Source organism: Crocodylus siamensis, chromosome 3 (genome assembly GCF_052110815.1).
Source record: "Crocodylus siamensis isolate JL-2025a chromosome 3, ASM5211081v1, whole genome shotgun sequence".
NCBI lineage: Eukaryota > Metazoa > Chordata > Crocodylia > Crocodylidae > Crocodylus > Crocodylus siamensis.
The window spans coordinates 88,695,530-88,983,887 of record NC_143397.1 but is presented as its reverse complement, the minus strand read 5'-3'; the positions used below and the strand labels follow the sequence as shown (position 1 = coordinate 88,983,887).

The 288,358-nt window shown below is 44.7% G+C and overlaps 1 protein-coding gene across 3 annotated transcripts; it reads right to left on the bottom strand.

Moving 5' to 3' along the window:
- Positions 1-49,577: 49,577 nt before the first annotated feature.
- Positions 49,578-283,287, bottom strand: SH3GL2 (SH3 domain containing GRB2 like 2, endophilin A1). Of its 3 annotated transcripts, XM_090038769.1 has the most exons (10): positions 282,998-283,287; positions 120,760-120,813; positions 113,863-113,931; positions 88,180-88,252; positions 70,911-71,054; positions 70,021-70,154; positions 68,682-68,840; positions 67,016-67,119; positions 60,983-61,113; positions 49,618-51,339 (listed from the first exon to the last, which is right to left on the bottom strand). In XM_090038769.1, the coding sequence occupies exons 3-10, from the start codon at positions 113,869-113,871 to the stop codon at positions 51,140-51,142; spliced, it is 954 nt and encodes a 317-aa protein (XP_089894895.1). In that variant the 5' UTR covers positions 113,872-113,931; positions 120,760-120,813; positions 282,998-283,287; the 3' UTR covers positions 49,618-51,139. The 3 variants fall into 3 exon arrangements, with proteins under 3 accessions (XP_089894896.1, XP_089894895.1, XP_089894894.1); XM_090038768.1 differs by lacking the exon at positions 120,760-120,813; XM_090038770.1 differs by lacking the exons at positions 88,180-88,252; positions 120,760-120,813 and having other exon boundaries at positions 49,578-51,339; positions 282,998-283,053.
- Positions 283,288-288,358: the final 5,071 nt, after the last annotated feature.

Below are 288,358 nucleotides of genomic sequence, written 5' to 3'. Positions count from 1 at the left end.
TCTCTGCTTAAAAAAGCAAGAGTTGCAAATGTGGAATTACTCTGTCATAAAAGAATAATGCGTATCCAAAGCAGACTACCCAGGATGCTAATGGAAAGACAGCTTGTGCCCGCTCCTGCTGAAGTCAATGGCAAGATTTCTCTTGACTTCAACAGCAGCATGATTAGACACAGAGCAAAAGAGAATGGGGAGAGGATTCAAGCCCATTCAAATCCCCAACGTAGAATTAAACATATTCTAATTATCTTATAAAGTTCAGCTGCCTGCACCGAGTCATGCACACTTAACTCTTTCCCTTTGGGCTTTTGGGCCAAGTTCCATAGAGGTCTAACTCTAGAAAATTCCTATGGGAGTTGTGTGTAGCGTAGGGTCATAATTCCCCCAGCTTTATGCTGGTTTGATTTTGATTTCTGACTACATTTCATGAGATTTAACATACTGTAGGCTAAAAAACTCTGCATTGCACTTGGTTGTAACTCTGGAATATTCTCAAAACCTTGCAAAGAAACCAGTTGGAAGAACAAATGAGTTGTCACCACAGCTAAGCAGGTAAAAACTAAAGATCTGAATGTGTTAAGCTTAATCAATTATTTGCCACTAAGGTGCCACCACACTCTGGGGTGCTTTGAGTTCCTTTTGAGGATACTGCTTGGTGCCAGGGAATATTAGTACTTTTTGGTGTGCAAACAGGGTTCACATGACAAACCCAGATATGTCAAATAGGAAACCATAGTGAAAAACATTCTGAGGTTTTTGCAACTGAAGAATTGCTCTATTAGAGCAGTTCCCAATCTGTGGTACGGGTACCACCAGTGGTACGCAGACAACCTGTCGGTGGTATGCATTAACAAGTTTATTATAATTACTTTATATGACAAAAATTTGCTGGTGGTACTTAAGGTTGTATAATTTTGAATTGGTGGTGCACAATCTGTCAGAGTTTGAGAACTGCTGCTCTATTATTTTGTGGTTGTCATAAAACAAGTGAAAGATAAGAGCTGGCATTTTCTAAAAGGTGTGTCAAGTCTAAAAAGATTGAGAGCCACTGGGTTGCACAGTCTCATGAAATGGATAAGAAATTCACATTTGAACAATGTATTAATTTGAATGAAGTTGTACTTTGTAAAATATTTAGTCATTTAATTAGTGATTAGTAACAGAGAAAGCTCACAGGAATGGTAAAATAAGAACAAAATAATAGCTTTTATTACAAGATTGCTGCTTCCTTGTTTAGATATTTACTTCTTCATATCAAATGTACTTCTCATTAACCACATTAGAGAGAGAATTATCTTTGGTATCAAAATTTAGTCAGAGCCCAGACTACAAAAAAATTACATATCATATAAGAGAAATAATCTGCATGAGGGCTGGTGTTTAGGTCAAAAGATGTTGCACTTCAGGAGTAAAGAGGGCAAACCTGCATTGTCTCTCTCTCTAATCATCTGAGGCTACCATGTAGTACAAGCTGCAGCCAGATTGCCCAGTATCTGCTTGTCCTCTTTCATACTCACCTTCCATGCCTGTGTTAAAGAAAATTTCCAAAAAAAAAAATAAATATTGGGAGGTATACCTGATGGATCTTACTGCAACTAGATTATGGCTTTCATTTGGGCTCCTCCATCCTCACACCCTGCCCTTTCCACGCCAGATGTTCAAAGGTGCAAAACTTCATTACAGTTTCAGTTCAGGACACTCAATTAGCTTCAGTGAGCACCTAATAACAGCCTGCTGATTGCGGCACTCCTTTATTGGGTGTTCCCTTAGCTCTCAAGTTCCCCACATCTCTGGTCAGTTCTTATTTTCCCCTTTTTCTGTCAGGGGTCTGTTTCTTTTCAGATTGCTCACAGGCTTTCATCTGTGGCCACCATCCCTTTTAAGTGTTCAAGTCTTTCCCCTTTAAGTGAAGTCCTGAGTGGTCCCCTATAAGTGTCTGAGACTGCTCCATAGAAATTCACCAGTATGCAATCAGTGAGCCTGAGCCAGTATAACAGAGCTCCTGCTCTTGCTGGCATCCACTTTCCAGGACAACCTAATCCAACCGATACCCAGGCTTTTAACTTCTGGGTCAGTGGCCAGAACCTATCAGGGCAGTTCCACGTTCCTATTACAGACCCCAACCGAGTTTAAATAAAGCTAGACCAGCCTGCACTTCACTGTTTATTGTTTTCCTTCCCTCCCCCTCATACAGGAAAGGGGTTCTTTCCACTTTGGCAGTCCATCTGCACTCTGTCCTATTGTAACAGGGTCCACAGATGCCCTGTCACACTCTCATTTGACATCTCATCACACTGTGGAAACCAACTGTAAACCCCAGAGTCAAATAGGCCTCTGCCACAATATGATTCATGAATTTCCACTCAAAGCAGTGTTACTTTCAGAGAAATGTGGAAGACTTTCTCTGCTGATGTAAATGGGCATGTCTTCTTTGAACTCAGTACTGTTTCTTATTTATGCTAGTAGTGAACTTGTACCCCTTGCCTATGCACAATTATTTCCTAGTCCACTATATTTTGTAGTCCTGTTCCAGTCAAACTTTAAATGTTTCATGTAACTGGGCTTACCACATGTTTCTTTTGAAGCTAACTCATTAGGAACTTTTTTCTCAATTGTTCAGCTTAATTCTTTTTCATCATTTTACCTCATTACTTCCAGCTATGCCTCATTGTACCAGCCAAAGCAACTCCCCTTCCTCTTTAAACATCACCACAACGTTTCAAATTTCATTAAAGAGCAGGCTGCTCTTTTCACTGTGTTAACCTGTACATACCTGATTGTTCTGTACAATGCTGAACACTTGTTTCTAAAAGGGCAAAATTAGGCAAAAAGATGCCTTTGATCCATGTTCCATGTAACATTTGATATGAGATGCCGTGCCAGTAAAGGTTTAGGTCACTGGTATATTGGGCACTAGACGAAGAGGGCAAGGTTTCATCTTAATTATCCATCAGCACCCTTTTTATGTCTTGCTGTGCTATAGGACCCATTGTTTCATGCTTTAAATAGCTCTGGCCATTGGCCAATGTTCAAGTTTCAATGTACAGCCAGAGAATTAGTTGGTTTTTGTTTGTTTTGAATTTATGTATGTGCACATTGTAGACAGAATTCTCTGCATGAAGCTGGGCCAGTTGACATCAGGGAATTTGCTCATATTTAATCCCTTTCTAAATCAGAGTTCCTCCAGGTTAATCGTTTACATCCTCTTTCCTCACCTCATTCTTAGCAACTCTTTTCTTCTGAATACACCCTAACTTAAAGTAGCAGGCTCACCTTTCAGAGTTTAGGTTGAGTCCCAGGCTTGAGATCCTGTTGTTTTGATTGGTGGAGCCCATCCACCAATTAGGAGGCAGCAAGAGAAAAAAAATCTGAGGTGGGGGAAGTGAAGAAGAGCTCCCCTGGACCTGATTGAAGACTGTAAATGATCAGATCCAGAAGACTTCAGGGGCAGAACCTTGGAGCATATAAAAGGAGCTGCATGTCCAGCACAAGGGGCAGATGCTGCGAGGGACTCAAGAGGAGCGGAGCCAAGAAAAGCTGGGGAGCTCTCCCCCAGCGGGCAATAGGCCCAAGGCTCCTGAAGCTGCTACTGGAGGAGCAGCCTTGGGAGTGGTGTGAGACCACTTGGGCTGTTGATGGTGCACGGGGATGGTGCAGGGAGACCTGGCCCTGGGAGCGGTATGAGACTGCTCGGGCCCATCACAGTGCATGGTTCAGTGCACAGACCCCAGGCTTTGGGAGCTGCAAGTGGCAGCTCAAGGCTGCAACCCTGGCACAGCCAGTTGGCCTCACAGTATGTGGGCCAGCAAAGGCCTTGGGGCTGCAGTGAGGTGGCTCAGGCCCCATCTCCTGGCAAGTGGCCAGGTCCCATGGTGTGCAGGGTGGCACATGGGCCTAAAGCTTGGGAACCAGGGAGCAGCGGAGGCTGCTTGGGTTAGCCACCCAGCATGAGGATGGCCGGCTGGAGCCTGAAGGGCCCAGCGTGTGCTAGGAGAGCCCTCGGTGCTGAAGCCAGGGCACAGGGAAATAGTAGTGCTGCAGTGTGAGGCCCAGCACCCAGAAGCCAGCAGCGGTGGTGCAGCAGCTGAGAGGAGCTGAGCCCTCGGTGCCCAGAACAGAGCACAGGGTGGGGAGGAGCCCAGTGGCATGGGAGAGGCCTGGAGAGGTGCTCCAGCAGAGGATACCCCATCAAGCTGCACCCTGACCACCACCACCTGAGGGAGCATGAGTCATTGGGCCCTTGAGTCCCACAGGGGAAAGACATGTGGGGCAGGCAAACCCAGAGAAGAGGCTGGGTGAGCAGCCCCCCTACCTAGTTAAGGCCCTAAGGGGAGGGGCCCCCAGTGCTTCCTGGACACCCACCCCAAGAGACCCCATTAGAAGGAGGGCCATCTCGTGCCATGGTTCAGGGACTATATTAAGGAATAGATGTTATTAAGATTGTTCATGTTTGCACCTTATATTTTGTAATCGAAATGTATTGTGATGTTGTAAATAGTGTTATTTAGGGTTTGACCTTGGTTATTGGTTAATGTTCACTGCGTATATATTTAAACATAAAACTAAATATCATGTACATGTATATTATAACTCAATAAATTGTATATAGTTAAGAACTTTGGGCTTGTGCTAACTCTATAGAGGAAAGGGATCTGCTCAAAATTATGGCATCCCTCTCACAGCACACCCTCCTGCCTACCCATCCCATCCAATCAAGAATAGGGCACACCCTTGGTTGTACCTGGGTTACATTAAACTTGCAGGAGATGGATCTCAAGAGCATTCACAGAATGGCAAGCTTAGAAGTACGCTGGTCAGAGTGTTCCCAGTGCACGCTATGCCAGCAGAAGGCCATGGAATACTCAAGAACAGCCCTGTTACCTGCCATCATGTAGACATGCCTTAGAAGCCCTATATTTGTTTGCAGAAGAGTTAGGGAATTTATCTACCTGGTTTCAAATCTCTCTGGTTCCAAATGGGCATTGTAGGCAAAATTCTGCTCTTGCTCACACACCGAGTCAAATAAATACATGTGCTTGGTGTCAGGATGTGCCTCCTCTCATCAGCTGGAATCAGAGAAGCTCTGTCAATGCCATTCCAGAGAATTTCAAAGCAACATCACAACGTCTGACATCGTATCCCCAAGACATAATTCAATGCCTTCTCCAAATTCCTTTTATGTTTAAATAATCAGGTGGCATCACTCTCCAAAATTGCTGTACATATGTATCCAAGAGGGTGTCTATTATATATGTGTTATTTATGTGTGTGTGTTAATTAAACCCATCAGAATTTAGTTTGGAGTACAGAGAGGCTTGAGAATGCATTATGGCAACTTTCATTATGTGAAGGGCCCCTAATATTAGGGATTGGCAATGATTGGGAAATGAAGGATAAGTATTGGATACAAGGATATTTAAAATAACCAGATATCTTAAAACAAACAGTACATGATTACCTTGACTTGACTTCAGAACTAACCACAAGCACAGAGCTTAGAAGAGCACAAAGAATATTAGGAAGATAGATGCAGCTGGTAGGGAAAGGGAAAGAATGTAAGAGTAACATGGCTTGGCCCCCTATGCAACAGTAGAAGAGAAGACCAGCTGTAACATCCTCAGATACATCCCTCCACTGCAGCCCAAGGGTATCCCACTTCTGATTCCATAAAATTCTATACTTCACCCAACTTGTACTGTGGCTCAGGTCTACAAAATAAACTGGCAAGACTGCAGGATAGGGCAAACAAGTCCTCATTCTCCTATAGACTCATTTGCCTGATCCCAACTCTTCCTTCAGGTTCCTCAAAATAATAAGGGTGGCCTTTTATTAGGGTCCAATCTTGTGACTTTAACTTACTCTGCTCACCATGTAAGTGTTCCCATTTAAATGGGAGGGGTGGAAGAAGGAAGGTTACCAGTAAAATAACATACTATTCTTCTTCAGTAAGGGTGGCAGAATTTGACCTTGTGAACTGAACATAGAGCAATCCCAAACAGCTTTCATTAAGAGGGCGGCCAGGATTTCAGCTACCTCACTGCCTTCAGATCAAACCAAGGGATAGAGCTGAAACCGTGCATAAGTCTTTGATAAATCTCCAAATGGTTGTATCAAGAAACCTGCATTTCTCTCAATATGTATTTGCTTCCACAGATCAATGTCCCTGATTAAATAATTCAGCACACTGAAGATGAAGGTTAAACTGAGAGCGGATTGATGCTTAATATAAAACCAGGTTCTATAAAGACAGAAGTCAGATCACTGTGGTTTTGGCTGCAGACCCTCACTGGACTTTAGCAGCTCAACTGCTGGAGCCCAAGTGTAATTCTGGTGCCAAACATTTGCCCATGCTGTTCCCATACAGCTCAGACTCAGCTCTGTCAACATCCCTGTGACTTAGGAGGCACTCCTAGCCCCACGTGTGGAAAGTGTCCCATGTTAATGAAGTCATACTGACTGCATTTAACTTGCTGTAAGTGAGCACTGATCAGGACACACAAGAGACACAGAAAGAATGACAATAAACAAAATGCAACATCAACATCACCAATAGCTTCCCAGCAGGGGAGAAAATGCACAAGTGCCTGCTTCCTGTAGTTTGTTCACAGTTTGTTTTCAGGTTTTCCCAACTTTGGGTTCTGATTATCACTACCTGCTGGAAATGAGTATATGTAGAAATCAGAAAATGCATTTTTCCCTTTGTTTATGTCCTACACAATAGGGTCTGTTTGAACAACAGCCTCTTCTGAAATGACAAGTCTCAGACAGCACAGCTTGTCAGTAAACTACTTACACATTTATTAGCTATAGTAACACACTGCGTTTATTGTTCAAATACAGTATGTTAACACAGGGTGCACATATCCACATTTCTGGCTTCCAGGTCTTCATCTGGACTTAGTTTAAATAATTTTTTTTCCCTAATAAAAGGGTACTCTAGCACTTCTACAAAGTTTCAGTGATGTAATCAGGTTAACTCATAATAATTATTTTCTCCAGACTTGTGTTCATTGTAGATTCAGAATGGACATTAGCCATTCAAAGATAACAAACACCTTTCAATTAAACTGCAATTATTGTATATAAAACAATAAAACTATCATTGGAAAGGGTGATAGTTCAACAAATCCAAATACAAAACAGGTAAACCCATTTGATAAAAATACACCCGTACTGTCATACTGCATGTAATGCATGACATCATGGAGATGAGCTGAATAGGAGTTGTTTCTTTCTCTACCATTGTGTCTTCAGCTTTATCAGGATTTAGAATTTGCAGCTGGTGAAAGTACTTACTGTGATTTGGCTTCATCTTGGTTCACAATATCTCTGTTCTGTATTTCAAGCTGGCAATAACTTGCTTAATTGATTCTAAAGGACAATAGCAGAATCACTCCAACCTTTTCAGTGCAGAAGTCAGCACACTGGATGAGTCCAAAATCATGTCTGTGAGTGTGGAGAGTACTAACTGCTTCAGAGGAATATGTGAATAAACCCTGCAGCAGACAACTAATGAGAAGAGATCTTGGTTTTCTTAGATTAAAAACAATTTAAATTCTCTGGTTAACCCCCCCCAAATTTTTACAATTTTAACGCAACCTGGAAGCCTACCAGTGCCTTAATCATTATAATAAAATAAATTCAAATACTTATATATTTTGGCATTGATTTGTGGTTTTTTGTAATGGATAATCAGAGGTCTCCCTGCTCCCTTCACTCATCATGATATGAGTCCAGCTGCCCCCCACCCCCGCACTACCTCCTGCTGCTTTGTGTCACTGAGCAGCCCTGATATGCCCATGTCACTGCCCCTCCCTCACTCCCAACACACAACACCCCCCTCCCCTGCAGCCCTGCTGGTGCCCCTCACTCCTGATCTGCGGATCCCTAGACCCCTAGCTCTGCCACTGTCTCCCACCCCATGCCCCCAGTGTGTGGGGAAGAGGGGGGGGGTGGGCATAGGAGATGCCATAGACAACATGTAGGGAGTTGTGTGGGGGTCACATGCCCCCCCAGATTTCTGCACCCACAGCAGGGCATGGGGCTGAAGACTGGCTGGACTGGCACTGGGCAGGAGACTCCTCCACAGCCCAGTGGGTAGGACCTGTGGGAGGGAGTACTGCACTGTCATGGCCACCAAGGTGGGGTGCCCCCTGCCTACCTGGAAGCAGCAGGGGGACACAACTCTGTGCCATTACCACCACTGCCAGGAATCCTGTGTCAGCTGTGCCAGCATGGCTGCCAAGGTGAGGCGCTGTGACAACACAGAGTTGTGCCCTCCTGCTGCTGCTGGGTGGGTGCCTCACCTTGGCAGCACAGCACTCCTGGTGGCAGAAGTGTTGGAGGCAGTACCAAGCCTCCCTGCCCCACTCTGCCCTCGCATGCTGGATTCTGTCCAGTGGGCCACGGAGGTGGCTCCTGTCCACTGCTGCTCTAGCCAGACTGCAGGCTCCTGCCCAGCTGCGGAAGCAGAAATCTGGTGGGGGGCATGTTCCCCCATGACACCTCTACACATATTGCCTATGCCCCCTGTCCTCCCTCCCCCCATAGACTTATCTTCAGGTTGCTGCAGGCGCTGCTGTCCACCACACTGCCTGGCTACATTGCCAACCATGTGCAGGTGTGCATACGCACATTCACATGTTCATGGTCCCCTACTTCTGATTGCCCTCCTCCTGCGCCCCCTAGCCCCAAGCAGCCCCTTGCAGACTGAAAACCTCCTTTAAAAATCTATGTTTTCCCATGGGAAATGGAAAATCTGGATTCCTGCTAATGAGTAACTTTGATACATGACTCTCTTGGAATCAAACTTCTCCAAGTGCTATATAGAATCAAAGCCAATATTCTTCTTGCCCTATAATGCATTCAAACATTGAATTAAAAAGAAAGTTAGAATTGCAGAGTGAATTCTCATATAACCAGGAGTTAAGGCTGTCCATGCAAACTTGCTTTCATTTTCCCACCCTAGCTGAGATCTAAGTTTCAAATCAGTTGGAAAAAATCTCTCTCATTAACTCTAATAAAATATTTTATAAAACTGAAGAGATGACCAAGAACTCCTCTCTCATGTGCACATAAAGCCCATTATCTCAAAAGACACATATATTTAGTAAATAAAACCAAAACCAGAATGTAAGACAATATAAGACAACATGAAGCAAAACTAACAGTCCTAATTAAAGATAAAACCAAACAAAACCCTAACATCTGGACACTCCAGATACTAAGGAAGTTACTAAATGAGAATCCAGACTCTGCAGCTGCCTCATAACAAGTTGAACCAAAACCCTGGATCTGAAACACCTCTGAATCTTAGAGATGTTTGGATTTGGATTCAAGCCTTGCAGCTCTGACCCATCTCTATAATAAACACATCTTAGATACATCTGATCCGCTAACGCACTCCTGAGCTTTGTGGAACACAAAATGTGATATTTTAAAAGGTACTTTCTCTCTACTTTCTTTATATCAATAAGGAACCCTATGTAGCCCTGTTTTTTGGCCCTGACCACATGTGCACTTAGGTATGTTTGCAACTTTTCACGCTAGGGATAGTCCCATCGAATTCACACAACATTAAGCAAATCATGTGCAAAATCTGCCTGCATAAGTTGCAAGCAAGCAGTGCCAGATCTCACGTGTATGAGAGTCTTCCATATTTCTGAGGCTACCTTATGCTTCTACCACTTGCGTGTGTGTACAGTATAACTCAGTTTTTGTAAGCACAACAAACATCACCTACTGTATCATTCACCTCTTTACAGCATAAATTCTTAACAATCCTTCTAGGTCATTTAGAGCTCTTGAAGACCTTGGGTACTTACCAAAACATTTTCAGCTGTAAGTTCAGAAGCTTTTCTGTTTGGACGGATATATGAGGAAAGAACACTTCCTTATTTCTTTGCATATTCATTCATTCTGAATCACAGAGGAGATGAAAAAACAAGTCTTGTTCAAAGGCCTTTGTTTCTTTGAGTTCTTTATTTATTTCAGAGTGGCTGTTCTATATAATAGTGCCATAAAATACTTCACCAAAAAAAAGTGTCACAGCAGTGTTTAGTATTTAGAGACTAACATGCACTGGCCAAAAATAAGTACATCAAGTCCGAGTCACACTGTAATAGATGCAGGGCATGGAGGTGCATAGCTAAAAAAAGTCTGAAGTTCAATACCAACTCCAGTCACCAAGCCACTGTGACAGTAGCATCAAAGGATAAAATTAATAGCAGTTGATGAGGCTTAGTGTCCACTAATGCCAACTGCTCCTCTTTGCCTTCTTTACCTCCAGCATACAGAAATCTATGCATGAGATCAATCTCTTGCCTGGAGAAAATATGCCAGGAAAAACCCTAAAGCCTGCCAAGCACTTCGGTATCTGGAAGATGCTGGTGTTCATCTCTGCTTCCAGAGAGATGAATTCAATCCCAGTGCAAAGGATCCATGTAAGGCCCACAATGCTCAGTCTCAGTGGAAAAAAAGAGAGACTCTAAGCTCCACAGTTCTAACCTTAATTTTACTAAGTCTAGAAATAGATTGCCAAATGAAGTGTATCAGCTGTGTTTGGATGCATCCCAGCTTGGCTAATCCACTTCATTGAACAAATCACACATCACCAGTTGTCCCACTCATTAACCTTGTGGGAAAACAGATGACATGTTCCCTGCTTCCAGAGGCATGCCCCAACAATCTCTGGGGCTTCAGAGATTGTCAATGTTGCATCTCTGCAAGTAGAAAACCTCAACTTTCCCTGCTTCCTGAGATCCTGGGGGAGTGGCTTTGGAAATAAGGAAAGCTGGGACACACTGGTGAGTTTTCAGAGTTCAGGCTACCAGTCAAGTGATTGGCATTCTCAGCTCCAGGAGCATGCCAGAGTGAGTTCAATACTTCCTTGCAAGAATTCCCAGAGCTTGCAAAACCAGGCCCCAGGAGCATGTGCCTGGGCCAGCAGAATAGTACTAGCAGCTGGAGCTGCCTGCACTCTTCTGTCATAAAACAAGTATATGTCTGCTTCAGTAAAGTGACACAACTTCTTACTATCTTTTCTCACATCCACACTGTGGCATGACAAAAGTTACAGATGCCTATTTGATGTTGTTTTGTGCCATTATAAATATTTGTATAGCAGCACAAAGACAACAAAATATGTCATCTGTTTCTACCCAGAGATCAGCAGCAGATCTCCTATTGACTTCAGTGAGTGTGGAATTCTTGACGTGGTGCTTAAGTAGCATATAGAGCCTTGCCTGAGGCAGTATAAAGACTACTTAAGCTCTAATTGCAGCTCACTGTGAATTGCTTTGGGTCTGTGCACAAGACTGAATTTTACCATAACTGCAAAGATGAACTGGGAGGACTGACAAAATGTTAAGAACACTTAGAGGGCTGTTTCTACAGTACTAAACAGCAATAAGGGGGCAGGGGAGAAAAACCACTTTTCTACAGCCCAAGCAAATTTCTCCCTTACACTCAAGCCTTAGAAAAACAAATATGCTTGGGACATAAAAATGTTTATTTTCACCTCTGATGTTTGGTGCTAAAGGTATGCATGCAGCAAGTTGACTCAACCCCAAGCATTCAAAATAGTGAGGCTGGTTTAAAAGTTAGTTGTATTTTATTTTCTTATTTAACAAAACATGGTGTTCCTCTTACTGGCCTTCTGTTTTTAGGCTGGTGGTCTCACTTGAGTTTTGTCAGCTTTTCTCAAGAACTCCAAGGGCTAGAAGTTTACTTAAAAAGGAAGACAAGATTTCTATGTAATTATTTGATTCCAGGAGCTGGGGCCTTAAATAAAACTTTAATTATTGCAAGATGCATGACATCAATGAGTTGGTCCACTGATAAACAACACTTAAAAGGTGTTTAATTCCTGTGATCTCACAGGATAGCCATTAGTAAAATAGCATCAGAGGAAGTAACTGTTAGGACTACTAATATAATATCTTCCCTTCCTCTCCCCATTCTCCCACCTCCATTCCTTGGTTTATATTAATAAAGACCAGCATCCAGTGCTGTATCGAAATAGATTTTGATTAAGGGTTGTGTTAAGTCACAGGTGTGCAAGTAATTTAAGTTGCAAGGTTTAGGGGAGGGCAAGGAACTGGCTATTTAGCTTTATTCCCAAGGGTCTTTTTACATTGGCACCAGTGTTTTCAATCAAGTCAGCACAAAGGGATTGGATTATATCAGTGCTGTAGAGAAGGAGCTGGGCCGTTATTTTATGCCTGAGGCAAAGCTATTCACTGAAGATCAAGTAAGACCAGTGAAATTTAGATATTTAGTAATCATGATTAAGGTAATGGAATAACATGCATCTACTCCCTCTGGAGACTGCGGATGGGAATAGATGCATGTTAACAACCTTGCCCATTGAATCCTTGCCCCTTAACTACCCTTGCCCATTGAAAGGGTAAGCAAAACATAGGGTTACTGTTTTATATATTAGTAGTTAAATTACTCCATTTTTCTAATTAGCCATGTGTTATGAGTGATGTGGGAATGGCAGGATAACATTTTCTAAATGTTTCACTCGCCCTTCAAGCCTAAAACCATTTCATTTACAAGATGAATAGATGCTATTAAAGTGAACGGCAGATCTAAACATTAAAACAGTGGCCAAGATTATGTCAGTTCATATCATCTGAAGACAGATGTATCAGAAAACTGGTAATGAGATATGGTGCTTTATATACTTAGGTCCAAGTGATCTCAGCCCAGTTCCTAATGGCATAAAGCTATTATAACTACCAATATTAATTGTTTGTCTGTTTCAGCAGAGTAACACAGGATATAATAACGTTCAAGATGGAACTAACCTTAGATGTGACCCTAGCCGTTCAGGGATAAGGAATGTCAATAAAAGTGAGGAAGTCTGCTTTGCCATGACTCAAGTTGTAGCTGAAGTACAGACACCACTTACAAAGAATTGCTGATAAAAGTACTCAAAGGAAAATTTTATTTATTAATTTTAAATATCTGCATGCTTTTATAAAGTTAGTGTGGGAAGCTTAAGAAAGTGGGTGGAGAGACATAGTCCAATAACAAACAAACCAGCAATAAACAGAATTACTGGAAACCAAACAAAAATGTGCCTAGATTATTAGTGAATATGGCTTAAAGGCTGGAGCACTTTTCTGTGACTCATAAGAGCTGGGTTCTGTTCCTACATCTGGGTAACTGAGATGGTCATATCCTCCTCATTAAGCCTCTGCTTCTCTACTGGGAGGATGATGATTTTGTATTCTAATTGAGCATCTAGTCCTGATATTCAGCTCTGGCTGAGCTATGTTCAGGGCAAGACTAACTCTGAAAAACAGAAAGTTGTCTTTATGCTGCCACTGTACCTTGCTGCTTCTGGAGGCCATAGGGATTGCTTTGGCTATTGTTATAATTCAGAGCAGCTGCACAGTTGCTCAAGCCTAGAGCTGGTTGTTCCAGCATTTGGGATACCCAGGGCACAGAGATCTTCTCAGACAAACCCCTATGCTGTGTGCTCGGAGGAGGGAATCAGCTTTAGATGTCCATGATTCTGCATTCAGGGAGTTTTGTATTTGACTTTAGCAGGAGCACAATCAAACCCATGCTGGGGGGAACTGCCATGCAGTCACATACCTGAATTTAGGGTTTTTTCATTGGGTCAGGTCAGCACAGGGATGAACACAGCTGACCAAAGAATAAGGACCAGGGCTCTTCAGCATGTTAATATATTTATCTTATTTCATACATATAAGGCTTAAAACTGAGGGGAAAAAGGTCACACACACTTCTTTTTAAGAGTGCGTTTGAAATAAATACACAAGATCTGCATAGTTTGGCAGATTCTAACTGTAATCACAGAAAGCAAATGGAAGTTACTAGGTCTTTCAAGCAAAGTCTTAGCTGCAAACTTTACTATTCCCAAACCCACAGAAAAATAAGAAAGGGAATAGTAGTGCAACAACATTAAAGTTATTAATATCCTGTGTTAAATGAGCTTCTTTAGGGAAACTCTCCCTGATTCATTTCAAAGGACACTCTGTCACAACAAGCCTAAAAGGACTGCTGTGAACAATTCCTCAAGAACAGAGAGTAAGTTGGCAAGAGTGGCCTGTCTGTACGAAAAAATTCTCCCTGCAGCCATTCTGCTAAGGAGTGATTTTCATACTAGTGCTGACTTCATAGAATGTAAGAGATTAGTACCAACAATCACACTTCCAGGAGGAAACTTTCTGCTGTGAGTGACCACTTCAAAAATATGCTTCTTTTCTAGTGCAAAATCCCACCCCACTTCTTTACTGAAGCAGTCACTCCTAGGCAACCAATCTTTGCTGATATCTCGGGTGGTCACTTAAGACAGGTTTCATTTTATTTATATGCAAAACAACATAGTTGGCCCATCACATATTCCATTTGCTAGTTATTATCCAGCACACTTGCACTTGGATAAAAACTTTTTCCTTGACAGCCATAATCCTGTATTTGTGACATTGCACTTTGTTGCCATAGAAATGAACATAGTGTCATAGATCCAGCATTATTACTGCCTGATAGTTGGATCAAACTGAAGACACTATGACTTGGAAAAAGAGCAAAGTACTTTTAAAACACAAATATCATTGTTTAATTAGTGAACAGGACAAGAACAATTTCAAGACACTAGTGATAGGATTGTAACTGGATGTGTGTTAAGTCTCTTAGGTCTGTAAATTTCCTCTGGAGTTATAAGCTTTATAAACTGATCCTGGTTCTAACAACTCTCACTGGCTTTCATGGTGCAATCAGACCTTAAGAGAAGAAAAGCTCATTTTGCAAAGTAAGAGAGGATTTGTGAGTATGTCTATGTGGCATGTCTACACAAGACGTTTCCTGCACAAATGACTAATTAACTGCACAGTAAAGGTCTCAGCATCTACACATGGACCCCTATTAGGCTGGAATAAACTAATTTACCCTGCAGCAGGATAGTACTTGCAGGTACTCCAGGATAGTATTCCAACACTAGATCAGGAAAAAGTTCCTCCTGATCTCCAACCTAAATTTTCAAGTACTTGCAAATACTATCCTGCTGTGGAGTAAAAAAAATTTGCAGCAACGCACATGTAGACATTGAAGGGGCTGGACAGGGCAGGAGGGTGCTTAAGTGTGGGGGTTACCTGTAGGCTAGCCCTGCGCTGAAGCTCCTTCATGCCTCAGCCAGCCCCCCTGCAGCATGCTGAGCCAGCAGGGAGCAGGCCCCAGGCTGGCAAGCTGACCTCCGGGGTCCCCTGCCTATGAAGATGCCATGGAGGACACAGCTACGAAGGATCCTGAGGGTGGATCCTAAATGGGAGAGTCCCTATAAGGATGACGAAGGGGTACTGGGACTGGCTACCTCCTCTGTACATACCTGGAGTCCAGGCAGGTGATGGTGAGTCGGAGAGAAGCAGAGCTGCACCACAGGAGAAACCAAGGCTCTGGGCTAGGACATGGCAAAGGTACTCGGGAGAATAGGGGAGCAGGGAACTCCTGACCTGGCCCCGAGGAGGCAGGGATCCCGCACCTGACGAGAAGGGGGTCAGGACAAGAGACCCCTAGCACATGGCAAGCCCACACCAGCGAAAGATGCAGAAGAAGAATGTTAAAGGTGCCCCAAACAAGCCACTGATGGGATATTTAGCCGCTGATGGGATAATTAGCGACAGTTACTGGGACTCTGCGCGTACTTACCTGTTGCATAAGTGGACAGGGATTGGCTGGGAGACCTAGGGGGTCCCTGAGATCAGTCTGTCTGACTGCTTCCTCCTCCAAAGGGGGTTGCTGTAAATAATAGAAAGAAAAGAGCTGAATAAAAGCACCTGCATTATACCCAGATCCAGCGTGGTACTTCCTAGGGATACTCACTCGAATAACACCCCCTTCCTCCCTATTTCTATTAAGATACGAGTCATGGCAGGTGAGAATCAAGAGGCTTGGGGGGTACTCTGCGCAGACACACTGACACTGTGCATGAATAAATGCAGAGCTTATTGCTCTGAAATGAATTGCTCCTGAGTGCATGTTCAAACAGTGTGTCTGAGATCATTAAGCTGTGGCCCACAAGAACAGCCCAGCCAAGACAGGCAATGAGCACAAGAAATACCCAGGTAAGTGACAGGGGCCCAGGCAGTCCTGGGATTAGGGGGGCAGTGCATACACCTCCAGGAGGCCTTAAATGCCTTTACACTAATGCTTGTAGAATGAGGAATAAGCAGGAGGAACTTGCCCTTCTGCTAGCTAACATAAACCTGGACATAGTGGGGCTCACTGAAACTTGGTGGGACCCTACGCATGACTGGGCAGTAAACATCAAGGGCTATAGGCTGTACAGGAGAGATAGAACAGGGAGGAAAGGTGAGGGTGTGGCGCTGTACATCAAAGAGAAATACACATCCTTAACAAACAGCACTGGGTCAGGGGAGGGGCAGCCTAAAGTGCTCAGGGTCTGAATACGAGGGGCCAGAGGGAAAGGGACTTAATGTGGGGGTTTACTACAGGCCACTCAACCAGGGGGAAGAGCTGGACCAGGATTTCTCAGGTCAGCTCGCGGAGACAGTTAAGTCAAGGGACGTGGTCATCATGGGTGACCTAAACTATCCAGACATCTGCTGGGAAGATCAGTCATCCAGGTCTGACCGCTCACGTAGGTTCCTAGCCAAGTTACAGGACCTCCATCTAACCTAGGAGGTGCACAGTCCCACCAGGGGAAATGCCTTGTTGCACCTGGGCCTGGCCAATGGAGACGATCTGATGAGTGGACTGCGGGTTCTCGATCACCTGGGTGATAGCAATCATTGCCTGACGGAATTCACCATCCAGCACAGGGTGTCAAAGGCCTGCAGCAAGGCAACAGCCCTAGACTTCAGAAGGGCAGATTTCAATGAGGTAAAGAGACTAGTCAGGGAGTCACTGAGGTTCTGGAGGGGAGGGGAGTTGGGAGTCCAAGAAGAGTGGTTCTTCCTTAAGAAGACAATCCTCCAAGCCCAAAGGGCAACAATCCCAATGTGGATCAAAGGGGGCAAGAGTGCTCAAAAGCCTCCATGGCTTACCAGAAGCATCCAAGAATGTCCCAAAGCTAAAAAGGAGGCATATACCCAGTGGAAGGGAGGGGCCATCACTAAGGAGGACTATACCTTCATTGCTCAAGACTGTAGGGGGGCTGTTAGGAAGGCTAAGGCAGAGATGGAACTGGGACTTGCGGCCTGGATCAAGGATAACAAGAAGTCCTTTTTGAAATACGTAGGGAGTAAAAAGAAGGTACTGGGTAATGTAGGGCCTCTGCAGGATATGCTAGGAAATCTGTTGGTTACACCAGGTGACAAAGCTAACCTCTTTAACAACTTATTTGCCTCCATTTTGTTGAGCAGGGACAGCGGCATCCCCCCCACCGGGATCCCAGATAGACCCAGGGGAGGCGCTGCCAGGCCCAGGGTCCGTGAGGAACTAGTCAAGGAGCTTCTGGTGGATGTGTTCAAATCAGCAGGTCCTGACGATCTCTACCCCAGAGTGTTGAGGGAATTAGCAGAGGTCATTGCGGGACCCCTGGCACAGCTTTACGAGCACTCATGGTGCTCTGGTGAGGTGCCAAAGGACTGGAAAAGGGTGAATGTGGTCCCCACTTTCAAAAAAGGGAGGAAGGAGGACCCAGGAAACTACAGGCCCATTAGTTTTGCCTCGGTCCTAGGGAAGCTCTTTGAGAAAATTATCCAGGAGCACATCTGCAAGGGACCAGCAGGGGGGGATCATGCTTAGGGGCAACCAACATGGGTTCATTTGAGGCAGGTCCTGTCAGACCAACCTGATGGCCTTCTATGACCAGGTCACAAAATCCTTGAACGTAAGTGTTACAGTGGACGTAGTCTTTCTGGATTTTAGGAAGGCCTTCGACTCTGTCTCTCACCCTATTCTCATTAAGAAATGAGGTGACTGTGGCATTGATGCCTACACAGTCAGATGGGTCACAAATTGGCTGAAAGGCTGCACCCAGAGAGTGGTGGTGGATGGATCTTTTTTAACCTGGAGGGATGTGGGCAGTGGGGTCTCCCAGGGCTCAGTCCTTGGGCCCGCACTGTTCAACATCTTCATCAGTGACTTGGACAAGGGGGTGAAAAGCACCTTGTTCAAATTCATGGATGACACTAAGATGTGGGGAGAAGTGGGCACTTTGGAGGAGAGGGACAGGCTACAACTAGATCTGGACAGGTTACAGGGGTGGGCAGATGAGAACAGGATGGGTTTCAACATAGACAAGTGCAATACCTGGGGAGGAAGAACCAGCAGCATACCTACAGGCTGGGGAACTCCCTTCTCATCAGCACAGAGGCAGAAAAGGATCTTGTAATCATTATTGATTCCGAAATGAACATGGGCCGCCAATGTGGGGATGCAGTCAGGAAGGCCAACTGCACCTTGTCATGCATCCACAGATGCATCACGAGCAGGTCCAAGGAGGTGATTCTCCCCATCTATGCGACACTGGTCAGGCCACAGTTGGAGTACTGTGTCCATTTCTGGATGCCACACTTCAGGAGGGATGTTGACAGCATTGAGAGCATCCAGAGGAGGGCCACTCACATGATCAGGGGGCAGCAAGGCAGGCCCTACGAGTGGAGGGACCTGAACCTGTTCAGCCTCCACAAGAGAAGGCTGAGGAGGGATCTGGTGGCCATCTACAAACTGGCCAAGTTGCACCAGCAGGCTATGGGAGAGTCCCTGTACCCCTGAGCCCTACTGGGAGTAACAAGGAATAACAGTGATAAGTTGACTGAGAATAGATTCAGGCTAGAGGCACTACTTCACAGTCAGGGTGACTAGGATCTGGAACCAACTTCCAAGGAAAGTGGTGCTCGCTCTTACCCTGGGGGTCTTCAAAAGGAGGCTGAATAATCATCTAGCTGGGGTCATTTGACACCCACATTCTTTCCTGCCATGGCAGGGGGTCAGTCTTGATGATCTGCTTAGATCCCTTCTGACCCTACCAACTATGAAACTATGAGCAATAAGCTCCACAGTTTATTCATGTACAGGATTAGCATGCGAAGATGTGCCCTGTATGTGTGTGTGTGGAGGGGGAATGGGAATCATCTGTAGAAATCACCCCGATGACTCTTGGTACAGGACACTTCTCTCAGAAAACTGTTTTCAGAGGGAGGCACATAGCTAAGTGTTCTTCAAACACATAGAATATCATTCATCTAAAAAGAATCAGAATAGAAGGTCTTCTGCCTGACTTCAGACTAACATAGATAACTACCTCTCTGAATTTAGAAGTCAATACTTGGGAAGCAAAGGTAAAAGACAATACTGGGTAGAGGGAAGATGTCTGGCATGAAGCCCTGAGCCTGGTTTAAAGTTTCTTCAAAGTACAATGGATATGGGAGGAACATCAGGAAATTCAGCCATGTTATGTTCCACAAATGCAAGTCATTTCCACATGGTATCTATAGGACAGTAGGGCTGGAAAGGACTCCACAGGGCTGTCTAGTCCAATCTCCTGCTCAAGGCAGGATCATCCCTGACTAAACCATCCCAACCAAGTGTCTGTCCAACCTGACATTGAAACTTCCAAGGATGGAGATTCTATAATTTCTCTGGGTAGCCTGTTCCAATGCTAGATCAGGAGAAAGTTCCTCCTCATCTCCAACTTAAATTTTCCCTGCTGCACCTTGGTGTCATTGCTCCTAGTTCTGTCCCCTATAGCCACAGAGAAAATCCAATCTCCATTCTCTCTGTAATTACACTTCAGGTATTTGAAGACTGATCAAATCCCTGCCCCATCCTCCTCAGTCTTCTTTTCTCCAAACTAAATAACACTAAATCTCTCAGCCTTTCCTCATAAGTCATACTTCCCAGGCCTCTAATTATTTTTGTCACTTGCTGATAGACTCTTTCCAATTTGTCTACATCTTTCTTGAAGAGTGGGGACCAAAACTGGCTACATAATCCAGGTGAGGCCTCACCAGTGCTAACAGAGTGGAAAAATCACTTGACTTGATCCACTGGTAACACTCCTACTGATACAAAACAGTATGCCATTAGCCTGTTTTGTAATAAAAGCACCCTGTTGGTTCGTATAAAATAAAAGCACCCTGTTGGTAGCACTCATGGTCTACCATAACCCCCAGGTCCTTCTCTACAGTACTGCAACCTATTCACTTATCCCCCATGTTGTATTTGTGCATGCAATTATTTTGTCCCAAGTGTAGGACTCTGCAGTTTTCCTTGTTGAATCTCATCTGACTGATTTTCATTTATATTAATGATGCCATGTATATAGCCACCTTGCCCAATGAACAACTTCAGTTCTACAGCTGATTAGTGAGCAGTGCTTTCTAATTGGCCAAATCAGTTAACTATGCAAATGTGGAAGTGAGACTGCAAAATAGCTATGCCACTGTTTGTGGTGCATAGGTACAGAAATCATACCTTTTCACTACACATAATATCATCTAGCTTGTATTTAAAACTTTATGTTAGTACATTTCAACATATATTGTGAAGGCGAGAGATGGTATCCCCATTTGATATTATTCCCATTTACTAAAGAGGAAATGAATGTATGAAGAATGGAAATGATATGTTTTAGACCCCTGAGAGATCAGGTCAGTCGCAGAGATGACCCAGGTCTCCCTAGTCTCAGGATGCAAACAGACATCATCCTTGGAGTGGGATCAACTCTGCTGGGATGTATCCCAACACAATTGATTAACTTTATTGTGTGACACTGATGTTGCCCACTGTCCCACAGGGTTGGGCCCCTGCCACTCCCAGGCCTTCAGGGGCCCGATTCTGTGAGATTGCTGAAAATGCGGGAACTGACTAGGGATCTGCCTCTAAAAAGGAGGGGGCCCCAGGGTTTGTCTAGTTGTAGAGGCTAGTTGGGGTGTGGCTGCACAACATGCACATCTGGGGAATTCTCTGCCAGGGGTTCCCAGGGTACACCTCTACAAGTGTGGAACCTGGGCAGATGCACCCAGGGCTTCATGTGTCCTGGGCATACCCCTCAGTTTCACACGCTGAAATCTGCTGGCCAAGATGCACTTTACGGTTACTCAGTGAAACAGCCAATAAGACATTATATGCTCTCAATTACTTTAGTGAGAGTGGCATGTCTTTTCATATATTGTGGTTGTCCTGAGCCATGGGGAATGCCAATAAGTAGACTAAACAGGATTTAGACCTTAATATTTTAGTTAGCTACTTTGCAAAGATTTCTGGATCTACAATGAATGTATTCAGGTAACAAACTATGTCCATGGTTATAGAACCAAGGTGGGGAAAACAAAACTATTGGATCAATGTGTCAATTGATAAGTGGAAGTTTTAGGACTTTATCCAAAGCCCACTGAATTCAAATAAAAGACTGGCATCAGCCTCAAGAGGCTTTGGGCCATGCTTAAAATCTCTTAATAGAGGGCAGCTCAAGTATTAAATTCATTCTTTATTATTTTATTCCAAATACCACCTTAATGAGTTCCAACTTTAATTCTCTGAATGGGGAAGTCCTCCTTTGAAGCTGAATTACAAGAAAACTATTGCACCTTCAAAATGTTTAATACATATATTTTAATCCATTTTAGGGGATTGAGACTTCTCGAGGAGGCAGTGCAGTCCCCAGCCTTGGAAATCTTCAAGAGGAGACTGGACAGACACCTTGCTGGGATCATTTGATCTCAGCAGTATTCCTGCCCAGAGCAGCAGGGGGGTTGGACTTGATGACCTTTTGAGGTCTCTTCTAGCCTTTAATTTTTATGATTGGGTCTAATATGAAGTGGCAACCATTGAGCCTCCTGGATCATGGTGTATGCATGAGGGCCACCCAGACCTTTGATGGATATGCCTGGGCAGAAATTTGGGAAGGAGTGGAGGCTGCCCAGACCTTCCATCCTCCTTTTAGCCACTGAGACAGAATCCAAAGACCAGACTGAGTCCAGATGTCTGGTGCCCCCATGGTATAGTTATATAAGTGTCTAGGAATTGAAACTAGGTCTCCTGTGTGGAAAACAAGGATTCTACCACTGAACTACAAGGGACTTCTTAATATAAAGTAATTAACATGTATGTAACAGCTTTCCTTTTTAGCACTGAAAATAGTTTACAAAAGTGAATGGTATTATTGACATTTTCTAAATAAGATAACAGGCACTGAGAGGTAAACAACTCACTCAAGAGGACACCATGAGTTGACATCAAAGAAGAATATATCTTGGGTCTTTTCCTGACAGTGTTGGACCATGTAATCAAGTATGGAGACTTGAAATCCAAAATCTAAAAGTTAGCTACCAAACTACCAGCTACCTAAATACTCAAACCTAAAAGTTATCTTCAAAAGCATGCATGGGAAGAGGCAGACCTCTCAAAGGGATGATCCAAACTTTGGTGCTCTGAGTGGGGAGTTGCCTATAGGTAGCCAAGAGGAGGTGCCAAGCACAGAAGTGTGCTTGAACTCCAAACCTATCTGCAGAGCTTAGGCACCTGTTTCAGACCTGCAGGCAGGTACCTCCATCCCCTCAGGATCCAGAGGTCTGTATTCTCTCCTGAGGGAAGACAGTGTGGTATTGTCATTAGACCAAGCAAAGAACTATACTTACTTGATTTCCTTCTGTGCTACCTATCACTCACTGTGACATGACATCTTAACCTTTGTGCTTCAAATTTACCCTCTTATGAAGTACTCTGAGAACATTCTAGAAAAGAACTGAGTGCAAAGTATTAAAGAAAAGCATTTTAGCCACTCATCAAAAGTAAACAAAACTTGCTGTCTTAATGGTTAATAGGTGCTTTCTACAAATACAAATGAAACAACGTATTGAACACTTTCAAATGTAAATAGTATTTCCCTCTTCATCTCCAAGATTCTTCTAAGACAGTTTGACTGGATAGTATGTGAGCCTTTCTCACTGCACTAAAGGTATTTGCAGGTATCCATTTCTTTCTGTCTTGGCCTGATGCTGATGACTCAGTGTTCTTGAAGAGCTAAGACAAAGCCTGCCTATTTTTGCAGGAAAAAGTGCTTGTGAGATCACTTGTTAAAAGAAACCTCACTCTCATTATTCCCTTTGTCTTTCTCATTATCCATCATTTTTAATATGTTCCCAGATAAAATCCTCTATGTTCCTCTGCATTATGTATGTTATGCATGTACACTTCCTTCAAAAAAGCAGGCAATACTTCATTTCAATAACTCCCCAAATTACTGTCTTTTTTTCTTATATTGGGTAGAAGAGGGAATGCATTGTCTTTCCCTTGCTACATCAAAGAGAATTAGGACAATGGAGCTTCTTTTATAAACTGAAAAATATGCAGAAAATCCAGAAGGTATGCTAATACTTCTTGAAGTAAGAATGTTTCTTGTAAGAGAAACTAGAGAAAGAAAAAGAACACTTACTCATGAGCCAGCCAAGGATATCAACTCTGATAACATTGAATTAATCCACTGTACAGTGAGACCATAAAAATACAAGGATCCCAAATACAACAGATTAAAAACTTGTAAGGATTGCTACAACACTTTGGAATTAAGATATAATCAAGTTGTTTTTTGGTTGGTTCTTTATTTGCTACAGAAGCTTGCCACTAAATTGAAACTGATTTGAACTGGGTAAGTTTTCAGGGTGGAATGGCTATGGGGGATGAGATAATGAAAATGTTTGCCTCCATCATACAAAATGGCTTCTTTCAAGATGTAGCTTCTGCTGGAAATGTCAGTTTGTACATGCATGTATCTGATGCTCATCCTGAACTTTGGGCATGGCCAAGCGTGTTTCAGGTAGAACTTGGCAATTTTCCAGTTAAACATTATTTCATCAAAATGAAAGTTTTTCATAGAAATGGTTTGGTTATCCTCATGCCAGAAATTTCAAATAATATGTTTTCCAGTTAGAATCTGAATGAAATCTTTTCTTCAGTTTTGGAATTTCCCATGGAACAGGTATTCTGAGTTTCAAGCAGCTCTAGAAAGAGAGACATTCAGTGCAAGCATTATTAAAAATGTATCCCACTTCTTTCCATTTCCTTTGTTGTTCCAGGTTCTTCAGCAAAGGCTGCCAGTTTTAGTCGATTATGTCACATTAAATTATACAGGGGGATTATGTAGTCAAAAGCCTATTAAGGGCCCATTTGCTCTTAAAACTTATATTAGAATTGGAATATCAGTCTACAAAAATAAACACTGTATTGGAACTCATGATAACATGGCTGAGAGTGCAACTTAAATCTACCATATTTTACTATGTTTTGTAATACCATTCAAAGCTTTAAAAAACCGTAATAAAGAAACAGCTGATTTAGCTGTTTCTAAAGTTAAAACATGTTAAGTATTATATTTAAGCTTTGGGCATTCACTTACATAGATAAGACCAATACTGAAACCCATCAACAAAAAAGAACATAAGCAGGCCCATTCATTCCACACACAATAAGAAATAAGAGAATATAGAAGCCTCACACAGGGCATTTATTTCCAGATGCTAAGCAATAGGAACATGACACTGTACAAATAGCCCCATTATGTGATTCATCTTCCTTATCTAACTGAGATGAGCCCCTAGATCACTGATTCTGCTTCATCTCCCTCCTAGTTAAAAAAAGTAAACTAAACAGGCTAAGCTTTCTTCAGCACCTTGCTGCATGGTATTTTTCCCAGCTATGAAATCTCTAGTGGCCTTGCATACTCTCTTATTTGACTTTTTAAAAGATACTCATATCAGATCAGAAAACAGTATTTCCAGTATCAGTTTAACCTGTTCTGTGTCCAGAGGAAAAAACCCCACTATCCCGCATATGCTCATTACTCCCTTGTTTATACACGTAAACTTATAGCCCTTGCCTTAGTCCTTTTGCCACAAATTGGCTGTGGAAGGTTATATCTGGGCTTTTGTATAATACAACTCCTATGTCCTTTTCAAAGCCTGCACTTTCTGAAATATAATCGCACATACAGTGTGTTTACAGTCTTAGTGTCTACAGGAATAACTATTAATTTACCTGCATTATATTTTCTTTGATTTTTTTTTATTTATTAGACATATATACCGCCCTTCTCAACAAAGGCCATGTAATTCCAAGTCAAATACCATACAATTTTCATAATATTACGTCTAAACAGTAAAACTTAATCAACCAAAATTATAATCTCAATAAAAAAATCAGGTTTGACTAGACCTATATTCCATCCTATTAAATTATTTACTGAATTCTGTATCAGGCTTCTGCTGTTTTCTCTTCTGACTAATGTTGGGCTAACCAGCTTATGATTACCCATGGCATCTTACTTGAGCTGGCATGATGCTGATATGCTTCTAGTCCCCTGGAATTTTCCAAGTATGCCAAGTGTTATTAAAGTTGTTAGTGAGCCACAAATCATCTCTGCCTATGCTTTAATATCTTTAGATTCAAGTTATCCAGATCATATGACTTAAAAGTATTTATTCCTTGTAGATGTTGTTTAACATCCTCCTTAGTTACTAAAGGTTTGGAAAGTACTTCATTATCCCCAAATAATAAGAGTAGACCACCTTGCTTTTCCCCAAATACAGAAGTATTTATTGAAAAAAAACTTTCCTTAGTACATCAGTATTAGCCATCTTTCTACTAATGAGCCCATAGCATTGTTAGAATTTTTTTGAAGAACTTCATATTATCAAGACATGATGAGTGTTTTTCCCTTGACATTCTTAGCTTCCATTATAAGTTTTCTGGACTTCATAACTTCTCATTCATATTGCTTGCTGTCTCCACCCCATTTTCCTTTTATATATATTTTTCTAAGAGGAGCCCACACTTCCCCTTTTAAACCAGGTTAGGCTCTTACTCAAAGTTTCTCTCTCAGTGGTGGAACTGTGAATTTGAGGCAATGTAAAGCTCTTGAAGAATTCCAAGTTTCATTAACATGTTCCTTCCTAATTTACTAATAAAGCATGGCTTGGGGGGGGGAACCTCTTGATCTCCTCAGACTTAATATGCCATTAGTTTTCTCTCTTGCTCTTTTCCTTCTCACCAGTAGGTATAGTGCTATATAGATTTGGAATAACTAGTCAGTTCCAGCAAGTCATAATGTCATCCTTATGAACAACAACATAGTTTAGCTCTTCAGTCAATACCTCATTTGGATTAAGGATTAGATGAAAGTAAATCAGTGGGGTCTGGGAACTGACTAGGACACCCTTGGTAATATTTCTGTGAATCACCACATCAATGAAACAACAATGGTGGATTCCGGAACAATCATTCTAAAGAAATAATAGGATTGATGTCAAGCTCTCTGAAAAAAGATAGCATATACAATATTAGGTACAATGTCACTGCTTAGGAGTTATTTAGAACCCCCAAGGTACTCTTAAATAATTGTACAGTATTATACTTGTCAACAGCTTTTTCCCCCGCTGTAAGCCTTATTAGTGCCTATAGCAGGGCACTATGGTGCCTGCTACTTGAAGAATAGGACTGGCCACCCAGGTGCTGGTTGCCAGGGCAACCAGGAGGAGCTAGGGGCCCACACCTGTTGAGTCAGCTGACCGGAAGAGGCAGGCCTGGCTCCTATATAACTCCCAGGCTGAGGCCAGGCAAAAAGGAAGGACCCTGCCTGTGACCAAAGGAAAAAGAGCTTTGCCCTGAGTGAAGAAAGGGAAAGGCCTAAATGTGGGTGCAGCTGGTGATACGGGTGAGAGAGGCAGCACTTGTGATGTGGCTCAGAGGATGTTTTAGCCATGAGACCTGAATTTAAGTTATGATGAAGAGGCTTGTGTTTTGTTGTGGTGTTGTTTAGACCAGAGGACTGGGTGAGACTATAAGGGGGCCTCATAGGGGACCCATGACAGTGTGGGAGCCCCAGCCCCAGAGAGTGGGGAGCGAGGCTTGGGGCATGGTACAGGGGTGGTTGGAGCCATGCATAACCCATGAGAAAGGGATGTACCTGAATACCCATATCAAACACTGGTCCAGCATACCGCAGGAACCGTAGCCAAGAGGACAAAGGGCAGCCTTCCTATGATTTAGAAGATCAAACACATGGCAGGCAAGATTCAGCAGGTGCTTGGAGTACGCTTGGCATGGTACAGAGAGGGGACCTAGGGGCAGCACGGCGACCCTGGGACTCCATCCTGCTACAGTGCCATCCAAAGTTTTGTCACCCCAGACTAATTTTTGCAATGCATTTTAAATTGTTGCTTTCTGTAAAGGGACCTTTACAAATTTCAGAATCTGGCATCTCATCCCTGGTGGTTGCTTAAGAGTCTATTGGGGGAGCCAAGATATGCTTTCTTTTTTTACCTAGGAAGTGACACTAAACACTATCTGTATTACTATCAGATTTTTCCCTCAGAAAACCGGAGTGTGCATGTCTGAATTATCTTTTCAATCCCTGTCCAGCATGCAAGCTTTGGATGCTTCATTATCAGTTCTAAGCACACCTGTCTAGAGTTGCTGAAAAGGGTAGATTTTCTGCATTTATAAATTTGGTGTCACTACAAGAGCTGGCTGGAAATTTTGTGGCAGCTATCAATGGTTAAGCGTTTTGTAGAAATATATTGATTTCTGCTGAGGTTTTCTACACAAAATGTTACTACTTTTTTTTTTTTTTTTTGCATAAAACATGCCCCTTTAAAAAGCTGCTGAAAATTAGAGTGTATGTTATATGCAGAAAATGAAGTAAGACTAGTTTTTGCCTCTTACAAGGAAAAAGCAAAAGGAAAATCCATACATGATCCACACAAATGTTCCCTTCGGCTTCTGCGTTTGCCAGAGCTTCACTTGTTGAATTCTGAGTGAGGTAGAAAGGGTGAAAAAATAATTTAAATGGACCCTTGTGTCATTCCAATCAATGTAAGAAGTTTATTGATTAATAGACAAAAACAAGATTAATTGCCAAGGATAAGCATAATTTTACAGGACATGTCTCTCTGCCATGGAGTGGTCTTTGCTTGCTTCTCCATAGCAAGGGGGGAAGGTGGGGATCCTTCTTCAACATTCTAACAGGCAAGTGTCTGATATGTATGGCAGTCCCATGGGTGTGAAGAATTACCCTCCAAATTCCATCCAGTTACATTTCCTATTTGTGGGAGCTGGTAAATATGATCTTCATATTCTAATCAAAGATTCCTGATTAGCTTTATTTATTTTTCTGTTTCACTGGAACTCTTAGAACTGGATCAGACCCGATTCTTGAAAACCTGGAAGGTGTCACTTAATTTATATCATGCAGATGCAAAAAGAGTGAAGGGAGATAGGTTTCTTATCTTTTTTCCTTCCTTATTTACACTGATCTGTTACCTTTTCAGTTTAGTTTATGATTTGGCATGATTTACATTGTTCTTATAGCTAAGCATCTACTATTAGCAAGATATTAATATTCATTACATTTGGTCCTTTCTTCTAATATTAATAGAGTTAATAGATAAATAAAGTTAGATGGTCTCCGTAGATTATTATCTCAATGTAAATGTGTTTCCTGTTTTTCTGATATGCAAATTCACCCTGATATTGTAACTTAGCTGTCTGCTTTGAGTCATGTATACAAAGGCCCATACCTGTCCCAACTGTGTCAGTTCTTTGATAGCCATATCACAAATGTCAGTTCTGTGCCAATGCACTGATGGTCTAATTTTGAGAGAGGCTGAATTTTCAGAGCTCCCAGTGAAGTTAATGGGATACAGAGTGCCCAGCACATCTGCAATATCACTTCATGGGAAGGAAATTGTCCAAGATCCTTTGGTAGCTCTGTAGTAGGGCTATGCAAAGCTTTGGTTCATGATTCAATTCGGAGAAGATTCAGCCTGATTTGGAGACTGAATCTCTGAGTCTGACTGAAATCAAGAGACGCTTAAAACTTTCCAAATCAATTCAGAGTCTCCAAATCCATTCAGAAAAGATTTGGAAAAGATTCAGAGGTGGTCTTTTAGGGGAAACAGAAACTAAGAAGAGGCAGGGGAAGCAGGGAGGTGTGGGGAAGGACTGACATCTCTAGCTGGCCAGTGAGTGTGATCTCTCTCTAAGTTCCCTTCCGATCACAGTGTCTAGGGGAGGGACATAAAAGCCTCTGTCTGCAGGCTTTTTCTGCCTGAGTGAGCAACAGCATCTGAAAGGTACTGGACTGGCCTGGCTTCCTAGTCAGTTACCTGCTCCTTTTTGTTCTTAGAAAGGATTGGATAGGATATAGCTTAGCTTAGCTTACCAACTAGAATCCCTCTACTTTAATTATCCCTATCCAATTCATTTCTTTCAATTTATACTTGTTCTTGGGTTTTTTTCTAAAACTTTTTAAAAAGAAAGCTCAGTGGATCACGCTACAAGGGAAAACATTGCTGTGCAGGGAAGCACACATTACACACCCTCATACACATACATCATAGAAGAAGAAGTCAGACATTCATAGAAGAGATTATATATCGTTATTAGTTATTAATATTATTTGTTATAGTTAGTTACATACAGACTAAAGACAACACAGAAGAAGAAGTCAAACAGAGATTCAGATTGAGATTAATGCACACAACACAGAAGTCAGAGTCCTAGAAAAAGAAGAAGAAGTATTATTTTAGGTACACAACACAGAAAAGTAAACAAACACAATACAGAAAAAGAAGTCATCACACATTCAGATTCACATCACAGAAGAACACACTAAAAGATAGTTATTAATAATCAATAACCATACCAGTCCACTACACACAACACAGAGTAAACAAACTACAACCCAGACACATTTTCCAGGACAGGAAAGATTAATATGAAGTGTGCTGGAAATGCAGGTGCCAGGTTTTCTGGCAGGGGAGGGAAAGGGGCTAGGGGGAGTAGCGGAAGAGCTAGAGCTGTAAGTTCCCTGCCCCACCCTTCCCCCAAACATAGACACATCCTCTTCTCTAGCAACCATGAGGCTTCTGCTGCCAGTGAAAGCAAGGAGATGGGAGCAGTACCTTTCCCTGAACCTGCATCACCTCCCCTAAATCTAGATATAGGCACCAGCAGCAGAATGACCATTTCATCCACCTCAATTTCAGTTCCAAGTGTGAGCCTCCCACTGCCAGAGGAGGAGCTAGATCTGGAACCAGGGGACCTGAGTGCCCTAGCAAAAGAAATTCTGGGGACTGAGGTGGACTTTGAATTTGTGCTCCACACCCCTCAAAGTTCCCCTACACCCAGGTCTTCTTCTCCAGAAAGCACCTCAGAAGAGGTTGAGGTTGTGGAGGCTCAGGCAAGTGGCCCAGCTGACTCAGCTCCTCCTGCTGTTGTGCCTCAGCCTGCTGAAGAGGGCGATAAGGAGGAGCCCCACCCTCAACCCAGAAGGTGGGGGAGTAGTGTAGTGTGGGATCATTTTGAGGTGGCAGATGGTCCCAGGCTTGCTATCTGCCAGCACTGCCAAAGGCAGATCAGGGGCAAGTAAGTAAAACACTTCACCACCACTTTTCAGAGCCTCTGTCTGCAGCTTTTCTGTGCTTTTTGTGAGCCGTTTCTGCCTAAGCATCAGCATATGAAAGGTACTGGACTTTGCTTGGCTTCCTAGTCAGTCTCCTGCTACTTTCTGTTCTTGGAAATGATTGGATATAGCTTAGCTTACTAACTAGAATCCCTCTGCTTATCCCTATCCAATCCTTTCAATTTTATATTTGTTCTTGGCGGCGGCGGGGGTTCAAAACTTTTAAAAAAGAAAGCTGTGTTTTCCCTGGCAGTGTGATCCATCATGACAAGCAGACACGCAGAAGTCAGATGTTATTACAACACAGAAGTCAGGCATTCATAGAAGAAGAAACTATATATAGTTATTAATAGTATTAATTATAGTTACATATGGACTAAAAACAACACAGAAGAAGTCAGATTAAACACAACACAGAAGTTAGACACTCAGACATAGAAGAGATAATTTTAGTTACACAATACACACAGAACAGTAAACACAATGTATAAAAAGAAGTCAGAGATTCAGATTAGTATAACACAAGCCAGAGTCATAGAAGAACAGAATCAGATTATATATAGTTTATTATTCTTAATCATACTTACAATTAGACAACAGACAACACAAGTCAGATACAGATTAACACAACACAAGTCACAGAGTCATAGAAGAAGAAGAGACAGTATTTTAGGTAAACTATACAACACAGAACAGTAAACACAACATAGAAGAAGTCAAACAGTCAGTCATATCCGAGAAGAAGACATATTCTATTATTACACAGAGACACATTTTCCAGCACAGGAAAGATTAATATAAAGTGTGCTGCAAAGGCAGGTGCCAGGTCTTATGGCTGGGGAGGAAGAGGGACTAGGGGGGTAGGGGGAGAGCTAGAGCTGCAAGTTCCCCACCCTTGCCCAAACATAGATGCATCCTCTTTCCTGGCAGCCAAGAGTCTTCTGCTGCCAGTTGAAGCAAGGTGGTGGGAGCAGTACCTGGCCCTGCAGCTGCACCACCTCCAATAACTCCAGAAATAGGCACCAGTGGCAGAATAACAGTCTTCTCCACCCTAATTTCATCTCCCAGTGTGAGCCTTACACTGCCAGAGGAGGAACTGGATCTGGATCTGGACCTGAGTGCCCTAGCAAGAGAGATTCTGGGGACTGAGGGGGAATCTGACTTTGTGTTCCACACCCCTCAAAGTTCCCCATGACCCAGGTCTCCTTGTCAGAGAGGCACCTCGGAGGAGGTTGTGGAGGCAAGTGGCTCAGCTGAGTCAGCACCTCTCACTTTTTTGTGCCTCTGCCTGCTGAGGAAGGGGATAAGGCAGGAGCCCCACCCACAACCCAGAAGCGGGGGGGAATAGTGTAGTGTGGGATCATTTTGAGGTGGCAGATGATCCCAGGTATGCTATCTGCCAGCACTGCCAAATGCAGATCAGCTGGGGCAAGGAGGTGAAAGACTTCACTACCATGGCAATGCTGCTGCATCTCCCTTGCCCTTCTTCCTCCTAAGCCTGGCACCAGTGCAAGCATGCCCAAAGGGAAGTCCCCCAATTAATTCAAAGCCCCTCACCCCCCCCCAAAGCAGAGGCGGGCTACTCTAGAGCAGTGGGGGGACACTGCAGACAGAGGGGTGCATGTTGCTTGGGCAAGCAAGATCACCCAGAGCATTGGAGAGATGCTTGCTCTGGACTCTTAGTTGAGTGGCCAGGGTTCAGGCAGCTCATGGCACTCATGGCCCCATCTTACCAGGTGTCTGCATGTACCACCTTTAGCAGGATGGTTGCCCTCCCAGTATGAGGCATGCAGGGAGTACTTGAGGGAGAAGCTGCACAAGGCAGGGCTGCAGGGAGCCTTGCACTTCACCTCTGACATCTGGAGCAGCCGGGGCAGCGATCACGCCTACTTCTCCCTCACAGGGCACTGGTGTGACCAGTCGGGCTGTCAGTAGGCTCTCCTTCAAGCCACGGTGCTGGATGCATCCCACACGGCAACAGAGATCATGGTGGCCATGAATCATGTGGTACAGGGGTGGCTCGTTGGGCACAGCAAGCTCACCCACAGGTTCATGGTCACCAGCCAATATGGTCAAGGCGGTCCATGATGTGAACTTTCTTGGCGTTCGCTATGTGGCACATAGGCTGCACCTCATAGTCATGGATGCCTTGGAGGGGGACAGGGCTGCCAGTGATGGTGCCATCACTATCACACAGCTCATTTCCAAATGCAGGAAAGTGGCAGGCTACTTCCACTGCAGCATCAAGGAGGGCAAGATGCTGTGGGACAAACAGGCAGAGCTGAGTATCCCACAGCACAAAATCATGCAGGATGTGGAGACTCAGTGGAACTCCACATACCTGAAGTTGGAAAGGTTGGTGGAGCAACAGAAGGCCATCCTGAGATGGCTTTGCTCAGGGAGATCAGAATTAGTGGTCCCCTTAACAGAGCTGAGCATTATATTATATTCCAGATTTTTCTGGTCCTCAAAGCCAGAAAGACCCTCAGCACTAGCAATGCCCTTCTTGGCCAGGTGATCCCTTTAGTGAGGAAACTGGAGAACCAAATGGAGATGTTCCAGGGGATCAATGTTCCTGGATGTGCAGGCACTGGTGAAGTGGCTGAAGGAAGGCAGCTGGATCCCTTGTGGTTCAATATGGTCCACATGCTGGTGGGCATGTGTGACCTGAGTGTGAAGGGGAGCATGTGCTCTGGCAGCACCAAAATCCTCAATCACTGGACTGAGGTGCTGGTCAACAGAGTCAGGGAGGCAGAAGGGCAGAGGCAAGAGGATGTGGAAGAGGGGGGTCCACTTTTCCATGCCAGCACTCCCAGCACCAGCATTGGCACCAGCAAGTCTCCTCCATGCTAACCGTTGCCAATGTGGACCAAGGGCATAACTTTATTATTTCATTATTTTAATTTATGCCCTCTGGCTTAGATGCACCACAAAGAAAACTAACTTTAGCGTACCTCTTGCAGACCCTTGTCAGCTTTTAAAAATGACATTCGAGGCCCTTATTCCCAGGGCCAAATCCACCATTTAAGCAAAAAGGTGCTCTACAACTTAGGCACCACAAAACACAGCTTTAAAAAAATCCCTTTGGGTTCCCACAGTGCTCAGCCCATAAGTAAGCATCCAAACAAGCTATTTGAGCTCATTCCCAAATTTTTTAAAATTTTGGTTCTGTGCCTCAGGGAATCCACAAATAGATCTAGTAATGGATATATTTTTCTCTCAGGGTGAGGCTTAATTAACATTCATAAATATTAGAACAACTTGAAATGAAAGATGATATAAATCCACCAAAGTATTGATATTGTAATACATTATCTGCAACAGTTTCTCCTGGAATAAACACAGCCCTCCTTAGAGCTACAGTTAACCAACACATTTCACGATAAATAGTTTGTAATTGACAGAGTAGTTTTGGAAGACATTCCTTTTTGGGGGGGGAATATCTTCTAAAGCAAGCATCTGCAATTCTATTATTGGTGGGGGGTGTGGTGGGGAGGGGAAGGAAGCCCAACTACCAAGCATGTCTGATGAAAATCAGGAAGATTTGTATTGGAAAGGTCTGTGCTCTAGTAGCTGTAGATTACTAAATATAGCTTTTTGGGGGGCAGATTAGCTGGGTGCTATTCAGCTGGTCTGTTGTCAGGCATATGCAATTCCTCAGTGGAGTCCATAAACCAGGACTTCAACTTTGTTGTAAAATATGATTTCCATGTTATGTGATGGTCCAAACCATTCTAACGGTGCTCCAATTTTTCACACAATTTGAGTGAATAGCTTAAGCAGTATTTATTACTTAAATGCCCAGTTTCCATTGAGAAAAACGCAACAGTAGAGGATTTATTTTTATTTTTTTCCTGTCTATATTATCTCTCACAAAGTCCTCAGCAGAACTTTCTGTAAGATCTTTTGCATTTTTTTAAAATCTGTTTAAAACTACAAACTGCAGAAAGAAACCATACTCCCTTAAAATAAATCGTAATGAAATAAAATGCCAGAGTGCCCTCTACTGACTGTTAATACCAATACCAACAACAGTATGCAAAAAAACAAGGGGCTGTAACCAAGGAAAAACCATGGACTGAACACTCAGCACTGATTCTCAGCCGCATTTAATTTGAAACAGACTGTACTTGTTAAAAACAGATTTAGGTTCCTCCCACTTGAAGGAGTGATGAAGGCAAAGACAGCATCCAGCTTGACCGACTTCTCCAATGGCCACTGACTGAGTTGCTGCATGAATCATATCAATTTTGCAACCAAGGAGATTTCCTCATTATGCAGTGGCAATTGAAAACATATTTTGTGGGGTGTGAAAGTCAAAACAAAGTATGCCCCGTTATATTTTATAAAGCTAGTGGGAGCTTATGCCCAAGAGTTCCTCGGGGACTGTAAAACTCCCACTCCAGAGTAACCCTTCCCTGCTCCAGTTCCCCCAGGATCAATGACAAAAGGGGAGCCATAGTCTGTATTTAATTTGGTAAACATATTTATAGTCTGAACACAGAAGGAATTTTCCTCATCAGGCACCAGGCATAGGATGGAAATATGTGCTTGAAGTAGGAGAGGGTAGTTGCTGTTTGCAAAACAGCATGGCTGCATCCTGGGGAAGTAGGGGCTTTCTAGAATTAGGCCTATTCAGACAAAACAGAGGTGTGCTTCCTATTTTGCCCAGAGGCACCCTTTGTCTGGAAGAATGTCAACCTTCTCACAATGCCACCCACTGAGTTAGCCGTAGACAATTCATTTCAGGTTCTTCATACCCAGCTATACTGAAGACACAGCCAATATTACATAACCAGAACTTCCCGAACCCTGCCCTTCACCTGTAGGGAGAGACAGATGCTGTACATGTTTCCAGGGTTAGAGGGCAGCTGAGATGGAATTTTCAAGACTGATAAGTGGGTGCCTGCCCTCCTTAAATGCCAGCCCACATGCCTAAGTCCCTTTGGATTCAACTGAAATCACACTAGGCACCTGTCTTCATTTTCAGATGCCTTTATACCTTTCAGATTCAGACCCACAGCCATTACTGTGAGGGATATATAGATTCCTAATCAGAGAGTCTCTACTGTGTTTCTCTGTCTCTAATAACACATTCCCATGTAACATGGAGACCTCCAACGATAACCATAAAAATTGCTGAGGTACCTTTGTATTTTGATGCACTACAACCATTGACTAGGAGGTGAAAGTTCTGTAACATTGTAATTCATTGCAAGTTGAAGATACATAGGGCTTCAGAATTTTTATTTTGCAACCTAACCATGGAAATGAGTATCCAACATTGAGTATACATGCTCAAACTGTAAAATTCTAGTCAATGGTATTTGGCTATCTTTGTTCAACTATAAGGAAAAGGTTCTAGGATAAATTCTTACGGGGATTTTAGCCTTCCTCAGAGGTATCCAACAGGAGCCATCCTCAGGGACAGGGCACCAGATTAAATGGATGATTGTTCTGACCTGTGCAAAAATCCTGATAACAGAAAGCTTATACACAAAAAGCCAATATGTTAATGAATAAGATTTTTGAGCAGTTGAAAGGAACAGATGCCCAGAAAAAGGGCATTTTAAATATTCAAGGGAGAATTTACACAGACTTTCCATTCCTTTCCATGACTTCCCAAAATCAGCACATTTTCGTTTAAATACAAGGATGTATTTTGTGAATCCTGACAGGGGCAACTTAGTAAAATGCCCTCCAGGTGTGTCTTGATGTTAGAGCCCTTCTCTCTGAATCAGAATTATATCTTGCCTTATCAAATCAATAATGGAATATTCACTTGGTGAATACCAACAAGGTATGACATGCAGGAAATCAATATTGGTTGCAGAACTGGCAAAATAGTAGCTGATTAAAACCATCAAGGAATAGGTTCTCTCTGGGCTAAAAAGCAAAGTGAACTCCCTCCCCCTCCCCCCCCTCCAAAAAACCCCAAAAAAACAACTAATAGACTAGTTCCTTGGTTGGTGTAAAACTGTATTGCTCAGCAGACCCAGATGATGCAATTATTTGCATTGTAGGAATATGAGAATTTGGGCCTATCTGTGTATCTGCAACCAAAACTTCAAGCAAAACATTCTTATATGGTTTTGGAAATGAGAAAACCATCACTTAAAATAAGGAACTTTTTCATGTTGGGCCTAGATTTTGCTACAAGAGGGCAATCCGTTTACCCAGTGAAGCATGCCTCGTAATTCATACCAAGATCAAATTCAATAATGTCAATCTCTGATTTATCCTTTCAAATGAAACACCTAATTCTGGAACCCATACCCACAGTGAGTAGCACTTACACAGTCCAAAGATCCCACTGAGTTTAAAGAGGACTCCTGGAGTAAATACTACTAAAGGTTGGGGGTTAAAGGAAAATGGAAAGAATCTCACCTTCTGCAGAGAAAGACTTCTCCCCCTCGGCTAATATAGTATTGCTTCCAAAAGTATCACCTCCACCTTGGTTGGGGAGAGGAGAGGGTGGTAAAACCTCTCCCACCAGTTTCAATCTGCATTAATCTCTACTTCAATAGCTCCGGAAAAGGACCCAAAGTTGCTAAAGACAACTTGCATATGTCAAGATTCTCAGCCTCCCAAGCAGACACCTATTTAACCCCAGTGGGTGCATCCAGATGAGCAGACATGCACTTTGTGGTGGCACTGCAAAATGCATATAGAACATGTGAAAAGGTTCTTTGGCTTGGCAGCACAGAGCCAAAATTAGATACCAGGAAATCTCAGTATCTAAAAATCATGGTCCAAAAAAAGGAGGACAGTGCAAGTGGCTGTAGCATGCACTGCCTAAAACTGGAACTTGGCCATGCTCCAGCTTCTGCCCAGGTTCCGCATTCCCCGATTCCTTCTGCTGCAGCCCTGGGAAGCAACACGGACCCTGGATAAGGCTACTGGAGCTAGCCTAGGTGCTGGCCTCAGCCTCCCCTACCCACCTGGGGCAATTTGCCTTGTGCAACAGAGTGCATATGAGGGTATTCCCTAGGGCACAACTATGTGCTGCTGCTATTTGTCCCTGGGGAAATGCACATGAGTGCTCATCTGACATGCCCAGTGAGATTACGCAGGTTACACCAACTTTCAATGTGTTCCCAACTTTGTGTTTGAACAGGAGTTTCAGAACCACAGCCCTATCCCTTTTCATGTTTTTTTGAGATATGGGTGTCTTTAGAGATACAAGGAATATGCAGGGAAGACAGCTGTACCTGGCTGTGTACTAGAAGAAATAAAGAAAGAAGGCTCAACGTGTGAGCAATTTTGACATGTTTAGAACAGAGCAGAATGGATATTTAGACAATACAACAGACTGGCAAGATCTGACATAAAGACTGTCATCTCTCCTTATTTTTTGTTTTTCCTAATCATTCTTGCTCACATTTCTTTTCTTCTGCCCTTTCCTTCTATGCATTCTCTTTTTCTTCTTCACATGTGGTGTTACTTTATTGGGTCATCTTCTACTTTATAGACATTCCTGTCATATGGGGCTGCCCAGGTATGCAGAAAACTATATGGTCCTAGAGGAAAGAGTGGGTATGAGACAGGACCACCCAACTATGAATCGGGATACTACAAAAGCAGAAAGGAGAAGTTTGTGCTTGCAGATTCTTTCCTGTACATAACAGCTGCTTCCACTGCCAGCTAAGTTGGTTTCAGAATAGGTGACTGGGAGGAAAAGGACTTTGAGGGAATCATCCACCATTTGTTTATGTGGGAGTTGCAGGGTGAAGCATGGATCTGGAGTTTTACAGCTTTCTTTACACACAGTGCTCCTCTTCTGTGCCAAGCACCTCGCCCCTTTGCATAGTCTGTCAGCCCCCAGCTTGGGAATGATTTGACATATCCAAGGAAGGTCTCCAATGTTCAGTTAAGAACAGCCACAGTCAGGAACTTGTATTTTAAAGTTTCAGGGATGAACCTCAAAGCACATGTAACCACAGTGGGTGCATCAACACGAGACACTTTACTGCACATTAAACTAATCTAGGAGAGGGTAAATTTTGGCTGGTGGCCCACTTAATGCAGTTTGGTGAGCTGTTGAGGGCTGCAATGGTAGCCCCATCCCTTCACAGGTGCCCTACCCCCTGGTTGCCATCTTGGGACTGGAAGTACCAATCTCTACCTTTGCCACCACATATCCCTCCCCTTTCTCCTAGAAGTACTCCTTTTGGGAGGTGAGGTGCCATCTTGGAACTGGAAAAAAACCAGTTCATATTCTAAAATAAAACATCTACTGTAACGTATTTTAATTTTATTTTTAAAAATTTTTTTGTCCTGCTCTATATGCATTTGCATAGTGCATATACAGGCGATTGCAAAATAGCTCCAAAAAAAAGTATATTGTGTATGGGATGTGTGTGGGGTGTGGTGGGGGTGGGATTTGGGATGGAGTGGGCCTGTATGTGTGGGGGCATGTAGTGTATGTTAGGGGGCATGTGTATATGTGGGGGGCAGGGTTGTGGGAGGGTGTGGGTGCGTTGGGGTTTGTGGGGTGAGGGGGAGTGTTGGAGTGTGGGGACCCTTCCACCTTCCCCCACCCATGATGCACACCTCCCACCATAGGTAGCAGCAGCAGGCCCTTGGGGTGCTTATGCCCCACACTGGCGAATCTATGCAGTGGCACATGGCTCCAACCAGTTCTGGAAGCTGCACGTGGTGGCAAGAAGCAGAGCCAAGCTGGCCTGCCTTATTCGCACAGGGCCCCCTGCATCTCATGTGCAGCTTCCAGGACTTCCACACCACCAAGGAGACCTTGCATGATAAAGCCACCTGCCTTCTCTACTCCTTGCTGCCATATGCAGCTCCAGGAACCAGCTGGAGCCACGTGCTGCCAGGCAGCTGCATGTGCACAGGCTATGAGCACCCCAAGGGCCTGTGGCAGGAAGCCACCTTTGTTTCTCCCCAAAATCTCTGCTCTGTGACAATTTGATTAGGATGGGCCCAGCAGAGAAGACACACCTTTACCCTATCTCTTTAGGTAACCTAAGATGTATACATTCCTGAGGGAGGGGGGGAAACCTGCTCCCTCTGCCTATGTGACTGGTATCAGCTACCTGGGTGAGGGGCTTCTACCTGGTGGGCTAGAGTCTGCCCGGCAACTAGTGATCTATTTCAAATTGGTTGGCCGACAGCCAACAGGTGCTGGCCTCCATTGGACCAGGTGAATGAGGTCACAGGAGCTATATAAATTAAGACTGCCCAGGAGGAGGGGGCAGCAGCCTTGCAGGGGACTCAGACTTAGAGAGGAAATTTATCATCTGAAACTGATTCTCTCCCCCATAACTCATGAGCTAGGAATGGCCTGCCTACAGAGGGAATCTCCAACAGCCTCGGGATGATGCTTGTGAGTAAGCTACTTGAGATCTGATTAGATATATAGCTGGCAGTAACTCACATATGTGATCAAAAGGCTACCTCAGCCAGACTGTTTTGCTCTATGGGATTCCTATGTTATTGCTCTATCTTGTACCCAATTTTCACCTTACCCCTGTAATCAATAAAGTTCTCCTTTGTGACCGGTGTAGGAGACTTATTGAGGGGTGGGTCTAAATTATGCCTAAGAGGCCCCTTAGGTCTGCAGACTAAGAGGGACTTTCCTTTTTGGCCCCCGATTTGGAAAGTGCCCCAAGTGCCTGTACTGGGTCGAGTACCTGTTGGACTATTAGACCTATGTTTCCCTGAGGACACAGGGCTGAGAGAGTCCCTTCTCAGGATGGTGGCAGCACACATTAACCCTGGACTCCGTGGTGGGGCTTGAGAGCGGGTCTGCCAGGGCTTAGGCGCCCCTGGAGAGACATATGGAGTCCAGTGAGGTGGGTGGCTCAACGCAGGAGTGCCCCCTACTGGCCCATCACAGGGCCCACCACCTGCTGCTGCTGACACCAGCTGTGGGGGCTATGTGCCATGGGTGTTTGTGTAGAGGGGTTGCCATCCCTCACATGCCACAAGCCAGACACCCAGATCCTGCCCACCCAAGCTCCGTGCTACCACTGCCCTACTGGCAGTGGGAGCTGTCCAGCTTCAGTGCAGAGCACGGGATCACAGCCAGACTCAGCAGTGCTGTCTTAGGGTGGTTGCTAGGGCTGTGTGAAATTTTGATGGATGTTTTGTTTCAAAGCTGTTTTGATGTGTTTCAAGCTTGAAACAGTGAAATCAAAATGAAACAAAAGGCTTTGAAATAAAACAAGGGCACTCAAAACATTTCAAAAGTTTCAAAATGTTTTGAGTTTCAAAGCCAGATTTGCTCGTAGCTAAACAGAAACTAAGGAGAGGGAGGGGGAAGAGGGGGAGAAGGACTGCTTTGATATTGACATCTAGGTCCTGGTTCGATTCCCCAGCTCTCTGATCATTTCCCCAGGTCTTCCTGGCGGGTGTGAGCCCCCGATCTGCATGCAGGGTTTCAGCAAGTACTGCTGCAGGATGAGGCCAGCGGCAGCCACTTAGCGCAGCCCACACTAAGCACCAGAAAGACTGCTTTGATGCCACTGGCCTCAGCCTATAGCAGCAGCCTGATGAAATCCTGTGTGCAGATCAGGGGCCTGTGCCTCCCAAGAAGACCTGGGGAAATGATCAGAGAGCTGGGGGAAGCAATCAGAGACCTGGGGAATCAAATCAGGGGCTGGGGGAATGTTCAGGTCCCTGAACATTCCCTCAGTTCCCAGTTTGATTCCCCAGCTCCCCCATCTTTCCCCGGCCTCTCTGATTGCTTCCCCAAGCTCTTTCCAGTGGGCACGGGCCCCCAGATGATGTGGAATTACAGCAGGCTGCCACTGCCACCTGGGGATGGTGGTGGCTCTGGGCTATTTCCCCAGTTGGCTGCAGCAGCTTGCTGAAACCCCATGCACAGATCTAGGGGCCACTCCCCCTGGGAAGAGCTGGGGGAATGATCAGAGAGCTGAGGAAATTGAACTGAGAGCTCCAGCTGACACATGGAGCCGGCCCAGCTCTCGGACAGTGCACGGTACTCTGCCAAGCTGAGCTAAACCAGCACCATGAGGCAGCTGCCACGCAGGTACCAGGTGGGGGGGGGAAATCCCTGCTGCCCCCTACTGCCTAGGGGTCTTTGCCATGAGCCCTCAGAGGCCCCAGTCACCACTGCCAAAGCTGATGAGTGCAGGGCTTTTCTTTTTTTAAAAAAAAAAAAGCTCTGCACTCATCAGCTGCAGAGTACATGGATGACAGCATGCTGCCACTGCTGCCTGGGGCTGAGTCTGCCCAGTGCAGCCTGCACTGAGTGCCAGGAAGAACACAGTGCTGGCCCTGGCACTGACCCCAGCTAGCAGCAACAACCTGCTGTCATCTTGCATGCAGATATGGGGGCCCGCACCACCTGGAAGGGCTGTGGGGCTGTGCCAGACTCCTTCTGGGGGAAGCGGGCCCCCAGATCTCCATGCTGGATGAGAGCATGCTGCTGCTGCTGGCAAACGATATTAGTTTTGCTTTGAACAATTTGAGCTGCAGCTTCACAAAAAAACCCTGCCCCTATCTCCTTGAACTCAGCAGGCTTCATGCCCTCAGAAGAGGCTACCATCCCTGCAGTTTTCATCTGAATCAGGCAAGAAATGACAAAGTTATAGGCATTTTCATGATTCCCCATTATAATCATTAAAATGCATTGAAACAACGTCAAAACAGCGAAACAGTTTTGACAAAACTAAACAGAACAGTGCTTTGAAACAGCAAAATGAAAAACTGTCCCTTCAAAACAGCGAAATAAAACAGTGCTGTTTTGCACAGCCCTAGTGCTTGCCTGTGGCTGAGCAAGAGCAGCACTCTGAGCTCTCCCCTCACTTTGCTTGCTGAGGGGATGGGAAAGTTTTCTGTCCCCATCGCAGTGCTGCAGGGATAGAGAACTCCCCTGTCCTGGCACTGCTCAGCTCCTGAGGGGAGCTGAGCAGTGCCAGGACTGGGGACAGAGTGCTCCCCCATCCTCTCATCATGCAAAGCAGGGGGAGAGCTCAGGGTGCTGCTGTTGCTCAGCCATGGGGCATCATCATCACTGCTGAACTGGACTGTGATTCCAAGCTCCACACAGCTGGGAGCTGTTCCCTGCTCTAGGACAGCTCCCCCCAAATCCCTGGAGCCAAGGCATGACCCCTTGCCCCCTGGCTACTGCAGGGGAGCACAGCAGGGCAGGTGGGCAGGAGCAGCCCTGGACTCAAGTGCTTCCATTGGGAGCAAATTTGCATCCAAAAGGGCACATGCATAGACATGTTCCTGGCTCAGTTCACTGTGCCTTATTTTAATACACAGTAACCTTAAGGCGCATTAATTGCACATCTAGATGCACTCAGTCAACCACTAATGTATGGTAGAAGAATCCCTGATTTCGAAATGTTCTCTTGATCTATTGAACCTCTTGCCTAGAATGAACAGACTTCCCATAGCAAATGTCAAATTAAGAAAAGGGTGAAAATAAAATCGTATTGGGCATACCACAACGTTGGAGGCGAGAGCAAAGAAGACCCAAGCCAAGAGAACACCAGCCAGCAAATCAACTATTCACCTAAGCAGGGGAAAATATGGAATAATAGAATTAGCAAGATTTATCAGGGTCTCTGAAGCTGCCAGAATGTAAAAATTAAGTATTCTCATTGGCTTACCTTGAATTCTTGTGCAGATAGCCCAACCATTGGCAGTCAATCCAGTCAATCCTAGTTTGAACCATAGCTGGATTGCCTACCTTTGTAAATAAATAATAACAGCTGCAAGTGGTATTAATCACTGCTGATTTTAAACAGCAAAAGCTACTCATAAACTACTAAACTGGACAAGTTACATTTTCAGCTGTCTGGAATTTACTGCTACCCTTTCTTTCCTATAAGATGTTAGTGTGCATGTCTAAAGCACCCATCACTCACTCTATGTCTAATACAGTATGAAAAAAAACAGATGGAAGACTTCTTTCTCCCTTGCTTGCTTTCACTCAGTAGTTTAAATATAGATCACATAAATTGACAGGTGGCACATTTCCTGGGAGGTCAAGAAAATTAACAAATTTGGATGAGTTTTCTATCCAAATGAAATGAAGAAACATAACACATGCAATTATGTGCAAGAATGAGATTCTGTGCTGCGGCTTTTGATTAATTAAGCAGGAAACAGAAGGATGGCTGTGCTATCTTTTTCATTATTTAGCTTGTGTAATCAATTAACTTTGGGGATTATTAGTCAGAGGCCTAGTGTTACAGTATTTTTACAATTCCAATTAGGCCATTCCTTAATGTTGGTCTGCTTTAATATTGGACACTTATTAAAGGCAAAGAAGATGGAAATCACATTACACTACATAGCAAGAACAACTCACACCAAGACTATTTCCATCTTCTATTATATGTAAACACTTGGAACCGAAAAGAGACAATGCAACTCCACTCCCTTACATCAACGCTGCATTTGGCTTTTCATGAACAAGATTTCATATTATATTTGATTCTACTCTAAAAATGGAGGGTTTTTAAGGAACTGCTTATTGTAAGTTTTAATTAATAATCAGAAAAGAAGTGAAAACCCCACATGATGTCAGATGGGTAGTTTAATATGTAGAGCATTTAGATACATTCCACTGCTAATCTTTCAATGTTGGAGGCTTTCTAATTTCCTCTGTGAGGAGAGGCATTTATTGCAGCTTCTACTGCCAAGTCTACCTATACCATGTTAATGAAATGTTCTGAAAGCTGCGTGTATCCTAGGAAGCAGGATGATAGAAGAATTTGTAAGTCTGCCAGTTACAACATAAGGCTGCCTTCATCAATAGTGGATCATACATGCTTCTGGAAGCTGACAATTATGTGCTCCCTCAGGTAAAGCTTTGAATTACTGTGATATGACAGCAGAACAGAGGTGAACAACTACTTGATTTTTCTCATTCTATTAGTCACTGGACCATCATTGCTTATTCTAATCAAGAGTATTAGCAGAACAATTACTGATGAACTTCATGATACTCGATAACCTTTACAGATTTATAATCCTACCTAAGCCGAATAAAAAGCTTGATTCTTGCCACCCTTACAAATGGAGGAAGGGACTTTTTATAAGTCTACCGCAAAGATAAGTTATGAATGTACTAGCTACTCAGTATATTGTGGACACAGCACATTCAGTATAAAGTAGCTCTCTCCAATTGGTAAGTAGCTAGTATATTCCAAATTAATATCCTAATTTCCTGTGCAGACAACCCTGCAGTATAAGAAAGGTACCAAAACTGGGCCTAGAATAGCTGGCAGCACTGAGTGCACTTTGCTTGATTCAGGTGGAAAGTCTCTGGAGCCAACATTACAGCACTAATGAAGGAAGTTTACCCTGGGCCAGATTTATATCCTTAAACACAAAGAGTAGCATCCAACTTCTTGAAGTGGGGTGAGGTACTACGGTGATGTAAGGTACTATTCTACCTCAGTAAATATGTCATCATCTGTCTATTCATTATGTTTGAGACAACCTATACCTTTTTTTTTGCTAATACCTACCATGTAACACATGCTGGTGCATAATTGCATCCACTTCCTTTCCAAAATAAACTGTTAATATATTACATTTGTAGTTAATGATCTCAAACCACTGCTCTGTAGCTATTTATCTTTTGTTGGTCCCCTATCATATATTCAAACCTTCTCTACCATCCCGGAAACTAAGCAGTAGAAAGGTTGCATTTTTCCATAACTAAATTAAAACTACTCCTGTTCTGACATGCAGATAACACAAATTATGAACTGACTGATTACTGAGTACTTGGTAAAATGAAAAGCTAGTCTTCAGTGTTCATAAAGGGACCAATTACCCTATTCTTATTCACTTTAAATAGTATATACTTCAGGAATAGGCACAGGCTTTAAGAACAGACAAGTTTCAATCTAACTTTCATGCCCTAATACTATAGCAAGGTCCTGGCCCCAAGAGTGGCCATGATGCCTCCTGGTGGCTAAGTGACTGGCTCTTTGGGGTATCTTCCCTTTTCTACCTCACCTGCCATGCTTTGATGTATGGTGGAGGCTTGATTCCCCAGGATCCCAGAGACAGCCTCAGTCCCTCAGCTGGCTATTGTTTCATGTGCCTCACTAGCACTAGTATCACCCCTCTGGTGCTAAATTGTGGCCTTCCAGGTCCTATATGTGCCTTAGGACACAAGCCATCTTAGGTGTGATAATCATGGCGTCCTGCCGCTTCTATAACTATGCCCATGCCTCACAGGTGTTACTCAGTATCAATATGGCAGGGCCCCTCTGGCCCTAATGTAACACTTTGCTCCCTCAGGCTTCAAACCTTTGTCAGAGCTTTAGCTTGCCCAGCTTCGGCCCCTTTTCTCTGGCTGTGCCCCCAGGCCAGCTCGACTGCATCAGAGCTTGACTCCCAGACCTCAGCCCTATCTTGCTTTCTCAGGCTCTAAGCCCATGGTTCTCACCTCTTGTGATTCATAGATTCATGGATTGTAAGGCTGGAAGGGACCTTGGAATATCATTGAGTCCATCCCCCTGCACTAGACAGGAAAGACAGGTGGGGTTGGGTGAACCCAGCAAGATGACTATCCAGTCTCCTCTTCAAGATTTCCAGGGTAGGTGATTGTACCACCTCTGAAGGGAGCTTATTCTACAGTCTTGACACCCTAACTATGAAAAAGTTTTTCCTAATGTTGAGCCTGAAACAGTCTTCCAGGAGTTTGTAAACAGCCATTACTCCTGGTTCTTCCCAAGGGCACCCTGATGAACAGTTGTTCACCAAGACCCTGATATAGCGGTAAGCTGCTACCAAGTTTCCTCTCAGCCTCTCTTTTTCAGGCTGAAGAGTCCCAGGTCCCTCAGCCTTTCTTCATATGGCTTGCCATGCAAGCCTCTAATCATATGGGTGGCCTTTCTCTGCACTCTCTCAAGTTGTACCATGTCTTTGTTAAAGTGTGGTGCCCAGAACTGGATGCAGTACTCCAGTTCAGCTCTCACCAGTGCTGAGGAGAGCAGAAGAATCACCTGCTTGGTCTTGCTGGAGATGCATCAATTGATGCATGCCAGAGTATTATTTTCCCTGCTGGCAACAGAGTAGCACTGCCTGCTCATAGTCATGCTGTGGTCCATTTATTACCCCCTTGTCTCTTTCATTCATAGTGCTGGTCAGGTTGGCGTTGCCAAGCCTGTAGTTGTGCAGGGGATTTTTCATCTCCAGGTGAAGCACTTTACATTTCTTGACATTTGAACTTCATCTGGTTCTGACTCGCCCAACTTGCTAGCTTGTCTGTACCTGTATGCAGCCTATCTTCAAGCGTGACCACACTCCCCCATAACTTGGTGTCATCTGCGAACTTGGCCAGTGACAAGCTGTTCAACCCTTCATCCAAATCATTGATGAAGATGTTGAAAAGTACAGGACCAAGCACTGACCCCTGTGGGACACCACTGCCCACTTTTCACCAAGACAACACAGATCCATTCATTAGGACTCTCTGGGTCCTACCCCGTAGCCAGCATTGTACCCACCTAACCATCTCACAGTTAAGGCCACTATCTTCCAATTTTATCATGAGAACATAGTGGGATACCAGATCAAAGCTTTGGCTTTTTGGAAGTCAAGGTATACACTATCCACCACTGCTCCCTTATCCAGGTGGTGAGTCACCTGATCATAAAAGGAGATAAGGTTGGTAAGACAAGACCTGTGTCAATGAAGCCATGCTGGCTGTCATTCAGAATCCTACCTTCTGCCTATCACACATAGACTTCTTGATAAATTTTTCCAGGATTTTCCCTGGGATAGAAGTTAGGCTAATTGGCCTATAGTTACCCAGGTCCTCCCTCCTCCCCTTCTTGAAGATGGGCTCAACATTGTCCCCCTTCAAGTCCTAAAGGACCTCTCGGAGTGCCATGAGTTCTGGAACAGTTTCACCAGGACCTCCGTGATGACGTTGGCCAGCTCCTGCAGCACCCTCGGATGGAGTTCATCCGGTCCTGCTGACTTATACATGTCTAATTTCTTTAATTGATCACACACCAGTTCTATGGCAACAGTAGGGAGGGCCATTTTTGCTCTGCTAATTCTGTATCCTATCTGGCATGATTTTCCCTGTGGCCCAGTGAAACACCAAGGCAAAGTAGTCATTCAAGAGTTCAGTTTTCTCCTAAGTGTTGGTAACCAGCTGTCCTGAGTTGTTGAGCAGTGGCCCCACACTCCCATTTCCTTTCCTCTTGTTCCCTACATACCTAAAGAAGGACTTTTTGTTGTCCTTGATTCCCATTGCTAATCTAAGTTCAGTCACCAACTTAGCCTTTCTAATTTGTTCCCTACAATGTGCAAGCCAGTTGTTGTATAGTCCTCCTTGCCTGTCCCCAGTTTCCATTGTTTGTACACCTCTTTCTTCTTTCTAAGGAGGACCATGATTTCCCTGTTTAGCAGGGAGGGCTTCCCAGCCCTTCTGCTGCCCTTTCTCTGCATGGGAATGGACTTCCTTTGTGCTTCAAGGATCGTGTCCTTAAGGAGTGACCACTCTTCATGCACATCTTTCCCTTTGGTCCCTGGTCCTGCAGCACATGCCTACTAGTGACTGGAGCTTGTTGAAATTTGCATTTTTGAAGTCCAAGACTTCAACCCTATCAGCCAGATTTGTCCGCCTTGGAATGGACACTGAACATGATAGTTTCATGGTCACTGTCACCCAGTCTACCCTCTATTTTTAAGTAAGTCACCAGGTCATATCCTTTGGCCAGGACCAAGTCTAGGAGAGCATTACCTCTGGTTGGTCCGTACACCTCCTGGGCCAGGAAGAGGTCTTCAGTGCAGGTCAGGAAGGAACGCAAGCAGTCCGACTTGGCTGAGGGTTCCTCCCAAGAGATGTCTGAGATAATTGAAGTTCACCCATGATGACCATGTCCCATGCATGTGCAGCCTCTGTCAGTTCTTGGGTGAACTCCAGATTGAGTTCCTTCCCCTTGGGGTAATCCCTGATAATCCCCCTGATAATCTCCTAGGGTCCATGACACAGGCAAGGCTGCTCTCATACTGCTCAGCTGTTGGGGGTCCCTGAATCTTCCAGGGATCTCTACTGGGTGCCCCTCAGGTTCCTCAGTGGCCTCCATATCACCCCCTTAATCACAACCCAGTCCTCTGGTAGTTAAACTTAAACACACATATAAGCAAACTGCTTCCAACCAAAGTTCTCCACTCCACTCTGGGTCGATGCCACACCACAAACCATACTTTTCCCTTGACTGTCTCTACCTAGCTGTCTCAGGTAGCTTGGGGACCTGTTTCCTGCAGCCATCTCTCCCAGAAGCTCCTCTCCCAGCTGTATGCAAGGCCAGACTTTCTCCCTCTGCCTCAGGCCCTGGGTTTGTATGCCTCTAAGCACCGCCCCTTCTGATCATGTGCCTCCCCATCCATACACAGGTGTTTCCCCTTTTCTTAAAAGCCAGCCTGCACTCCTCTGCTGCAGCCCCACATGGCCAGATTAGCCTGCTTCACTCTCCTCTTGAAGTAACGGGAGCCTCTGACTCTCTGTTACAAATACCATATGCTTCTGCAAGCATCCATGGAGGTGCAGAGCTTGTAAGGCTATTCTCAGTTGCAGCCACATGTGAGGGCTGAATTTGGCCCTGGATTTTCTAGGGTTTTCTTAACATGGTAGCTTTGAATTTGTAGTGCTTCTTCATTTTTTGAGTGGAGGAGTTGATGGAAGAGAGAATATGGGTGAGTGAGTCATAGGCTGTATATTGATATTTTTATTTATATTTTGTATGGAAAAGGCTGCTCATGGAAAACACATTGGCACTCTTGAGGTGCATTATACTAACTGGGCACCAATTGGTTTGTTTTTTGGGCAGCTGATCCTGTGCCAATAAGGCAGATGAAGTAGTGAGTACAGAGCACTCAGAATACAGTTATGGACAGGACCATATTTTGAGAGGAATTCTGCTTTTATTAACCCCAAAGAAAATAAATGACAAATTTATCTTCTCAAAGTTATGCTGTATGATTCTTGTTGGCATGTCTACAGACATATACTTATCAACTAAGTCAAATGAAACAATAGTAAAAATAAGACTATGAAATACAGAAATATACGTAAAGAAACGAAACAAAACTAAAATGTACCTGATCTTTCAACCTACAGAGTAGGTTGTCATCTCCAGTGATCTCTGATGGTAAGTGTCTTGTCACTGAAGGCTGCCAGATGCTGCTGCACACATATCATGACATTACATTCATGGCTTGGCTTACCCTCTTTACCTGAGTCACTTTAGTTATGGACCTGATCAAGTTTCCATGGATAGAAGCAAACTCAGTCCTGGTAAAACTAAAGGAAGGTGAATTGTTATACTTAGGTTTGCAGCTTACAGTCAAGGAATAAAAGAGAAGTAATAAATAAAACAAGAAATAAAACACTGAATAATATGGCACTTAATATGACCATTGTTCTAACAGAAAGAGACAACAAGAATAATTCACAATATTATTCTGGTTATTCTGTCAGCATTATTTATTTGAAATATCAATACTTTCCATGATATAGTTTATACATTAAGCGGTAAGGGATTGCCTTTATTTCACATGTTCCAGTACTGAAGTGGCACATCTGAAGCAGCACATTAAACCTCTGAAAGAGTCTGTACAATTTAGATAAATAGAACTCTGGAAAACTAAACTAATAGAACTCTTACAACTGTTACAAAAAGAATGTTGGGAAGCTGGACACAGCACTGTACACACAAGTTGCAGAAATGGGGGAAGAAAGAAAGAAAGAAAACATATGGGAACAGTTTTTGTATATACAGCCACAAGTCTTTAATTGCTCAGCACAAAGAAAAACCATTTTTATTTAGTCCTCATTGAGGGCAGAATATGCACAAATGATGTTCAAAGAACACAAACTTAGACAAACTTAGACAAAAATTAAAGGACTTTTCGGGGGGGGGGAATGAATCTACTAAGGGCTCCTGGTGCTTTAATGGCACTTTTTTGTGCCAAAAACTCCACATAAAGGAGATAACACTTATATGAATTTTATTCCCCATCCTGCCCTTCCTGCTGGCATTGTATTTATCATTTTCAGTGTTTATAAAGAGCAGCCACTTTTGGCTTGTAACTCAACTTTGTATTACTGACCTTTCTACTATGGTTCTTATTTGATCTGCAGATGGAATAGGCCTTTAGTTAACAATCCAGAATTTAAACTAGCTGCAGGTCAGCAGCACATACAGTACAATGGTAGTTCACTTTCAGGGAAACCAAAGGGTCTACATCATACTGCCTCTCTGAGAACAGTAATGGATTCTGAGTCACTTTGATCAGAAGACACAATGCTGGTTAGGCAATATTAGACCTGTGTGAACCATATCCTTGGGAAAGGAAAAATGGAATGGCAAGAACTTTTAACTCTTTTTTATAAAGAACTAAGACTTAAAAGTAGTACAGTGGTGATGGGCATTATCTTCCCAATACTCCAACTGCTTTCCACTACTTCACTCCAAGTCATCACTCTTGCTTGCTATTTGTTTCCCAACATCATATGAACAATGGCCTGGTCACCATCACAGGCTGACACAGTGTAGCCTGTGAACCTGCGTGCTACATTGTGCTGGGTCAGAAGATACCACGCATCACCACTACAGAGCATAACAACACATAAATCAAAGATGCTCAGTGGGACTGGATGACTCTAACCACTGCAGTTTGCACTTGTGAGCTGTAGTAAGCAGTATTTTGAAAGCAGTGGTATCAATATAACTATGTGGGTCAAGAGATGGTGAAACAGCCATCCTAATGGGGCAAAGGAACCAGAATATCCACATAATTGATGGGGAAGAAGCCTGACTGGCCATGAAGCATCCCTTCATACCAGTTCTCATCAATCTGATTAGTGAGGGTAATGATATCTCCTTCTTTAAAGCCCAGCTCCCCTTCATTTTCTGGTTCAAAGTCATACAGAGCTCGGCAGCATGGCTGGTCCATGTGAACACCTAAGGAGGGGGAACACAGAGAAAAAGAGCACTTAGAAATCTAGTAGCTTCATTCTCCTCATACTTGTTGTTACTTGCACATTTGGCCACTTTTTGCAGTGCCTTTGGCACTAACCAGTTGCCTTGGAAGCAGACATCATGACACTTTTAAATTCCCATATGGAAAGCTTTCTTAAGGCATCCAAGCATCCTGAAAAAGACTAGCTAAGGCAAGTCCACACTTCAGTGCTGCCAAAGTAGCTATGTCAGTTTGGTCTGTGAGTATTTTTGTTCCATGAAGCAATATTAATTGGTGTAAGCTGTACCAGCACTGTTTTGCCATTAGAACTGTATCTGTGTTAGGAAGGTTTGCTGGTATGGCAAACAGTCCTCCTCTCCTCCTTTTAATGTTACTGTGTTTCTGAACAGCCTCCCTGAAGCCCTGGGTGACTGCATAAACTTTGAATCAGCAGGCAAGGTCTGCCTTAAGACATTGGTTTCTAAGGTACTGAGGGTAGACCCCCTTCACTTTTAGATCAGTCATTCAAATTTGGCTCAGAACAGATGTTATCCAGCATCACTGCCTTCTGACAGCTGTTTCAGTGGTGTGTGTGAAATGAGGAAGTAATCTCCAAAAAGAGGGGGAAAAGGAAAAAAAAAAGAAATGCAGGTGCCTTACAGGATAAAATCCACAACAGCAAGATTAACAGCAATCAACATATTTGGTATATAGGCATGAAAATAGGATTTCATCTTTAGCTCTAACTACATTTCCCCCAGGGCAAGTTCATGCATGTTGGTAGGACTAAATGAGCAAAGACCTACCTCAAGTTGGGATTTTTTGGGACAATAAAGATATTCAGTTTCTATAGAAATCAGTACAGCGCCTTTTTTACATACTATAATTTATGTAAAATTAAAGGTGTTTAGGGTAAATCATGTGCCATTCTGCTTGCTTTTAGACAAGGGATTTGGGAAAGGAAAAGATACAGGAGATGGTCTGTCCTTCAGTGGAAATGACCTTGCCTCATGCTAGCATTACTGAGTTTGAAGATGCAGTTCAGCCTCTCCCTTACCACTAGCCAAAGCTCTGAGGAACAGTAAATATTCTACAGTAAATACTGTAGAATAAAAGAGTTGAGCCCCGAAAGCCAAGAACCAACTCAACACTTCATTCCTGGACTTTCAAACTAGACAGCAACTCTCAGGAGCTGTTCAGTAGGGCCATGTAAAATTTTGCCAGCTGTTTCGTTTCGACACTGTTTTGACTTGTTTTAAGCTTGAAACAGTGAAATTGAAGCAAAACAAAGCACTTCGAAACAGCCTCAAAACAAAATGAGGGCAGTTGAAATGTTTCAAAACTTTTGAAACATTTCGAGTTTCAAAGCTGAAGATGGGCTTGCCTGCAGGGACTTGCCTACAGGGAAACAGAAAGTAAGGATGTGGGGAAGGGGTGGGGAAGGACTGCTGTCATATTGACTATGTAGCTGGCCAGCGACTGTGATCCTGCCATACATTATAGACTTTATATAGGAAGAAAGATAGATTTACATTTGTTTTTATACATTTATACCTTGCAGCACACATACATTATCAAATTTATATAGGAAGAAAGATATATTTGTATATTTTTGTAAAAGCTAGACATTATAAAACACACCATGAAGCGTGGTGGAAAGGCAGGTAACAAGCCTTCAGGGAGGGGCAGAAGACCAGGTAGAAGTAGAGGTGTAAGTAACCCCCACTCCAAACTGAGATGCAGCCTCTTTCCTCCAACTAGCAGGGATCAGGCTTCCACAAGCAGCAAGGAGAGGGGAGCAGTGCCAGTGCCACAGCCTGTGCCTGAGTCTGTATCCCCCCCAAGAGCCATAACCCCCAGCACCATGACAACAACAAGCAGCAGCACCAGCACCAGCGTGAAAGGCTCTTCCATCCCCATTTTATTCCCCATGCTGAGCCGTCCAGTGCCAGAGAAAGAGCTAGATCTGGATCTCAATGCCCTGGCAAGGGAAATTCCAGGGAAGGAGGAGGAATCAGCTGAGTTTGTTCTCCACACCCCTCAAGTTTAGAACCAGGTCTCCTTCCCCAGAAGGCACTTCAGATGAGTCTGACGTAGAGGTTGTGGAGGCAAGCAGCTCAGCTGAGTCTACTCCTCCTGTTGCTGTGCCTCCGCCTACTGAGGAGGGGGAAAATACAGCAGCATCCACACATGAACCCACACCCCAGAAGCGAGCTTGCTGTGGATGGCCAGCCCTTCTCCTTAGCAGCCAGGGTTCAGGCACCTCATGGCGCTTATGGCCCCATCCTAGCAAGTGCCCACAAGCACCACCTTCAGCAGGATGGTTGTGACCTCCCTGTATGAGGCATGCAGGGAGTACTTGAGGGAGTAGCTGCACAAGGCAGGTCTGTAGGTGGCCTTGCAATTCACCTCAGACATCTGGAGCAGCCAGGGTGGAGATCATGCCTACCTCTCCCTCACAGGGCATTGGTGTGACCAGTCAGGCCATCGGTGGGCTCTCCTTCAAGCCTAAGTGATGGATGAGTCCTACACAGCAACTGAGATCATGGGGGCCATGAACCACATGGTGCATGGGTGGCTCATTGGGCAGAGCAAACTTACCCATCGGTTCATGGTCACCAACAACGGGGCCAATATGGTCAAGGCAGTCCGTGGCACACAAGTTCCACCTCATTGTCAGGGACACTTTGGAGGGGGATAGGGCTGCTGGTGACAGCACCAGTACCACCAGCAACCTTATTTCTGAAAAAGGAGGAATTAGCTGAGTTTGTGCTCCACAACCTCATGCAGGAAGGTGGTGGGCTACTTCCTCCGGAGCATCAAGGGGGACAAGATGCTGCAGGACAAACAAGCAGAGCTGAATATCCTGCAGCACAAAATCATTCATGATGTGGAGACCTGGTGGAACTTCACATACCTAATTCTCAAGAGGCTAATGGAGCAACAGAAGGCCATCCATGAGATGGCCTTGCTCAGGGAGATTGGGATCAATGGCCCCCTTAACATAGCTGAGTGGGATACCATCTCCCAGACCTTGCTGGTCCTCAAGCCCTTCCTCGAGTCCACCAAAACCCTCAGTGCTGGTGATATCTTCCTTAGCCAGGTGATCTCTGCAATGAGGGAACTTCAGAGCCAAATGGAGGGCTTCCAGGGGATCAAGGTTCCTGGCTAGGGCAAGCTGCTGTCACCAGTGAGGCAGCTGAAGGAGGGCATCAGGTAATGGCTTGATCCCTTGCAGTCCAGTAGGGTCAATGTGCTGGCCACCATGTGTGACCCGAGGGTGAAGGGCAGCGTATATAGCAGTCAAACCCTGAACCAGTGGATGAAGGTGCTAGTGAAGAGAGTCAGGGAGGCAAAATGTTGCAGGTGGGAGGATGTGGAAGAGGGGGATCCACTGTCTCATGCTAGCATACCAACCACCAGCCAGTCTCCTCCTCCACCATAGGTGTTGCCAATTTGGGCCAAAGGCTTGGCTCCCATGGTGGGGTCCAGAGGCACCATCCCCACAGTCAAGAAGGTAGCACTCAGGCCTTGGTGGCTACCTATCTTGCTAAGGACATGGAGCCGCTACTGTGTGACCTCTTGGCTTACTGGGCAAGCCACAGCCAGATGTGGCTGGAACTAGCCACAGTTGCTTGCAGACCCCTGTCCTGTCCACCGACCAGTGTACCAAGCGAGAGAGTCTTCAGCATTGCTGGGAATGTAGTGACACCCCACTGCACCTTCTTGGACCCTGGTTTGGTGGAGCAGCTGGTGTTCCTCAAGGTGAAACTCCCACTGCTGGGATTCCCCAAGCTCCAAGTGCAGATGGAGTGAATGCCACCCTCCTCACTCCATCTGCACCTATTTCCTTTTCAAAAAGCCAGCTAATGCTCTCAGAGCTGGAGATGGCACTCATACGTCATGAGGGTCGTACCATATTTAAGGTGACACGTCCCCTGCCCTCAGGTGGTGTGACCCTGACCCGTATGGCACCACCTGAACCACCCATTGATACCCTCTAGGTTTGATGAGGTTCTTCATTTTTCCTCGAGCATTCTAGTACAAACAGTGATCTCTAGCTTCATGAACCAAACAGGACCAGAGAATGCCCTTCTCACACTCCAGTGGGTAAACCTTGAATTGTATTTGTGGCAAGGGTCCCCTACCACAAGGAGCTATTCAGTAGCCTTGAGGAGGACTATGCCATCACTCTCTACCACACTGTGCATTGCACACTTGCAGACCTGGTGCAGTGCAATGATGTCCAAGATGAAGACAATAATGGAGTTACCTCTTGCTACCAAAATGAACATGGAAGAGTACAAAGATGCCTGCTTGGTGAACTTATTCCCCACCCAGATCCAGACCCTACCTGGGACTCAGAAGATGGGGACAGCATGGACAAGATTCTCATCAAGGAGGTGGAAATGGACAATGCCACACCAGCCACTAGTAAGTTTCAGCAACTCCAAGGGAAAGGATGATTGGTGGCATGTTCGGGGGCATGGAACTATGTGGGTAGGTCATAACTTGGGGTGACTCAGGCCTCTGGGTGTGGCAAATGGCTCAGGGTGGGGGTGGCAATGGGTGCAGATTGCTCCCTACCCATGCAATTTACCAGAGGGGTGAGGATCCTGTTCCACACAACAGAGAATGGTGAGAACTGGTGGCACACCTGTGCTTCAGCCATGGCAATTGTGCGTAATTCAATGGCCTGGTTACAGATTGACAATCCAATTAAGATGCTCAATGGCCTAGGTTAATTAATTAGTGAACAATGTCACTGGAAAGCTCATCCCACCCATCCCACCCTGTGACTGCCTTACATAGCAAGGACAGCTCTGACTCCCCTTCTAGATGGCCCTGCCTAGCAATGCCTAGCTCTCAGACCACCCCTCCCCTTCCCTCTGTGAACATACCATGCAAATTAGGGTGCATTTGGGGGGGAGGGAGGGAACCTCTCCATATCCGTTACTGCTGGTTGAAGTCCATGCACCAATACCTGGGGGTGGGCTCAGTAGAGCTCCTGCCTGCACTTGTGGATTCCAACCCCCAGGGCAGATTTTTGGGACAATAACATACAAAAGCACACAATCCAAGGCTTTCTTTTTAGATGCATATGAGCAGGAGCAGAGGGATGGTGGAGGGGGAAAATCCTGAGAGAAGGGGAAGCGTAGACTAAAATATAGCAATGTTGCCACCCTGTACCCCTACCATTTGGTATGCCCACTGGCAGTCCCATACACTCCTCTGGAACCAGAGAACACTGTTATCTTTCAGCTCCTAGGATGGCAGTTGCTTCTGTCTCCACAGGGATATCGGCACAGCTGAGTGGCAGTCAGGGGAGATATTACAGGGCAAGAGCAATCCTAGTTCAGAGCGTGAACAACTACTGCTTTGACTGCTAGGAGATCTGGCAATGAAGCTGTAACACAGGTGTAGTAAGGTTTCCAGCGCCTCCCACATGTTCCATGGAATTACCAGTCTCAGCAGAGACCCATCATAACAAACAATTCTCTTCCCTGACTCCAGGTCATGTGCTGGCACAAGATCTCACATAAGCAGCAGGGCATATCTTGTGTGACTGCCACCTGCAAGCTCAAAGAACTCCACCTGGCACTGATGGGACACTTGCCAGGGAGATACTTGCCAGAGAAGAAGTATCCCGACATAGGGATAGACAAGTTATTGGGAAGAGACTTCATAGCAGGTGATCCCTGCCCACCTGTAAGAACCTCCAGGGAGGAAAGATGCAGTGCAGCAGTTAGCTGAGAGACAGTAGCTGGGAGAGCACTTAGCATGATGAGGTCCACTGCCTCATGAAAATGACTGTGCAGAGCAAAAAAAGGGCATGTTTCTCCTCTTACTATCTTAGAACTTTGCAACAACTTCAAGGTCTGTTCTACTGTTGGTGCACTGCTGTTGGCACAGCTATCAGTGTTTGAACAGAAATTCAGAGTTCACACACAGATTATCTGTTGACTTTGAAAACAATCTCCAGGCCATTTTTTATTTTTTTACTCTTCAGATTTCACACCAGTGCAAGAGAGCTCAAGAGACTCCAGCACTGATGCTGCCCCAAGGCCACAAAGAGACACTTCCACTCCAGTAACTGAAAATGTCACCACCAAAATCAAATACTGGAAGAGTCTTCTTCATACCAAATCACTACTTGCTGCCAATGTGTACTGGCAGGACTGGTCAGAGGAGCTGCTGAGAACTCTTCAGCAGACTTCTGTGACACAGGACTTCCACTTCCTGGTACATGGACTATCAAGGGTCCAGGCATCAGCCCTCCAGCCCCTGTGTCCCTCCAATCCACCATGGAGCCATGCAGGTCCTTCCAGGACAGGGTGGTTATGATTGCAGAGGAGTATGTATGTAACATTGCAGAGAGGCAACAGGCATCTCAGACTACCTCACTCAGCCAGAGGCAATGGTACCAGCCTCACACCAGCACAGGCTACTATGGAGACTGGCTGCCTCCTCCTGCCCTTACTTACCTTTCCCTGGCCAGTAACTGCTGCCAGATGATCAGTGTGAATGTGGGGAGGCTGGCTAGGTGTGCCATGCACTTATCTCCCCAGAAACCAGTTGCCCTCGGTAGCCAGAGGGCCATGCACTTATCTCCCCAGAAACCAGTTGCCCTCGGTAGCCAGAACCCTGCACCCCCCACCCCCGCGTGGTTGGATGCCAAACAGGGAGTGGAGACCTGAGTGTCAGGTCTGCTAAATGCCCTAGTAGGGGTGGTCCTTCCCTTCCCTGGAGCAATAAGAGAGGCTATCACTCTCCCAGGTGCCTTCCCCCAGCAGAAAGGGGGCAGTGCCACAAAAAGGCACCTGAGCTTTGATGATGAGATGGGGAGATGGTCCCTGGTGCTATCTGCCTCCAGCCAGTTCAGCAAGGTGGAACTGGGCCTGTCCATGGAAATGTGGATATCAAGCTCCTTGGGGCCATCTGGCTCAGCCTGGAGGGCATGCCTCCATGCCACAACACTCCCAGAGAGCAAGGAGACCAATAGACAGCAAGGGACCCAAAACCACCTAACAGCATACTTAATGCAATTACATTGCAGTTTGCAGTGTTTAGTTTTAAACTCAGCAAATCTGTTTACTGAGATGTTCCAGAGAAGCAGACCACTGAAAAGGTGCAGTGCAAATGAAGGGGTCATTATCACTTAAAGGTCTTCTGCACTCTCTCCTGCCTGACAAAATCTTGTCCCAGAAAGTTGTCAAGTCAAGGCTTCCCTCATCAGAACTGGTTTGTCAATGGCTTTCCCTAGAACGCTTGACTGGGAGTGCCACTTCAGCCCATGCACCATCCAAAGTGCCAGGGGCTTCTCCAACCATGGGTCCATATAGAGCCATTCTGGTTTTCTGGAAGGCTTTACCCTTTGCCTCAAATATTTTGTGGAAAATGTAGATAGTGGACTTGAAACTGGGAATGTTCTACAGCTCAAGTTCAAGATGAATCCCTAGAGACCTCCAGCATGCTGTTAGGTGCCCAAAGGTGCACTCCACCACCATCCAACAGCTGTTCAGCTGGTAACTGAAGAACCCCTTCCTGGTGTATAGCTTTCAATGGCTGGGGGTGCAGTGGCTAAGCCACATCCGAGATAATCAAGAGAGGGAACAGTTCATGGTGCTTTCACCAAATACATGATGGGAGTGGCAGGGAACAACTCCCCCATCATCCTCCCCCGCCACACACACACACTCCATCATCTGTGGGAAGTAGAGTTCCTGAATCATATACCCATCACAAACACCTAACATGGATGTTAGTGAAACACTTCCAGTGGTTCAAAACTGCCTGGAGTATAACAGAAAAGAACCTTTTAAGGTTTATGTAATCTGAGGTGCAGTATGAGGAGCAAAGAATGGGTATACTTCTTCCCATTGATGGTTGCCATGCAGTTCTGGAAGCCCATCTGTTCAAACTTGGTGATGACCATCTACAGGTCCCCAAGGTGGATGAATCAGGGCCCCAGCTCCTAAAGTATGGCATTGCACACCTCATACACAGGTGTCATTGCTGTTTTCTCCCCCACGCTGAACTTGTTGGTGTTGTAATGAATGCTGTTAGTGTATACCAGGGGTGGGCAATTATTTTAGGTGGAGAGCCGCTTACCAAGTTTTGGCAATCTGTCAAGGGCTGCAAGGCTACCCCCACCCTTGATAGGTGCCCAACCCCCTGGTTGCCATCTTGGGACCAGAAGTCCTGCTGCCTAACCCCTGACCTTTGCCACCAGAAGTCCTTCCCCTTGCTGCCTCCTGCCCCGCCAGAAACAAGGGCAGGGTGGCAGAAAGGAGAGGCAGGCAGGGGCTCTATGGAGCCAGACTGGTCTGCACCAGCAGGTAGAGGGGGGAGCACCTGGCAGCCTGAGCCCCACACTCCAGCCACCCCACACCCCCCACCCACTGCTCTGGCACCATGTGGTTCCCAGCTGCAGAGCCAGGACCACAGAAGCTAGCCTGACCTGCCCCCAAGGACTGGGGTGATCACCCACAGTCTTGCCCTGCCTTCCCCCTACCCAACATTCTTATCTGAATTTCCATCTCTGGTGGAGGGAGGCAGGAACAGCCCCAGGGTCCCAGGCCAGAAGCCTCTGTCTAGGGAAGTGGGGGGATGGGATTGGGTAGGGAAGGGCAGGCCTTGCTGCTTCAGCTGGTGGGACCTGCCACCAGCTCCCCCTTGGTCCTACTGCCCCTGGTGCTTTGTCATCCCCCTGGTTTCTCCTGTCCGTGGTGCTTTGTCATCTTTCACAGGCAGCCAGGGGCAGATAAATACTAATTTTCTGAATTGTTTAGGGGTCCAGCAGGCCAGATAAGATCCGGGCAGGACAGATCTGGCCTGCATGCCATATTTTGCTCACCCCTGGTGTATACCAACTTCTAAATCACCAGGGCCATGTGTCTCTCAAAAGACATGGGGCACTGAAGCCCAATGCCATTAAGCTACAGCAGGGGGGAAAAGCTTCGTGCAAATGCCCATGAATGTGCCACGGGACATCCTAAACTTCTTCTGCCACTTCTCAAATGACAATGAGCTGCTCCCACCGGTAGTGCCCAGCAGCACTTGTGCAGTGTTGGTGTTGTGCCTCCTGTAAGTTGGTCAGTATCATGTTCCTCAAAGTAGTGCCTCATCAGGGCTAGGACCTGATGTCCCTGAAGCAGGGTGCCTGTTTATTACAGTGGCCAGAGCAAAGATTTGCTTGGCTTCCCCACTTGCCATCTCCAGGGAGCCATTGGAGATCTGATACCAGCTGGGACTGTCAGTCAAGGAAGGATTGGAGAAGACATGCCTGGCCAAGGAAGGATTGGAATTCACACCCTCAGTGAGACAGTCAGAAAACCAACACTTTCCTCAGCTCATGTGTTTTCAGCCACTGTCAGAAATAGGTGGAAAAGGCACACTAGTAAAGCATGCCAGGACACCTGCTTACTGGTCCTCTAGTGGCACAGTACAAGATATGTATATTAGAGATGGTTGTAAACATTATAATGTGACCGCTCCGAACATGTTCTAACTTTAAGACCACATAACATTGCAGAGGTTCAACATGTACCATATGTCCTATGTGACTAGACCCAAAGAAATCAGTGTTTGTGGTACTCAGAATAAAAGGTTCAGACAGAAAATGACCTTTCTTTTTTCTTTTACCTGGTGGTTTTGGTGTGCCAGCATGAGAAATCCCTCCATTGTGCTGGGTATTATCTCCGCTTGAAAAGTCCAGGCTCATGCGAGGTTTTGGCTGATACTCCCTTTTGGGCTGAGTCGATGCATCTTTTATTCTACCAAAGAAAGTTAAGTATGTAAAAACTATTGTTGTCAACAGACCACACACACCACGAGTAGGGAAAGAAAGAAGTTTTCTTTCTTTTGCTGCCAAGGCCAAAGTTCATGCACACAAATAGGCTGGATTAAAAGTTTGGTATTTGGCTGTGCAAAGCTTTGGAGCACAATTCAGATTCAGAGATGATTCAGATGATTTGGAGGCTGAATCTATGAATCCAAATCAAATTGCTGGAAGCTTTAGGCTTTCTGAATTCATTCAGAGCTTCCAAATAGATTTGGAAAAGATTCAGTGATTTGGCGATTTGGCCATAGGGTATAATGGGAAATCAATGAAATATCTATAACTTTATTGTCTTTTGCCTGATTCAGATGAATCTTCCAGGGTGGTAGCTTCTGCTGAGAGCATGGCACATGCCAAGTTTCAAGGAGATAGGTGCAGGGGTTTCTGGGAAACTGCACCTCAAACTGCTGACAAGCAAAACTCATGACATAGGTGACACTGTGTGTGTGTTAAGGCATGTGGGGGGTGAAAACTACACGGACAGTAGCCACTGATGAGGCCACAAAGCCTGCCAATTTTCAAGGAGATAGGTGCAGGGGTTTGGGAGAAACTGTACCTCAAGCTGCAGACAAGCAAAACCTCAAATGCCTCTACACAAACATTCATAGTATGGGAAACAAGCAGGAGGAACTTACCCTCCTGCTAGCTGACACCAACCCAGACATAGTGGGGATCACTGAAACATGGTGGAACCCAACACATGACTGGGCGGTGAATGCCAAGGGCTATAGGCTGAACAGGAGGGATAGGATAGGAAAGAAAGGTGGGGGTGTGGCACTCTATATTAAGGAGGAATACACATCCTCGTCAATTAACAAAGATTCAGAGGAGGGACACTTTGAAGTGCTTTGGGTTAGAATACAAGGCAGTCGAGGGGAAAGAGGCTTAATGGTGGGGGTCTACTACAGACCTCCCAACCAACGGGAAGAACTTGATCAGGAATTCTTCAGTCAGCTCACGGAGGTAGTGAAGTCAAAGGATGTGGTCATCATGGGGGACCTGAACTTTCCAGACATCTGCTGGGAAGAGCAGTCAGCCAGGTCTGACAGCTCACGTGAGTTCCTAGCCAGAATGCAGGACCTCCATCTAACCCAGGAGGTGCACAGCCCCACCAGGGGAGATGTCTTTTTGGACCTGGTGCTCGCCACAGGAGATGACCTGGTGAGGGGGCTGCAGGTGCTTGACCACCTAGGCGACAGCGATCATTGCCTGCTGGAATTCACCATCCAGTGCAAGGTGGAAAAGGCCTACAGCGAGGCAGCAGCCCTAGATTTCAGGACGGCAGAGTTCAATGAGCTAAGAAGAATAGTCAGGGAAGCACTGAGGTCCCAGAGGGGAGGGAAGCCAGGTGTCCAAGGAGAGTGGTCGCTCCTTAAGGAGACGATCCTCCAAGCCCAAAGGGAGGTAATCCCAACATGGATCAAAGGCAGCAGGAGGGCACGTAAGTCCCCATAGCTCACCAAAAGCATCTGGGAATGTCTCCTAGCAAAAAGGGAGGTGTACACCCAATGGAAGGGAAGGGCGTACTATACTACAGTTGCTTGGGGATGCAGGGGGGCAGTCAGGAAGGCCAAGGCAGAGATGAAACTGGGACTAGCTTCCCGGATTAAGAACAAGAAGTCCTTTTTTAAATACATATGGGGTAAAAAGAAGGTTCTGGGCAATGTGGGGCCCCTGCAGAACACGTTAGGAAATGTGGTTGTCACACCAGACGACAAAGCCAACATATTTAATGATTTCTTTGCCTCCATTTTTCTAAGCAGGGACTGGAACAGTCATCCTCCCTCTGGGCCCCCCTTACATCCCAGGGGAGGTGCACCTATGCCAAGCATTAGTGAGGAGCTAGTTAGAGAACTTCTGGAAGGACCGGATGTATTCAAATCAGCTGGTCCAGACGATCTCCACCCTAGAGTACTGAGGGAATTGGCTGAGGTCATTGCAGGACCCCTGGCACGGCTTTATGAGCACTCATGGTGCTCTGGTGTGGTGCCAGAAGACTGGAAGAGGGCCAATGTGGTTCCCATCTTCAAAAAGTGGAGGAAGGAGGACCCAGAAAACTATAGGCCAGTTAGTCTTACCTCGATCCTGGGCAAGCATTTTGAGAAAATTATTCTGGCGCATATCCATGAGGGGCCAGCAGGGGAGATTGTGCTTAGGGGCAACCAACACGGGTTCATTAGAGGCAGGTCCTGTCAGACCAACCTGGTGGCCTTCTACGACCAAATCCTTAGATACAGGGGTAGCAGAGGACATAGTCTTCCTAGACTTCTGGAAGGTCTTCGACACTGTCTTTCATCCCGTTCTCATTAAGAAACTGGGGGACTGTGGTGTCGACACCCACAGGGTCAATTGGGTTGCCAACTGGCTGGAGGGCCGCACCCAGAGAGTGGTGGTGGATGGAGGGATGTGGGCAGTGGGGTTCTGCAGGGCTTGGTCCTCGGGCCCGCACTGTTCAACATCTTCATGAGTGACTTGGACGAGGGGGTAAAAAGCACCCTGTTCAAATTTGCTGATGACACTAAGATGTGGGGGTTTGTGGGCATGCTAGAAGGGAGGAATATGCTGCAATCCAACCTAGAGAGGTTACAAGGGTGGGCGGATGAGAATAGGATGGGATTCAACACTGACAAGTGCAAAGTGCTGCACCTGGGGAGGAACAACCGGCACCATACCTACAGGCTGGGGAACTCCCTTCTTGTCAGTACAGAGGTGGAAAAGGATCTTGGAGTCATCATTGACACCAAGATCAACATGGGCCGGCAGTGTGGGGATGCAGTCAAGAAGGCCAACCAAAACCTTGTCATGCATCCACAGATGCATCTCAAGCAGGTCCAAGGAGGTGATACTCCCCCTCTGTGCGGCACTGGTCAGGCTGCTGCTGGAGCGCTGTGTCCATTTCTGGGCACCGCACTTCAAGAGGGATGTGGACAACATGGAGAGGGTCCAGAGGAGGGCCACTCGCATGACCAGGGGACAGCAGGGCAGACCCCATGAGGAGAGGCTACGGGACCTGAAGCTGTTCAGCCTCCACAAGAGAAGGCTGAGGGGGAATCTAGTGGCCCATTACAAACTAGTCAGAGGGGACCAGCAGGCACAGGGGAAGTCCCTGGTCCCCCAAGCACTACCAGGAGTGACCAGGAATAATGGTCACAAGCTGGCAGAGGGTAGATTTAGGCTAGCTATCAGGAGGCTCTACTTCACGTTCAGGGTGGCTAGGATCTGGAACCAACTTCCAAGAGAAGTGGTGCTGGCTCCTACCCTGGGGGTCTTTAAGAGGAGGCTAGATGTACACCTCGCTGGGGTTGTTTGACCCCAGTACTCTTTTCTGCCATGGCAGGGGGTCAGACTAGATGGTCTGCTCAGGTCCCTGCCAACCCTAGAAACTATGAAACTGAAAACTCATGACATGGGTGACACTGTGTGTGTTAAGGCACATCAGGGTGAAAGCTGCAGGCCTGCTAGCCCCTGCTGAGGCCACAAAGTCTTCCAGTTTTCAAGAATATAGGTGCAGGGGCTTCTGGGTTCTGGAGCCCTGCACCTCTAGCTGCTGACAGGCAAAACTCATGACATGGGTGCTTGTGCAACTGCCTGTCTCTGTCTCTGGTAATACTTGCTCTTCTACTACTGTGTATTGAGCTGGTCCCTCAGTGAATCATGATTCATTGGTAACACAGTAGCTACTGAGGATAACGAGTTAATGAGCAAAGATTAACACGTATGAAATCACAGACTAAGGAGAGGAAAGAATCAATACAGAGCCGGGAACTGCTTCTGCGCCTGACGTGACCAATCTCACTCACCAAAAAAAGCGGCCGTGCTGTTTCTGGAAGTCTGGCAGCCACTTCTGGAAGTGGTGCAGCTGCTTTTGCTAGAGGCCCTGCCCCCCGGCCGGTGCTTGGAGGAGGAGCACTGGCACTCCCACCTGCCCCTCCTATCTGTCACCTAAACAGGGATTGTGGCCTAACAGGGGGTGCACATGCACCCCCGTGCACCCGCTATGCATTGCCACTTATTGTTCCCACAGTGGCATTAAAAGGATGTTTAGAAGCCAGAAGTATTCTGGCATGACAAATGCATCACCTGGAGAGCATTTCAATACGGAGGGCAACTCCATCCTGAAAAGTGATCTGCATGTGTTATTACGGGTTTTTGTATCTCAGTAATTCAAGCTCAGGTTTGTTTTATTTACAAGTAAAAAAACAAAATAATGCTTTACACAGTTTACTCAGTGGACACACTGCAAAGTAATCAGGGGTCTGAAAGTTCCTGAGTTCTTTGTATACCATCCAGAGGAAAAAGACCATGTAGGTCAAATGATGCCCTTGGTGACTCTTTACAACCCTACTCCTGTGAAGGCTATGCAAAGCCACCTGTAATAGTCATACACACTACAAAATGTAGCTGTAATGCCGTAAGCAAGGCACCAACTGCAGAATCTTTATAGCTAGTGAGGATGTGTAGTTATATACTGAATTCTACTGTTTCTGATCAGAAGGGGTGGACTAACATCAGGTGTCTGAAGAGCTGCAAGCCATTTAACAGACATGAAAGAGAGCAATGCAGGATTTTCTTTGCACTGGAAGCTGACTATGGGTCCAAAAGAGAAAGAAATCTGTTTTGGGATAGAGGCAGGTTCACTCTGGCCTTTGCTTGTAAGAACTGGACTGTGATCCAAGCAGTCTGCTCCTGATGTTAATACTTCTCTACAATGGGTGAATCATGGGGTTCATTCAGAATGAACTGACAGTCATTCTGGGCTGGCTACTTACATTGTGCTGTACACTGTAGCCAAAACCAGCTTGCCAAGCAGCCTAACTGCCATAACAAGTTCTGCACACTATGCTCAAGCAGCTGAAGGGCTGAGACAAGAGTAGGAGTTGGGACTGACTGTGGATTTAAAAAATTATAAAACTGAAGGCTGTAATGGTACAGGAAACATAATAGCTCATCTGCCTTCAGCTCCATTTTATATATATTATACAGAAGATGGGGAAGCACTGTAAAATACTGTCAACTGCCATCAATTATGGCCCCTTCTTTCCATGCCTAGGATTTCAGGGGGAATCAATTCAGGACTAAATAAAATAGAGGAGTCAAATGTATTCCTTCCATTGTTGTCTGATTTCCTCTTAGAACTGTTTCTTCTTTCCAAAACAGACATGTGTTTTGGGGGTGAATAGGCAAATTTTTAACGGTATTGTCCTCCTTTCACATGGATTCAAGCTGTTTCATCTAGTCAGAAAGAACTGTGTGAAGTAACCAAAGGTGTCAAGCATTAAAAAGACACTGTATAAGAACTGACTCAGTATACTCAGCTACAGGAAAGCAGGGGGAAGAGAGAGCTTACTGACAACAACATATGATAATAGAGCTGAGAACATTTTTTAAAGCTGGAACATGAGGAGGTATATCAACCCCTCATTGCTGTTATGAAAGGTACACGAGAAGTTATTATCCTTCAATAAGGATAATAGCAGGCCAGTGTAAAATTGGTACATACAGCAAGGCCCTTACTCAAGAAAACATGCTTTTAAGACCACCCATCCAGCAAAGCACTGAAGTGCTAACTTCAATTGGATTTTAACATGTGCTTAACTGAAAAAAATGTGCCTAGGTGCCTTATAGAACAGGGTGCTTTTCTAAATCAGGTCCACTCAAAATGCATACTTTTATTTACTAGTATCTCCAGCTAATAGGGACCTAGACTTGCAACTATCTGTATGTTATTCTGGTGTTGTGATGATACACTGAATGAGATCGTTTACATATACAGTACTTATTTCTGCACTTGAACAAATAAAAGTCCATCCTGGAGTGTGATGAAAATTGAACATTACCTTTCTTCCAGCTTGACAGTAACCTGTTGTAGGATCTGTGATGCCTGCTTATGGTACTCCAGCTGGGCTTGTACAAGAGCAGAAAGCTGGCTCACTTGTTCAATCTGAGGAGAAACATGCAAAATCAAATCTTAGTTCAATACCACTGAGCAGAGCTATTCAAAGAGCATCTGTGGAACACTATTATCCTAGCACTGCAGAGGCAGTTCTCTCTGCAATCTTGGCTCCTCTTTCTAATTAAAAAATAATTAGACATTAGTTAAGCTTGTCTTTTTTAGATATTACTGCACCTGGTTAAGAAAGGCCTCAGTGGGCCTGCTCACTTGAACAAGGGGGCTTCAAGACCCACAAGATCATTCTGAGAACTCGGGAAAAATCTGAATGAGTAAAGGGCATTCAAAACTTGTTTCTTCTTGCATGCTAGCCAAAAGAGCTGATTTTGCAGGCGAGTGGTAAGCAGTCACTAAAAGCAGACTATGAACTCTCAGGGGTCACTGTCACTTCATTAGGGAGAATTCTCCCAATATTCCCTCTGGGGAAATGATTTCCACTGACCTTCAAAATAGGGTCTTAAAATGGTACAATCTAGGTGAAAACAAACTAACTGAATGGAGGGGGCTAGGTGTTAAAATTGGTGCAAATAATATAAATTCTCTTCTTCAGGTACACTGCACTTCAGTACAGCTATATTTAGTCTCTACCTATGAAGGTTCTTGGTTATGCTGTTGCTTCTTTCCATCACTCTTTCAGTTGGTGTGAATTTAAATCTAAATTTAAATGCACACTTATTCACAGGTATCGTGACATGGCCTGGGGCAACGTCAATATGCAGTCAGGTGACTTCTACCTGCTTCCTTGCCACCAATGTGATTGCCTGGCTTAAGCAGCAGCAATTTTTTTCTTTCCTTCCCCTCCACCCCCCAAGTTCATGCTTGTGGTGGCTGCCCTGGTCACTCCACCGTAGTTACACTACTGCACTTATTTATCCATTCAATCTGTTATCCATTAGAACTGAAACACCGAATCTGCCGAGTCAGTTAAATGCTCATTTCAGACAATAGTTGAATGGGGAAGATTTTCCCCCTCCAGATGAAGGAATAATACTTTCTTCTTTGATTTAAAAGTTTTCAGTCCCATCTATGAAAGGAAAAAAAACCCCAACAACCTGTGGCTTGAGTTTCAATTAATGCAGCTCACTTTTCCAGCAAGATGCTGTACCTTATACTAATCTGTGTATAGAGCTTACATTGAAAACCCAGAGTTGAACAGACACATTTCAGTTGAGGGAAAATCATGACCTGGGAACAGGAATTTATATCATTCTGATCATATAGATAGATACTCTTTCTTTGGCCAGAAGTAACCTTAGATGGTCAACAAGAACGGATTGTTGTTATTGGAATTAATTTCTCTATTTTAGCCACTTATATGACACTAGCATAGCACCTTACCAAGCCTTACAAGACACTGCCTGGGGGCTTGTTATCCCCATTTTAAAGATAGGAATCAGAGGAAAGGAGATCTGTTTAACGTTTCACAAGAAGGCTGTGGCAGGATAGAGGTCTGAACACCTGTCTCCCCTTCCAAGAACAAATCCTATAACTCCTGAACCAACTTTCTTCACATTTTCAACTCAGCTCAAAGCACAAATAAGGGATTTCCTCACATCCATCTCCAGAAGGTTAAACATGCTTGACTCAGCAATTTCTTTGGATTCATCAAACTTGTCCAGGGCTTGGCGAAGTTCGTCATCAGGGAGCTTCCCTTGTCTTTTCTTCTTGTAATCAAAGTCCAGACGTCGGCCTTCCATTTTCTTGAGGTGGTGCTGCAACATTAAAGAGGTAAAAACAGGCAAGTGATGTACACCACTTTCCACCTCTCTCTTCTCTGCTTTATAATCATTGCAGTTAGTCAGTCATGGAGACTCAAACTGCATGCTGCCAGTTTACTGTTGGCACTTTCATATGAGTCAAAGAGCACAGAAGAGGGGTCAGATTGACATTTATGCTGAGCAGCCACAGAATTCTGTTGAGTAAACATGAAGGAACTTCATTATTTACAGAAGCAGAACACAGTGGAAAACACCTACCTATATGAAACATGAGAACTATTCAGTTTTATTTCCAATTTGAAATTATCTGCATATTATCCCCCAAGAGTTTATGTACACATTTGTTCTTGTGTTTTAATTTTCTTTTCTGATGCCGCTGAGAAGATTATTTTTGTGGTTTTCATAAAACCAGCAATGCATCTTATTTTCTGAGTGGTTTATCAACTGACAAAACATCTCTTCTATTTAGCAACTTCCATGTAATGTTCATTGGAGCATTACAAATGCTGCTGCTGCCACAAGAGACTGAGAAAATGAAGCTCTAAAGCAGATGTATTTTAGGTTTTCACTATTAAAATGTAAGAAAATTTGTGATCTATCATGTTTCATCATGAGGTAAAAGCTAAAATTTTAAATTACCCTGGTGGCTTTTAATGCTCTAATTCTATACTTACACATGTTACAGTCTTATTGAAGTCATTCATGGGTGTAACATTACTTCTTTGCATAAGTGCTGGAAGAACTGCAACTCACATTTACATCTACTAATTTGTATGTGAAATCATTTGTGTCAGCAACACAAATAAGCTTATGCCTATATAGTATTTGTACATATAAATTACAAAACTGGCTGCATGGGTAACTTTTTAATATGCACAAGAAAATAACATTTGTTTCCAAATACCTGGGATTTTGTGGGTTTTCAGATCATCTAGCATCTAAAAATGCAGGTACAAATTTAGAAGCAACTATTCAAAGTCTGCATTTAAATACAAGCCATCCCACTACACCATGAACAGTCAAACAGACCAACTAGTGTTTTTCTGTTCAAAAAGACTAAAAGCAGACCTATGAATTTACAATAGCCTTCTAGAGTCCCACAGCTATAGTCCTAAAATATAGATGATCTTTATCTGACTGTTCTAAAAGCATGAATCTTCATTGATGACAATACCTGTATTTCTCTCAAATCTTTGTCGTGGAGATTCTGTAGAGGGTCAATGAAATTTTGCTTTACTTCAATGTCCAAAGAATCTTTAACCTCAGAAAGCTCTCTCATAGCTTCTCCAACATCAGCCAAGGCTGGGCCTGGAACACAGGAAAGCCTAATTTACCTGTGACTCTACATTAAAATGGAATGACTTTCAATCACAGAAAATGAAGTTAGGAATAAAATATATTTTTTGGTTGTGAATATGTATCAGGATTTCTTTAAATCTTCCACAATCAACTTCTAAAATACAATTAGTTTTGCCTAATAAGAAAGTATGGTATATTGAAAATGCACATTTTAAGGACAGTATAACAACGGTAACTACTTCTCCTAATTGTTAGTTACTCTGCTGTTACATTGCAAAGGTTTTGTGGAAGGATTTCTTAACTCCTGCTAGCCTTTTTACCATGGGTGGAGGGAAAATGGAAACAGCCTTGTGTAAAGGGTTTTGGTGACCAACATTTTCTTTTGTACATGTATCACTTCTGAACACATCTTGTGTTCTTACTTGCATGCATTGTCAGCAATGTATGTAGTAAGGAAATGTATAAATCTCATGTAGTTATTTCCCCAAATAGAAAAGTCTTGACTTTAACCAGTTAAAAACAAACAACCACCCTCCCCCAATACCCCCCAACCCCCCTCTCCCCCCCCCCCAAAAAAACAAACAACACATGCTCTTAATTCCTGTCCTGGACTGTTGTAGGATCCACATGATATTGATTGGCAAAGGCCAACTGTGAACTGACTAAATCTGAACTTTACATTCATTATGCACAGTTCTCTTAAGCTCCTCATTAACTGGAACATTACTGCATTCACATCATAAAAAAAGAAGGAAAACAAGTTACCAAAATTGCATTCATCTCCGAGTTCTCGTCCAAACTTCAGCATAGCATCTGCCAGCAGGGCTTCAGCCTGAGGGTAGCCTGGCCCTTTTTCCTGGCCTCGAATTTTTGACATTGTGTTGATCATGCTGAGTTTAGCTCTAGAAGCTGCAAGCAGATCAATAATAGAAGTTACTCAAGGGACAGTAGAGTATAGATATAGACTTTGCACCCTACACTGTAAGATGTCAAATGTAGAGGAGCTCACATGTGGTGTCCAAAAAGATAAAACCTGAATGTAGCCACTGCTATTTAATATGCATCATAAAACTGAAGGCTAAGTCTTACGATTCAGCAGATTTTGGAGGGAAGTAGTCATATCTTGGCACCACTGATGTCAACTAGAGTTTCACTGTTGAAATCAACAGAACCTTCATTTTAGCTGAAATGGTCAAAGTGAAAGTTGTCTCTTGCCCCACCACAAAGTCAATGACAAAACATTCTCAGGCTTCAGTAAAACAGAATATGGTGCAAGAGCATCACATATCTGTTATTTCAACCCATTACTGCTCAGGTGAAGGAAACAAGATGGAAGCTTTAAGCCATTTTCATTCTTCCAGTCTTCAAATCACTGGACAACAAAGCAGTCTGAAGGGTCAACTCAGAGAGGTCTCTCAAAAGACTTATTCAGCAGTTTCTCATGCCAAGACTGTGGGTAGGAGAAGAGAGGTAATGGAAACATCTTTGTTGACCCTACTGCACTGAGGAACCCTTGAACTAATGAACAGACCCACAAGAGAGACAGTTAGGGCAAAATCCAGTCCTTCATATTTTCTCATCATATGTTCAATTCTTTTTTACATATTATAAAATAAATATATACCTAGATGCTTGGTCATAAGCTTTTGCCCCGTTTATATTTGTACTAGGATTTTAGAAAGTGTATTGGATTGATAAAAAAGAGATATTATAACAGCTTATCTTTTCTCTCAGATACATCATTGCCAAAAATGGTAGCTAGTATTAGAGCTGATGAGAGCAGACAGCAGAAACAGAAAGGACCCAGTAGCCTATGTTTGTTAATGAACAGTGCACTTATAAAATATGAATGACATATATAGTGAAATAATATATTTCTAATTTTGCCAGCTGTCACCTAGGGTCTCATGTGCCCAGTGTTGTCTCCTCCCCTCAGTTCTCATCTGGGGTGGGTGCTTGTGGAAAGAGTGGCTGTGGATTGGCCCCTTTTTACATCTTCCTCCTCCTCAATGTGGAAGTCCCTTCTTTAGCTGTTTCAGCAGCTGCTTCAACCAGCTGAAGACCCTGCCTGTGTCCTCTGATGATGCACCATCTGCAAAGTCATCCCACTGTGCATCAGTAGTGCAGCACATATGCAAGATTGTGCAGGACTTGAAGACCACAACAATATATTAGAATAAAGCAGTGGTCAGCAAGGTTCTGGGGCTGCAGGCAAAATCAACCTGACTTGAGTCCCAGCTAGAGAGATGCTTCAGACCCCAGCTAGAGAGATGCCACTACTTCTCCCAGTTGCCTGGGCAGTTTCCCAGGCTTCTCTGTGGGCCATATGTTGCTGAACCCTAGAAGGGATCTAAAACTGTGTTTTGCTTGTAACTTTATTTACTCTTGGCTGGATTCTAAGAAAGAATACCTGGCGGCCACTGCTGCTAGATAGATTTCGCTTTGTGACATATATGTACCCAACCAAGAATCCATCTAGTTACTTTGCCTATGATGAATCTTATGAAGGGCTAGCATATTTTTAGCATACCTAAATATGCTCCTGTATGATTTTTCATATTACCAATGGTAATGCTAGGCCATTGTTATTTTGAATTTGTTGGTGTTTTATTGTCTCAGCCTAGCACAAAACTACCTGCAGCTGACTGACTGAACTTATGATCAAAATACTCAATTTTAATGAAGTTTTTGGTTTTTTTAAGTGGAGTTAGCAGCACTTACAACCTCTTTGCTGCAAGGGGACCCATTCCTCTGTTGTTTCTGGGCAGGAAGCTGTCTTCTTCTTTGCTCTTTTAGGCCATTATCTAAAGGCCCCTGAAGTCAATGAAAAGATTCCTATTAGCATCAAATGTCTTCTGATTAGTTCATTAGTGGCATTCTACTATAAGAAGAAAATTCAGCTACTCTCATGTTACCCCCAAATTAATTAACCCCTTTGAGATGGTTGAGGAGAAGACGAGAACTGTGGAGAATTGTGAATAAGAAAAGAGGACCGAGGGTTCAGAAAATTGGAGAAGCATGACAAAAATAAAACAAGAAGATAAAAGATAAGAACATATTGGAACACAAAGAAAGCAAGTGTATGGATATCAGAGGAAATGAAAAGTGAAGGAAAAGTATCCGTTAGGCTCCAGGAGCGGCAAGAGACACACGGGTGAAAGCCTGTCATGCCTCCGCACCCTGAAGCCCCCCAGCGACCCCCAGTAACTGTGGAGGACCCCCATCTGACCCCCAGCACAGCCAGAGCTAAGCAGGGCCTGTGGTGGGAGGGGGCTAGCACAGCTGCGGGGAGGCAGGTGAGAGGAGCTGAGGAGGTTCTCACACCACCCTGGCTCCAACTTTGCTCAGCCCCCCAGGGAGCCACTTGACCAGAGCCATGTGAACAGGATGTGCAAACAGGCATGCTGTTTGAGTTAGCATGGGAGCTTGCACAGGAGGGTGAGCAGGAGGGCCTAAGGCTCCAGGCACTGAGCCATAGCCAAGCATCTGCACAGTAGTAGCCAGACTACTACAAGGACCATGGTGAGTGGGACACATCACACCGTGAGGCTCCCCACCTTGCACCTGGTTTCCCTTGCTCTGACACCACCAGGGTCTCCACCCAAACAGAGCCCATGGTTCCAGCCTATACCCAAATGGAGCTTGTGGTCCCTGTTCCTGCCCAGGCAGGGCCCATGCCCCCAGCCTCCACTCAGATGGAGCCACTGGTTGCAGGCAGCTGTGTTAGGAAGTATTCATACCTCCCCTTCTGGGGTGTGCTCAATGGTGGAGTCCCTGGAGTACCAAATTAGGAAACTCCAGGCAACAGTCCAGTGGCTGCACTACATTAGAGACATGGAGCAGGAGCTGGACTCTTACTTTCAGGCTCTTCACCTGGTGGCTCATGACAGAGTGGTGGAAACAAGGAATTGCCATGAAGTCCAGCCTGGGGCTGCCTCGATGACGGTTGTCTCTGGCCCAAAGAGGCACAGTACCAGGGTTACCACTCCCCTGGAGTTGCACAATCACTTTGCACCTCTTTCATCAACAGAGTAAGCCATACCACTGGCTCCAGCATGCAAGGACACAGGGCCACCAGCACCTGCACCTAGAAGAAGATGCAGAGTTATCGTGGTGGGTGACTCCCTCCATAGGAGGACTGACTGACATCTGTTGCCCTGACCCCATAGCCCATGAGTTCTGCTGCCTGCCTGGAGCTCATGTCTGGGATGTGATGGAGAGAATCCACAAACTCATCTGGCCCTCCGACCACTATCCATGTGGGCACCAATGATATGGCATGGAGAAGTCCAGGCCAGGTCATGTGTGACTACAGGGCTTTGGAAGCTAGGCTCAAGGGTCTGGGGGCAAGATATCTTTTTCTTCAATCCTTCCTGTCACAGAATATGGGCTCCGGAGGGATAGGTGTATCGGTGAGGTGAATAGAAGATTCTGGCAATGGTGCCATTGTGAGGGGTTTGGATTCCTTGACCACAGTCCACATTTCAGAGAGAGCAGACTGTTGGGAAGGGATTGCCTCCACCTTGCCTGGAAAGGAAAGAAGCTTTTCTCAGCCAGAATGGCTGACCTTCTTGACAGGGCTGTCCTTAACTTTGGGAAGGCTGACTTTTGCAAACTGAGAGAATTGGTCAGTCAGTCAATTAGAGGGCTATACTCCCCCAGTAAAGGGAGTACATGAGGAATGGTCATCTCTCAAAAACATAATCCTTGAAGCACATAGCAAAGCCATACCATCTTGCAAGAAATGCAGTCAACGGGCAAGGAAGCTCCCAAGGCTGAATAAGGAATTGCTGGACCTCATTAAGCTCAAAATAGTAGCCTACACCAGCTGAAAGCATTACTAAAGAGGATTTACTCTGCACTCGCCAACACCTGTAGAGAGTAGTCGAGAAAAGCCAAGGCACAAACCAAACCCAGGCTACCTACAGGAATCAAGGACAAAAAAAGGCCTTCTTCAGATATGTGGGAAGTCAGAAAAAGAACAAAGATAGCACTTGGCCCCTGTGAGATCCAACAGGACAACTGACATCCGGCCAATCTCTAAATTCATTTTTTGCATCAGTTTTTCACCCTCCCAAGGGGATCACATTGTTAGGAATGGCACAAACCAATCCAGAAGCGGGTGATGAGCCCAAAATAGATGTGGATCAGGTGAGGGAACACCTTGAGAAACTGGACGCTTACAAGTCCATGGGCCCAGATGGAATGCACCTGAGAGTCTTGAAAGAGCTCACAGACATCATTGCATCCCCTTTGGCAGAGATATTTGAAAATTTGTGGTGCTCGAGTGAGGTCCCAGATAACTGGAAAAGAGCCAACATGGTCTCTATGTACAAAAAAGGGAGGAGGGATGACCCAGGAAAATATACACCAATCAGCCTCATGTCCAACCGTGGAAACATCCTGGAGAAAATTGTCGATGGATCCATCAACACTAGACTAACAAAAGGCAAGCTTCTGAATGCCAGCCAACATGGATTTGTGACTGGCAAGTCTTGCCTGACCAATCTTATTTCCTTCTATGACCAGGTAACATGTGTCCTAGACAAGGGAGATAACATGGATGTCATATATCTGGATTTCAAGAAAACCTTTGACCTAGTTCCCCATGATGTCCTCATGGTTAAGCTGGGGAACTGTGGCCTTGATCATCATATGGTCCAATGGCTAGGCAACTGGCTATGGGATTGGACCCAAAGAATAATAGTTGATGGGAGCAAATCAACGTGGTGCATGGTGACCAGTGGAATCCCTCAGGGGTCGGTACTTGGGTCGGTACTCTTTAATATCTTCATCAATGATCTGGATTCAGGAGTCAGATGTGAACTGGCCAAGTTTGCGGATGATACCAAATTGTGGGGGAGGCCAGTCACACCGCAGGACAGGCTAGAGATACAGGCTGACTCAGACATGCTGTCAAGGTGGGCTGACCAAAACCTGATGGCCTTCAATGCAGAGAAGTGCTGCACCTCAGTAGGAAGAACCCCCAACATACTTACAGGCTCGGCAGTACTACGCTCGCTAGGACCATGACCAAAAGAGACTTGAGAGCCTTGACTGACCACAAGATGAATATGAGCCACCAATATAATGCTGTGGCTGGCAAAGCTAACCAAACTCTGGCATGCATCCACTGATGCATCTCAAGCAAAACCAGGAAAGTCATCCTCCCGCTTCACTTGGCCCTGGTGAGATCACAGCTGGAGTAATGCATCCACTATTGGGCCCGCCACTTCAGGAAGGATGTGGAGAAGCTTGAGAGAGTCCAGAAGAGAGCCACTTATATGATCCAAGTCCTGGAGGGCAGGCCATACAAAGAGAAGCTGAGGGACTTGGGACTCTTCAGTCTGGAGAAGAGAAGGCTCACGGGGGACTTGGTGGCAGCCTACAGTTACATAAGAGGGGTGCATCAGGACCTGGGAGAACAGCTGTTCACCAGAGCTCCCCAAGGGATGACAAGGTCTAATGGCCATAAACTCCAGGAAGGCTGATTTAGACTAGACAAAAAAAAAAAAGAAAAAGCTCTTCATGGTGTGTGTGTCCAGGGTCTGGAACAAACTTCCCCCAAAGGTGGTGCAAGCGCCTACTCTGAACTCTTTCAGAAAACAGGTGGATATATTTTTTGCTGGGGTCACTTGATCCCAGCTAACTTCCCACCTATGGCAGGGGCGCTGGATCTCATGAGATCCCTTCCAGCCCCTAATGTCTATGAAAAAAGACAAAAAAGAATATAGTAAATTGTATTTAAATAGGAAACAAGGGAAGTGATTTTAGAATGAGGGAAAAGACACAAGACAAGGAAAAAACACATGAAACATAACTAAAAAAAGAAAGGGCACATGCTGCACAAACTGGAAAGAGGAAATCCACAGAAGAGAAAAGAGTGAGAGATGGAGATGAAAGGAGGGGAGGAGAAGGGGTCAGAAGTGAATAATAGAAGACCGAAATCATGAAAAATGTATTAGTAAGAGGCTTCATAGCCTGAATCATTTTGCAGTTCAGAGGGATATTTAAAATACTCAGATGGGGCCTAATTGCTCCCATGGAAGTTAGTGCCATTGGGCTCCTCTACACGTGCAGGGAGCCTGCTCGGATGCACTGTAATTCCTATACGTCGGAGCAGACTTGATTAAGATTGAGTCTGCTGGAGCGTGGAAATTAACGCGCTCCAGTAGCCTCCAGTGCCACATGTATCAGTGTCCCCATGCCAAAAAATGGTGGCAGGGTGCTTTAAACTAAAGTTTGTTCAACTAAAGCTCCGGGAGCTTTTAATTAGCGCAGCTCTGGTAGCTGTGCTAATTAAAGCACCCCTGCATTCCTCCTGAGCATGTGTATACATGCTCATTGAGCTTGGGGAAAAGTTTTATCTGTTTTATCTCCTTCTGCCAAGTGCAGCAGTCTCTATTTTGACTGCCATTCATTTTTATGTAAACAATTAGACCACTGATGAACCTGAATGAAATCCAGTTCTTAGCTGTTTGTGTTGAATTACTTCATCCTACCAGTGATGAGCAAGTGTTCTTTCTAACTGGCCAGCCAAAGTACAAATGCTTGATTTTTCTCCCATTTATGCTCCCTTTTACATTGTTGGGAGGAGAATCATAGTGTGTTATCAGTCTTTCAAAGTAAAGGAATGGCCAGGTCACACGCTAATGTGTAGTCTGTTTTAACTTTGTTTCAATCAATTTGAAATAAATAAAATCAACATAAGGGCAAAGAGCAAGAGTACCAGCAAGTAACAATTCAGTAAAAAAGGGCAGAGTTATGTTCCAGTAGACTGTGCTAGCAAAGAGACTGGAAACCAACCACAGGAAGTGATACTATATAAAGCAACTGACAAACCCCACCCTGAATAACTGTGTGCAACAATGAGAACTACCCAGCAGGAAAGCTATACAGAACAAGCATGAATCAATCCATTTATTTTTCCCATAAAGATAGAATTTTGGACCTTAATTAGACCAAGAGGGTGATCTTTCAGTCCTGCCCATTTTATTTAAGGCCCTGGTAAAAAACGTAGAGAGTGCTGAATGCAGCAGTGCAGGTGCAGATCTATGAGCTGGCAGAACTATGTAGAGAGCCCTTGGAATGTTCTGTGTGTCTCTAAGCTCACATGGAGGAGTCACAGGGGGCTCTCTGAACTTCAATATGTATATGAGGTTTGGGAAAGGGTTGACATAGTCAGCTGATCTAAGTGAGTGGACATAAATAAGTAGCACATGCTTATCAGACACATATTCCAGCCAAAAAATCAGTCTGTTACTGGTCTGTAGCTGTAATAGGATTCAGTTTCTTGGTAAAGTGTTGCAAACTCTAGCACCCAGCTGAGACCTACTAGGTGTTCTGGCTTCCCCATTTATTACTTCCATTACACTCTCTTGCCATGTCTTTGTTGGTAATTATTATAAATTTAGGAAGCAGCCCTTGGTTGCTGGAGTGATACCCAGTGTAGATCTCTCCCCCACTTATCACAGGACTACCCATTTCTGTCTGGCCCAGTCAGTGCCTTGAATTAGTGATCTTGCCAGCAGCTGCCTGCTGGCCTCCCAGATTCACTTCAGTCAATCGCTGTCTTGACACCTGATGAGGCCTAAACCAGTCTTGACTCTCCTGGCTTACAGATTAGTTCCACAGCCTTCCCATACCCACCAGCAATCTGGGCCAGCAGTTCTAGGGGTGCAGTTCCATGGCCTTAACAAGCCAAACTAGTGATGTGAAGGAGTAGGCTGATGAAAAAATGCAACATGCAACAGGTCTGAGCCTATCTACCTAGCCTTTCAATAACATCCCTCCTTAGCCTACTCAAGGTATCTTGCTACCTCCTCTCCAGCTGGTGCATGTTGTGGGGCCTGGTATCCCACATTCAGAAAGTCCTGGCACAGGGCTGGGAACCCTCAAACCTGCTTCCGCATACACCCAGGCCTGAGAGCCCTCAAATCCAGAAATGTACTCCATGCCCTCATGCTAGGCACCCTCACTAGCCTCGTATTTTCCCCAAAGTAGCAACCCCATGGCTCATGGCTTCTCTTGCCCAGAAGGTAAGAAATAAACATGAAGAGTTCAAAAGGAAAATAACTCAGCAACAAAGGGACCTTTTCCCTTAGCTTTGCCCCAGATACAGCCTACAACCTGATTCATTTTGTAGTCCCTGGGAAAGCAGTCCTTTGCAGGAAGCTCTTTTCCTTATGACAGTATGGCAATGCTGCACTGCTCTGACTCTGGGGCCTGGTTTATAGAGGCAGTCTTTGACTTACAATGTTTTGAGTTACAATGTTTCGCACTTACAATGTTTATAAATTGACACCCTGTTTCAATTTTATGAAGTCAGTTTTGACTTTAAAACACTTGATCTGATGTGACACCACACCAGCAAACAAGTTTGCTGTGTCGCTCATCTCCCTGGAGAACATCTGTCCAAACTTCCTTGGACATTTTCTTTAAGAAAGCAGACAAGACTCCAGAAGAACCTGGAGCCAAGACTCCTGAGAAGACTCCAGCCAAGAACTCTTCAAAAAGTCCAACCAAGAGCCTTTCAAAAAGTCCAGCAAAGTCACCTCTAGAGAGTCCAGAGAAGAGCCATGTGCATAATCAGAGGTCAGGAAAACAGACCTTATGATGACAGGCTGAGAGCCATGGGGCTCTTTAGCCTGGAAAAGTGCAGGCTCAGGGGTGATCTGATGGCCACCTATAAGTTTATCGGCGTGACCACCAGGATCTGGGGGAACATTTGTTCACCAGAGCGTCCCAAGGGATGACGAGGTCGAACGGTTATAAACTACTGCAAGACCATTTCAGGCTGGACATAAGGAAGAATTTCTTTACTGTCCGAGCCCCCAAGGTCTGGAACAGCCTGCCATCGGAGGTTGTTCAAGCACCTACATTGAACCCCTTCAAGAGCAAATTGGATGCTTATCTTGCTGGGATCCTATGGCCCCAGCTGACTTCCTGCCCTGCCCTTTGGGTAGGGGGCTGTCCCTTCCAGCCCTAATGTCTACGAAATCTATGAAACCTCAAAGAAGTCCTTCCAAATCAATATGATTGCTATTTACAATATAAGTACACTATTGTAGCTATATTATTCATCTGTAATTGATTGAGTACAAAATTCTGGGGTAGGTAAGTGCAAAGTCCTGCACTTAGGAGAGAATAATCCCATGCACCGGTAGAGGCTGGGGATTGACTGGCTAAGCACCAGCTCTGCAGAAAAGGACCTGGGGGTTACAGTGAACAATAAACCAAATATGTGTGCCCTTGTTGTCAAGAAGGCTAATGGCATACTGGGCTGCATTAGTAGGAGAGAAGATTGAGGGAAGTGATTATTCCGCTCTACTTAGCATGGGTGGGGACACATCTGGAATACTGTGCCTAGTTTTGGGCCCCCCAACTATGGAAAGGATGTGGATAAATTGGAGATAATTCAGTGGAGGGTAACAAAATGATTAGTGATGTGATGTGGAACATGGCTTCTCAAGAGAGACTGAGGGAACTAGGCTTATTTAGCCTACAGAAGAGAAGACTGAGAGGGGATTTAGTAACAGCCTTCAACAGCCTGGGTGGTTCCAAAGAGGATGGAGTAGACTATTCTGGCTGTGTGTGCTGGTGGCTGGGGGAGGTGGGATGGTGCACAAGGTGCTGGAACCCCATCAAGCCTGACCTTCCACAAGCCTACCTGGGCTTCCACAGTCCCCACCACCTTCTCTGGTCACCAGACATGTATACGTCCATGATTTTCTTATTCACAATGAGACATTTGCCCCAAACAAGCTAATATATATTGGAGGTAGTCTAAGATGCCACATTCAAATTTTTACATGAAAGAAAATTGGGCACATGTACATGGTGACACAATTAGATTAGACAAATGATAATTTCTCATCATTTTTGTCACGTGTACATGGCCCCACCATAATTTGTACAAGTACCCTGGGAGGGTAGTAAAAGACAGGAGCAGGTTACCCAGAGAGGTGGTGGAATGTCTATCCTTGAAGGTTTTTAAGACCTGGCTAGACAAAGCCTTGTCTGGGGTGATCTAGTTGGGAATGGTCTTGCTATGAGCATGGGGTTAGACTAGATGACCTCCTGAGGTCATTTCCAACCCTAATGTTCTATGATTCTGTGCTTTAGCATCCAGTCAGGTCTTCATAGTGGACACAAGAGTTAGTACGGTTAACATACATACATACATAGAGCTAACCTACAGTTTTAGCACAATGCAATTTCTCAGCATGCATAAACCAGCTCTCTGTGAAGTTGGTTTATTCACTTTGGCAGTCAAATCACAATGCTAAAATAAAACAATAAATTAAAACAATAACAATAAAGCTGCAGTGAAAGATTTTCAAACATACATCACTGGTAGATTCAGTTTCTCAGTCTTTATATTTTCTATTACATTCATACTGAATTTCTTTTTTTTTTTTTTTTCTTACATTCTTTCTTTTTCTCTCTAAGTCATCCACATGAACATCTGCATAGAATGCCTCTGAGCCCCTGTTATGGTCATTCTTATTTCCTCTCAATTGCCCCAGGTTTATGGTCATGGTTGGAAAGATCTGTAATACCTTATTTTTCAGTTGTGCTATCCTTGAACCCAACTTCTCTTGTGTCAATAATACACAAATAATGTACGCATCTTTTCCCTCCAACATCAGTTTGTTAGCTTCTCATAGGGAGTAAGGCAAAGACAGGAAAATCAGCTTCTTGGAAACCTCATCCTATTTCCAAATCCCCAGTTCCAAGAATATACTGATGCCAGGTAAAAGATTTTAAACTAAATTAAAATATAAAACTATGTCAAACTCTGGCTTTACTCAGTTTCATCACTTTGGCAGGCAGGATCAGTTCTCCTCAGGCTGCATCACATTCATCAAGCATGCTGTGTTTCATTCCACCTGGTCCCCTCTCCCCAAACAAATTATAGTCTTTTGAAGAAAATGAATCACAGGTCCTCAAGGATATTTACATTTATAAAACGAATAAAATAAAACTAACCAAATAATAACAATAATAAATTAATAAAAGCAAAACAAAGAATAATATGTTTTAGCATATATTTTAAAAAAACTCCTTCAGTTCGTGGAAATTATTGTGGGGGGGGAGGCTTTTCATCAAAAGGTTACAAGGACAATTGTGGACAAAAATGTGGGGAAACAATTCTGAAAAATAAAAGGTATTTCTTTTAATCACAACTTTTCTTCTTCTTCTTCTTCTCCTTCTCTTGTATACTTTATTTTCCCCGCTACCCAACATTAACATGGTGAAGCCACACAACTGCTTTATGGTTGATGCTTTCCAGGTCCTCACCCTGGTTGCACAAGTGTGCTGCTCACGTGAGGAGTGTGCATCACCACACTCAACTCACATATTGGACTGTCCTTTAAGCCAATCTAATAGAGTGTGGCATTGAAGTATCCAGCTCCAGAATGAATCATGTTCAGTTTAATTTATAAGTTGTGGTGGAGCTCATACCCAGATGGATAGGGTGTTGGGTTGCTTATGAAGCACTTGAGATGAGAATTAGGTTCATCCCACTTTTTGTGGTATCATTCAAATGATCATAGGGCACTGCTCCCACTTCCACACTGTTGCAATGGTGCCCATACCTCCCATCTAAACAAGTTTCTCAACTTCAGTCACTTATGTACTGTTTGCTCCAAGACTTCACTTGGTGCTCCTGGTTTTGTTGGGCATGCTGAGCAAACATGTTTTAACAAAACCAGGGCCAGTGTTCGGTGGCTTCAATTGTAGGAGTCTTACTTGTGATGCAAAGTAATCTTATATGCTCATTTCTGATTCTTAGGGTGGTCAAGAATTGGAACAGGGTAGCTAGAGAAACTCTGGAATCTCCATCCTTAGACTTTTTCAAAAGTAGGTTAGACAGACTTGGTTGGAATGGTTTAGTCAGGGACGATCCTGCCTTGAGCAGGGGGCTAGGCTCAATGACCTTGTGAGGTCCCATCTAGCCTTCCTTTCCTACAAGCCTATTATTCAAGTTGGATACTAAGGCTGCTCAGAATCAACAAAGCAGCCAAGTTCATGACAGAAAGATTTATGCAATCTGAAGAGAAACCAGAGTATAAATCTGAACTATAATGCTGTATGCCTCTGGCTTGACTGTGCCTATATCGTTTTTCAAGCCTATTGCTTTTTCTTCAGACAGCTTGTTGATGCTGATGAGCAATGATGCTTTGGACCCAGTAATAAACAGTGCTCCATCTGTTGATACAGAAACCACTTTAATTATCATTACCTTCTGTTTAATACTCCTTAAGCTCAAACATCCTTCTCTCTTGTTTTTGTCATCAGTGGCAGTGTCATCAAATAATTTTACTTTCTGCTGTGGTCTTATACACAAATATCACCAACTGAGCTATTACATTCTTTGATTCATCAACTTGGAGTAATATGTCACATTAATTCATGTCCTTTTCCAGGTGTTATAAGGCAGTCAGTGATTCAGCTTTCCTAGTTGCTGTATTTGCACACAATTATACATCATTAACTGAATGTTACACTGAAAATACAGTGTAATTTTCCTTTCACTTACACTAGTTTTAAATCAGCACAACTTCATTCATTGCAGTAGAAATGTAATTTATCTATGTGGGTAAGCAAGAAGAAAAATCAGGTCCTAAATATTTTGAGCCTGCTTTTGAGTTGTTTAAGTTAGGGCTTCATTCATGACTGCCCCATCCACAAATACCAGACGGCAGGTTGCAAGTGCATTGTGAAAGCTGCCCCAAAGGATAGCTTTGAATTCCCTTAATGGAGAGAAGTAGTTAGCCATGTTAGTCTGCAGATAGGCAGAAAGCAGGGTGCAGTGTGGCAACTTACAGACTAACTTGTTCAGAGAGGCATGAGCTTTCCTAGACTATAGCACACTTTGTCAGTTGCTTTTCTCTTTATAGTTTTCAAATATGGCCTGCTAAGTGGATAGTTAAGTCTAGGTTACTGCCTTTCCAATTTCTCTCATGCTGCAGTGAAATAACATTCTAGAAAATCAGGATAGTGTTGGTCTGGCATGAGGAATATACACGCTCCTGCATAAACTTAGGCAGCCAAGCTTCATGGTCTCCAAGCTTCCTGAAAGCCAACAATTGATTTATATTTCAAAGGTTCAGCTCCATGACCCAAGAGCCTAATAAGCTTGGTTATCTCAAAACCAATTACCCACAAGCCTCAGCAACCTTCCCCCATTCCCTGCCAGGATCAGTGATGACTACAGTGAGGAAGGGCAGCTGCCTGAACTTCAAACAACAGCTTTGTAATAGTCTTCTCTCTACAACACCTTACCTACAGGGTAGAAACAGGTGCTGCAGCCCCTTGTGTCTCTAGTTTTCTATAAACAAGGCTGGCCAGTTCTGACCCTCCTTTTTCTCCCTAAGAACATAATTGATCAAAGGTATAAATGTTGACCAAGTGTACAAAGGTTTGTACGCCCCTCTCCAATAGAGGGAAATATTGTCAGAGCAGTGTCCTGTGCAGGGACACATCAGCCCAGTGGCCATCTCCATCCCCTATAGAGTCAGATCCAGTTATTCAATTACTTAACTATATACCAATTTATTATTACAACAAAACCATAAAAGGGTAAGGAGATATATATATATATATACACACACACACACACACACACACATACACACACATATATATATATACACATAAATATGTACAAACTTACAAAACAATAAACCCTATACAATATACATATAGACACCCAATTTTTATTCAAAAATACAAATGAACATAAAACAACCCAGAACAAAGAATATTGATTGGGCAACCTTATAACTTTATTAATATACAAACTGTTACTTCAACTTATTCACATACAATATAAGACAGTCTACAAATATAACAAGCAATCCTTGTTATAACCTGGGTGTCCTCCAGGGCAGGGGCTCCACTCCCAAGGTACCACTACAGGAAAGAAGGTCAGGGGAAAGAAAAGAGGGAGACCCCAAAGACTCCTAAGCCCCCCTCTATCACCCAAGAGCAGCCCACGTGGTGCCCGTTCACAACCCTGAGGGTCCCTCCTCTGTGGGGACCCTCTCTCCAGGGTAACTTACTACTCCACAGTCCTGGAAGGCTGCCTCCCATCCTTCGGGTTGAGCTCTTCTCCCTGCCAGGCTTCTCTGCTGCCTGGCTCTGCTGCTGCTGGCTTAAGGCCTCATACACCGCTGCATGTAGTGGGCACTTTGCCTACTTCACCCTGTGCAGCACTGGGGCTTGGGCCCCTCCTGGACTTTCTGTGCTGCATTGCCTGTACTCATGCCCTGGCCACTTGCCAGGGGTTGCAGACCCGAGCTGCTTTGAGTGCCTCCCAAGGACTGAGCCCCATGCACCGATATGTGCATCATGCCCTGGCCGCTTGTGAGGGTTGCAGACCCAAGCTGCCTTGAGTGGCTCCCAGGGTCTGAGCTCTGTGTGCCACTCTGCACACCGAATGAGGCTCAGGCCAGTGAGTCTTTGGGGCTCTTCAGGGCAACTGGCAATGCCCACTGGGAAGTTCTCCAAGATCTTCTCTGCCCCTTCTTCCTTCTTTTCTGTTCCTTTGACATGTCTTCTCCCTCTCGTGCTGGGCACACAGCTCCTTTTATCTGCATCAGAGGCTCCACCCGTGACGTCTGGTCGGACCTACAGAGCGCAGGCTACAATCAGGTCCAGGAGGCTCTTTGCCCCCACTTTGTGCAAGGGGTTGTGCTGCCTCCTCAGCCCTTATCTGATTGGTGGACAGGTTCCACCAATCACAACAAAGATTCTCTGAGCCCATTTGAGCCTGGCTGAAGTGGCAAGCCCGCCACACTAAGAAGAGAGAGATGCAAGGAGACATAATATATTCCATCTACAGGCCAGAGATGGAGACCTTTATCCTCCTCCTCCTATCTAAATCTTCTTGCTGCATCAATTCCAGCTGCATTACCAGCACAGTGATCTGTTTGTCACAGAGTAGAGGGTGCTGAAAAGGAGGGGCGGGGTGGGAGGGGGGGAGAAGGAGAGAGCAAGCGAGCAAGCAAGCACATATTGGTGTCTGCAGGTGTGAGAAGCAAAATTATTTTGTTTTTCTGGTACATTATGGGACTTAACTCCATCATCTCTGATGAGAAACCATTCCTCACACTCTGCCTATAATGTAGAACCATTGAGAAGTAAGGCTGGAACAGCCTTCAGAGGTCATCAGGTTCAACACCCCACCAGAGGCAGGATCATCCCTGTCCAAACAGCTCTTTATAAAACATTTATTTCCTGTATATCTCCTGATAGCTTTCTTACACATCTGCATGTTTCCTCTTATTTCAGTGCTATGTTCCCTAGCTGTATTTTAAATACTACATTACAATCTGTTGTGTATATCCAGAGACTCAGCACCAGGTATGGTTCTCTACTCAGTCTTAATTTCTTGGCACACTAAAAAACATTGAAACTCACTTCAGTGGAAGGAGTCATATGTTTTTGGCCTCTCTAAAACTGAAATTAACAATAACTATAAGGTTATTACTAATAATGGTCCTTCCCACCTCACATGCATAGCATGTAATTCCAATTTTCCCTGGTTCATATCTACCCAGAGAGGCTTTTTAGACTGCAGTGGCTCACCCAGAAACAAAGGCTAGACAAGCAAAAAAGTCAAGTCAAAATACATTTCTCCTCACAGTACAGCTTTAATCAATACTCAGATGTGAGTAGAATAGAGGCATCAACTTTGCTAACTGTAGATATTTCCTTTTATTCAAAAGTAGCTACATCCAGAGTTCACCTCTTCAGTTCACCTCAGCAGCAGGCAACATGGATGTAGGTAAAGTAGAAACCAACAGTGCTGATTGAAGCAGAAACTGAGACTTTTGGGAGCTTGAGAACATTATGTATTCTGCTGTGGGCATAGCAGTAGGAGTTCTGTGTTAGTAGCTCTCCTTGCTGCTAGCATAAAATTACCATCACAGTAACACTAAAATTGCTAATGGGTCAGGCCCCTCCTAGGCTCAACTTCTAGCCATTTTTTGCTCATCCTGTGTTATGGTAGAATACAAACTCTTATCAGGTTTCTGGATGTGTCAGAGTATGAGACTGAGAGATTCCATATGCATGCACACACGCACTGGGTTACAGCATAAAGGACACTCAGAGACCCGTTCTGACTACTTGTATGGTAGAAGAGCAAGAGGGACAAAAGATAAGGGATGGAAAAGAAACCTCTCTAAAACTTGCCTCCCCCTCTTATGTATCTTTGTGGGAACAACATTTCCTGAATATTTATTTAAAAAAAAAAAAAAACAGGTAAAAATGAGTGGGTAGGAAACAAGCTAAAGTGAGAATTGAAAATCACCCTGCAAAGCAGCATCTCAGAGCTTTGACTGCCTTTGACAGGGTCCTTACTAAGCAATCAACTCTCTGTAACAGGCCTTATGTCACAGTAGGGGCATGCACAGAAGGACTGACAGTATGCTATACCCATTACCCAGCTATGCTTGTAGTGCTTATAGATTTACTATTGACCTGTTTCACACAGCATGGGATATAGTATACAGTTTATGTGCAGTGCTGATACGTTACATGGCTCTTGCACATTAAAATGTATTTAAAACATATGTTCATGGTTCAACCCTGGTCCCTCTTGGTTAAGCTTACTGTCCCAAGTGCTGTCTGCTATGTGAGAATGACAAATCTGAATAATCTGATGCTACTTTTGGTATTGGTTTTAGCACCACAGAACCCTTCATCACCTTCTTAATCCTCAAAAAAAAAATGCCTAAAAACAAAGGTCCAAATTTTAATTTTGATCTGTTTTCCTGCAGTATAACTCCATTGATTTCATGTTAATCTTAAATCACACCAGTGAAATCAAGTGAGATCAGTCTCCTGTATGTGAATAACACATACATAAATATGCTTCAGCTCACCGTCCACTAGAATATACAGTGATTAAGAAATTACAATGCAAAGCCTCTTTGGCAAAGCATATTGTAAACTGAAAGAACCAAGAAACTGTCAACATGTTTTAAGTACACCAGGACTCAGAAACAAGTTACATTACCTGGGTTGGGCTGAAGATACTCTATTGTCTTGGCCATTATTTCCATGACGGCCCTGCTGGTGACATCCACTTTCTGTAATGAGCAATATAAAATGAAGAGAGAAAAAGAAAAACAAAAGTGAGATTTTGCAGCAAACAGATTCTTATGTCTGTTCCTTTGAGGACTGGTGATATGGGAAGCAATTCTGCCAGGTAAGTACCTGCCAAACTGCTCTATTTACAAACAAGCCATCCTTGAGTTGATAGACTTTGTCCCCTCAAAATATCCTATATCTCAAAATCAATGAGAACAGACTAGTGACTCAAAGAGAAAAAGCAATGACTCTTCAAGAGGAAACATAGGTAATCCATGCAATTGTCATCTCTAGGTATATTCCACACATTTGACCATTCAATAGCCCTATAGTTGGTCTCTTCAGGAGAAATAATTCATGTGATCCTGTCACACCAGGACGTCATGCACTAATATAATGTCTAGAGATGACTAGAGACCCTCTGGGTTAAAATTCATGGGGAACACGGCACAGGGGACACAACGGTGGGAGACTACTACAGACTTCTGACCCAAGATCAAGAGCTTGACCAGAAGTTCACCAGGGAATTGGCTGAGGCTGCACGCTCCCAGTGTATGGTTGTCATGGGAGACTTCAACTCCCCAGACATTTCATGGGAAGAGCGCTTGGCCAAATCTGAGTGGTCGCAAAGCTTTCTCTTGTGTGGATAAGCTCTATCTGACACAAGAAATCGACAGGCTGACAAGAGGTAAAGCACTGCTCGACCTGGTTCTGGCAACGGGGGATAATCTAATCAGTGACCTAATGATTGAAGGGAAGCTGGGTGACAGTTACCAGGAGACCACTATCCTATGCTCTAGGATAGAACACTATCTGCAGCCCACAGACCACGATCCTATGCTCCTTATTCACGTGGGCACCAATGACACAGCTCGGAGCACTCACAGCCGGGTCATGAGGCGCTACAGGGATTTGGGAGTGGGGCTAAAGGGTCTGGGGGCACAGGTGGTGTTTTCTTTGATCCTCCCAGTCTCGGGCTATGGGCTGAGGAGGGAGAGGAGGATCCACATACTCAACCAAAGACTGTGGTGCTCGTGTCATTGGGAAGGCTTTGGCTTCCATGACCACAGCCCACTCTTTGGTGAGAGAGGCAGTGAGCTGCTGGGAAGAGATTGCCTCCACCTCTCTCCCCTGGGTAGGAGGCTCTTCTCAGCCAGACTGGCTGACCTGCTCCACTGGGCTTTAAACTAAGCCTGCCGGGGTACGGGGGGACTACTGCCACTGCTGGCCCACAGAGCAACCCTTGCAAAGCCAGCAGACCAAGGCACTTAAGGGAGCCCACCCTTGCCCCAGCCCTGGTACAATCTGTGAGCAAGGCAAGAGCCCCCAAGGGGACACTTGCCTGCCTGTACACAAATGCCAGGAGCTTGGGGAATAAGCAGGAGGAGCTCATCCTCCTGCTCAATGCAAATAATTATGATGTCATTGGGATAACGGAGACCTGGTGGGACTCCACCCATGACTGGACCTTGGGCATAGTTGGCTATACCCTGTACAAGAGGGATCGTGTAGATAAAAGGGGCAGGGGTATAGCTCTCCATGTTAAGGAAAGGACCAGGGTGGAGGACTGGAGACCCTCTGGGTTAAAATTCGTGGGGAACACGGCACAGGGGACACAATGGTGGGAGTCTACTACAGACCTCCCACCCAAAGTCCTGAGCTTGACCAGGAGTTCACCTGGCAATTGGTTGAGGCCGCATGTTCCAGGACCATGGTTGTCATGGGTAACTTTAATTACCCGGACATCTCGTGGGAGGATCACTCAGCAAAAACTGAGCGGTCGCAAAGCTTCCTCTCGTGTGTGGATGACCTCTACCTGACTCAAGAAGTCTATGGGCCAACAAGAGGCTCGACCTGGTACTGGCTACAGGGGACGACCTAATCAGTAACCTAGTGATCGATGGGAAGCTGGGTGGCAGCGGCCATGAGCTGATCACCTTCACCATCCACCATAAAGCTGGCAAGTCAGCCGGCAACATGGAAGTCCTTGACTTCAGAAAAGCTGACTGTGAGAGGATGCACCCTAGGGGTGCCGTGAACTCCCCTAGCACTCCCTACCATGCCAAGCTGGTGTCAATGCACCCTCACCATCTCGCCTGCCACATCTTTGATGTTAGTATTGTTTAAGGGAGGCTGCCTTTTGTCTTCTTTGACACGGTGCCCTGATGTATCCCCGTCTGTGCTCTGTCTTAGGTGACTCGGTGCACTTAAGGCTTAGGGGCTACGTGTGGCTCCAACCACCCCTGTACTATGCCCCAAGCCTCGCCAATGTACCAGATGTTGTCTGGTCAATTCTGCCCTTGGCACCCTCATGGGCGCCCCTTGGCTCATCTTACAATTGCCCATGCCCTCACAGGTTCCCTGGGCTTGTCTCAATTGCCTGTGCCCTCATGGGTTCCTTGGGCTTGTCTCACAATGGCCCAGGCCCTCACAGACGCTCCCTGGCTTGTCACAGAATGACCCGTGCCCTCGCAGGCTCTCTGGCTTCTCTCACAATGACCTGCACCCTCACAGATGCTCCCTGGCCTCTCTTTTCTCACAATTGCCCATGCTCCCCACGGACGCTCCCTGGCCTCTCTCGCAGTTGCCCACGCCCTCACAAATGCACACTGGGGCCTTCTCTTGCGACCTTGTCCACACTGGGGCCTTCCCCCATGACCGTGCCCGCACTGGGGCCTCTCACAATTGGGGCTCAGGTGGCCGTAGCCGTGCCTGGCCCCTAATCCCCTCCTTGGGTCTTAAAGCAAGTGCTCTCTCTCACAATTGGGCCTCAAGTGGCTGTAGCTGTGGCTGGCCCTCAAATCCCCTCCTCAGGTCTGAAAGTTCCTGTGGGGCTCAGGCAGCCTCTCCCTTACCTGGCCCCCAATCCTCTGCACCCCTTCTCAGGGCTGGGGTCAGTGCACCCCTGAATGTTGTGCCCTTTCTGGCATCGGGGTCCCCACACTACTGTGGAGCCCCTATGAGCCTCCAACCCCTAATAGCCTCACCCAGTCCTCTGGTTATATAAAACTTCAAACAGAAAACTCAAGCTCCTGGGCTACAACGTAAACTCTAAGCCATCTGGCTAACCATCATTCAAATCCCTACCAGGGCTTCCTCCACCTGGTATCCTCAAACAGAAGCTGCTCAGGCCATCAGACTTCTCTACTCTGCTTACTGCAGCAGAGCTCCTTCTTCCTTGGCTGCTAGCGGGGAACTGCCTCCCTGGCCTGAGCCTGGATTACATTTATATAGGTCAGGCCCTGCCCCCTTCCGATCAGCTGACCAACTCCGGTTGTCCCGGCAACCGGTACCTGTACCCCTTTATAGGAGCAGGGCACTGAAGTGCCCTGCGACACAGACTTTGACAAGCTCATCAGGCTTGTCAGTCAGGCCCTAAGGGACTATGACCCCAGGGTGATGGGAGTTCAAGAGGAGTGGTTGCTCCTCAAGGAAGCGATCCCCAATGTACAAGCTAAGTCTATTCCATCTTGAAGGAAAGGCAGCAAGAGGGCACAGCAGCCCCCCTGGCTCTCCAGGGACCTAGCAGACCTCCTAAGGCTAAAAAGAAAAGCCTACCAAGGATGGAGGATGGGATTCATCTCCAAGGAGGATTATACTACACTGGTCCCATCCTGCAGGGAGCAAACCAGGAAAGGCAAGTCTGCAACTGAACTCCAACTAGCTTCGAGCATCAAGGACAATAAAAAGTCCTTTTTCAGACATGTGGGGAGCTGGAGGAAAAGCAAGGGCAACCTTGGACCCCTACTGAACTAGATGGGGCAATTGACAACTGACACTCAGGAAAAAGCCAACTTATTAAATGGGTACTTTGTGTCGGTCTTTCATCAGTCCCGTGGGACATCCATGCCCGCTACACAACAGGGAGGTCTGGGTGGGGGAGATCCCCTGCCCTCCATAAATGCTGACCTCGTGAAGGAACAACTTGAGAAGCTGGACACCTTCAAGTGAGCCAACCCTGACAATCTACACCCCAAGGTACTCAAGGAGCTGGCGAGCATCATAGCCCAGCCCCTGGCAAGGATCTTTGAAAACTCCTGGTGCTCTGGTGTAGTTCCTGAAGACTGGAAGAAGGCCAATGTGGTGCCAATCTTCAAGAAAGGGAGGAAAGTGGATCCGGCTAACTATAGGCCCATCAGCCTGACTTCTATCCTGGGGAAGATCTTAGAAAAGTATATTAAAGATGCCATCCTTAATGGACTGACTGACACCAACATCCTAAGGGATAGCCAGCATGGGTTTGTTGTGGGTAGGTCTTGCTTGACCAATCTCATTTCCTTCTATGACCAGGTGACCTATCACCTGGACAAGGGAGAAGAGATTGATGTCATATATCTTGACTTCAAAAAAGCCTTCAATCTGGTATCCCATGATCACCTCTTGGCAAAACTGGACAATTGTGGCCTTAGGTCCACCATGATCCACTGGCTGGGAAATTGGTTCCGTGGTCGGACCCAGAGGGTTGTAATTGATGGCAGTCACTCATCATGGTGTCCTGTGACCAGTGAGGCCATATTGTTCAACATCTTCATTAATGATGTGGACATTGGAGTTAGAAGGGGACTGGAGAAGTTCACCGATGACACCAAACTTTGGGGAAGAGCATCCATGCCTTGGGTTATCTGGCGAGTGATCCAGGCTGACCTGGACAGGCTCAGCAAATGAGCGGACAAGAACCTGATGGTGTTTAACACTGAAAAATGCAAGGTACTCCACCTTGGGAAGAAAAACCTGCAGCATCCTTATAGGATTGGCAGGGCTATGCTGGCTAGCACTAAGGAAGAAAGAGACTTGGGGGTCATCATTGACCACAAGATGAACATGAGCCTGCAATGTGATACTGCTGCTAGTAAAGCAAGCAAAATGCTTGCTTGCATCCACAGATGCTTCTCAAGCAAATCCCAGGATGTCATTCTCCCATTCTACTCGGCCTTGGTGAGGCTGCAGCTGGAGTACCGTGTCCAGTTTTGGGCTCCACAATTCAAAAAGGATGTGGAGAAACTTGACCGGGTGCAGAGGAGATCCACGCACATGATCAGAGGTCAGGAAAGCAGACCTTATGATGAGAGTCAGAGAACCATGGGGCTCTTTAGCCTGGAAAAGCGCAGGCTCAGGGGTGATCTGGTGGCTTCCTGTAAGTTTATCGGGATGCTTACCAGGATCTGGGGGAAAGTCTGTTCACCAGAGTGCCCCAAGGGATGACAAGGTCAAACTGTCACAAACTCCTCCATGACCATTTCAGGCTGGACATAAGGAAGAACTGCTTTACTGTCCGAGCCCCCAAGATTTGGAATAGACTGATGCCAGAGGTGGTTCAAGCACCTATTCTGAACGCCTTCAAAAGACATATCGATCTTTATCTTGCTGGGATCCTATGATCCCTGCTGACTTCCTGCCCCTGGGCCAGAGGGCTGGACTCAATGATCTTCTGAGGTCCCTCAAAAACAAAGCTCCAGAGTCTACTGCCCCTTTACTCTACCAATGAAAGCAACCTCAAATGATGCATTTCTGTCCATTTGTCTCACAAGGACCTATGTTCTTTCTTTTTGTGAACCATGGATGTGGAATAACCTCTATAAAATTTACAAAGCCACTGTGTCTTTCAAGGTGTGGAAGAAATCAAACTTCGCGTTGTGGTTGAATCAGAACTGACAGAGCCAGCTTTTCTTTATTTAAGGCTATACTGTGATCACAGGGAGAATGCCATACAGCAAGGGGAATCACCCACTTGTCTGTTTCAAAGGATTTCTCAGACTCTCCAAGTTTACAAGTGTATTTATACTAAAGACAGAGAAAGAGATAAAAAATACACCTTGGAGAAACAAAACAATAGTAAATTACACAGAAATTTAGAAAGTTTACTTAAACAAACTATCTATGCATAGGGCAAGATATCAAAATAACCCAAGGCATGCAGGAATGCGGATTCCTTATCTCAGAACATTTGAATTAAGCAGTATCAGCACTTCTGGTCTTTGTTTTTTTTCTAGTCAAGTAAGCTAATTACTTCTACATTCCCTAATTTTTTTTTCTACAAGTTAGATATTTATAGCCATTAGCTTTTCAACTTCTAGTTTTTCTTTCTCTTTACTTTCTGCTATTTCAACATACAAATTATATACTTCATTTCTGGTTGATGGTCTATTCTTCATTGGCTTAGCAGCATGGCTTAAGGAACATTGTATTATCATAAACACTAGGTATACTCCAATAAAAACAACAAACAATATCAACAAACTATGAATGACAGTAGAACCTAAGGAACTAAAAATAGAGCTAAACCAAGGATTCAAATTCCAGTTATCTGACTCATGCAATTTAGCTGCTTCTTTTCGAATATATTTACTTAAACACTGGATTTCTTTTGAATTATCGGGAATGTAAGTACAGCATTCTTTACCTATTAAAGCACAGACTCCTCCTTTGCTGGCTAGTATATAATCTAATGCAAGTCAGTTTTGCAATGTCATTTGCCTTATTTCCTTCATTTCTGTATTTATTTTACCAAAACTATCAGCAGTAGCATTAGCAATCTTTTCCAGAGATGCTGCAACTTTCTTTATCTTGGACATAGCTGTCAGAGAAAATTTTTGAGTATGTGCTGCCAGCACAGAAGAGGTTAACCTGACATGCGGGGTTGATTCTGTGAGTGGAAAATTCCAAGACTCACCCAGCCCTTGCCCCCTGGGTGACCTGCGGAGCTGTCAATCATTGTTGACCTACTTTCCCCACAGAGGCATGCTCAGATTGTGTCAGCTTCTGACTGAGAGCATGCTCAGTCAGAACCTGACATGAGGTAATCTGACTAGAAATTTCTCTGCGGAGAGGGTTCTGATTGGCTACCAAATTCATATAAAAGTTCAGTGAGCCCCTCCCTCGGGTGGAGATCATGTGGACTGGAGACAGAGGCTGCTGCTGCAGGGACTGTCTCTCAGTCAGGCTCTTGGGCCTATAGATCTCCTCTCTCGCCTCCTTTGCTGGTTGGTTTTTTGTATCACTCATTACCCTACGTTCTGACTACGCTTGCCTGGCTTCTGACTTACCTTCGTATTGACTATCGGCTACGATTTTGGATCACCCTTTGGACTCTGTTATAACCCGGTTCCGGATCATTGACCTCGGCTTTCTCCTTCGACCACCCGATTGTCCATTACCTTGGACTGGTGTCACGCGGTTCATCGTTTACGTGTTACAGTTTTTGTCCTGTTGTGTGTGTTCCCCATTAATGAGCTGTTGACCAGCGCTGGGACTAGGTCTTCGGACTGAACCTCATGGGCCAACAGACCCCTTTGTTGTTAATTGTTTGTGTTCCTAACTGTAACTGAAGACATCACTACCTATGCCAAAAGCGTAAGTCAGAATAAATCTGTTTGTGCTTTAACCCGCTCCAGGTCTGTATCTCCTGACTCTACGCCAATAATCCCACCTGTCCGTATCTGATTGCCACCCCAGCCCACCGTGACCTTGGGGCCCAATCCATTCAGTTCAGTTTTCCCCAACAATAGCTAAGCCTGCACCATAGCTGGGGAATATTATACCCCAAAATCTTTGATTTTCTGTAATTCCATGAACATTGTGAATTCTCCCTTTAGGTAAACAAGATCTCATAGTAAAAGCAGGACACGCTGTGGAGACTTAGCACGTTCCTCTCCAACCAGAGGGAAGATTTTTATAGGCCTTATCTCCACATACAAAATAGTGACCAGCTAATGCAGTATATCCACCTGTATTACAGCGTGGGGACATCATCCATTGCGAATAATAGCCTGAAAATTGACCTGCTGGGGAGTAGTTAGATATCCAGGAATTATTAGAAAACCAAGCACTATTTATTTTAAATTCTACCTCACACTTACTGACTCCTACTGCAACATGAGATCTTTTACAGGTCCAACAGAACTTTCCGGGGTGGCATAAGCTAATTGTACATATTCAGACCGGTTGCAACTTACATTCTGCCAGTTTTCGTTTCTATGAAAATCTGAATAGTAAGGGGCTAGCATCTGAGTTGCATTCAAGGGTACCGGTATCATGGGTATTCCTCCAGTAGAATAGATAGGGACATGACTACATATCCAACAACAAGAGACATTTAAATCTATTCCAATTTGATTAACTAAAGACAAGAACACATTTTCATGAAGTGATCTTCTTTGTCGGTGCAGAAGTGTAGTTTGGTTTACAGAGTTTCTTATAACTGATGAGTCAAGTTCATATAAGATGGCCCAAAAAGAAATACTGAGAACTATCCAAATCATGACTAACCAACTCCACCTTGGGAACCAGGAACTAGGTAGAGGCCTTTTTCCTGTCCCGAAGGGCATAGTGGTGTCGTTGGGGCACATCCTCTTTGCTCTGTAGTGGCAAATCCTCTTCACCAGTAGGCGCTTGGCTCACTACTGGTCTTGAGCTCTCCTGCTGGCAGGCGCCAGACTCACTACCAGTCTGTGGAGGCTGATTACAAGATTGACATGGAGGAGACTCTAGGTCTAATAGGGCTGATGTTTTCTTACTGTGTGAAGCATGGATCCATGTCTGGTGTCCTTGACACTTTATTGCAGTGTTGGTGGTCAGGAATACCTGGAATGGGCCTTTCCAGCTAGGTTCCAGCGATGATTTGTTTGTTGATGGACTTTTACATGGACCCAATCTCCAGGCAAGATAGAATGGTATGGCTCACCTGGTTCTTTGGGGAGAGCTGCCTGTACCTGTGAATGAAAAGCCTTAACACACTTCATTAGTGCTTTACAATAGTCTAGAATGGTATCATCAAGTGAATGTATATCGCAAAAGTTGGAAGCAACAGGTGGCGAGCCGGGGAGCCTCGTGGGTCTTCCCATTAGAATTTCATGTGGGCTAAGCCCAGTCTTTCGTTTGGCAGTAGATCTCATACTCATAAGGGCTATGGGAAGTGCATCTGGCTATTTTAGGTGAGTCTCAGCACAAATTTTGGCGTTTATTTTTCAGAATGCCATTTTGGCATTCTACTTGGCCCGAGGCCTGCGGATGGTATGGGCAATGAAAGTTCTGTTGGATCTGCAGGACTTTACAGACTTGTTTCATTATCTGTCCAGTAAAATGAGTTTTTTGATCAGAGTTTAGAGATAAAGGAATACCAAACCTTGGAATAAAGTCTCTGAGCAACTTTTTGCTTACAGTTATGGTGTCAGCTTTTGCACATGGGCAGGCTTCTACCCATCCAGAAAACATACATACAATAACAAGAACATATTCATAAGAACAACATTTCTGCATTTGAATAAAATCTAATTGTAAATTTACAAACGGTCCCCAAGGTGGGGGATATGCTGCCTTCTTTGTTTTTACAGGCTTTCCCACATTATGAGCTTGGCAAATAGGACAGGTGTGGCAGTACTGTTGAGCCACAGATGGAAAAGTTGGAGCAAACCAATGAAGCTTAACAGCTTCTATCATCCCCCCTTTGCTCACATGTGCCATGCCATGGTGTATGCGAGCAAGATGAGGAAGAAAGACCATTGGGGCAACCAGGCGGCCGTCCGGGGAGCGCCACAAATGGTCAGGGTGTAACAAACACCCAGCCAGTCTCCAGGTATGTTTCTCTGGTTCTGGAGCCTGATCTTGGAGGAGGGCAACGTCGTGAAGACTTGGCAATGGAGACTGGTCAGTTGGAATAGACAAAAACACAGAGCATTTCCATGTGTAACATCATCATAAGGTTTCTGGTGAGCTTGGCATTTAATAATAGCAACAGCAGAAGGTAATTGTAAAGCATTCAACAAGGCATTTACGTATGGACCATTACTAATCTTGGCACCTCCCAAAGTGAGGAAGCCCCTTTGTTTCCAAAGTTGACCATAATCGTGTACAATACCAAAAGCATAGTGAGAATCAGTAGAAATATTAACAGAGGCACCAGAGGCTAGGGTGCAAGCCCTGGTGAGGGCCACAAGCTCAGCAACTTGAGCTGAATACACATTAGGTAAGTGATGGCTTTCTATAACATCATATTGGGAACATACTGCATATCCTGCAACAAGGGAACCTTTTGAGTTTCTTTGACACGATCCATCAACATAGAATACTAGATCTGGGTTTTTCAAGGGGATGTCCTTTAGATCAGTGCGGGGCATTGTTAGGTGCGCAGTAACAAAAATGCAATCATGGGGTTCACCATCTGCAGGGGTAGGTAACAGAGAAGCAGGGTTTCAAACAGGCCACCTAGTTAGGGTGATATTTCCATCAGAGAGAAGCAAGATTTCATACTTAGTTAATCTAGCATTTGAAAGGTGTTGGGTTTTTGCTTTTAGTAAAAGGGCTGCTACAGCATGTGGGACAGCAACAGTAAGGGGAGAACCTAATACAAGGGTGGAGGAAAGTTCAACAGTGACGGCGGCTGCAGCTACAGCACAGAGACATGGGGGAAATGCGGCTGCAACAGGGTCAAGAGCAGAGCTATAATAAGCAATGGGACAGTGCTTGTCTCCATGTGTCTGAATAAGTACTGCAAGTGCAAATCTGTCCTTCTTTATTAGCATGCTGGGATCAGAGAAATGGAGGGACAGCTTTTATGATTTCTTCTTGCAACACAGAAAGATCAGGGAACTCAGATTCAGGAGGTGAGATAGCTAAAGCAGCAAGTACTGCTATCTCGTTATCACAAGGGACATCTAAATAAACACCATTAGGAGAACAATAGATAGTACAACTGAGTTTACAAAGCAAATCTCTGCCTAACAAATTAACAGGAGAACAAGGACTAAGGAGAAAGGCATGCTGATCAGAAACAGGACCAAGAGAAACATGTAATAGTTGGGAAACAGGATGAGGAACTATTTGATCTGAAATTCCCACAGCATTTACAACAGCAGAGGAGAGGGGAGTTGTGGAAAATTCTCCAGCTCGAGTAGAGCAGCTTGCACTGGCGTCTACTAAACATTTTGTAGAGATGCCATTTATCACGCAGGAAACAAAGGGATCATCTTGATTAAGTGGGAGAAGCAGGGCTGTGATGATGTTACTATTCCTCAGGCTGGCCTAACAGGAGGCTCCCTGATTCGGGACAGAGAATTGAGTGAGAGGAGGTGGTGGAGGGTTAAACATCATCCCCGGCTGACCAGGCCGGTGAGGACATTGAGCCTTCCAGTGTCCTGGTTGGCCACAATAATGACAACTACCATTATTTTGGGACTGAAATCCTCCTCGTCCCATCCCACGACCACATCCCCTGCCTCTGAACTGTCTTCAATGGAAACCTCGGCTTCTGCCCCTGTCTAAAGTCTGTAATTGCAATGACATTAGCTTAGTTTCCGTGGATTCCTTTTTCTTTTCCTGGCAGGTTGTACAATGATTTGCAATGGTGACTAGTTCTGCAAGTGGCTTAGTCTGCCACCCTACAGCAACTGTGCACAACTGTTCCTGGACTTTAGAAAGAAGTCCGTGGACAAAAGCAGAAGCAACTGCTTCTGACACAGTTTCAGCTGCATTTTCAATACCAGAATATCTTTCAAATACTAGTTTCAAGCGGTCCATGTAGTCTGCTGGGGATTCTCCTTTATTTTGTTTACAGTTATGTATTTTTGGCCCAGTCAATTTTCCTAGGGCAAATTTTAAGCACAGTCTCAAGGAGGCGTCTTTGGGCATCTGCTAAGTGATCTCCAGTTCCGGGGTCTTGAGTAGGCTAAGTAGCCTGTGCGATGAGGTGGTTGCGGACCTCAGAGGGCAGAACGCTGCTCATTAATTGGTTTAAATCTGCCCATGTTGGATCATAACAATGGATTACAGTTTCCAATTCATCTTTAAATTTCTGGGGCTCCTCTCTGCTGTTGGGAAATTGTTTAACAAGGTTTAGGAGATCTCCTGGGGTCCAGGGGACAGGGACTGTGATTGTAGTTTCCCCATTTGGACCTTGCCCTGGAAGTTGGCGTAAAGGCATAAGCTGAGCCTTCTTAGATTTTAAAGAAGGGGCTGGACCATACTGGGTACCAGACCTTGAACAAGAGAAGGGAGTTGAGATTTCAGGAGACAGATGCCATATCTTTCATGGACATGGGCATGCCCTGGGGGCAGGTGACGGTTGTTGAGTGATAGTTTCCTGGTGAGGTGGGCTAATCCTGGCAGAAGAGTCTATTTGGTTACTTCTTCAGGTTCAGATTGTGCCTGGAACTGATATGGGGGTGGCACATTAAGAAAATCAGTTATATCTTCTGCAGATTCATTCTCAGTTATTTGTGAATAAAGTTGTTTTGGTGCTGATGGTACTATTGATGGGGGGTCCCCCTTTTAGTGCACCTTTCTGTTTAATTCCTTTATCTGAGATTTCAGCTTCTTTAAGACTCCGAACTTGAGATTTTTTTCCCCCTATTTTATTTATTTATTTTATTTTGACATCTTTTGGAAGTTTCTTTATATTAATCAAAAAATGTGTCCCGCTGAGTCTGTGGTATATTACTACCTCTTAACTCAAGGTCTCTGCGGAGATGAACAATTTTACTTAAATCAAATGTTCCCTCCAGGGGAAACGGCCAGCTAAAATCATCTCTGGTATACCAATTCCATTTGTCTAGAAACTTACAACTTTTATGGCCACAGTGTGTGTATGTGTACAGTGCTGGAGTCCCTTTTGGCAGAGCCGGTATGTCTTTTAGACTCTCCGCTCCCCATATCTTTAAACTCAATTCACACAGGTCTTTCATACAGGAATGGCTTATTCAGGGTGTCTGGTCAGGTTGTGAGATTTGCTAGTGGCATAGAGATGCTGTGGCTAATGTCCAAAGACAAGACTCCACTGCAATAACAGCACACAATGCAGTTACTCACAGTTAGACACAGCTCATTATGAGGGTGGGGAAAGGGTAAACCTGTCCACTGGGTCATGAGGTTCCAGTTGGGCCCCCTTGCATTCAAAACTGCCCTTCCGGACAGCCTTGGGGCGGCTGAACCCAACCTTAGTCTCAGACCTGGTCAGTGGCTCATATTTCTCAATTCATACTCTCAATTCACACAAGGGAATTTCTGCGTTGAGGCACGAGGTTCAAGAGCATTTCTTTAGTCTCAGCCTTGGTCAATGCTTATTGTGGAAAAACATTCACACTCTAAGAGTTTCCACCTTGCACCCTTGCTTTCAAAGAGCACACAGAACAAATCTGGTGTCTTCGGGGCAGCTGCACAAGGTTTCTACTTCTGGCCTGAGAGAGACCTCATAGTTCTTTACAGAGCTTAACTCAATTCACACAGGGAAATACTTTCATTGACAACAGAAACACAGAGTCTTAACTCTTAACCTTGACTCTTAACCTTGACTCTTTCTACTCACAGTTAATACTTACACAGTGGGTCTGACAGTTCTGGCAGCAAAAGTTCGGATAGAGTGAGCCTCAAGTAGTGAATCAGGAAGACACAGAGACAGCCTCTCACTGAAAAGCCCCAGTAGAAATTTCAAAAGGTCTCTTACCTTGGTTTGGCGCCAGGGCTTCAGTGAAGAGATGTCTGTGTCCCAAATGATCACTCCGGGTGTCTCTATCCAAGTCACGGCACCAAATTGTGGAAGAAATCAAACTTTGCATTGTGATTGAATCAGAACTGACAGAGCCAGCTTTTCTTTATTTAGGGCTATACTGTGATCACAGGGAGAACTCCTTACAGCAAGGGGAATCACCCACTTGTCTGTTTCAAAGGATTTCTCAGACTCTTTAAGTTTATAAGCGTATTTATACTAAAGACAGAGAAAGAGATAAAAAATACACCTTGGAGAAACAAAACAATAGTAAATTACACAGAAATTCAGAAAGTTTACTTAAACAAACTATCTATGCACAGGGCAAGATATCAAGATAACCCAAGGAATGCAGGAATGTGGATTCCTTATCTCAGAACATTTGAATTAAGCAGTATCAGCACTTCTGGTTTTTGTCTGTTTTTTTCTAGTCAAGTAAGCAAATTACTTCTACAAAGGGTACCTATAAAACAGTGTCAGGTATGAACAGTTTGGTACAAACCAATACAACTGTTACTGAACTAGCTTATTGGTCCTCATTAGCAAAAAAATTCCCAACCCAAATCCAAATTGTGGACAAATATTTTAATACTAGCAAATCATGAATGGCAGGAGGGAACTGAGCGCCACCACCCAATGCCCCACGGTGCTGCTGCTTCACCTGTAGCCCTATGCGTGCCCCCAATGCTCCTCTACATCCCCGCCCCATGCCCGGCTCCTTGAGCCTCCCCACCCCCTGTGCCCTGCCCTGTGGACCTTCCCCACCCCTCACTGCTCCCAGTGCAGCCACATGCGTCCCCCTCACCCCCTCCCACTCCACCCCATGCTGCCACTGGGTCTCAGGAATGGGGGCAGGGAAGGGAGCTTTCATGGCCAATGACATCTTGCAGCGCACAAAATACCCCACTCCTTGCTTCCCCTCCCCCTCTTTTCCCTCCCTTCCACTGCCTCCCCCTCTCTGCTGGCTGGTGTTGGGGTTGGATGGCAGTGGCAGCAGCAGAGTGGGGGTGCAGCACTGGTGATAGGGCACTGCCACCAGAACCCCCTCAACTTCCCTTTCCCCCTCCTCTCTCTCCCTCCCTTCCTCCCCTCTTCCCCATCACCTTCCCCTCCCTGCTAGCTGTTGTTTGGGAGAAGCAGCATGGTGACTCCCTTGCCCCCTCTGTCTGTAATGCTCCAGGTCCTCACAGCCAATCAGCATGCACCCTCTCAGTGGCATATGCACAGTTGGCCCGGAGCGTTACAGACAGACAGACAGACAGACTAAGGCTTTTATTATATTAGAATTTTACAGGAAATCATTAGACCTCAACTCCATGTGACACCCAACGATTAGGGAGACAACAGATCGATGCCATCATGCATCACCTTCACACATTGCTTATCAACAGCTTTATTCAAAATGGAGATAGCTTCGGGCAATGCTCCAACAATCCAGGGAACTGCCATGAACATTAGTTCTTTCCGTATTTATAATCCTTGGTTTATGCTCATTAACATTTACTCCACCTTTGTCCCTCCTTTGTTCCACCCATATTCCCTCCTATCTTAAGCTCCACCTCTGTTTACTTCATTAGCATATACTTACCTATGCATTTCACTTATTTGCATGTCTTTTTGCTAGGAGCACATGCCTAAAACCCTGACCCTTGCTTCTTTTGGTCACTTGTGGTTTCTTCACCATCTCCAAGGCCTTGCTTCTGCTTATGTTGTAACAATTGCCAGTGGTCTGCATTCTGTTCTTCTTATACAGATAGCTATATATCTTACAACACTACTATATTGTTAGGAAAATGCTTGCCTAGGTGTCTTGCAATCTTACTTTTAACATACCATTCTGGCTTGTGGTTAGCAGCTTTTCTAGGCCATGGGTTATAGCCTTTTATTCAGCTGCAAATCCAATGCTCCGCAGGATCCAAATACAGTCACCCTAACAGAAATGTGCTTGTATTAGTGTTGCCCCCTAAACCTTGCCTGCTTTCCAGCCTCCACTTGACTGCATACGAGACTGTTGCATCATTCTTAAAATCAAGACATTGTATTTTCTGAGGCATGGACTATTTGCTATCACATTCATAGAGTATTTTGCACAATGTAGTCCTGACCTCAATGGGATTTCTAGGCACCCTGAAAATGTAAACAAACTATAGCATTAGTTATATCCAGTATTCATAATATAATTGTATCAAATAATGGCTTTCACACTGAGGGAGAAAATAAAAGCCCTAACTTTAAGGCTTTAAAAGCCCATCCGCTCTAGGCAGATGACAACAGGGATGAAGTGACCCCAGTGAGGTGACTGTCCAGTCTCCTCTTGAAAACCTCCAGGGTAGATGACTGCACCACCTCTGGAGGGAGTTTATTCCACAGTCTAGAGACCCTGGTTTTAAGCCTGGTTTTAAGCCTGAAGTGGCCTTCCAGGAGTTTATATCCATTGGTCCTGGATTTCCCCAGGGATGCCCTAGTGAACAGTTGTTCATTGAGCTCCTGATGCACTCCTCTGATATTGCGGTAAGCCACTATCAAGTCCCCTCTCAACCTTCTCTTCTTTAGGTTAAACAGTCCCAGGTCCCTCAGCCTTCCCTCATATGGCTTGCTTTGCAAGTCCCTGATCATACAGGTGGCTCTTTTCTTGACCCTCTCAAGTTTTTCCACATCCTTACTGAAGTGTGGTGCCCAGAACTGGATGCAGTATTCCAACTGTGGTCTCAACAGTGGTGAGTACAGTGGGAGTATCACTTCCTTCATTTTACATGAGATGCATCAGTTGATGCATACCAAGTGTGTTGTTTGCCCTTCTGACCACTGCATTACACTGACAGCTGATGTTCATGAGACAGTCAATCATTACCCCTATGTCTCTTTCAGCCATGGTGCAAGTCAGGCTGTCACCTCTGAGCCTGTATGTATGTTGAGGGTTATTAGCCCCCAGATGGAGCACCTTACACTTGGAGTTCATTTTTTTTCCTGAATGCCGGTTACCAGCTGTCCCAAGGTGTTAAGCAGGGGTCCCACACTTCCATTTGTTTTCCTTCTACTGCCTACATACATAAAGAAGGACTTCTTATTGTCCTTGACTCCCATGGCTAACCTGAACTGAGTCACCGTCTTGGCTTTCCTGATCATTTCCCTACAAGTGCTGGCCACTAAAGTATAGTCCTCTTTGAGGACTGTCCCAAGATTCCACTGTGGACTTTTTTTCTTTTTTAAAAGGACCTCAATGTTCCTATTAAGCCAACTTACTGGCCCTCCTGCTAACTTTCCTCTTTGCAGGAACAGTGTTCTTTTGTGCTTTGAGGATCGTGTCCTTGTGTCCCTGAGTCTTTTTCTCTGTTACACTGCTGTAAATCTGAAGCAAGACAGTCAATAAAGCTAAAGAGGCCTGAAGGGTCATGGGCACAGTTGTAGGATGTGCTGTACTTAAGCCCTCCCACACAACCTGTGGCAGAATGCCACCTCTGTGTCTCCCCAAAAATTCTGGTCTGTGACAATTTGGTTAGTATGGGTCTTGCAGAGGGTACACACCCTACCCTATCCCTATCCTGAGTTGGATACATTCCTGAGGGAGGGGGGAAACCTGCTCCCTCTGCCTACATGACTGGCATCACATACCTGGGTGAGGGGCTTGAGCTCCCTAGTGTTCTAGAGACCTGCCAGTCTGCTCAGCAACCAGTGATGCATTTCAAATTGGTTGGCTGGCAGCCAACAGGTGCTGGCCTCCATTGGACCAGGTAAATGAGGTCATAAGGGCTATATAAATTAAGAACTGCCCAGGAAGAGGGTCAGTAGCCATGATGAAAACTCAGAGAGAAGAGCTGGACCATCTAAAACTTGCTCTCTCTGGAAACTCATGATTAAAGAACTGCCTGCCTCTGGATGATGCTTGTAAGTAAGCTACCTGATATCTAACTAGGTATGTAACTTTCAGTAACTCAGATGCATGATCAAAGGCTACCCCAGCCACCCTGTTTGCTGTGTGAGATTTCTCTGATATTTCTCTAATATTGCTCTACTCTGTACCCTATTCCAACCCTACTTCTTGTAACCAGTAAAGGTCTCCGTTGTACCTAGCATGGGAGACTTATTGGGAGTGGGTCTAGATTATGCCTTGGAGTCCCCTTGGTTCGGCTGAATAAGGGAGACCACTGTTTGTGCTTCAGACTGAGGGAAGCACCCCAAGTTCTTGAAGTGAGTTGAGTACCCTCAAGGGCTACTAGGCCTGTGTTTCCCAGGGAGCATGGTGCCAGGATCAGGCCAGTCCCCAGGTGGTGGCAGCTATACCCCAAGGTTAGTGGGTGTGCTCCAGGAAGGGGGTCAGCCAGACATGACATACCCCCAGGGAGGCACTTAGAGCCTGGAAGGTGGTTGGGCACAGTAAGGTGGGTGGCTCAGTGCCCTCCCCCTTTGAATCTACTTGTCACCAAAATAATCATACCTAACTCTTATATTTCCCTCATACTGCTTGCATCGCAACCAAAAACTATACTCAGTACTTCAGCTGAGGCCTAACCAGTGCTGAGGAACATTGCCCCCATGATTTCCATACTATGCTTCTGCTAATGCAGCCATAAATTCTATTTCAGTTTTTATACCAATATCATACACCAAATTCAAGTTGAGTTATTGTTCTACTTTTACCCCCATATCTTTCTCAGCGATGTTATTGCCAAGCCACTTATTCCCCCAGTCTTAATTTGTGCATATGGTTTTGCCTTCTTAGGTGCAGCACATTACATTTGTCTCTGATTAATTTAATGTTGTGGTCTATATTCAGTAACTCTGTCAAGGTCTTTGGCATTGCTCAAGAGTTACCTGCTATTAAGGCAGTAAAGCACTGTAATTGCAAGCAGAATTTGACCTAAACTATAAATAATTTAATAAACAGTTTAAGGCTGAGATTTTTAAAGGCACCTTGGGGATTTGCATGTTTTGCCATCCAGACCCTGCATGAGGAGGTTAATTTCCTAATGAGTAAGTGAAGACAACTGAAGAACATCTCCTGAAAAGCCCTAGCACAGGGGTTGGCAACCCCTGGCACACATGCCGACCATGGCAAGCGAAGCATCCCACAGGAGTGCTGGTCCCCCTCCCCCCCATGTGCTTGGCAGCAAACCCAGAAGTGGACTGGAAGTGTTTCTGGTCCACTTCTGGGTCTGCTGCTGAGCATACTGGTGAGCCCCCATGTTCCTGTGGGATGCTCCATCTGCCCCAGCATTGCAGCATTCATTAGCTACCTGATACCTTGAGATATGTAGAAAAACATTTAAAGCTGTGCCTATGTCTGAATTGCCGAATCTTTCTGAATCGCTCCGAATCAATTTGAAGGGTTCCGATTCAATTCCAAGAGATTAAAGGGTCTCCTGATTTGATGTGGATTCCAGAGATTTGGCCCCAAATCGAGTCGAATCTCTGCTGAATTGAATCAGGGACTGAAGCTTCGCACAGCCCTAGCTCTCAGCCACAGGAGATTGCTTCTTGCCAGTGTAAGGGGAGTCTGGGATAGTGATCAATGGAGCATAGTATGTTCTGGAATTTAAGCTTCAGGTGGCCATTTTGAGATGAAGTTTTTTTTTCTTCTTATAAATCTGGCTTTGTGCCATGATCTCAATACCTGGCTTACAAACTTTGTGTAAAAACATAAAGGTGAGATAAAGCAGTTCCCATATTTCAAGCCAGAAGGAAACACTTGCTATAGAGTCTTCCAGTGGTAGCAAGAAAACCTCAACACACTGACTGATTTAAGTGTGTCACACACCCGGATTTCTCTGCACCTCAGATGGTGAAACAGTCTCTTTGTGCTTCCCTCTGGGTAAGAGCTGTACATAATCCTGAGTAATCCCATTGTCTGTACACAGCAGCAAGGCTTGGCAAGCTACCAATTTATTTATTTTGGGGATATAAATACATCTTTAACTAAACAAAGAACAAATGACAGGTCATGCTGAGAAATATCCTCTTTCCAGCAGGCTTTTACATTTGAGATTACACTGGGACTATGTATTTTATTTGTTTCTTTTTACATGGATTCTGTTTTCAGTGGTAACTAGACTATTTTTGGAAATAATGCATTTTGCTGGCTATATCTTTTTTGCATTCATTATCTTCTGAATTTGCTAGTTTTCTCCAAGGGAACACTTGTTTCCTTAAGCAGTTTTCTCCCTAAGCGTCTAAATAGTATTAATAAATATCATACTTGGTAAAGTAATTGTGTTTTATGTTTATATGGGGGAGTTTTAAGTGGAAAAGAATAGTACGTAATCCCAGATTAGGATGGCTGTGACATCTGAGTTTTTGAGCATCTTCAACACCTACCTACTTCCTCAGGAGTTATAAGTGCTCAGCATTTCAAAGAGGCTATGAAATGCTTCACAGGATCTGGCTGGCAGAGAAAAACATTGCTTTTAGGCTGTTTCTATAGATGTGTGACTCTCCAGAACCTATCCTGCACTTTGTACTCATGAAAACACACCGCACTTCTCCACAATCTATCTTTTCTCCTAAAGACTGAATTCCTATCAATAACAGTGATTTATTTGAAAAGAGATGCTAGCATAACTGGCTCTGCCTGGCTTCCTCATTTTACTTCGTTACTATCTTCTGCAAGGTCTCGCCCCCTGCTCAATATGGAAAGGCAGAAATGGACTGGCAGCTGAGTGTAATAAGCAAGGCTGACCTTCCAGTCATGCAGCCCAAAGTGAACCTATACTGATGGTCAGGGGATGGAAAGTAGGAAAGGAATATGAGAGGTGGAGGAAAGTACTTGCAGTGCTTATGAAAGGGGTGGAGGAGGGCTTCTGATGTTGGAAGGAAAATAAAACTGACAGAAGATGCATTTGCCTAGTAGACTAACTGAGGAGGTGAGGAGTCTGGGCCATCAGGCCTGACTTTGTTAGGGGAGAAGGGAGGAAGAAAAAAACAGCTGTTGCCACAGCAGCAGCTGGTTGTACTGCTGCAATCATTATGGCAGGAGATGGCACTGCCCTGGGCACCAGGGCTAGGTACAGAAGTTACACAAAAGCCAGTTTAAGTGATCAGAAATTGGTTTCAACCTATAACAGAATAGAAGTTCTCTGCACATAAACCAGTTTAAAAATGGATAAAACTGGCTTAAGATAAACCTGGTTGAACGTAGTATCAGACTTAACTGATTTAGGTCAAACCAGTTCATAAAACTTCTGTCCCAGACCCCTTCCTGGTTCAAGTTAAATCAGAGTTCCCTAGCATCCAGGGCATGCTTTGCAGCCCTGAGCTCAGCTGTGATGTCTACTCCAGAGAGCAAGACTGTCCCCACTCCTCTTCTCCCCAGCTGGAGCAGTGAAGGCTGGCTCATTGCTCTGCCCAAGCAAATCCTGACCGGAGTCTGGGGCCAGGGAGGGGAGTTAAATTTCCCTTCTCCCAAGTTTAGCCCTGCTAAAAACTTACTGCTGGCTGTGACTGTGAACTACAAATCCCAGAGGTACCTGGAAGCAGGAAGAGGAAATAAAGAGAAACCCTGCAGAGTCCTGTTGTTGTGATTGTGAACTGCAAATTCCAGAGACCTTGGGGGCAGCAAGAAGAGGAAGCAATCACAGCCCATGCTGGCTACATGCCAGAGAGCCACGCTGTAGTGCCTCCCAGCTTCTGGCTTGAGTCACTGAAGGCATGTGGCTGCATTTCCTGAATCAAAAGTGAATGACTGTTCATTTGCTTATTGGTTCAATCTTTGCAGAGATTTAATCGATTCAGCCTCAGTTTTTTTGACTGTCTGTACTTAGCCCAAGTGTGGAATTGTACTGCTACACTTCTGCCCTCACCTTAAAATTCTCAGGGATGTTTCATCACACCTTTGTGTTTCTAAGGGTGTATACAGCCATTCTCTACGCCTAGTCTATGATTGTGTTGCTCTTTTTAAATGACTAAACTGGGAGCAGCATGCAAAGCTGTTCACTGGTGCCAGAAGCCATGCAGGGAAACCAGTGTAACTCAAGCTGGTGGGATCAAAGGGAGGGAGGGAAGGAGTCCTTGCGGGATGGTAGGGAGGATTGGCAGGTCCAGGAGGGGCTTGCTTCCTTGGGAGGGAAGGGTCGGGGAGCTAAAAATAGCCCATTCAGGGGCAAAGGGGTTGGGCTAGCATAGCTCTGAGGCTGGGGAGAATGGCTGGGTGAATTTAGGTGAATTAACTTAGATCAGGTATCCAGGTTGTAGCCGTATGGATCTAGAGGAAAAGGCAATCAGGACTCATAGTAGAGATGATATATTTTATTAGACCAACAAGATTTTTGCAAAAAAAATTCTTTAATTGTGCGCTTCTGAGCACAAATACCCTTCGTTAGGCACTGGAAAAAAGATTGTAAAGGTTCTCCTGGGTAGAAATGAAAGTTCTTTCATTTGATGAACTTTCATTTCTACCCAAGGAGTTCAATAAAAATGAAAGTTCAATAAAAACGTACTTTTATTTCTACCCAGGAGAACTTTTACAATCTTTTCACAAATGCCTGATGAAGGGTGTTTGTGCCCAAAAGCTTGCAATTAAAGAAATGTTTTTGCAAGAATTTTGTTGATCTAATAAGAGATATCATCTCTACTACAAGTCCTGATTGTCTAACTTAGATGAGGCACACTATTTTGTGAGTGATTTACACCCTCTGCATGCCTGCACAATTGGACTTTTTGATTGGCCTAAGTCTGGTTAGGTCAATCTTAATGTAACATCTGTACACGGTCTGAAGTCCATAAGGCACAAAAGATGAAAAATTTCATTTAAAAATGTACTTGTCTGTATGTTTAATTCCCCACTTGTATAAATTCTACAGGACTGAGAGAGACTGGAGGTAGAATAGCAAAACAATACTATGAGATGCACATCAGCTCAGTGACCCAAGGAAGATAAACTAGCACTCTTAGGTCTTCCTAGAAGAGTGGTGTCCGTATTAACAGACACCTTTAGATTAGACATTAGACGCAACTGTATTAGTTATGTCTTCAGTGAGACCATTGAAAGAATGGGCATATAGACTGAGCTATCTTCTCTTTCCCGGAGCTGGCCTCTCAATGGCCATGTATAGACATAACATTGTGCTGGGAGAAAAGCCTCTCTCCCAATACAAGAAGAGAGCTGAACAGACATTCAACAGATTTCTTCTGAAACTGGTTCTATGGCAAGAAGTTAGATTGGTTACCTTCTCCTCCCAATAATTTGAATGGCTGTGTGCTTTTCTCAAGAGAGGGAGAAGGATTGGGAGAGATAACCAGCACTCGACAGTCCCCTGCTTTCCTTAATAGTGAGGGAGAGCACTGGCTCCCTGACAGCCTGCCCAGGGGACAGTTGTCAGGAAACCCTGTGTGGACCTTACCTCCTATCTTGCCAAGTAGCTGACTGGCAGTGGGGGCATTCTCCTGAGGTAGGAACCCTCCTGGAGCCTTGGAAGGGTCCCTGCCACAGAAAAGGGCCCACACCTAGTACTCTCCTCTGGTTCAACCTGGGGGAGTGCAGTGGGAAGCAGGTACAGGACCAGGGACTTCCCAGACCCTAGGATGATTCCAGCCACAGGAGAATTCTTCCCCTCTGCCCTTCCTATCCATCCTGCCAATCAGCTGATGGTGGGACAGGCAAAGGGACCATTTTCCTGCAGTGGCAACCCTCCCAGAGCTCCAGGAAGGTTCCCACTGAGAAAAAAAAGCCCACACACAACACATTTCTGGAAATGAAGGCATGCTGGGGGCAAGAGACCACTGTTCTATAGCTGCTAGGCTGTGCAGCCTCAGGTAGGTTTGGTTCCACTGAGAGGCTTGTGGGAAGAGGGATACAGCTGTGCCATGGCTGCAAGAATGCCTGGGCTTGGGCCGCTTTGAAGCAGGAGATTCCCGAGAGTGGGAGTCAGGCTCAGAGAGGCTTACCCAAGCCCAGTTCCTAGCTCCTGGCTTCAAATGCCACCCTTGCTGCCCAGCTGAAGGGAAGGGAAGGGATTGCAAAGAGTCAGCTAGAACGTAAAGGGTGCCAGGAACTGGGGCTAGGAAAGGTATCCCCCTCCCAGTTCATGGCCCCATAGACTAAGTGCTGTGTGTGCAGCACACAGTTATTTAAAAACTGGGGAGCCAGGATCGGGGAAGCTACTTCTGGCTCCACCTCTCTATACCTCCAGCTTTAAAACATTCAGTGTGCAGCCTACCTGATATGCACACAAGACAATTTAAAACTCAGGGGCTACCTGTTGATGGGCAGGGAAGAGAATAGGCTTTCAAGAACTGGATGTCTCTAAGGGGAGAGGTGGCCCAAAGGACAGCCCTCTAGTGCCCTCTGGCTGGAGATTGACTGTGTAACTCTCCAGCCAGGGTGCTGGCACATATGTATGTACCAACTCCCAGCCTTATTTTCTATAGGTAACACATTCCTATTGATAGAAATGAATATTTGTACCTGGCCAATGTTAGGGTTAAGGAAGAATGGTGTGGCAATCTCCTGGTGCCCAGGACTTCGCTGTTCTCTGGACAAATAGCAAATGTTGTTCTCCAGACTCATTCCTACACCAGTCAAGATGGCTAAACGAAAATTACTCTTGCTATAATGTTGTCTTAGCTCCCATTATAAATCCTTCACTGATTTTCAATTGCCAATAACCTTCTTAAATTCCATTTTAGGTGACAGTTCTATGTTTGGACTTATCTCAAAGGAAAAGGAAAATAAAATCAATCCCACTGTTTCTGAGTGATTCAAAAGGTCTTGACATTACTTTTCCTTTATGTTCCAGCTAACATTTTTGCATATACATATATATCAGCATGCAGGTCATGCTAGTGTGGCATGTTTATTTCAGCTTGAGTTTAAGTGAAAGATGATAATATATCTTATCCAACCATAGCCTGAGTTATGGGACCTACTGACAGTTGGCAAAGTTCAAACCAGTTTAAGTCAGAAAAAATGGCTACCACTGATGACCTTGCAAAATTACATCTACATATACATACATGCAAGTACCTATTAGATATTATACATTGCTATTGTGCTCCCTTTTCATCAGTAATAGATGACTTACACAAGAAAAGAAAGGAAGCTATATAAGGGGTTTATAGTCATTGAATGGCACTGTTGAATGGCTGTTATCACTCCTACTCTCAGTGAGTCTTCAGACATCTCTAAACAGCAGCTCTGTCTCAGAAGAAGCCCTGTCAGTGGAGGCTGCCAGGGAAACTTTGAACATGCAAATACCCCATGTGTCTTGGTCAGATCCCTCCTGCAGTCCTCTTTTCCCCACTTGACAGATGCAATGAAGATTGTGGGACTGAAATAACTCTCATTTCTCTGGATAAACTCTCCCCCTGCAGGGTTCCCTACACTGATTAAACTGAGTTTGGCATTGTTGATCTCTGTATTATATGGCATTTTAAATTCTGTGTTAATTAATTTTTTTGTTAGACAACAAAAGGGAGAAATTGACTGTAAGTGCAACCCTGCTGTACAATAAGGATGAGCTTTTCCATAGTCACCTAAATAACTTAGGAACACAAATCCCAAGACTAATGTCCCTGAGTTATTGAACCATTTTTGCAAATCTCTTTAAAAATAAAAATAAGGGTGGTGTCACAAATTCAACTTAACACTAAGTGCAGTTAAAATGCAAGCAAACACAAGTTCAAGCAGTGTATCACATGCTGATTCCTCTTGTACATTGCAAAGTTGTTTTCTTTCAGGTAAGGGTTATCTCCTATCATGTAATAACCAGGGATCCTGGTTTTTGCTGATTTAACAAAACCCCCAATTTTCAGTTAAAAAAACTAATCTCAAATACTCTTCTTTCCATGATTAAAATGAAACACCTCTCTCTCTCTCTCTCTCTCTGTGTGTGTGTGTGTATATATATATATATATGTGTGTGTATATATATATATATATATATATATATAGAAAGTGGTGTTTCATGTAAATCACAGAAAAATGTGGATTTGGGGTTACCTTTTTAACCAAATATTGGGGATTTTTTTTAAATCAGAGAAAACCAGAATCCCTGGTACTAACCTTAATAAGTCACTATATTCCCAGGATTTACAAGTTAATGTGTGATACCAGGTACTAACTTTAATACATCACAACATGCCAATGATTTTCAAGTATTGCAAGTGAATGCGTGACAAGGCTTTCATACCTGTATACAGACTTACCCTTTCCATTTCTTTGAAGTCCTCATCCAACTTGGTTCCTTCTGCACCTCCAACCTTCTCACTCACTTTCTGTGGAATTGAAGAAAAAGGTAAAATCAGCAATGACTGAAAATCTAACCAAAGTTCCCTTATGTGAGGGTGTTATCATATCAGGAGCTAGCAAATGTGGTGACTAGACATACCAACCATTTGCTTATGCAGAACTTGTTTTAAATATGGCTTAGTAATCAATCCTCTTAGGTCCTAATCCTTCACTAGAGTCATTGAGGGTACATTGGTCTTTGCTTGATCACAACTGTACTCCTCAGTGAAATAAATGACCACATCTTGAAATTATAAAGCAAATCAGCAGCAATAACACAGTTGTGTTCAGCAGACAGTAATATCCAGGGCAGGAGAATTTGGGCAAAAGGGAAGTACATGAATAGAAAGGACTGGGGAGAAATTATACAACCTCTTATGCCAGCTTTGTGGTGCCCCTGGAATCACTGGATACAAAAGGATAACCCTCTCCTGCCTGAGCAAAAGGAGCACACCCATCAATTCAGAGCAACAGGTTAGAATCCCTTGCACATGATCTATCCCCCGCTAAGGAAAACAAAGACCAAAATCGTGTTATGAGGTACATTGTTCCCTGGGTTGGAGATGGTCAGTTTGACCTTCAGGTAATGTATTTGGCAAGGCTTCATTGCTCATAAAATATTCAGCTGAGAAAGCAATTAGTAAACAACTTTGTGTACTATTTCATTTTCCTAATTCAGGTTGGAACACATTGCACTGAGTTTCCCTTTACTGTTGACAAAACTAATGATAACGGATTTAATCGGTGACCACTATTACAGCACCAGTCATAATGAATCTGTAGAAAACTCATGGTAAGAGCACTATTAATCGTGATGAGCTGCATTTATTACTGATGTAACTCCACAGATGTTAATTAAATGGGTCTGATCTGATGAAAGTATGCTTACGTGTAAGTACCCTTATGCTTTGTGCATATCTGTCATACTACACCAGACTTAGCCGCTACTTTTATTTTCCACTAATTTTGTATGCATTTACTGCATATACATTTCATTTTTCAAATTCTTCTAGGAGCCTAATTCTGATCTCTCTTACATCTGTTTTTCTGTGACAGAACTATTCATTTCAGGAACATGTGTTAGAAATGTGCAATGGAAATCAAAATCATACTGTGTTCCTACCCGGATCCACCACCCTGCTTTACTTCTTTCTAGCTTGGTTCTAAGCAGCAAGCCACAGGCAGGAGCAGACTGACATTTAATTTTGTTTCTTGTGAGAGGCATGTAAGTACATTTGTCTGTCATGAACAAGATCAGGCCACCTGACTAGTTTCTAATTTGTAGTGCTGAACTTTCAGCACACTAGGGCTAGGTATAGACATTCAAAAACCTAAGGTGGAATTAATCTAAGTCGCACTGTTTTCTGTAAGTGGCATAGTTTAGTTCAGTAGTGAACAGAACACACATTTGCCCTTTGAGGTTGGAGGGCATCTTAGACTGGGTTCTCTCATTTTTAAACCAGTCTGTGTGTGCCAAACTTCTGTTTTGTTATGAGTATAGACCAGTTTCCGATCACTTACACCTGTAAAAGTGTAACGTCTGTACTTGGCCTAGAGGACTTACTAATGCAGAGCCTTTATACATGGCCTATTATCTGTCCAATAGGAAACAGTTGAGCTTCTGCTTGTTTCCTGTCAACCCCTCTAAGTTGAATCTGAAATGTGGAAAATAAAGTATTGGGCAGGTTGTTAATGAGGCATTGATACTTGGTAGTTTCCACGAGAAAATAAAAGCAGTGCATTTCCTCGATAAAAAATATTTTTGCAGAGCTGAAAAGGCTCATTGAAGACACTCTTCTGTTGGTATTCTGAATACAGATGAATTTACATGGTGTGCATTACTAAGCCTGTGCCATACAGGGCTTACTAAGCTATGTAGAAATCCAGGCATGTGAAGTTCAGTAAAGCCAGGAACAATTCTATGCTGGATATGGGGGGACAGGGAAGGGAATAGAATCCCAGGTGACCTAAAAGCTAGTATTCATCCACAGTTTTTATAATTCTATGAAGCCTGGTGGTAACAAGGGCTCTGGAGACATCCCAAGAACCAGAGAACCCTGGAGAATCTCTCTCCCCCCTCAAAACAAGAGGAACCTTGGCATAGAGAGATAAAATCCATTCATGCAACTTCTGACGTGATAATTAAATCATTTTAAAAGCATGCAGTGAATAAGCATACTAGCATCAAGTTCTTAAACTGGTATGTTATTGTTTGACATGCTTTTGATACCAAAATACAAACCATACTGACATAACTGATGCTCTAGCCTCTTGTAGGCTTATCAGTAGTGGGTTTTTTCCCCAAGAATGACTGTGCCTTAGAAAGTTTTTGTTTAAGGGCTCAAACAAGATATTGTGCAGACCTGCTGTATCATCCTCAGCATACCTGCAGAACTCCTAAGGATCCTTTCTCACTTCCCCAAGCTTCCACGTTTGCAGCTTCCCATAAACAGTAATTACTCTAGACCCTGAGGACAACAATGAACTTTAGCTTTTCTTGATGTTGCTTCTTAATCAGCTAGAGGGTCCATTGATAAGTTAAGGAAGCAACTTACCCTCCCCTTCTCTCTAAGAATCTTTGTCTTAGTTCTTTAATCTTTTGCTCAGCCCTTATCAGCCTCAAAGCTAGCACTGTGACTCACTGCCTTACACATGTGCACATGTGCATGCACACACGCGCGCGCGCACACACACACACACACACAGAGTCTTGCAAACATACCAGCAAGGAGGTACTAAACTAATGACCAAGGTACCCAAGGCACAATAGTGGTGGGGGGGAGGGGAGGACCTCAAAGACATGACATCTGGAAACACAGAAAAATATTACTGCTTTCCACCTCACAGGAACCCAGGCCAAGCAACTTTTACTTCTTAACCAAGATGTACACACCTGGAATCCCAGGATGCCCCATTGTCTCTGGCACTGGCATCATTGTGGGGGGAGTTTCTGGCTATGTTGACTCCATCCTATCCTATGTTCACTATATTCCAATATGCCTTGGTGCTGCCAGCTATTTGAAAAACACCACATACCTCCACTGAAAATCTTCTTCCAGATACCATATTAGCTCCCATGGATACGTCATCTCTGTACATGAACATTCACCATGAGGGCAAATTATAAACCATAAAAAATATTACCCCTGATGAGGACACTGCTTCTGTTTCTTTTGCACTCTCCCACTTTGTCCTTACACAACTATTTCAGAATTGGGGGACTCCCTATACCTACAAATGAATTGCACTGGAATGGGAACTTGTATGCTCCCCCTCCCCCCCCATATGCTAATATATTTATTGCAGACCTTGAAATCCACTTTCTCCACAGCTGCCCTCTCATTTTTCTCAGGATTTTAACAACTGTCACCCATCCATCAAACTGACTGAACTGCTTCACTCAGCAAATTCATTTCTGAGACACTATGGTGAAGACTTTTAATGTGCACATCACTCCTTCATTGTAGCAGAAACCCACCAATCACCAAAGCTATTTTCACTGTTTCTATCCTAGGCATCACAAAAATGGCATAAAACTAAGTAAGGACAACCAGTCCAGGGCAACCATCCCAGGTGACAACTCAGAAGAGAAGTGGGTGAAAAAAACCCCCTGCTACTGCCAGCAACCACACAATCAATCACAATTGCACTGGCAGAATTCCTGGAAGTCACTGCTACTCCTGTGCTCCCAGTGCCCAGCTGTGTCACTACACTGTTGCACTACGGTAAAGGTTTGCAATGGCCACATCATCACCATGTTGTATAGGAAGCCTACTGACTGCCACAGCTACCTGCACAGCACCAACTTACCTCCTAAGTACCTTACTAGGTCCATCATCTGAAGCAAACTCTATAACTGTGTCTGCTCTAATCCCACCAACTGTAACGCTCATCTTAAGGATCTGGAGCTGGAATCCCTACAATTACAATACAATTCCAGAACCATAGCATTCAGGTCAACAAAACCAGACTCAGATTCCACTCCCATCTTGCAAAATAGAAACCCCAAGACACTGACAACAGAATCCCTCAGGTTGTCACATAATCCCAGCCTGAGCATCCATAAACTCCAGGTATTGCTATAAGTACAGTTCTGATATGAGCCTCACTGTAACTCAGAAATAACTCCACTGAATTCAGTAGAACTGGCAACACATCTGAAGATCAAGATGAAAAATGGGACCTAATACAACCCTATGGCTGGTCTGACACTTATTCACCAGCTGCAAGGAAGACCAAAGAATGGATGAAAGTGACTGAATGTTTCCACCTGCAAGCACAGGATGCACTATAGTATTGTAATTTCACAAAGTCAGAACTCTTCTGAATGCCTATCCTGTAGAACTAAATCTGCAAACTGTACTTTCATTCTGAGACAGTCAGCATCTCTGGCTGCTGTGTAAGACTGATTTCTAGGAATGCCAGCTTGCTGAAAAGGGAAATGCAAACCTTTAATTTACCAAATGGTTTCTTATTAGCAGAAGAGATCATATGGGGTTATAAAACATTATTCAATGAAACCTGAGATGGTGGCCAGTATCAATTCATCTTGCAAGTTATGCAAATGCATGGAGTCAGATAAGAATAAAATAATATAAAAAAGAATCATTAGCTTGCTATAATGACATAAAGCCTGGTTTTGCCTTTTGGGTTTTTGGGGGGGATTTAAATGCTACTGGGAGGATTTAAGTCTGCAACTCCTGCTTGATGTAAATAGAAAAGCTGGGAATCCCAGAAGAAGTAAATTAATTACACACCCATTTAACAGTGAATAACACAGACAAGGACAACAACATGATAAGGATGTGACATAGATAGCTAAAACCCACGTAAAGAGATCATTCAAAAACCGCCATTTGCCTGGTTATAGTCTTCAGCTTTTAAAACAACCACTCTGTCAAAAGTTGCTTCTCTTATACAGTCTTCTACAGCAATTAGTTATTTGATAGCCTCTGGAAATGTAACACCTAAATAAATTAGTTGTACAGGTTCTCTATAATCCCTAAACTGTCAACAGTGAATTGTTGCCATCTCCTTTGAACTAAGAGCTACCACCAAAAAACCCATAAGTTCTAATGGGCAGTCCTTTTATTTTTTCACTCAAATTGAAAAATAATGTGTGCAGTTTAACTGAACAAGTGGGCTGAGTTTTACCCTGGTGTTCTTGTGGGAACTACTTTGGAGGGCCAAGTGTGAGCATTTTTACTGTAGATAGTTTGATAGTAGGATGTCTAGACATCCTTTTCACCCTAAGGAAAGAGAACAGTAGCAGCAAACCCCAGAGGCCACTATTTGATTGGTTCGCAATAACATTACATTTCACTTTATTGAGTGAGCGTTAGTCCCCGAGTTAATGGTTACAGATTTTTATCGTATTTTCTTTCAAATAATATGCACCTTTTTCCCAAAAAAGCTGCTGAAAATTGGAGTGTGCATTATTTGCGAGAAACAGCGTAAAATCAGTTTCTGCTGCTTACCAGGCAAAATCAAAAGTAAAATCTGCATGTGAACAATGAGCAGGTTTGACTCCCTAGTTGCTGCTACTCAGTTATTACAAGGAAGGATCTTTTTTTCTTCATTCTGCCTTTCAAAAACAAGGTTCACTTCTTATTCTGGGATACATTGTTCGGAAGAAAATATGCGACACTTGCTAATGTGGCACAATGTTTGTAGGAGAAGAAAAGGAGGCTCTGAGGGAACTGATGGGGGTGGAAGACAGGGAGGTGTCCCAGGGAAGACATGGGGAAACATGGGATAATACACAAGCGATATTAGGGTGCTCAATAAAGACTCTGAAGCAGAGCTGTCTGGTGTGTTGTTTGGGATACCAGCCCTCTGATCTCCCCACTTTGAAGAAGTAGCCCCAGCCCTTCCTGAAGACTGAATAAAAGAAGGATCCCTATGAGGTGGGGTGCTAGAGAAGCCAGACAAAGAAGAGCCAGGGTTTTGAAGCCAAAGGTGTGTCCTTTAAGAAGCCATGCCAGGACGGGTTTCAGGAAGTCCTTCAAGGAGAGAGACTGGACAAGGCTTTTTGGGGAGTCCTGAGGCTGAGGCTGATGAAAGAAAGGAAGACTATAATCCATCCCCTGTGTAAGAAAGTTATTCAGAAAGGACTAGACTGATCTCACTCGCTGAACTGGATAGCACCTACATAACTCCATTGTCTTCAGTGGAATTACTTAAGCACAACTAAAAGCAGAATTAGGCCTGACAAGCAAATCCTTAGCCTTTTAGTATTTTCCATAACCAAAGATCACTACAAGGACACACATTCTGAGCTGTCTTTCACATCAAGTACTGCAATTTCCAAAGGATGAACAAATCCATTTACAAAGGATGAATAAGTCTCCATCATGGAGAGAGGAAAAACTCTTTCCCAAGTATCTCAAATATATGCCCTCTTGAATCTACTCACAGTCCAGGCCCCCAAACTGGGGAGAGACATTCTCCATCTGAAGTAGGAATGTATAGAAAATATAATCACAACAACGCACTAGTAATATTCATGTATCCAGGTTGTAGCTGTATTGGTCTAGAGGAAAAAGCAATCAGGACTTGTAGTAGAGAACGTATCTTTTATTAGACCAACAAGAGTTTTGCAAAAAAAATTCTTTAATCACAAGCTTTCTGGCACAAACACCTTTCATCAGGCATTGGAGAAAAGGTTGAAAAAGTTCTCCTGGGTAGACATGAAAGTTCATATTTCCTAGGATTCCACAAAGGAATCAACAGATGGAAAACTCCTTTGGGCAGTCAGTTCTTAGCTGGTATGAAGCCTCTCACCTCCTGTGAGGATCTGTGATGATGAAAATTACCTTAGAACAAAGGCAGGAGCAGGATCTCAGGTTTCAGGTGGTCACAGTTGCTTCCTGCTTGGGAAAATATGAAGATTTCATTTTAAAAAATCAGCTAAAATTTAAACTGAATAATAAATCTAATAAAAGATATCAATAATAATAAGTCAAATAAAATAGTAATATAATATAACAAAAGTTTCTAATAAAAGTATAATATAACAATAAGTCTAATAAAAGATATTATCTCTATTACAATTCCTGATTGCCTTTTCCTCTAGACCAATACGGCTACAACCTGGGTACCTGACACGTGGAAGATATTGAATTTTAGTCAATTTTTAAAAATGAAATCTTCATATTTTCCAAAGCAGGAAGCAACTGTCAGCACCGCAAACCTGAGATGCTGCTTCTGCCTTTGTTCCAAGGTAATTCGCATCATCGTAGATCCTCACAGGAAGTGAGAAGCTTCATACCAGCTATGAACTGACTGCCCAGAGGAGTTTTCCTTTTCCATCTATTGACTCCTCTATGAAATCCTATATAATATGAACTTTCATTTCTACCCAGGAGAACTTTTACAATCTTTTCTCCAGTGCCTGATGAGGGGTGTTTGTGCCTGAAAGCTTGCAATTAAAGACATTTTTTTTTGCAAAACTCTTGTTGGTCTAATAAAAGATATCATCTCTACTATGAGTCCTGATTGCCTAGTAGTATTCATAGCTCAGCATGCAGGGAGGTACACATGCAAATGTACTTTTCAGTATTAAATCATCACCTGACTTCCAGCAGGCTAGCAAGCCCATCCTCAAACAGCCCCATTAGAAATGCACCTTTGTAATACAGCAATATACAATTACCAAGCGCAAATAGAATGTGACATAAGTGTCTAAAGCATATTTAGAGATGTCATGGTTCTCTTTGCAAGACCAGGACTCTCAGCCAAAGTATCTTGGCCTGCTCTGAGTTCGTTTAATTCTGCCTGCCTACAAAGCCATTGCTATTTCAATTCCACATTCTCTCTGCCCTGGATTAATTGTGCACTATGTGAGCAGCATAAGGGGAACTTACAGCAGCTGGAGAAACCCCATGAAGAATTCCATGTGTGCAGAGAAAAGTGCCAGCTACTATAAATCATCTGCTGCCTATACAGCAGCACCGAGTGACAAGAGGAGAGAGAGGGCCAGGAAAGGGAGAAGAAGGCTCAAGGATAAGCATGATGGAGAAGAAGGTGCCTGGTGAAACAAGGCTCTGCTATACCTGATCCTGGCTTGGCATAACATCCCTTATGGAAATCATGCCCAATAGCATGAATTTTCCCCAAGGTCAGGTAGAACTGAATCAGGGAGCTGAGTCAGCTCTCTGTCAAATTCCACATCTCCCCTGCAGCCAGCCACTGTGCAGATGCAGCAGGATTGGTAGCCAAGTACTAAGAAGCTGTTTTGTGGTGTGTTCCAATCCAGAAGTAGCTGCATTTCAATGGAAATTTAAATGAGCCTTTATAAATACATGAGTATAGTTTATAAACTGGGTTTAGGAATGTGTAAACTTCCGTATGGATGTGTGGGATTTCTCTGGATTTTGGTAGTATTTTATATAAAAGCCTTCTCAAAAATAGCACTACAGGGGAAAATAATTCTGCCCTTCTTCTATGTGATAACCAAACAGTCCTACATTTTGAAATATAGATATCCTGTAATTTGCAGAGAGATATATTCAACACAGAATTCTCACCTCCATAGATCTTTTTATTGAAGTATTTAAAATATACTGAGTGGGGCCTGAAAAAAAATCAGGCTAAATCTCACCAAGGATCCCAACATAATGCTTTGAGTAAAGAAAACATAAGAACAACTGATTTACTACAGGACAGATATTCAAGTGCAAATACCACAGATGTGTAGGAAAATAAGGCATTTCATCTTCACCTGGCTAGAAATGTAATTTTCAGTGGGTGCAGATAGTTATTCAACTAATACATGCACTTCAGACACAAAGGCTTGGTACAGACATTACACTTATGGTGTGATAAGTACTTAGAAAGTGCTCTAAAGCTATAATTAAACCGATGTTCACTGTACATAAAGCACTTTAATAATGGTAGATTGGATGTATCAGACTAAAGTGCTTAAGGTTAAAGTGCTTTATTGAGCATCTGCACCAGATCCCCTCATGACTCAAGTTAGGTCTTAGTCCCCTGGCATCCTGGAGGACCATCACCAGGCACCACACTAGCCTTGGCTCATGCTTGTTTGCTTTGGGAGAGCACTGGCCCAGCTTCACCCTATGGGCTGTCACAGAGAGGGGACAGAAAAGCCTGTTTCCTTCCTGTGCAGCTGGACTGGGGAGGCAAGGCCCTGCTGCGCAGGCCCCCGACAACTTGCTTGCTCTGGTCTTGGGAGGGGCTGGGTTTGCTTCCAGCTGGCAGGGGGCATGGCTGGAGAGAGGGGCCATGTTGGCCAATCCGGGGCTAGCAGCTCAGCATTTTCCAGCAGCCTCCCAGGAGGCATGCTGGAGCACCCCCAGTGTGCTGGCCTTAGCTAGTGCAGGCAGGCTCTGAGCTTCTCCCACCAAAGTGTAGAGGTCTGTTCTGTTCACGCCTGACCTAACCTAGAGAGCTTTCAGTAAAGTGTGATACTTAGGGTGCTTCTGTTTTGGGCTTTTTGAATGTCTATACTTAGCCAAACATTGTTACCCCTTGAAAAATCTAGCTTAATATTCTTCTCTAGCTTTTAGAACCTCTAATTCATTGTAAAAGAACAAACATTCCAATAAAGAAGTGTTACATATTATACAATATCTGCCACTTTTCCACATAACCTAATTCGGTGGAAAATGTCCTCAACTTGGGGCTACCTGGTCTCTTATGTTGCAGAGACTTGCTCTAGAATATTGGATCTGATTTAGTTTCTGAAGGCGATTTGTACTGAGCCCAGCTGAATCAGAGTCATGCAAGGATGTAATCAATTTAAAATGGACAAGTATGCTTTTCCGGTATTAAGCTGTCCTAATACAACTCCAAATCTAGAGAAGATCCTAGATTAGCCAGAACTGAAAGGTCACCAAAACGCAGAAAATCCTGACATCCATCACAATTCCAACTGCAAGCTGTTGACCTATTGAGGACCTCAGAGTTTGCACTGCTAGGATTCAGGGTAATTGGTATTTAATTTGCACTTCAAACAAATTTCTCTTCATGGCATTGCAGAAAATGCAGAATGCATTCATTGGCTCTTCATGACTTCTACACACAAAACTCATTCTGAAGATGATATCAAAAGGGAATAGAACATTTTATCAGAGACTATTTTCTACTGAATAGATAGTCATCAGCTCTTTACAAATTTAGGTAAAGCATGGCTTGGCCTTCATTTGTTTGAGATTTCTATCTTGATTTGTTTCTTTAAAGACAGACAGACTGATACTTCCCTACATCCTAGGAGTAGCAGAGTGGCATCATTAGTAGAGACCCAAGCTCACTACTGTTATTCATAGATTGCAACAAGTGCATTTACAGTGAACAATTAAACATGCAGGTGACAACATTGGCCCCTGAACATTTGTAAAGTGCTTTGGTGTCCTCATAATGATTGCAGTATGAACCAGAATCTGTGTAACAGAGGTCAAGAGCACAACTCCCACAGTGTCACTGATGCTGAATCAGTGCCTGAATGTCAGTGATTCTCCACAGAGGGAGCACCCCAGAATGGTGTGAGATCCTTTTGATGGTGCTACAAGGAGCCACACGAACTTAAGACTCTTAGGTGTGCAAACACCTACACAAAATTAACCCAGAGATTTCAAATAGAAATCCAGTGTCAAAAACATGCTACCCTGTTGTGGTTTGCAGAGTTCTTTGCAACTGGAGAATTGCTCTATTATTTTTCCATAGTAAAAAAAAAAAATAGTGAAAGCTAAGAGCTGGCATTTTCTGAGGGTGCCTTGAATATAACAAGGTTAAGAACCAGTTCTATATGCTGCACTTGCAGTACAATATTATCAGCACTAAAAAAACAAAAAGGGTGACATTTTAAGCCCATTCGAGGATTCTAAAAATAATAAATCTTGGGATCTTTATTATTAGCTCTCATTTTGAAGCCTTAAGACTTCACAGTTTCACACTTTTCTTGACAGACACCAAGACTATTACAGTGCTTTTTTCCTTTAACAGCTGCTCAGTTCTTATGTAATTACATACCCAAAGCAGCTGGGACAACAATCTTCAAGACTAATCATAAAAATCACAAGAGCTAATTAGTCAGATATCAGAAAGAAAGAAAGTTGGCAAAATGGGACAGAATCAGTGGGAGCGATTTTTAAAGGGAAATGCTGATGGAATGCTAAACCACTAAATACGCACTATACACTTATAGATATGCAATTAAACCTACTGCAGGCATTTAATTTTACAAGTATTTAGATGAGTAATGGGAACATCCTGAAGATATGTCTACATTGGGAAGTTAATTTAATTTTGCAGAAAATCCCTTGCTGTTGCTAATACTGGATTAGCTCCATTAGTATTTGGAACGATGTAACAAGCTGTTGGTGTTTGTAGCACCACATAATCTCACCCTGCTCAGAGCAGGTCTCTTCAATGCAATGTTTGATGCATCTTTCGCAGCTAGCAATACACTTAAACTAGGGTTCCCAATATTGTCAGCACTGGTAAACCTGGAGCAATGGTTAAAACTTAGCATAGACAGGGTGTTAGGGAGTGCAAGTTGGAGCTGAAGGAAGGAACAATGTGATTGCACAGTAACTGAGAATAACGACATGCTGAATTCCAATGTAAAGAAGACAAACTAAACTGACAGATGCTCTCTTTTGGTGGCATAGCTTTGTGCCTACCAGGGGTTTTCCCACCATACTAGGGGTGTGTGGGTTTTCTTATACCTCTAGCCAACACAATTATGTGAGAAAAACTTTTTCGTGTAGGTTAACTGGATGTCACTAGAGCTTCCCAAAACATAAGTGGTGGGCAATTATTGCTTGCTTAGCTGCCAAAACTCAGTTATTGTCTCTGTTAACAAAATGGAGCTATTTCCATTTTCTTTTGAGATCCTGTATTGACAAAATATTCTGGTGGTAAATTCTGAGAATGATGTCTTAATCACCAGGTGTTTTAATACACTATTTGAAATTCACATGAACACAAAGTTCACAAAAACAAAGGATTTAAAATTTCCACAGAATAAACGTAGCTATTTAAGTAGTATTATGTTGAACATAGAATCATAGAAAACATAGAAAATTAAGGTTGGAAAGGACATCAGGAGGTCATATAGTCTAACCCCGTGCTCAAAGCAGGACCAACCCCAACTAGATCATTTTACCCAGGGCTCTGTCAAGCTGAACCTTAAAAATCTCCAAGGATGGAGATGCCACCACCTCTGTAGGTGACCCATTCCAGCACTTCACCACCCTCCTAGTGAGAAATGTTTTCCTAATATCCAACCTAAACCTCCCTTCCTACAACTTGAGGCCATTACTCCTTATTCTGTCATCTGTCACCCCTGAGAACAGTTTAGCTCAGGGGCAGGTAAAATACAACCTGTGGGCTAGGTCCAGCCTACCAAGCCATTTTATCCAGACCGCGGGGCCCCTAGAAAATTTAGAAAATTAATTTTTATCTGCCCCTGGCTGCCTGTCAAAGATGAAAGGCAGACAGCTGCAGTAGGACCCAGGGGAAGCCTAAGGCAGGACTCAGTGGCTGAGCAGCAAGGCCAGCCAGGCTTCACCCCACCCCAGCCCCCTACCCACCCCAGCCCCCACTCAGAAGCCTCTGTGACTTCTGACCTCAAGACCCTGGAGCTGTTCCCCAAATCCCTGTGCCCAAATGGAAAGTAAGATAACATTGGACAGAGAGAGTGGGGAAAACTGTTCCAGCACCCAGGAGCTCCATGATGCTTGCCAGGCTAGGCTGAAGCTGGAGCAGGAAGCAGCTGGCAGGGGGGTGGAGGAAAGCGATGGCAGCAAGAGGGCTGTGGGGAGCAGTGGGGTCTTCAGGAAGAAGCATGGGGAGTAGTGGGAGGCATGATCATGCCAGCAGGGAGTGGTGGGGGCTGCAGCAGGGGTGCACGGAGTGGTAGGGGACGCATCCATGGGGAGCAGTGCAGCAAGTGGTAGGGGCTGCAGCCACAGTGAGCAGTGGGGGCTGTGGCCACAGGGCAGGGAGTGGTGGGGACTACAGCTCCAGAAAGCAGTAGAGATGAGGGCTGTGGCTGTGGTGAGCAATAGGGGGCTGCAGCAGCAACAAGCAGTGGGGATGGTGGCAGCAGGGGCCACAGACAGTGAAGTGGCAAGCAGCAGGAGCTGAGTCTGAGGCTGCAGTGAGGGCCACCACTATGGCATGCTGCAGTGTTGGGAGTGGTGGGGGCCATGGCAGCAACAAGTGGCAGGGGCTGTGGCAGCAGCATGGGGAGCAGCGAAGGCTGTGAGGAGCAGCACAGGGAGTGGCATGGTCCATGGGGAGTGGTGGGCAAGCATGCAGGAGGGAAAACAGGGAAATGGCAACAGGTCAGCATGGAGCCCATGCAGGTGCCCTGGGACCAGCAGGAACCCAGGGTGGAGCAGCAGGAACACGGAGCCTGGGCATGGGGACTGCTGGGCTGCATCATGTAAGGCTCACATGCAGTCTGCAAGAGTCGCATGCAATGGAGCCAGCCCAGCCCATCCACCACACCCACACCCCACCCCACACACACACACGCCCCAACCACATCCTGCCACATACACTGCCATACCGCTCACACATAATATACAATAGGACTCTTTTTTGAGCTATTATGCAGTCATCTCTAGATATACTATGTACACATAAATCAGTACAAAAATATTTTAAATAAAATTAAAGGAAGTTATAGTAGATGTTTTTTTTTTTTTTGTATATGAGTTGTAGATTTTTTTCCAATTTCAAGATTGCAGCAACCTTCCTCCCAAAAGGAGTACTCCCAGGCAAGGGGAGGGACCTCTGGTGGGAAAGGTCAGGGGTTGGATGCAGGACTTCCAGTTCCAATATGACGACGGGGGAGAGCAACTGTCAAGGGCTGGGACTACCCATGTGGCCCTCAACAGCTCCCCAAAACTCGGTAAGTGGCCCTCCACCCAAAACAATTGCCCACCCCTGCTTTAGCTCCATCCTCTTTGGAACCACCCTCCAGGTAGTTGAAGGCTGCTATCAAATCCACACTCAGTCTTCATTTCTGCAGACTAAATAAGACCAGTTCTCTCAGCTTCTCCTCATAACTCATACGCCCTAACCCCCTAACCCTGCTTTTTCATTGCCCTCCACTGGACTCTTTTCAACTTGTCACATCCTTTCTGCAGTGGAGGGCCCATAGCTGGACATAGTATTTTTTTCATAGATTTCATAGACATTAGGGCTGGAAGGGACCTCGGGAGATCATCGAGTCCAGCCCCCTGCCCAAAGGGCAGGAAGTCAGCTGGGGTCACAGGATCCCAGCAAGATAAGCGTCCAATTTACTCTTGAAGGTGTTCAATGTAGGTGCTTGAACCACCTCCGCTGGCAGACTGTTCCAGACCTTGGGGGCTCAGACAGTAAAGAAATTCTTCCTTATGCCCAACCTGAAACGGTCTTGCAGGAGTTTGTGACCGTTCGACCTCGTCATCCCTTGGGGCGCTCTGGTGAACAGACGTTCCCCCAGATCCTGGTGGTCACCCCGATAAACTTATAGGTGGCCATCAGATCACCCCTGAGCCTGCGCTTTTCCAGGCTAAAGAGCCCCATGGCTCTCAGCCTGTCATCGTAAGATCTGTTTTCCTGACCTCTGATCATGCGCGTGGCTCTCCTCTGCACTCTCTCAAGCTTCTCCACATCCTTTTTGAATTGTGGAGCCCAAAACTGGACGCAGTACTCCAGCTGCGGCCTCACCAAGGCCGAGTACAAGGGGAGAATGACGTCCCGGGATTTGCTCGAGAAGCATCTATGGATGCACGCCAGCATTTTGGTCGCTTTACTAGCCGCAGCATCACATTGCAGGCTCATGTTCATCTTGTGGTCAATGATGACCCCCAAGTCTCTTTCTTCTGTAGTGCTAACCAACGTAGCACTGCCGAGCCTATAAGGGTGCTGCAGGTTTTTCCTCCCAAGGTGGAGAACCTTGCATTTATCGGTGTTAAACACCATCAGGTTCTCGTCTGCCCATTTGCTGAGCTTGTCCAGGTCAGCCTGGATCGCCCGCCTATCTTCTGGTGTGGATGCTTTGCCCCAAAGTTTGGTGTCATCGGCGAACTTGGCCAGTCCACTCCTGACTCCAATGTCCACATCGTTAATGAAGATGTTGAACAGTATGGGTCCCAGGACAGAGCCTTGAGGGACCCCACTGGTCACAGGGCACCATGATGAGTGACTGCCATCAATCACAACCCTCTGGGTCCGACCATGAAGCCAATTTCCCAGCCAGCGGATCGTGGTGGAGCCAAGGCCACAACTGGCCAGTTTGGCCAAGAGGTGATCATGGGATACCAGATCAAAAGCTTTTTTGAAGTCAAGATATATGACATCAATCTCTTCTCCCTTGTCCAGGTGATCGGTCACCTGGTCATAGAAGGAAATGAGATTGGTCAAACAAGACCTACCCGCAACAAACCCGTGCTGGCTGTCCCTTAGAATGTTAGCCTGGGCTAGTCCCTCAAGGATGGCTTCCTTAATAAACTTTTCTAAGATCTTCCCCAGGATAGAAGTCAGGCTAATGGGCCTGTAGTTAGCCGGATCCACTCTCCTCCCTTTCTTGAAGATCGGCACCACATTGGCCTTCTTCCAGTCTTCGGGCACTACACCAGAGCGCCAGGAGTTATCAAAGGTCCATGCCAGGGGCTGGGCTATGACGCTCGCCAGCTCCTTGAGTACCCTGGGGTGCAGGTTGTCAGGGCCGGCTGACTTGAAGGTATCCAGCTTCTCAAGGTGTTCCTTCATGAGGTCAGCATTGATGGAGGGTAGGGGATCCCCGTCACCCAGATTTCCCTGTCCCATAGCAGGCATGGGCATCCCGTGTGACTGATGAAAGACTGACGCAAAGTACCTATTTAATAGGTTGGCTTTTTCCTGGGCGTCAGTTGCCAGTTGCCCCATCTGGTTTAGCAGGGGTCCAACATTGCCCTTGCTTTTCCTCCAGCTCCCCACATGTCTGAAAAAGGACTTTTTGTTGTCCTTGATGCCTCAAGCTAGTTGGAGTTCAGTTGCAGCCTTGGCTTTCCTGGTTTGGTCCCTGCAGGACCGGACCAGCGCGGAGTAATCCTCCTTGGAGGTGAATACCATCCTCCATCCTTTGTAGGCTTTCCTTTTTAGCCACAGTAGGTCCGCTAGGTCTCTGGAGAGCCAGGGGGGCTGCTGTGCCTTCTTGCTGCCTTTCCTTCGTGTTGGAATAGATTTAGCTTGTGCACTGAGGATCGCTTCCTTGAGAAGCAACCACTCTTCTTGAACTCCCATCTCCCTGTGGTCATGGTCCCTGAGGGCCTGACCGACTAGCCTCTTGAGCTTATCAAAGTCGGCTTTTCTGAAGTCAAGGACTTCTGTGTTGCTGACTGACTTGCCAGCTTTACGGCGGATGGTGAAGGTGATCAGCTCGTGGTCGCTGTCACCCAACTTCCCATCAATCACTAGGTCGCCGATTAGGTCGTCCCCCGTAGCCGGTACCAGGTCAAGCAGTGCTTTGCCTCTCGTTGGCCCATAGACTTCTTGAGTCAGGTAGAGGTCATCCACGCATGAGAGAAAGCTTTGCGCCCGCTCAGATTTAGCTGAGTGATCTTCCCAGGAGATGTCCGGGTAATTGAAGTCACCCATGACAACCAGGGTCCTGGAGCAAGCGGCCTCAGTCAGTTCCTGGGCGAACTCCTGGTCAAGCTCAGGACTTTGAGTGGGAGGTCTGTAGTAGACTCCCACCGTTGTGTCCCCTGTGCCGAATTCCCCACGAATTTTTACCCAGAGGGTCTCTAGCTGTCCATGCCGGTCGCCAACATCAGCTTGCAGGGACATGTAGCTTTCCTTCACATAGAGAGCTACACCCCCGCCCCTTTTGTCCACACGATCCCTCCTGTATAGGGTATAGCCCTCTACACCCGTGGTCCAGTCATGGGTGGAGTCCCACCAGGTCTCCATTATCCCAATGACATCATATTTCTTTGCACTGAGTAGGAGGACGAGCTCATCCTGCTTGTTGCCCAGGCTTCTGGCATTAGTGTACAGGCAGGCAAGTGTGCCCTTGGGGGCTCTTGCCTTGCCCACAGATTGTGCCAGGGCTGGGGCAGGGGTGGGCTCCCTTAAGTGCCCCCTTAAGTGCCTTGGTCCGCTGGCTTTGCAAGGGCCGTTCAGCGGGCCAGCAGGGGCAGTAGTCCCCCCCATCCCCCAGCGGGCTTAGTTTAAAGCCCGGTGGAGCAGGTCAGCCAGCCTGGCTGAGAAGAGCCTCCTCCCCAGGGGGGAGAGGTGGAGGCCATATCTTCCCAGCAGCTCACTGCCTCTCTCTCCAAAGAGCGGGCTGTGGTCATGGAAGCCAAAGCCTTCCCGGTAACACCAGCGCCACAGTCTTTGGTTCACCGCGTGGATCCTCCTCTTCCTCCTCAGCCCATAGCCCAAGACTGGGAGGATCGACGAAAACACCACCTGAGCTCCCAGACCCCTAAGCCCCACTCCCAACTCCCTGTAGTGCCTCATGACCTGGCTGGGGGTGCTCCAAGCCGTGTCACTGGTGCCCACATGAATAAGGAGCATGGGGTAGTGGTCTGTGGGCCGGAGGAGCTGCGGGATCCTCTCCGCAATGTCTCGGATGCGGGCCCCCCGGGAAGCAGCAGACTTCCTGGGCTAAGGGGTCGGGGCGGCAGATTGCCCCCTCAGTGCCCCACAGGATGGAGTCTCCCACAACAAACACCTTACGCTTTGTCTTGGGGAGAGCGGGGCCAGTAGCTGCGGTCGAGCTTGGGTTGCCTGCAGTACTCCAGATGTGATCTTACCAGTGCAGAATAGAGGGAATAATCACAGAATAATCACTTCCCTTTATCTGCTGGCAATACTCCTACTAATCCAGCCCAGTATGCTGTTAGCCTTCTTCACAACAAGGGCACGTTGTTGACGCATATCCAACTTACTGTCCACTGTAACTCACAGGTCCTTTTCTCCAGAGCTGCTTAGCCAGTTGGTCTAGATCACTCTGAATCCTAGCTCTAACCTCCAGTGTATCTATTAGACACTCCCTGGCTTGATATCATCTGTGAACTCACTGAGGGTGCATTTCATCCCATCTTTCAGATTGCTAATGAAGATATTGAACAAAACTGGCCCCAGGACCAACACTGAGGCACTCCATTTGATACCAGCTACCAAATAGACCTCAAATCATTAATCACTACCCATTGAGCCTGATGATCCAGCCAGCTTTCTATCCACCTTAGAGTCCATTCATCCAACTCATACTTCCACACCACTCACTGCCCTTCAAATATCACAGCCCTCTTAGTAAAGGCCATAAATGTGATTATTGCTAGTAATTTATTTTTTCTCTACTAAAACAGGCCCTATAACTCTGTGGATTTGATATGTTTAGACTACTGCTTCTGTGTAAAAAATAATACCCAGAAGCATGAGGGTAGTTCTCTTTATAATAATAAGTAGGTATGAGCTGAGAATGAGCAAATCAGGTGTACTCTGGCTTTGAATTACAGTGATGTGGTACCAAATTCTTTAAGTCTGCCTGACCTAGTGTTTTTCCCAGTGCAGCCAGATTTGATCCACTGAGGAAGACTGTGATCTGGGTGGTCTGGCTGGGGTTCCCCAGAGCATCCCTAGTGATAGATGTCAGTGTAATTACATTTACATCTGCCACAACGTTGTCTCCCTTCTTGGTCTTGGGAATTTCTTGGGGTTGGAAAAGGTTTGTGGGATTCTCAGACTTTCCCAGTTACTGTCCCCCCAAAACTCCCCTGGGCTGAAAGGAATGTCTGGGTCCCAACCTTGGTCTTCATGGATCACAGCTGCAATTTGGAAGCTGTGCCCCTGGAGTTCTTTTTTCAATCTATTAATAGTGGCAATACAGGGGCCGTGGTTCACTTTTGCACCATTGTTGGATAAATCCTTTTCCATATAGACCCTGCAAAGCCTCTCAGTGGGCCTTCTGACCCAAAGCCTCTGATTGCTGGTTCAGGGTTCTGTTAATTTTGTGCAGGTTCTAATTTTTTGCCTCTAAATTTTGGTATAGTCCTTTTAGAGCTTTGTTGCTTATATCTAATTGAGCAGGTGATCTGCAAAACTCAGGTCTTCAATTTTGGAGGCTTTTTCAAAATTTTCTTGAGTTGCAGTTTGTACTGCATGCCACAGTAGCCACATTAAGGCACTGTGCCACTTCTGGGCTGAGGGTTTTTCACAGAGGAGATAATTTCCAAATTGCTCCTCCAGATCACCAGTGGAGAAACCTGGGACACATACATTCTCCTTCCATGGGCTAAGTCCACCCTTCAAGATTTCCTTATGGAGGGAGAGGACATCCTTGCTTTTTACCCATGTGACCTCCTGTTTTCCCACCCCAGTCTGAGGGGTCCTGCTCTTGAACAAATTGAACATGATTTCTAACCACACAACAAACAACAACTACACAAACAATTACACATACACAACCCTACACCTCTTCAGTACAACTGCAATGTCCTGTCCTGAAGTTGCAACACCCAACAGCAGCAATTCCAATACTGGACCCCACTACAAGTCCAACAACAACAGAATTGGAACAGCAATGAGTCCACCTACTACAAGCAGGTGCCCTTCAGTAACAACAGTGGGTCCATCTACTACAAGCAGGTGCCCTTCAATAACACACACAGGGGATACACACAAGCACACCAGCTCTCTCAACTCACACTATACACTCATGCTCACTCCCACCAACACCTCCAATATGCCTGCATTCTCCACCATAAAAATGTTGCTCTGGGGCGTTAGGCCAATGCTCAGGATCTCAATATTGTGCCATTTGACAGAAGGTGTGGTGCACAATTGCACATGCACACATATCACCAGTACAAGCACATACACACCTTATTGATAATGACATGAAATCATACACAATACATACACATATACACACAGATTAAACATTGTTTCAGGTGACAGTGTGTGTGTGGTACCTATGCTTGGGGTGCTTGGTAACTAAAGAGCAAGTGGCACAGATCAGAGGAAAAAGCGGTGGAGATAAGGCAGTAGCAGTGGCAGAGATCGGGGAAAAGGCAGTGGGGATGAGGCAATAGCAAAGAAATGGGTTTGCAGGCAGATAGGAACTCAGGATGGCTGGAGCCACGGGAGCATGGGACAGATGTTGGAGGTGGTGATGAGCCAGAAGCAGGAGAGGGAGAAATGAGACAGAAGTTAGAGGGGCGAGGACCACAGATTAGAGCAGGACAGGAACCGTAGTAAAGCAAAATCCAGCTCAGGGTTCCAAATAACAGTTTTATTAAATGAACACTGTACTGTACAGCTTGGTTCCCACACACACTCACACAATGGTAGCAGGAGAAAGGGACTCAGTGGAAGGGTTGGAGTCCAGGTAGGGAAAAGCAACAGAGACTAAGTGCTTGGTTAAAGAGAAGATGGGGGTGAAAGCTAACTATCCAGGCTGGGATGGGGTCCTTGATGGCCAGTTGGGTTCTTTCTCCAGCAGGTGTTGTCCAGAAGGGTGTGCCAGCTGGGTCTCTGGGTTGATAGGCAGCATGACATGGAGCAGGTCTAGTCCAGATGAAGATGGCGTCCCAAGGAGTCAGTCTTCACTACCCATTTTTATGGGGCAGACTACCTATGATCTCCCATGTCCAGGCAAGGTCAACCTTTTTCCAGAGGGTTCCAAATGTTCAGACTGAGTTCATACTTGGCCCAATAGTGGGTTGCCTCATCTTTTGTTTCTTGAATGCTGAGGATGGTTCCAGTGGCTGGGTCATTGTTCCAGGTATTTATTTTGATGGTGGGGTGATTTAGTAGGGGGTCCTGCTATCATTGTGTTTCACTCAATCATTCACTCTTTTATTTCAGGCATTCAAGGAAAACCAATTTACAGAGGGGTAGGTATGAGTCATAGTTGCAACATATTATATAGGGCAGGGGACATAAGGTGAAGGTTTGACATACAAAATGGAAACTTGACATTCATTTACAGACACAGGCCTAAACCATACAGTATTAATATAAACCAATAAAAATAAATGCAAAAAATGATAGGAATACAATATAAAACAGTAAAAATGAATACAAACATAACAGGACACTATTTACAATATAAAAAGGGGCTTATTACAACAATAGCATACAAGAACTTATCTTAGCTCACTTAATACTCCTTGTAATCACTTATAAGGGATACAAAGGAAAGAGAGAAAGTCAGAAATGGTTAGGGGAAGGGGAGGGAATGTATTTCAAAATTTAAAAAAACAAAAACTGGGGGGTTGTTACCTACTCCTGCTCATCTTGGTTGATATATAGGCTAGAGCAAGGCTCTGATTACAGTGAACAATGGCTGGGCTGGAATTCTGTACTCACAATAAAAAGGCAGACAGAAGCTTAGCTACTAAATGCTGAAGCAAGAGGTTTAGAGAAAGGCTGCCATCACAGTGCTGCACCGCAGAGAAATGCTAGGACAGAAAATACCTTTGTGCTTCTATGTTTAAAATGAAGGTAGCATAGGAGCAAGTAAACATGACCATCAGCATGTTCTCTTCAAAGGAACTGAGGACAGAACCAGGTTTACACCCTCCATGTGCTTTTTGGAAGATATATATTTCATTAGCATTAGACAATGGGGCTAGTTCACAGTTATAGGAAAGAGATTTTTCCTGAGCATGCACAAAGGCCAGTGATATGTTCTGAGAGAGATGGGTGGCCTCTAGCTCTTTTCTCATATTCCAGATCACTAGGTGTCATATCAAACTAGGTTTCTGTTGAAAACACTGCTTTTGTTACCAGGTTACCCTCCATTCCTATGGAGATAGGATTTGGTTTGTCCCCAAAACAATGAAAATATTAAGTCACAAAATACGTGTTTGCAAATATAGCCTGGTAAAACATTTCACTTTCATCTCCACTGGCTCATTTTATTTAGTATAATACAGAAGGCTGAGAAGGTACTGTTGCTGTACAGTTTCCATTTCATTTTCAAGCTTATCTTACCACTGCACTATCATTCTCAGGGGTAAAACTACTATACATTGCTGTGAAAATTGAAGAAACAATTATTGTGCTGACACACACACATTTTGCAGCACACCAAACATCATGAAGCATGCTGGAGAGGCAGGTGCCAGGTCTTCTGGCAGAGGAGGGAGAGGGGGCAGAGGGAGAGCTGCAAGTTCCCCCTGCCCCAAACATAGACACACCCTCTTTCCTGGCAGCAATGAGTTTTCTGCTGCTAGCGGAAGCAAGGAGGTGGGAGCAGTGTCTGCACCTGCACCACCTCCACTAACAACAGTAATAACCACCAGCATGACAGTCTCCACCACAATTTCAGTTTCCAGCCTGAGCCTTCCAGTGCCAGAGGAAGCGCTGGATCTGGAAGCAGAGGAGCTGAGTACCATAGCTAAGGAAATTCTGGGGAAGGAGTGGGAATCTGAGTTTGTGCTCCACACCCCTCAAAGTTCCCCTAGAGGCAGGTCTCCTTCTCCAGAAGGCAGGTCAGAGGAGATTGTGGGGGCAGGTGGCTCAGCTCCTCCAGTTGTTGTCCCTCTGCCTGGTGAGGAGAAGGAGAAGGCAGGATCCCCACCTTCAACCCAGAAGTGGGTGAGTAGTGTAGTGTGGGATTATTTTGAGGTGGCAGATGATCCCAGGTATGCTATCTGCCAGCACTGCCAAAGCAGATCAACCAGGGCAAGGAGGTGAAACCCTTCACTACCATGGCAATGCTCCTGCATCTCAGGAGGCAGCACCTCCTTGCCCTTGTTCCTCCTCAGCCTGGCACCAGTGGAAGCATGCCCAAAAAGAAGTCCCCCTCTCACTCCAAAGTCCCCATCCCCAAGAAGCAGAGGCAGGGCACCCTGCACCAGTGGGGGACAAAGGGGGGCACATTCCCCAGGCAAGTGAGATCACCCAGAACATTGGGGAGATTCTTGCTCTGGATGGCCAGCCCTTCTCCTTTGTTGAGAATCCAGGGTTCATGTGGCTCATGGTGCTTCTGATCCCAGCCTACCAAGTGCCCACATGCACAGCCTTTAGCAGGACAGTGGTACCCTCCCTGTATGAGGCATGCAGGGAGTACTTGAGGGAGGAGCTGCACAACACAGGGCCACAGGTTGCCTTACACTTCACCTCAGACATCTGGAGCAGCCAGGGTGGAGATCATGCCTATGTTTCCCTCACAGGGCACTGGTGTAATCAGTCAGGACATCAGTGGGCTCTCCTTCAAGCAGAGGTGATGAATGAGTCCCACATAGCAAGGGAGATCATGGTGGTCATGAACCACATGGTGCAGAGGTGGCTTGTTGGGAAGGGTGAGCTCACTCACGGGTTCATGGTCACTGACAACAGGGCCAATATGAAGGCAGTGGGTGATGCAAACTTTTTTGATATCTGCTGTGTGGCACACTTGTTCCACCTCATAGTCAGGGATGTCTTGGATGGGGCAAGGCTCCCAGTAACGGTGCTGTCTCTACCACTACCAGGCAGCTCATTTCAAAACAGAGGACAGTAGTGGTCTACTTCCACCGGAGAATCAAGACTGGGAAAATGTTGCAGGACAAACAGGCAGAACTGAGCATCCCACAACACAAAATCATGCAGCATGTGGCTTTCCTCAGAGATGGCTTTCCTCAGGGAGATTGGGATCAACGGCCCCCTTAACAAAACAGAGTGGGATACTATCTCCCAGATCTTGGTGGTGGTCCTCACGCCATTCCTTGAGGTCACCAAGATCCTCATCGACGGCAATGCCCTCTTTACCCAGCTGATCCCCATAGTGAAGGAGCTTGACAATCAAATGGAGATGTTCCAGGGGATTAATGTTCCCGGGTGGGGCAAGCCACTTTCACCAGAGGTGCAGGCACTGATGCAGGCTGACAGAGAAACACTGAAGGCGGGCATCAAAAAATTGCTGGATCCATTGTGGTCCAGTGTGGTCCATGTGCTGGCAGGAATCCTGGAGTCAGAAGGGCTGAGGCAGGGGGATGTGGAATAGGGGGATCCACTTTCCTGTGCCAGCACTCCAACCACCAGCTAATTTCCTCCACCACAGATGCTGCCAACACGGGTGAAGGGCATGGCTTCAATGTTGGGGTCCAGTGTGTTTTCACAGACAAGCTTATGAACTTCACTTCATCAACCTCCTTGATACAAAAACTAATTGACTCAATATAGACATTGGGTTTATAACACACTATAACCTGCCTGACATCTGACTCCCCAGGTACCTCTCCACTTCTACCTGCTACATTCCCCTTCTCCTCCCTACTGCCACCCACTGCTCCATGCTGCATGGAGGGTCTGCACAAGCCCCCCAAAGCCCTGAGGCTGCTGCAGGAGCAGTGAGTCCTGGGGTTTTTCTCAGGTTTTTTTTCTTAAAGGGCTGGAGCTGGGCCAGGTGGGGCAGCCCTGGGGGAAGCTGGGGGAATCAGGGGACTTGTTCCAAGCTCCCCATGCAGCATGGGGCAGTGGGGGTCAGCAGGGATCACCCCCCACACACCCAGCAGCACCCAGTGACCCAGGGCTTTTATTTTAAAGTACCAGGAGCTGGGGTGGGCAGGGCAGTCAGGGCGGGGCTGGGGGAGTGGGTGGGGGTCGGGGGGTTGGGGGGCAAGCAGGGGCTGGGGGCTAGCAGGGGTCCCCCCATGGTCCCCTCCCCCCTCCTTCAGCCCCTACCCCCTACTTACCAGCTCCGAGTCCGGCTGCAGTTCCCTGCTGCAGCCACCAGGAGCTGTCTGAATCACCGAAGCTCTCCAAATCTTTTCTGAAGATTCAGAGAGCTTCAAATTAATTTGGACCTTTTAATTGGTCCCGATTTGATTCGGATTTGGAGATTTGGCCACCAAATCTCCTCCAAATCAAATCACCAACCAAAGCTTCACACAGTCCTAATGCCAGTACATAGAAGGAACATTTCTGAAGTCCAAAGAAAGTTTTGTAGAACAGTAAAATCATTTTACTTATAGCTGCAAATATAATGTGTTTAACAACCAAACTACATTTCCCAACAATCAGCCTGAAAAATTGTTCTCATGTCAAATCTACATAGCAACAGAACTTCCATAATGATACTGACTGCATTTAGACCTGGGCGCTATTTAGCAACCTATGATAAAAAGATAGCAGCAACATGCAAAGTACTAACCCTAGAACCTACTTAAATCAACAGTAGCATAATTCTGGAAGGTCTGATTCACCACTTAATTACATCAGTGAAATCTATGTGAAGTTATTTCTCATTAACAAAGATCTAAACAATCCTCCTTTTATCTTTCCCTTGTATGTTTGTGAGAGGGATTTTAAGTGGCAAAATGTAAAGAAAAATTCCTTCTATTCTAAGAAGTATATTATATGTTCTATTGTAATTAAATAAATGTAATTAAATAAGTCATTAACCTATTTATCTGTAGTTAGTGGGAGGCTAGACAATCAACTCTGCTTATATCGGCAAGTATATTCTGATGCTCACAGCTTCTGTTAAGATTTAACAATCTTTCTGTTCTTGCATAGGTAGTACACGGTTATAAACTAAAGTATGTGATTACACTATAATGAGATGTTTGAACTATTCCTGGGAAGCTTGCTGCACCTAATAAATGGTTTAACCATAGTGACTTTTCCAAATGAGGTACGTGCCAATTACTTCATTTCAAAATGAATGCTGATTTTTCAATTTCCTCTGTCAGTTTCATAGTTTCATAGTTTCTAGGGTCGGAAGGGACCTGAGCAGGTCATCTAGTCTGACCCCCTGCCATGGCAGGAAAGAGTACTGGGGTCAAACGACCCCAGTAAAATATTCATCTAACCTCCTTTTAAAAACCCCCAGGGTAGGAGCCTGCACCACTTCTCTTGGAAGCTGGTTCCAGACCCTAGCCGCCCTGACCATGACGTCGCGCCTCCTGATATCTAACCTAAACCTACCCTCTGCCAGCTTGTGACCGTTATTCCTGGTCACTCCTGGCAGTGCTTGGGGGAACAGTGACTCCCCCAATGCCTGCTGATCCCCCCTGACTAGTTTATAACAGGCCACAAGATCCCCCCCTCAGCCTTCTCTTGTGGAGGCTGAACAGCTTCAGGTCCCATAGCCTCTCCTCATAGGGCCTGCCCTGTTGTCCCCTGATCATACGAGTGGCCCTCCTCTGGACCCTCTCCATGCTGTCCACATCCCTCTTGAAGTGTGGCGCCCAGAACTGGACGCAGTCCTCCAGCTGCGGCCTGACCAGTGCTGCATAAAGGGGGAGGATCACCTCCTTGGACCTGCTCGAGATGCATCTGTGGATCCATGACAAGGTGCAGTTGGCCTTCCTAACTGCCTCCCCACACTGCCGGCCCATGTTCATCTTGGAGTCAGTGATGACCCCCAGATCCTTTTCTGCCTCCGTGCTGACAAGAGGGGAGTTCCCCAACCTGTACGTATGGGGCCGGCTGTTCCTCCTGAGGTGCATCACCTTGCACTTGTCTGTGTTGAAACCCATCCTATTCTCATCTGTCCACCCTTGTAACCTGTCTAGGTCTGATTGTAGCCTGTTGCATCCTTCCAGTGTGCCCACGTCCCCCCACATCTTAGTGTCATCAGCAAATTTGAACAGGGTGCTTTTTACCCCCTCGTCCAAATCACTGTCTTTTCAAGAGTGAAAATGGTCAAAGATTTTAAGACAGGTTTTCCAGCTTTTTGTGGATTTTTAACAAATGCACCAAACAAATGCACGGCAATTCAGTTAACTTTGCTCAGTAGGTTCTCAGGTTTAAGGAGAGTGTAGCCCTATTTTCTTTTTAAGAGCCATATTTTTCTTGAATGTTCTGGTAGTAAGTGATCAGTGCAGTAGCCAAAAAAGAGAAAGTACAAGATCTTTAAAGACATAGAAACCTTAACACAAAGAACGACATGTAGTAGTATTTTCAATGATACCTAAAGTGCCAATTTTCACCAATTGCAAATTTTAAAAATTCTGCTAGGCACCCAATTCCCAGTGGCAATTACAGCCCAAATACCTTTAAAAATCAGAATTCATGCAAAAGTCTTGACTGGGGGAGAGAAAAAATGGTTTTGTGGGCCAAGGCTCAACAGCACGTATTTCCTATATGGTCTTAGTCAATACGCTAAAGGCTAGATCCATAAAAGGACTGAGGTGTTGCAATGTTCAGCATTGCTGCCTATACCTGATGGGCACTGACCTCAGTAGTGAGATTTTGATTTGGACACCTGGGATTCCTATGTAGTAAACAGAGAGAATTTGGGATATCATGATTAGGTAACAGGCAGCAAGGTGAGCAGGTAGATGCTTGAGGTAGCTAGGAGCCTGAACTATGTCTTAAAACCAACCCCTTTCCAAGATTTAAGAATTTCCTTCTACTTTAGATTCACCACACTGAGCCCTCATTTTGAATGATGCACCTAGGGTTTTTCAAAAGAAGAAGGATCAGACTGTTGTTTTAGCCCCCAGAGGAGGTATTGAACAATAGTTCACTGGTTATCATGTGCACCAAGGATGTAGGAGACTGAGGTTTAATTCCTTATTCAGGAGGCACTGTATACAAAATTGGATGATAGGAAACAAGGAAAGCGAAAGCACTCTCATTGCCTCTTGTCAAAGTTCTTTCACTCCACATAAATAATTAAATACTCAACAGGCCACTGAAAGCATGTGAATGACTTTATAGCCTAATGGTTAGGGCACACAGCTGAAAAGACCATAGCCCTAGTTTTCTGTCCCTATCTCATTGAATACGTCTTTATTTAATTATTAAAGTGAAGTGGAACCATTTCCATAAAACTTGATCCCCACCTAGAATAGTGTCCCAAAAGCAGGAGGGCGTGGGTCATGTCCATTCAGGAAGACAATAGAAAAGGGGTCAGTAACACAAGGCCCTTTTGTTCAGAGCACCACAACCAGCCTGGGCTCTGGGAAGCTGCCACTGGCCATGGAGCCCGGGCTGCTTGCAGCAGGTGACGGAAAGCCTGCAATTCCTGCTGCAAGCAGCCTGGGGTCTGTGGCAGGAACTAGCTGCCCAGAGGCCAGGCTGGCTGTGGCAGGCAGCCAGGAGGCTGTAAACAGCTGTGCTGGGCTCTGGAGCTGGTGGCCGGGCTCTGTGGCAGTGGTGGCTCCATGCACACCTTGGGGCACATGGCCAGGTGCAATGCAACCCCAGCCACTCCCTCAAGACGTGGAAGCTGCCACTGCTGTCATGGAGCCAGTGTTGGGGCTCCAGATTCTGGTGCAGCTATTTACAGTCTTGCAGCTGCCTGTTACAGCTGTTCAGAGCCTGGGCTGGCTGTGGTAGGCAGCTGGCAGGATGAAAGCAGCTGTACCTGGCTCTAGCGCCCCAGCTGAGCTCCATGGCAGTAGTGGGTGCACGTGTGCCTTGGGGCACTTGATGGGGGAGAGGCCAGGTTGTGCTGCCTCAGGCCCCTTCAGGGCTGTGCTCCCCGAGGCACGTATGCAGCTGCCAACACCCACAGAACCTGGCCAGAGCTCAGTGCAGCTGTTTGTAGCCTCCTGGCTGCTTGCCAAAGCTGGCTTGGGCATTGGGCAGCTGCATCGGGCAGGCCGTAAACATCTCCATTGAGGTCCAGAGCCCCAAGACTTCCTCCAGAGTGGCAGTGGCTGCATGCACACCTAAGGGTGCATGACAGGGAAGAAGACAAGGCAGCACAACCCTGGCTTCTACCCTGCTGTTCATCTGCAGGTGAATGTGCACTACCACCAGCAACAAGGATTGGGTCCATTGTAGCTCTCCTGCCATCTGCCTGTGGCATGCCAAGTCGACACATGGGTCAAGGTTGGGGTGTTTTTGGCACTCTGGAAACCACATTTGCAACCTCTGCAATAGATCTTAATTTGTGCGGGATTCCACACTTGAGGCAGAGCTTAAACACTGAGCTAATGGAAAAGGGAGCAGTGATAGAAATACCTGAGGGGATGTCTACACAAGAGGTTTACTATTAATTGACTAATTAACTACACCATAAATGTCTCAGCATCTAAACATGTGCCTCTATTAGGGTGCACAAAACTAATAAACTCTGCAGCAGGGTTTATTTGTGCACGCAGTGCATGTTTAGATGCTGACCAGCTGGCTGAGGCACAAGGGTGCTTCAGTGCTGGGCCTGCCTGTCAGCTAGTCCCACACTGAAACACCCTTGTGCCCAAGCCAACCCCTCTGCAGCACACTGAGCCTGGTCAGAGCAGTCCTGGGCTAGCAGGGGGACCTTTGATGATTGGGGCTTACCAAGTCTAAGTCTCCTTGGGAAAATAAGACTTTAGCTCCTAAATCTGTTAGGCCTCTGATATATGTTACATTTAAGTAAGATGCAATTAACAGGTTAATTGCACCATAAACAGTAATCCAAGGACATGCAATTCAATTTAAGGCATGCTAATACAGTAAAAGAGCTACAAAGTCATTTCATATATAATATGCAGGGACCCTGGCATCAGGCTGCAGCAGGGCATCAGGATACTGGGTTCCTTGTGTGCTGGAAGCTATAAAACCACATGTGCCACCCAGCAGAGTGGGCTTTTATTCCTCCCTGGAACTTAGGAACCACTGCCCACCCCCAAAAACAATATTTTCACAATTAGCTGATTGTTGGCAGTGGCTGAGGACCAGCCGCAGTTGACAATCAACAGGTTTCGTCTTGGTGGTCTAGAGAAAGTCTGGAGCTCATGCACATGTGACATAGTACAAAGTGCAATTTTTCGGGCTTTAGGCTCTGCAATTTTGAGCACCGCAATGCCTAAATGCCTTTAAATATCTGTGCTTGAAAGTCTTTTGTTCATTTGTTGTCATAAGACTTTCTTTGTTTCTTTGGACGGAACAGGGAGGTGGGACCCGCACAGACACACGCAGCCTGCTTTGCCCCGGCCATGGGGGTTCAGAGAAACCGGAAGCGCCATGGTGGGCACTTCCGGTTTCACTTCATCTTACAAACTGGCATGCTGGTTAGTAGAGCATGATGGCTTGTAAGATGCCAGTTAACAGAACTTTTACTGTAGAATGTTTTATCTGTATATTTTAAAAATATCTTTATTGAAAATGAAAAAAAACCCTTTACTGTATAGGTTATGGTTGAACTGACTTTTATTTGCTCCCATGAAACTGCTGTATGTCATGTGGTTTTAAATGCGCTGATCTCTCTCTTGTTACCTCTCAGCTCCCTGTTCTTGGGGAACCCTGACACAGGACGCAGACTGTCTGACTCACAAAGAATCCCCCCCCCCACCTAAACAGAAACTGATTAAGATGCAGTGAGAGACGCACCTAAAACCCTCCAGATAAGGGTGACAAAAGTGAAATAACTGCCCTAGGTCTCATTTGCATCTGAGATGGGAACAGATGACCATTCATTTACATGAGAGATGGAGAACAGAATACCTGAAGCAGAGACCGCAGGGAATTCTGGGATCAGCGAAGAAGGGGAGCACGGCATGATTTGGAATCTGTGCTCCAAATGCTAATCAACCCACACACCCAGCTCAGCATTTATCAGACAAGTTCTAATCTGGATTTGCAAAGGACTCTTCCCCCCCTCCCCCCCGACACACACACACACACCTCTAAGCAGAAGTAAGTTTACTAGGCATCTCGGGCCGTACATTCCCTGGTCCCACTATGGGAGGCCTATGTAAACTTAATTGGCTAAAACTCGGTAGCCGGGTTAGGGAATGCTGAGGCAAGACACCGAGTCAGTGGGGTATGGATAACATTTGAACAATGGTAAAGGGTTCATCACAGTGTCCAGCCCGTTGGAGCCTTGTCCAGAAGTGTTGTCATACTTTTCCCGAGACAACTGGTGGAAGTCCTCTCCACAACAGGTTATGAACACTCCAATAATTGCCTTAAGTCTGTTAAAAGACTATAGTAAGATCTGGAAAAGTCATGCTAAGCTGAGGCTTCTTCACAGCAAGTAAAAATCCAAAACCCTGATGCTGCAAGCTATCTATTGTTTCTGAAGAAACCAGGAGATATCCCATCAGTATATCTGCTATCCATAGGAATGTCAATGTCAAGCTGACTCCTACGTATGTGTTTCCTGAGTATCAATCAGTTTCTTGAGATGTTCCAATCAGATAACCCCTTGTCAATAAAAAAGACAATTTGATTTACACTATTGAGAATGCTTGAAAGAAGCTGAACTGAGGGTATAAAAATCTGTAAAGAAGCAGCAGTGTGTGCTGACACCACTCGCTTTCTTCTGGAGAGGCTGAAGGAGGCAGATCATCTTCCTTCAAGGATCGTGCTGAGAACTTTAACCTGTCAGCTTTGCAACCCGAGTGCCTTGGACTGGTGAGATCCCAGCTCTCTCTCTCTTTTCTCTTCTCTTTCTCTAAGCATAGATTTCTGAACCTGAACTGTATTAGTTAAGCTTGAGCTAAGTTTCCCCAAATATTTAGTGAAACCAGGGTAACGCTGTAACTGTTTGTGTTTGTTTTTCCTTTGCATGTCTATTACTGCTAGTGTCATTATATATTTCATCTACTTAGCAATAAATAACTTTTATAGTCAAACTGGTGGTAATTGGGTATATTTTTCCTTCTTTACTTCTCTTTCCCCACTTGCTCTGCAGCAACGCTCCTTTTACCTAAGCTAAAGATCCCTGTGTAGCCCAAAAATACTGTGGGGTCTGCTCATCAAGAGGCTAAAAGATTGGGACGTGCTGAGTTTGAAACACATAAGGGGATCAGCTTGTACAGGCTGATTGACCCAGTTTGGCTCAGACATGCCCTAATGAACTGAATGCTGGCCCATGAGGGTGTCATCTGGACACCCAGCCGGATTCAGAGGTATTCTGCTTAACTGTGTGCTTGTGTCTGACTGCAGTGTTTTGTTCTCTGATGAACTGATTCTTGGCATATGAGGGTGTCAGCCTGTCCATGCTGATCAGCCTGGCCAGGTCAGGAGTGTCACGTTAATCTGTGTGTGTTTGTGTGTATGACTGATTTGGGGACTGGAGGAACCCAGACCCACTGAACTGAGTCCTGCAAGATAGCTTCACTGGGGGTGAGGTCTTGCAGAAGGAATAGATACAGCTCCATATAGAAATACAGGTAACACAAGCAGCACATTAATAGAATTACCAAGACCCTAGCCCTAATAAATGAGCACACCCCAAAGTAGCGGGCAAATCTGGTAACACTCTTGACATGTGAGCTACAGAGCTTGCTGTTAAAATTAAGTAATGTGATGGTAGATGCAGCTGCTGCCTTCAGTCTCTTTAAACTGACTTCCATATTAGGTCAATTTCAAATTGGAATTTCAATGGTATATGGTTCAAAATTAGCCTAGATTACATATTCAAAAAAGAGAGTATTTTAAGGAAGCAGGGCATAGCTAAAACCAGCATTTTCATGCAATCCTGTAAATGTCCTTTCTGAAATATGCTTATGAAAGAAAGTCTAGTTATTGACTTTAAGGCTGATAATCTTCAAGTACTGTTTATGAATTCTGAAGCAGCTTGTGATATTCTTGCTTTATAAACTTTGGACATTTTTTTAATTCAAAAAATAAATCTTAGCCTCCTCAGCTGCGCAATATTTTTAAAAATGCTGTACCTAGTACTATTAAAAATGCAACACTTGCTACTCCATGGGGATTATGGAACCTACTGAAACCACTGATTCAACTAAAAGCATATATCACTTTATGTAGCATCCACTGTACCTATTACTCCACCTACACATGAGCCTGTGATTAAGGAAATCACCCTAACCACAGGTCCTAATTAAGAAAAGCATTATTATTCAGTAAAGGCACTTGAGCACGTGCTTCACTATAAACAAATATTTAAGCCCCGTTGATTTCAGATGATTAAATGTTCTGTATTGGTATCAGTCAGCATTCCACAGAAAAGAACCTGTGTCTTTTTCATATGTTAGTTTTATATATGTAATATGTCTATTCTAATACACGTATACTTCATAAGGCACTTAACAAACTTGAGTAGCACAGAAATCAGCGTAGGTGGACTATTACAGCAATAACTCTTACAGCATAAGTGTAAAATATACTGTGCTCTAGTGACTTTTTTTAAAGGATTCATTATAGTGTCATTCAATTGTAGGCACTATAACAGTTTGACAGTCAAAAGGAAAATACTACATAAAATCAAAATAGAAACTCTTGTAACTATCACCTCTGCTACAAGTTACAGAACTATTCTTTCCTGCAAGCATAGTCTTTGACAGTTAACGTAAAAATGTGATAAAGTATATGACTGGCTACCAAATTTATCAAATATTTAATAAAACCTGTTATTGGTTACTCATTTTAACTACATGTGACACCCTGAAGCACTCTGAACACTAGTAAATATGCTTGCTCTTCTCCCTTCAGTACAAACAATTTCAGTGAAATGTTAAGGTCATAAGACATTGGCTGCTTGTTTCTGATTCTGTGATTTGTGCTTTAAGTTTTAAGCAATAGTATTTCTTATTCTGACATTTATCTTACAATGATCATCTGAATTTTATTTTTTGAGTTTCAAATGCTAATAAGCACTACTTTATGCTACTCCTTCTCTGCTGAACTCCTGAAGTATTACAGGGAGAAAAAAAGATGATTGGATAGGTCCCCAAGACTTCTACATTTTACTTACTTCTCGTATTGTTTTCCCTCCCCACCTTCAGGCTACATAAATGGTTACATTCATGCACCATAAGAAATTGCTCTGAAGATGGAATACAGGTCTAATTCAAACAGGGAGTACTGCTGATATCACAGACCACAAAAGCAGAGCTGGAAGGGTAACAAACAACAGCATGGTCTCAAAAATGAATTCAGAGGAATTCATCTGCACATTAATTTTGACATTGCTGTTGAGTGTACAGACCCAACTGTTTGTCCTTCTGGAATGCCATCTTGCACTCTCTCCAACCACCACTTCTCTAAAATATTGTGTCATACAAACAAGGTTGCTACCTGGCCAGTTTTATTACTGGCTCATCCAGGGTTATTGTTGTATCCTTGGTCACAGGGAAGACAGATGAATCAAGGCAGAAGCCACATGGTAAAGTGTGCAATGAACAAAAACACCAGACATAAAGGAGAGAATGAAGGCCCCATCTCTCTCTGAATACACTTAAAGCATCCCAAATTTGTTTGTAACCTGAAGAAAAAATGAATGTAACCATGGTTCTTGTTCAAAGTTTTTATACAGGCATTTATTCTCCAGTTCCTGTTAAAGCAATTGCTGCCCAGGCCATACCCCGCTTTGGAGGTAACAGGAAGACAGGTTATTTTTAGCAGTTCAATAGTAATTGCAAGAGGATTACAAGTGGAAGAATGTTGCATGAAAGTAACCACTTCTTTGATGATTTGGGGTTTGTTTTATGTATATGTGGGTGCACAACCCAGGATTAACTCTATAATAGTTTTTTAGCCATAGACCGTCACATTTTCTCCCTGTACTTTATAGTCAGCCTTCACAGAGTGAAAAGATCACAAGCCAAGTATTATTTCCCACCTAGTTATACATGAAAGAGGACTCTGGCAGTTCCCTCCTTTTCACAAATTCCTTAACTTCTAACAATCCCCCTTAATCCGTCCACTTCTCTATAAACACCCTCTGGACATCCAGATCTTTTTCCAAAACTCAACATCTTCCTTCATCCTCCTGACAAGCCACTAGCTCTTTCCTGTCTCACTGGACTCTCTCTCTTTGAAGGTCTATCATCATGTCTAGCTTTATCCCTGGCTCATCCGAAGTACTGCTGTAGCCCGGGTAGTACCCAATTATGTACTCCCCTCTCCAATTAAAAAGAATGTCAGCAGGGCAGGTGCGCTGTGGGGTGAGCTGCCTATTGTACACAGTTCCCTCTTTCTCCTATAGAGCTAGGCCAGGACACTCAATAAAACTTAACTATGTACAAATTTAATATAATGTAAAAGTTATCATATAAACATATTTACAAATAAAACACAGGAGTCACAGACAGCTTATATACAAGTTACTGCAGATACTATATACATAGGCATAGAGTCAGAAAAGTCAAGGCAGGAGCCTCCTTAAACAATCATGTAAACTTATGCTCTAATAAAATATTAATTTGCAAAGCATGAGGTTCAAGTTAACAAAATATAAGGTGCAGGGTTTACAAAATATGAGATTATGGGGATTGGGTACACAAACAGAAACTAGAAAAATAACCCATGTTACCCTAGAGGAATAGGACCCTAAAGACAAGAGGGAAAAAAATCCCTAGTGCCCTTCAGGCCCTCCACAATCCCAGCCTGGATAACCCTCAACTGACTGTGGGGAGATCCCTCCACCCCTGTTGGAATCCCCTTCCCTGGCAACTCACAACTCCTTCACAGCGGGGAGCGGGGAGATGTGGCTGCTTGCCACTCTGCATCTGGCAAAGAGACTTTAGGCTCTTCGGGGGCAACAGCTCTGCCCTGCTGGCCAGCTCTTCTTCACCCTCTCCTATGTCCCTTGGTGCAGTAGCCTCATGTGCTGGGCATGCTGCCTTTTTATTCCCTTCAGGGACTCCACCCCTCGATTGGAAATGGACCAATTGGGGGGGGGGGGTTAGTCCTCATCCAGGTCCGGTTCTTTGCCTCACCCCTGGGTATGGGTGGGACAATCCTCTCCTCTCCAATCACCTGACTGGTGGGAACATCCCACCAATTGCCTGGAGCCCTTCTGAGCTGGATCACTGGATGGCTGCCGGCAAGCTGCCACTGCGATTGCCAAATCTTTCACTATTGGGTGCTCAGTGACATGTTGGGACAGGTATGGCACTAAGGAAGCAACAGGATGCAGAAACTAAGCCTGTCAGGAGAGTGCTACAGCATTTAAGAGATTTGAGAGAAGACATATCACGGTCATCTCAAAAATTAGCTTACTATGAAAAGAGAAAGGCAATCTCACAAGATACAAAGAACCATGACAGCTAGAGAAAGTGTGTCTATATTATATAGGTGTCAGGGCATGAGTGTCTAGCTAGCCCTCAGCTAACCCTGGTTACCTTAGTGGGCCTGGGTGCCAGTTGCCTGATTACCTCCAGCTGGCCTCAGATATCTGCCTGGCCCATGAGAAGCAGTAACTCTCTCAGGGTGTGTATTGAAGTTGCATTTTTGTGCAAAAGCACTCTGTAGCTGTAACATAACAAACATTAACAGCTGCAGAGCTTTTAAAATGTCTGACTACACAAAAATATAGCCCTCATCTGATGTATATTGGACAGGGGCAATCAAAGACAGAATATCTTAGGGATCTGTGGCACTTTAGGAAACGGCATGGGGTCTCCATCTCTCCCTCTCCTCCCCCAGCTGCTGCTGACAGTTGCCAGCTGGTGGAGGGGAGCAGGGCTGGGGAGAGGGGCAGCCTGGGAGCCTCCTGGAAGGCTGCTGGCCAGAGCCAATGCAGATAAGGTCTGAGCCCACTCCCCACCCCAGTCCCAGCAGGCACATTGTGCCATAGTTTGAGCATCTCTGCAACAGGCTGCCTGAACTTCTTCATGAAGCCTTAACAGCACAGGTGCCTCTATTGGTAGCACCTGTGCTTAGCATTGCTCCAGCCTGAATTAGGTTCTTCCCCTACCTAAACCCCTGCTTCCTGGTTGACATGCTCCCAACATGACTCATTACTTTAGGCAGGACTAAACTTCTGCTTTCTGACCTGTCTGATCCTAACTCCATGGCTCGTGACCCCAACCATGTTTTGGTTCCTGGACCATGATCTTGATCCCAGATACGAAGACTGACATCCTGGTTCCTTTAATTGCAAACAGACATTGCCTTTGTATCACCATAAAATTTATTATGAAGGGACAAAACCTGAGCAGATACCTTAGTCCTTTGTTATGCCATAAATTCCCCAAATTGTGGCTGTGACAATTTTTGCAGTAATAGTTTGTGCCACCTTCTCACAGTAGATGTCTGTCTGCTTATGGTATGAGAGCCAGGGCATACTAGCTCCCTGCTGTGCACCTGCAAGTGAATTTCTAGGGTACGTTACTGCAGGTGTGGAGAGGCCCAATCCTACAGGGGTTTTCCAGGTATGTGTTTCATACATGTCTGGCACCTTGGGTCTCTCTGAAGCAGATTCCCATAGCAAACATATCACATTGCTGCAATCTGACCTGGGAGCATGTCTGCAAGCCAGAGTTGCAGATTTGCTGCTTGCAGACATGTGTCCGAGGTTGACTTGTGTCACCCAGGGCTGCTCTCTCACAGGATATGGCCCCTGAAGCCTTGGGAGCAGCAGAGGTTTGGCCCTGCAGGACAATGACCCCAGATGATGCTTGTAGATACCAATGAAGTGTATCAGGTGTGCCAGGACACATCCCAGCAGAGTTGATCCCATTCCAAAGATGCCTGTTTATAACCTTACATATTATCTCTGCACTGATCCCAGTGGTCTAACTCAGTGTTTCTCAACCTGTGGGCCGCAGCCTAAAAATAGGTCTCAAAAATATATGAAAGGGTCATGGACAAACTTTAAAAATGGATCAACAAATTTTTAATTTTCTCCTTTTAAAGGAGAAAAACATGGGAAACTGAGGCTTTTCCCTTGCAGGCTGGCAGAGTTCCAGCATACAAGGGGCTGCTTGGGCACCCGCCTGCCCCACACACTGGGGGGCTGGGGCCTGAGGGCAGGGGGCAGTGGGTCAGGAGTCAGAGGCAATGGTTAAGGACTGGCCATAGATATTTACAAATGCGTCCTGGTACAAAAAAGGTTGAGAACTGCTGGTCTAACACATACCACTGATGAGAAACAAACCCAAACCACTCATTCTTACTCTCCATGTGCCACATGTGGTCACCAATACAGTAGTGATGGACACACGCTGTGCCATTCTCAGAAGCACACCAAAAAAACTCCCAAATGACTATACCAGTTTTCAGAAAACAGCTGGGTGCAGAGCAGGCTTCAGTGGGCATGCCCTGTTCCTCAACAAAACTTTTGGCATCACACCAGAGATCATACAGACTAGGGGTATACACCATGGATCACCAGCTACATGTGGCTTCCGAGCTATCTAAATCCAGGTCAAGAAAGAGTAGTACTTAAATAAAGAAATAGTAGTATTTAAATAAAATTCTTTCTCCTCCCTGTGTTCATTTATTATTTTCTAGTTTTAAATTACTTCTGTTCTTGGTTTTTATTTGTTCTAAGAAGGCTAGAAGATCAAGCTCACACCTGAGCTGGGAGGGCTGTGCTCAGATCACTGACTCCAGAGCACACACATCTTGCACTTTGGTTTTATTCAGGAAGGTTTAGTAAGGTTGGCTGACCTTGAGATAAATGTATCCAGAGGGCACATTGCAACATCATAAATTATTAGGCTGTTTCTTTTGACCAAACCAGCAATCTAATTGTTAGTTCTGATTCCCTATGTTATATAAAAATGCAAGAGAAAATACAAATGTCTGGTTTGCTTTACCAAGGGTTCAGTCAAGGTATTTTGATTGTCTAAAATGGCTAAAACAGTGTCGCTCAACATTTTCCCCACCAGATAGGCAGTGTGCAATCCACCTGTGGGCTGGATCTGTCCAATGATCCTGATCCAGCACCTGGAAAAGCCACAGCAGCCCCCATCTGGTGATGTGGAAGGGAGTGGGGGACAGCCTAGCACTGCAAGAGAAGCTTGGCCCATCTCTGTGGGGGTGTAGGGGAGGGGACTGTAGGGGGAAAGGAAATTGGGCATGGCCCACCCCCAATCCAGCTGCGGTGGTGGAGATGTGGCTTGGCTGCAATCCAGGTATGGAGGGGGTGGGGGGACGGGGACAGGGATCCAGCCTTCCATGCAAGTCTTGGGATTTGGGGTTTGGAAATTTGGCAGGGGGGAAGGTGGCTGCATTAATTGTCGCCAGTTCCCCCACCTCCAAATTTCCTGACCCATGGGGAGCCCTGTGGGCTGGATACGACAGCACACCTGGCTTAGAATATATTAAATACAAACCAAAATTATGTTAAAAGTTATACATGAAATTTTTAAAGCCCAATATGCAATAAATTTAGAACTCTCCACACAACTAAAACCAACTACACTATAACTATGGTGGTATTAGTGTACACAGTTAATTTTATATGTGATATGTGGGCAACTTACTGTTCAGGGACAAGCCAAAACTTAGGTTTTCTGATCTGTAACTTTCAAATCTTATCCTGAATATTGACTTGGGGTAATTTCTGTGTATTTAATTTCCTTTCTTTCTTCAAATTAAAAAAAGCATGGATTGTAATATGTTTGTATGAATGTATAATAATTCAGTATTGCATTGGGAAGCATATCTAACTAGTACAAATTCAAATAACTGCAGGTGTATGACCTCGTGACAAAAGGTCTACATCTTGAAGAGGTGGGCTAATAGTTTGTATAATTTTTGCCTGGCATTTAGGTTGCTGGACCAGCAGTTAGGAGATCTGGGTTTCTTGTTTCAAACCCATCATCATCCTGCTGTGTGATTCTGGATACATCACTTTGAGTGACTATGCCTTGGTGGAAAGGATTTTCATTTATATTTTCTATTTAACGTCATAAGGGGTTTTTTGTTTTTGTTTTGTTTTTTTATAATGGGGGTGGTCTGTAATAGAATGGCTTTTCAATAAGGCACTAGGATTAGAGCTTTTCATTTCCACAGGGAAATGAAAAGTATCATCTATACTATGATACCACTGTCAGAAATCTTCAGTGCAGAAATCTCCAGGTCCTTAAAATATCTTCTTTGTTGATTAAACTTTAATCACATAATAGCGGTGTTCAGACTGTTATTCCTGCTGTCAGTTAAGTCACCTACTCTTTGCAGTAAGGATATCTCCCAAGTACTCCTTAGATAAAATGCTAAATATGCAAGATTTCACCATTTATTTTGAGAATCTTGCCAGCATCTTGAGTTCCACAAGACTTTTTTTTTTTTTTACACATAGTGTACTGAACTGTCCTCTTCAGCTAATAGCTACATCCATGTGCAGGAAGAAGCACTGATTGCATTCTGGTCAGAATAAAATTTAGCGTTTAAAAAAAAGTGAAGGCTCTCCATTACCTTCCCCCCTGCCAAATTCACATCAGCTCTACTTTAGTCTACCAAGATTACCTTCCTGTGACAGTTGTGCCTCTTCAGGGCTGTCTATTAGTGGTCCCGCAGCACCAATCAAGGGCCAACTGCCCGCCTTCTCACCTGCCATGCCTTGTTGTTCTTTGTTTGATTGGAAGATCTTAATCAAACGGGAGGCTGCCTATTCTCTGTCTCAGTGCCTGAGGCACTATCTGTGGCTTCTTTCCTACCCTTACACTGCATCCCAAGCCTCGCAGATGTATCTGGTGTTGTTCAGGTCTGTCCTACTCTCTGTGCTGTGCAGACGCTCCTGGGCTTGTCCCTCAGCTTGCACCCTCACCAGGGCCCTCTAGCTTGTCTCACACTGCCCGTCCCGGGGCTTCTCGACAGTGTCAGCTCCGGGGCTCTTCGCTGTCCCCCCTTCCATCGGGGCTCCTCACTGCCCCCTAACTCCGGGCTGGGGCCAACATACCCCAAACAATGCTGCACCTTCTCCGGCACCAGAGACCCCCCACACTACTGTGGAGTCCCTATTAAACCCCTAATAGCCTCACCCGGTCCTCCTGGGCTATAACATAAAAAGCTAGACCTTCCAGCCAAGAATCCATCCCTACCAGAGACAGCGAGAGCACCAAAACCCCAGCAGGAATCAGGGGATGTTCTGGCCTCCTGCGTGGGCTTAAAAAGGGATAAGCTCCACCCCTTCCTGTCTCTAAGTTTCCCTGGTTGCCCTAGCGACCAGCACCTGTGCAGTCCTGGTGACTGGTAGCTGAGCTTCCCCCTTCCTGCCACTAGGGGTCTCTCCCAAGCTGTTTCTGCTCTCAGTCGCAGGGGCACCTGAGAGCTCTGCAACACTTCCTCATCTTTTTTTTTTCCACTTTTTCAAAAATTAATGACATTCGAATAAAACATTTTTCTACCAGTGTGAAGCAAAAAATATTAAGAGACCAGTATACTTTTTAATGCACTAGTTAATAGTTCCATCAGAGGGCATGGGTTTTAGATGATATTGAAGTCTGTTTAAAAGACAGCTTTGGCCAAAACATTCTCAGATAGAATTTCTGCCAAGTGGTGTATCTGTGTAGCTGAGCAGCATTAGAAATACATTTAAAAAATAAAATAAAATTAAGAACACCTTTCTGAACACAATTATTCTCTAACTAAATCAATTGTCCAATCTGCAGTGATTCAGGAACTGCTGTCTTTGAACTGTGCTTTAAATCTAAGACCCAATGGGTATCTTTTACACATGATCCAGGGTTGGGGTTTTAATCAGAGTGGCTCCGAGAGCTGCATACATAGCATCATATGTAATCAGCATCCTGCACTTCAAAATGGTGGCAGTGCTTTAACTAAAGCTCATTTGACAAGCTTTAGTTAAATGTCCTGGCCACCATTTTGAAGGGCAGGGATGCTGAATACATGTGACATGGAGGCTGCTTGAGTGCCCTAATTAGTAGACTCCAGCAGACTCAATCAAGTCTGCTCTAATACATGCTAATTAGTATACATTGGAGCAGATGTCTGGCACAAGTATAGGTGACCATTGTTTGGGGCTTTAGAAATGTACCTCTTAGACATGTAGTTTAGCACTATAGGCCTAGTGGCCCTTAGCTGCCTCCACTATCTTCATCCATTCCCATCTGTTGTATGCATTTGTCCTCCAACTGTCATGTTGTTTTCTGTAGATCTGACAGTATATCATCTAGTCATCTCTGTTTTGATCATCCAAGTGGCTTCTGGCACCTCAAGGATCACTTTCTTTGGTGCACCCATGCTTTTGAAATGGCCCACCCACTGTAGTGGTTGTGCTCTGATTTCCTGTGTCAGGGTTGGATTATTATACAATAGATATACCTCATTATTGGTTCTTATGTGCCATTCCTGTGTTACAGGGTCATACTGTGCACTGTTATGGGGAGCCAGGGACTGCTGTTTCTTTAAGGGAGAAGCAGCCCTAGGGAGGCCCCTAGGTGAGGGAAGACTACTCATTATGTTTGGTTTAATAGTTCTGCAAAATATACTCTCCATCTCTGCAATTTCTGTCATGTCTGCTAGGAGATTTCCATTGTTGTTGTTGGTGACTCATGTAGGCGCTTGATATTCTTGTTTATAGTTTCTGACACCTTTATGGACATTTCTCACATTATTTCTCCTGTATTATTCCTTAATAACCTGGAGTTAATTCACCAGGTGTTAGATGTGTCATGAAGTTACTACAATTTCATCACACTCCTTGATAGCTGATGTTACTAAGCTGATGGCTGGGTTACTAGAGCTTTATAGGCTCTTCAAATAGCAGCTATAAACTAAGATGCAAATAGTGATGACTGTTCATACTTTGCTGGGTAATGGACAATACCAAATAGTATCTGTAGATGAGTTATTGAAATAAGTCTCTCTGGGTTGAGTTTATGCAGTGAACTAGTGTGTGTACACTACACTTTTGCCCCTCAATGCTTGGTTTCAAATCCTACTTAAGTCTACAAAGGAGAATGTTTGGCTTCAGTCTTATCCCTAGATACTACCTGTCAATTTTATGAAGTTAACAGACAGGATTAGTAGCATCTGTCCAAGAAAGGACCCAGAATGGATGGAAGCTGACCTGAAGTTTACACCATTTACATACAGCTTGATGTTGTATGCTTTCCATATTCCAATATTATCAATCGCTGATTTCATGACTACAAAATTGAGCAGGCTCCAGTTCATACTTTCATTACTCTACACAAAAGAAGAGGTGCTGTAGTCTGAAACTCCTATAAGCTGAGAGGTTTTCAGGTCCCTGTACCTAGTGGCTGAACTACTAGTCTTTATAATAGCTTTTGTACCTAAATGCTATTCTGAGAGAAAGGAAAAGAAAAAGTCAACTTGAAGTTACAAAAATTACAGAGTAACCAGTGAACTAAAATGAACCAGGAAAACATTCCATTCAGGCTGTTGGCAGGAAATGAAATAACACTTTTATGGCTATGTTCAGCACCAATTCCCTTTTCTTTGTCCATCCGGGTTTATGATTGTCCTGAGGGCTTATTTACTGATAGTGAAACCCTCTTTGAAAAGGGCACCTTTAATGGGTAGCCTACTCTATTATGGCACCGCATTAACTAGTTTCTTGAGCCAAGTTTTGTTATAAATCACTAGGTCTGAAATTATTCTGATATTATATAACCTAGAATTTTTGCTACGGTCACTAGTAAAGTGCACATCAGAAATATAAAGTAAGACTTGACATTTCCAGCCTTCTTGAATGCTGTCAAAACACATTTGACATGTTTGTGAATGGTACATATATGGTGCATCTACACATCGCCATACTTATAGAAGTACTAAAGCATGGCACAGTACAGATGGTTACCCCACCATGTGTGTGGTGCGTGGTTAAGTTTTGCTGCTATGTCAAGGAGTGCACTGATATGGCAATGTAGCTGGCAGTCATGTGTAGACATATGTAATCACTAGGTCACTGTAGTATGCTGTAGGGCAATGTAGACCATCGCCACATCGCAGTAGGGTGACGTGTAGATGTGCCCACATTTTACAGCATCTACCATCTCAGATTATAACTAGGCCTGTGTGAAGCAGCAGGTATCTGCTTTGGATTTGGACAATTTGGAGGCACAGTGATTTGATTCGGTGATTTGAATCACTGTCCCGATTTGATTTGGTGTATTTGGATCTAGAGATTCAGTGCAAATTCAGAGCTTTGGCTATAGACTAAACAGGCAGCAGTCCTGAACCATGCTGGACACAGCTACCTCTAGCTGGGAAGTTTGTTGTGGTTAGCGGGAGGGAGACAGAAGGGGTATGGGGGGGACAGATCAACACCTCCACAGCAAGGGAGGGATTGGGGCTGATACAAGCTGCCCAGCTGGGGGGGGTACAGGACTCGGGGAGAGAGGCTCCCACCACTGCTCGCTGACATGTGCCACCAGTATGGGAGCTGCTCTTTTGGTGGCTCCTCTGGCAGCTCTTGCAACTGGTCCAGCAGGGCATGGGAGTGGGTGTGTGCCTCCGGATCTATGCAGGGTAGGTTGGGCCAGGCTGTAGTCTAAATGGGCATTAGAAGGCACTGGGAGCAGGGGCTACACCCTCCCACCACTTGCCTAACAGGGGCGGGGAGGCATGGGGCGGTGCCACTGCATTGCCTCAGACAAGTGGCATGCAGCAGTGGAAGCTGCTCCAGTCTCCCTGCACCTCATGGACAAGTGGTGGTTTTGCCTCAGCTGCGCAAGCAGCAACAGGGCATGGGGGTGGGTGCATGCACCCAGATCAAGGCGGGGCCAACAGCAGGGGCTATGGGGAATTTTAGGGCGGCTGCAGCCCCCCCCCATAGCTCCACTGTGCTCTGTGGGGTACGCGGAGCCAGGGCTGTGCTCTGGGCTGTGGCCAGGGCTAGCAGTCCAAAGTGCAGCCCTGGCTCCACCCTCCCCATGGAGTGTAGCCCAACAGAGGCAGCTGGGACTAGCCTCCTGGTGGCACACAGTAGTGGGAGCCCCCCTCCCCAAGTCCTGCACCCCCCTCCATCTCAGCTGGGCACCTTGTCCTAGCACCATCCCCAATTCCTCTGTCACTGTGGAACCATAGATCTGCGGCCCCCCACTTCCCTCCCCCCTTCGCCCACCACAACAGACTTACCAGCTGGGGACAGCTGTGTCCAGCGTGGTCAAGGACTGCTGCCTGTTTAGTCTATGGCCAGATCTCCATATCAGCACTGAATCTCTCCGAATCAATTCAGAGGCTTCCAAATCAATGCGGACCTTTTAATGAGTCTCCCTGTTTGATTCAGATTCAGAGAGTTGGCCACCGAATCAAGCTGAATCTCCTCCAAATTGAATTGACTACCAAAGCTTCACACAGCCGTAGTTATAACCGTCAGTGCACAAAAGTATCAGGTATTTGGGATTTCTTAAAATCAGTCTGGATAAAGCAATAAATATGTATTGCAGAGATCAGCATTGGACTGGTAAGAGGATGATGCTTCAAAATACAATAATGGCTCATTCTGTGCATTATAACAGTTGAAGATATAAGTAGAAAGCAAGTTTACAGCCCCTAAACAGAAGGGGTGGAAGATGAAATGCCAGTAAATAACATGAATGAGAAAAGCAAAGAAAAGAAAAAACAGAAAAACAGCAAAGAGATTAAAATGGTCACAGAAGCAAGAAAAATATAAATACAGAAGTATAATCAGGGGTAATATAAAAACAAAGAGTAACAAAAGGGAAATAAACCAAATAAAAATAGAAAACTGGGAAGAAAATTACAAAAACATAAATGTAAAAAAAAAAAATGAGCGAGAACAAGAAATAAATACCAGTGGAAAAGGAGAAATACTGAAAAAATGTCTGAGGCAGTGCCATAAACACAGAGGCCATCCAAATCCCATTCACTAATATAACAACTGTGAGCCAGATGGGCTGAACAGGAGGAGGAAGGGCTCACTGGAGCAGGAGTAATGAGAAGGAGATAACAGAAGGGGTTTTCAGGTATGAGAGAACAGAAGTGAAATCCCTCAGTGAGACAGTATGCACAAGAGATTTTCTTTAGGCCTGTGGCCTAAATTTCACGTAAGCTAGATAAGGAAAAGTTTTCCGTATTCTTTCAAAGGGTCAGAGTGACTGCACAAAATTATTTTCTTAAAGTAATGTATCTCTGTGTAGAGGCACACGGTATATGCATCACCTAAGATTCATTTCTGATGAATGCATTGTTTCAAGGGATATGGTAATAGCATATACACTGAGAGGAGCCAGCTTGATTTGATCTTTTGCACTGGGCAGGTCAACCATGTCAACTAGCTTGCATTTTAGCAAAGTTTTCTATCAGAAGATTCCTAGGACTAAACAAGTCAGCCCCACTTCAACCCACAGAATAATTGCTTAGATCAGTGGTTCTCAACTTTTTTGGACCTAAGGCAACTTCTCAATGGACTAGAAGCACATACCTCCATAACTTTTGTGAACTGAGTCATACTAATGTTAGAAATATTATTAAAAATGCATTATCAATAGCAGATTTAGAAAAAAAAAAAACACAGCTGCTACCCCTCCTTGTCTCCTTAATGGGAGAGGGAAGGGGGGGGTTGGAAATTGAAGGGAAAAACCACCAAAGGCCCTTTGTACTAAGGTATCACTCCCTCTCTGTCCTGCAAATTTACTATCTCTTTGTCACACTAAATCACACTTTCTTTCATGACCCCCACATTCCTAGGCTAAGATAAGAGCAAATGCCATTTTTGCCTTCAGGTTGAACCTTGAGTAACCTTGGGTCCCATCTACGCACGCGTGATAACCTAATGCATATTAAGCCTACCCGCCCCGCATACTTAAGTAGTTAATTATAATGCACATGGGACGTATGAAGCGACATGTTTACATATATGTTTGTATGAACCGGAAATGAGTTGTAAAAATTCCTCCTTCTGCACACGTGGTCAGGAGAGAGGGGATAAAAGCCTGCTAATGATTGTGCCCGGGGGCAGAGTGATTGATCTTTTGTCTCTCTCTCTGACCCTATTTGCAAATATATACCTTTTGTGTTGCTAATAAAGTGTGTCTGTAGCTGAAAGTTTTTTTCCACCTCTCGAGAAACGAACCACGATTTTTTAATTCAACACTAATGTCAAAAATAAATGCTATATTACAGTGCTGGTTTCCTTGCAGATGTGCTGAGCAACAGGTGTGGGGGATCAGCCAGGCAGGGACAAACCTAAGCTGGCACTCCTCTGCCTAGTTTATGTCGTTACAACAACCATGCATCTTCAGATGTCAAGGCACTCTTCAAAAGATCTGGCAGCACCCCAAAGTGACATGGCTGAGAATTATTGGCCTAGACCTTGCACCAAAAGTAGTGCTGCAGAAGTATCATAACCAGATCTAAGTTTTTCAGGAAAGTTCTTCTACTTTGATAAGTGCCGGCTATTTAGCAAGTGCCAAGTAGTTCCCATAAGTGACCTTTTGACAACAAAGGATCAGGGGCCACATCCACTAGGCCTGTGCGAAGTGGCTAGTATTTGCTTCGACTTCAGATTCGGCCAATTCAGGGAACAGCAATTCAATTCAGTGATTTGAATCACTGTCCCGATTTAATTTGGCCAAATCTGATTCAGAGATTCAGCTGCTGCTGAATCTCTGAATCAGTCAAGCCAGGCCCATCCTGCACCCACTCTCCCAGACCAGCAGTGGCTGCCCTGCCTGCCCCAGATCCCAGCACTTGTTAAAAAAAAGCCTCGACTCACCGGCTGCTGCCGGGCAGGGGGGCAATCCCCACTGCCCCCCCACTGCCTCAGGCTGCATGGGGGGCTTTGCACAAGCCCCCTGACTTCCTCTTGCTCCTCCAGCCCCACAGTGAGTGCCCTGCCCAGGCCAGCTCTGGCCCTTTAAGGAAAAAAAACCAAAAACCCCAGACTCACCACTCCTGCCAGTGGGGGATGATCCCCACTGCTCCCCATTGTCCCACACCATATGGGGGGCTCTGCATGAGCCCCCCAAAGCCCTGAGGCTGCTGCAGGAGTGGTGAGTCCCAGGGCTTTTCTCCATTTTTTTCCTTAAAAGGCCAGAGCTGGCCCAGGTGGGGCAGCCGTGGGGAGTCTGGGGGAGCGGGGGGGGGGTTGAGGGGCTTGTGGCAGAGGTCCCTCATGCAGCATGGGGCAGTGGGGGGCAGTGAGGATTGCTCCCCCACCCGGCAGCACCTGGTGAGCACCAGGGCTTTTTTTAAAGGGCCAGAAGCTGGGGAGGGCAGGGGGACAGCCATGGGGCAGGGCTGGGGGAGTAGGGGGATCAACAGGGCTGGCAGGTGTCCCCCATTGTCCCCTCCCCCTTCCCCCACCCCTAGTACTTACTAGCTCATTGTCAGCTGCAGCCCAAATCATCAAAGCTCTCCGAAATTGGTCCCCTGATTCACTTCAGATTCAGGCCGAATCTCCTCTGAATTGGGCCGAATCTCTTCCAAATCAAATCACCACCTGAAGCTTTGCACAGACCTAATGTCCACAGACCAGAGCTGAGGTAGGGCTTCAGTGGTACCTAAGCCCTACTTTCAACCCTTTCCCAGGGGCAGTAACAATCATAGAATCATAGAGAAGTAGGGCCGGAAGAGACCTCCAGAGATCATGGAGTCCAACCCCTGCCTGAAGAAGGATCATCCCTATCCAAAGCACCCTATACAAACCGTAATCTAAACTCCACCATCAACCTTGACACAGCACAGACCTAACTTGCCACAGGTAAAGCAGGGGAACCATGGCACTCAATGTCTTGCTTCTATGAAATGTTGTCAACATATGCTCAAAAGATCCCAGGTAGAGGGCCAAGCCCCTTATGACATGGGGTAAAATTGCTTCCTGGCATGTGCCCCAAATGTGTCAATTAGTCTGACCTTGAGCAGAGGGGCAAAAACCCTCTAGTTAGGGACCTCTGGCTTCAGTCCCAGCAGAAGCATTAGCACATGCCAGTCAAAAGTCCCCAGCCTGGTTGTAGCCAACACCCAATGCCTCTGAGGAAGGCTTAAAAACACCTCGACAAATGTAGCATAAAGGAGAGGGGTAACCAGAAGCAAGGTAAATCCCCATAGTAGAACATAGGCTTAGCTACCCTTAGATCATCCCTGCCTAGTGGCTGTCCGGCCTTTGCTTGAACACCTCATGATGGAGAGGCTACAGCTTCCCTAGGCAATCTATTCCACTGCCTCATTGTTCTAACAGTGAAGAAGTTTTTCCAGATATCTGATCTAAACTTACTTTACTACAGCTTCACAACATTGGCTCATGTCCTCTCTGCAGCAAGAGAAAAAAAGGTAATTTTCCTCTTCTTTATGGAAGCCCTTCAAGTGTTTGTGTAGCAAAAACCCCAGTTTTTCTTTTTTAATACATATATCTATATAAATATATGATAGATATGCATTCCCTTCCCTTCCCCAATTATTTCGGGCTTTTCTTCCTCTCCCTCTCTATTCTCTATAGACAAGCATAAGCAAACTCAGACTTAGGATAAGCTTTAACATTTTTATTTTGGTAGCAATTTTTTGGTTTTGGATATCCACTGTTTTATATTGCATTATTATTAGGTTTGTACTGATTCTAACTGTTGTATTTTGTATTTTTATCATTTTTGTATTGATTTTTATTGTTTCATATGGATATTGTATGGCTTAGGCCTGTGTTTGTAAGTGAACCAAAGTAATGTCAAGTTTCCATTTTGTATGTCATGTCTCCATCTTGTGCCCTCTGCCCGGGCATCCCCTGTGTCGCAACTGTATAAGTCATGTACCCCTCCCATGTAAATTGGTTCCCAGATGAATACGAGTGATTGGGAATGATTGAAATACAATGGTAGCAGGCCTCTACTGAATGGCCTGTAATGACTGGGCCATCACCTTGCATTGATTCATCCAGGAACCATGGACCTAACCCCGGAACAGAGACAAGAACCCAGCATTTGAAAGACAAAAGACCCTGCAGAACCAGCAACTCTACCATTGTACCCTACCATTATAGACACCCAAAACTGCACATCCCTGCATGGAGCACACATGCTCAGTAGGCCTGGGCAAGCCTCCTGTCACTAGGGTCACACAAGGTCTGCCCCTATAAAAAGGGGCAGTGAAGACCCAGTGGGATGCCCTTTCCATCTGGACCAGCACCATGCCACACCACCTATCCACCCAGAGGCCTTGCCGGCGACCCCCCTCTGGACAACACCTACTGGACAAGGACCCCTTTCCAGCCTTGATAGGTAGCTATCACCCCACTCCCTCTTCAACCAAGGACTTGGACTCTGCTTCTGTTCCCTACCTCGACTCCAGCCCTTCTACTGAGTCTCTTTCTTCTGCTGCCAGTGTGTGTGTGTGTGTGTGTGTGTGTGTGTGTGTGTACCAATAACTTCTGCTGCCAGTGTGTAGTGTGTTGTCTGTGTAATAAAACTGTTATTTGGACCCCTAAGTTGGGTTTTGCCTTTTCCTTTTCCCCTGGGCAACCCGGTTTCTGCCTCAGTTTCTTTCCTGGCTGCCTCCTCCTTGCCACCACTTATCTGTTCCCCTCCAATATCTCAGCTGTCTGCCTCAGTTTCGAGCTCCAGTCTACCTTAAGTAAACCCAAGCCTCAGTTCCTCAGCCAGCTTCTCTGTAGTCCACCCATTCTAATCCTGGTTCTGGCACTCCCTACACTTTAACTCTCTCTCTCTCACCTGAACCTTCCCCCAGGTACCCCAAGCACACACATACACACTGTACCATCCAAGTTACGAACTTACGTGTGTGTATGTGTAGGTGGGTAGTATGTGTGTGAACTGGTGAGTGTGTATATATGGCATTGTATGCATGATATATGAATTAGTGATCTGTGTTTAACTTTTGGGAAGTATAGTGTATGTGCTTGAATTGGTGATAGGTATGCATGTGACTAGGCAGGTTTGGATGTGTATGTGCCTGAGATGGTTTTGTGTGTGCGTGTGTGTGTGTGTGTGTGTGGTGCACCTAATTGATTTGTGTATTTGTATATGTCCAATTGTGTCACACACTCCTGTCTAACGGTGCAATATTGATATCCTGAGAGTTAGCCTGACCCCACAAGGCTACACTTGAAGGCTGCTATCATGTCCTCTCTTAAGCATCTTTTCCACAAGCTAAATATGCCTAGCTCCTTCAAGCCTCTCCTCATATGACTTGCTTTCCAAGTTCTTTATCATGTTTGCTGCCTGCCTATGGAACCCCTCTAACTCTTCCACGTCTTTTTTAAAATGTGAAGCCCAGAACTGCACACAATTCTCCAGATGAGGCCTAAGCAGTGCTGAGTAGAGAGGCAATATCACTTCCTGTAATGCTTTCATTGATGCAACCCAAAACCACATTTGCCTTTTGTGTGGCTGCATCATACTGCAGACTGAGCCTGTGTTCTAACCAAAACTTCCAACATCCTTTTCTATAGTGCTGCCATCCAGCCAGGTGTCACCCATTTTAAATTTGTGTTTTTGATTCCTCCCAAGGTGTAGTACCTTGCATTTGTTCACATTGAACTTCATCCTGTTAGCTCTAACCCAGCCTTCCAACTTGTCAAGATCCTTCTGAATTGCCCTTGCATCCTCCAGTGTGTTTGCCATCCTTCCCACATTGAACAGCACTGGACCCAAGACAGACTCCTCTGGGATTCCACTCAAAACCTCCTGTCATTATGACCTGTCCATAATTACCCTTTGCTTGTGGCTATTGAGCCAGTTATCTATCTACCTTATATGAGTTTTATCTAGCCCGCATTTCTCCAATTTGTTTATAAGAATGTTATGTGGGTCCTTGTCAAAAACCTTGCTGAAGTCCAGATACACTATATCTATAGGATTCCCTTCACCCACCCAAGTAGTTACTTTGCTAAAGAAGGAGATCAAGTTAGTTTGACACAGTTTGCTTTTCATAAATCAATGCTGGCTGCTTGTGATCAGCCTTTCCTCCTCCAGATGCTTACAAATTGCCTTCCTAAGGATATGCTCCAGCAGCTTTCCAGGTATTGAAGTGAGGTTAACCAGTCTGTAGTTCCCTGGTTCCTCCTTCTTGCCTTTTTTAATGAGGCACCATTGGCCTTTTTCCAGTTCTCTAGTACTTGGCCCATCTCACTTGACTTCATGAGGATCATTGGCTGTACTCTTTCCTTTTGTATCTGAGGCATTTCAGAAGCTCATTGTGCAGCCACGTTGGTTTCTTGCCTTTCTTCTTGTGCTTCCATCATGTCAGGGCAATTTCTTGTTGGTTAGAAGCTCCCACCACTCCTGGGTACCTTTATCCTTCAGACTTATCCTCCCATGACTTCATGCCTTTCAGTTCCTTGAATTGATGAGGAAAAGTACTGAGGCAAGCAAAAATAAAGTTAAGCCATAATAAGGATCATAAGTAAAGTCCAAAAAACAAAGGGGCCTTGAGATAAAACTTATCAGGAGACAGCTAGATAAAACACTTTTAGTCTAGCAGGACTCCAGGGTGATTTATTGCCAGACTGCCAAGAATGTATTAAGGGGAAGGCTTCTGTGTGTCTTTTTCTCACAAGTATATAACAGAGTCTGTACTTTGCAGCTGCAGAGAATTAGCCACCCTTGCTTCTTCTCCCATGGCCATGTAAAATAAAGTAAAGCGCTCTGTTAGCCAAGCAGTGATCCTGTCATGATTTCCACATCATCTTGGGGGCTCATCCAGGATGCGTCCCCACAAAGACCACCCTGGGTAGGACCCTTGGCTCAGCTCTTCCACTCCGTTGCTCCAAGAAGGCTCTCCTCGACCCAGCTCTTTGGCTCTGTGGCTTCAACACTCCGGACCCTGATCTGTCATCTGCCTGCTTGGCTCTGAAGGAAAAATCCCTGGCCGGAGTGAGTACCTGTCTGTTTTGGTGTCTGTAAGTCCTAGGCGTGACAATGGGTTGCAGGACATCTAAGGTCCCTCAGTGGGATCCCTCCCGGTTTATGCATCTAAAATATGGGCCCCAGTCAACTCAATACTTAGCAAAATGGAATCAGTATACCAATGATGACCCTAAGTTACGCTGGCCCTTAGATGGGTCCTGGGATCACCAAATTCTCAAACACCTCTGGGAAAATTTGGAAAGCAAGCACCCCATTCAAATGGAAGCCTGGTACCTATGGGAATACAAGTCCGAAAAGCGCCATAGGTACTCCCTTATGGCTTCCTATAAGGAAAATGAGCAAAATTTTAAGAAACAGATTGATCACCTTCAGAACCAAGTTAAGGATCTCCAATGACAGGGGCCAGCCCCGCCCACCCCTTGTTCACCGCATCTGGCCAAGCTGTACCCGGTCATGCCTCCACCACCTTGAGATGACCTGTTGGATCACTGGTTTCCACCCCCACTGCTGCCGCTGGCCCCTGTCCTGCACAGCTTGCTCCGGCTTTTGCTCCACTGCCGGTTGCTGGTCCTGTGGCTTCAGGCACTGCTGTGTCCGCGCCAATTTCTCCAATAATTCCACCGGCACTTGCCTCTGGCTCATTGCCTCCTGTTACTACTCTCACCTTTAATTATCCCAAGGGGGACCAATTTGAAGTTCTTGCCCATGTGCTTCTGTAAACCTGCTGGGGTGAGACCTCCTGTGCAAGTTACGAGCCACCGTTCATTGTTCTCAGGATGGGGTTTTTTCTTTCATTACCCCAGACCCAGATTCCTGCCTTGATGATGACACTAATGGAACAGGAACCCGAGCCCAATTCTTCCTCGTTGCAACAGGAACTATTGGCTCACCTTCCTGAGTCCTTTTGGTACCACTCCACAACCAATGTGGGGCTTCTTAAGAGTGCCATCCCAGGTTCTGTCCAGGTTAAACCGGGAGCGTCTCCCCCATCAGTCCCGCAATACCCACTGTTGGCTGCTGCCTCTCGAGGCATTGCACCTGATATACAAGGACTCCTAGAGCAAGGAGTTCTTGTACCTGCTTGCTCCAGTTGTAATACCCCAATCCTGCCAGTCCACAAACCCCTGAAGGATTGCCTGTTTATTGGTTTGTTCAAGATTTCCTTGTTATTAATAGTTTTGTGGTTCCCTTGACAGCTGTGGTGCCCAACCCTGCCACTGTTCTTTCTCAGATCCCTGCTTCTGCCTCTTGGCAGTGATCCTGTCATGATTTCCACATCAGAATCAGGATGAAATTTGACTTTTTGAAATCTAACATCCTATCTGCTGACCTCATGCTCCTTTCCCTGTCTCAAATCTGGAATTTTATCATATTGTAGCCTCTTCTTCTCAAGTTACCCATCACCTTCACATCCTCTGCTAGTTCTTCCCTTTGGGTCAGGAGAAGATTCAAGATAAATGATCCCCTAGAAAGTTGTCCTCCATACAAATTAGGAATGGCTTAATGATGTCCTTTCCCTTTATAGAACCTACTTTAAAGCCCTCTTTACTAAGCTGTTTGGAAGACACTCCCTGGCTCCATCCTTGGATGAACTCCTTAAGCAAACTCCCTCTGTTTGCTTCCCTCTCTTCTCTGCTCCCACAGTTCACCATGGGCTGCCATTTTATAAGGCTGCCTAGCCTAGTTCCACCCCTCAATTACCTAAACCAGCCCCAACCAGAGCAAACCCTGTCACTCAGACAGGGATGAGAAGGGGCAGGGGGACAAAAGAAAAGAAAAGAGAAGAGAGAGAGAGAGAAAGGGGGAGGGGAGCTAACACCCACCACAAAGGGAAAAGGAAAGAAAAAATCCAGACACACACCAGGCATTGGGCTAACACTCTAGTACTAATTAATCAGCCACCCTAAATCACTAGCACAGAGAAAAGCCTCTTCAAGGCAATTTCCACACCTGAGTTGCTTATCCCACAGCTATTCTCTGCTTACTTCTCCACTTACTCTGGAATAACTCTATCAAAGCTAACATGGTTACTTCAGATATTCACTGAGCTCCAAAATATCCTATGTTTGCAATATGCAGAAAAACAGCATGTAAGAAAAAATATGGGTCAAGCACTGAAAAACTGTAGTACATGGGACTAAAGGATCCTTTCAGAGTGGATGAAAAGTGTTTTTTAGTAAATCCAGGAACTGTTGGACCATAGAGTATAAATGTGAGAGAAGTATAATCAACTGTCTTGACTTGTACCTGAATATGCAAGAATCATAATTATACCTGATGGAAACCGATGTAGAATTAGTTCTTCTGGTTTCTAACTTACTTAAAGCCAGTGATTTCCAAAAGTCAAATCCAGAATAAGGGTGCAATTTAAAACCAACGGCCTGCTACTTTAAGATAAAATATTTCATACTTTTGGCAAAACTGGTAAACATTTTCATAAAAATCAGGGAAGTTTTCAGTTCTTAACTGTGTAATTCAAAAAAAAAATCAATTCAAACAATATAATACATGAAGCTGAAGTCTTCAGCACTGCTAAAATGTTATTCCACTACAATGCATACGAACAACATGCATCAGTTCTGCATTCCCACACTGATATGCATTTAGAATTGTTTCACTAAAATGTCCTTAATTAAAAGCGCTGTCATTGTGACAAGCACCCTCTTAGTGCAGGAGATTTCAGGCAATGACCCTGTCTTTCTCAGTCCTTAGCCTCTCTGATGTAGACTCAGAACATTGTATTTATTAAGCTGTAACCACAGCATTTAAAAAGGGATTACGTTCCAGGCAATGCACTCAATATCCTGAAGGGCTTCCACTTTGCTTGTGTCCATTTCAAATTAATCCCTCTGTACACTGGCTGTTTGTGTTACAGTAGCACAACCTCAGGATGCAACTATCATTATAAAAGTCATCTTTTCTAGTGACAGAAGTGCTCAGGAGGAAGAAACTAAAAGCTGAGTTAGACAGGAAGCCAGTCCAAACAAGCAATTAGGTAAAGACCTTTTTCATCATTTTATTAAACATGCTCTGTATCTGTCACAACATTTGGAATCAGAAGCAGCAAAATTTGCTTTGCTTGAACTCCATTTATATCTTTTGAACAAAAAAGTGGCTTGTAGCTTTGATAAAAAATGTCTTCCTGAATTACATAACAATGTAAAGTTTTGCAAGGTCTTGAACTGAAGGAACTCTTTACACATCTGTAGTCCTGTAAGTCAGTTACAGATCTGTAGTTTTCTCTGCAGTACATTCTGATTCATTTTCCTTTAATAGAAAAAGGTTCACTTCCCTCATCTATCATACTTCAGTATTTTTCTCTAGGTCAGAAAAATATTCATACCTTCAGGTCAAATGAGAGCCCAATATTGAACTAAGTGTATGGACAGGCATTCATTCTAGCACTGTAAATTTCTGGGAAATTTGCAACACTTGAAATCCTGGTGAATGGGAAAGCATACGGGTGTTCCAATGTGTAGCTGCCACCTCTACCCAGTAGGTAAACCAGAGCTGAGCCCCAGCCTCAGGAAAGGGCTCTGCCATGTCTGGATGACCCAGGTCTTGGGAAGACGCAGTGGGAGGGAGAGGTGTACAAAAAAAACACTCACAGGGCACGTCCAGACAAATGCGCACTTGCCTCTTGCCCTGCTTCAAACCCCTTTGAGGTGGGGCAAGAGGCACATGTGGGAACAAAAAAATGTTCGGAGCCACGCAAACAGGCTGTGCAAACAGGTGCGCTTGTCTGCCCAGCACATGAGTTAGCCCAGAGTTTGCGTAGGAGGGCGAGCAGGAGGGCCTGAGGCCCTGCCTGTGCATCCCAGCCCTAGGGAAGCCAGTCCCAGCCATAGCCAGCACACCAGCGGCATGACACAGAAGGGCACAGATGGGTCCCCTGGTTCTCAGAGGCCTCTACCCAGATGAAGCCAATGGTTCCAGGCTCCTCTTGTGAGGTCTGTTCCCTACTGGGGTCTCTGGCGCACTAGCTGGAGGAGGTCCAGGCCGCAGTCCAGAGGCTGCACGCCATAAGGGATTTTGAGCAGGAGATCGACTCCTATTGCCAGGCCCTTCTCCCCCAGGAGATGGAGGGTAAACCACGGTCTCCCTCCGGGTAAACCACGGTCTCCCTCCAGGACAAGGGAGGACTCAGGGACCTCCTTTACTTTCCATCCCAGGAGTTGGACCAAGGTGGTCAAGGGCCCAAGGCCCGCTGCACCAAGGCCACTGCCCCACTGAAGCTATGCAACAGGTACAAACCCCTTGCAGCCCCAGAAGAGCCTGCTGAGTTGCCAGCTCCCACAGGCAACACAGGCACTAGTGTAGCTACCGCCCCCCACTCTCCCCAAGACAAAATGCAAAGTGTTCGTCATGGGAGACTCCATCCTGAGGGGGACTGAGGGGGCAATCTGCCACTCCGACCCCTTAGCCCGGGAAGTCTGCTGCTTCCCAGGGGCCCACATCCAAGACATTGCAGAGAAGATCCCAAAACTCATCCAGCCCACTGACCACTATCCCATGCTTCTTATCCATGTGGGCACCAATGACATGGCTCAGAGCACTCCCAGCCAGGTCATGAGGTACTACAGGGATTTGGGAGCGGGGCTAAATGGTCTGGGGTGCACAGGTGGTGTTTTCTTTGATCCTCCCAGTCTTGGGCTATGGGCTGAGGAGGAAGAGGAGGATCCAGGTAGTAAACCAAAGACTGCAGTTCTGGTGTCATCAGGAAGGCTTTGGCTTCCATGACCACAGTCTGCTCTTTGGTGAGAAAGGGAGCAAGCTGCTGGAAAGCGAGGGCCTCCACCTCTCTCCACTGGGGAGGAGGCTCTTCTGAGTCAGACTGGCTAACCTGCTCCATCGGGCTTTAAACCAAGCCCAGGAAATACTGCCACTGTTGGCCCTCTGAGCAACCCTTGCAAAGCCAGCAGACCAAGGCGCTTAAGGGATTCCACCCCTGTCCCAGCCCTGGAACAACCGGTAGGCAAGGCAAGGGCCCCCAAGGGGACACTTGCCTGCCTGTACACACATGCCAGCAGCTTGGGGAATAAACAGGAGGAACTTGTCCCCCTGCTTAACACAAAAACGATGATATCATAGGGATAACAGGCTCGGCAGTGCTACGCTGGTTAGCACTACAGATGAAAGGGACTTGGGGGTCATGATTGATCACAAGATGAACATGAGGATGTGGAGAAGCTTGAGAAAGTCCAGAGAAGAGCCACGCGCATGATCAGAGGTCAGGAAAACAGACCTTATGACGACAGGCTGAGAGCTATGGGACTCTTTAGCTTGGAAAAGCACAGGCTCAGGGGTAATCTGAGGGCCACCTATAAGTTTATCAGAGATGACCATCAGTATCTGCGGGAACGATTGTTCACCAGAGCACCCCAAGGGATGACAAGGTTGAATGGTTATAAACTCCTGCAAAACTGTTTCAGGGTGAACATAAGGAAGAATTTCTTCACTGTCTGAGACCCCAAGGTCTGGAATAGCCTGCCACTGGAGGTGATTCAAGCCTTCAAGAGAAATTTGGATGCTTATCTTGCTGGGATCCTATGACCCCAGCTGACTTCCTGCCCCTTGGGCAGGGGGCTGGACTTGATGATCTTCCGAGGTCCCTTCCAACCCTAATGTATGAATAAGAACCTAAATACCTTTAATAAAAATCGACTGTAGGTACCTGAACCTACTCACACAGAAATAAACTGACAGAAGACTAATCACACAAACAGATCATACAGAATTGTTTTCTAAACCCAAATACATATCATAACACTATACCCAGCTGAATACAATAAGAAATTAATTCAAATAATTGGCTTTATAATGAGAATACTGGAAATGTGGACCTTAATTTATTCTTCTATACATTCCCATACAAAACTTTACAACTACTGGTTTATAATCTACTTGACACAATCTGGGCCTATTCTAATAAAAAGCAAGAAATGAATGAAGTTTCTTTATGAAAAAAGTATAGGAAAGAATTTTTTTTCTAAAAGCTATAGTGCAAGCAAAATCAGACAATACTTTCTACTGAACAGTTAGTGCCCAACAGAATGTAAGTACCCTTAGAATTTACAGGCAATGGTAATATAATTGTAAAAAAAGTTTGACTTCGTCAGTGAGCAATTTTATTTTATATATCTGGTATGCTGAGCATTTAACCTGAAGAATATATTACTCTGAGCTTAGAGACACTGAATTAGAGCAATTAAATGATTGTACGCTTGACAGTAAAAAGTATGTTAGACTAGCAGCTCAGTGTCACAATCAGTATATCAAGGTGTTAGCCTTAAACATCCTATATAAATCACATTATTAAAAATATAGGAAACTTTAATTACTAACATACCACAGACAAAAATTTAACGAGCTGTATTTCATCAAAGTATATTGCTGCTTCCCTCAATTTAATCAATTCCCTGTAACGGTAAGAAAAATACCTATTTTTTAAAGAAAAAGCTAATACCTGAGAATATACCAAAATGGAAAAATATAGAGGATGCCCATTATAAACAAAGCATTTTCTTCTTTTTTCATCAAATAAATGTAGAAGTCAACTCAGTGAGTTAATCCCTTCATAACATTTTCTCCATACCATGCAGATAGTGAACCTTCCCAAGAAGCTGCCTTCTCACCCTGTTCTACTAGCAACAGGTACTAAAAGAAGTAAAAGATGAATTATCTCCTCTCTCAGTTCTTGTTCCCCAGCAAGATAGCGAATTAGTAGCAAGTGTTATAGGAAATTACAGGCAACCTGGCTAAGTCAGCAGTTCATGGGTGACATTTACCTCCTCCTACCTGATCATGATGCATACTGGGGACTTCAGAGTTCAAACACTGTCTCATCACCAAGCCTGTGAGCTAGCTAATTGCTTTCAAAAACACATTTTTAATGTTTTCAGAATGCCTCCTGCAAGATTCCACATAAGAACATGCACACAGCCATTATATTACTTGGGTAAATGCAATGGAGGATCTGTATCTAGCAATTTGAAATCAGCACTCATACCAATAAACCATTACCTCCTTCCCAGCCCTAAAGAGTACCCAGGAAAGCATACATTACACACAGGGGATCAAATTAATTCCTGGTGCAACACTGTAGAGTTAAAAAGAAGCCATGTCAATGGGGATTGAAGAGCAGATTTGGACCCTGCAGATTTGGAGTTATGATTTTAGAACAGAATGTACAGGCACAGAGTGTATTTAGTAAAAAGAAAATAAAGTCAGATGAATAACAAAAATAAGCTCTTGCAGTAATATATTAAGTGAGAACAAAGATAAATTATAAGATTTCACTTGCAGGTTGAATAAATAACTGCATCCAGGAGAAGCCATAACATAAATCCAAAACAGTCTACACATCCTTCTATCATACCCCCAAATTTCCACTTTCAAGCTCAAAGCTAAATTCAAGTTCCTGTTGAAAACTATCAGCAATACCCTATAGTTTATTTGCAAGATCCTTGCCTGACAAAGTATTTACAGCAGCACAGTGATTTTTAATACCAAATCAAATGCACTACATGCTGGTATTCCATCAAGCAAAAAGGAACGTGAAATATAGAATATGTGAAATATAGCTTTAATAAACTGAAGCCAGAAGGATATACACACAAGCTATAATTTGCCTGTACAAATAGAGTATTGGCAACAACATCCAACAGTATTGGCAACACTTGGGAACAACTGGCTCCAATATAATACCTACCCCAAATCAGTTGATACTTCCCAGCCAAGAAATATCATAAAACTCCAGAAAGATGTATTTTTAAGATTATGCATTAGCACTGCAGAGATCATTCCCAATTGCTCTGCAAGTCCAAAGCCAAATATTCATTAGTAATATTTGCCATAACTTTTTCTGTGGTAAGTATCAGGGCTATGCAAAGCTTCAGGTGGTGATTCGATTCAGAGGAGATTCAGCCCGATTCAGTGGCTGAATCTTGGAATCTGAATCAAATCAGGGAACCAATTAAAAGATCCAGATTCATTCAAAGATCTCTGAATCTTCAGACTCTGAGCTGGTAAGTACGTGGGGAGGGGAAAGTGGGGAGGGAGGGGACCATGGGGGGACCTCTGCCAAGCCCCATCCCTCTTCCGTTCCCCCAGCCCCCCCCCATGGCTGTCCCACCTGCCCCAGCTCCTGGTGCTTTAAAAAAAGCCCTGACTCAATGGGTGCTGCTGGCAGGGGGCGATCCCCGCTGCCTCCCACTTCCCCATGCTGCATGGAAGGCTCTGTTACAAGCCCCCCAACCCTCCCCCTTGCTCCCCAGCCCCCCCCCTTTGGTTGCCCCACCCACCCCAGCTCCATCTGGCCCCTTAAGAAAAAAAAAGAGAAAAACCACTCCTGCAGCAGCCTTGGGGCACTGGGGGGCTCATAAAGAGCCCTTGTGGTGGGGGCAATGGGCGGCAGCGGTGATTGCCCCCCACTGGCAGGAACAGTGAGCCGAGGGGCTTTCTTGGTTGTTTTTTTTTCTTAAAGGGCCAGAGCTGCAGAGGGCAGGGCAGCCATGGGGGGACTGGGGGAGCAGGGGGCTTTGGTGGCTCATGCAGAGTCCCCCATGAAGCATGGGGCAGTGGGGGGCAGCTGGGATTGTCCCCCATCTGGCAGTGAGTCAGGGCTTTTTTTTTCCAAGTGCCAGGAGCTGGGGTGGCCAGGGAAGCTATTGCTGGGCTGGGAGAGTGGGCAGGGGATGGACCTGGGTGATTCATAGATTTGGCCAAATTGGTTTGGGACAGTGATTCAAATCACCAAATTGAGTCACTGTCCCCTGAATTGGCCAAATCCAAATCCAAAGTGAATACTAGCCGCTTTGCACAGGCCTAGGAAGTATCTGAGCCCTTCAGTCTATATTGGTCTCTTTCCTCCTGCAAGCACCAGGCTTATTTGCCACAGACCATGGCTCTAAGCAGGTTTGTTCTCTGAGAAATTTTGAAATTCATATATATATATTTCTCCCTTTCAGACTTTTTTGCTTTTCCATAAAAGAAAAATGTCAAAGAGTCCAAAACACTCCTATGAAGGTAAGACATCATTACTTTTCCTTCTTTCATTGTTGGGCAAACTGAAGCACAGAATAACAGGTTTTCAAAGATACAAAGGGTACCAAGTCTTACTAAAAGCAAAATGTCTAAGACTTATTTGAGCCTTTGAGACTCTCCCCCCAAAGGCTAGGGACAGACATTCAAAAAGCTGAGGCCTGAATTGATTCAATCTTTGCAGGTTAGTCTAACCTGGCTAGGCTAAATCAGTTTTGTAACCAAACAGACAGGCATGTACCATAAATGCAGGCACATGACTGCAGTGGCTTAAGCTAGAAGCCAGGGAACACTAGAGCAGCCCTCCCTTCCCTTGCACAGGGGTGGCCAGGCTCCGGCAGGATGCTCTGATTAGGGAGCAGCCCCGCTCCTTGATAACAGCGTAGTTATCAGCTCTTTTATCAGCACTTAACACGCCAGCAGAAAACAAAGCTTCACTCATTACAAGCTCTTCTTAAAACAGCTTGTTCCAAAGGAAAATGCATACCAGCCTCTGGCTTCTTTACTATTCATTCCATCCAGGAACAGCACACACCAACTGCAGGTGCTTCTTCAGCCTGACAAAGGGTTTTTAAACCCAAAAGCTTGCTAAGAATTTTTTTTCCAACTATTTGGTTGGTCTAATAAAATATATTAGATTTACTTAAAGAACCTTGTTTGCCTTTTCAAAAGGAAGAAATGCAGGGACATTACCACCTGAGCTGTTGATTACCTCCAAAAAGTCCTATGCAGACACTGTCCTGTCTGCCTTATACAGCATTAGTTAGCATACCACATGCTGGCTACAGTCTGTACTGTGGGAGAGAGGAGGAAGGGATCTCTGCTTAAGCAGCAAGTGGTGAGAGGGGGGAAGGAGGGCATAGGGAATCCAGCAGACCCTGCTGTGCCGGCAAATCTCTATCAGGGCTCCAGCCAGGAGCAGAGAGCCCCGCCCCACCCAGAGAGCATGCTGGGATGCTGGGAGTGTCTGGTTTAGCTTAAACAAGCAAAGGGTCTGGAACAGACATTGCATAAACTGGTTGGACCCAAATCAGTTAAGTCTAATACTACATTCAACCAGGTTTATCTCAAACTGTTTCCATCCATTTTCAGACTGGTTCACATGCACTAAACATCTATTCTGTTACAGGTTTAAATGAGTTTGTGATCAATAAACTAGTTTATGAGTAGTGTCTGTCCCTAGCCAAAGAGAACAGAACTGGTGAAGACCACACAGGAAACTTGTGGTTTATTAAGAGATGCATGTTCTCAAAGTTGTTGTAGTTCCCTTGAAGTATTTCCAGGGAATGTTTTCTATCTGGCTATTTAGGGACGTGGAAACAACCATTGCAGCAGCTCTAATTGGTCACATCCTTAGCTGGTGTAAATCGGCACAGTGCAGTTGAAGTTCAGTAACCTACACCAATTTACACTACCTGATCCATTAGATTAATACCTCTCCACTTGTTGCTATGCAACATCCATCTCTTATACTTAGCTTTTCTGCAACAATCTTCACAAACATACCAGCATAATAGAATGTTATGAGCATGATTCTCCATTGTCCTCTACCTTGTGGGTGCTTCTACACATGCAATTAAAACAGAGCAATAAATTCTCACACCATTTGTGCCAGAGTTAACTGCTCCTGGAGGCAGTGTCTGCAGATATGCCCAGGACAGCAACATTTTGAGCCCAGGGGGAGCAGCCCAGGGCTGATAAGGGGCTCAAAGGATCAGCCCTGGGTTCCAGGTGGTGGTGAGCGGTGGAGGGCCTGGCTCAGGCAATTCTGGAACAGGATCTACTTTCCAGAGCACCGAACAAACATTTTATTCACTTATGCAGTATTGCCAGGTGAAGGTGCCTACTTCACTGGAAGGTCCAGGAGATGCTGATTTAATGCCTTCACTGTCTCTCAGCTTCATGACTGTTATTCATTATAGGCAGGGCTAACAGAAGGTCACCTGCACACACTCCAATTATACAGAATGCAGTTCACTAGTTTTTCACAGGTCCTTGGTGTGATCTCTCCACTGGCTCCTGCCAAAGTTCTGAATCAGTTTTAAGATTTTATTGCTAACTTACAAAAATATCACCACTGAGCGGTCTGAGGAGAAGGACAGCTTTTCATCAGGTTTGTGATAGGTTCACACACATCTCCATTTTTCAGTCTAAAGTGCTAAGGAATTTTATTAACTAAAAAATGCTCTTCTCCCAACACAGCCACTCAATAAGCCAGAATAAATATCATCACTCGGTTTTAACATATTGCCTATTCTTAGCGCCTCTCTTCTGTGCCTTTTTCCCCTACTTACATGGCAGTTACTCTCTAGACTTCAGCCACCTCCACCCTTGACTCTCTTGTCCCTTTCTGCTATTGCAAGGTTCATCCTGCCAACAAAAGCCACAGATGTGAGGTATTTCTGATAACGTCCCTCTCCTTCAGGATGCATCTTTGTTCCATAATTTTCATCCCTCATGCTCTATTTGGGCATACATGTCTTAAAAAGACAGAAATGAAACAGGAAAATGTTCAATGCATTAGATTCATAGAATCGAAACAATGTAGATCCAAACACTTACAGCAACTCTTAACTTTTTTAGTCCATCACTTGTGCATGACACTAACTCTCCACGCCTCAGCAAAAGAACAGGGGTCCTCTCTTCAACTGCAGGACCATTCTCAAATAGAATTTCACTGTCTTTAGATACCTTCTCACTTCAGACCTCCTATAAACATGATGGTGATTGTCATTCCTTGATCCAGAAATATCCTTTTCTTCCTCCATATTCTGTACCTAAAAGTCTGCTTCCTCTACAAAATCCTTGTGCATGTCAAACTTGATCCCACATCTGCTGAAAACTTCATGCCCCTTTAAGTATGTCATTGCCACTTCCTTCTCTGTGGCATCCCCATACTCTGGTCTAGACGACATACAGAATGTTTCTGCAAGCCCTTTCAGACCTACAAAGAAGCATGGTCACAGTACTTCACACTAACACAACTTTAAGCCCCTTCTCTCCCAAATTAATTCCAGGGTATAGTTCAAAATTCATTCATAATCCTTTCACAATTCATTATCTTTGAATAATATTCTGTTCTGCAATTCTCTTAAGAGATGCAGCATAGAAGACATACCAAAGCAGATATGGACAATACTGTTTTCTGCCCTTTTATACATCTCAGAAGCTTGAAGAGTTAATACCTCAGAAATGAGAGGGTCAGTGTGGGAGAGGATAATTTATCATTGTCAGTTTTCATTGTCTTCAATTCCCAGTAAAGTTTTTAGTGACTTAGAGACTATTTATATTGCACAAGCCATGCAGATGTCAGAGCTAGCTTCTCAGAAGGGTCAGTTAGCATAGAAAGAGTAACAGGTTACTACATTATTTCCAAAGTAAAGCTACTATTGTGCTATGGTAGACATATGCTTAAATTGCAAATTTCCTGAAATATTTCTTCTCCACATTAGATGCTCTAACTGTAGAGTGATGCAAATAAAAGGAAAACCAGAAACACTGCTGCCACTTAACCATACATAGCAACTGAACCATTATCCTGTATGCCTTTGCAACAGGAGACACAGTTTTATATCCTGGCCTTCACTATCTGCTAGTATTTAAACAAACCTATCTACATTTCAGATGTACTGGACTGTCTGAGCAATGGACAGTCAATGAAATGGAAGCACAAGTTAAGAGGCAATAGCACTACACAAAATAAAATTAAGTAGATGTAGACATCAAGGATATTTCCAACAAGTTTTCTTAAATGCAGAACAAATTCTACAGTCCTTAAGAAAACAAAACTCTGACTAAAGTCAATGGGAACTGTGCTTAAGAAAATCACAGTGTGTAACATTATAATCTAATATGCTACCACATACCCAAAACAAATCATTTTAACCAAACTATGTAAATTTTGTTAATCCAACTTCTTTTATTGGTTCCTTTGCATTTAATGCATCAACTCTGCAATTAATCTAGAGTCTAGATTTAGATCTAGAACTAATTCTAATGCTGATATCTGTAAGAATCCTTGGATCACATTCTTTCTGAAAGATTAAGGGTTGGCAACCCCCAGCATGCATGCCAGAGCGTGGCACACAAAGATACTTTGCTTGACACGTGTGCCTTGGGGTGGACAGCTAGAGGGTGGAGCTGCATGGGTTCCAATCCTTGTTGCAGTAGTGCAGCCCTGGCACCTTCCCTGCTGTCCACCTCGAGACACATGTGCAGCCACTACCAGCAATGAAAAGGGCTGGGGCTGCCTCCTGCAACCAGTCTGGGCTGCTTGCAGAAGGTGGACACAACGGAAGGGGCTGGGGCTCTGTTGGGCAGCAGGTGCCTGCCCAGAGCCCAGGCTGGCTGTGAAAGGCAGTCAGGAGGTTCCAAGCAGCTGGACCATGGTCTGCAGAGCCCTGGCCCAGCTCATTGCTGGTGGTGCACGGATACATGTCTCAGGGCAGCCAGCAGGGAAGGAGCCAGGGCTGCAGTGCCACAACAAAGATTGGGCCCCTCATGGTTCCCCTGTTGTCTGCCCCTGGCATGCCAGCAGGCCAATTGAAGTTGTGGGTGTTTTTGGCACTCTGCCCAAAAATGTTGCTGACCTCTGAAATAAGCCTTTCATTTGAACAGGAGTCCATTTTTCGCTACTATAAAAACTAGGATTTTGGATATATTACTATGCGGGTTCTCTCTTCTCTTTTATACTCAGCCCACAGGCATCTGTGGTGTCACAAAGCCAATATCCTTTTATGTGGCTGGACTCAATACTGAATATGTAAACAAAAATAGGGAAAGAAGAAAACATGAACATGCCTTTAAAAATTAGTTAGACTTTAATGTACAGTTTCAGTGCCATTTTGGTATAGCGTCTCTTGAAAAATAAGGGACTAAACCATACCCAAAAAGAGTATTTATTGTAGACTCCAGAAGCATTAGAAACCATAGTAGTAAGCAAAGGTAATGCTGGAACAGTTAGCTCAGTGGTAAAAAGCTATTACATATGTAATGACTTCGACCTAATGAATGTGTAAGAAGCCTGAATTGAAAGGAACTTATCAAAAATAACATTTTCCACATTTCTAAATTAAGATCAGTGACATCATCCATAAGGAACTGAAATCAGCACAAACCTAGCCACTAAATTTCTCTAAGCCCATTTACCTATTTTTTAAGCACCTGGCTAAGAATTAGGCTTAAGAAATCCAGGCTATGCAGGATGGGCTCTTGGCATAGGCAGTCTTTTAATACTCGAAAGTCCTTCCCAGATTCTTAAGAGCTGAGAACTTTTCTAGGCCTGCTGTCTTTGATCAAATCTGTGAGGGTATTAAAGAACCATAGAATAAATCTTGGACAGTATTCCATGAGCCCCAGAAATAACTGAACTTGTCTTTTCATAATCTGGATGATACTTTTATTTAAGGCATGTATCTTGTCAACAAAGACTAGGATCTTGCTTTTTCCCAGTGTAAGTGGTCTCCTATTTTAACATTTAGCTGTGTTCACTGCTAGAACAGTTTCCTGTAACCAAATGGAGTATTCTCCAAACAGCTTCGAGTCCATGATGGGGAGGTAAAGGAATATTTAATACATAGGTTTTAAAATGTATATACCCATTTCTTGGCTTATAGAGTATTAGAAAAGTTGTTTCTCATTCTAGGCTTCAAAGAGGAACAGTCCCCCTCCTGATTGGGGGGATTCCATGAACCACAAATAAGAGGTGAGAGTTGTCTCAGTGCTGGAGACCAACACAAACTTTTTCAGTATCTAGCTGAATCATTCATCCAAGCCATCTGTCTGCAGATTATATGGTCTGAATGATCATTATTTTAAGTCAGTCACCCATCTCATTTATTAGGAATGTAAAGAGGCCTAAGAAGCAACAAGAAAAGTTTCTGTAAATAAATCAGTAGTAAGAAGATGACAAGGGAAGATGAAAATAGACCATTACTTCACAGAAAAGGAAATCAGATAGATGACACAGAAAAGACTGAAGTATTTGATGCATTCTTTGTTTTAGCTTTCAGGGAAAAAAATTTAAAAAAAATTAAACAATGGGACAGAAACACAACCTAAAATAAAATTACAAAAAAATTAAACAATATTGGCATAAATTAACTGTATCAAGTCCTGTTGAAATTCAGCATTGGGTAGTTAAGAAACTAACCAAAGTTATCGTGGCAAATTTAGGGTGCAAACAAGCATTCACTGCACTCAGACCAATTGTAGGCAGCTTACTTTTAAGTTGTCTACACCTAGACTGGAAGTGGGTGTGATCAGGAGTTTACCACTGCTGAGAGCAGTGTGTCCAGCTATTCACTGCTCCAGGGAGCTGTGCAGGGAACTTGATATAAGTAGCTTGGGGTAGGGGGAGCGACACATTTACATATACTGAGTAGCTCAAATGCCCTTTACATCTGGGCTCTCTTTCTCTGAAATAATAAAAGTTAGAAATTATCAGATATTTGAATGACTCCAACTGAATTTAATGGGAAATATGTAGCTAAAGGTTTATGCAGCTTTTTGCCGCAGTCACAGGACTAGTTCAAATGTCAACAGCAATGGATGTCAGGTCTTCCTTAGACTCCTAGACATAGTAAAATAATATATGAAGCCTTATCTTAACTTCATCTCTACAAGACTTCCAATAGTTTGGGGCACAACGCTGTAAGGTCCACTGAAAAGCTTGCTTCTTTTTTATAAAACATGTGCATTAGCTTCATTAAAGGCTATTACAGAATTGTAGCTACAACAGATAAATGGATTTCTTGTTTTATATTTTCCTCCAACGGTCTGTTTCAAAGGACCCCAGCACACATTCCACTTAAAACATGATTTCATCACATCTTAAGTTGTTACCCTGCCATGTGTTAATGCAATTAATGGCATGATAGGAATCAGCCACAAAGTTACAACACAAAAATATCATGCCATTAACTGAATGAGTGGCCAGGATGGGGCTCCCATGTACGCCCATGGCTGGAAGCCCTGTCAGCACCATGTGCCCCTGCAGCTAGGAACCCAGCTGGACAGGGCTCCCAGCCATGGGAGCTGACAATTAGGGCTGTGTGAAACGGCACCGTTCCATTCTGACTTGCATTTTGACGGAACAGCGTTTCATTTTGAATTTCATTTCGATTCGAAGCCGCTGTTCCATTTCGTTCCGTTTCATTTCGTTTTGTTGAAACATTTTCACTGTTTCGACTCTGTTTCAACATTTCGCCCATAGGCTATAATGGGGAAGCACAAAACAGCCTATACCTTTGTCATTTCTGGCCTGATTTGGATGAAACATGCAGGAATAGTAGCCCCTTCTGAGAGCATGAAGCCCACCAAGTTTCAAGGAGATAGGTGCAGGGGTTTCAGGGAAACTGTACCTCAAAGTCTTGATATCAAAAAATTCATGTCACATGTACGTGTTAAGGCACAGCACAGTGAAAGCTGTTAGCCCCTGCTGAGGCCAGGAAGCCTACCAGCTTTCAAGGAGATAGGTGCAGGGCTTCTGGTTCTGGGGCCCTGAATCTCTGGCTTCTGACAGGCAAAACTCGTGACATGGGTGCTTGTGGGACTGTGTCTGTCTTGGGGCGCTGAGGGAGTGAAAACTGCAGGCCTGCTATGCCCTGCTGCAGCCAAGAAGCCTGCCAGCTGTCAAGGAGGTAGGTGCAGGGGCTTCTGGGTTCTTGGGACTTGCACCTCTAGCTGCTGACAGGCAAAACTCGTGACATGGGTGGGTGACACTGTGCGTGTTAAGGTGCACCCCTACTCAACTGACACCAAGGCAGAAAGCAGGGCAGTTCAAACAATGCTGTGTTTTATGTAGCTTTTCCATCCATCCCCCAGAGCACTGGGATTGGAAGGGACCTCAGGAAATGATGACAGTCTCTGGCCAGCTACACAGTCAATAATGAGACCACTCCACCCCTCCCTTCTCCCCTCTTCCCCCTTCCTCTCCTTACTTTAGTTTCAGTTTCCCTGCAGACAAGCCCAGCCTGAGTTTCAAAACTCAAGACATTTCGAAAATTTCAAAATGTTTCATCTTCTCTTGTTTCATTTCAAGGCTGTTTTGAAGCTCTCTGTTTCATTTTTATTTTGCTGTTTCAAGCTCAAAATGAGTCAAAACAGTGTTGAAATGAAACTACCAGCGAAATTTTGCACAGCCCTACTGACCATTACTGCCTATACAGGGATAACCCAGAATCATAATCCTGGGCTTCCTTTTCATAGGCAATAAGGCATGATGGGATCTTATGGCAGCACATGTAGCATGGAAGGAAGTGCAACTGCAGGGACCCCAAATCAGATCTCTTTCCATCTTCACATGAATGTCTGCCAGTGGTTTTAAAAAGTCAGCTATGGAGAGGCACCGCTAGGTATTTCACTTCTTTCTTACCTGAGTCTGAAATGAAGCACAGGCTGGACCATTATTATCATGGTCAGAAGGCAAGAACAAAGAGTAGAAGTGAAAATAAAGAAACGAAGAATGAAGAATAAAGGAAAAGGAATGAAAGAAGGAGAAAACAGGAAAGAAATTTACTCACTGGAGCAAATGAGGTATTCAGCTCCACTGTAGGGCCTAATCTGATTTGTTCCCCAACCCTTGGTCACTTCACATTTCTTTCAGTTAGGAACAACTAAACAGTTATTAGATATGCCTGAGAAGCTGGATTCCTACCTGGGGTAATCTGGTGTAGCTCCAGTGACATGCCCATTGGAAGGAGCATTTTGAAAACCTTCTCAATTGATGAGAATCCTTTCAACTCCATCCTGCAACCCACACTCACAGATAATCTCAGAATCTCTACAAACCTAGATGAGGTATGAAAAGCCATCAAGCAGATGAAGAATGACTAGACATCTGAAGCTGATGGACTCCCTACCAAAATCTTTGAACAGGGGAGAGAGCTCCATACCCTCATTTTAAGGATTTAGAATGATGAGGAAATACCCAGGGACCTTAGAGATGCCATGTTCATGACAATCTTCAAGGAAGGAGACAGTTCCAACTATGGAAATTACAGAAGAATCACTTGCTGTCCATCACAGGAAAGATCAGTGCAAGAACCCTCTTGAACCATCTCTTTCCACTTGCTAAAGAGCTTCTCCTGGAATCACAGTGCGGGTTTAGGGCAGCAAGAGGCACAACTGAAATGATCTTCACTGCCCACCAGCTGCAGAAAAATGCTGGGAACAACATAAGCCTCTCTAAATGGCCTTCTTTGACCTCACAAAAGACTTTGACTCAGTCAACCAAGAAGTACTGTGGAGGATCCTTCTGAAGTATGGATGCCCACCAAAATCCACTGTTCTTTGCCTATTCCATGACAGTATGCAAGCAATGATCCCCTGTAATGGATCTATCACAGATAAACTGACCTTTTCTCATCAACAATTACTGTACATCAGTCAGGCCTGCTTTTGCTTCTTGATTTCACTGATAAGGATCTGGACTGTCATGCAATGAAACTGTAATGTATGAACACATATTCATATATTTATTTTTAGGCTTAGTAGTAAAGAGTCTGATTTTACATAGCCTCTCCATCATCCTGTCTGCAAATATATCACTGAAGTTTTCCAAACTAACATCCAATGGATTACCAAGCTGAAATAATGGTTTGTCTGGTGCAAACAGTTGCGCTTTTTTAACTTAATGTGTGGTTTTAACTAGCATAAAATGTTTTAACTGTACTTAAGTCTGGCTTACACAAAAATCAGTGTCCATGCAGACTTTGCATTACATTGCTTTAGCTGGACTGGTTTAAAAATTCTTTAAATCATCGTGATTCATGCTATGTGTAGAAGAAGATTAATATTTGTTTTGAGGTAGAACTAAGGGAATCTAATCATAGAATGACACTTTATTGTACAAGTCACTATACAAATACATAGCAAAAAGACGGTGCCTACCCAACAGAACTTACTAGTATGCACAAGTTCAAGAAAAACAATGGATACACCAAAAAATACATGGCAAGGACAAGGAAACAATTAGACAAAAGGGAATTATGAGTAATAACAGCCAAGGTAGAAAAGGACCATTAAGACCAAAGTCTGCCAGAAACAGGCACTATATTCCTCTGTACAAATTAGTGATCATAGGAAAATCCAACAAATTCTTTACAGGGAAGACACTGGAGACTGAGAGGTTTGCATACCCAAAGGGGTCCAAAAGCTTCCTTTCACCTTCAGTCTTTCCCCACATCCCTTCATTTCCAGTTTCTGTAGGTCAAGTTTGTCTTGTATACGAGAGCTAAATCGTACTCCACCTATTGGTCAAGTGCCTGAGTATACCTACAAAAGCATATCTTATTCCACCTTGCTTGAGTCCTTCAGAAACTCTTAATAAAAAAGGTAGGTGGATTCTTCTCTTCCTTGCTGTTTTTGAGACTCAATCTCAAGGCAAAGACGATGGCATGTTGCAAAAGTTGATACATTCATTGATTTTCAGGGACTTGAGCAGGGTGGAATAGGACTGCACTTAGGCATCTAAGAGATGGAATAAATCCTGTCTCTAAGAGCTCTTTCTAAAGTTGCTATAAATTCCACATCTGTTCTCAAAAGACAAGGCTGGTTGCAATGATGTAATTAAGATTAATTAAGCACTCCCGCTATTAATTTGCAAGGATAGACTGAAATAGCCCGGGTTATTTAGTCTGGAGAAGAAAAGACTGAGGGGGATTTGATAACTTCTTCAAATACTTGAAGGGCGCTTATAGGCAGGATGGAGTTGGGCATTTCTCTGTGGCCACAGGGGACAGGACTAGGAACAATGACCTCAAGCTGCTGCAAAGGAAATTTAGGTTGGAGATTAGGAAGAACTCTCTGACTAAGAGGGTGGCAAAGCATTGGAACAGACTACTTAGAGAAATTGTGGAATCTCCATCTTTGGAAATTTTCAAGCTCAGGTTGGACAGACACTTATCCGGTTGTCTTAGGGATGGATGTCTTAGAGATGATCCTTCCTAGAGCAGGGGGCTAGACCACACGATCTTGTAAGATCCCTTCAAACCTTATATTCTTGTGATCCTACCATGAAAGCCACCTTCCTTTGAACTGAGATTCTTTCTGTCAGGTGTTATATGCTAGGTAGTGCCCAGGCAATGGGTGTAGTGACGGCTTCAATAGGAGGTTTATTCACACAAGTGAGTATACAGGCCTCACGATATTGCATACCTAGTTTCCCAGCTTGGGACACCTGCAGCTAGGCAACTGAAAACTGAGGACTGTAAATGTAAATGACACTTTTGCAAATACAAGCTTTTGAAACATAAACATACAAAGTGGGATTTTCAAAACCTGGCATTGGCCTAACTGCCAGCACAGAAGTCAATCACAATCCTACGTATTACCCTATTTATAATCCTCAGCACCTACTAAAAATGACATCTTTTTTCCTTATTGCCTCTGCCAGAAGTTTAGATAAAAACTAGAGGTTTCGATGAAAACTTCAGATCTGCAACATACAGATGGAGCAAGTAGGTTTTGCAATAGCACTTTTTATTATCTTAACAGCTACAGATGACATCAGATTAACTTGTGACTTGGGAAAGAGCTGCTACTCAGATGAACACTGCAGTACAAACCTAAGTTTTTTGGAACTATGGCTTGAGACTGTTTTTGAATCTATATTTTTAAAGATATAAACAATTTAGAGGGTAAAAGGATTAACAAGCGATATATCTAAATATTGCATGTTGCCAGCTAATGGCGCAAAACGTTTTTAGATTATTTATACTGGTTGCTTTATTGAGCAAAAGTGCTCAAGGGTACTTTGAACCATTCAGTATCAATATGCTTCTTTCTATTCCTGTGAATTCAGTTGTAGGGGAAGGTTCCCTTAAGCAAACATAATATACAGTTCCACAGATATGTTAACTAATGTTTTATGCATTCAGATTTTTTTACTTGGAGGGTTGGGAATTTTTTTTTCCGCATTCATGGCTGTCTGAGTTACAACTGTAAATATGTGGATTTATTTTTGATCAGGATCTGATAGTTATTAAGGCTGTCATGAAATCAAAATACCAGTAGGGCCTTCTCTCTCATTGATCAGTATTAATGTGAAATGCCCTTGTAAATATCCCCCATACTGACAGGAAAGGAGATTCTTGAAGCTAAATTCTACCCTGGATACTTGATCTATGTCACCCCACTGTCTTCAGTGTAGTCAGACAGGAGGAGGGTTGCTAATTATCTGTAGATTTATGCACTGCCTATAAATAAACAAGCTAAAAACATCTGTTTATAATACCATAACAAAGCTGAGCCATCTGTAAAATCACTAAGCAACTGGAGCTTGATTGGAGTTACTTGTCAGAAATGAAGCCGGAGTTAAGCAGTGAAGAACAGCCAGGATCGTAAGTGCAGCACCTTGAACAAAACTGTGTTAGAACTCTGTAGTCCAGGGGACTTTTCAGAGCCTCCTGGCACAAAATGTTCTGCTACTGCTGGTCCAATCACCTGGCTGTAATACTCCTGAATTGCTAATAGGCAGATAGTCTTTCTCTGGAGATGGAGGGAGCAAGGCCAGCAGGATTAAGGTTGGGGTGGGCTGGGAGGGCACAAGGGTGTGGGGGTTAGTACCTCTGAGGAGCAGCATGGTATAAAACTATTGCTGCAGTCAAACAGGGTTTCCAAACCAAGTTTTGGTTTTTTTACTGATTGTTTGCAAACTTTTTACTGCCAACCCTAACCCCCTAAATTTGAACTTGGCTCTTGTCCAAAAGCCTAGCAAAAATTAACATTTTGTAAAACATACATCAGTAAAAACATATGTAAGTAAAAAAGTTTGGCCATCAGTAAAAAGTTAGGGAATTGTTTAAAAAATAAATATATAATTTCTTGGGTTGGCAACTCTGGATACAAATCAGATACAAGAAGAATCAGATTTTGACCTCTACTGCTTCTATAGACACTAAGTAGCACTCTGGATATGCTTGTTGAAATCTGCAGGCGAAAAAGGAGCAAAACTATCCTATCACACTTTACCATTTCACCTTTTGAAAGAGCAATGAGAAGAGCAATGAGAAGAAATGGTCACATCAGGCCCACAGCCACAATGTGTGCCAACTGCTCTACACAACAATAGCCCTACACAACAACTTTGCAGCCCTCACACCATTGATGGATAAGGAATCTATGTCCTTTTCACAGAGGACAAGGCAGGAGCAGCCACCACCACTGAGGAAGCATCATAGGGTGATTGTTGTGGAGGTTCCCTGCTGCAAGGGATAGGTGCTACCTGTCACCCAGAACCCTTTGCTCGAGAGATCTATTCCCTTCCAGGAGCCAAGATCTGAGGTCTGACAGCAAGGATCTCAAAACTGGTCCATCCCACAGACTACTACCCCATGCTCCTTGTCCATGTAGGCACCCATGATACAGCAAGAAACAACATAGGGGTTACAAGGCCTGGGGGAGAAGCTCAAGGAACTATGAGTGCAAGCTTTGACCTTGGTATGCAGTTTAACGACACTGGGCTGCATGCAAGAGATGGCATCCACCTCATGGGCTGAGGGAAGAAACTCTTCTCCAGGAGAATTGTAGACTTGCTGAGGAAGGCTTTAAATTAGACAAGCCTGGGGGAGTGCAGGAAGATTCAGTTGATGAATACAAACCCACCACAGGACATAGATATGCTGTTCAAGAGGACCCAGAGGAGGTTATTCACTTCAGAGACACCCAGATTACTACCAATGCCCAGAGACACATGCAGAAAACCTGAGATGACTAGGGGCACATGATATATACATCTGGGCAATGGATATTGAGGGCTACAGGCTCTATAAGAAGGACAGGGATGGGAAGAAGGGTGGAGGGGAGGCCATCTACATGAAGGAACAGTACCTCTCCCTGCAGGTTACATTTTATGGCAGGGGGAAATCCCTTGAGACCCTCTGGGTCAAGATACAAAGGGGCTTGGGAGGAGGGGACCTGATGATGAGAGTCTATTATAGGCCTCCCCACCAAGAAGAGGAGAGAGACCAGGAATTCTACAGCAAACTGGCTGAAGCAGCCAGGACTAAAGACTTGATTGTCGTGGGTGACTTCAACTACCCTGGCATCTGCTGGAAAGATCATTCATCCAGCTCCAGCAGATCAACCAACTTCTTGGTGACTATAGATGACCTGTTCATGACACAGGCTGTGGAGGGGATGACTAGGAGTAAAGCCACTCTGGACTTGGTGCTGGCCAAAGGGGAAGACATGCTAAGTGACCTGAAGATTGGAGGTGTCCCGAGTGACAGAGATCATGATCTGATCAGATTCACCATCTACTGAAAGGCTGGGAACTCTACCAGCAGAACAAAAGTCCTAGATTTCAGACAGGCAGACTTTGGTAAACTAAGGAGTGTACTTGGAAAGGCTCTTCACAACCAACAACTGGACAAGTTGGGAGCTCATGAAGGATGGCACTCCCTCAAGGAGGCCATTCTTACTGCTGAAAAAGAGGCCATCCCTATGCGATCAAAAAGAAGGGAGAGGGGCCAAGAGACCTGCCTGACTCAACAGAGACATTAGGGAACTTCTCAAAAAGAAAAAAGAAGTGTACATGCAATGGAAAAATGGATCAAAATCCAGAGAAGAGTACACTCATGTGGCCAGGGTCTGCAGACACGAGACAAGGAAAGCCAAGGCATCCATGGAAATCAGGTTGGTGATCAATATTAAAGATAACAAAAAAATGTTCTATATGTACATAGGGAGCAAGAAAAAAAATCAAGCTTCACTGTGGCACCCCTACTGAACAGAGAGCAGAAGCCCACATTCATCCCCATGAAAAGGTAGAGCTTCTTAATAATTACTTTTCATTACTTTTCCTGAAACCAGGAAAGAACTGGTCACCAGTGTGGGGAATACAGCAATAACAGCAGTCCTCATAAAATCAGTCCAGCAACACTCTTAGATCATTTGGACATTTTTAACTCAGCTGGTCCAGACAACCTTCATCCGGGAGTGCTGAAAGAGCTGGCTGAGCTCACAGTGGTGCCTCTGGCAGGGCTGTTTGAGCAGACATGGAACTCAGGAGTTGTCCCTAACAACTGGAAAAATGTGAACATGGTTCCCATCTTTAAGAAGGGAAAGAGGAATGACCCTGCCAACTATAGACTGGTCAGTCTGACTTTGGTCCTGGGGAAGATCTTTGAAAAAACTGTGAAAGAGGCCATCAACCATAAGCTTGCATCTGGTAGGGTACTGAGAAGCAACCAGCATGGCTTTTTAGAAGGAAGGTTATGCCTAACAAGCCTGGTGTCCTTTTATGACCAGGTAACTAACCACCTGGATATGGGACAGGAGGTGGATGTCTTCTACCTAGATTTTAGCAAGGCCTTTGATACGGTTTCCTATGAAATCTTCTCAGTTAAGTTGGGGTGTCAGTTGACCAGAGGATGAATATGAGCCACCAGTGCGACGAAGTCACCAACAAAGCAAATAGAACTCTGGCGTGCATCGGCAGATGTGTTGCCAACAAATCCAGAGAGGTGCTCCTCCCCCTCTATTCAGCATTGGTGAGGCCACAGCTGGAGTACTATGTCCAGTTGTGGGCACCACACTTCAAGAAGGATGTGGACAAGCTTGAAAGGGTGCAGAGAAGGGGGACAGGCCCTGTGAGGAGAGATTTCAGGATCTGGGTTTGTTCGGCCTGAGCAAAAGAAGGCTGATAGGTAACTTAATAGCTGCCTGCAAATATATCAAGTGAAAACACCAGAATCTAGGAGAACAACTTTTCAGAAAAGCCCCCTCCCCTGGGAAGATGCAGACCAATGGACACAACCTAGTCGAGGAAAAGTTTTGGCTGGACATCAGGAAAGACTTCTTTTCCATATGGGTAACTAGAATCTAGAACACACTTCCAGGAGGTGGTGCCGTCGCCATCTCTGGTGGTCTTTAAGAGGAGGGTAGACAAATACCTCATTGAGCTCATTTGAACCCAGTTACCTCCTGCCCATGGCAGGGGACTGGACTTGATGATCTTACAGGTCCTTTCCAGTCTTTCTTTCTATGATTCTAGGAAAGGCATATTTTTTTAGAATATTTGAACTGGAATAAGTACCGTACTTTCTCACATAAAAAACACCCCCAAATAAGATATGCACCTTGTTTTTGAAAGGCAGAACAAAAAAAAATTATCTCTCCTTGAAAATGCCAAGAAGTAGTAGTATATAACTGAGTAGCAGGTTCTGCAGCACAACAGTGGAAAGGGAAAGTATCTAAACCAACAGCTAGGGATCACCTAGCACTGCACTGTTACTTTTGCTTCCCACCCCCCACCCCCCTGCAGAGGAACAGAAACTGTTATTACTATTTTCCCCCAATTTCCAGCAACTGAAAAAAATCTGTGTTGTATGTAAGACTATATGGTAATTTAAGACTGTTCTTTCCTAAGTTCTGTCTGAGAAAATTGTATTTTCTTTGGATATTTTTTTAAAGATGGGTAACTTGAAGAGAACTTGGATAATTTCTAAAGAGCTGGACAAGTGCCTTAAAGTCTTTCTGTGAGTTGGAAACTTTCTTGTTTCCTGGGATGTGAAAAAAAGAATAAATCTTTGCCTTTCTTTACTATTTCATTCTGAAATGAAGAGGCCAAAAATAATACCGTTAAAAGGAGACATCTGAAGGCTGAGCCTGTAAAAGAACAAATATTAACTTAAAACTTATAGGGTTGCTTTTTAGGTAACACACTCATTAGCTGGCTGGACAGCAAAAAAGTAGTTCATGCCTCACATTACTGGCAGATTAAGGATGAAGGTCAGCGAGTGGCATACTTTGAATACATTTTGTGTTACTGATGAGCACTGGTGAAGCAACTCAAAGAACAATTTGCCACAAGGAGAGATCCCACAAAGAAGTTTCCCACTAGAGATCCCATGGAGAATCCCACGGATCTCCTGCTAAAACCTGTTTAGTGGAGTGTCTCATCATAAATGCATTACACATGGCTCTGGAATCTCCAGGTGAAATGATTGTTTTTAACCTGCAAAGACCTCAGAGCTATGAAACTTGCCTGTTTGAGAAACTGAGACACACTCTCTTTTTCATGCATCAGTTTATAAAAAAGGGAGTTACCAGGACATTCTATGCTATGGCCCCTCATCTTTGAAACTGGCTTTCCGCCTCATAAAGAGTGCAAGGTGGGTGTAAACGATATCCTGTCACAATGCACCACTTTGTTCCTGGGTAAATGATGACAATACAGAAGACAGCAGAGAAAAACACTCCAGAAGTTTCATGGTATTTCACAGATGATGACCCAACTTTCACCCTTGACTATAGAGTTAATCTTGGGTAATTAGCACTTGTATCTGAGTTTGTGGTTGGCCTAGCTCAGGCAAGAATCTCTGTACTGCAAAACAGTTTACGATTGTCACACTGCTTACAGCAAATTGTGAGTGGCAACAGACCTTCTGGGGCCATATCCCATGAATCCTAAAGCAATGTAAATCAGAAGAGCCCTACTGAGAATGCAAAAAATATATGGCCATGAGAAACTGCAAGAAAGTACTTTAGGATTAACAGAATCAGAATTTGTGGAAGAGGTGATATCGTTTATTAAACCAACTAGAGTTTTGCAAAAATAATTCTTTAATTGCAAGCTTTCAGGCACAAGCACCATAACTAGCAGGAAATATGACTACATCCTGCTTAGCACCCAACAAATCACCAAATGCGAATCGAATCAGGAAACCAATGAAAAGGTCCAAATCATTTGGAAGCTCTCCGAATCAATTTGGAAAAGATTCAGAGAGCTTTGGTAATTCAGGCAGTCCCTGCTCACTGCAGCACGAAGCTGGACTCATGTTGGTAAGCAGAGGGCAGGGAAGGGAGGGCTGGAGGAGTGGGGAGGGGACAACGGGGGGACCCCTGCCAGGCCCCAATCCCCTGCCTGCTTCCCCAATTCCCCTGAGTGCCCCCCCCCCACCCCGCCATGGCTGCCCTGCCTGGTCCCAGCTCCTGGTTCTTTAAAAAAAAGCACAAAACAACCCAAACTCACCAGCTGCTGCAGTGGTCTCAGGGCTTCTGGGGGCTCGTGGCAAAGCCCCCCATGCAACATGAGGCAGTGGGGGGCAGCAGGGATCTCCGCCCTCCCCAGCCTGGCAGCAGCCAGTGAATGGGGGCTTTTATTTTTTCATTTTTTTAAACCAGGAGCTTGGAGAGCAGGTGGGGCAGCCAGTGAGAATTGAATCACTGTCTCCTGAATCAGCCAAATCTGAATCTGAAGTGAATACTAGTCACTTCACACAGGCCTAGTAAATAGACTATTCCAACTTTTTTCTGAGCTTACTCTGCAAGATTAACTGTTCCAAACAGGAGATTTTACAACACCTTCAACCCTCCTATGAAATATAAACTTTCATTTCTACCCAGGAGAACTTTTATAATCTTCTCTCCTATGCTTGAAGAAGGGTGCTTGTGCCTGACAGCTTGCAACTAAAGTTGTTTTTTTGCCAAAATCTAGCTGGTCTAATAAAAGATATCACCTCCACCACAAGTTCTGATTTCTTTTGCCTCTAGACCAGTACGGCTACAACCAGGATTCCTGTAGAACTAACACCACTCAAGTAGCTTTGGCCTGCATCCATACTGCAAAGTTTTGAATTACCAGCCAAAGTACAAGTGTAAATAAACCATCTTGGCATTAGCTAATACTCTGGATGAAGCACCTAGCTCAGGTGTGAAGTATGCTGATGGTCAGTTGACTGGCTTGTGTGGGTGAATGGGACTCAAGCTAGGGACAGCTCCTAAGTAAAACCCCAGTTAATTTTATAGTGAAGACAAATCTTTAAATAAAGTTTTGTCAATGACAGAACTGGAATTCTACCTATGATGTCACTAACTGGCACATTCAGGATTAACCCAAGTAGAATATGGAGTAAAGAAAGAAATTCTTTTTTAAGAAAGGGAAAACAATTTTAAAAGAAATTATCTTTACAATTTAATTCTATGCCCTCAAATACTGTTCATGGTGATACTCAGCACAGAAATCTGTATTTAATTCAGCTTTAATTCCTGGTGTAAATGACCTTATATGGCATTTATACGTCATACCTTAATTTTGCAAATTGCCTTAGAAAACTTAAACACATGTACCTAAATATTTATATTAGTTAGAGGGCAAGCTACATTTGTAAGCGTAACCACTGCACATCATCATAACCTTGCCAGCAACAGATATTTTATCTATTTTCCAAATAGATATCTAACACGCAAACATACTTACATCAGTAGAATTCCTGCTTCTTTTAGGGCCAGATTCTGTTCCACCTATTAGGCATGTTAGTAGACTCAGGCACCTACATAAGAGCCTATTCCAACCTGCTTGATTCCTTGAAAAACTGGTATTGCAGAAGGTGGTTGGGTCCTCCTCCCACTTTTTTATGACTCAATCCTCAGGGGAAAATGAAGATGTGTCACAAAAATATATACAGGGATTTGAACACGGTGGAACAGAACTGTACTTTGGCACCTATGTTAACTAATATACCCAATAATATAATATACCCAATAATTGGGTATTATAGTCCATTATGATTTAACTTATGCTATAATGTTTGAAGAGATAACCATTTTTCAGGCCACCAGACACTAAAACACAGCTCATAAAAGATGCAAAGCTTCTAAAATGTGGATATTCATTAAAAGACACAGAGGAGAAGAGAAAAATCAACAAACTATCATTTTAAAGATGTAAGTACTCAGTAACATGCACGGCTCAGTTCACTTCTGCCAATTATATCAGATTTGTATTTGGCCCTTAATCTTTTAGTAATATGTGTTTTATCCATTGGTTAGACATATGCATATGGATGGTAAAGGACACGACATGCTCTGATGGTCAGAAGAAAGAAAAAGGAAAGGTATCTTAGACTATGGTCCTTTTCCTCATTAAGCTACGGGGGTGAAACAAATCACACAAAACAAAGCACAACAGGAGTTGGTATTTAATGCCATGAGCAGCCATGCTATCAAGGTTGCCTAGCAACTACAGAGTGGGAAGAAGGCAAAGTAAGGTGGCCTAAAAATTAGCTAGAAAGTCATTTTCAAGAATGCTACTGGTCGGATTTGTCCAGCTTCATTTCTGGTCCAAGTCAGCTGTTTGAAATATTTTTAAAAATGGTGCCTAACTCTCCATTTAAATCACTTGCATTCCCTTGAAAAAGTGTCAGGAACATGAAGGCTATGTCCTGCTGCTTGGGTTTATTTGTCTAAGCTGAGTGTTGGATTCATTAGATGAGCATTCAATCCTACCCTGCGTATAGCAATTGACCGTTAAGAGGCTAATGTCTGCCTTCAGTGCTGTGAATGGGAAGGAAAAAAAAGGGAATGAGGTCAAAACTACAACAGATTACACAATGCAGCAGAGCAGGAGAAGGGTGTCTGTTAGCAGGAATAGAGAAAACATTTCTGATCTGTTTTCTCTTCTTTCTAGACTAGTTACAAAGCAAGAATTGTAAACACGTGGAACTGTATGGACAAGGTAGCACTGGGTGGGCAAGCCATATCTTCTTCTCCCCCTTACTTTCTCAGCTAAAACTGTATTTATAGCTACCCTGTACAATATTCATATTAACCTTAACAAAAGATCTGCAGCTTTAATATTTTATGGAATAACAATATTAAATTGCAGTGTAAGCGAATTATTTTCTGTTAATGTTATGCCTAGCACACAATGGCAGAGAGGTTACTCTATCATAGGATCACAGACAATTAGGGTTGGAAGGGACCTCAGCAGATCATCTAGTCCAACCCACTGCTCAAAGCAGGACCAGCCCCCAAGTAGATCATCCCAGCCAAGGCTTTGTCTAGCCAGTTCTTAAAAACCTTGAAGGATAGAGTCCACAACTTCTCTGGGTAACCTATTCCAGTGTTTTACTACCCTCCTCATGAGAAAGTTCTTCTGAATATGTAACCTAAACTTCTCTTGCTTCAATTTAAGACTGTTGCTCCTTCTTCTGTCATCTGCCAACACTGAGAAAAGTCTAGTTCCATCCTCTTTGGAACCCCACTTCAGGTAGTTGACGGCTGCTATTAAATCATCTTTCAGTCTTCTCTTCTCCAGACTAAATAAATCCAGGTCCCTCAGCCTCTCCTTAGAAGTCATGTTCTCCCACCTATATCTTGTTATGGCTCCAGAGTCATGGATTCATATCAAAGGTTGCCCCAAGATGACCCAGCTGTAAATGATTCCCCAAGTTGACTGGTCAGGTACACAAAGGTGACAAGCTCAGGCAACAAGACAGCTACATCAATTCCTCATATACTCTTGCCTACAGAAACTGGCATGCCTTAACAAGGCTAGCCATGTTGACTGTTAGGCTGAGGAGAAACCATATGCCTCCTATAGTGTCAACTATTCTTCATTACTTGTGGTGAAGCTAGTATGAAGTACTACTGTGCATTTATTTAAAAAAAATTAGTGCACTTTGGTGGATGATACAGTAATATCAATGAACATTACATATAAAGTGGTTTTTGAGTTATTGAGGTAAAAAATGAGGTATGAGGAATCAATCAGGTCATTAACTCTCTCTACCTGTCTCAGACATAGTTAATGATCTATGGACATTACATCAAATGGTAGAAAAAGCCGGTTTTCTTTTCCTGTTTATTTTTAAAGTCATACAGCACAAGGCAGTTCCCAAAGGGTGTTGGTAGAGCTTCACAGCTCAAAGCCATATCTCAGGTTCTCAGCTAGTCTCAGGAGCTGATGAGAACCCCCTGTGCATGATCTGTTCGTTCCTCAGTTATTTTATGCACCTATGTGCCAGCCCCACCTCTCTGATCCATGTTCAGCCCTGCACTGGCTGCCCCCCCATTTGGCGTTTGGCCATCCACTACCGTCCACCCCCTCTCAGCATTTGGCCGTGCAGTACCCTTGCTCCCCGCCTTCCCCCTGCCGCTCAGCATCTGGCCACTGGGGGTATTTAGGACCAAAAAAAAGGTTCAAAACCCCTGACTCAGCTGGATGGCTGCATATAGAATTATGACACTGACAACAGTAACATCACCAAAGTAGTTAAATAATTTGTACCCCAAATATAACCTGTATGTAAAGTTATACATTTGGGAATCCATGCTTCACCTTCACACATGCCTGGGTTACAATCACCAGAAAATTTGACCTAGTAAGAGCACAACACTTAATTTCTGTCATACACACAAAAAAAGCTGTGCATACAACATGAGAGCACCTGCTTTCTCTGTACCTATTTATTTCCTGTGCAAGCACTGATGTTTAAATTTAAGGGAAAATGTATACTTTAAGAGCTTCCCAATCAAATGCTCAATTTCCTTTTTTTTTGAATAATTCTATCAAAACATGCCATGCTAAAGGATGAACAGCAGTCTTTAGGGATACACATTTTAAGAGGAGGGTGTTAAAATATTCTCTTTATCTGTTTCTGAAGTTATATTTTATATTCTTGAACTAAAACAGATGCAGACTCTCTCTGAAAGGCATTTCTAAAAGCAGTTACTAGATATTGCTTAAGCCCTGCTTCCCATTTGACAATCTTATATGTAAGGCTATTTTGGGAATATTTCATCTGTTAAAAATATGATTAAAGAAGTTTGTGTACTGCAGGTGTCAACCACTGATGTTAGGATGCTGATAGATGTGCAGCTCCCTGCAGAAAAGCGCCATGAGTTACAATGATCCCTGCCACCCAACAGATATTGACTATTGGATAGGGGCGGGTGTGGGGAGGGAAGAGAATGTGGAATTGAGCTCCAGTTTGGAGCAGCTGTGTCTGCAGCTGCTCTCCCCTAGCCCCAACCCTCCCCCTTCCCAGCTCCAGTGCTGTCTTCAGAATTGCTGTCTTGACAGAGGGTGGATTGCAGCCCCCTCAGGAGAGGGCTACAATCCACCTACCTGACTCTCTAGAGCAGGCTACGGAAATCCCAGACGAAGCTCCCTCTGCTCCCTTCCCCCTCTCCCATTCTGAAGACAGCACTGGGGGCAGGGCTGGGCAGGTTCAGCACAGCCATGCTCCCGGCACATGCTGACAGACATTAATGAGGACACTCCACTTTGAAGCACCTCCAGATTTCATAGATTTCACAGACATTAGGGCTGGAAGGGACTTTGAAGATCATCAAGTCCAACATCCTGCCCAAGGGGCAGGAAGTCAGCTAGGGTCAAAGGATCCCAGCAAGACAAGCATCCAAATGTTTCTTGAATGAGTCCAGAGTAGGTGTCTGTACCACTTCTAGAGGAAGTCTATTCCAGACCTTGGGGGCTCAGAAGTTTTTCCTTGTCCAGCCTAAAACAGTCACGGAGGAGTTTATGACCATTGGTCCTTGTTATCCCTTGGGGCGCTCTGGTGAACAGACGTTCCCCTAGATGCTGATGCTTACCTCTTACGTACTTATAGGCAGCTACCAGGTCACCCCTGAGCCTGAGGTTTTCTAGGCTGAAGAATCCCATGGCTCTCAGCCTCTCATCATAAGACTTATTCTCTTGCCCTCTGATCATGCGTGTGGCTCTCCTCTGGATTCTCTCAAGTTTCTCAACATCCTTCTTGAATTGTGGAGCCCAGAATTGGATGCAGTACTCCAGCTGCAGCCTCACCAAGGCCAAGTATAGTGAGAGGATGACATCCTGAGACTTACTTGAGTAGCATCTATGGATGCAAGCCAGAGTTTTGGTTGCTTTACCAGCTGCAACATCACATTGGTGGCTCATGTTCATATTGTGGTCAATCATGACTCCCAAGTCTCTTTTGGCCATGGTGCTAGTAAGCGTAGCGCTGCTGAGCCTATAAATGTGCTGTGGGTCCCCCACCCCTCCCCCCCAGGTGGATTACCTTGCATTTTCCAATATTGAACATCATTAGGTTTATATCTGCCCACTTACTAAGCTTATCAAGATCACTAGCCTATTATCAAGTGTGGACACTATGCCCCAAAGTTTAGTGTCATCAGCGAACTTGGCCAGTGAGCTTTTTACACCAATGTCCATGTAGCAGAGCACTAGGGTGCTCGCTACTAGCAATAGTAATAAGGACAGCTGCCAATCAACAGGGCAGCACAGGTGAGGATTGCCAGGGCAACTAATGTTGGTCAGCTGGCTAGAAGAGGGCAGGGCCAGGCCTTTATAAATGGCCCAGGCCAGAGCCTAAGGGGGGGGGGGGGTGGCAGTTCCTTTTTGGAAGCTGCAGGAGCAGGAGCAGGAGCAGGAGCAGGAGCAGGAGCAGGAGCAGGAGCAGGAGCAGGAGCAGACTGTTGCAGCCTGACCAAGCAGCTACGGCACAATATGGGGTAGAGAGAGAACCCTGACTGGAAGGCCTTTACAAGAGAGCCAGGTGGGCCTAGGTTCTATGCTCGAGCCAGGAGGCTCATTGTTATGTTACAGCTGACTGGCTGATGGTTTAGTTATCCTTAGACCGGAGGACCAGGTGAGGCTATAGGGCTGTGAGGAGGCCTCACAGGAGCTCCCCAATAATCTGGGGGTTCCTGGTGCCCAGTAAGGGCACAGTGGTTAGTGCTGGAGCCGGCACAGTGAGTGAGCGCTGGAGAGGCATGGTGTGTGGGGTTTTGGACCCCAGCCCATGAGGGTGGTATTTTGCCCAGTGGGGCAAACAATCCAGGAAAGGGTCAAGGGGCCAAGCCCAGCTGCGGGTCACCTGAGCCCCAAGGCGCGTGAGCTAGGCCCGAGAAGGGGGGTCTCGGGGCCAGGTAGGGATAGGGCCGCCTGAGCCCAACTTTGAGAAGCGCGAGCAGCGCGGCACAGGCCCCAGAGAGGGCGAGGGAAGCGCGAGCAGCACGGCACAGGCCCCAGAGAGGGCCGATCAGAACAAGAGGCTCCGGAGTGAGCAATTAGTCCCTGACCGGCATGAAGCCCTGGGGAAGGGCAGGCACGCGGTATACGTCCCAGAGAGGGACAGGCACACAGCATAAGTCCGGGGAGGGGCTGACGTCCAGATAGGGGCCAGATCGATATGAGCTCAACAGAGCCATACAGAAGCCCAGGTGGGGCGAGTAGGCCCAGGAGAGGGCAAGAGGGGAATAGAAGCCCAGGAGGGGCGAATATATGACAAGAGAACATCCAGTACAGCTGCAAGGCTTGAGGCGTGCTAAAGGGGAGGTTTGGAGGCACACATTAGCCCTTAGGGCGGGGGTGCACCGAGGCACCCCATACGGAGCAGGGGTAGTTCAACTTACACTGTGTATTAAGAGATAAAGTCAGCCTCCCTAATTGAACCAATTACCATCAAAGACGTGGCGGGTGAGGATAAGAGGGTGCTGGATCACCTAAGTTGACACGGCAGAGGGCGCTAGCAGGATCACGGCCACCCCTGCGCCCCACTCCGTGACAGTCCACATCATTGATAAAGATGTTAAAGAGAACTGGTCCAAGGACAGAGCCTTGGGGGACACCAATGGTCATGGAGTGCCATAATGATTCACTTCCATTGAGTACTACTTTCTGGGTCTGACCTCAGAGCCAATTTCCCAGCCATCAGACTGTGGTGTAGACAAGGCCACAGTTGGCCAATTTTTCCATGAGGAGATAATGGGACACCAGATTAAAGGCTTTTTTAAAGTCCAGATAAATTATGTCAATCTCTTCTCCCTTGTCCAGGTGATATGTTACCTGGTGACAGAAGGAAATGAGATTGGTCAGGCAAGATCTACCCACGACAAACCCATGTTGGCTATCCCTCAGGGTGTTGCCATCAGCCAGTTTATCCAGAAGGGTCTCTTTGATAATTTTCTCCGGAACCTTACCCTGGATTGAGGTCAAGATGATTCGCTGTAATAGCCCAAGATCTACTTTCTGCCCTTTCTTGACAATGGGTGCCACATTGGCCTTCTTCCAGTCATCAGGTACTTCACCTGAGTGCCACGAGTTTTCAAATATTTTTGCCAATGGTTGGGCTATGACACCTGCCAGCTCTTTGAGTACTCTGGGGAAGCTCCTTGTTGAGTAAGCTCCTAGTTGACCAAATAACTTCTATTTGTTCTTTTGAAATATCCTAGCCACAGTCTTTAAAAACATGATTTAAGGCAACTGTCATGAAGTACATTATATAATTACAATCTGCTTTGCTGTACTTAACTGACAGAAAGGAGTCCCTTCGAAGGAACAATAATCAATTTCAGGGTTGCACTTGGCTGCTTTTCTTAATCTGTGCACTTCCGGTGTGTTTCATCAGTTCATTCCAAATTAACCTTGGTAGCAGACTAATCATGGAGAGAAAAAAAAACCAAAACAACTGAGCTGGAATGCCCCCCTGTTAGTTGGTGAGTGATTATTCTTAGCAAGACTGAGAATATGAAAACTGTCCTCTTAAGCTGTAAAGATTGTAAAGACCAGCCGTTCTGGAGATTATTTATTGTTTACTTTTGTACTGGATGGCATGCGAATAATTAAGTCGAAGATGGCATTTGTAGAATACTGAAAAAAGTAGTAAAGCAACTAAAAAGCTACTACCAAATAGCAAAAAACCTGGGTGTCAACAGCCATTTGCTGCTATTTTCAGTCATTGATTTATAGTTTTACAAAGCACATTCACATTGTCTTGCTATAAGCTTATAATGGGATTATATTCACCAGGTGATTAAAAGAAATAGATGTGAAAGAAAAATGCCTGCAAATTTTTAAACTAGCAGCATGTTCTTAACACAAGCTCTTTGAATAAACTTATGGTCTGTTTATCTGGAAGAGAAGCATGCTCATTTGGATAAGTTGGGGAGGGGGGCTGACTAACACAGATGTCATTAGCTGTAAGACTGTCAAAGCTTTGCCTTTATATTCATGTCACTTCCCCATAAAATAGATTTCATCATGCCAACACCAGTCTTTAAATAAAACTGTTGCTAAAATGATCTTGCCTAGTGTTAAATCAGTACAGCTTAACTGAAAAGTAGAAGTGATTAACAAAGAGAAGAGTCTTTGTCGTCTTCTTCAGCAATCCTTTGCAGGCAAGGATGATTGTCTTCCATGATTGTCTTATCTTTGTGTCTGAAGATGGCTGAGGAGGCCTGTACAGGATCAACAGAAAGGAGGAAACTATTTATGTTGGAAATATGTATTTGTTTGAAGAATTAGCAACTTTAAGATTTTAAACCAGTAGTTACTAGGGTCTTCCCCCAAACATGTAGCCTCTTGGTCTTTAAACCCTACAGATCAAAGCAATAAAATACTTGTTTTTCAGCTGGACAGCATAATGTATCACCAATCCAGGATGCTGAATGTGTTATGATATTAACATGCATATCATGCCCTTCTGTTGTTCAGCTTGTCAGTGCCTTTCTTGTACATTTCGATATTTTGACACCTTAAAAGAGCCATTTTTTCTGCCTACATACCCAAAGGAAGAAGGAAAGGATCTACTTTTAGGCCTAGCAGACCTAAATGTGTTATATTATTGCCTATCTGCATGTCAAACTTACAGAGCTGTATACAGTTGTGTCAAAATCCTGTATGAGGTAGTCAGACCAGCTCTGGATTAAATCAATGTTGAAACTCCCTTGGATCAGAGTAGTACAGGACCAGGCACTAAAAGAACAACTGCAAGGCTTTGAAGGCTTGTTGTGAAGAGTCAAGTGAGTCACTGCACCAACCCATGCCTCTGTTTCCCTATTAATAAAACAGGCATAATGATCTCTGCTTCTTGTTACCAGATTTGCCCGCTACTTTTGGGTGCTCATTTATTAGGGCTAGGGTCTTGGTAATTCTATTAATGTGCTGCTTGTGTTACTTGTGTTTCTATATGGAGCTGTATCTCTCCTTCCACAAGCCCTCACCCCCAATGGAGCTATCTTGCAGGACTTGGTTCAGTGGGGCTGGGTTCCTCCAGTCCCTAGCCCAGTCATACACAAACACACACAGATTAACGTGACACTCCTGACCTGGCCGGGTTGATCAGCATGGACAGGCTGATACCCTCATATGCCAAGAATCAGTTCATCAGAGCAACAATACACTGCAGTCAGACACAAGCACACAGTTAAGCAGAATACCGCTGAATCCGGCTGGGTGTCCAGATGACACCCTCATGGGCCAGCATTCAGTTCGTTAGGGCACGTCTGAGCCAAACTGGGTCAATCAGCCTGTACAAGCTGATCCCCTTATGTGTTTCAAACTCAGCACATCCCAATCTTTTAGCCTCTTGATAAGCAGACCCCACAGTATTTTTGGGCTACACAGGGATCTTTAGCTTAGGTAAAAGGAGCGTTGCTGCAGAGCAAGTGGGGAAAGAGAAGTAAAGAAGGAAAAATATACCCAATTACCACCAGTTTGACTATAAAAGTTATTTATTGCTAAGTAGATGAAATATATAATGACAATAGTAGTAATAGACATGCAAAGGAAAAACAAACACAAACAGTCACAGTGTTACCCCCTTTCACTAAGTATTTGGGGAAACTTAGCTCAAGCTTAATTAATACAGTTCAGGTTCAGAACCCTGTGCTTAAAGAGAGGAGAGAGAGAGAGCTGGGATCTCACCAGTCCAAGGCACTTGGGTTGCAAAGCTGACAGGTAAAGTTCTCAGCACGATCCTTGAAGGAAGACGATCTGCCTCCTTCAGCCTCTCCAGAAGAAAGTGGATGGTGTCAGCACACACTGCTGCTTCTTTTACAGATTTTTATACCCGCAGTTCAGCTTCTTTCAAGCATTCTCAATAGTGTAAATCAAATTGTCTTTTCTATTGACAAGGGGTTATCTGATTGGAACATCTCAAGAAACTGATTGATACTCAGGAAACACATACATAGGAGCCAGCTTGACATTTCTATGGATAGCAGATATACTGATGGGATATTTCCTGGTTTCTTCAGAAACAATAGATAGCTTGCAGCATCTGGGTTTTGGATTTTTACTTGCTGTGAAGAAGCCTCAGCTTAGCATGACTTTTCCAGATCTTACTATAGTCTTTTAACAGACTTAAGGCACTTATTGGAGTGTTCATAACCTTTTGTGGAGAGGACTTCCACCAGTCATCTCGGGAAAAGTATGACAACACTTGTGGTCAGGGCTCCAGCTGGATGCTGTGATGAACACTTTACCATTGTTCAAATGTTGCCCATACCCGACTCAGTGTATTGCCTCAGCATTCCCAAACCTGGCAACTGAGTTTTAGCCAATTAAGTTTACATAGGTCTTCCATAGTGGGACCGGGGAATGTATGGCCCAAGATGCCTATTACTTCTGCTTAGAGATCCATGTGTGGGGGGGGGTGGGAGGGTCCTTTGTAAATCCAGATTAGAACTTGTCTGATAAATGCTGAGCTGGGTGTGTGGGTTGATTAGCATTTGGAGCACGGATTCCCCATCATGCAGTGCTCCCCTTCTTCGCTGATCCCAGAATTCCCTGCAGTCTCTACTTCAGGCTTTCTGTTCTCCATCTCAATGTAAATGAATGGTCATCTGGTCCCTTCTCAGATGCAAATGAGACCTAAGGCAGTTGTTTCACTCTTGTCACTCTTATCTGGAGGGTTTTAGGTGCGTCTCTCACTGCATCTTAATCAGTTTCTGTTTAGGTGGCGGGGGGGATTCTTTGTGAGTCAGACAGTCTGCGTCCTGTGTCAGGGTTCCCCAAGAAGAGAGAGCTGAGAGTTAACATTCTGTAAAGCATTTTGACTTCTGCTTGACTTGACTGATTTCTCCAGTGAAAGGAACTGTAAGTGCAAAGATTAATTGCTGTGTAAGTGAGGCTATGGCCAGGTAAGCCTTGCAGGATTTCTTCCTGGGACCTGTGTCCTTTGTATTTTACTCAAATATAGTGCTGACTATCTTATAACATTTCAGGATAACATACATACAGAAGAGCTACAGTGTAGTTATATGTTACCATTAGTTTCAAAAGGTCAAAACTGAAAACTGTCAATAGAAAATTCAATGGAAAATTCCAGTTAATTCGATTTGGTTTACTGTCTTTAATGCAACTACAGGCCATTGGTGATGTTCGTGATTGGCTATAACTATATTTGTCATTGACAGTTCCTAGCAGCAACCACTTTACAGCCCATATCCTCAAGGGGTGCTAAACCCATGCAGCTCCAGTGAAGTCAAAAGAGTTATCTAATTTTATACCAGCAGAGGGTCTAGCTCCATGAATTTCAGCTTTGAACACTATTTTAACCCTAGAGAAAAATTCCCTTTTTGTAAGCAACTGATTTTTAAAATGAATAAGCCTGTTCTTTAAAAGGGCTGAGCCTGTACAACTCGCATAGAAGCTGCAGGTATTCCACGACTCTAAAAACAGGGCATAATATAATTGACATCATACGCAAAGCTCCTCAATGGCGGCAAGCCCTTTTCTTTCTATCAGCATTTACACCTCCTCTGGTAAAGTAAGACTTTAACCACCATCCACTAGAGAATAGACATGTTATTTCATGACTTTGCAAGCCATACCACTTCCTTCAGCAGGTGATATCTTCCCAGGGTGCACTTTGCTCTCTGGTAACATAGTGGCTATAATGCAGCCATATGTTGATGCCAAAAATACACAGATGCCCACACACTCCACTGTCTGGGAGGTGATGGCTACTGTCTGCTGCTGTAACTTCTGTCAGCAAAGATAGGTAAGCACAGACAAGGCCTTCACACAATTCCAATCAATAGACACTATGCCACAAGCCTACCTTTATCAGAAACTCAAAGCCAGCGCTCATTTCTGCTTTGTGGAACATGACTTTGAAAAACAGTCAAGATAGCTCTTTATTAGCAGTATCTAGATGTGGTGAATCAGGTTTTGCTACAAACCTCCCATGCTTTAAATTAATCCCTTCCCTGCCCCCACCTCCTTCTGTGTTGCTATAGATGTTTACTAAATCTATGTGAATAGCTTTATTTGCTCTAGATTCATAGGGTTAGCTGCATACTTGCTTACACCAACTGGCCAGAACCCAGTAGTTTGTGCAGCCTTCACATAAACCAAAATATTTTTTTATTATTATTATTATTATTAAACTCCAGTCATTACTGAAAATACATCTTGCTTCTACAGATACCATCAGGTTCCCCTGCCCTGTGGCATGAGCGTTAATGATACTTTGTATGTAGGAAAATGTACTAGGTTGTCTCAGCTGGGGACAACTTCTATAACATTCTAGTTCCACTAAGACATGTGCGCACAAAAGTGAGATCAGTTTTCAGCCCACTTTGTTTTCCTTCTCATATTTCACTTCCATTTACTACCAGCATTTTGGTCCATTAGCAATGGAGAGAAAAGTAGCATTGACATGCTGCATGTTGTGTTGCATTCAATTTGATTTTTATTAGAACAATACTTTTTGCAGCCTAAGGATCAAGTGTGCTACCACCTGGGGAATTATTTTTATTTTTGAAATTAAGAAAAAAGGGTTCTTGTAGCAAGGAGGCAGGACTCACCTTTAACTACACAGGAGTAGATGCCTCACCACATAGATCAGGCTTAGGTTCACTGGATCTACTCACATGTACAAGGGGTTAAGTACTTGTAAGATCAGGGCTTAGGGTGTTGCCATCCAGAGGCTTTAGTGACCATGATAAATAAACTGCTCGCTCTCTCTCCTACTGGTGTCCACAATACAAAAACTGCTGCCAATTCCACCTTCCCTTTGGGAAGTTTGCAGAGCAACACTTACTTTGGGACTCCTAATCTAACTCAGGTGTGAAAGATGTACTGAGCTGCTTAGCTCCATCAAGGCTGAGAGACTTCCAGCCACATGCACATGCCAGACTAAGTACATGGGAAACTTGGGGTAACTGTGGGTGCTAGGGCAGCTATTTTGGATTTAGAAGCCTAAATTCCATCTACATCCTAGTTTATTATTATTTTTATATGGCCCTAATAAACAATTTGGCCTGTGGAACCTTTGTTACCTGTATAGAATTCTGGGGTTGCAGACAGAAGTGACAAAGTTCACCTGAATTGGCCCCAGAAAGTAGCTACAACTATGACCAAACAGAAGTGCACAGCTGCAGGCCTCTTTAAAAAGGCTTGATCCTGCAAAAATCTAAACCCTCATTGTGTGAGGATTCAGACAAACATGCTTCAAAATGGAGTGCATTTTGTACCTTATGTCTATGGAGCTCCCAACCTGTCACTGTTTTCAGAATGGGAGAGGGGAAAGGGAGCAGAGGGAGTTTGGTCTAAGGTTTTTTCCAATCCACCCACCCCATCCTCCAGCGCTGGCTGGGGAACCCAAAGATGAGCTCCTTTTGCTCCCTTTCCCCACTCCCATTCTGAAACAGGGACAGGCTAGGAGTGGGTAGTGGCAATGCTGCAGAGACCGGGCTGCAGGCTTGTACGAAGCAGCTTGAGTCCCCAACTCCAGAGCCAACAGTGAATTTCTGTTGGGTCCTGGGGATCATTGCAACTTGCAGCATTTCCTGCAGTGGGCTATGAGTTGTAACAGAGAGATAAAAGCAAGGTGACTGTCTAGTCTCCTCTTGAAGATTTCTGGGTGGGTGATTGCACCACCTCTTGAAGGAGCTTATTCCACAGTCTGGACACCCTGACTGTAAAGAAGTTTTTCTTAATATTGAGCCTGAATCAATCTTCCAGGAGTTTGTGGCCATTACTCCTAGTTTTCCCCAAGGGTGCCTTGGTGAACAGTTGTCTGCCGAGCTCTTGATATACTCCCCTGATGTAACAGTAAGCTGCTACAAAGTACCCTCTCAGCCTCCTCTGATGTAAAAGTGTTTTAAGTAAGGCCATAAAGTCAACAGGCAACAGAACAAGATTGCTATTCTGCAATTGATTTTGTGTGATTTATAACTTCTTGATACATCCTTACGTATTTTTTATTTTAAAAGGGATGCAAGATCTTTAGTTTATCTTGTATAGTTTTTAAATTTATCTTTACATTCTATTTTGATTGATGATCCTTTTTAAATTTCAAATGCCTCTGATCTGAACTTTAGCATAATCCATTGAAAGTTTAAACAGTCTTGGAATAACAGATCTTGTTGGGAGTCAAAATGGTTTCCTTGTTATCATGGTCCCTCCTATCCACACTGAAGTGATATAGGGCACTATTCACTGAGGGCTAATAACTAGTAGAATAACTACTGTAGAATAGTTCCCTACATGGACATTCTTATTCTGGAATAACAAAATGGTTGCCATATTTTAAATCCATGGCCCACCTTCATTCAATATAACTTTCTAGTGTAGAAAACCTCTTAGAGGGTAATAAGGCCAGGTCTCAGGAGAATTTGCCTCAGAGCATAAAGGAAGAAAGCAGAAAAGCTATCTGAAGAAAGAGGATAGTCTTCTAAGGCAGCAGCTCCCAAGTGAAAACAAGCCTGTTCTCCCTGAGAGACTATAACAAATATATATGCTTTCATCTTGTTTAGTTAGCACTGCAAAATCCTGTTTGAATGAAAAGCTTGTGGAATAGAGAATCTTTGGTAAAGGACTTCAGTCTGTGTTGGGTCTCTGAAATGATCAGATCTCTTTCCTGAAAAGAGACTTTTTCAAAGTTCTATGTCAAAAAGGCTCTCTTATGGTTCCACACCATTATCTTATAATAATATTAAATTATCTAGTTCGGTCTTGGATTTTCATTCAGGTCTTGCTCAGGAAAAGAAGCCACCAGAAGTTCAGTCAGTCCTAGAAAAACAGGTGACAAAGACCTGCTGGGACTAAAAAGGGGTCCTTTGCTGTTCTGTTCTAACTTCTCCACATCTCAGTTTCATTGGTGTTAGATAACTAAAAGCTGCAGTGGGATTGCCATAGTAAAGACCTTAAGTAAACACTTGAAGATTTGGTTCATACATAACTCGTAATCATCTACCTCTGAAATGGCAGAATGGGTCTGATGACCAAGAAATAATGCCTGTACATAAACCTTTTACTGCCATACCTCCTGTACTTAGTAAAACTAATGGCATTTACTGTGACAGCCAGAAGCAGAGGGATTAATAAGCAATAAATATGTGCTTCTTGGAGGCATTTGGTATTTTGCCTAACAGGTAATATTAGCTAACATAAACCTCATAAGTTCCTAACCCGCAAATGTAACTTGTCTGTCATAAGTTTAACGAAAATGATAAAACTAACTGGTTGTATTAATTGTGAAACTGACTGGGCCCCAAAGTCAAAGCTGTAGCTGCAAGATTAGCTAACCTAATGGTTTTTGCCTTGATGATAAAAACTGTACCCAACCTCCTGGGACACCCAACACATTCCAGGAAAGCACATCCCAAGAAAGCATATTCAGAGAAACCTAAAAGTGTTGGGCTTAGGCAGGGTAATGTCAATTTCATACCTAAAGATACTGCATTGTAATTTGCTTATTGAATAAACCCATGTCTAGGAAGTACCCTTTTATGATAATTTTTAACACCTTTCAATCCCATGGGGTAACAGCTATAGGGCAAGATTGTGAGTGGCTCTAAAGCCAACAAATTAGCATAAGACTAGGTATAAAAAGTGTGTGCATCAGGTGGCCATCAGGAAGGAGGGAACAGAATGGTTATTGCTGTTCCAAGCCTGGACTCCAGACTCCAGGTGTGAGTGAGGATTGGATCCTAATCAAGGGACCTTCCCCAGTAATCCCTCCAACAGCATCAATTGGAGACACCTGACTTCTCTGCAATCACTTGCCGCACGCCTGGCATCAAGGGACTATTGATAAGTTGCCAACTCCTGACTGTCTATCTGTTGTTTTGAACAGCACGGTGGCTGATACCCTCACAGTGCCCAGCTGGCCTGTGACAGAAGTGATCAATCTATCTGTTGTTATTACTTGCTATTAGCTCTTTATTACTGCATTATCTGCTTATAGCATTTATCTTTCTGTTAATTGTTGTGTGTGTAAGCTATAATAAATTTGCTTTTGCTTCACTCCCAGCTTTGCCTCCTGGATTCAAAACTGAACCGAACAACCCAGTAGCTGATACCCTCGCAGTGCCCAGTTGGCCTGCAAAAGAATTGATACACTCACAGTACCTAGCTGGTCTGTGACAATTTGCTCAGAGGCTAAACTATTAGGGCTGTGAGAAATTTTGCTGGGTGTTTCATTTCAACTCATTTTGAGCTTAAAACAGCAACACTGAAACAAAACAAAAGGCTTCAAAACAACCTTGAAACTAAATGAGGGCAGTCAAAACATTTCAAAAGTGTCAAAATGTTTTGAGTCTCAAGCTGCGCTTGCTTGCAGCTAAAGAGAAACTAAGGAGAGGGAGGGGGGGAGGGCTGCTCTGATATTGACTGTGTAGCTGGCCAGTGACTGTGATCCTTACCTGAGTTCCCTTCCAATCACAGTTCTCTGGTGGAGGGATGGAAAAAAACAGAATAAAAAGCATTGTTTGAACTGACCTTTCTCTGTGCCTTCACACTTACAGGTGACACAAGTTTTGCTCTGAACAGTTTGAGGTGCAGTTTCCCAGAAACCCCTCCACCTATCTCCTTGAAACTTGACAGGCTTTGTGGCCTCATCAGAGGCTTCCCTCCATGCTGTTTTCAGTTGAATCAGGCAAGAAATGACAAAGTTATAGGCATTTTCACAATTCCCCATTACAGCCTATGGGTGAAACGTCAAAACACGTCGAAACAGCAAAACAGTTTCAACAAAACAAAAGGGAACACCAGTTTTGAAATTAAATGAAACATTGAAACAAAATGCTGTCCCTTCAAAATGGAAGTCAAAATGAAATGATGCTGTTTTGTACAGCCCTATTTACTATCCATTTTGGTGCCCAATGGCTAAACCTCAGTCAGCAAGGGCAGTGGGGTTTTCCCCCCATTCTGATTAGGGGGAGAGGGGAACCTTATCTTATATTTGAGTATTTAAATATTTGTGTCTTATTGTTTTTATATATAATCTAAGATTAATATTCATGAAAGAAATTGTAAGTAAAGGCTTAATTTTTGCATTAGATAGCATTGTGTACAATAATTTTCTGTGTTTTTCTATGGTCACTTTGCTAATTTCCCCTTTCTGTGGCAGTCAACTTTGAAAGATCAATGTTAAAGATATCCACAAAACAGAAAAAACTGTTTTTGTACAAAGAAATCACAAGACTAGCTGGGTGATGCAGGACAGATTTTTACCAGAAGCTGTTTTAAACTTAATTTGTTAAAATCATTTTAGATTTCAAGCCCTCCAGAAGGGAGAAACAGACTAAACTGTAAGAGAAAAAGTATTGGAGTAATACTGCAGCCATGACAGTTTAGGAAATATGTAAGAGGTAGGGCTGTGCAAAGCTTCAGTTGCTGATTCGATTCGGCAGAGATTTGGCCCAATTCGGTAGTCAAATCTCTAACTCCGAAGCGAAACAGAAGACCCTTTAATCTCTCGAAATCGAATCGGAACCCTCTGAATCAATTCAGAGAGATTCAATGATTTGGTCATAGGTAGCTTTAAATGTTTTTTCTACATACATCAAGGTACCAGGCAGCTCATGAACGCTGAAATGGTGGGGCAGATGTACCCAAACTATGGGAGTGCGGGAGACTCCCCAGCACACTTGGTGACTGATGCCTCCTGGGTCTGGGGGTACACTCGGAGTCTCCCCATAGCTGATCGCTGAGCTGCAGCGGGGTCTGCCACCGAGCACATGGGGGAGTCCATGTTCCTGTGGGATGCTCCATCTGCCCCACCATCTCAGCATTTACAAGCCGTACCTGGTACCTCAAGGTATGTCAAAAAAACATATAAAGCTATGGCCTAATCGCTGATTCTCTAAATCAGCATCAAATCTTCAGATTCGGATTTGGCTGAATTGAATCGGGACAGTGATCCGAATCAATGAACTGAATCACTGCCCCCCAAATTGGGCCGAATCCGAATCGAATACATCCTGCTTCGTATACCCCTAATAGGTTCTTACACTGTGTGCAGGACCTCCACCTAACTCAGATGATGTCCAGTCCCACCAGGGGTAGTGCCTTGCTAGACCTGGGTCTTAACAACAGGGGATGATCTCGTGGGGGACCTGTGGGTACACAGTAATCTGGGTGATAGTGACCAGCACCTGGAAGAGTTCACTATCCAAAGGGTGAGAAAAATATCCAGTGATACTAAAGTTTTAGACTTCAGAAGGGCCAACTTTAGTAAACTTAGGAACCTAGTTAGTGAGGTAGCCAAACTCAAGAGCATCAGGCTAATGGGGGTCCAAGAGGGTTGGGAGTTTCTCAAGGGAGTGATCTTTGGGGCACAAAAGGAGTCTATCCCCTTACACAGGAAAGGGGCTAAGGGGATAAAAATCCCCCTTGGCTTAACAGGGAGCTTAAGGAAAGTCTGGAGGCAAAGAAAGAGATGTATAGGCAGTGGAAGCAGGGGGCAGCCACCAAGGAGGCATACACCACCCTGGCGCACTACTGCAGGGAGCCAGTTAGGCAGGCCAAGGCAGGACTGGAGCTTAGGCTGGCTACAACAATCAAGGACAATAAAAAGTCCTTCTACAGATGCATAGCAAGCAAAAAGAAGGTGCAGAGTAGCATAGGACCCCTGCAGGACAAATCAGGTCAGTTGATGGTTGACGCAGACAAAAAGGCAGAGCTCTTCAGTGAGCTCTTTGCTTCAGTATTCCTTAATATTGACCAAGACAATCTCCCAACCTTGAGCATAGACAGATGTCCAAAAGGCACGAGACCTCCAAAGGTTAGTGTTGACTTAGTTAAAGAGCACTTGGAAGGGCTGGATGGGTACAAGTCAGCCAGCTTGGATGACCTCCATCCACAGGTGCTGAAGGAATTGGCCAGTGCCATTGCTGAGCCACCGGCACTGCTGTTTGAGCTCTCATGGTGCTCTGGACAGGTCCCTGAGAACTGGAAAAAGGCCAACGTGGTGCACATTTTTAAGAAGGGGAGAAGGGAGGAGCCGGGTCACTTTAGGTCAGTCAGTCTTACCTCTATCCCTGGGAAATGCTAGAAAAAAATCATCAAAGAGTGTATTTGTGAAAGCCCAGAAGGGGAAATGATGCTGAAAGGAAACCAGCAGGGGTTCATCACAGGTAGATCCTGCCTGACAAACCCTATAGCCTTTTATGACCAGGTCACACACTGCCTTGACACAGGAGTGGAGGCCAATGTCATCTACCTGGATTTTAGGAAGGCCTTTGACACAGTTTCGCATCCTATTCTCATAGGGAAGCTAATGGACTTTGAAGTGGACGCCTATACAGTCAGGTGGGTGGCTAACTGGCTTAGGGACCACACCCAGAGAGTAGTGGTTGACAAGTCATTCTTGGCCTGGAAGGAGGTGGGCAGTGGGGTCCCGCAGGGTTTGGTCCTTGGGCCAGTGTTATTTAAGATCTTCATCAGTGATTTGGATGAGGGTGTGGTGAGCACCCTCTCCAAGTTTGCAGATGATACCAAATTATGGGGCAAAGTGAATTCACCAGAGGGTATGGAGCAGTTACAGGCTGACCGGGACAGGTTAGATCAATGGGCAGAATGCAATAGAATGCAATTCAACAAAAATAAATGTAAAGTACTCCACCTAGGAAGGAGGAATCCCCAGCACACCTACAGGTTGGGGGATGACCTTCTCAGCAGCTCCCAGGCTAAGAGAGATCTTGGAGTCATAGCTGACTCCAAGATGAACATCAGCCAGCAGTGTAATGAGGCCATCAACAAGGTCAAGCACAACTTGTCGTGTATTAACAGATGCATGACCAACAGAATGAGGGAGATGATGCCCCCCCTCTACGTGGCATTGGTCACACCACAGTTGGAGTACTGTATCCAGTTTCGGGCGCTGCACTTCAAGAGGGACACAGAGAATCTGGAGAGGGTTCAGAAGAGAGCCACTCACATGATTAGTGGTCTCCATGAAAGACCCTACAAAGAGAGGTTGAGAGATCTGGATCTCTTCAGCCTATACAAAAGACGGCTGAGGGGTGACCTTGTAGCCACCTATACATTTATCAGAGGAGGACAGCAGGGAATTGGGGATGAGCTGTTTACCAGAATGCCCCAGGGAGTAACTAGGAATAATGGGTGCAAACTAGTGGAGAATAGATTTAGGTTAGACATTAGGAAGAAATTTTTTACAATAAAGGTGGCCAGAGTCTGGAATGGGCTTCCAAGAGAGGAGGCTTCACAATCACCTGGCTGGGGTCATCTGACCTTGGTCCTCTTTCCTGCCATGGGCAGGGGGTCGGACACAATGATTTGTTGGGTCCCTTCTGACTCTATGAATCTATGAATAAGAGGCAAGGATTTGGGGAGGGTGATAGGGGGGTGATATCTTTTACTGGACCAGTTGCATAGTTGGGAGAACACACTGTTAATTACTCTGTTTTCTTTGTAGAAGACATAATTATTATTCATTGTTAAGTTGCTTTTCTCAGTTGAAACACTAATTTTGCAAAACTATCCTGAACTTTGTTCCACAGCATATCTTTGAAGGAAGACCATTGCCTAAGTCTTGGCTTCTCCTATTGTATGGGAAGAAACTCTTACAACTGACTGATGGGACCCAAACTTATAGCTCAAGAACTTGTATCTCCAAATCATTAATATCTCAGTCTATCAATAAATTAATTGTTGGATAACTCTAGGGTAAAATACAGTAAGTTATATGTAAAACCCCATTAAAGGAAACAGGAAGCATAGTATCAAGGGATCCATCTGCCAATAAAGAGGAGAATTACAAGTACTTCTGGCAGCTCTGCCACATTTAGATCTCATGAGGAAGGAAGAATGAGGGCCTGTGGTGCCAAAGATCATGGTCTATGAAGTGACAGTTATTCCCTTGCCTCTTTACACTATGCTCTATGCTGACCTTTCATAGCATCTGATTAAATGAACTTAGGTTCATGGAAGCTTGTGCTCTTTCTATACATCTTATTTAGTTAGTCTAGAAAGGTACATCCCTACACCTCTGCCTTGTCTTCTGTGCAACCTGAACATATTGCAAACCTGTACCAAGTCCTTCAAGGGTTTCCACTGGCAATATCTGAGACCAATCTTGTGAAACTGTTGGTGGCACAGGGTATCCAACAATAAGGTACCATATTGAGTTTGGTCATCATACATGGACACTGTAGTCCATACAGCAAGACTTCCATCATCTAGGACAGTGGTTCTGAACCTTTTTAGTCAATGTTCCTCTTGGTTTCAGAGAGAGACTTCACATACCCCCTTTCAATGGTAAATTAATTTTTTAGGCCCTTCGACTTGTGTATGAAATATAGCTCATGTACCCCCTAATAAGGCTTCACATACCCCCTGGGGGTACACCTCATGTACTTCCTGATGAGGCTTCACGTACCCCCTGGGAATACATGTAGCCCCGGTTCAGAACCACTGATCTAGGACATAGGTAACACCTGGCTGATGACAGGTTTTCATAGCAGCTGCTATTCAGAGAACTGAATGAATGTGGATTTGTTTTTAGTAGAACGTGGCAGAGATAGAAGGAAAGCATCAAGGCTGACCTGTAGAAAGCTAGTGCATTTGACAGCTAGCAGACACTACCATCTAAGACAGTGGTTCTCAACCTTTGTAGATTCAAGGCATCTCCTGGAAAATGCTAGCCCTTAGTTTTCACTTATTTTTTTACTACAGAAAAATAGAGCGCTTCCCCCCCCCCACCCCAAACAAGTCAGAAAGACCTGAACAATTCAGGATGTTTTAAAACCTGTGGATTCCTACTTGAAATCTCTGGGTTTATCTGATTAATCATGTTGGCACACCTAACATGGCTCCCTGGTTGAGAATCACTGATCTTAGAGCACTTTGAAAATTAACTCATCCAAAGAGGCATAAGCTTTCATAGGCCACAATTAACTTTGTCAGATGACGCAAGTCATAGAATCATAGATAATTAGGGCTGGAAGGGATCTCTAAAGGGGTCATCTAGTCCAACCCTGTGCCTGAGGCAGGTTCATGACTATCCAAACCATCCCAAGAAAATCCTTGTCAAATCTATTACTAAAACTACACAGACAACCCTGCCATACCACAAAGCATAGCATCCTAATCTGCCATGGGCAAAGTAGGGGGGCAATGGTAAGCAATGTCCTGCTGCTGCAAGGGTTGTTAAAATATGCTTAAAAGATCCAAGGAAAAGATCCTGCTACAGAGGAAGACAAACCCCCACCTAGCACATACCAGTCTGGCTGTGGGGTAAAATTCTTTCCTGACCCCAAATATAGCAATCAGTCTCACCCTGAGTGGAGAGGCAAGACCCTCTAAAACCTCCATGTTTTAGTCTCATCAAAAGGACTGGCACACTCCAGTCAAAATTCCCAGCCATTCCTGCAGCCAGAACCCATTCTTCTCAAGAAGGCAAAAAAAAACCCCAACCCCAAAGAAACAAAAAATCACACCAAACCCTGACTCATGTAGCAACATCAGGGAGAAAAATTCCTTCCCGACCCCAAGTAGCAACCAGCAAAGCCCAGAGGAAGTGCCCATAGTAGAGCACTTAGTATAGTATAGTCTAGGTCTTCTCAACCTCCAGCCCAGATCTGGTCCCAGGTCATGTATCATCAGGCCTGTGAGACTTCCTACAAGCTTGTGGGGAGCCTTGAAGGTGGTGGCCCCATGTAATAGATCAGGCACGCAGGGCAGCATGAGGCCTGACCCCAGCATGCAGGGTCAGAAGGAGGCACCATGGTGCCTCAATCCCACAGCATGGAGCTAGGCAGAGGTAGCACAGGTCCCTCGGGCCCTAATCCCTGATTCTGGTTTATAGGCTGGATGGAGGTAATACAGGGCCCTAGGACCTGATCTTGGCTTATGAGGCTGGACAGAGGCATTGAGGGGCTCTGGAGACCTAGTTATGTACACAGGGCCAGGTGGAAGCTCTCGGGGGCCTGATTCCAGAGTGTGGGAGCCAGCCGAGTCATGCGGAGCCAATCCTAGTGAGCAGGAATTAACCAAACCCATGCAAGGCCTGAAATGGACATCTGGCCCTGATTCTAGCGCACAGGGTCCAACCTAGCTCATGAAATGGCCCTGTACCACTCGACTGGCATTCAGAGCCAAAAGGTTGAGCACTACACCTGTGCGAAGTGGCTAGTATGCGCTTCAGATTCAGATTAGGCCGATTCAGGGTACAGTGAGATTTGATTAGGTGATTCAAATCACTGTCCTGATTTGATTTGGTCGACTTTGATTTGGAGATTTGGCTGCTACCAAATCTCTGAATCAGCCAGGTGAGGCCCATTCCCTACCCACTCTCCCAGCCCAGCAATGGCTGCCCCAGCTCCTGGCACTTGGAAAAAGAAAGCCCCAGCTCAGCAGGTGCTGCCGGGCGGGGGGGGGGGGGTCAATCCCTGCTGCCCCTCACCTCCCCACACTGCATGGGGGGCCCCCGAGCTGGGGCAGGCAGGTGTAACCATGTGGAAGGGAGTGGGAGGAGGTCGGGGGACAGCAGGGATCCCCCCATGGTCCTCTCCCCCTTCCCCTACCCCTAGTACTTACCATTTCTGAGTCAACTGCAGCTCCCTGCTGCAGCCACTGGGGACTGTCCAAATCAAAGTTCTCCGAATCTTGTCTAAAGATGAGGAAGGCTTTGAATCTATTCAGACCTTTAAATTGGTCCTCTGGTTCAATTTGGATTTGGAGATTTAGCCATCGAACCGGGCCAAATCTCCGCCGAATCAAGTCATGAACCGAAGTTTTGCACAGCCCCATTGAGCATATTGAGCCCTACTGAGTATAGTCCATTCATAGCATCTGATGAAACAGGCTGCTGCATATGAAATCTTGCACCTTTCTGAATAAGTTAGTTCTTAAGTCTGTCCATACATGTGTTTGGGGTTTGGCAGGGACATTTTAATTAGAGTGGTTCCCAAAGAGCTGCTCTAATTAAAATGCCTCACCATCATGTGTATTAAGCCCCCACACATTTAAAAATGATCACGGGACACTAACTAAAGCTCATTTGACAAGCTTTAGTTAAAGCAGCCCCATGGCCATTTAAAACAGTTTGCAGCGATGTTGGAGCACTTGAAATTGAACACCTAGCGGACTCAATTGAGTTTGCTCATTCCACCTATCCAAATGCTCCTGCTTGTATCCTTATTTAAAAATGAACTGGGAATAACTTTGTAGAATGCCTGTTTGGGATACAAGCTGTTAGTCCATAACTATTTGGAATTAGAGATATTGCTCAATATTTACTGCATTCTCTGGTTCCTTGGTATTTCAGAGCATTCACTTCAGCATCATGATCAAGCTTTGAAGCATCTGTTTCTATTAGATTAGGGACCAGAAAAGATGACTATAGTGTGTAGGAAGAGCTAGCATATGAAGGGATATTGTCAAGACTGATAAGCTTAGAATCTGACCTGTTTAGGAAGGCCAAGTTATGTTATGTACAGTAGGCTTCTGTCATAGCATGCTGTTTTAGGGAAGGAAAAAAAAAATACACCAGAATGAGTCTCTGGTAAAAAAAGCAAAAAATCATAAGACAATGCACATTTTGCATTGGAGGGGAAAATATTTTTAAAAGCAGATTTCCTTTCCATGTTTTCTAGAGGGGAAATGCTTTTAAACATTATCAAGAAAAGTAAACTCAGTGAGTATCCTATCAAGTCCTATCATTCACATTCTTTACCATAAGAGAATCAGGTTTCTGAAAAATAATCCAGAATAAGGCAGCCTATGCCAAGTTTACTTTTCTTGATAATACTTACTTAAGTGTTTTGGTTTCTGTGCAATTAAAAGACTTAAAAGACAAACCAAAGGCCTATTTAAAAAAAACAAAACAAATACTCCTTCTAGAATGAAGGGTTAAAACCATGGGAATTTTGAGTCAAGTTCTAAGCATGTCAAGTAAGTGTGGCTTCTTGGACAAATTAACCATGAGCCTTTGAACACTTCTATGCTCTCAGGTCCTGCTAGATTACTGTAGAAAGCCCTAAGCATTAACATTTGGTGAATGTTATGAGAGGTACTGTGAATGAAATCTGGGCTCCCCTGAAGTCAGTGGGAGCTAAGATACACTCTCTAATACAAGTATGGGGGCTAAAGGGAAACTTAGCAAATGTAACTCCACTGAAGCCAACAAAGACCATTCCATATATGCAATGTTGTGAATGAAAGTAGAAGCTGATCCTTAAGCCCCTTATTTTTCTATTCAGAGTTAGACTTGGCATCCCCAATAAAAAAAATCATAAGTGGAATGTCCATTTCTCAAACAATGGAGAACTGCAAGTCATGACAACAATGCTGCAGCAGAAAACTTCTAGGGTCAAAAAATTAGCCCAAGAAGCACCGAGCTCCCAGCAATGTTTCTGTGGCTGAGTGCTGATATGCAAGAGAAATCCAAGCCCCATGCAGCTTATCCAAGCCCTCAGATAAGCCAAGTCTTACTACACATCAGCCAAAACAAAATAATCAAAAATATTGTGCTAAATGAATATCTGGCAATAAGTCAAATTAGAAGGGGAAAAAAAGATTGTTCTACAAGCACTAAGTGGTAATTTCTCTAATTTGTTGATCTTAGGCCTGTATGCATCTCTTGGGAGACTGCAATAATGGTGTTATGTAAGCACAGTAATGCTTTTAAACCAACTGGAAAAGACAAGACAGAGGATAAAACACAGTTATGTTCCATTTTTCTCCCCTCTCTCTAGCCTCCCATTCATTTCACTATCTTTTCAATCAGTCTTTCCAGACTTTCTCTATGTGCTTTTCAAAAAGAAAAAAGAAATCAGTAATCCCTCCATTCTTATGGATCAAAATGTATTGATTTATTTGGTAGCATTTGGATTGGCTCAATATGAGCAGTCAAACACATGCAGGGCAGAAGTATGTGCATTCAGATTTGCAAACTACTTTGGAAAAATGCCTGCAGTCATAGAACACATAAGTTGTGCCTATCTTCAGTATTAAAAAGTTTGTGCCCATGTGAGCTAGCCTATCATTAAACAGTATGTGAGGTATTTTAGAGACAGATGGAATGATGGTTCCATAACCTATTGATAAATGTGTATATAAGGCTCCCCTCTGCAACCCAAATGCAGAGGATACAAATTCTATTACAGTCTGTTACTCCAATTACAGACTTGCAGGTCTTTAAGTGACACTATAGCAGCAGATTTTAGCTCTGGAGGATGTAGGTTCAATGCCTGGGGTCTCAGGCATGTTGTAGCACAAACTAGGGCAAGACTCTCTAGCTGAGGCTACAAGGACAAACCTTGTGCAGCTTGCCACATAGATGGAAGAATAATATACATTTACCAATAGTGAAGTGACTGAGTGACAGAGTTTAGGAGGCATCATCTTGCAGATGACACCAGGCTGGGGGGGAATAGTAGATATGTTAGAGGGTAGGGTTAGAATTCAGAGAGCCCTAGACAAATTGGAGGATTGGACCAAAGGAAATTTCATGAGGTTCAACAAGGGCAAGTGCAAAGTCCTGCACTTAGGATGGAACAATCTCATGCTGGTACACGCTGGGGACTGAGTGGCAGTGGGCAGTAGTTTTGCAGATCTGGGGGTTATAGCAGACAAGATGCTGAATGAGCTAACAGTGTGTCTTTGTTGCCAAGAAAGCTTACAGCGGATCAAGGGAAGTGATTCTTCCCCTATATTCAGCACTGGTGAGGCCACATCTGGAGAACTGTGTCCAGTTTTGGGCCCCACCACTACAAAAAGAATATGGGCAAATTGGAGAGAGTCCAGCACAGGGCAATGAAAACGATATGGGGCTGGGGCACATAACTTATGAAGAGAGACTGAGGGAACTGGGCTTATTTAAATCTGGAGAAGAGAAGACTGAGTAGATTTAATAGCAGCCTTCTACTACCTAAAGGGTGGTTCCAAAGAGGATGGAGCTGAACTGTTCTCAGTAGTGACAGATAACACAACAAGGAAAAATGGTTTCAAGTTGCAGCAAGGGGAGATTTAAATTAGATATGAGGAAACATTTTTGCACTAGGAGGGTAGTAAAACTTTGGAACAGGTTACGCAGAGAGGTAGTGGAATCTTTATCTTTGGAGGTTTTTAAGATGTGACTACACAAAGCCTTGGCTGGGATGATATAGTTGGGGCTGGTCCTGCTTTGAGCAGGGGGTTGGACTAGACCTCCTGAGGTCCCTTCCAGCCCTAATGTTCTATGATTCTATGTTCATTCTCTCATTTTTAAAAATGTCCTCTTCTCTCTCTCTTCCTTTTTTTTTTTTAATATAACAAGAAATAAGAAATCTTCTACATCACTCTGAAGGAGTGAGCTTTCAATTTCAAAGCACACATTTCATTTACTGATAAATCCAGTGCGCATGCACTGCTGCCGTGAGAGGCAGTGCTCACTTTCAGACAGAATTCTTTGCTACAGGGTGTGACAGGAAGCCACCTTTGTTTCTCCCCAAAATCTTTGTGCTGTGACAATTTGATTAGGATGGGCCCAGCAGAGAAGACACACCTTTACCCTATCTCTTTAGGTAACCTGAGCTGGATACATTCCTGAGGGAGGGGGGAAACCTGCTCCTTCTGCCTACATGACCGGTATCAGCTACCTGGGTGAGGGGCTTCTACCTGGTGGGCTAGAGTCTGCCCAGCAACTAGTGATGTATTTTAAATTGGTTGGCCGACAGCCAACAGGTTTTGGCCTCCATTGGTCCAGGTGAATGAGGTCACAGGGGCTACAGAAGTTAAGACTGCCCAGGAGGAGGGGGCAGCAGCCATGCGGGGGTCTCAGACTTAGGAGCTTTACCACCTGAAACTGGCTCTCTCCCCCATAACTCATGAGCTAGGAATGGCCTGCCTTCAGAGGGAATCTCCAACAGCCTCAGGATGATGCTTGTGAGTAAGCTACTCGAGATCTGATTAGATATATAGCTGGCAGTAACTCAGATGCGTGATCAAAAGGCTACCTCAGCCAGACTGTTTTGCTCTACGGGATTTCTAGGATATTGCTCTATCTTGTACCCGATTTTCACCCTACCCCATAATCAATAAAGTTCTCCTTTGTGATCGGTGTAGGAGACTTATTGAGGGGTGGGTCTAAATTATGCCTAAGAGGCCCCTTAGGTCTGCGGACTAAGGGAGACTTTCCTTTTTGGCCCCTGATTTGGGGAAGTGCCCCAAGTGCCTGTACTCGGTCGAGTGCCCGTAGGACTGTTAGGCCTGTGTTTCTCCGAGGACACAGGGCCGAGAGAGTCCCTTCTCGGGGTGGTGGCAGCTTTCGTTACCCCCAGGCTAGCGAGTGTGCTCCAGAAAGGGGGTCAGTTGGACACGAGGCACCCCCAGGGAGGCATTCGGAGCCTGGAAGGTGGTCGGGTGCAGTGAGGTGGGTGGGTCAATGCAGGAGTGCCCCCTACTGCCCTGCCACACAGGTCAGCCCTTTTCTGGCTGCAGTTGTTTGAGTTGCTCAGAGGCAGAAATGCTGAAAGCAGGCTCCCAGGTGGGGCTTAGGAGAAGGAGACAACAGTGCATGGTTGCTTGAAACTGTAGCCCACAGAAAAACTACCATCTTGCTCAGGGAAGGGACTTTTTGATAGATAGATAGATAGATAGATAGATAGATAGATAGATAGATAGATAGATAGATAGATAGTTCTTCATCCTTGTTGCTAACAAAAACAATAACTGTCTCTGCATAGTGATGCAAGTGAAGATTCCTCAATGAAATTGTAACAGCAGCAGCCAAACCCAATTTTCAGCTATTACTTTCTACTTGCCTCTCAACCCTGTAAAGAGGAATGAAAATATTTTCTCCAGTCACATGTCTCTCTATAAGGGGAAATCTCTTGAGTTCAGTTATTGTTTTAGTCAGCACAGGAGATACAGCACGAATATGATACTTTTTAAGTAAAAAAACCTCTTGATTCAAAATTATTTTTTGTCCTGAAGTAATTTTCAGAAAACAATGGAACCTAGGCCCCAATGCTACACATCTATATAATTTGACTTTCAAGTCAAAATAGAGACTGTGTGCAGGGAGAATATTTTAGATGGCTCAGGGAGTTGACAGTGGAATACAGAACCTTTCATCTCTGCCTAACCAACAGGAACCCGTATTACAGGCCTGCTCCTGGCTTCTGCTGAAGTCAGTGGCAGAATTTCCATTGCCTTCAGTAACAGCAGGACTCATACCGTAGATAACAGCAAGGAAGTCATTTCCATCTGGTGGATGCTGTATCCCTTACCCATGTTCCTGTTGCATCGAATTGTTGTTCAAATTAAAAATGACATTTCTTTGGTGGTCTGAATATGGCAGCTGGAGCCTCAAGCCCCAGACAAGCATCAAAACTGAATAAATCCTAAAACTTCATACATGATTACACTGCAAACAGCAGCAGGGAAGGGAAACCTTTAATGGGGCAACATTAGGAAGCTTGCAACAACACTGTGTAGAAATATTTGTTCTGTGGAGGAATTGAACTTGCCATGAGTAAAAAATTCTCTTTGCTCCATCCTATACTATTGTTACACCATACCGGGATTCAGATTCATTTAAGCAACAAATCACTTGAACATCCTAGGGATAAATCAGCTGTAAATCAAGATGCTTTCACTTTTAGAATGAAAATCTTCCCTTAAGTACAGTGGTAATATTTCAACAAGGAATTCCTGGGATACTCTTCCCACAAGTCACTGTTTCTAGCTCACAAGCTAGTGTAAAAACCTTGAACTATACTGGCCTCTTCACTGGCAGCAGAAAAGCTGCCTGTGCAATAGCCTCCCCTCTTTTAGGCTGCCAGCATCTGTCTGCTTTGCCAACAGAGCATCTGAAGCAGAAAGAGACATCTACAATGGGCATTAGCAGCAGTCTTTTGAATTTGATGCCAGCTCAACATGCTTCTAACAAATTATTTCTATAATCTGAAACCACAACGTTAATCCTGATGTCAAGATCTCTTACCATTTAGAGACCAGCACAATTAAAAACAGGGTCTATGAGATTAATATGATAGGCCATTTCTGCTTCAACATTTTCACACACACACTTTTTTTGTTAAGTTTAAAAGAAGATGATCAGACCATAACCAATTACCTGAAGCCCCGTTGTTGGATTTCCTTTCTGAAATAAACCTCTTCTAACATTCAGGAAAATAGGTCATGGAATCATACTGTGCCAAACAGATTACCCATGGTATCACTTTCTATTATTTATACCATTCAGGGGCCTGGTTTTATTTTTATTTATTTGGGGGGGGGGGGAGTGCAGAAAACTTAGTACATTGTCCTCTGTATACCCTATATTCATCAGGCACCAAGATTTGTTAAGTCAACCCTCCTCAGCACTATCCAGAGGTCTAGGGAGGTTTTTTGTTATATCTACAGAAATCATCTGGGTTTTTTTGGTTTAGGGGACAAGGGCATGGGGGGTGGCAAAAGAGCAATTCCTTTCCTTATTTTTATGAAAAAGTCTTACAGAATCTATATATATGTGGGCTATAGAAACAATTCAGACAAATTAAGTTTCATAACAATGGCTGAAAAAGTCTACATAATTGAATGCCTACATTCGAAAAGTCTACCTAATTGAATGTCTTTTTTTATGTAGGCATATTGTCTACAATCCTTTCATTTATATATATTCTGTAAAACCTTTCCATAAAACTAAGGAACATATATATTAACCATCCCCATTCACTATAAAATTTTCTACAATTTTTCTACAAGGTCAGGCTGCACTGTTAATTACACCAAACTTTTAAAATGTTGGCAAGAGAAAAAGAAAAAGCACATGGTTATATATATTTTTTTTATTGACATTGCCACCCCACACCCTGCATACACATACATTAGAAACACTTTTTTCCTGTTATAACACTGAAAAAATCCAAGCAAAATGAACAGAATCAAGTTTTTTTTTTGCTCTGACAACTTATTGTAAGATGGTGAAAATAAAACATTTTCCCCGGCAAAAATTTAATTATTTCATGTCCTGCAACTATGGGACTTAGTGCATTGTCACATGGTCTACTCCCTTGTTGTGGGCAGTTAAAATACGGACAATATATCTGCAAGACCTGCATAAGAAACAGCTGCACAGGGAATTATACAGGATGTCAAAATAATATGTTCATTTCATTTTAAGAATTGTTGGCTTTAGTCCAAGTAGACGAGGATAATACTCCATGGCAATAGGATCCAAATTAAATAGCAACCTGATGGAGGAAAGGTGAACCATTTAAGCTACAAATTAAACATTTCCCCTTGAAAGCACTTCTTTAGGTAGCAAAAGGACCTTTTTCCTGCTCCTAAACCAAACCCCTCAAAGAGGCAACACTCCTTCAGTGTCACCCATCCCTACATTCAGATAAACAGGAGATAGGATCAGAGTTCGAATAACACTTTGAGTTTTGGGGCCGGGGGTCTTTGGTGATGGCAGCTGGAAGGAGCCGCTGCCACTGCTGCCACCCCTGCCTGGACTGCTTGGAAAGGCACAGGGTGGGCCAGGAGCTGACTTGCCTGTGGTGGGGGCTCTCATCTCTTATGGGGGGCCTCAGACCCTCTGAGCTCTCCCATAATTCAAACCCTGGATGGGAGGACATAACATGAAATATTTTTCAGACTGCTTTCACTTGAGGGATGGAAACAGATGTTGCCAGACATCTCATTGGTGCTACCATAAAAAAGACTCAGGACACAAGTCCGGCTGAGCAGAGAAAGTAGGGAGATCACATATTCCCTTCACCCACACCATTAAGTGTGGAACAACGGGGAATGTAAGTCTCACCCAGTAAAGTGGATCAGGTATGCTGTGACAGTTGTGGCACAGCTGATCCACTTCATTTGGCAATGTCTATTTATCAGAGGAAGGGTTGCAGCGTATCACTAATTGGCATTGCTAAAATACCAGTGTGAATGCAAGGTCAATGCTGGGTTCTCTCAAGCTGGCCATCTTCTCCTCACATTTCATATTGCTTGAACTGCTAGAATTCAAAATATATTTTATGTTGACTCAGCCAGAAAACCTAAACAATCTACCATACTTAGAAGTATATGGTATGCAAAAAAGTAAGACATATGCAGCTTGTTTTAGGAAGGCAGAATGAAGAAAAAAAATTACTCCAGTCATGAATGATTGCTGATCACATGGAACAGGAGCAGAGTACACTTTCAGCACCAACTACCTTCCCCTGGTTGTTCACCCATTACCTAGTTTTAACCCTGTCAAATCTGCTGCTGAATTGGCAGCAGCTTTTGTTCAACCAAAAGCTACTGCTGATTTAGCAGAAGCTGTAAGAGGTTTAAAACTTGAGCTCTGATGCTGACTTGTGGGTTTTGTCCATGGGGCACGCCAGCTGGTAGAGAAGCACAGCTCAACGTAGCCATTCCAGTGTCTCCAAGAAAGGATTTGTGGGGGAGGTGCAAAGCATCCTGAAGGACTGAGTTAACTTGAATCTGGAAGGCATCTGGGCCAGAAGTTCAATACACAGATTTAACCTAAATGAATTAAGTCTGATACTGCATCTGTCCAGATTTATCTTAAACTGGCTTTGGCCAGGTTGGAAGTGGCTTATATGCACTGAACTGAAGTTATGTTTAAACCTGTTTCTGATCACTTATACTAGTTTATGTGTAATTTCTGTCCCTAGGCTGTAGGACTAATTTAATTTTGGAAAAAATTATTTCATTGTATACTACATGAAGTTAACTATATAAGCTGCTTTCCGGTGCTTTGTTTGGAAACTTCCTAGGTGAATGGAAGGCCCAATAAAAGTTTTGCAGCTGCTGACTGGGATACAAGGTGCTCTAGTAATGATAGCAAATGATAATAACCCACATAAAGGTTTAACTCACATAAAAACAGAAAGGAGAAGTTCTATTCTATTCTATTCTTATCATGAATAGAAATTGTGTATAGTTAGAACCAGGAAGAGACAGTTTGGATATGATCAGTGAATTTCTATCCCTCTGAAGATGAATTACTGCTTATTCAAACATATTCTATTTGGTCATTTAAATGTTCAGACATTTCAGATACAACTCTAGTTATATGGTGGTGCGGTGTTGCTTTGTTGTTAGTATTGCACAGCACACAGGTAAGATCAAGTAGAAATTATTTTTATGTTTTGAGAATATAAAGGTGGTGCCAGATTGGCATTTTAGTGGAATTATACTACTGCTTCTCCACAAGCAAAAGGGCATGGTGGCTAGTTTAGAAAAGGATTAAAAAATATATATATTGAATAGTTTTCACCAGAGGTATACCTGGGCACTTCTACACCCTGGGCAGCATACAGAGCAGCTTCAGTGGCTCTGCAGCTGGCAGCACTGGCTGGACTGGCAGTGTGAAGGCTGCTGTTTTTGCACCCCCACAACTTGACTACAGTCACCCTCTTTTCCTTACCTATATTGCTGGTTTTCACATGTATCTGTACTTAAGGAATGCCTTCTCTTTTGGAGAGATTTCTCCATGTTCCTGGGTTTCTAACCCTGAACCACTTCTTCAATTTCAACATAAATTACATTCAAGACTTTTAAGTAAAATTAGATCTTGAAAATGAAATCCAGATAATTTTTCCTTCTTCTTCAGGCGAGTTAAATAAAATTGCCTCAAATACATCATTCATAATGTACAAGAAATAAATCAATAATTCAAATGGATACATATTACTGCCACTTGTGGCTTCCTAAATAGCAAAAACACCACACAGGTAGAAAATTAAGAGCTGTTGGATTTTATTTCTTCAGTTACATTCTTTTAAAATTACCTTTATTACTAAAGAAAATCATAAATTAGTGTTTACAGTTGTCTTGAATGGAATACTGGGCAAGTTGAGGGATGACTCCATAAATGTTATTTTTCCTAAAACAGTCTTTTCCCAAGATGAAAGTTGTTTGTTTTTAGGGTGCAAGAAAGAACTGGTCTGGAAAGAAAAGGACATAATTCAAATCCTAATGTCTGGAACACATGTTGTCTGAATGAAATTGTATGTACTTTGAAGCTTTGTCTGGAGCTACTTTAAAACCTGTCAAAATATATTTATTTGCATATTTATTAAGAAAAGTGGCTGAACTAAGAATAAAATGAAATCTCCAACCCTTTCCAAAGTATTTGTATTACCAACTATTTTTCTTATTCACTATAATATTTGCACAATAAGTAAAACCACAATGTGCTTTAGCACTAAGTGCTTGTGCTGAATATTGGTAAACTGAAAACCTTCAGCTACTCAAACTTAAAAGAGAAGTAGCATAGAGCAGCTTGAACAGGGATAGATATTTGGCCCTAATCCCTTTAATAAAATATATTTCTGCAATATATAAAAATGCTTAATTGACCTCCACACTCAACACAAACCAAAGTTCTCTCATCATAAAATAGAATAGTAATATTAACCTTCTTCACAGTGGTTATTATAAAAGTCAATTTTCTTGCCCAAATATTCATCTGGAATGCTCCAAATCCCACAGCACTGCAAATCTGGTGCACTTCAGTGCTGTGCAGATGTGTAAACCTTCTATGCCTCCCCACAGAGTGCTTCAAAATGTCCATGCAGAAAAACCACGGCAGGTCTATTACACCTTGCATCTTACATTCCCAGATCTGTCTCCTGCCCAATTTACCTGGAGAGCCGGAGATCGAAAATCCCTGCATGCCACAGGCTATCATTACCAGAGGTTCCTGAGGACAGCCAGGCGCACAGGAGACCGCTCTTTAGCTGCCTGCCCTGCTCCAAACACCCATCCTTGGTGGAGGGAAGGAGCGGGAAAGAAAGGAGTGGAACACCGAGATGCTGGAGGACTGCTGGAAGGTGACAACATTTCAGAAAATGTCTCATTTTGATGCTCCTCTTTTTTTCTAGAGTAATTTTAAATGTGTCTTCAGCCACAAAAATCAGCACCCTCACTCTGGAGCATCTGGAGCATTTCAGGCAGCATATCTGCCCATGATCTCATTGTAATCCTCCAATTCCACTCAGCACAAGACAAAGGAAAACAAAATACTAATGCAAAAGGTAAGTGGGTACTCCTTCACACTGCTATTTGTGATTTAGCCATAAGGCTAAGGTGCTAGTGCATTACAAAAGTGGATGTATTAACTGTTTTTCAGGGATTCAAACAGGTACTTCAGCACCTAAGTTCAGTGAGGTACCTAGTAAATGGAATAGAATCTGGCCCTAAATACCAAAATATACTTACCCACACTTTGATATTTTGAACATGATGTTTGAAGCACTACATGACCATTTCTATGTAAACACTGACTATTATCATTTGAGTTGCTTTATTGTAGTTTAAATAGTTTGCAAGTTGCATCTTCCCCTCTAAATCTGGTGTATTACCCCTTCAGTACACAATGATTTCAAACCTTTCATAAACATAATTAATTTATACAGGCCTGTGTATAAGTTGGTAGTGAGTAAACGGAGCAAAACACAGTATGCTTAAAATCCTTGAACAAGTAACATTCTCTGTACAGCAGTGGATTTTACCAGCATTTAACACTTGAGAGCACTTCTAAAGCAATCAAAGGGCATTAGAACACTATTAGCCCCCATTGTTTGACAAATCCTCTTTTATCTATTAGAAAGAAGAAAAGAAAGTCCTTGTTGGAGGAATCATTTGGATGGCACAGTCCAATTTGCTTTTTAAACAAATGTTATTTTTTATATTACTCTGATTTGATCCCCTTCTCAAAGCCCTTTTTGCCAGCACCGCCTATAGAGTGGGTCAGCTTTTCCCAGAAAGGACTGGATTTCTATGTTGGAAGCATCCTCCATTTTAGACCTGTTCCAAAATATCAAAATTCCTAATTTTTAAAGCCAGTTTTGGACACCTGCTATTTGTCTCGCTTTTGTAGTCTGTCAGGGGAAGCTAAAACTTTAAACAATTTTTCATCTGTTCTTATACTATGTCCGCCTCTCCCCTCACCCCTTTTTAAATGATAACTACTAATTTTAGATTCCTTCCAAGGAAAACATAAGAACAAAATTCTAGACCCTTACACAAAATCAGAGACTTGCAGGAGATCACTATGTGGATAATGCATCCTCTCCACAGACAATAAGCTCAAGTGGAGTTGCCAGTACAAGTTATCATGATCTTTCAGTTGTGTGTGCATACACACACAAGAGTTTGCTTGGTATATTTGTGCAGTTGCATGCTTACTCTCCCCATCTCAATTCTACTATTTTGCTGCTGAAGAGGCAACATGGACTCTCCACAGCAGATTGTCAGAGCTCCTGTTGCAACTTTCCAAAGGCCTCACTCTTCTACGCAGCAGAAGAACAATGGCAGGTCTACTACATCTTGCAACTTCTTTTCCAAGGTTCATCTCGTGCCCAGTTGAAGTCAGTGGATATTTTGTCACTAACTTCAAATGGAGCAACATCCGGCAGAGGGAACTGGACAGCATGTGACCCTTAATGCCAATATGAAAGTACCGAGTAGCTTCATCTTTGAACATGTACTGCTCTTAATAGCAGTTCTTTCTACTGTCAAGAGCAGGCTCTAGATTACATTGTCACAGGCTGCATTTTGAGCTGTCATACCTTTCTATTTCTAAATCCCCATTTCCACTCTAGGTAGTTAAAACTGCTTAACCAGCAACAACAGCCCATCAATGCATTTTTTCAGATGCCACAGACTATTCCATTTACCCTACCTGCCTGCAGGCCACAAGCCTGTCAAAAAGGTTTATTAACTCTGTCACAAAAGCACCCAGGAGCACAGCTGGGAGCATGTGTGTGGCAGGAGAGGGAGGTTGTGGTGCTGTCCCCCTTGCCTCCCACGTAACATACACTGAAGAATTACCTCATGCAAATAATTCAGTGGGCAAGACTGAAGCTTTTCTGTCTTTACTAACTTCATTCTCAGCATCAACTACAACCCAAGCTTGAATAATGCTAGCAAATGTGGAAGGCCTAATTCTCCCTGGTAGATCAAATGTCACCCTTATGAAACAAATCTCTGCTGCTGTGTCGAATAAAGAGTCCCAAGGCATTTCCTGTATCAGAAAGTTTCTCAGTGAAAATACTTGATGTGGGTCTCTTTGTCAGTGGATTTGCTCTCATTCATTCCTGTAGCAGAGAGGCGTAAGCACTACATATGGTCAAATACCATAGTGTCAGCAGCTTCAAGTGGCAGCATCTTTTTCTAATAGTTTTTCTAAGTGATTTAGTGTAGTCAACATAGGCCAAGTGTAAACATTACACTTTTACCAGTATAAGTGATCGGAAACCAGTCTATACCAGTAACAGAACAGAAGTTCACCACACATAGACTAGTTTAAACATGACAGAACCCAGTCTAAGGTTTGCCCCCCCCTTGCCACCAAAGGGCAAACGTATATTCTGTTTGCTACCAATTTAAACTATGCTGCTTACAGAAAACCACATAACTTAGACAGATTTCACACTGGGCTTTTTGAATGTCTGTACCTATCCACAGAGTGCAAACTTTCCTCCAATCCTCCTTCACTATCCCTATTAGACTGTGCCCCTACTTTCAAATAGAGGAACTGCCAGCAAATAGGAGACATATCATGTGACAACCTTTCCCAATGGAACGCCACCCTCCCCCAAGACCCATTTCCATATGGCTTATCTACTTCTCCCCTACACTCAAGACAGAGGACTGAAGAGAACAGCGGAAAAGCAGCACGGTATCCTGAATTTAACAAACTAAAACAGAAAAAAGACCAACACACAATTAGAAAAAGATAGTATGAAAGGATATAAATATGTCTGACTAACTGATACTGAGCAGCTTAGATTTCACATCAGAATTAATGGCCATGTAATGCAGTAGGCCATATAACCCAAACTGACTTACCTACTAACCTTTTGAAAAGACACCAGCTATAGCTTTCATTACTACAGAAAACTACACCCTACACTGGTCCTGCTTTTGATTTGAGCTGCTTTATTAACAAAATGAGATTGCTGAGGCCTTCTAACTTGGATGTTCTCCTTGCCTTGAAGATAGAGACAGATTACCCTGCTATCACTTTGCCATAAGGTACAGACCCTTGGGCCGTGTCCCCGCCATGGTGTGGTTATTTGGTTCCCTGGGGACAACTAGTGGCAGCGCACCTTGTGCCACCGCTAGCTGTCACCAGAGAATGCCCATGCCATGTGTGCTCTGGCACATGGCAAGTTACCCTGGGTGGGGTAAGGGAGGCTGGGGCCAGCACTGGGCTGGCCCCAGCAGCCTTACTTGGGGTCCTGGGGCTGCAGAAGTTATGCAACATCTGGCTGTCAGCTGCAGTGTGGCCCTATCCAGCCCAGCTCCAGTTCTGAGTGGCACACGCCGCCCCATATGCACTACTCCACTTTTTTTTCCAGGGGTTTTTTGACCCTGGATATCCAGGGGTCAAGAAAACTCTCTGTGACAGCTGAAAATTATGTCTGTGCAGTAAAAATGCTTGCTAAACGCTATGTGAGGATTAGACCAGATGTTTTTTATTGTTTGTTTATGTATGGAGCTGGATGTTGCCACCAGGAGTTTAATTAAAATAAAAGATTAGTGAGGCCTTGTATGTAGTGGCAGTTACATTAAACTTATCAGAAAAATACAAAGTCTTGTACTGCTATTGGTCAGTCATAAGGAAAGTTCGTAGTGTAAGAATGTGAGTGGCTATGAGTCAACAGCATAGTTCAGAAGTTATAAATTGTCTAGCAAATCCAGAAATTAGCAGAAAGAAGATGCAACATTGTAAAAGAATTAGCTGCTGACCTGGATTTGGTAAGCCAGTGGATCTCAAGGGGCCTGAGGACTGAAAACCAGGGTCCTTCCCAGTACCCCTTGGACAGCACAGATCGGGAACGCCTGACTTCACTGAGCTTTATATAAGAGAAACTTGTCATGCATCAGGCATCAGAGGGTACTGCCAATAAGTTGCCAACACAAATTGTATTAGTCTGTCATTGTTGTCTTGTTATACTACAAGTAGTTGTGTATTTGTTAAATCAATAAAACCTTTCTTACTGTATTTACTCCCAACCACTGTCACAATCCTGAACCTTCCCACTGGTGGCTGGGACATAAATTGGCATCATGAACAGGATTGAGAGGCTCTGGTCTGGAGAGAAAGGTCAGAATGGAGGGAGTTGGGTGGGCCCTGTTGGTGGCTTTGCTTAAGGAGGTAACAGGGATGGAGAATCCTGGGTGGGATAAGGATAGGTTGAGGCCTCCCTGGAGTGACCTGGGAACCATACCCAGTTCTGGCCTAGGTTTGCTGCTGCTGCCCAGGGTAAGCCCAAGAAGGGGTGCCTGTCATGGCTGCTGGCCACGTACCTTGGATTTTGGAGCTGAGGCTGGAGGGGGGAGAAGTAAGGTATACTCTCTTAGTGCAGCAGCGGTGACCCTGGAAGCCACAGAAGCGCTAAGGGGGGAATTACCCACAGTCATCACTACTCCAATACCTATCCTCAGAATGGCTCTGTCAGACTGCCAGCTGCCACCTGGGGGAAGACCCCAAAATACCATGGTTCAGAAGTAGATTTATTACATCTTGAGCCAGGTCCAATGACTAACTCCAAAGGGATGCCCTGCGTTAGTTTAAAGGGTCACAGAATGTACGATTAATGTTTATCCCAACAAAACAAGCTGCAGTGAACCTTCACCCATCAAGGAAGCACCTCCTTTCTCACCTGAAATAGAGGCCTCAGCTAATGTTGAAGTGTAGTTTATGGACAAATCTACTCAAAGTCATGCTTGGAGGGGAGTTACCTTAAAGATTTGAGACAGCAAGCAAGTAGTGGTACAAGGCCTCAGAAAAAGCACGCAATATGCTGAGCTCAGCGCAGTGCTCGCCATGGCAAAATGGGAATTCTTAAATGGTCCATGTCCTGTAAAGCCCATTTACATTTAAGGTGACTCCTGGATGATGGTAGAGAGATGCACTAAATGGCTACCCCTATGGAACAAGGAAAACTTTAAAAGACAATGACAAGACATTTAGAGCCATGAGCAATGGAAGACCTTGTGGAAGTTAGCCCAAGATGAGCTCCCTCTACACATCCGACATACAAGTGCAGCACATGGCAATAAGATGAGGGAAGGCCCAGAGGCAAAGCAGAATAGGTGAGTTAATCAGCTAACCAAAGAAGAGGGTGCTGAAACCTTGTATGTTGAAGAAGAAAATGAAGCAGCTAGTCCATCATTGCCCAACTCCTTCCACTTCACACCTGGAGAATGAGCAGCAGAATGGCTACACAGACAACACAGGTACCCCGGGCGTGATAGAACTGCCCACTTGGCTGCGTCTTGGGGCACTAATGTAACTAAGAAAGAGGCACAAAAAATAGTTAATGATTGCATCACCTGCTGAGAGGTCAAAATGCAACTAAAACCTTTCTCGACTGTCCCGTTGTCGTTACATGGGGGAAAGGTAGCATGGGAAGTATGGCCATGCGATTTCATAGGCCCCCTCCCTCCAACTTCCCGGAAGTGACAGTATGTGTTTGTAACCGTAGAAGTTATCACGGGAATATCTGCCCTTGCCTCAGTGAGAGCCGCTGCCCAAGACACTTGTACAGCACTGGAAACTTTGTTAGCCATATATCTACCACCCATAGAACTACAGAGCGATAATAGCCCTCACTTCTGCAATCATCTTGTGTATGACTAGACAGCGAAACGTAGCATGTTATGGACCTATCGCATCCCATACTATCCGCAGTCTAACAGACTGCGATAGTGAGCCAATAGCATCCTCAAATGCAATCTGCGGTTGGCTGCTGGCCTAGCTCTTAAGGACTGAGACTTGCACCTGGATCGAGCTATCAACTGGGCCAATAACCGACCCCATCTAGGAGGTAGCCAAATGTAACAGGCCTTTAGATTAGGTAGTCCCCGCAAGCCAGCAGTAAAGTGACTTTGGGGTGGTGACCTGGGAAAGCTCCAGGCAGGAGATCAGGTAGTAGTGAAGCATCCTCAGGGAGATAAATAGGAGGGGACACTATTAGCAAAAGGTATGCATAATACGTAGAGAGTATTTAAGTCAGATGCATCTAACATGCGCTAAGCTCCTTGTTGTCTTGTTCCTACAGATTAGCTCTGTCCACAAATGCGGCCATAGCCGTTCATAATTAAGCCTGCTATTGAAGACGAGGCCTTATCTGTCATCTGTCTAAATCAGCTAGCACCATGAAGTGGTGGACTGTTATAACTGTATTCTTCTTACTAATGCCTTATTTTGTGTTTCCTGGGTAGGAAACTATCTACTATCCTTCTTATTACCCAGATATTAATGAACTTGCTCCTGAAGATGTAAAGGAGTGGCCTGACCCTAAAGAGCATCCCCCCGGAAACGCGCTCAGATGACCTTCATGTGGTCCAGCCACAGTATCCATATTAGAAGAAACCTGCCACCCCGGAGCAAGTGAAATCCTAGTCTCTGAGTAAAAAAAAAACTGGAATAGTTGACTAGCAAAGTAGTAACTGTCAGTGCACCTGTGGCACCAGTTATTATCTTGGGTACCTACCTAAAAGTTAAAATGGCTAACTGTAGGAGGGGAGGTAATTGTTGTACCTCTGCTCGTTTATAGGTTTGTTGTTACATACTTCCTGAGGGAAACCCCAATGAGCTCAATGTCCCTGAGTCTGTGCCCCCAATAGTGCATTCTGCATTGTTCAGCCTCTGAAACCACTGCATTTATGGGAAAATCTACCCCCTCCCATTCCTATGGCTGACAACACTCTCCAGTGATGGTGTGAAGCCCACCAAGTAGGAAGGCATGCTACAGACTGAAACAAAGTTATTACATACTTTGTAAATCATACCTACACAGAGGCATAGTAGAATAGTACCCACTTTAATACAACTAAAAAGAGGCTGTATCCACAAGTCTCCACCACTTATCCCCATCCTTGTATACCAGTGGGATTTCTACAGCAAATTAGTGCTATGATTCTGCCAGGACAGTGCCGTTTCACCAACCCGGTACAACATCCTCCCCATGAGTGACAGTGGGAATTCTTTCACTCTCTGGGAGGTGAAGCATGGTTACAGGCTCACAAGGAGGGAAGAATAAATATGATCTGCAAGAGAACAAGGTGTTCACTATTGTCTCTGGCCATTCCCCCCCGAGAAGCCCCGACACTGCCCGTGTATAACTCCACACCCTGGTGGTGGTTACAGGTTAAAATCCCAACCCTCCTAAATGCTTTATTGTTCACTGCCCAAGTATTGTTCAGGCCAGAACAATGGTATATCCGAGCTACCTTTCCAAACAGCAGGAGTCTGCGTAGCTGAAGGGATACTTAAGTGGAAATGACCAACCATTTTCCATTCCACTAATACTGTTGGGTCCCAAAAACAAAAAGATGCCCCAAGTTATCTTTGGGGTGGACTTAACTTGGCTATAAATGTATGGAACTTAGATAAATCCCAGAAAAATACTGAAGGAGTAGCCAATTTGCCACAGGCAGTACGGCTTCTCACTAGGGAAGGTATGCTCGAGGGAAAGACTTTAGAGCACACTAACAAATTGCTAACTAATGTAGGATTAGACAGCCTGTCTTGCCCAGGCCATGATAGACACTGCTTTTAGAGCAGACAAAAATCAAATCTAGAGTACTGCTTATGCGCAAGTTCAGTTATCACTAAACATGCATTTTTCCCAAGTAATAAACAATGTTAAAAATAGAGAATGGCCCCCTGGCTTAGAGCATCATAGAATTCCTGCAACATTTAAAGAAAGATACCCCTATCAAAGGACCTAGATTACCACTTGAGAAAGCTGTAATATAGGAAAGTGTTCATTCCTAGGGCAGGGAGTAAAAGATAAAAACTAAACCACTGCTTATTTGCTTAACACAGGGCTAAGAGGAGGATGCCTTTGAAACTAGAATCGGCATAGCGCTATATGGGAAATAGTTACCCCAGATGGCCCTCAGTATGTGGCACAATCTCCCTTAGTTCAAATCAGTAACACCTTAATTAGATTACACACCCTATAGAGAGGATGGCCTCTCAGTCCACTCAACATGACCTGTGTACCCGAGCTACCTAATGTGTCATATGTGACAATAAGGCAACGTGTTTGTTGAGAAAGACCATATCGCTTACTGTATGAAAATGGTACCTAGGCTTTGTGCAATTCATGTTGCTTAGGAGCTAAGAGTGAAGCCATTGCTCTGCTGCAATTAAGTAACCGTACTATTGCCCTAAAATGGCCAAAAATTTCTTCTGAGACCATAACTCTCAACTTCACGATACCCACCTCATGGGTATCAGATGTAGACATGTCACAGTTAAAAGACTAGAATGAAGTAAAAGATAAGCTGCAAAGCCTTAAGGCAAAAGCTTGGCAAAGCACTCAGTTAGTCCTCCTTGCTTGGGAGGGTGGGCAAATCATCAGTTAAGCTGTCAACGTGACTGAGCCATATAAATAGTACAATGTGATCTGCACTGTTTACATGTCACCAGGTATCACCTCAGCTACATGGCTGATCATCTTAAGCATCATAGAGGTCTGTATTGCCCTAGTGGCAACAACTAAATAGTGTTTTAACCTTTGTTGTCATAAATCTGTCCATGCTATGCAAGTTAAATTTAAAGATCCCTCCCCACTCCCTGATGTAGCACGTGTAGCTTTAGCATCTCAACTGTAGCTATCACAGTGCTTCAGAAATAGAGTGTGACAAGCTGAAAATTATGTCTGTGTGGTGAAGGTCCTTGCTAAATGCTCTGTGAGGATTAGGCCAGGTGTTTTTTGTTGTTTGTTTATGTATGGAGCTGCATGTTGCTGCTAAGAGTTTAATTAAAGTAAAGGATTAATGAGGCGTGGTAAGATTAGTGAGGCAGTTAAAATTAACCTTATCAGAAAAATGCAAAGGCTTGTACTGCTATTGGTCAGTCATAAGGAAAGTTCATAATGTAAGAATATGAGTGGCTGTGAGTCAACAGTGTAGCTCAGAAGTTATAAATTGGCTAGCACTTCCGGAAATTAGCAGAAAGATGATGCAGCATTGTAAAAGAATTAGCTGCTGACTTGGATTCAGTAGGCCAGTGGATCTTGAGGAGCCTGAGGTCTGAATACCAGGGTCCTTCCCAGTACCCCTCGGACAGTGCAGATGAGGGATGCCTGACTTTGCTAAGCTTTATAGAAGAGAAACTTGCTGTACATCAGGCATCAGAGGGGACTGCCAATAAGCTGCTGACGCAAATTGTTATTGTCTGTCATTGCTGTCTTACATTGTAGCTGTGTGTTTAAGTCAATAAAAACATTCTTACCTTTTTACTCCCGACCACTCTCTCAATCCCAAACCCTCCCACTGGCAGCTGGGACACCCTTCATGCTGCTCCACTGTAGCACAGAAAACAATTTAACATGAGGTATGCGGCGCTACAGACATATTTGAGTGGCCTTGGTTTCTTTTCCATGGCCTAGAATGCCAGTTTCTTCTGCACTCCCTCTACTAATGAGCACTAGATCAAAGGGGAAAGATGCTTACTTGAGAATTCAAGCAAACAAATAGTTCAAAAGCAACACTGTATAAGATTTGAGGTAGGAAAAAATCTATTTTCTTTCCCAAAATGCACATACAAAAAAAATTCTGTAACATGAATAGAGCACAGCAGCTCAAATTCAAAGCTCTTAAACAAAATCCAAGTGACTTTTGCAGTTGCCATGAAGTGACTTAAAGAAAATGCCAACACAGACTTTAGAAGAGGCTGCCTATGCCACTTTACAAACCAAATTACCACCTCCTATTTACTTCCAGAATATCTCATTCTCCTTTCCTAGTCTTGGATGGAGACTTTAAGCCTAAAGAAAAAAAGAAGATAATTTTGCAGGGAGAGAAATGAAATTCTGATTACCTACACAGAGGCTGTTTAACAGGTTTGGCATTGCTGACCTGTAAGAGGAAAGGTAAATCGCTGTACACAGTTTCAGCCTCCCCCCCCCCAACACACACACACACTTCCCCCCCATTGTCTTTTTTAGCCAGTGGAACTGTATAGTTCTTGGATACACTCCTTCTATGTACTCAGCAATCTCCATCCAGGCCTCTGCTAAAAGCTACTGCTGATATAGTCATGTAGAACAGGGTATGAAAAAGGTACGATTCCTAATCCACACAGGTGTGCTGCCAGGAGCTCCTAGCATAGATACAGGTATGCTAGCAACAGGGTGATTTTACTGTCACTTGCTATTTCTTGTAATTGCATTCTTTTATTCTACATGCAGAAAGAACCATTTTACTGCTAGTGTGAATGCAGCAATACCAGCACTTTGCTGGTATACTACACAGGTATTTCTGTTCTGGTACAGTGCACCTAGTGTAAACAGAGCCTCTTGTCTCCAGCTACCGTGGAACAGAACTCTGCAAGATGCTTAGCATGGGGAGTCCATTTTGGGACTCTGCCCATTTTACAGATGGAGAAACTGGGGGAAGATAGACCAAGTCCCACATTCCTAAAGGTATGTAAATGCCTAACTTTCATTGACTTCAAGTGACTTGTACAAGGGCACACACCTCTGCCCCCACCCTCTGGCCCTCTTCTCTCACCAATAAGCAGAGTTGCTGCAGTTCTGCTGTGTTTCTAGCATTATGGTCCCATTCAAATGATGTCCTGATATCCCTCATGAGATACAAATTGCAGAGACATATTTATTACTATAATTGGGGAATAATTGCATGGAGAATTACAGGGAAGATGATATTAAAAACACACTGCACGGAAGAACTGAAAACAATTTTCTAAGTCATTTCTAGAAGTCAATGGAGTTTTTCCCCTGTTGGTGCAAAGAGAGAGAGAGAGAGAGAGAGAGAGAAAGAAAGAGAGAGAGAGAACAAAAGAGGGAGAACAGGAAACCTTTCGATATTATACAATTATGAGGAATGCACAGTAAGTGGTCAAGGCCTTCATTATCCATCATTCCTCCCATTTGATGAGCGTTAAACACTTTCAGCGAGTGTCAAAATGAAGCAATTGAGACGCAGCCTCTGATCGATGGGAGAACACAGATTCTGAATTCTGATAAATCTAACCTCTCATTGTTTCCACTTCTTGCAAGCTGACCATGATTTTCCTGTTATTTGAAGTTCTCTTAAAAACTCCAGAATCTGAAGATTTTAAGAAATGCAGCCCAAACAAACAATGCATGAAAAATCTCAGTATTTATTCAAAATTCCACTTAGCTTAGCTGTTGAAAATCTTGAAAACATGAGCCCTGGAAACCTAAAACCAAAGCAACTCCCCTCCTCCCAGAACTAAATTACATTATTCTTCAAAAATCTCTTATTTTTAAGAGAATTTCATGACACTTTGTGGGCTTGGCTAATGATATGTAAATATTTATGCAATACTGCATACAAATGACTGCAAACTAATATTTCCCATCTATAATAATATGTATATTTTACAACTTGGTAGTGTGATGCAAGTCATGAATCAACACTTCAAAGTCATGTCCCTCTCAAAAAATAGCAGGGGTTCTGCTTTAACAAGTTCAAGTGCAATAAAACATTGCTAACATTTTAACATTTTTCTGGTACTATCCACTTTTGTTTTTTTAATACTACAGTGCTCATTATACTCAGGAATAATGGAACCATTCAATGGGAAAAAATTAACAGAAAACCATCCAAATACCTTGCATAGTAAAACTACTTTATACTTAAATCTGTCAGGCAATTTTTGCAGTAGATATATATTAGTCATTAAAACTACTGTCTTTTCTAAACAACATAAGTTAAGAGAAACTGCATCAGATTACAAGATCACAAAGTTGCAAACTGAAAAGAATTTATCCTTGTAATCCTTGTAATGGTTATTTTCTACAAAAGGGAAGTAGACAAATCAAATAACACTTGTACCCGGTGTGGGTCTTCTAGATGAGATCTATTTGCAATTTTTACAAGTGTTAGTTTCAGTAAATATTTCCTTTCCCAAATGTACACAATGTGCCGGCAACCTGCATTTTACTGTGCGTCTGTGTACGGAAGGTAACTGCTAAACACTTCAGGGTATTTCTGGATGGGAAGTGCTATGGATAAATAGAATATTACAGACCAAAAGTTGACAACATATACAAGTACCTATTAAAAATTCAGAAATACATCCTCTGAAAACTGCAAGAGTTAGAGAACTACAGAAGGGCTTTTACGATGTATATATATTCCACCATGGACAAAGTCTGAACATCAAAGGCCAGCAACACTGACATCATTTCAAATGGTTAGACACTAAAATAGGAATTAGGTACAAATTGTTCTGAAGTTTGTTTGATAATATGTTAGAGATTCCCAGATTTGTGATGGAGAATCTGTAGCCCAGCGTTTGGAAAAAACACTATATGCACACAAAAACAGTACAATCTGCTTTGTTTCAGTACAACATGCTCTTCTTGCTGGCTGCAGGTGCTGAATAAATAATCATATATTGAGCTAGAAACCAGGCATGAGCTCCAGTAATTCCATGGCTTATAACATCAGGGACATGCATAAAAGAGGAACAGGGAATGAGGAAGGCCTGGGTGTCCATAGGGATACTCTAATTAGATTTGAATTTTCTCTTTCAACTCGGGGGGGAAACCAAAGTTGTACGTCACAGTAGCAAAAACACATTTGGAGACAGAAATCAAAGCCAAGATACTAGCAATGGAAAGGTTTCAATGAGGGAGGGGAGTGGAAGGGTGGATATAACAGGCACTGTCTGTAAACAGGCAGATTTGTAATGCTAAAAATGAATACAAGCAGCATAACAACTGCACAGCTCCCAAGAGAGGGCCAAAACCTTCAGCAGAATTATGGATTGGTGAGTACCACAAAAACTTTGCCTTGAAAAGTAGCAAGCTATGGGGGCATTTGAAAACACTCAGAGCACCAAAGACTAGGTTCTCAAACACAGCTGCTTTATGCTATGGAGGACACTTACGAAATCTGGCTGCAATACAAGCCACTGAGAATCTTCTTGTTGTGTACAGAGGACTACCAGAGTGTGACCTTCATACCATTCCCAGTTCTTGTGCCAGTGTAGCATGGAGCATGACTGGAGGAAAGCAGGTGAATCTTGGAAATGGCTGGATTATACTAACCCTTTCGCTGTCACAACCCGCGTATGTTAAAGGTGAGATGTCCTGCGATATGTTATATCACATGGCAAAGGACACTACAACATTCACACTACCATTCATAGTATTAACAATCTCTTCATGTCATTTATCAGTATGGTAAACTGACATCAGTGCTCCAACTAGTAACAGATCTGGGACTCAGCAGGCCCATCTACACGTTCAGTAATGCACAGTAGTTACAGTGCATTTAGTTTAGTACTTGCTTAATGAAGTACTAACTAAACACGCAGTAACAATAATTACTGTGCATTAGCACCGGCCCACATTTTTTTTCGTGATGCTTACTGTGCAGTAGCCTAATAACACTGCGCAGTAGCATATTAGTGCAGTTTTTGCCCAGCGTGCTACTGTGCAGTGTTATTAGGCTACTGCGCATTAAGCGTCTCATGCAGAGGCATCCAGTATCACTCATAATATAATAAATACAGCACAAACAAACGAGGTCTTGAATTGTTCTAGGATATAAACTTTCCCTGAATGTATCTTGTCAGAATCATTGTATTTTTCTGTTTCTACTGCCTATAGGCAGTAGAAATCTACATGATTAATACTTAATCAAATGGGTCTCTGACCATTCCAAATGTGAAAGTCTATGAAGAACAGCTGTGTGGATCTAACATTCCAGGGATTTGTTGTTTGTTGGTAAGGGGGTTTGGTGTACAGGCAGTCCCTGAATTATGGCGTTTCGATTTACGGTGATTTGCACTTGCAGCGCTCTGCCATTTACACCCCCATCATTACTTATGGTGCCGGATTCTCTTGCTTACAGCAGGCAATGAACTGGGTGTGGAGTGCAGCAGAGGCACCAGGGCCAGTGCAGGACAATTACGGGAGGTAAGCTCAGGCAGCAGCTCCTCCCCAAGGCCACATGCTCCTGAAGGCGAGCCAGGGACGGGGCCTGGGGGCTGGCGCCGGGGAATTGCTCTGCTTCCCAGCCCTGACACCATGTGCCTCCTCACTCCCAGAAGCATGGCAAGGTGGAGACAGGGGCTGGCGCAGGCTCCGCCGGCTCTGGGGAACTGCTCCGTTCCTCCACATCACCTCGGGGAGTGAGGAGGCACATGGTATCAAGGCAGTGCAGGAGAGCAGTTTCCCAGAGCCGGTGGAGCCCACGGAGCAGTTTCCCAGAGCCACTGGAACCTGCGCCAGCCCCCAGCCCCGCTCTTGCCTTGCCTTGGGGAGGAGCCGCTGCCTGTCCCATGTGAAGACTGAGGTGCTGTGTCTATGGCTGAATCGCTGATTCTCCGAATCAGAATTGAATCTTCAGGTTCAGATTTGGCTAACTCTAAATCGGGACAGTAATTCAAATCAGCAAATCAAATTACTGTCCTCTGAATCAAATACTGCCCACTTTGCATTCCCCTTTTATACTTTTAATCATACCTATCACAACTGGATCTAATTTTCTAACCTTGGCAACCTTCAAGTGCAAGACTGGCCTTCTGCCATATCTTGAGAACTGGGTACTGAAGTGACAGTGTTGGAAAGTTGCATCATTTTGACATGACAGAACCCCATTCTAACTTGTTCTTGTCTGCCACATTGCACTCAGGCCTAGTCTGTGAACTACACCCAGCCTCCCTGAGGTTAGTCAGCTTCCTAGAGACGCTTTTGGAAAGTGAGTCCATTCCCTTGTCTTGAGTTCCTGGCCAGCTCAACACGTCCCAATCTATCTGCATTTCTCCCTCTACCACATTCATAATAGAGCTTATCTCCACAGGTTCTAAAAAAGAATCATCACCACATCAGGTGTTATTCACGTTTCCCACATACACCATGTTTAATTACAAGTGGATTTCTCACAAAACCATGCAGAAATCATCAATAAGCAACCACCCAGTATATTGCCTACTTACCCCAGGAAGTTTTTTTTATTTGTCGTTGCCTGGTCTTGATAGCCAAAATTATCCCCAATAGTAATATATTTCAAATTCTATTTATCTAAATCTGTATGCAACACCTTAGTATTTGGGCACTATGGGGTTTTTTTTTACTATCTACCCAAAACTGTCTTAGATGGAGGTAAATAGAGAATGCAGAGCTAGTACATACTCAGAGACAGTGAAAATGCAGAAGTCGCGCTCTTAAAATATACATCACAAAGCAGGGATACAGTCCAACATTTTTGTCAATCTATATATTGCAGGGAAGTCTAAGAGATGGCAAGGAATGTATGAGGAGTGGTAACAGATCCATCAAGAGCTACATCTTACTCTTCTCCCTTAATACTTCAATAGAAAGAAATGCCAGTGACTTTAGAGTGGTCACCAGACTCATCTGACAACTTATGGCAAGAAGGCTCAGGATTGGTGGCACATGACAAAGCATAAAGTGCCAGTGCAAATACTGCACCTTACAGCATAAATGTAATGATGGGGGCTTTCCCCATGATGCATAGCTGGGAGACCCCACACTTTTGGGGACTGTGCAATAACCAACACTCTTTTGTGTACTCAGTGAAGTTGTTCTTGCATGCATATTCCCAAAGGGCAAGGGGCACTATCATGTTTTACTCTTTTAAATCCCTCTATCCATGTAGTCTTAAATAAAGCCTTCAATGAATTGTGCACAAAACAGGGAGACTGTCAGTGAGGCAAAGAACCCTTTCAGTGCAGTGACACTGAAAAACAAAACCAAGATGAGACAAGAGGTAGGTTATCATCATGCATTACCTCTGCATAGCAATCTCATCTGGTTATACCTAACGATGAAGCTATATTCCCAGTTTGTATTTAAAGAATAAGGAATTCCTTGGTAGATTAAACCTTTATTTAGGAAGAGAAGAGTTCATCACAATCTATCAGCCTTATATGATGAGCTTGCTGGCAAAATGCTGCCATACAGCCTAGATTTTTTTTCTTTAAAGATGGTGAAATAGGATGAGCTAGTTCTCAAATCAGGATTTTACATCCCCAAATAATCTCGTCATCTAAATCCTCATCACTATTGAAGGATTAAATATAGGTTTCATAAATAACAGACATGTATTGTTGTACAGAGTGTCCTTGTTTTTCTCTTGCACGTGTATCTAAATAGCTAAAGGGCCAAATTAAGTCCGGAAATTAAGTGGAAACCCATGCTAGCCGCAGCAATGAAGATGTGACTGGAGATATTATGCTAGAGAAGGCCAGGAATGGAATGGTGACCGAGACGGCCAGAAGCAGGCACCAGCCTTTCTGGTTCACTGGAGCAATAATTTGCTCTTGCACTACTGGCCTCCAGGTGCTATCCTGTGATCTTAATTTCGACTAGGATCCCTATACAGTTCAGTATGAATTGAATGACACCTCATTGAATGTATGAGTGGTAACAGATCCATCAAGAGCTACATCTTGCTCTTCTCCCTTAATACTTCAATAGAAAGAAATGCCAGTGACTTTAGAGTGGTCACCAGAATGGAGTGGACACCTCATTGAATGACCAGTCATGACACCTCATAGACCATGAATAAGACGGCAAAGGCAAAGCCTCCATTGACATTGTGAGGAGCAGGACTGGGTCCATGGTCTGCAGAAGAGACTACACCTAAATAATCATACACTTCAGTCACTGACAATCTGTCAGAGTAGTTCCTGTCATTGATATTTTAGACATGGACAATTGCAGTGTCCTGAGCAAGGGAAAGCCTGTAATTATGCCACAAACTTCTGCAGCAGAGCAGAAGCAGGTAAGATCAAACGCACTGCTGAAGCATTACTGGTGGTGGCATAAGACAGCTGTGAATCCCATCCAGAAAGAATGAACACAGCTTTCTGAAAGCAAAACACTGCTATAGCATGGGGGAATGAGAGTAGGATGCACTTCACTGTCCTAGACTGGGAAATATGGTTTCCATTCTACAGATGGTCCTTTTGTGTCCAGGTGCTGGCACCTTGGGTAAGACAGTGGGTGCATTAGTGTAGTATTCTATCCAAGCTAATATACACTGCTTCTCAACAGGGCTAATTAGCCAAGCCAGAGTGCTCCATCAGCATAGATATATATGGCTTCCAGTACCCATGTTAGCTTGTTCAGAGTAAGATTAGGTATCTCTGCACGTTATTGTGTCATGCAGGTATATCTTCAGTGTTTTGATGTTGTTGCTAGTGCTTTATAGTTTTGTACTATCTCCAGTTCAGGACTATGCCTAACTGGCACAATCTAGTACAATATATTATAATAGAAATAGAGAGACATCATTCAAAACAATTCTAGACACTCAATATTCCATAATTTGTACTCTTTTCTAGTCCGTTTTTGCCTAATCCTTGAAACGAAACATCCTTCATCCCCAGATTCCTTTCATTTTCCTCAGAAAAGGAAGTTAGCTTTATATTTTTTCATATCCCTCTATGCAAAGAATGCTAGTGACAGCCAAGAGATTAGTTCAATTTAAAGAAGAGTCAATACATCAACTGCACTCACCATTTTTTCAGGGCTTAGTAAGAACAAGGCCCTAAATACTTACTGGGCCCAGAAAATCCCTTCTAGGCTCAGATCATCCTTATGCAAATTGCACAAAGTACTTGGCTCACTCACTTTTCATTAATAAAAGTAAGTTAAAAATAAACTTAAATAAAAAATGATTTTGAATTAATAAGTTAGTATTTGCTGAGCTGACATTTTTATGTGACCAAAAACATTTTGGTCAACTAAGGGGAAGTTGCAAGGAGGAAAAGTGAGCATCCATCTATCAAAGAATTACAAGTAGGCACTGTACATAAAGGAGGAAATTTTAAATGGTAATTTGTTAAGAGGCAAAGTGGCACAGAGGGAATGTTGCCAACTCTTCATATTATCATGTATCGCATGATACTTGATGCATTTCCTCACAGCTCCTCGTCCAAAATCTTCCTCCCAAAACCTCCAAAATCATATAGCTACACAAGTATGATTATTGCCTTTCTTCAAATTATGATTCTGAATGACCTTTTGCCATTGGCATTGCTGCAAAAGCACATAGCTCAAACACAACAGATCCGATTTAAAATGACCAAATATAGGCAAATCTGCAGAGTTTAGACTGACACTCTGGTCTCTGTCATCAGTGCTGACAAAGGTATTTGAACATATGGCAATCAAAGTCTCCTATCATTCAGGACACCTATATTAACCGTGCACAGCAGGGTCAGTGCTCTGGCAACAATTGTGATGTTAGCTTTCAATGGCATACTCTCAAAGCTTTCAACAGGATATTAATGGCACTTTCCATTTCTGTGAACTTCTACTTTTTAATCATCTTACTAATAAAAAGCCATGTGATGCTCTTATGCAATTCAGGGCACGTGTCACATTTATAGAAGCAATATTTTAAATTTTTCCATTTGCCATTTAATACATAATATATTGCACTGGGCCTGGTCTTTTCTGCCTGGAGTCTAGGCATATCACTGCAACCAAGCCAAGGAACATCTCTCCCAGTTCCACCCCACATAGGCCAATCAGGTAATGCAAAAAGAAGTGGGAATACCCCACAAGCCCTCTGCTTTCAACAATGCAGGCAGGGGAGATTCCCCAGTAGAAGTGAAGCTGGCATAAATCCTTCCTATGGTTATGTATACGCATTAGCTTTAGATCAACCTAACCAGAGTTAGGTTGATCTAAACACCCAATCAAATAGCCATGCAGAGGACTTAAATCACTCTAAAATGGTGTAAGTTAACTCACCTGAGTATGTGAACTAATTTAGATGGGGAACAGGTTAACCCACACACCTACATCTGTTTACAGCGCAGCCCCAGGCCTGGAAAAGACCAGCTGCTCACCCTAGACCGAGCCCCAGGTCTGTGCTGTTTCCACTCCTCATCCCAGCCCTGACTTACCCCTTCAACACCACCACAATATCCTAACCAAGCAAGTCCTCCAGCACAAACCCACCAACCCTTCCCCAGACCCAGCAGCCCCCACAATCCTGTCAAATCCCCCCGGACCCACCTACCCCCTTACTCCAAATGACTTACACCAGTTTCCCCAAGTGGCTCGCAGCACCAACAAACAGCTACACATTCCACTCCTGGTCTACATTCAAACAGCTTGAAGTGAGTCACATGCTTGTCGACAAAGTGCACTAAGCAGCTGTATGCACTCTGCCTTCATCCCCTTGTAACATTTCGCACAGGGGAAGATCTGTTCATGGAGAAATAGTGGCTATCCCTCTCTGGTACATGGACCTACAAAACTAGAACAGCCATGAAACAGAGGCCAAGAATCTAAAAGTTGAACTTAGTTTTTTACTCTGAGTTTCCTTCTTCCCTGCCCTGGGCTGCTGGGTCATAACTGGAACCATCTTTTCCTAGGTTCTTCCTTATGTGCAAGCAAAGGCAGCAGAGTTCCTGTCCTGCTCTCTCCCTGGGGCTCCCAAAACCTAGCATGAGTAAAGGTACCTTCCTTACCTAAGTTTCTTCTTGATAGAGTTGTTGTGAGGTTGCAGTAGGAGGGAAGGAAGAGTAGGAGCTCAGAGTACTTCCTCTGGGGCTACAGAGAAGCTGTGTGAAGTAGTAGAGGAAGGGGACATAGAAAAGGAGGCCTAAAAAGGGACCTTTACAGGTCATCCAGTCCAACTCCCTGCCCGAGGCAGGATCACCTCTATCCAAAACATCCTATGCAAATCGTTATCTAATCTATTAGTAAAACTACACGGTCAACCCTGACACAACTACCCCAAGACATAACACCCTAACCTGCCACAGATAAAAGGGGGACAAAATGTTGCTAAAACATGCTTGAGACCAAGAATAAGGGCCTTGTGAAGCCTCCTACCTGTTCTGTGTAGAAACAGGATTAACTAAAATAGGTTTTATTCTTACTCTCAAGGGCCACAATTAAGAGCTTCAAGGCCCACAGACAGATACTCTTGCTGTCAAGGTGAGAATGTGTGTAAGATACAAGTATTCTACCCTGCTTGGGCTACTTTCAAAGATAGCATGAGGAAGAGAATTGATAAAAAGAGCCTTCCTTGTTTGTTCTTGGATGAAGGGGAATGGAACCACTGCTCCATTGTAGTGCTAACAGACTCCTCAAAAGTGAAGGCAGAACTTCTGAACACATTCCTACACAACAGCAGCCAGCAACCATTGCTGCTGCTCCAAGGACTCAGCCAAGATTAGGCCAGTGGCTCTCCCTGTAGTATAGGGGGCTGTGCTTTCAGAGCCTTCAAGGCACAGTCTAGCCTTCACTGTTTAACAAAGATGAATGAAACAGATGTCTTGGTTGTTAATAAGTAAGCACTTCAGGAAATAAATAAAATAATGGTGCTGTGGTACATGACTGGATTTCCTACATCAAGAGTTGGTAATCTACAGCTGACAGGCCAGATTCCTGTTTTCTTATGAAATGTTAATGAACATTAGTCCATGATGTGGACTATAAAAAGGATGAAAAAAAAAAATCAGTCTTTGAAAAATTGAGTTAGAGATAGAAATGTCCTTCTCCGGAAATACATAACCCCACATTTGCCTTCAACTTTGCACAGGCCTGTCCTCCACATCCACTTGCATATGCCCTAGGGTGGCTAGCTACAGCTGTGGGGCCACATGTACTACTTGTGGAAGCAGGTACAAATCCATTGTTAAGTGGAGTCAGACCCATTTGAACCAGCAGTGGATGCATCTGCTACAAAGTAATCTAGTTTTCAGCACTTCCATAGATGATAAAACTAGACTCACCAAAATAGCACAGTAATATTTTATAAACAAACTCTCACTTACAGAGCATCAACAGCTCTAGTTGATGGGTGAGTTATAGCCAGCCTCTCAGAGATGGGTTTGCATTAGTTATCACTGGCAAAGGCTTCTTGTGGGATGAAGTATAATCAATAAATCATTTACCATGTGGTTATTCTGCATGTCAAGGCATATTTCCATATTATAGCATTTAGACTCCTCAAGAGTGTTGGTGGGTTGTTAAGCCTTCCTACAACTTCAGTGCTGTTTTAAGAATTATTTTTTTCTCCTCCTAGAAACTGAAAGAAAAATCAAACCCCATCTGCTCCTGCCCAAAGCAGGAAATGGAATGAATGGAATGATGAATGTACATGGCAGGAAGAATGCAGTCAATACCCTTGTGCCTTTATTACCATTCTCCCCACCTTGCACCAGCAAGAAGCAATTTTCTCAGGCTGGGAGCCCCCACCCCAACTAACTCCTGCCCCAGGGATTTCCTACACTTCCAGACCAGGGAGAATGCCCCTACAGTGATCCTTCTACCCCAAGGGTTTGCCAAGAGACATGCTACAGAAACCCACCATCCGCAGCTGTGAGACATTGGGTCCTGGCAGCTGCAGGATACTACTGGGATCCAGCATCCACAGCTGCTGGAGCTAAGACTCCCCAGCTGTTGCAGAACTCACAGCCACTGCTGAACAATGTGTACCCTTGAGCCAGGATATCACAGTTGACAGGGCTCCTACCCTCAGGGGAGACCTTGCTACACATGCAAATTAAAACTCAACAGCAACCAGCTATAAAGTAAGTATGAATTTTTGAGATCTAAATTTATAGCTGGCTGAAGCTTTTTGTTGTGTGAGAGCTACTTAGCACATGTAGCTGGTCTCATAGTTAATTGTGCGATACCTGTAATTGTAGAGGGGGTCCAAGAGTGGATATATTTGTAGTTTTACATATACCTCTATCTAAGCAGCATACCCTAAACTTCATTATATTGGAATAAGAATCCCCTTCATAAGGGTTATGCTAGCAAAACTATAATATTTTAAATTTATTCTATAAATGCCACAATTCTCACAGGTTCCTTTTAGTGGTACACACAAGATCCTGCATGGCACTGTTAGGTGTGAAACACCTACACATGATTAAAAAAAACCATACCCAGATATTTCAACTAAGAAGCCATAGTATCAAAATATTGTGAACTGTTGGGGCTTTTTTGAGTTTGCTGCAACAGAATAACGGGTTCTATTATTTTACCATATAGTCAAAAAACAAGTGAAAGCTAAGAACCGCATTTTCCAAGGGGTGCAACAAGGTTTAGGTTTAACAAGTCATGCCTTGAGCCTAGAAAATATTGAGAACCACTGGTCTAAATATTTTAGCAAGTATCTATATCAGCAATCAGAAATATCAGGTCTGGCTGTTTTGTTAAGGCCACCATAAGTAATTGTGAGAGTCCTTGAAAGAATTCTCAGAGAGAAGGTCTTTTAAATTTACCTTTGTACACATTTTATTTTCACTTGCCAAATGCATGTTTTTTCAGGAGTTACATCAGCGGTGACACTGAACACAGGGGCTTTTTTATCTTGGAGATCAGATTAAAGCATTTTCACTGCTACTGCAGTGATAGCTGAGGTTAATAGCAGACAAAATTAGGTCAAAGCATTATTAGAATAGGAGGTCCTGCAAAGGGCTAAGCTAAATTATTTTCACATTTAAATATCTTTACCAGCTTGTAACAAATCCTAATGTTATTTTCTCCCCCCATCTTTTTCAAACACAAATTTGATAAAAATCAAGCTGATGAAAAAAAGGAAGAGCCAGAGGAGGGTGCAAATATTTAACACTCTCTGGTGTAAATAGCTTTTCTATCAGAGAAGAAGAAAAGGGAATAAAGCAAATAATTTACTCTATTTTAAAACATCTGTTCACAAAGCACACAGTATAATACTCCAATTTTATTGAGCACTTAGAGATTCAAGAGCATTACAACAGAGACAATGAAAGCCAGCCCAGTGGAAGTTACATCCATTTAATGATGGTTATTCAGTAGTCAGTGTATTCAGCTGCTTGTCTCTGTCTGTTTCATAGGAGCTAGGAATCTCTCTCATAAATCTTCCATCATAATTAGTACCCAATATTCTTAGCAATAACCTTATTAGCAGTACTAGTAGAAAGGCCTTTCATTCTTAGAAATGATTTCTCCAAGACAGGGTTAAGACACCTAAGCAAGCCAGTGCAGGAGAGGCTGTGTGAGATCTATAGTTTATTCTGTACCAAATCATTTTTTATTACTATATGAGATGACAAACTTTCATGGCCCCTAAAAGGGCAAGACAATTGCAGCCAAGAGCCTGTAGAGATCAGGGATAGCTCTGTTTAAGCCTTGCTGCATCTGAAATGAGTAAAAGAGAAGACAGAGCTATGGACATTTCATACCTCTCCACTGACCTAAAAAGTGAGACAAGCACACATTGAAAAGAGTATGTTATACCTTTTAACACAGCTGGCAGCAACTCCACTGCCCTTGTGTAGTCTGGAGCTCCAGATGCCACTTGGAGCTTTCCTTCTGGGGGCTGGAAAGGGCCGGGGGTGGTAAATATACACACATTTGTTTTAAAGAATAAAAGCAAACAAATATGCAGCCCCTCAGGCCCCTAGCACTTCACTGCTGCACTCTATCACAGGTTGATCTCAGCTCTGTGTTAAAGCTCTCATCCTCTGCAGATGGAGACCCTTTCATGCAAACCAATTATGGTGGAACTGTCAGGCCTCACTAACACACTTAGCTGCAAAGGGCAGAGTAAAAGGAGCCTGCCAGCCTGGTTAGGCCAGGCTACAATCTATGAGACCTGGAGAAGTGATCACCACTGACCATCCACCTGGTCTCTATCATGAGAATATGACAGCATTGTTAGGGCGACACTATTTGGATCTTGAGGAGCACTGGACTTGCAGATGAATACAAGGCTTTAATCTGTGTCTCAGCAAAAGCTGAGCAAATGGGCAGACAAGAACCTCATGGTGTTTAACACCGATAAATGCAAGGTTCCCCACCTTGGGAGGAAAAACCTGCAGCACCCTTATAGGCTCGGCAGTGCTACGTTGGATAGCACTACAGAAGAAAAAGACTTGGGGGTCATCATTGACCACAAGATGAACATGAGCCTGCAATGCGATGCTGCGGCTAGTAAAGCGACCAAAATGCTGGTGTGCATCCATAGATGCTTCTCGAGCAAATCCCAGGACGTCATTTTCCCCTTGTACTCGGCCTTGGTGAGGCTGCAGCTGGAGTACTGCGTCCAGTTTTGGGCTCCACAATTCAAAAAGGATGTGGAGAAGCTTGAGAGAGTCCAGAGGAGAGCCACGCGCATGATCGGAGGTCAGGAAAACAGATCTTATGATGACAGGCTGAGAGCCATGGGACTCCTTAGTCTGGAAAAGCGCAGGCTCAGGGGTGATCTGATGGCCACCTATAAGTTTATCAGGGGTGACCACCAGGATCTGGGGGAACGTCTGTTCACCAGAGCGCCCCAAGGGATGACGAGGTCGAACGGTCACAAACTCCTGCAAGACCGTGTCAGGCTGGACATAAGGAAGAATTTCTTTACTGTCCGAGCCCCCAAGATCTGGAACAGTCTGCCATTGGAGGTGGTTCAAGAACCTACATTGAACACCTTCAAGAGTAAATTGGATGCTTATCTTGCTGGGATCCTATGACCCCAGCTGACTTCCTGCCCTTTGGGCAGGGGGCTGGACTCGATGATCTCCCGAGGTCCCTTCCAGCCCTAATGTCTATGAAATACGAAATCTATGAAAAGCTGCTGATCACAAGGCCAAATGATATATTAAAAAATAACACTGCAAACACTTAGGCAACCAGTTTTCTAACAGTGTTGTAAAGTATAGAGACCATTGTGTAAGAAGAACAAGATGCAGGCAACAAGCTATCTCCAGAAGATAAAGCAGAAGCAAGACCTTGGAGATGAAGGAGTCAGCAAGGAACCAGAAAGAACCAGCAAGTGACCAGGAGAAGCCAGAGTCAAAGTCTTGAGCATGTGCTCTTAGCCCAGAGGCATGTAAATGAATTAAATGCATAGGTAATTCCATGCGAATGAAACAAACAGTAAAACAGAGGTAGAGCTTGAGATGGGAGAAGAAATGGGTGGAACAGAAGGAGAGACGAAGGTGGAATAAATGTTAATGAGCATGACCAAAGGTGTATAAAATGTGAAAAGAACTATTGTTCATGGCAGGTCCACTGGTTAGCGGGCTGTGGGTCTGTGAGGGACCTGGCCCGAAGTCATCTCCATTTTGAATAAAGCTGTTGCGAGCAATGTGTGCTGGTGTTTGCTCCCTGCTTGCTCTGGCTAATGAGTAACAGGAACCATGAGCAATTGGATCATCGTCTCTCTAGCTGTTGGGTACCGCATGGGTCAGGGTCTAACAAGCATCATCCAGATGGAAGCCCAGATGCTTTCCTCAAAACTATTCACCATGCATCCCCAGATCTTCTTTGCCAGGAAAGATCCTCTGATATGACTCATCTGGGGCAGAAAATATATAAATTTGTGTAGGCTGCTGATACTCTACTAAGACGATGTCTCTTTAAAGAGCAAGCCTTTCAGGAAATGATGGGGCAAATACAATGAGTAAGAATTCCTTCAGAGGGCTACATTTTTTCGGGAAGAATATATTCGAATCCTATGAACTTTGTGACAGGCTGGATAAGTTTCAGGAACTCTGTCATAATCTCAGGTTGAAAACAGTTCCTCTTTCCATTCCAAGACTAAGCACAACAAGCAGAACTAGGGTAAGTAATTCTGCCTATGGCAAGGTTCATGATAAAAACACTTGCTTTTTCATCCCTATGTTTGGGCTCTATACCTTTAAGTAGGACCAATACCATTGTTCTCCTAACATGGGGTAGAAGAAGAGGAAAAGGTAAACTGGATTCATAAAAGCTGGTATAAAGAGGTATAAAATAAACTTTTTATGCTGGGGGATCTGTATCAATAAGCTATAGGTTGCTCTTATCAGTCTAGAAGATTTTTTACCCACCTCCCCTCAACAATAAAATGTGAAAGCCTCTCCAATATCTCTGTTGCATTTATACTTCACAGCTAGAAAAACTACAGCACCTCTTTACAGTACCTTCCCCCAGCCTCCCACCATTTATTTATGGCATTTCAGAACTTTCATGGATACTATTAACATGCAAGTCCTGTGAGGGGATTTAAGACTTTCTTAAAAACATAATTGTTCATGACTGACAGACCAGTGGCCATCAGCGCAGTATTTCATCTTGCTCTGCAGTATGCTGAAAGAAGTTGGTGAAAGGTGGGATATTAAATAAAGCTCTGACACAGGTTATGGTTTGGCCCTTGCTTCCTTTATTTTATACTATAAAAATAATGGGCAAAATCTGCAAAGGCATGTCAAGTAGGTATCCAGCTTTCTACATACTGATGGCATCTACATATGTAAACTGGATAGACATTGATGCCTAGCTACTCCAGTAATGGATGCACTAGAAACGTATAGCGCATGGGCATGTGAACATGTTACCATGAAATAAGATAGGAGGCAAGAAGGCCAGGAGGAAGAAGTGTCGCGTGATCATCATTGGTGACTCCATCCTGAGAGGTACGGAGGGCCCCATCTGTCACCGGGACCCCTCGGCATGCGAGGTATACTGCCTACCTGGAGCAAGGATTCAGGACATGAAAAGGATGCTCCAAACCATAATCCAGCCCACCAATTATTACCCCATGGTCCTAGTCCATGTGGGCACTAATGATGCGGCCAGAAGCAGCCCTGATCGCCTGATGGAGGACTACCATGCTCTGGGGTGCGTGCTAAAGGAGATGGGCACACAGGTGGTTTTCTCTTCTATCCTGCCAGTGAGTGGATGAGGCAGACAGCATGAAACGTGCATCGTGGAGACCAACTGGCAGCTGCAGGAATGGTGCTTCGAGGAGGGCTTTGGCTTCCTCAACCACGACCGACACATCACAACGAGAGACATGCTTGGATGGCATGGGCTCCACCTTTCCCCTAAAGGTAAGCATGTGTTCTCTTCGAGGTTGGTGGACCTCCTCCAGTGGGCTTTAAACTAGGCTTGTCGGGGGAAGGGGAAGATGAGGGCGGAAGAAACATCAGACTGCCAGACCAAACAGCACCCACAACTACAGCCCAGCCCAGCCCAACGAGCAAAGTAAATAAACAGGTAAGAGATAGGGGCCAGGGTAACACTGGGACTAGGGGGTCAGTACACACATCCACAGGAGGCCTCAAATGCCTCTACACAAATGCTCATAATATGGGTAACAAGCAGGAGGAACTCACCCTCCTGCTGGCTGACAACAGCCCGGACATAGTGGGGATTACAGAAACGTGGTGGGACTCAACACATGATTGGGCGGTGAATGTCAAGGGATATAGGCTGTACAGGAGGGACAGGATAGGAAAGAGAGGTGTGGGCATGGCACTCTATATTAAGGAGGAATACACATCCTCGTCAATTAGCAAGGAGTCAGGGGAGGGGCACTCTGAAGTGCTTTGGGTTAGAGTACAAGGCAGTCGAGGGGAAAGAGACTTAACGGTGGGAGTCTACTACAGACCTCCCAACCAGGGAGAAGAGCTTGACCGGGAATTCTTGGATCAGCTCACAGAGGTAGTGAAAGCTAAGGATGTGGTAGTCATGGGGCACCTGAACTTCCCAGACATCTGCTGGGAAGAACAGTCAGCCAGGTCTGAACGCTCACGTAGGTTCTTGGCCAGAATGAGGGACCTCCATCTAACCCAGGAGGTGCACAGCCCCACCAGGGGAGACGCCTTGTTGGACCTAGTGCTGGCCATGGTTGATGACCTGGTGAGGGGGCTGTGGGTGCTCAACCACCTGGGCGACAGAGATCATCGCCTGCTGGAATTCACCATCCAGCGCAAGGTGGCAAAGGCATGCAGTAAGGCAGTGGCCCTAGATTTTAGGAGGGCAAACTTCAACGAGCTAAGGAGGATAGTTGGAGAAGCGCTGAGGTCCCAGAGTGGGAGGGAGCCAGGTGTCCAAGGAGAGTGGTTGCTCCTTAAGGAGACGATCCTCCAAACCCAAAGGAAGGTAATCCCAATGAGGATCAAAGGGAGCAAGAGAGCACACAAGCCTCCATGGCTCACCAAAAGCATCTGGGAATGTCTCCTACCTAAAAAGGAGGCTTACACCAAATGGAAAGAAGGGGTCATCACCAGGGACGACTATTCTGTAGTTGCTCGGGGATGTAGGGGGGTAGTTAGGAAGGCCAAGGCAGAGATGGAACAGGGACTAGCTTCTCAGATTAAGGACAATAAGAAGTCCTTTTTTAAATACATAGGGGGTAAAAAGAAGGTCCCGGGTAATGTGGGGCCCTTGCAGGACACATTGGGAAATTTGGTCATCACACCAGACAGCAAGGCTAACATGTTTAACATTTCCTTGCCTCCGTCTTCCTAAGAAGGGACCAGAAAAGCCACCTCCCTGCTGGGCCCCCCTCGGGCCCTGGGGAAGGCATACCTGGGCCACAGGTTAGCAAGGTTTTAGTTAGGGAGCTTCTGGAGGGGTTGGACATATTTAAGTCAGCCAGTCCGGATGATCTCCACCCTAGAGTTCTAAAGGAACTGGCCAAAGTAATTGCAAGTCCCCTGGCACGGCTTTACAAGCACTCATGGTGCTCTGGTGAAGTACCGGAGGACTGGAAGAGGGCCAACATGGTTCCCATCTTCAAAAAAGGCAGTAAGGAGGACCCGGAAAACTATAGGCCAGTTAGTCTTACTTTCATCCTAGGCAAGCTGTTTGAGAAAATTATGCTGGCACACATCCAGAAGGGGCCAGCAGTGCATGCTTAGAGGCAACCAACACAGGTTCATCAGTGGCAGGTCCTGTCAGACCAACCTGGTGGCCTTTTATGATCAGATCACCAGATCATTAGATGCAGGGGTAGCAGTGGATATAGTCTTCCTGGACTTCCGGAAGGCTTTTGACACTGTCTCACCCCGTTCTCACTAAGAAACTAGGGAGCTGTGGTGTAGACACCCACACAGTCAAATGGGTCGCCAACTGGCTGGAGGGCCGCACCCAGAGGGTGGTAGTGGATGGGTCCTTCTCAACCTGGAAGGACGTGGGCAGTGGGGTTCCGCAGGGCTCGGTCCTCAGGCCCGCGCTGTTCAACATCTTCATCGGTGATTTGGATGAGGGGGTAAAAAGCACCCTGTTCAAATTTGCTGATGACACTAAGATGTGGGGGGATGTGGGCACACTGGAAGGATGCAACAGCCTACAATCAGACCTTGACAAGTTACAAGGGTGGGTGGATGAGAATAGGATGGGTTTCAACACAGACAAGTTTAAGGTGATGCACCTCGGGAGGAACAACCGGCACCATACCTACAGGTTAGGGAACTCCCCTCTTGTCAGCACAGAGGCAGAAAAGGATCTTGGGGTCATCACTGACTCCAAGATGAACCTGGGGAGGCAGTTAGGAAAGCCAACCACACATTGTCATGCATCCACAGATGCATCTCGAGCAGGTCCAAAGAGGTGATCCTCCCCCTCTGTGCGGCACTGGTCAGGCCACAGTTGGAGTACTTTGTCCAGTTCTGGGCACCACACTTCAAGAGGGATGTTGACAGCATGGAGAGGGTCCAGAGGAGGGCCACTCGCATGATCAGGGGACAACAGGGCAGGCCCTATGAGGAGAGGCTACAGGACCTGAACCTGTTCAGCCTCCAAAAGAGAAGGCTGAGGGGGAATCTAGTGGCCTGTTATAAACTAGTCAGGGGGGATCAGCAGGCACTGGGGGAGTCACTGTTCCCCCAAGCATCGCCAGGAGTGACCAGGAATAACGGTCACAAGCTGGCAGAGGGTAGGTTTAGGTTAGATATCAGGAGGCACTACTTCAAGGTCAGGGCAGCTAGGGCCTGGAACCAACTTCCAAGAGAAGCAGTGCAGGCTCCTACCCTGGGGGGTTTTAAGAGGAGGTTAGATGAACATCTTGCTGGGGTCGTTTGACCCCAGTATTCTTTTCTGCCATGGCAGGGGGTCAGACTAGATGATCTGCTCAGGTGCCTTCCAACCCTAGAAACTATGAAACTATGAAACTATAAAAGGGGGGCAGGAATGTACTGTGGCATCATATGTTCCACAGTAACTGCTTGGGTGGAGCTTCTTATGCCAAGGTAAACAAAAGTTAATCCGCACCATCTTATTCCTGATTAAAAGCGCTTCAAGCTACTGAAAGGTAGCTTTAATTTACTTCAAGTTAAATACATCTACATAAGCACATATGGCAGAGCAGCTACGGTGTGGCAAACTCCCATCCCTTGCACCACACAGGAACTAGCTTGTGTTGATATGCTAAGAAAGAGAGACAGTTACCTCTCTGTGCAAGCTCACTGGCAATTTGTAAAATTGGATGTGTAAGGTTAGAAATTCATCACAGGTTGTTAAAATAAAAATAGCAAGAAAAGAGAGGTGGCACAATCCCAAAATACAACTGAGATTAAAGATACAGTTTTTGCCCTTTCGATTAAAAAAAAATTAAAACTCCATGTAGAAGAGATGGCAAACAGGAGCCAGGAGCAGCAGGGAGAGGAGGGATCCAGGCACACGTGTGTCCCACATGCACGTGTGCCCCCTTACCGGATCCGGAGCAGAGGCAAACGCAGCAGTAGCAGGGGCAGCAGCAGCTGATCCCCCTAAGGTAAGTGGGGCAGAGGGACAGACACAGCTGAGCCAGATCTGGAGGGGAAGCCCCCAGGATCCCTCTTAACTGAGCTGGGAGGGAGCCGCGCTTCTGAGCCAAGCAAACAGAGCGCACAAACAGGTGCATTCTGTAAGAGCGCCCCGGCGTTTGTGTCGGCGTTTGCATTGGCGTTTGCGTCGGCAGGCTAGCAGGAAGGGCCAGGAGGGAGACTCCTGCTAGAGTGGGGCGAAGGCACCGCACTCAGCCAGAAACAGGCAGCAACTCCTAAGGTGGTGTCGACACGGAGTGCTGCCAGGGCCCCGCCTGGGGGGCGCAGCCTTCCCAGGGCTTGTCTGAGGCCTCCACCCAGAGAGAGCCCACGGGGGGGGCTGGTGTCCCCACACCCACTGGCCTGCGGTAGTTGACTAGCAAGGCCTGAGGGGGCAGGGATTGGGGACCCCCACACCTGTCCTGCAGGCACCCGCCTTAGGGCATTGGAGGTGCAGGTGAGGGAGCTACAGGAGGAGGTTAGCAGGCTGAGGGGAATCAGGGAGGCAGAGGAGGAAATTGACAGCTATTTTCTTTCCCTGCAGGGTTACGCACCCAAGGAAGAAGCACCTTGGGAAATGCCCTCCACTGCAGAGGGGCAGACGGTCACCTCCAGAACCAGGGCTGCTCATAACACAGCAGTACCAGTTCCTCCAGTCCAGCTGGAGAACAGGTACGAGGCCCTGGCAACTGTGGAGGAGAAGGAAGAAGAGGAGAAAACCAGGGAGGAGGCAACTCCATGCTCTCCACGTTCCAAGCAGGCCAAAGGAGATAAGCAGGCCAGAAGGAAAAAGTATTGAGTGATCATCATAGGCAACAATCACAGGGCCCTGAGAGCTACAGAGGGCCCCATCTGTCACCAGGACCCCTCAACACACGAGGTCTACTGCCTACCTGGAGCAAAGATTCAGGACATGGAGGGGATGATCCAGGCCATGATCCAGCCCACCAATTACTACCCCGTGGTCCTAATCCATGTGGGTACTAATGATGCAGCCAGGAGAAGCCCTGATCGCCTGATGGTGGTCTACCATGCACTGGGGTGCATGCTAAAGGTGATAGGCACACAGGTGGTTTTCTCCTCTATCCTACCAGTGAGTGGACGCGAAAGACGGCATGCAACGTGCATCACGGAGACCAACTGGCAACTTCGGGAACGGTGTCTCAAGGCGGGCTTTGGCTTCCTCGACAATGACTGGCACATCATGACAAGAGACATGCTTGGATGGGATGGGCTTCACCTTTCCCCTAAAGGTAAGCATGTGTTTTCTTCTAGGTTGGCACATCTCCTCCGGTGGGCTTTAAACTAGGTTCATTGGGGGAAGGGGAAGACGAGGGTGGAGGAAACATTGGACTGCCAGACCAAGCAACACCCACAAGTACATCCCAGCCTAGACCAATGAGTGGAACATATACACAGGCAAACAACAGGGGCCAGGGTAATGCTGAAAGTAGGGGGCCAATGCACACATCCACAGGAGGCCTCAAATGCCTCTAAACAAATGCTCATAGTATGGGAAAAAAGCAGAAGGAACTTACCCTCCTGCTAGCTGACACCAGCCCGGACATAGTGGGGATCACTGAAATGTGGTGGGACTCAACGCATGACTGGGCGGTGAATGTCAAGGGATATAGGCTGTACAGGAGGCATAGGAAGGAAACGTGGGGGCGTGGCACTCTATATTAAGGAGGAATACACATCCTCATCAATTAAAGAATCAGAGGAGGGGCAATCTGAAGTGCTTTGGGTTAGAATACAAGGCAGTCGAGGGGAAAGAGACATAATGGTGGGGATCTACTACAGACCTCCCAACCAAGGGGAAGAGCTCAACCAGGAATTCTTAAGTCAGCTCACGGAGGTAGCGAAGTCAAAGGATGTGGTCATCATGGGTGACCTGAACTTCCCGGACATCTTCTGGGAAGAGCAGTCAGCTAGGTCTGACCGCTCACGTAGGTTCCTAGCCAGAATGCAGGACCTCCATCTAACCCAGGAGGTGCACAGCCCCACCAGGGGAGATGCCTTGCTGGCCATGGGAGACGACCTGGTGAGGGGGTGGCGGGTGCTCGACCACCTAGGCGACAGTGATCATCGCCTGCTGGAATTCACCATCCAGTGCAAGGTGGCAAAGGCCTGCAGCAAGGCAGCAGCCCTAGATTTCAGGAGGGAAGACTTCAATGAGATAATAAGAATAGTCGGGGAAGCACTGAGGTCCTGGGGGGGAGGGGAGCCAGGTGTCCAAGAAGAGTGGTTGCTCCTTAAGGAGACGATCCTCCAAGCCCAAAGCGAGGTAATCCCAACACGGATCAAAGGGAGCAGGAGGGCACATAAGCCCCCATGGCTCACCAAAAGCATCTAGGAATGTCTCCTAGCAAAAATGGAGGCGTACACCCAATGGAAGGGAGGGGCCATCACCAGGGAGGACTATACTGAAGTTGCTCAGGGATGCAAGGGGGCAGTCAGGAAGGCCAAGTCAGGACTAGCTTCCCGGATCAAGGACAACAAGAAGTCCTTTTTTAAATACATAGGGGGTAAAAAGAAGATTCCGGGTAATGTGGGGCCCCTGCAGAACACATTAGGAAATCTGGTCGTCACACCAGCCGACAAAGCCAACATATTTAACAATTTCTTTGCCTCCGTTTTCCTAAGCAGGGACCAGAACAGCTCCCCACCCCCCCCGGGTCCCCCTCAGGCCCCAGGGGAGGTGCACCTAGGCCAAGAGTTAGTGAGGAACTAGTTAGGGAACTTCTGCGGGGACTGGATGTATTCAAGTCAGCTGGTCCGGACGATCTCCACCCTAGAGTACTAAGGGAATTGGCTGAGGTCATTGCAGGACCCCTGGCACAGCTTTACGAGCACTCGTGGTGCTCTGGTATGGTGCCAGAGGACTGGAAGAAGGCCAACGTGGTTCCCATCTTCAAAAAGGGGAAGAAGGAGGACCCAGAAAACTATAGGCCAGTTAGTCTTACCTCAATCCTGGGCAAGCTTTTTGAGAGAATTATTCTGGCGCATATCCACGAGGGGCCAGCAGGGGAGATTATGCTTAGGGGCAACCAACACAGGTTCATTAGCAGCAGGTCCTGTCAAACCAACCTGGTGACCTTCTACGACCAGGTCACCAAATCCTTAGATGCAGGGGTAGCAGTAGACATAGTCTTCCTGGACTTTCGGAAGGCCTTCGACACTGTCTCTTACCCTGTTCTCATTAAGAAACTGGGGGACTGTGGTGTCGACACCCACAGGGTCAATTGCGTCGCCAACTGCCAAAGGGCCGCACCCAGAGAGTGGTGTTGGATGGGTCATTTTTGACTTGGAGGGATGTGGGCCGTGTGGTTCCGCAGGGCCCGCACTGTTCAACATCTTCATCAGTGACTTGGACGAGGGGGTAAACAGCACCCTGTTCAAATCTGCTGATGACACTAAGATGTGGGGGGATGTGGGCATGCTAGAAGGGAGGAATAGGCTGCAATAGGACCTAGACAGGTTACAAGGGTGGGCGGATGAGAATAGGACGGGATTCACCACTGACAAGTGCAAAGTGATGCACCTGGGGAGGAACAAGTGGCACCATACCTACAGGCTGGGGAACTCCCTTCTTCTCAGTACAGAGGCGAAAAAGGATCTTGGAGTCATCATTAGCTCCAAGATGAACATGGGCCGGCAGTGTGGGGAGGCAGTCAGGAAGGCCAACCGCACCTTGTCATGCATCCACAGATGCATCTCAAGCAGGTCCAAGGAGGTGATCCTCCCCCTCTATGCAGCACTGGTCAGGCCTCAGCTGGAGTACTGTGTCCAGTTCTGGGCACCGCACTTCAAGAGGGATGTGGACAACATGGAGAGGGTCCAGAGGAGGGCCACTCGCATGATCGGGGGCAGCAGGGCAGGCCCTACAAGGAGAGGCTACGGGACCTGAACCTGTTCAGCCTCCACAAGAGAAGGCTGAGGGGGAATCTAGTGGCCTGCTACAAATTAGTCAGAGGGGACCAGCAGGCACTGGGGAAGTCCCTGTTCCCCCGAGCATTGCCAGGAGTGCCCAGGAATAACGGTCACAAGCTGGCAGGGGGTAGATTTAAGCTAGCTATCAGGAGGAGCTACTTCACGGTCAGGGTGGCTAGCATCTGGAACCTACTTCCAAGAGAAGTGGTGCTGGCTCCTACCCTGGGGGTCTTTAAGAGGAGGCTAGATATATACCTTGTTGGGGTCATTTGACCCCAGTACTCTTCTGCCATGGCAGGGGGTTGGACTAGATGATCTGCTCAGGTCCCTTCCGAACCTAGAAACTATGAAACTATGGAATCCTGTACTCAGCATCAACTGATGTGGATAGTGGAAAGGAATTTTCTTATTTCTTATAGAACTTATCCCCCCCTGTTACTGACGAATTCCCTTTGCTTTGAATGACCATTAGTCCTGGATCTGAAAAATACCCGAGAGGCAAATTTTTACTACTTGGAATTTGCTGGTTGCACAAAATATAATTTTTCTTACATGGGATCCTCTCTTCTCCTGGCTATTTCCACTGCTCAGTCCATCCCCATTGTCCAACCTATGACTTTGTTCACACTTAAGACTAACTCACATGATCAGACTATTCTGAAGAATGCTATGGGCAAGGAAAGAGAAACACAGACATTACTGGGGTAACCTCACCGAAATGTTCAAAAGGGTTTTTGCAGTACAGATCCTAACTGGCACTGCCAGTCTCAGTGTATGTGAAGGCACTTTTATAGGTCATGACCTGTCCACACACTTAGGTCTGTCAAGGCACCCAAAACTAGAAGCCAGAATCCTAACCTGTCCCTCTCATCAATGCTAAGAGTTAAAAGAAAGTCACAGGAAGCCAGAAGCTCTACCAGACAGAGGCTCAGTCTTGAATGCAATATCTGCAAACTCAGGGGGCAAACATCAGTTCAGCTCTCAGCCACAGCTTGTAGCCAGAGGTGGAACAGCAGTGAAAGAACTCCACTATGAGAAGGTCTTCCACCACTGGCCCCTAAATAGTGAGGGCTCCCAGCTGCAGATTCGTCCCTCCAATCTATTTAAGGGCTGAACAGGAAGCAGGAAGTTGTCTGAACAACAAGGATCTTGCTGCCTACAGATTTCCCTGCTGCCTCTCTTTTTCTGTCTTTTGATCCCAGAGCTGACATCCCTTTGCCAACTCTGCTCAGGCATTGACTAGTGCCTCTGCCTCAAAACTAGGCTTTCTGCTGGACTCAGGCCTCTAAGTATTTGACCCAGCTTGCTTCTCAACTTCTGTCCCTGCCTGTTGACTTGTCTCTGACTCCAGCCCCCTGGTTTTGACAATATCACAAGCCTTTTGGATCCTACCATATCCACAATTTTAACTGAGACAAGAGCTGGAAAAAAAGGAAAATGAAAAAACCTAGACAGCAGCTTGTCAGTTTTCTCATAGTGTGAGGGTGGGGGACCTCCTGGTCCTCAAAATTGGCAATCTGCCCTGAGCATCTTCTCTAAGCCAAACACATTTCACCAGCTCATCTCTCGCTTCAGTGATTCACCATATTCATGTTCATCTATTACAGCAGAACTCAGGATTTTTCACATTTGGTTAGTTCACAACCTATTTAAGTACCCTTTGAAATAAATACCACAGCAATCAGCTGAAGCACTGCAGTGGTCCGATGTAGCTGCTTGATGCAGCTTTATATGGCCCTGGCTAGTTTGCAAAGAATCTGCATTCTACTGTAGACTTGAATGAGGCTTTCCATCATCTCCCAATATATGCGTTCTTTCTACCAGCTTCTCAGCTTCAATACACTATAAAATGTACAACCACGTATGTTTCAGATTACTACACCCTAATCCTCCCTTAAGAGTAACCAGGTTGTGTAAAACTGTTTAAAAAAAAAGCAGACCCAACCTAAGGACCTTTGGTGATTAACAGCACAGCTTTACTAATATAATTGTCACATGGATTGTCGGTAGGGTTGTTAATGACCCTGACCTGTAACTGCATTTAAGAAGTATTTCAAACTCATACTGAATTAAGTTAATTTTACCACTACGTAACAAGTCAGAATTCCTAGGTAGAAGGTTACTCTGTGAATAATACAGAGTCTCAGTCTTCAGTATTCTATATAAACTCAGAATTATTGCATGCATCTCTAGTGAGTCTTTAAAGCTTTTCAGTGTGATCTTGGTTTTGCCTAGCAAGTGAATGCTAGACAGCAACAGAAGCTTCAGTGCCACCACAACTCTTACATGCATTCATACTTTGCACAAAGTGTAGCTGTTTCAAACAGTTTTCAAATAGTTACAGGCCGAGACCATTAGCATCCACACAAATGAACCTTATGACAAATATATTAATGAGCTGTACCATTCACTAAAGGTCCTTAAGTTAGGTCTGCTTCTTTTGAAACAGTTTTATGCAATCTGATGAGTCTCACAAATTTTTCCACAGCACTGCATCTCTATTCTTTTTCTATCCAAAGAATTTGGAACTAAATCTTAAGTTCCCCTGAACAGACATACAGTATTCCGTTTTCATCAGTAGGATTTGCCTAAATAAAGAGACAGAGCTGAGCAAGGATTTCAGGATATGATTCTCAGATATATTGAGTTAGGCTGAAATGCTTGTGTGGGAGCTATCTATGCTTGGTAACTTCACATCCCAATACCCTTCACCATGATAAGTACTTTGCTTCTACCACTTTTGCCCAAGGATGCTAGTAATACGCTCAAAAGCTTCATTTTGCATCCCACTGCAAATATACTAGGATGACTTATCCAGAATTTTATCATGTCAGGTAACTTCCAAATACTTTCATTCATGATGGCAGGAGACAAATGAAAGAGCTTTCAAAATTTGTCAAAAACAAAACTAAACAACAGGCAAGTTTGAAATAACTCAGTATTGTGACGCTTCTCCTCCAGGTTTACACAAGTTATGGAAATATATAAACTTATTATAATTCAGGGGGAGGGGAAGCACTGACTATATGATGATTTTGGGCAAGAGCCAGTTCTCCCTAAAGAATCAAAGTAGAGTAGGATTGCAACCTCTCTCTTTTATTTCTTGCCTTATGTTAAAAAAGTAGGGAGCATTTATAGATTGTAAGGGCTGGAAGGAACCTGACAAGATCATCAGGTCCAGCCCCCCTGCACTGGGCAGGAAAGACAACTGGGGTCATGCAACCCCAGCAAGATGTCTGTCCAGTCTTCTCTTGAAGATCTCCAGGGTAGGTGATCCACCTCTGGAGAGAGCTTATTCTACAGTCTGGACACCCTAGCTCTGAAGAAGTGTTTCCTACTGTTAAGCCTGAAATGGTCTTCCAGGAGTTTGTGGCCATTACTCCTAGTTTTCCCCAGGTGTGCCTTGGTGAACAGTTGTCTGCCAAGCTCTTGATATAGTCCCCTGACGTAACAGTAAGTTGCTACAAAGTACCCTCTCAGCCTCCTTTTTTTTTAGGCTGAAGAATCCCAGGTCCCTTGGCCTTTCCTCATATAGCTTGCCTTGCAAGTCCCTGATCATTCAGGTGGTTCTTTTCTGGACTCTCTCAAGCTTTACCATGTCTGTTGAAGTGTGGCACCCAGAACTAGATGCAGTAGTCTAGCTGCTGTCTCACCAGCTTTAAGTAAAGCGGAAGAATCACTTTCTTGATTTTGCTTGAGATGCATTGATTGATACATGCCAGAGTATTGTTTGCCCTGCTGGCTACAGCATCACACTGACAGCTCATATTCATACTATGGTCTATTATTACCCCTAGGTCCCTTTCAGTCATTGTGATAGTCAATTTGGATCCACCAAGCCCGTAAGTATGTTGGGGATTGTTCATCCCCAACTGGAGCACTTTACATTTTTCAATGATCCAATAAATGATATCACAAAAAAATCCCTTGCTTCCAGCAAATTTCTTAGACCAGTGTTTCTCAACCTGTGGGTCAAGACCAGAAGTGGGTCACAAGAATATATGAAAGGATCACAAACAGACTTGTTTAAAATGGATTTGCCTTTTAATTTTCTCCTTTTAAAAGAGAAAAATGTGGGAAACTGGCTTTTCCCTTGTAGGCTGGCAGAGTTCCAGCCTGCAAGGGGCTGCTTTGGGTCCCCCATGTCCTACAAATCCCCCCTTCCCATGTACCTAACCCCTGCCCCACACCATGGAGGTCTGGGGCCTGGGGGCAGTGGCTCAGGAGTGAGGGGCACTGGATTGAGACTGGCCATTGATGTTTACAAATGGGTCCTGGTACAAAAAAGGTTGAGAACCACTGTCTTAGTCCATCAAAACTTGACTACTCCAACCCTTTTATATCCAAGTCAGCTCTTTATCTTCAGGTCCTCTTAGGTGTTCAGAGGCAGAAGCATCCCCTCAACTCCATACCTTCCTCATTCTTTAAGCTGCTGCTAGGAGAGAGCTGGTAAGTAGACTAAAGTAGATTTTAATATTTCTGATACTCTTTTTTCGTTATATTCCCCTCCGTCTCATTAAATAAGTCCCAGGCATCTCTCTACTGCTGAGCTGTCCCCAGTAGCAGTAGTGCTAAACTGATAAGATTCTCAATACTTTCAGGATTGCGCAGATTTCTAAACAGAGCTGTTAGTTCAGTGCTGGGAAACAGGCAAAATGGGTTTCAGTCTTGGCTTTGCATTAAACTCCCAACATCTTGAAGCTAGAAGTTACAAGAAATCAACATTTGTAAACTTGACTTCATAGCATTGCACACAGAAATGTACTCCCCTGATGTAGCAGTAAGCTGCTACAAAGTACCCTCTCAGCCACCTCTTTTTCAGGCTGAAGAATCCCAGGTCCTTTGGCCTTTCCTCATATGGGGGGGTTGTGCTCTATGTCAAAGAGCACCTCACATCATTAAAAAATTAGGGAGCATTTATAGATTGTAATGGCTGGAAGGGACCTCACAAGATCAACAGGACCAGCCCCCCTGCACTAGGCAGGAAAGACAACTGGGGTCATGTGACCCCAGCAAGATGTCTGTCCAGTCTTCTCTTGAAGATCTCCAGGGTAGGTGATTGCACCACCTCACATCATCAAGGATTAGCTTTGGGGTAGAGGACGGTCCGACAGAGACACTATGGGTCAAACTACAAGGGTGAGTGGCAAAAGGGACCTTACAGTGGGTGTCTACTACAGACCACCCAATCAAGGGGTAGAACTGGACCAGGACTTCTCCAGTCAGCTTATGGAGGCTGTTAGGTCAAGGGATGTTATTGTCGTGGGTGACCTAAACTACCCAGACATTTGCTGGGAGGAGCAGACAGCCAGGTCTGACCACTCGCAGAGGTTCCTGGCTGTATTACAGGACCTTCACCTTATCCAGGAAGTGCACAGCCCCACTAGGGGTGATGCCTTGCTGGACCTGGTCCTGGCCATGGGGGATGACCTGGTGAGGGGACTGCAGGTCCTTGACCACCTGGGCAATAGCGATCGTCACAGAGCTCATGGTGGGGTCAGTGGCCCCTTGCCCCCTTGTCTGTGGTGGGGGCTTGGTGGGGTCTGGGGGGGTAGGGCCTGGAGGTCTCCTTGCCTGCCCCTCCTGGGCACAACTTAGGGCCTTGGAGGAGCAGGTAAGTGAGCTCCAGGCTGTGGTGAGCAGGCTGAGGGGGATCAGGGATGCAGAGGATGAAATTGATGCTTATTTCTATTCTCTGCAGGCCCAGTCACCCACTGTACAGCCCCCACAGGAGATGCATCCAACGCAGGAGTGGAAAAAGGTGCCCAAATCCAGAGCTGCTAGGCCTAGAGCAGTGGAAGCTCCCCAGGTTCAGCTAGGGAACAGGTTTGACACCCTGGCAGCTGTAACGGAGGAGGACAGTGAAATGGCCTCTGGCGGGGACAATGCCACTCCCCACACAACAGGGAATGGGAAGAGAGCAAACACCAGGAGGAAGAAACGCCGGGTCCTCATCATCAGAGACTCCATCCTACAAGGACTGGAAGGTCCCATCTGCCGGCCCGACCCCTGGACATGACAGGTCTGCTTCATGCCTGGGGCTTGGGTCAGGGACATCACGGAAAGGATCACGGCCTACATCCAACCTGCAGACCAGTACCCCATGGTTGTCGTCCATATGGGTATGAACGACGCGGCCAGGGACAACCCTGACTGCATTATGAAGAATTTCAAGGCTCTGGGAGACAAGCTGAAGGAGACAGGGGCGCAGGTGGTATTTTCCTCTCTTCTTCCGGTGAGTACGCAGGGACGGTGACACGAAGCCTGCATTGGTGTGGTCAACCAGTGCTTATGCTGCTGGTGCCACCAGGCAGGCTTTGGGTTCCTTGATAATGACCCATGCTTTCGGGCAGGGGACTGCTGGGGTGGGATGGGCTTCATCTCTCCCCTAAAGGCAAGCGTGTCTTCTCTTCCAGGTTGGCTGATCTTGTACAGCAAGCTTTAACCTAGCCTCGCCGGGGGAGGGGGCCACAGGAAGATGAGAAGACGCCATCCGAGCAAGACAGGTGACAAAGACAAGGAGTGCTAAGGTATGGAACGAGGGTCCAGACAGTCCCCCTAAACAGGGGGTGGCACACACAGTCTTGCAAGGCCTTAAATGCCTACATACCAATGCTCGCAGTATGAGGAATAAACAGGAGAAACTCGCCCTCAAAATAGCTAGTTCAAACCCAGATGTCATAGGGCTAACAGAAACATGGTGGGATTCATCCCATGATTGGGCAGTTAGCATTAGGGGCTATAGGCTTTACAGGCACAATAGAGAAAGAAGGAAAGGTGGGGGTGTGGCACTCTATGTCAAGGAGCACTACACATCCTCTGCCAGCAGAATGGGGTCAGAGGAAGGGCAGGCTGAAGTGCTCTGGGTTAAGATTCAAGGGGACCATGGGGAGAGCGATTTGACAGTAGGGGTCTACTACAGACCCCCCAACCAAGGGGAGGAGCTGGACTGGGATTTTCAGTCCAGCTTGCAGGGGCACTTAAGGCAAAGGATGATTTTAATTGTCATGGGCGATTTTAATTACCCGGACATCTGCTAGGAGAAACAGTCAGCCAGGACAGACCATTCTAGGAGGTTCCTAGCTGAGATACAGGAACTCCACTTAATCCAGGAGGTGCACAGTCCCACCAGAGGAAATGCCCTGTTGGACCTGGTCCTGGCCACAGGCGATGACCTGGTAAGGGGCCTCCAGGTTCTTGACCACCTGGGTGATAGCGATCATAGCTTGCTGGAATTCACCATCCAGTGCAGGGTGTCAAGGGCCTGCAGCAAGATGGTAGCCCTAGACTTTAGGAGGGCCAACTTCAACAAGTTGAGAAGACTAGTGGGAGAGGCGCTGGGGTCCTTGAGGGCAGGGGAACTCAGTGTCCAGGACAAGTGGTCGTTCCTTAAGGAAACGATACTCAGGGCCCAAGGGGTGACAATCCCAACAAGAAGCAAAGGGGGCAAGAGTGCCCAAAAGCCCCCCCTGGTTCACCAAGGGCATCTGGGAATGCCTGCTTACCAAAAAGGCGGCGTATGTCCAGTGGAAGGGGGGTGCTATCTCCAAAGAGGAGTATACCTCCTCTGCTCGGGCCTGTAGAGGGGCTGTCAGGAAAGCTAAGGTGGACCTAGAGCTAGGACTAGTGTCCAAGATCAAGGATAATAAAAAGTCCTTTTTCAAATATATAGGGAGGATGAAGGCGGCACCGGGTAATGTGGGGCCCCTGAAAAGCACGCTGGGCAATCTGATGGTTGCGCCAGAGGAGAAAGCAGAACTCTTTAACCAATTCTTCACCTCCGTTTTCTTGTGCGGGGACCGGGATTTCCCCGCTGTGATGCCAGATGGACTCGAGGAGAATGCCTCCAGACCTCAGGTTGGGGAGGACCAGGTTAGAGAGCTTCTGGAGGGGCTGGATGTGTTCAAGTCAGCGGGTCCAGATGCTCTCTACCCCAGGGTGTCGAGGAGCTAGCTGGGGTTATTGCAGGACCCTTGGCATGGCTTTATGAGCGCTCATGGTGCTTGGGCCAGGTGCGAGATGACTGGAAGATAGCTAACATGGTCCCCATCTTCAAAAAAGGGAAGAGAGAGGACCGGGCAACTATAGGCCCATCAGTCTTACCTCTATCCTTGGGAAACTCTTTGAGAAGATCCTCAAGGAGCACATCTGTGATGGGCTGGCTTCAGGGATGATGCTCAAGGGCAACCAGCACAGTTTCATTAGGTGCAGGTCATGTCAGACCAACCTGATTGCCTTTTATGATCAGGTCACAAAGGCAATGGATGCAGGTGTCACTGTGGACGTAGTCTTTCTAGACTTCAGCAAGGCCTTTGACACTGTCTCCCACCCCATCCTCATTAAAAAACTAGGTGACTGTGGCATTGATGCCTACACAGTCAGATGGATTGCAGATTGGCTCAAGGGTCGTACTCAGAGGGTGGTGGTGGACAGGTCATATTGGACCTGGGGGGAAGTGGGCAGTGGAGTCCCCCAGGGCTCGGTCCTTGGGCCTGCGCTGTTCAATTTCTTCATCAGTGATTTGGACGACAGGGTGAAATGCAACCTGTTTAAATTCACTGATGATACCAAAGTTTGGGATGAAGTGAGCACGCTAGTAGGGAGGGAAAGATTGCAGCAAGATCTGGATAGGTTACAGGAGTGGGCTGACATAAACAGGATGCATTTCAATACTGGCAAGTGCAGGGTGCTGCACTTAGGCAGTAGAAACCAGCAGCACACTTATAGAATGGGAAACTCCCTTCCTGAGAGCACGGAGGCAGAAAGAGATCTTGGAGTCATTACTGACTCCAAGATGAACATGGGCCGACAATGTGAGGTCACGGTTGGCAGGGCTAACCGGACCTTGTCATGCATCCACAGGTGCATCTCAAGTAGAGCCAGGGAGGCGATCCTCCCCCTCTATGCAACGCTGGTCAGGCCACAGCTGGAGTACTGCATCCAGTTCTGTGCGCCCCATTTCAGGAGGGATGTGGACAACATTGAAAGGGTCCAGAGGAGGGCCACCCACATGATCCGGGCACAACAGGGCAGACCCTACAATGAAAGACTGTGGGACCTGAACCTGTTCAGCCTTCACAAGAGAAGGCTGAGGGGGGACCTGGTGACTGTCTATAAACTCACTAGGGGGGACCAGAAGGGTTTAGGGGAGACGCTGTTTCCCCTAGCGCCCCCTGGTATGACAAGGAACAATGGACACAAATTATTAGAGAGTAGGTTTAGATTAGACATCCGCAAGAACTACCTCACAGTTAGGAGCTGGAACCAGCTTCCTAGGGAAGTGGTGCTGGCTCCTATCCTGGGGATCTTTAAGAAGAGGCTTGATGCCTACCTGGCTGGACTCATTTGAGTCCAGTCTTTTCTCCCACCCAGGTGGGGGGGGGTCAGACTTGAGAATTTACAAGGTCCCTTCTGACCCTACTTCTATGATTCTATGATCACCTGCTGGATTTCACTATCCAACGCAGGGTGTCAAGGGCTTATACCAAGGCTAATACCCTTGACTTCAGAAGGGCCAACTTCAATGAGATTAGGAGATTAGTGGGGGAGGACTGAGGGCCCAGAAGGTAGAGAAGATGGGAGTCCACGAGGGATGGTTAAGGGGGCAATCCTCCAGGCCCAAAGAATAACAGTCCCCGAGAGAAGCAAGGGGGGTAAAAGTGCTCAGAAACCTCCTCGACTCAGCAAGGGCGTTCAGCAATGCCTGAGGACTAAAAGGTGGGTGTACAACCAGTGGAAGGGAGGAGCTATCACCAAGGAGGAGTACTCCTCCTCAGCCCATGAGTGTAGGAGGGCTATTAGGAAGGCCAAGGCAGAGATGGAACTCAGGCTAGCGTCCAGGATTAAGGACAACAAAAAGTCCTTTTTCAAGTACACTGGGAGCAAGAAGAGGGCACCAGGCAATGTAGGGCCCCTGCAAGACGCAAACAGTAATCTTGTGGCTACTTCAGACAAGAAAGCTGATATTTTTAACAGTTTCTTTGCCTCTATTTTCTTGAACAGGGACCGGGACATCCCACCTACCAGAGGTAAGGACAATCTCGGGGATAGCTCTGTCAGGCCTTCAGTCAGTGCAGATGTAGTTAGGGATCTTCTGGAAGGGCTAGACATTTTTAAATCTGCAGGCCCAGATGCCCTCCATCCAAGGGTGTCGAGGGAGCTGGCAGGGGTCATCGTGGAGCCTTTAGCCCAGCTGTATGAGCATTCATGGTCTTCTGGCCAGGTGCTAGGGGATTGGAAACTGGCTAATGTGTTCCCAATTTTCAAAAAGGGAGGAGGGAGGACCCAGGTAACTATAGGCCTGTAAGCCTCACCTTGGTGCTCAGGAAGTTCTTGGAGAAAATCATCAAGGAGCACATCTGTGGGGGCCCAGCAGGGAAAACCATGCTTAGGGGCAATCAGCATGGGTTCATCAAAGGCAGGTCCTACCTGACCAACCTAGTTGCCTTTTATGACCAGGTGACTAAATCCGTGGGTGATGGTATCACCATGGACGTAGTCTTTCTACACTTTAAGAAGGCCTTTGATAATGTTTCTCACCCCATCTCATCAATAAATTAAGTGACTGTGGCATTGATGCCTACACAGTTGGATGGGTAAAAAAAAAAAATGGCTGATGGGGCACCCCCAGAGAGTAGCGGTGGACGGGTTGTACTCAACCTGGTAAAATGTGAGCAGTGGGGTACCCCAGGGCTCAGTCCTCAGGCCCGCACTGTTTAACATCTTCATCAGCGACTTGGATGAGGGGGTGGAAAGCACACTGACCAAGTTTGCTGATGACACTAAGATGTGGGGTGAGGCGGACACACTTGAAGGGAGAGAGAGGCTGCAAATAGATTTAGACAGACAACAAAAGTGGGCAGATGAGAATAGGATGGGGTTCAACATAGACAAATGCAGGGTACTGCACCTTGGGAGAAGAAATCCACAGCATACATCCAAACTGGGAAGTTCACGTCTTGAAAGCACAGAGGCGGAACGGGATCTTGAGATGAACATGAGCCGCCAATGCCAGACCGCAGCCAGCAAGGCCAGCCATACCTTGTCATGCATCCAAAGATTCATCTCAAGCCGGTCCAGAGAAGTGATACTCCCCCTCTATGCGACTTTGGTCAGGCTGCAGTTGGAGTACTGCGTCCAGTACTGGGCACTGCATCCCAAGAGGGATGTGGCCAGCCTGGAGAGGGTTCAGAGGAGGGCCACCCATCTGGTGAGAGGGCAGCAGGACAGGCCGTATGAGGAGAGACTGAGGGACCTGAACCTGTTCAGCCTCAGCAAGAGGAGGCTGAGGGGGGACCTGGTGGCTGCCTACAAACTCATCAGGGGAGATCAACAGCAAATAGGCAGAGCCCTTTTCTCCCCAGCACCACCTGGGATGACAAGGAACAATGGTAATAAGCTGATGGAGAATAGGTTTAGATTAGTGATCAGAAGGCAATTTTTTTACAGTTAGGGTGGCCAAAATCTGGAACCAACTTCCCAGGGAAGTGGTCCTTGCCCTCACCTTGGGCAAATTCAAGAGGAGATTGGATGATCACCTGTCTGGGGTCTTGTGAACCCAGCATTCATTCCTGCCTGTGGTCAGGCTAGATGATCTGTTCAGGTCCCTCCTGACCCTAGCTACTATGAGACTATAAAAGCACTCAGTGCTCTCATTCACATCAGTGATTCTCAACCAGGGTGCCACAAACTCCTTTTAAGGGTATCACAGGGTATCAGGCAATATTAGCACTGTTAGGTATGCAAACACCCACAGAAGGCACAAAATAAACCAATAGGTTTAAACAGGAATCCAGAGTGTCAAAAACATACTGGCCTGTTGTGGTCTGAGCCTTCCGCAACAGAATAATTCCTCTTACCATATTTATTGGAATGCAAGACAACCCTGATTATAAGAGGATTCCCCAATAATTAGATTCTATATATACTTTTTCCATACATTTGTTATAATTGTCCAGGTATAGAATCTAAATATTGGAGGTTTACCTTGAATTTGTCCCCCCCTGCCCACTGCTACAGCAGGAAAAATAAGTCGGGGGAGGCAGATAGTCCCCTTGCCCTCTGCCCTGCAGCCCCTTCCCCCTCTCCCTCACTGTCAGACCCCATTCTTGCCGAGAACATGGAAAATGAGGGACATATTTTAAAACACTGGGCATATCCACATGAGACTTTTACTGCAGAGCTGGCTAATTACTACCTAATTATGCTTAGTGCGGAACTGTCTACACGTGCAGCCCTATTAGGTTATAGAAAATTAATTAATTCCACCGCAGGTTAGTACTTGAAAATACAAGTACTATTCTACAGCAGAGTTCCTTACTGCACAGCAACAAGTGTAGATGTGGACAGGGCTGGCTGGGGCACAAAGGTGCTTCTGTGCAGGGCTGCTTGCTGGCTAGTCCTACACTGGAGCACCCTCATGCCCCAGCCAGGCCCTCTGCAGCACCCTGAGCGGGGTCAGCACAGCCTTGGACTGGCAGACTGGCCCCCAGGGGCCCCTGAGAGCTGGGGCTGCTCCAACCCAGCTCACCATGCTGCAGTCTTGGGCACGCATGAAGTTGAAGTGCCAGTAACAATAAACTTTTATTCAATAAGCACCAGGGTTTATTGCTTTGTATTAATTTCACATGTAGACACACCCACTGACTTTGAAATAAAAATAACTAGTAATTTTCACATAGGCAAATTACCGTGGGTAACTATAGACTTAATTCATCCAGAATTGATGCATTTTACTTCTTTTGAAGCTGCCATAAGGTTTAGTACAGGAACTCTATAAACACATTTTAAGCAGAACTTATGTACCTACTTATCATGCATACTTTCCATTGTATATAAAAAGGCTCATGATTTACCACAGGGGTTGCCAACCGGGGGTACAGGTACTCCAGGGAGTATTTGGAAAGGTCCCAGGGGGTATGAGCCTGTGAGCAGGGATGGAGTGCCGCTGCCTAACAGGAGCAGAGCCAGGGCAAGGAGAGCATCAGCACCCTTCTGTGGGCCGCAAAGGCGCCACACTGCCGCCACTCACCACCCCGCCACACTTGCCATCCGGCTGCTCACCCCCCCAAGCCCCCCCTCCCCCCACCGTCTGGCCCCTCGCTGCCACCACCCCCACTTGCCATTCTGCCACTTACCCCCTGCAGGGGTACACTTATTAAAAAGGAGGCCACTTGAGGTACACTTAGTAAAAAAGGTTGAAAACCCCTGATTTACCATATAGTTCATTGGGCTGGGCCCAAGGAGAGACAACAATGTTTCAAATAATCTTGGCCCCACAGCTCAGCAGTGCTCAGTATGTGTGTGTACACCAGATACCACCCACAAAGGATTCACTTGATAATTAGCCCCACACACTCAAATGGAAACAGGTGTTCTTGTCATGAGACCTGCAAAAATCTATACACAAATGAGGTGCCGGGACCTGCTCTGGCTCCACCTCATGGAGGGCAGGGCCACACTAATCATATGCAACAGGCTGAGAGAGGAGGCAACAGAGAAATTCTGGGTAAACTGTTTGAGGTCCCATTTGGTGATGTTTGCCAGACATTTAAGGCTGGTGAAGAAACAGGAATATTTGGAAATTGGAAAGAAATGTGCAGCTGTAGGAATGAAGAGGAAGTAAAAATGTATGCAATGTAGTATGACTTGTAAATGAGTCAGTGCTGAAAGGAATTGAGCACAATGGGCACTATCATATAGCCTTGTGGTAGGGTCCCCTCCGTATGTTTGCCCAATATGGGCCATGTGTTTTATAGTCATGCTCAATGATGGCTACATTTAAACAGCTTCATAGCTGGTTTCCGAGCACATGCTGCTTTTGGCAGCAGTTTCACGTTAGAAAACGTAGTTAATGAAGTTTCCTTGTAAGATACGGAGCTTTTTTCCCTCCCTATAGTGACTGGGGCAAAACCTCATCTTGTATTCAAGGTAAATATGGTATTTTTCTGTAGTCATATTATGGAGTGAAAAGTAAAGAGCTGATATTTTCCAAAAGGTGCCTCAAGTCTTTAAAAAAAAAGTTGAAAACTACAGGGTTACATGGGAGCTCAGCATCTCAGAGAATGGTACTGCTTTTTATTTAGGAGCCCAGGTGTATATTTTGGCTTTCCAAATAAAAAATGTTATCAGCCTCTCTAACTCAGATTCCTGTCTATACAAGGAAAAGAACAAAAATACTAATGACTTCTCTGCACCACACTGTGATTCTGAGAATGTAATCAAGTGTGTAAAGCACTTGGAATATATCAAATAGGTAGTACCCGTCCTTGAATTCCCTTTCCCTACCACACTAAACCATAGTACACTCATCTCTGACACTGGCAACTTTGTTGTTTGGTCAGATGGGCCATGTTCTAGCAAAGCACTTAAAAATGAGTTTTACTGACAGAGTTTCAACAGAATTGTTCACATGCTTAAGGTCAAGCATGTGTTTAGCTGCATGTGTTTAGCTGCTTTGCTGGATCAATGCCATGGAGTAGACTTTCTTCCAGAACACTCAAAGTATGCTGCATGTAACTCTCTCTCTCTCCTTCATTTATTCATTTTTTAAAGATTTTATATCATCCCTAGAGTCCCCATTGTGTAACAGAATCCATATAGCCAGAACCCTGAACCTGTGCAGAATCCCTTTGAAGTCAATGTGATATCGTGCAGCCTATGTTGCATTTGTTGCTGGCACTACAGACCCATCCAATTTTTGCCTGGTCATTTACTACACACTTTCACTGGCTGCCTTGTTAAAGAAAAACTTTGTGCCTACCATTTATAACGTCAGCCTCCCAACAAGTTACTGACAGATGTTAGCATGGAGGCAGTGCAGTTCATGCAGTCAAATTAAGCCATGCCCTCTCTTATAATGATGTTGCCAAGTTAAAATAAAAGCTAAATTGCAAGCTGCAAGTAAGTGCAGCCAGACTGTCTATTTAAATGGTGACAGTTCTTTTAGTAGCTCCCCCAGCCACTATTGCCAAGGTAGAGTGGAATCATGCACTCAACCACCAGTGTCTTTGTCAATTCCTTTCCATTCCTACCCTTAATTTCTATGATTCTATTCTTTTCAAAACTTCTGTCTTGCTTGCAAATTTCTGAGATTATTGCCTTATTACATGATGCCTGCTGCCACAAAGCTGGTGCTATTTCAAAGCTATTCTGTTTCTTGTATGCCAGTGAGTCTGCATTGCAAATCAATGGCAACCAAAGAGCAAGTTTAGCCTACTTTTTTCTTTTTTTTCTTTCTTTTTTTAATATAAAAAGCAAAAAAAAAAACCCCACATAAAACTTTTGGGGGTCTATTTTCTCCTTGATATAAACATAAACTCCCATTAACATTAATGGAAGGTAGGCCTGTGCACCTAATGGGTAAGATACCAAGTCACACACACACATATTGAACAACATTTACTTGTCCATTATAAATTCTTTGAAAAAAAAAAGTCTTTATAAGTCTTTGTAGTCCAGAAGGTTCTCCCATCTTTCCTCCTTTGTTGCTGTGTGGGCACAATTAATGAATTACTTAGGCTATTCCATACAGCTCAGCCTGATATTTTGTAATTCAGTGTAACTGTGTAGAAAAATTATACCAGATTGAAGGACTCCAGCCTCAGAAACTACTTTTCAATTGAATGGCATATTAAAAGGTTTCAAAGCATGGAGCGCTATTAATGTATGAAAGTAATCTTGCTGGTAAATGTCATAGAATTATTAATTCTCCTACAAAACCTTGTTCATTTATTCCAGGTGTACACATGGAGCATTATATCTATATTGTTTTCCCTAGGACCTCATTAACTAAAATCTAGTTGACGTATTTTGAAAACAATCCTGTGGGAGTTTGTTTTTTTGTCTTTTTTTTTAAAAGAAATTAAATCTACAAGTTGTAGTGAAAAAAAAAAAAAGTACAGCAGGGAGGGGTGGAAAGTCAAATAGAATAAAACAAAACACAAAGGTTCAGATATAAGTAGTTCCTGCCTGGTTTGGGACTACATTGTGACATGCAGGTGACATCTCAGTAGAAACCCTTGTGTAAACTGTCACATCCTGTTTAGTAACTAGTGAAATAAACGCTGTTTATTTTTAGTTGACAAGTCTCATTTCATACAGCAAACTATCCTGCCAAGCTCTAGTTAATTGAACTACTTAGATGAGTAATGTTAGCAGACTCAAGCTCTTGGTTTCTCAATCAGCAATCACGCTTAGAAAATTAGTAAAACAAAAAGGCCCAACCTCACAAGCTTTACCTGAGAGCAATTTTCACTCGTGCAAGTAAACTCACGGCATGAGTACAAATTATTTTTGAGTCAAGGCTGGTCCCGGAAATCGCTGGTTGCCTGCTGCCAGGTTTCTAAATTTGGAATCCTGCTGCTATTTTGGTTCCAGCCAGTTAAAACTCTTCCACCTCAGGAATGACAGTATCACTGCTAAAAGGGATCCTCAGAACCAGTGATTAGTGTGGCAATCACTATTCATCATGCTTGGGCAATGACTGCCTCCTATTTACTCCTACAGTTTATAGAACACTAAAGAAATTCTTTCATGAAGAGGAGCCTGATTCGCAGTTTTGTGCCCTGGGGGGTGGCGGTGCACAGGGCAGCATCAGTGGCGGGACTGTCAGCAGCAGCCAGGCTGACAGCACAGCAGCTGCTGTTTTCGCACCTCTCTGGCTAGGGACTGTCATTACACATAAACCAGTTTAATTGATCAGAAGCTGGTTTAAACCTATAACAGAACAGAAACTCAGTGCACATAAACCAGTTTCAAAATGGCCAAAGCTGGTTTGAGATAAACCTGGTTGAATGTAGTATCAGACTTAACTGATTTGGCTCAAACTGCTTTATGAAATCTCTCTTCCAGACCTCTAACTTGGCACCCAAGCCTGGTGCCCCAGTTGCTCCCCCTTAGCTACGGTACTGCTCAGCAGATTTGATCATTGCAAAGTAAACTTCAGCACATTCATCCACTTCTTAGATCTGGCAAGTGCTGCACTGGCACTCTTACTTTGGGTATCAGAGCTCACTGCAGTGATGATGATTCCTTGCCTTCAGTTAGGCACTGGAGGAAATAAAGGGCAAAATAATGAAGTAGCAGCAGCTGTACTTGACTATATTGCTTAAGAAACTTAATTGTGACTTACATCCATCTGTCACAGTCACAGTAGGGTTTGTGTGAAGGGTATTTTCCACACAATGCAACACAGCGCAATATGAAAGATGGGATGGAATGTTTTTGTAAGTATGCATGTGCCAACAGAGGTCTCAGTATATCCCATTTAATTGAAAGGCATAACACCGATTCCTTTAATCATAGTGTGGAGGACACCAAAACTAGAACCAGTATTTCAGCAAGCCCTTTTCAGATGTGGTTAAAGAGTTGCTGCACAACTGATAACAAAGCAAATATACTTTCCCTAGAATCCTGTGAAATGCGATGAGAAAAGGAAAGAAAAAAAGCCCACAAGGTCTCAAAAGGTATCGTTATTGCACACCGAATTTTACAAGCTTAATTTTGGAGACTGTCTGCCATGACCTTTCACACCAGTGATCCCCACCCTCACTCCCCATAGTTTGTGGGGACTATGTTGCTCTTGAGCCCGTATGATATTGCACATAGCCCCAGTAAGTTAAAATATTAAAACTCAGGTTGACAAAGAGAGCAAAACCTGATGATGCCTGCAGCAAGTTACTTTCTCAGCATAGCTGCCCTTCAGTCAGTGATGACTGGGGAACAGTTGCCTTATACAATGCCCTGAAGACATTCCACAAGAAGGATCACAATGCCATGGCTGATAGTTTTATCCATTTTATAAGAGTAAAAAGAGACAGAACCAAATTCTGGTCTTGGTCTCAACTCTGTAGGTACAACAGTAACTTTACTGACGTAAGTGAAACTGTTTTAGCTACACTGCAGTGTAAATGAGATTGGATTGCCCTAAATATATATATTTTTAATTCAAATGTAGCAAAACTTAAACCTTGATCTTGCTAATAGCATATACAAGATAAAAAGCAGGCGATTCCCCATAGTGTATACAACAGAGGTAACTTAATTAGTTACAACACTTCGGCTATGATCTGGAAAAATCACACTTTATTGGTGGCTTACCAAAAAACAAAAAACAAGCCATGAAGAAGGAACTCACATAGGAGCCAAGTTGCAAGATCTACAGGTGGATCAAATCCCTCTTCAAACCCAGAAGTCTTAGCCAGCACACAGTATATAATGTCACAATATGAAATCCAGCAAAAATTAGCATCAAGCCTGCTTCAGGACTCAAAGACCAAACAAAACACATCATTAAATTAGTTTGAGTGTAGATAAATTGGCCAAAGGACCAAGGAGATATTGAGCAAGTGAAGCCAACATGGAGAATCCCTTCAGAGGTTTCTTTTCTCATGACAGGGAGAGAGAAAAGCACTGGGCCCTTTCACAGCACCTGAGGACACTGTATAATTGCTCATATGATGGAACAGATTTCAGACAGCAACCAAAGTACAGTAAGTACAGCACTGCAAGGTCACCAGAGGAGAAAGACTTTACATAATCCCACAGCCAGCCACATGACTAGGTGCAGTTGTCATAAATGAAGTCATACTCTTAGCAGTCTAGGGAACAATCATGGCAAATGCGCTTTGCTCTGCTGCCACCCAGTCTGCTCCCCACCTGACTGGGAAGGGAGGTAGAGCAGCCCTGTGGGTGGAAGAGACAAATCCTACTGAGTAATACAGCTACAAAGCTGCTTGGAGGAGATGGGGAGGGTCAAAGCAGAGGTTCCTGCCATCCGATCCTGGGCTCCACCTGTTAAATAATGCAACTGCAGCTGTAAAGCAGGGCTGCAGTACGGGATCAAATGATCCTGTGTGTTCCTCACCTTCCCCAAGGGAGAAGGATATGGTACCTGTTGGTGCTGCAGATCCTGGTAGAGGCCAACTGCATGGCCCCTTGCAGCTTCCCTCCCACTCCACTCACACCCCTACTTTTCCCAAATCATGCTTGTATCCCAGAAAGTCAGCTGGAGTAATGAGAGCCTGAGAGGAGAAGCAGGGAAAAAGTGTAACCCAGTTTGGCCCTATGGGTGCACTGCAGCAAAAAGCTACAAGCAAAAAGAGGCTTCCCAGCATCTGTCTACCTTCCAGGGGCTGGCACCAACCAGGATCCCCCTTTCTTCGTTCCTTCAAATGAAGTGAATCAGATAGCCCCTTCTCCTTCTGCCCCTGCCACCTCTCACCACCTTGAACCTGGGGTTCGGCCAATCCACAGAATTGTGCCATCCAGTGACTGCCTCTGATCAGTGCAGCCTCACCCCCACCATGGAGGAGGTCTAGCTGCCAGGGTCCAACTTGCTCACCCACAGCAGCAGTGACAGCAGCCACTGGCACACAGAGACTGGCTCTCATGTGCACGCGCGCACACACACACACTCTCTCTCTCTCTCCCTCTCTCTCCGTCACCACTCCAGAACAGTGGGAGCTGCAGGAAGCCTGAGGCTCAGGGACACGCCATCATTTCCTACCTCCTCCCTCCTCCACTACCTGACAATGCTGCCCCTGTACCTGAGTGGCTTTGTGGAATTGCTTCTTCAGCCCTGCTACAGACATCGTGGGATGCCGCAAGAAATCTCCTGGGACTCACGAATGCTGCTTCTGCTGCTGCAGGAAAAGAGAAAGGACCAGATGGCTGGCTGCAGCTGAAAGGGGAGATGATTTCTCCGTCTCCCTCACTAGCTGGCAGCTCCCAGATCCTCTTTAGCCCACCGAACAGGGTATCAGTCGGTGGTGCAGAAACACCCTGACGTCAGAGAGAGGAAATCCAGCCTCTTAAAGGGGAAACTTAGCATCCCTTTTCCCTCCCGTATCCTGTAAGAGCAAACCCAGCTAAGAGCAAACCCAGCCTTTCCCATTTGTTCGCACAATGGCAGCAGCCCTGATTTCCCTTTAGCAGAATTTTCATTGTTATTTTTTTTTTAAATACCCCCATAAAACCCAAGCATAAAACAGCTGCAACAAAAAAACCACTTTTTACTAGGCATTTAAAACCCTGCAGTGTTTCCAATTAGGACAGAGATTCCCAAACCACTACAAATTAGTAAAGAAGTAACCATCGCAAACATTTTATGTTTCTTTATTTTCTATTAATCATACATGCCTGCCACTCTGCAGGCCCTGCTCTGGATTTCTGGCCTTGTGTCCCTGTGCTAACTAGCCAACCCCTGCCAGTTCCTTTCTGCACTATTAGTGTCGTCCAAGGACTGCAGAGGAAGTTCAGATTTTGCTATAATTAGGCCATCCTCTTCAAATATGCGAACCTAAACATGGGCACTTAACTCCATAGCAGGGCATCAGAATAAAAGTGGCATAATTTTCCTAGATGCTCAACATCCTCCACTAAAAATGAGTGGAAGACAGGCAGTTACCTCAGAGAATCTAGCCACTTACTGCAGCAGTTCCCTAAACATACAGGTATTTGATTTTATGCATGTGAAAATTCTATTTATTCGTGTTATATACCCAAGGATTTAGGCCTTATTTGGTGTGCCTAGTAGTGGAGCTCAGTGTCTAATTTTTAGGCACCCAGATTTGAAATCTGGTGTAATATCCCATTAAATCTCTCCTGGATTATTTTACCAAATGAATGTTAATGACAGATAAAGAATAATCTTAAAAGGTCAAAAATCTGTTGAGCTGAGATGGCCTGTCAGTTAAGGCACTCTCCGGTCTGCCACCTACTACGTATCAGGGAGTTACCTGCCACCTCCACACATTCTTTTTCTTCCTGCCTCAGCATCAAGTCTTCTCTAAATAAGACTTTAGGAGGAAGGGTCAGCAACCCCTGGCACGCGTGCTGAGCATGGCACACGAGGCCGTTTTGCTTGGCACGTGACCACCAGTCTGGACTCTAGGCAGCTGCTGCTAGCCACAGAGCCTGGGCTGCTCCCAGCAGGCGGCTGCGAGGCTGCAAGCCCTGCTGCATCTGGAGTATCTGCAGCCCGAGCACCATGGCTGGCAGCAGATACTCCAGAGCCTGGGCTGGCTGCAAACAGCTGCTGCCTCCCTGCCCTGGCCAACGGATGTAGTGCTGGCACCTGCTGCCTTCCCAGAGCCCAGGGCCGGGAAACAGCCAGGGCCAGGACAGGGAAGCAGAAGCTGTTTGCAGACTCTCAGCTGCAGCCTACTCAGGTTCTGGGTAGCTGCTGATAGCCACAGGGCCTGTGTTGCTCCCAGCAGGCAGCTGGGAGGATGCAAGCCCTACTGCAAGGAGCCCAGGATCCATGGCTGGCAGCAGCTACCCAGATCCTGGGCCAGCTGCAGCCGGGAGGCTGCAAACAGCTGCTGCCTCCCTGGCTACCTCCCAGCCCCAGGCAGGCAGCAGGTGCTGGCAATGCTCCCCACCATGTTGCCTCTGTAGAGCAGCATGTGGAAACTGGCATGGCAGGGCACAGTGGGAAGGTACACAAAAGCTGCCTGCTGCCCTGAGGTCCCTGCTGCCCTGGCCACACTTCCCCTGCAGGTGGGGGCAGCAGCAAGGCACACAACAACTCTGTGCTGCTGCCCCCGTGCACACAAAGGAAGTGTGACCAGGGCAGCATGGAGCTTTCAGCAGCAGGAAACTTCCCTGTGCAGCCCCTCTGTGCACGTCTGCTCTGGGTTGCACGCGCTGTGCTTTAGAGGGCCCAGGGGAGGGCAGCAGGGCTGGGAGTGCAGCGTGTGTGACCCAGAGTGGCAGTGCACTGAAGTTCTATTTATTGTCACCAGGTTTACAATTTTTAGAAAATCTGGTATTTCCCATAAAAAGGCAATATTTATGATTATACTAATATGCTGTGCATCCTGCTGTGTACCCCCCGCCCTTGTTTTGTTTTGCTGGCATGTTGGCACTCTGGCACCTTCCAAGGTACACATTGTGGTTTTTTCAGCACTCTGGCCAAAAAACATTGCCTACCCCTGCTTTACAGAGGCTGAAGACAATGAAAAGTAAAAGGAGCTATTTACAAAACAAATGATTTGATATTCCTTCAACCAACTGAGAGACAGGAGCAAAGGATGCTTTCTACATCTCCCTGCTCTTTTTGAGCAAGTGAAATGGTAGATATAGATATACCCACATACATACATACATGTACACACAAAGACATATATATATGGAAGCCAAGTTGCAAGATCTACAGGTGGATCAAATCCCTCTTCTAAACCTAGACGTCTCAGCCAGCATATCTATAGATAGACATATTTATGTGTGTATACATGTATGCATACATACACACAGACAGGCATCTGGGGGTTTTAAAAATAAATATATAAATATTTTTTTAAACCAAAAATGTCTGTTGTGTAATTATAGGTAAAGAAATATTGCTTTAAATAAACACTAGAGGACATGGTGGCATGGGAGCAATCCTAAACTGTCCCAGAAATGGACTGGATGACTGTTTTCACACCTTTCACAAATGTGTAAGTGATTACCCCATCTTGCCATTGATTTTGCATATTGTAGCAGGTCTGGGGTTTCCTCAGACAGGCTTCTGCCACTTGGCAGCCTGTTTTCCTTTCTGGCACTCTACAACATCTCCCACCTCACCTGTCATGCCTTGTTACCAGGGATAAAGCTGGGAGGAGGTCCTTGAACCAGAACACTCTCAGTGCCCTGCAGTAGTTCCCAACCACTCCAGTGTCCTTGGGCCCTGCAGAAGCCCCCCACAGCATCATCCCCCTTACAGTCTTGCCCCTTTTAGCAGGTTCTCAGCAGCCTCCCCCAAACCCCCACAGCTCCCTCATGCTTCATTTTACAGATTAGCAGACTGGCTCTCCTTCACAGTCCCATCAGAGTAACTTTCCTGGGTCTAGGCTGAGTCATATTCTAATAATTTCACTTAGCTTCAATTCAATTCCCCTTTCAGCCCAAGAAAAAATCCCCTGACTGACTCTACCCCTTCAAGACACCAGCCCACCCCCACTTCCCTATCAGGGCACAAGGGCTTACTATTAGCAGGCTTACTGCTCTGCTCCTTCCCTGATAAGCAGCAGGGGTTTCCCCTTACTGATTACTTTGCTTACTGCTCTGCTGCTTGTGGTCTGCCCTTGCAGCCTGCACCCTGTTAGCAGGCCCACAACTCTGCAGTTTGTCTCATTGCAGCCTGCACCCTGTGTTCAGTACCAGAAGTTAGGGGCCCCTATTACAATATGAATAAAAATAAACCATATTTAAATATTTAAGAAACAAATATCTGCCCTTATCGGTTAAAAATAACATCCTAAATTTAATTCCACTGACATCTGCAGTTGCTTTACATTACTTCAATAAGAGAACATCATTAAATGGAAGAAAATCTTTTGCTCCAATGAGAAAGATTATAGAATTTCCCACTAGCCACATTCCTGATTGTATGAGTGTCCTAACACAAAGTAAAGCAATACTTACATTTTTTCTCATCATGTACAACTGTGGCAGCACCTTAGAGATTAGACCATAATAACTGATTTATAGCAAACGTTTACAATATCTTATGTGAAACCAGTTAGGGTGATATTGTTGCATACCACACTCCTTACTTTCTACCCCTTCATCCAAGGGATACCGTAACAGGTCGCTCTTCCCCTTCCCCGCACCATCTTCCTAGCACTCCACACCTTGCATAAGCGCCCTAGGATCCTTCTTTGGGGTTCTTATGCCCCGCCCTATATTCACCTGCCACGTCTTGATGGAAAGTAAGGATGAGTTCTTGTGAGCAGGAGGCTGCCTATTGTATTGGATATGTTGGGGCCTTTCCCCTATTTGCGACTGACCCCTGATTTTCTCTAGCTAGGCCTCCCCATCTAAACCCACTAAATAGGGTTTGACTTTGAGGCTCTAGCCTTTTCCATTGTCTTGAGGCCCGGGGACCCTTTTTCCTGCTCCAACCACAAGGTCCAGGGGGCCCAGGCATCAACCCCACAGCTGGAGGCTGCAAGCCCAAAACCAGCGAATGAACCCAAACCTGCCACCTCCCAGGCCACCAAAAAAAAAAAAAAAAAAAAAACACCAAAAAAAAACCAAAAAACCAAGACCAGAATAACACGGCACCACAGGCACACAAGTAAAAGAAAGAAGCCTGAACTATACAAGCAGCTCTGGAGACTGGTAAGGGGTGGAGCAACCCTGGGGGCTTCCTTTTACTTGCTCCAGCAGAGCTCCTTCACCCTTTGGCTGCCAGCAGGAAACTGCCTGCCTGGACTAAGTCCTGGGGGTTAAAAGGGAGCCAGGCCCTGCCCCTTCTAGGCAGCTGACCACTAGCAGGTGTGGGTCACTGGCTCCATCCAGTTGCCCTAGCAACTGGCACCTGAGTGGTTATTCCAGCTCTACAAGTAGCAGGCATCTTAATGCCCTGATACAGATATATACAGATTCATCTGGACACCTAATAAAATAACATTTCCATTCTTAATAGGAGTGCCTAGCTCTTGTAGGCAGATTTCATATCTTATTATCTCTTTTATTAGAAGACCTCAAGGTGCTTTGTGGAAGAGATCATTATCGTCATTTCCCCTTCCTTCCCTGCCCCCCCGTTCCCACCTGTATCTTTCTCTCTGGACATTTCCCCAAAAAGTTGAGGGTGGCTTAGAAAAAATCCAGATAAAGCAGATAAAATAAAAAAATAAAAAAATAAACAAATCCCAAAAGAATATCTAAACTTGTCCACACTCACTAAAAGCCTGCTCAAATTAGAGAAAAGTCAGGGATGCACTGAGGTCCCAGAGGGGAGGGGAGCCAGGGGTCCAAGGAGAGTAGTCACTCCTCAAGGAGACAATCCTGCAAGCCCAAAGACAGCTAATCCCAACAAGGACCAAAGGGAGCAAGAGGGCACACAAGCCCCCATGGCTCACCAAAAGCATCCGGAAATGTCTCCTAGCAAAAAGGGAGGTGTACACCCAGTGGAAAAG

Bases quoted from the DNA above. Each gene is read 5' to 3' on its own strand.
- SH3GL2 (XM_090038768.1), bottom strand. From the start codon at position 283,042: ATGTCTGTAGCAGGGCTGAAGAAGCAATTCCACAAAGCCACTCAG. The intron at 113,932-282,997 runs GTACAGGGGCAG...TCAATTCCACAG, and splicing joins AATTCCACAAAGCCACTCAG to AAAGTGAGTGAGAAGGTTGG. The intron at 68,841-70,020 runs GTATTGTCATCA...TTAATGTTGCAG, and splicing joins AAGATTTGAGAGAAATACAG to CACCACCTCAAGAAAATGGA.